The sequence below is a fragment of the Amyelois transitella genome, chromosome 11 (genome assembly GCF_032362555.1).
Source record: "Amyelois transitella isolate CPQ chromosome 11, ilAmyTran1.1, whole genome shotgun sequence".
Classification (NCBI taxonomy): domain Eukaryota; kingdom Metazoa; phylum Arthropoda; class Insecta; order Lepidoptera; family Pyralidae; genus Amyelois; species Amyelois transitella.
This window is the reverse complement of record NC_083514.1, coordinates 3,852,948-4,074,865: the sequence shown is the minus strand read 5'-3', so window position 1 is coordinate 4,074,865 and position 221,918 is coordinate 3,852,948. Positions and strand designations below refer to the sequence as shown.

Below are 221,918 nucleotides of genomic sequence, written 5' to 3'. Positions count from 1 at the left end.
AAGCCACTGGCAGGTCAAATTCGACTATAATTAAACAAGCATCTGACCCTTGTAGGTAGCTATTTTCAGAGGAGCCTTGGTACGTATCCGTTGTCATCAGCCGCTCGCCATCGACCGAGCAGTCCGCCGGTAGCATAGGTTATCTGCGCTATTTATTGGAGTTATTAATACATTATCATCGAAAACAAAGGTATGTTGTAGACGTCGTGACTTTTTGATTATTCGCCTGTTAATTACCAGCTCAATTACTCTCACCTAAGTAGTAAGTAGGTACTCGGGGCTAAGGTTAAGGCTACATCAACATATTTCCTGCTCTCATTTCAGTCCTTTACTCAGTTAGGATTTTATAATAAGAGGATTTAATATATGAGAGCATTCGAATGCAGAAATGTCTATACATTAGTCAGTGTTGGTGATAGCGCGCGGTGCATGCGCACCATGCGACGATCCGGCGACAAGAATTTTAATCAATACTTATTAGCATACTCGCAAAACAACTTACTACTTTGGTACTAAATGTTTAATTTATCGAGGTATGTTGAATGTAGAATCAGTAGCGTCCCTTGTGGTTTTTAGAAGAATCCATCCTGTCGTGCAGAAAAGCTTTTCTTTTACCGGCATTTAGCTATGCCAATTGCCAACGTTAAAGTAATGCAACAAATTTTTGGAAACATTGAGCATTATTTACTGGATGGACCAAATGGACTTCGCACGTAAACAATTTATTGGCAATGTACTCGTAAAATAAGTACCTACGCTAGACAATCAGCTGTTCAGATTAATCATACCGCACAGGCAGGTCCCCTACGCGAGCCGTATCCTATAAGTAGTATAGTGCAGTTGGCAGTGTAGTGGTTGCTTTGTGTCTGATGCAGGAGCCAACCCGACAATAGCACAATTAATCGAAACCGCCGGCGCAGACTACTGGCATTTTAGAATAAACTCAGCATGATTTACGTTACAGTTACAATTTTTTTAGCTTTTTGCTATTCAGTTTTAACAATTATGTTTTACTGGTCTAGGTTTTAGTCATGTTAATACGCTGATTGTCAAAACCTGGTCATAACTGGGATCGGGTACCTACACCTACCTATCAAAAATTTTCAATACTAAAACAAGGCTTGACGAATTGAAACATAAATTTTTTGGCAAATTAAAACTGCCGATATTTTGGCAAAACAAAACTTTTTAATGCTTGACGAAACAGAAATAAAATATTGGAAAAATTCGCTAAACGAATCAAAACAACTTTCAGATATTACCAAACATACCCCAAATCAAATAAACTTACATGATTATATATTTTCGGTTTATATTATTCACACTATACCTACAAGACGGGGCAACTGATAGGTTAGCAAATATAGTCTTTATCTATAAGTATCTGGTTCAATTAATTTCATTTACTCTTGTGAGGCGATAAGGAATTTAAACCGACAGATGTAAAACATGTCGTCTCGTCACTGAGAAATCGATTAAATTAATGTGTTCTTTAACCTAATTAAAATAACTAGTAATGAGTGTCGCATTCTTAGTTGTGGTCACGACACCCTGATTTATAGTGTGTATTTGCAGCCAACCCAACTGAGTAAGCCTAGCTGAAAATACGTACACTATATTAGCTCGAGGTTTCACTTCCGTGGGAATTTTCAGGAACACTAAGTGGATTGGATACGTCTATGACGTTAGTAGGTGTAGCAATATTGTTTGTCGTTCGGCAAAATCCGTGGAGTGGTATTGGCTGCGTGTTGATTGCACGTGTCAGTTACCTTATCCTTCACATGTATATACAGGCTGTAATTTTTCCGGGCTTCTAAATCTCAAAATCATCAAAGCGCAATAATCCATACTCAATTCCACTTTGTTCCGAATTGCAAAGTCTTCCAATAGCCCATTTACCTAGAATTTGCTAATTGAGTTTACTTTTATTTTAAATATAGCTACGACACAAACATCTGTGAGGTTTTCAAACCATATCACCGGAAGACGTCTCAAAGAAAATATTGGCTAGCAAACATATTGCGCCAGTGCCGTCAGAGGAAGCGTGTACGCATCGACTATAGTCAATGCGTAAACAAGCTTGTATCTAATGAGCTGACTCTTTGAACTGAGGCCATTTGAGCGAAGCAATGTTTCTGGGAAACCTAAATCTTCACACGTCGTCGCCCGCACTGTTTACTATGAACCGCTCTTGTTTCCTCGACTCTAACGACCCGATTAAAGTAAGCAATACGTGTTTCCAATACCTCTCCCCTTACTTTATAAACTTAAAACAATCGCACTTACGTTTTTACACGCAATGTTTCAAAATAACTGCCGATGTTGGCGTCATGGTGTGGAATAATTTTGACGCTGGTAATTGGTAGTTGGATTAACTATCGTAGGGCTTACAACGATTTTTACTTTAATTTATAAGTACTATAGTTTTAAAACTCTATAAAATTCAGGAAAGTGCTTATATTGCAGTGTTTATTTATTTTATAAGGGGCAAGGGAATTCAAAGCTAAGCTTCAAAATAATGATTATCAGAATAAATATTACATAAAAAATTGAAGCGTGTTCCAAATCCTTCAACACACTTCAATAACGGCAATTTAAATTATATGTTTAGACTTGTTTACGTCAAGATAAAAATATTCGCAGACAGCAGTATAAATATAATGACAGCAATTTATTCTACAAACAAATAGAAATGAAACGCGAATGCGTAGGTTTCGGTCGAAAATAAATTGCTGTCCGGTCTGGTCGCGACGAGCCAATAAAATCACAATAAAACTAAGTCGCATGCTCAGACGCTCCTGCGATGCCACGCTACTATGTAGCAAAGTTTATCATAGTCACTAATTAAGATTATGTACTACCGTAATGTATTTAGCTTCGAACAGTTAAAGTAAGCGATTTAAACAAGCATGGGCGTATCAAAGTGCGGAGATTCGATTCCTATCCCGGTCATGGGCGTTTTCATTATTCCTGTCGCAAAAAAAGTTCGTTACAAAATGTGTAATCGGTATTAAGATTAGAGATTTTTTAATACGATCAACTTTTACGAGGTAAACCATAGACGATTCATGTCTTTGGTTTACCTTGTAAAGTTGATCATGAAAGAAATGGAATGTGTTACCATCCAATACGGTTTAGGTTGAGGTCAGATGGGATAGGTGCAGTTGGTATTTCCAGTAAAAGTTGCTTTTGTGAAAAAAAGGTCAGTGCCACGCCGAGTTCTTCCTCAGGGAATGACAGGATGTATTAATTTATTTTAATAAATTTCCTACTCATGATGAAAACGTGAATATTCTCAGTAAATACTTAATATAGAAAAAAATCGATATTGAAAAAAAATGAATAGTCTAACATATTTATAAGATTTCTGGAAGTGAGTCTAGAAATGTCTAAATGGCATTCTATAATAACCCTGGCATATTAGACTGCGCGCATATTTGCGGCGCCGCCGGTCCGCTGCATCTACTTTGACGCCTCCAAACATAGGTTATACATATAGTTTAACATACATTTTCATAAATCCGTAGTGTTGAGAATAGGTATTTATTGTCCGAAAATTTTTGAATACTTTTCTTAGAAATTGCACTTTCCTGGAATATAAGTACATGGTAACTTTCAGATTCCTACACCCATTAGTCGATTATACGTAGTCACCAGTGACTCAGTACCGTAAGATTTTTATCAGTAACTCTTGCGTTAGTGATTTTGAAACGCTTTTTGTATTAGGAAGGAAAATACAACACAAATTAAAACAATTACTGTATGTTTAATTTGTGTAGTATTTTCCTTAGTAGGTATCCATGTTGTCTGAACCTTGATTAATTGAAGAAAGGGTTTGTCTGCTCCGCCAGGGATATGATTCCATGTAAGTATGTTTTGTTGATAATTTATTTTCCTACAGATTTATTTTTTTAATTTGTGGAAGATATGCAATCTATTACTCTAAGTAGTCATGAAAACTTTACAAACAAACCAATACTAACATTTTAGATGTTATTAATAAGTATGTTAGACGATAAAACGTTACGTCTATGAGAAATGTTTAAAAGAAAAATGTATAAGCTCTCTCAACTTTAACCTTTGTAAAGGTTGTTAATCAAATTATGGAATTGTGTAGGAAGGGGGAATATAACCGTTTGAAGTTCGCGATACCTCTCCCCAGGGCACCCATGCTAAATATAGGGATTAATATTCAAAATTCCCGACTCGTAAAAATCAATATTTTCTCATCTTCACGTCATTTTGAATTCATAACGCGGAGAATACCTTTCGTAATAAAAAAACAGGTTCGTTCACCGCAATCGGGCGGTATAAAAACTGAACTTTATTTGATTATCTTTAAGATGGTTTAAATGATTTTTAAGAAAAGATTGTCATTTTTCAAAAATATCTTTGTTTTCAAATAATAATTTTCTTTATAAATGGTAATAGGTAACTCTTCACTCTGGGAAGAAGTAGTAATTACCTTCGACCATCAGCAATGCATATTCATACATTATATTTAATTAGATTAATGTAAGTAGCATTTTATTTAAAAAATAAAAGCATCAAACCGCCTGTGTTACATATTTTACTTTGTGCAATACATAGAAAAAAAAAACCATATTTACACGTACTTACCTGGCTATGCACGAATTCATGGCGCATCCTTAGGCTCCGAATATAGTAAAAAGTAATTACGTACATCTTCTCCTATATTACTTGTCATTCGTTTTTGCGATATCGATTTGTTTTTGTTGTTTTAATTCAAAGGCTTAGTCAGTTCAGCGTGGGCAGGCAGACGTCTGCATGACATACTATATCCAGATTTATGCTATGCCAACCACTAGTGTAACCAATAGTGTATCGATAGAGTCTCAGTGGAACTCGTATAGATTTTGACATTAAGAAAATACCGTGTGGTTTCCGCATGTCAAAATCTATATGTGCCGTGTCTGTCACGGCATCAATATAAAAAAAAAATTAGACCACTCCATCTCTTTTCCATGGATGTCGTAAAAGGCTTGTGATTCTTTTTAGACGATGGGCTAGCAACCTGTCACTAATTAAATCTCAATTCCATTATAAAGCCATCCAGCTGAACGTGGTCTTTCGGTCTTTTCCAGTCTGTTCTGTTTTGTTGTTTCTTCTGTTGACTCTGTCTACCTCGCAAGGGATATAGACGTAATAATATGTATGTAGGTATGTATATATATATGTATATTTAAAATGTATATAATTTTTTTCACAGTTTCAGTAGTTGTCAACTTAATATATAAAAAATATACTTATTATAAGTATACTACTTATAATTACTTATTATAAAGGAGTAGATTAAAAAAACAGTAGTACAGTACAAAGGCGGGCTTTTCCTTAAGTGGGATCTCTTCCAGGCAACCAGCTAATATGTAACTTGGATATGTTTTTTCTTCTTAATTTAATAAAATCATGTAAATAACTGTGCTTTTCCATATACATATATTAACACCTAAGTTCATATTAACTGTGAAGTAAGAGAATTTGTTTAAGTCTATATTTTGATTTGAAAATCTATACTTATATTCGTAATCATCCAGTGTTGGATGATTACGAATATAAGTATTATTTAAGTTTACAAAATATTGGAACTTAGGTATAAGTTATACAGGAACCTACAACTATTTGTTTTTTTTTTATAAGTCAGGACGGAAAACGAGCGCCATTTTGCATACAAAAGCTAGTTTGATATCAATCGTACTATGATGGTGTACTATTCTAAACAGATCGGGTAGTCAGTGAAGCGTCGGTACGCGCCATGCCACACCTGCCGCCGTCACGCACGGTTGCCCGCGGTACCTTAGGCCGCCGGCGCACACTATAAATGACGTTCCCAAATAAAACTGACCATTTAATTTTCAAATTTTACGTTAATCACCTACAAATTATAGAGAGAAATGCCTTTTTGCCGTTTTAGAGGTAAAGATTTTTTGTGTGCCATTTTTGTCTTACAAAGAGAAAAGGTTACACAAAAACAATAGAAGAAAGATACCAACAGACCAACAAGGCAAATATTAAAAATGAGCTTTCATGAGTTAATAACTTATTCACAAAGCCACTTTATGAATAAGATATTGACGATGAAACTACGTAATAATTACAAGAGACAAAGAAATGGGATTTTAATATAATAAAGTCCATTTACGTAGGATATTTGCTTCTCTTGCATTCTCTAATGATTTTATTGACTGACATTGGAGCAGTGATACTGGTAGTTACGAAATAAGCCTTTATAGAAACTGTACATTTTTTTTACTAATGTTTCACAAAAGTCGACATTTTAGTTGATAGGTACTATCATTGACGACATATGTCACGTTTAAAATTTTACTCTATGGTTTTTTTATACGAAACATTGCTACTGCGCATCCGGGAAGTGTAAAATTCTTGGGTCAACTTATATGCTGGGTTAGTTTACATAATGATGCAACAGTAATTGTAAATACTCTATGATGAGCCGTAGACATACAAGAGCATAACGTTTCAGAAGTAGACAAGTTGCTTCAATCGTAATCATAAAAAGTTTTTTACCCGTGTGCTCGCCGTGGCCAATCGAGCGATGGCCCTTTCGGCCCAGTTCAATGCGGTGGAACCTTTACTTGTTATATCATTCGTTTTTAAATGTCTCACCGTGGGACTACATAGCTCTCATGGGGATAGGATCATATTTTTGCTGGTCTTGTGAGTCACTTTTTTGTGACCAATAAACAGCAGGGAATCGCTATCGACTGCCATCATGTAGGAGAAACAGTAATACTGCAGATAATTTATGAATATACAGGTTGTGGCAGAATACTACAATGGTAAATGAGCTTTACATCTAGATTCCTTCTTTACACTTGCCACACAATGAGGTTTAGGGTCTAAAAGGTCAAGAAACAACAACGAGTACAATAGTTGAATTAATATTATAGTATCAATTTTAAAAGACTATCCTTGTGTTTCTTATTCGGCATGAGAATCATCGTCATCATCCACTCAATCATTTCTGTTACAGTCGTATACCTATAGCTTCTTCAACACATCCTTGACTTCACCAACAACTATTTGATGAACCGGCTTACTTATTTACTATGTAAATAAGTGTTATTGAATAACAAAGAAAAAATATTTACGCTAATCAGTTGAATAACATAAAATATAATAGTAACTTTTGAAAAGTTTGCCTCATAAATCACCCGATCAGTTAAAAAGGATTGAAAAATATTTTCAAGAGAAAAGACTATGTCGAATCATTTGTCGCAAAGGGCCGAACCATTACATCGCAAAGCTTATCTTTGAGACCACTTCCCAACATAATAGAAGACAGGATTACTTCTCGGTACTTACAGATACCGACAAAATGGTGCTTAAGTTTCTATGAGATAAAATTACATAAGTTTAAACGAAATTATTTCTTTCACAATGCCTTTCAATGAAACAACAGTTCCAACGAGAAAGAAACGAGACGCCAGCTTTTATAACATGTTATAGACGTGTATCATACATTTCATGAGGTATTTATTAGTCAGCTGGTAAGAGCAACGTCGTTCAATAACGTGAATGTTAAAGTTTAAAGTATCATAAATACGTTGGCATCGTCAGCGGTGCAGTCAGGTGTAACCGGTTTGAAAACCTTTCCACTATAGGTATACATGTGTTGGGAAATCCCTGTTGTAGAAATTGATTTCAGAAAGCGTTGTAAGATGTAAAGAACGAAGATGATTATTTGCATGAAGTCGTAAAGGTCGCTATGGAACTATTTGAACATTTGATATTGACGTTTATGTTCATAGGCAAATGTAGAAACCCTGACATAATGCCATTAGAATAGATAACTGATAATGAAAACTCACAAAACATTCTTCTTGTAATTGCATCACGTGTCGCCGCCAGGTCGACGCGGAGAACCCGTCGCGTCAGGCGGCGACGGGACAGGCAGCCAAGATTCGGTGGCAACGCTCACACAGGAATTCATTTCGCCTCGAGAAGTGTCCGGTTTCAGTCTGGCACGACGAGCGCTCATATTGCATTTTAGTATTTATTTATGTATCGGTTGGGCGCAGGTTCTATCGGCGGCGCCGCGGGCGGAGCGCGGCCCAGGGGGGCATACTTACTACGTGATTAATCCTCCTCCCCCCACCGAAGCCGGGCCGCAGGCCGTGGCTGGGCTCTCCGTACGCGCGCCGGCTTTCCTCGTCCCCGCTCCTCACGGCCACTCACTACGCACGGGGCTCCGCGTAGTGCCGCCGCCAGTCGCGCTGCGACCTGCGCCGACATCGCACCGTGTTTATGTCTGGCCTTCGTTATATTCATCCGTGATATCATTCATGCTAATCTCCGGCCGTTGATTTTCCTGCCGACTGAGTGACCGCGGTGTGTCGACGCACGATACCACGAGTGCCGAATGTTCGTGGATGTTACGTCCGTGTACTTTTCCATTGGATTCCGAGCGAATCAAACCAGTTCGGAGTGGCAGAGGGCGCCTTTCCTCGGATGAGATCTCCGAGCAGTGATCGAATCTGTTACCCGCGGCCTGCGATGCTGCGTCCGTGACCGTCTTGCAACAGTGCTACGAAACGTAAGGATCTCTCCGTTCATTGCGTGCACGGGTCGCCTTCCTATTTGCATGGCGCATACGAGTGGATTTTATTTTCGTCTGGTTGGGTATGTGTGCGTGCAGCGAGCGTGTGTGGGTGCGGATTGTCGGCGTGTGTGCGCCGGGAGAGTGTGTGTGTCTCGTTCCGCGTCCGCGAGACAGCTACTCCCTGCTGGCTCTAGCTCTGCCCTGTTTTATTTAGGCTATTTCCGAGCCTGTCGGGCTGGGCCGTGCGCCGTCCGCCAACGGTCACCGACGTCCTTACCTGCGCCTTTGCTGTAACCGCAAAATCGCCCTCTGAATATACCTACTTAACTTAATTATATACATACAAAACATACAGATAGATACAAAACCTATTTCATTTTTTTATTTTATTAACGAGATTCCTGAGAGATGATAAGTAAGTAAAGCTGTTAAACTTTAAATCCTTGATGTACACAGGTATTTTGTATTTTTCCAAATTTGAGCAAAATATATTTACTTAATAATTTTGATTGCTGATAAATTATTACCTATTGATTTTTCAAAATCTTACTTCAGCGTTATCGAAGATAATATTTATCAATGCATATATGATGTAATTGAAAAATAATCAATTTGTCTGATTCATGGTAGGAACCTCATAAAATACTTTTCTCTACCTACATATGACTACAGTCAGAAAAATTATTTAGAATTTTTTTGTATCCAAATTAAATATGTTTAGCAGCAAATTTCAGTACTTTCGGTGTGACACCTTAAAGTGTTGTAAATTATTATTCATTTAGTATTTTTACTAATTACTTCAATAAGTAATCATAAGCGTTATCTTTTTCGTATCTTTACATAAATAAATAGTACCTACTTACTATTTTCACGTGCATTGATCATGTCGATACACTCTAGTTATTTTGCGTATTTACCTATAAACCCTTATATATTTAATTAATCTACATTAAATATCGTTACTTAATCCTCAAATATTGCATATTTTTAACATTATAATTTATTGAATATTAAAGTTGTTTTTACTGCATAGTACTTAATCCGGAAAATATTCTTTATTATTGAAAATTATCCAATATGATATACACAAACTGAGTTATATGGCGATAAGGGGTAAAATGTCGGGTTTAAATAAGCCTACGCAAAGATAATACTACGTCCGCCGCTTATCGGCTATGCTGCTACATACTGCATTAATTGTAATTAATTGTTTAAAATTAGAACAAATAGGAAAAGTACGCCAAGTAATCGTCCCTGATAAACTCCGACCTCTTAGTACTCGTCTGGTGTATGTTTTAATAAATATAGCCCTTATTACTAACATTTACGATATAATTTAAGTAGAACAACAAGGGCGTGCAAATAAAGCGTTAAAAATAATTATGTAGCGTTAATGGACTTGCTATTGCGTTGTAAACAATGTCCATTGAATTCAATTAAATATTTGAATCAGACGGCGAATCATTGATGGAAACTTTTCTCTATGTCAGGTCAGCTAATGGTTATTTTATCACACCTCAATATTATTGTTCGGGCTAAAATACGTACTATAAATAACCACAGGAAAATAATTAATTTCCTAATATGATAAAAACATATAATAGTGATTTATATATAATAGTGACTTATAATAAACATAAAAATAAATATATCATATAATATTTTTTATTAATATGAAAGAAGGATAAATAAACCTGTGAATTGGGTCTGTTGTAATTGTAAACAAAAAATAAGCCAACGGTCCAAGTCGAGACTAATTGGTAGACACATTATGTGGAGTAATTTGTCTGAAGATAGGTAATAATAAATAAGATATGCGTGGACAGTTTAATTTCAAAACGTATTTTACTACATTTTTGTAAAACTAGTAAATTTTTATATTTTACTGGTAGTATCGTAGTCAATTCCGTAAAAAATAAATGTTCCAATAGAGTCTCGATTTGGTGTCGATGGTCGTTGATTAGTTTTGGCCATTTGGTAGTCTGTGCCCTATAGTAAATTGTTATGAGAAGAAGTCTGTACACAAACTGTCAATTACACTGAAACTCGACATCATATCGATGAAAAGAAGTTTTGGCATATTAACTTTTACTGGCTTAACTTGTTTTGATCATATCCTGTCTTACTAATATTAAATTTGGAAAATGCTAAAGTTTGTAAGGATGACAGTTTGTTACTCTTCCACGTAAAATCTACTGGACGGATACTGATTAAATTGAGTACCTACACCGGTAGAATATTACTTGGAATTATTATAAATAGGGTTCGTTTTATCCGAAACTCCCACAGAAGCAAAGCCCCGGAGCGGAGTTAGTTACTACATATCGCTAGTAAGTGTTTACATAAGCAATGACAAAGTCTCAATTATTATCAGAACAATATTTCCACTCATGTGCTATATTTGTAGAACTTTAGATGTTTCCCTTTCCCAGTATCCTGTTGCAGGATTTCTGCGATTGTGGATTTCATCTGACACCTTACCTGGCGTTCGGCGTAAAGAGATAATATAGCCGACGGCAATGTGTGAGTTCTGCTGATATTTCCATACCATACAACAGACATGTCACTAGCTAAACCCCGCAATGTATGTAATTTTAAGTTTGGTGTATGTAATTTTTAGTATCGCGTGGCAAAATGGCTAATGCATCACTCTTCAAAATCTTTTATTAAATATTAGATGTGATCATTATAAGAGAAAAAAATCGGGTATTATCGTGCTGTATCGTATGAGCATTATCTATAAACTCGACCATAAAATTGGTCCACATAAGGGATTTTATATCTTACTAGACGACACCCGCGGTCTAACGAAAAAATCACCTTTATTTCCATTCCCATGAAATTTCGGAAGATCATCTATTATTGCACGCCTAGATACCCCTAGACCGCAAAAAGAACCTTCACGACAAATTTCAAGTCTATAGACCCATGGGGTAGTGCGTTGAAAAATTTATTATACTTACTTAAGTGAAAAGACGAGCCCTTGCCTGCCTGTTCGGGAAAGAGGCTTGATTGTATGAATGCGAATATGACTTTTAACCAAACAAAAATACATAAAGCGCTTCGTTTTCGTACAGATTTTTGAGCTGGTAGTATCTAGCTATATCCTATGTCCGTGATCCATACGTACTCGCATGCTGTAGTGTGTGTTATCACTTAGCTACCACCTACGACGCGTATCGCTATCAGCTGTAATACCGCCGATAAACTGGCATACCTGCATACTTTATCAAATTCCACATAATGTATACATATAATATAGCTTCATACATAAGTTATTTTAAAAGCGATTGAATTAGGTTGAGAGAAAATCAAATGAAATATAAGTATTAATAGTAAGAAGGAGATAGTCTCTGCCTACCCCTCCGAGACAGAAGCGTGAGTTAATGTGCTTAAGCCTATTCCATAATTATTGCTCATAACTAACTAAATTATCCAGTTTACATATTTATGCGGTTTTCCTTGATCTAAACATAAACAACAAATATTATACTTAAACATTTGATTAACCTTAATCGGAATTCCGGTATTAAAAAACAATACAAAGAAATGATACTTTGGAGTAATAAAAATTAGAAAAGGTTTTTTGTCCGTCTTCATTCACGTCAAACTATTGGAACCGATTTCCATGAAATATTGTCCACTTTTGTATATGTATATTGGAGTATGGAGAAGGACATACATACTTTTAGTCACGTCTATACCCCTTGCGGGGTTGATATAGCCAACAATCTTGAAAGGCCACGTTCAGCTCAGCTCTTCAGTTCAGCATTGCCCAAATTAATAATCCCAAGTTTATAAGTCTATCCCTTACGGAGAAGGACATAGGGTACTTTTAACTGTAGGAATGATAGTTATAAATAAAACCAACATGTTGTTTAAATATAAAGGTTTGAGTCTACTAGTTACACAATGTGACCGCGGCGTGGACATCCCTATTATTGAGAGATATTTATAAACAATGCCCTTTAGATATTGTTTGTTTATATTCATAGAACATCCGTATCTTCTCTCAATAAACAAACAGAAACACAACCATACAACTTTGTTGCAGACGTTATAAAGTGCTGAATGAAAATTTAGGTACTCGTTTATTTCACGCAAACAAATCTGAATTTATATTAAAAACGACAAAAATTTAGTAACCCAAGAAAAGTTTAGGTGATAGGTATAAAGTGTTATATCTTTCGCAAGTAATTTACTTTTTCCGTCGACTACGGGTTATTTTACATTGATGTTTGTTTCTTAACTCTTTATTGGACATGATGAATTAGAATATAGGAATAAACAAACAACTGATAGATATTACCAAAACTTAATTTAATAAAAAAATATATAACTTGACATGAACATTCAAGTAGTGGTTAAATGAATTCTTTAATTATCACATTCTGTTACTTAATTTAAAAGGTTAACTATTATTAAAAAACAACATTCATGCTTCTTGGTTCAAACTACCTTTATCATCGTAATAGGTAAATATACTTGGGTAATGAAATACTCATAAGTACTTATATTATATATTATATTAATTTATGTTTCTAGCTAGAGCCACTAAGATTCAAAGCTGGACCTTTCTTTACAATTTGACAAAAAAAGCTGAATTAAATTAAATTTATGTTTTTTTTGTGCCCGTGCATTATAGTACGAGTGAATAAATTCTTTGATAATAACTTGTATTTTTTCTGTAACAGCTTTTATAGAATTCAAGGTTATGTTAAACATGTAGATGGTAATTATATCTATGGACAGTCTCTACATTCGGAACCATAGATAATGATTTGGATAAATTTACCCAGTATTTTTATTATATAACCTTACATAAATGTATCTAAGCAATTAAGTAAATTAGACTATTATTTTTTTTAACGTTAATTATAACTTTAATGTACCTAATTGCTAATCAAGCATTGTCTTCTTTATCAACCTTTGTGAATTAATTTATATTTATTTCTGATAAACATTCTATTCATATTATTCGTCTCTTTTTCAACAAAAATGAAATATAAAGGTTATTCATATATTGACAACGACTTGAACGAGTCGCAAACTGCCCAAGAACAAAAGCCGATCACAGGATCTTAAGCCGCGAAGCTTGGTTGGTACAAATAACTTTTGTAAAAAAGGACCGCCACAAAAGATAACCTCCTTTTTTGAAGTCGGTAATATTTCATTAACCTTCCCCTAAGTTAACAAACAGTTTCCTGAAAACCGTATCAAAATCTGTTCAGCGAAACTATCTAATAATATCGGCCAAATATACATACATCTGTGAACAAGACGAGAGACAGAGAAGTAAAAACTGCAATACCTCTACTTCATCCATTGGTGGTTACAATTTTATCTGCATTGTGCACTCTCACGCAACTAGCTACATTCACGAGGTATAATCAATGGAGTTGCTTGCATAGTTACATCATTGCTTTCGAGCGCTGGTTGTTGCGAAATATAACACTTATGCAAGATATGCGATACGCAAATATACCAAGCGAATATTGCATAGAGCGGTAATGTAATGATGCATTATGCGGATGGATTCATAGTGAAAAATAAAAAAAAATAGCAAATTTCTTGCGTAATAATTTTGCTTAACTTATAAGCTAATAAGTAAGTATTTCATGTGTTAAATTATATACGGTTTTCGATAGAATATCGCCTTATTTGCATGTCGTCGGAGACACATAAAGGGTATAAGTACTAACCACTAGATAAGTGTCTTATATTAATAATTCGTACACTAAAACACCATTGCTTTTTTCACAGCATTTATTCTTTATATGGAAACTACCACTAACTATATTTTAAAAATAATAATAAATTATAAGATCGTTTGAACTTTGAAATATCTAGTTATTAGACTCGAGGCTAAATATCATTCATTATGAACATTACCTATGTTTGATTGATTGCAAACGTATTGTGTAGCACTCATGTTACGCTCATTCTTTTTTAAATTAAACTTACTGAACCTTTGCCGTGGAATTTTAGCTATATAATGGTTTAAGAAATTAACACGTCACTGCATCTGTTTATTTACTTTATTAATATATTTATGTACATCAATGAAAAAAATAAGAATAGAACTTAAACGAAAGAGAAATTTAGTGCAATACAGCTGAACTGTCAGTGTGTTCAAGACTGTGTCACTGTTTACCCCGCAAGAGATACAGACGCGACTACATATATGAATGTATTTTATTATTTAGTGCTATTCAATACATGTTATGATAAACCTTTCAAAACTTATAAATGTTTTATACAATTTTGAAAAGATTCAGCATATTAGTCACGATAGCATTATCGATTTATAATTTAATATTACATTGAATGTAATAATTATGATCCAATAAAGCGTTGTCGCACATAGGAAAGGTTATTATCAAAATTACCTGACAGATCTAAGCTATGAAGTAATAGGTTTGTACATAATATATTACATGTCGACCTTACAAAGGTTAACTAAAGTGATCGTTAGAAAGGACTAGCTTCTCCCTGTAGTTTCGCCCGCGCGAATTTAGCACCACCGACAAAATAATACAGGATTTTCGCAAACCTTACGGAAAGTTTAGTTTTTGTTGTGTTACCTTATGTTCTTCTCCAGACTCTCAATTATATATATGTATGTATAAATTTCACGACGATTGATTCAGAAGATAACGCGTGAAGAGGTAATAAATAAACCTACTTTCGCATTTTCAATATTAGTTGGGATTACTACAGAAACAAATTGATGTTTATCGAGATATCAATAAATACGTAGAAGTTAATTATTATTAATCGTATTATATTTATTACTATCATATTTCAGATAATATTGTTACATTAAAGATACGTAGCGAAAAACGATAACGTTTTAAATCTTTTGTCATGCTGATTACACAAACATCATTTCATTGATTGTCGTGTTGCAGTTTCAAAATAATAATTTTCGTAAATTTAATGTTGTGTATGTGATAAATGATAATGATTTCTTTAAGTGGTATATTAGAATTAACATATATGTATATTTACTTTTTTCAAATATTAAACGAAAATCTTATACTTAACTACAATGAAAATAATAAGTCTAGTGTATGTTTAATAAAATACAATTTTATTTCAGCTAATATACGGTCTGTTCCCTAGCAATTTATATTATTATCAAAAGCTAAAAAAATATGAAACGCTTTATTTTTTGTCTCTGGTCACGGATGATGATTACAGCCAGGCGCGGTGAGGCGTTCACAATTTTCGTGGAAGAGGTTTTATTAAATTTTATAAAACACTAGTGTTGTAGTTAGACGGCCTTGCCACAGCGCGCGCACGTGTGTAGTGACGTCACGCCACGCACCTCACTCGCGCCGTTCAAGTTCAATGCTGGCTATTAATTTTACCGTGCCTTGCCACAAGCACAGCACTAGTCGTTTTATAACCTTGTTTATAGAAAAGGAAAAAGTTATTTCATGGTATGTCTGAGATTTTATTTTATTCGCTGAAACAACGTTCTATTAATCTTCGAAGAATTCAATCGTTTTTTTCGGGTTTAATTGAGTTAAACCAAAAGAAAGAAGTTTCTATTGTGGAATAATACTTATAATTCGTATTTTTATACCTTATAAAAAAGTTAATCATAAACTATTACGAGTAATAAGCTCTTTCGGCAGCAGTGTACGTAAATGAAAATGACGGAACTTTCCTTCTTTAAATTTTTTTAGGCTGCTAGATAATCTTGAATCATAGTAATGAGGTTTGTTAAGGTGAGTAAGCAGTGTAAACTAAACGAAGAATGTGCTGTGTAAAAACCAACATTGATTATAATGCAATGAGGTAAGATTCTCAGCTATGTTTTCATGGAAAACGGTATTTCTCCTTGATACAATCATCAGTGCGTTTTTCTCATTGTTTTTGCTGTCATTATTCATGGCAAGTTATCGAAAAGATGTAATTAGTGCACATTAATTAAACTTGGCCTTACCTGGTGTAAATAAAGTATTGTTGAATGACACCAACACTATATTACCCTAAGCACTATGATGATCAACTGTGCAGTATTAACTATAGTGATGTTTTAATTCTATGATATTAGTTTACTTTGTTTTTATCAACAATTATTGGCGGATTTCTCGCTAGTCAGAGTACCTATGGTAATAGTGTGTTTTTTCACTATATTGTACATTCTCGTGTAAACCGAAATTATTTTCCAATGAGGGCTGCTGTAGCGAAATTATTTTGCTCTACTTGGATTGGAATAATTAGTCTTATATTGTCACTCTGTCGGTTTCTATGGTATATAATGTTTGCGTGTTAATAGTTGCACCCTCCGCCCTATGCTCCAGGGTTAGGTTTCTCTTCCGGTTTTTCTACTTTTTAAGATTTTTATTTCAATTAATATAATAGCAACGGTTTTGACTTTATAATTTAAATGCCACTTAACATACACATGCAGATTGTTCTTCGAATCAAAGTTTTGAAAACAGGCCCGTGTCTTCCTTTAATGGCCGGCAATGGTTCCATGAAGTGCGCGTGCGCATGTTTCAATAAACGCGGCGACCATTGTGATATGTGACGTCACTCATATCCGTGTGTCGCTCTCACTGCCAAATATTTATTATTTACGCTTTCAATTGTCATAACTACCTTTTTGTATTGGTTTTTGCCTTTGATAACCTTTTTATAAGGCTCGCAAATCTTTTTCAGTATCAATGTTCTATGAATATCAATATGTTATCAGTAAAATTAATGTTTTTCGGAAGTGATAAAAAAAAGAAATTGTGTCTATCACTTTTCAAAAATTCAAAATTTTTATTAATTACTATAGGATACTATAATATCGCTTAATAATTGTCAAAACGTATGGTTTAACAACATTGGTTGACGTCAAATGTCTCTCACTCTGTTTTCGAATCAGGCCGGTAGTTATGTTTCAAACTCTACTAAGATCTTTTTAAATTCGTTGAGGTAAATTTGAGAGAACCTTCGAACGATCGATGGAGAGAACGTTATTACCTATATAAATCTTGCTAAACTTAAATCCATTTATTAAGTCTGAAATATTTTAGTAGTTCCACGTGGGCCGTCTCCTCGGTTCGCAATCAAATTAGGTCAGATATATTCAGGCGCGGTCAATAACGTCCACCTAGCAACACCAGATGTTTATCAACTTTTATCTTATCCACGGACGCAGGCGAACTCGATTCAGCTGCCGTACTTATTATATAAGAAGAGATTTTTTTCCTCTTCAAAACATTAAGTCCCTTATTCTATAGAGAAATTTACAAAATGTACTTAGTTAAGCTAAAGAAAGCCGATTTGAGGTTGTGAGGAGGTCAAGCGGTAGTTGATTCGTATGAATAAAAAATGCTTCTCTATGATTGCAATTAATTATTCCTGATTTTGTATCGTAGCCATCAAGCATGGGTCGATCCCTAGTTAAGGCACTGTTAGGATAAAAACGCCAGATGACAAGAGAGAAATTGTTTCAATCAATTCTAAACTTGGTTTAATATCGATAGGAACATTGATTTAAAAATTAGAGCTCACTTTTAGACGTTTATGTTCCTTTACACCGCAGTAAATACTAACATATATATGCTATGCAAAAATTCGAAACATTTGTGTAAGCAAAAATGTGTTCGATACTGTATGGTAGATATGTATGGCAAAAAAAAATCATGTTAAATCAGCAAGCAGATGTCTTATAAGATATGATAATGATAGTAGCATTTTGATGTCAAGGTTCTTTAGTGTGAAGATAATATATTCATGTTTGTAAGGGTGGAAGACTTGTACCTATGTCTTTACACGCTGTTCTTTTGTTTAGATTTATCGGGTAAGAGTTTCAGTTGATAATACAATTTATAATTTTCGCCACACTTTCATAATGCACTGGAGTTTCATCGTGACTAGAATAAATTGATGTGTTATATGAGGTGTCCATATGTTTTCAAATTCAAATATTTACAACCTTTCTTTATGAAAAGAACATTATATAATATATATTATCTGTCCGTCATTAAATCAAGGCTACATCAACATTGTTTGTTTTAGTTCAGATAATTTGGAACAATTCCTAAAAATACCTTTTGTGTAGGCAAAACAATATCCTAACTTTCAAACTTTGTTGAAACGTGACAAATTGGATGTATTCAAAAACTGTTATTTAAAAATCCCGATAACTATGTTTGTGTCCATTATATTATAGTTTCATTACATCGTGGATATAGTTGTTGTCAAAACAACTAGGGACATGTGACTGTTACATCACATATTCGAATCATTATTTATAAACTTTAACTTTACTGATAGTGTTACTAAAAAACACGGAATGGGAACTTTGCCTTGTTTGTACATGTTACACGCGTGTAGTAACTTTCATTTGACCTTCAGTCTGTTTGTGATTATGCTCTCATACAGATATTTTACTATGTTTAAACATATGCTTTGCACTTGAATACATTTTGTATGTCACCAACTCGCTATTGGCATGCGCTAAACAAACTAACACACTCAACTGAAGTATACAGTTATGTAAAAACTAATACAATGCCAAATTTGTTGCTTGGTTTTCATAGACTCGTCAAAGCACTCTGGAGTTTAGTGACACTAAAGAGGTCTCAAACATTTTGTGACTAACTACGTACTTCATATTCAAGTTTTTTCTAAGTAATCACAATATTAAGGAAAAATGACGATTCAATAAAAACTTGTTATGAGTACAATTTCCTAGAATGAGCGTGTCAGATCAGTTAGATCCACTGACGTCGCGTTTATGTATTCGAGAGCGCCTGCTGATAGAGTATCGATAGTATCGATACTAGTGCTGCGTTGTCGGCATGTCGGCACTCCGTTCGGGCAGCTATTTAGCATACAATTGCTACAATCTCGGTAATTCCTACTGTTAGTCACGCGGCCGTTCTGATCCGCGTTTAGTATTCTAAAGGCAGCGTCCGCCTACGCCACGCGCAAATGGAGTCCAAATCGATAGGCAATAACTGTTCATACGAGGTCAGTATCGATATGTTTGCAAATCGAAATGGGACACGGACGCAACGTGTTTCCTCTATAAGGTAAGCGAGGACTCACGACGTAAACCTTGGCTGTTTATGTTGATTCTTGTCAAACTACACTTTCTTTTCATGCCACAGTGTACTCCTGCGGCAAATTGGATATGTTATTGCCTGAAATTGAAAACCCAGGTTCCATACCCGGTCAATTCAGGTCAGTGACGTTAATTTTTTTTTTATTAACTCGGTTCTTGGTTGTTTGTTTATTGTGACAATAACATATAGTTTCTCCGAGTTACCCACAACTGATTTGTACGTACATTTTCTTTATTGTATTCCAAAATAAGTGTAGGTATTCGCTCATAAATCAAAGTAAAACAAGCAAGTTCACGCGACTCGTACCGTTAAAACTGTATTGTAAGCTCCCACAAGTCTAGGTTTTGCAAATAAAGATGGTGAATGCTGGGAAAGCAAAATAAACAATGTGCGAGGTTACAGTTGGCAACTCGCTGAAGGAAACTCTTGGCACTCCATTAATGTATCGACGTGGCCGATTGATGGATCACTCACTATTTTAGAAACGAATATACATAGATAGTTTTCAACACGATTATTTCGAGTGCTAGCTCATATTTTTAGGATTTTTCCGATATTCATTTTGGGAGACGCGATGCCTTTTAATTCGTAGTATAGATAGATATAGTTGACAGAAGTTATTTAAAGTATGTTATTATTATTGCTCATAAAATAAATAGGTATATTACAAACAAACTTCCAACAAATAAAACCGGAGCCTTTCAGACGGGAATATTTCCAAAAATAACTAACGGTGCAGCCGCAGCGGCCTGATTATTAAAAACTACCGATATAAATGTTACCTACAGCGGAGAAATTTAAAATCTGAATCGACCTGCTTTTCAGTATTTTCACTGAAACTGAACTTGGTTACAGGATACATTTTTTACCACGGCACTTTATTTTCTTATTGTAGAGTTTTGGGAGTGGCACATTATTTTTTATACTCTTTTATTATTTTTTAATACCAATACCTTTTCTGGAACTATCAGACGCAGATCTTTATTGCATTTATGCGTTCATTTGTGATAGATCCACAATCGATTAAAAAAAAAAAACTATTTTATATCAAGCAATCTACGCGTCTACGAAGCCTACAAACATGCTAAGAATTTACGACCTTCGTAGCAGGGTGACACAACATTGAATATTTTAATCAAAGCTTTTTTTATAAGTAACGTTACAGTTACTTTTAGTTGTGGAGTACGTTGTAAATTATAGAAAAGATAGTGGTCATTTAACCCTAAAGCGTCTTGCTAAGTAACACACAATGTTACCTTTTTGTTAATTATTCCGAAATATATTTGAAATTTCGCTATTTACATATTTCCCACACTGCAGCAGAGTTTATAAATAGTTGCCATTTAGCTACTGCGACCTAGACGAGGCTGATACTGTTCCATATATCTTTTTAACTGGATGTGTTTCCAGGAAAAACAAATTAATTTGTTCTATGTTGCTATCAAACATTTTACTTGTTTTTTATAAAATAATAAAAAACCAAATCTTATATTTCTAAATTAGACTTTCAAGTTACGTAAATTTAATAATCATTACAAGCAATTACTATTCAGCTAATGAAATAACTAGCTATATAAAAACCCAAGACTACACGTGTAAGTAGTATAATTACAAATTGACATATTAATCGGAAATCGCTAGACATGCATAATAGTGTCAATGCAATTAAGTGCAATAAAAATTAGCTAAGAAATAGTCGGTCAGCGGTCACTGACCCTATAATTAATGTTAATGTAGCAATACAATGCTTATCGCTACCCGATAGTTCCTTAGAAATTGAAATAAACCGTGAAATTTAACAACAAACACCTTTCTTTCGCGTAAATTGATTTGTGTTATTATAATCGATAATTTTGCATGGTTTTAAATGACAGAAAAAGTTATATTTGATTGAGGTCACAACATAAATGCATAAACTCACAGATGTAGGACTAATTGTTACTGTGTAATACTATCGTAAATGTGACTAAAGATCCTAAACTGTATCAATATTTTCTTCTTGTATGTGATTTTTTTTTTTTTGCTTTGTGGAATAAAGTTACAACAAAAACATCTGTTTATATTGGCGAAATAACATTTATAAATTTTTAAGCATTTTTGGTACTTATTTGATACAAAAAGAGCAAAACATATTATGTATGAAAACTTGCTTTACGAATATGCTTTAATTTATAACGCATTACAATACAATTTATCGTAATGTCGAACATTTCTGTTAATACAGAGAGTAGCTTATCTACAAATACTCACAAAATTCTATACATATTTTATTTTTTAAACGAGGCAATTCAGCCGAATGTTTTACTGGCCGCCACCTAACAATGGAACAGAGTAAACTTTGAGCTAAACCAACCAACTAGAACGCTAAACAAAGGCTCATGTGACCAGCAAACCAGTTACCGGTCAGGTAAAGTGAATTTAGGAAATCATTCACATTTTCACCCCACATATATTTTTAAATGAAAATGTTACCTTTATTTTCATTTAAAAATATATGTGGGGCTTATATAAACACTTTAGATTCTTTTTACGCGATGAAATAAGACCTATCGAAATCTCAATTCGAACTTGGTTTTTGAGTCTTTTTGAGACTTGGCTTTGTTAATCTCGGAAGGGTTAAAAATGTGATATAATTATATAAATCTATCTGAACTTTCATCCCGATATTCATCTCTCTTTTCCATGATATTGCTTCTAAAACCTAACAATTTAAACTGCGTCAACTATCATACAACCAGAGAATACTTCAAAGACTTTGTACTTGAAAACCTCGTCAAATGTGTACCTAAATATTCAAGATCGTGTCCACGTACCGTGTAGGCGGTTGTTTGCCTCGGCTATTGCGTGATTCGCTCAATAAAACTGTTGTCGGACTCCAAATTGAACGATTAAACGCGGTTTAAATGAACCAGACTTGTGATACGGCAAAACTAACCAATTAGGGAGTTTACCGCATCCGCCTTGTAATCAATATTAGGCACAAATAAAGCTCAGTGTGGCTACACAATTTAGTTTAGATAATTTTTGTTATTGAAACACACATTTTGAATGATTTACATCAAAGGTTAAATAATTTTTATTGCACTCTTAATTGGACTAAATACATATATAGCTTGAAAATAAATAAAAAAAGGGATAAATTTGACATACATATAAAGATAGCTGATATACTTTACATTGGTTTTCCAATAACACTTGCATCTACTTTTTAACAGCTCTGAGCGATCATATTGGAAAACCATACAGAGAGAACAAGTTTTTCGATATTGACGCTCGTTAATATTATAATTAGCTTCACTGCAATGTAAATAATGTAATTATCGCATCATTCGTTTTTGCTGCAGGCAGGTAGGCTGGAAACTGGGGTTTACGTAACTCCTCGCGTGACTGCGGCCGTTCATTCAAACTTGTAAGAACCACAATGCACGGAATGTCGCGACGGCCGCGCAAGCCTCGTGTTTCGTGGGCGTCAGTGCTCTGTGTAAAGAACGCTTTCTTGGGGGCTTATTCACGAACGTCGACAAAGCATGTCTTTATTTACTATCCTTCTATCACGTATCCTACCCTTAAAGACAAAGAAGGAATGAAAGATAATTTACGATTTAACATTGTATACCTACTGCAAAATGTTAACAGCATAGAATCTGTTAAGTATTCATAATATTCCATTTTGGTGTGATCATCATGGTAAAACTAGCAATATCTGCAAACCCGCCTTGCAAGTACTGCTGTAATTTAGTCAAATAAGTACTCTAATAAGTAAGTACTTTAATAAATAAGTACTTTATAGATGTAACATGTTCTGACATTGCGATTCAAAGCATTTATCTGACGAACCCAACCAACTATGCTTCCTTAAACATAGTCAGGCCAGGTAAATTCGCCAGTTGTCGGATGCTAAGTACCCATAATGTGCTGTAATGTAGCTGGTTTACGAGGTCGTTGCACTGGCAGGGCGTTAAACCGTCAAGCCTATTGACCTGCCAGATTAGATGACGTACAACTTCTAGAACATTACCAGTTCCAGAATTTGAGTAATTATATCTTAAAACATAAATTTCCTTCTGCGGAGAATAGGTATAATGTAATAATTTAACAACCCTTAGAAAATAGAGAGAAAATAATATTTAAGAAATAATAATAAATGCTTTCATGTGTCAATTTCAGTCGGTTAAATGTGAAAGTATGTTTGTGTGATTGTTTGTCCGTATTTTATGTCAAATCGTGAACTATGAACTGATCTCCATGGAAATTTGCAATAGTGTGGAGTACGGAGAAGGACAAAAGATATTATACATATTCTCAACAATGCCAAGTGTATCAATAATTACCGAACAGAGGATACCCGTATTACTTTTTTCAATGTCTGCTACTAACTATATATGTTTAAAATTGCGGGCATTTGAATGTTGCAGAACTTCGTCTATAATAACATATAACTATAGCTTCAGCCGTGACGACCTGATGACTGGTTGCCACCTGGGTAGAACAGGTGTGACGATCTAAATGGTTGGTTGGTTGGAACGGAAATATTTCCTGTAGCTATTGATATTGGGTAGATAATTCTAATAGCTGTTACGGAAGTAATAAGTTTGATTCTATTGATTTCAGGCGTCCCTAATCAGGCTATTGGTTTCAGGATTTCCTGACGTATTTTCATTTATGTATTCATTTTCCGAAGGTATACCAACATCTTTCCACTTGCAACCATCCTTGCATACTGTTTGCGATTCATCCTTATTCACAAAGCCCACCTTTCTATTTTAGACATAATTACAGGATATAAGTAGTACGTTTGTCGATATTCACTTCAACGTTTAACTCTCATTGGATTAAAAAAAGATAGATAGAAAACCCTTATTTGGCACATATAAACATCGCATATACGCTATAAAGTTCAAACGCTATGAATACTGCAATTAATTCAATTAATTAGCTCTATGATGTTTACATGAACGCCGTAGGGAGCAGTCATACGATACTCGTATTACCATAAATATTCATGGAACAAAAAATATGATACATTATGCCATAAAGAATTCATTCCCCCGATAGGTTACACTTTCAACTGGTTCAAAACTAAAATGAAATTCATAATTATAATGGAAGCATTATAGAGAATTGAACAGTCATACCAAAAATTGTTACTACAAACCATCCAAAAGCGTTGATTTTTTTACTTGTCTTGTTTTCTTTCTGGAATTATTTCTTCGGCAATTGAAAATTATTATTACCATTGAAGATGTTTTCATTCAACATCAAAAATTAAAATTGGGAAGCTTAGTTTGAATCAAACGTTTACCTACATACATCCATAAAATCACGCCTATTTCCCCGAGGGGTAAGCACAGACTACATCGTTTATAACGATCATTTTATGTACACATTCGGTAAGTTCATTTTACACTGATTCTAATGATAAGCTTTTACATTGTCAAGCCAGAAGTTCTTCTTGAGTGGTAAAATTTCAACAGTATAACAAGCTGAATAATGCTCTTAAATATGTAATGTAGACGACATTATAATCCTCATAAATGCCTATTAATAGAGATTATAGCAGCCGACTATGAGCAAAGAGCATGATTTCAAAGGTCACTCACTACAGTCGTTGTTTATTCAAAGTTCTGGAGACACCCACACTTACAAATGTTTTACGTTAATTTCGAGGCTGGTCTTGATTTGCATAACATAATATAAACAATATTGATTGACTTTTATAATTACTTGTTATTATAATTACGTGTTTCTAGAAAAATAAAAAAGATTATTGCCGAGGTTACAGATGATCAGAAAGAAAAGAAATATACCTCAATGGCTGAAAATCGATGAATACCTATACATCATTAATACAAATGAGCCTTTCCTTCTTTTTATATTTTTCTAATTTAATTTGTAAGTTTCATTACCTAAATGCTAATATTACAATTAGCAACAAGTTATAAGTTAATAATCTTAATTTCTACAAACATCACAGACACATGACGTATTATACGAAGGTACAAAGGGCATTAGAGAAATCTGACCCTCGTTAGTCGGCAGCCACTGATTAGGGGTCAAATTTCCATTAAACTCTCTGTTTATAACATGTAAATAAATAAGACTGATAAATAAACCGAAGCGTGTGGTTTATGGCACTTAAGCATAAGACCAAATTAGGTAATCTTTTTTATAGGCGACTAAGGGAAAAGTCACATTCATCTAGTGCAAGCTTAAATATTTATCTGAAAGCGAAGAAACCAAAGTGTGCTAGTTTTTTCAATTCCCCAGATTGTAAAAGTCAATCAAGGGAAAGTATAATAGATTTCTTATTTCAAGGCATTTCGCTCCATCTGAAACTCAATACCATCATTGAGCCATTCAGCTGAATACGGTCTTTCAGTCTTATCAAGACTGTTGACTCGTGGCATTCAGACAAGACATGATAATATTCTTCCTACTAAAACTAATATTAGAAACTTTGAAGGAATAAAGCTTAGAATATAAATAACATTACTCAAAATATTTCAGGCGGACGAAGTTGCGGGCAATATGTAGTGTATGTATAAACAGTAGCGTAGTCTAGTCATGCGCGTTTATCAGTGTAGACGTAAATAACTGGCATTTATGTCCATGTTATTACAATAATTATCGAATTTGTCATGGCAACTTGAGGAAATATTGATGGCGTCTCACTTTTCATGCAACAGTTACATCATCGCCTATTATAAATAGATACATAAATAATTCATGGTATCCTTGTGATTGTTAAGTGAGTGAATCACAAGACGAAATTAAACAATAGGTATACATATTTTTTTTTACTGCAGTATGGAGCTTTGTTGACTAGCTTTTGTTTTGAGGATTTAGCATAGTCTAAAGTGAATAAGTAGGTATTTGATTTAAATTAAATACTAGCTGTACCCCGGTGTTCGCTCCCGTGGGAATTTCGGGATGAAAAATACTTACAAATACGTAGGTATACTAAATTTAATCAAAAATTCTGTCTGGTAGATTTTGCGTGAAAGAGTAACAAACACATAGTTATCCTTAAAAACATGTAATATTAGTCCTTTTAGATCGGTAAGTTATCCGTAATTGATATTATAACCCAAGTGATATTTATCGCATTTTCGACCCATCTACTATTTTTATCCCATCTGCTCTTCATACTTGCATGCGAATTACATATAATAGCATGTAAACAAAATAACTTACGAGTAACCAAATCATTAATGAACTGGCAACACCCAAATAATCGGCAGGAAATTACCCCAAAACTGAAACACAATTTGATACTTAATAGAAAATCCCCAATCACGATACTCAACCGAAACGCAGCGAGACGTCAAATTAATCCTGGCATTTAAAAAAAGTTAACTATTTCTTGCGCGCCGCTCCCTTCGTGTATTTACAGCTTATAAATAAAATAACTTAGAATAACTAATTTGCTAACTGACTGGCAACACCCAACCGATTGGAAGGAAATCACCTCGAAACCGAAATACTAAACTCCCTACATGAAATTTGTAGTTAAATAGCATAACAAGATAAATGTTCTTTGATTATGCGAACACGCTTCCACTTAAAATCCCCAACCCCGATACACTCAAACGAAACTAAGCGTGAAGTCAAAATAATCCTGGCATTTGTAAATTTTAGCGGCCTGCGGGGGGGGGGGGGGGCAGAAGGGAGGGGGGGAGGGGTTATGGCGGATGGCTGTAAGACGCGGCGTGAATGGCGGCGGCAAGGTCACGGGCGCCGGAAGTGGGTTACGGGCGGGCGGCGGTCGATAGGGCGGCGCCCGCCACGCCAGCCCAGCTGAATATAGTATAGTAATAGAAAAATATACGTTTTATTACCACCGGTTTTGTTATTACGCAATGTGTAGCAATGTCGGATAAGTCACCGATTTTTAAGAATGCGAATGTTCACGCGAGTTTTCCTTGTGATATCTTGTTGTGTTTGAATTAATAATGTGCGTAGAATAAAAAGAAAACTGAAATACCGAAAAAACATTTCAAATAGATACATTCACATACATATAATCATGACAGAGCCAAAAGGCCAATAAGCCACGTTCAGCTGTTTGGCTTAAAGATAGAATTGAGATTTAAATAGTGACAACCAATCGCCTGTTACGACATTTATGGGCAAGAGATAAAGTGGTCCTATTCTTTTTGGTGCTAGGAACCACATGGCACGGCATCAAATAGATATCCATTATTAATTGAGTCTTTCATTCACAAAAGTCCATATCGGGCAAACATAAAGACTTTCAATCAGCCTATTTTTAGCCTAAAGTTTGTTGCAATGTGAATAGGCACACAAGTTCGGCTTTGAATGCACTTATTTTATTTCTATTTGAGATAACTACACTTGACTTTACTTGAAATACAGTTTCATCAATTTATTTGAGTACCTATTATTTTTTGATGGCGCCATCCATATGTAACTATTACATTAAAAAATACAAAAACCATTGCCAATTCAAATCATTAGGCTCAATTCCAAGGCTAAAAGCATGCACTAGAGTGCGAAGTTATAAACAAGTAATTAGCGTCGGCATAGTTTTGGTTCAACGATACACGACGGCGGCCATTTTAGTGATTTCGGGCTGCGCAGGCGCTTCGAAACGTAAAGAAATATCAAACAGTGTATTTTTTTGTTTCATACACATTTCTCTCATAATACATGTGTCAATAAAATAAAACTTTCATTTGTATTCCACCAAAGTAAAAATATTAAAATAAAAACAACACTAATTTGACCGTGACACTGACGTGACACTAATATGGCCCACAGTATTAACAGAGAAGGATGCTACTTGTCACAATTCAGATATATAATACAAGATGTCAGTTAAGACGAGTTTATTGAAAAGGTACCATTGCTCAAGTATTATTATTCTCTGTACACTCACTCTACGGCCTCGTGATGTAAGCGTGGCTTCCGCAGATTCGCTCGCGAATTTAGCTCACCATCTATTCCGCTGGCATGCCATTCATCGTAGTGTTTTTTTACGCCGCGGCCGCCGAACTTACGGCCTTGCAGCCTGCGCCTACGCTGAAACGACCGCCGACAGACATCGCAACGCGCCACTTTCAAAATTAGAACGTTCCGAATTTATTTATAATGGACGTTTTTACGCGCTAACGCTCGTTATGATTATATCCTATGATCATTTGTTTTCTAAATTATACCGAAGTTCAGCACAAAAATATTGCAGATCACTATTCTTAACAAAAAAAAAAACATTTTTTAACATTATAAATGTAATTCCATCTACATGTCTACACAGTTATGCAATAAATATTTAGAGTTTAATTTTAATCAATGCAAGCTTGTAATTGCGGAAGGAATTGTCTGGTCAATTACCTTACTTAAAATAGCTCACATAACTATGTAGGTATTGATATGTTTAATTAAGCTGAAAAGTAACCTCTATAGTTGTGTCATCTTTTGTCCGATAGATACAAACAAATTAACCTACAAAAATCTTTTCATCCTACTTACTATTCGTATGCATTCTTATTATCCTACAATATCATTTTTGAACAATTTCTGGACTTTCAATGATAAAAACTAAAAGTTATATGAATAATTTTTCATTAAACAAAATCTTCAATAATTTGTGTGCGTTACACGGCTAGAGAAATAATAATTTGGTTTGCATTTTTAAAGACTTATTCACACTTCGCCACCTTTTTCTGTGTTTGTGAGTCACAGTCGCCAACACAACATGCACCGAATATTTCCTCATTTGAATGTTTTCCTTCATATTTAATATTCATGAATCTTCTCTTAAATATATAATATGTTTTTTTGAAAATTAATATAGTTTCGCGTCAGGATTAACTAAGTTATTACAGATTAGTAGGAAACAAAACTAGAGTAACTTGTACCCATGTGCTATTGAGTTAGTAGGTATACCTACTTTTTCCATATCAGACATTAATTCTGGGAATTTGAAAAAAAAATATTTTATCTATGAACCTTGAATATCCATGAATCCTTCTCAGATATATGTGGCCGAATTTTTACAAAACTATTTTCCTTTTATATGCACAATCAGATTGCTTAAAGATTTTCTCAATTGCAGCATTAAAAGAGCAAACCTCAAAAGTAGGTTTCTACAACAAATAATAAGTTTTCTACTTCTATAAAATAAGTCTTATTGTAATTCTACACGAAATCTGTAGAAATCAATGTATTTTTCTTTTAAAAACACTAAGGCGATGGCAAGGCCAGACGGGTCGTGAGTAAAATCGAGAAAGCTTACTCTTGTGCAATACTAGTTTCACTAAACGGTCTTATTCACTAAATTAATTAACTATTTTTTTAATGGCTTTAGGTTTTCTGATTATTGTCACTATCTAATTTTTATTTTTTCCGTAAATAGAAGATGTAAACATTATTCTAACATGTGCATGTAGCGTAATTAATAGATTATTGCTGACTGAACAAGTGATAAAATGAAAACTGTTTATAGCCTGTAATACACATAAGCTGATTTTTACAAAATATGAGATTGAAGTTGGATTTTTCCAGTTTCAGATGTGAGACATTCTTTTAAATTTATTAAGAAACGAAGTAAATAAACACTACACTGGGAAATGTTAGTTTTCTTTAAGTAATACCTAGAAATATGTGTGTATATTGAGTGTTATATGACACGGGCGTTCATCCCTTCGCTAACTCGACAAAAGCGCATTGTTTGCGCAGGTGCGGCCCTTGCATTCTTTGTTCTACCAATTATCGTGTCGACGTCAGGAATCTCAGACTTGCATGACTTTTTTGTTCGGGTTTAAAAACGCTTTAAATGCAGTAGTATAATAATAACAAACTGGTTCGCACCCAGCTAGGTCAAACAAACAAGATAATTAAGACAAAATTAAAACAACGAACTTAAACTACAATTGATAACCTTCTTGTTTTAAGTGACTGCACGGAATTATGAAAATAAGTCTCGGAATAATAAATTTCAATAGAAAATAATATTACCTGTGCCTAGTTGGTTGACAATGCATATACTTAGATGAATGAATGTAAATAAAAATTGATGTGCTTACAGCGTACGTTAGGTATTGATGTTTTTTATGTTTTATGGGATGCATAAAATAATTTTAAACTTAGAATAGTTTGCGAATCTAAAAAAATGTCATCTATATTTTCATGAAAATAAATTCAATAAAAGTTTTCTTTAAAGATTATTTTTACGATTTACTGACTGAAAAAGAACTTGTGGCACATAAAAGTTCATACAATTCAAAATATAACAAACATATGTGGATGAAATGTGAAACGCATTATATGTATCTATGATAACTTGTAGTAGAGTTATCAAGACACAGAAACTATATACAAGTATGTTATTACATCTATCGGTGTAATCATTTTGTTATCTATCCAGGTCGTGTTATTATTTTCCTAAAAATGCGAATTGACGAGCCAAGAAGCGCGTTCTTACATAGGTATCCTAAGTTTCCATATACCTACTATGTTTAAAAAAATGGTTAATAAATCTGACGCTATAAAAAATTAAATGACCAAAACAACACATGTCTAAACAATTCGAACAACACCACATCATACGGCGTGTAGACTGAATTACTGACTTTTATGTCTGGAAATAAAATCTATTTATAATGTTGACGTCCACCGCTCTATATTCTTATCTCTGCAACTAAACTAAGAGCAATCTAACACAGATGTGCGATACTAAGAACAAGGGCTCGTACTCTCCACTATATCGATTTGCTTGGCATATATCTTATTTGCTTGGTCGATGGATTAGATACGTCAACAAGATTGTACCTACCCAGCCAAACAGACTAGACACCAGTAGGTAATGCGTTTATTATGTAGTTCTTACGCCAACTTGTTCACTTAGTAGCTATTTTTGGACAATTCGCCAAATATAACTTTGTCCATAAGGTTAGACAGTCAAGACCTCATATTTCATATTATGAGATAGATCATTTAGAGTGCAGATTATACAACTAATTTAATATAATGTAAGATAACTTGAGACTCGTAAATAACGTTAATTAGTAAATCGATGTATAAAAGTTCTTGCCTTATGTACCTACTTACTAGTTAGAACCCAACAACGTACAAGATTAGTAGTTTCAGTAAAACAACGCTTATTATAAAATTCATGCATTCAACGCTTATTACTAACTTCAAAACTGCAAAAAACTCACAAAATTTAATTAAACCATGCTCTTTGCACAACCATCCGATCTATAAATATTAAACGACTAAAATAACCAAAGCTTTTCTTCTTTCCAGCACATCCGATGATCTCAGCCAGTCTTCCCGGCGAGGCGCTGCCCCAACTGGGGCAGCTTGGGCTCAGTCACCTGTACCCCCCGCAGCCGCCCGCCGGCATGGCGCCCGAGTTCCTCGCGCCACCGCCGCGGCCCTACGCCCGCTACGCCCCGCGGAGACCCCGTGACGCCATGCCTGCTCCCCCGGCGCCTCCTCCGTTCGCGGCCGTCCCTGGAGCCTACGCGTCGTTCCTGTCGCACCAGGCCCCGTACGCGTCCTACTTGTACCCGAGGACACGAGCGCCGCCGCAGCCGCCGCCGACGTCCATCAACTACCCGCTGCGGCCGCGCCCCACGTCGGGGTTCGTGCCGCCTGCGCCGGCGCCGCGCTCTCCGCCGGTGTCTGTGCCCGCGCCGATACCTCAACCACAAGAGGTAATTAAACCCCTTGCCCCTATCTTCCCTTCTTATATTATAAATGCGAAAGTAACTCTGTCTTTCTATCTGTTACTATGCTTTTACACTTAAAACACTGAACCGATTTTGATTTAATTTTGTACACAGAGATAGAGTTGACCCTAAATAAGAAAATGGGAAAATTACTTTAGGTATATTATAAAAAAAACAACGCGGACGAAGTCGCAGGCAAAAGTAACTACGCTAGCCTAAACCGACGAGATGGCTTGAAGTGAATTATAATGAATGAGGATAAAGCGAAACGAAACGGATTGCGATAAGTTAAATGATGTAGGTACTCATTGCCTACCCCTCCGGGAAAGAGGGTCATTTTATGTGTGTCTATATCTAACCACTTGATTGATGATTCACACATTTGCTTTTTTATCAATCATTTAAAACGAAACACAAGTTATCAGATTATACTAACACTAGCATATTTATCTAGAAATAAAAACGCAGTATCATTCAAATTTACACAGACTTGATGTCAAGCACAGACATATGAAAAAGTCTTATTCACCTAGTTATTTTATTTCAAAGGAGAATGATAAACGAGTACAATGTAAAACATTAAATACCCTGTTACTAATAAATTTACTTAAAAGAAAATAACAAATTCTTTAATGCTATAAGCATCCACCCTAGATTGCGCCCGAGTAACTTGTTTCATCGTACTTTCCAGGCGTCACCAATATCACCTGAGCGAGGGGCTCCTGCGCCGTACTTCTGCAGAGGAGCGCTGATCCGCCTAGAAGACGGCTCGTTGCGGCGTGTCGAGGACATGCGCTTAGAAGACTTCGTCTCCAGCGCGGAGAGGAACGGCGACCTGGCACTGACCCAGTGCACGGTCCTGAGGATCGACGATCGAGGCGAAAAACTTGCACTAACGCTGACGTACGATAGGAATAGATCACAGGTAAATGACCCTGACAACTTCTGCCTAAGACTACTATAAAGGAAAATAAAGTTAACGATTCGTCTTTGATACAAATGTTCGGTGCATAAGGCAACGTGTACAGAGTGCTTATGCTTTAAAAATTCAGTGTCAATCCCCGTAGCACGGCACGTAGCACGCGCGACGGCGTTTTTATCTTTTATTAAACTACCGCTGTTCCGTTTCACGTCATAATAAAAAGCGAAACAGCAAGAGTTTTTCTGGGGGCAGGTCCAGTCCTCTAATTCACAAACGATGTTAAGCATAATATTATGGCATGGGCAGAAATATCTTCTTTCTTCCCTATCGCTTATGTCAACCTTCCGGGTAAACGATAGAGCGAATAAATAGTGATAACTACATACACGCAGTGACGAAATGTGTTGCTTATGAGAATGCTTTAATTACAGGTGGAACTTGAATCGACAGTAGAACACCCGTTCTTCGTGTACGGACGTGGCTGGGCGTCGGGCAAGCCGGAGCGCACGCAGGCGCGGTATGGCCTCCAAGTGGAGAGGCTGCAGGTCGGCGACGTCTGCGTGTCGCTGGTGCCGCGCAAGCACGTGCGCGCGCCGCCCGCCAGCGCGCAACACCTCGCCCCTGCGCCGCCGCAAACACATCCAGAAAACCTCAGCGTCAAAGAAGACGCCCGCAAAAGACGGTGGTCGGCCTCCGACGTCTGCCAAGACGACCATCCACCGCACAAAAAACGCTGAACCATCCATCCCGTCGTTTCTGGGAACTCTTGAATGTGTTGTGATTCGTTGCAAAGACTCTCTTCGGACAATTTTTGTTTTTGTTCTTTGACACACGTTTGTGACCTGCCAACCGATACTGCGTGTTACACACATTATTTCTTTTGGAACAGACCCAGTGAGTGAAGCGTGTGAGTGATCACGCGATTTTCACGGTTTCAGCAGTGATCGGCAGTCCAATCGTACGCTTATGATATTCTATTCGGGAACTCTAGGTGCTTTTTAATGTCGGGTGCTTCTGTACGCGTTCGTGTACGATGTTTGTAAATATGTATGTAACTTAGTTCAAAGTTAAACTTTACACTCCATGACTAAATAATGTGTCACAAATGTAGTTAGAATCGCGCTTACGTAGCTCTAGGAGCAAACGTAGTCGTTATTATCGACACTTGTTTATATAGTGGAAAACCTGTAATGAACATTCATTCAAACATGGAGTAAACTTCAAATGAGCACAAAATAACACTGTGTAAGTTTGTAACAGATCTTATAGTAGGTTAGAAATTGTGATAACCATTGAGATTTTAATTGCCAGATTCGTGGCGATGCATATTAGACAAAATGTTAAAGGTACAATGAATGTTAGATGTAGATAGTAGCTGTGGCCGACGTGTTAAGGTCCGAGCACACCAAAAGCAGATCACAGAGAATGCAGTTTGAAAGTAGGCCCGCACCAAGTAGTGATATAAAAAGCTCTTCGAACTAATGGCATCAAATTGAAACGCGGGCCCGTACTCGATTTGCTCTGCCGCCACGCCGCAGTGTGACGACTTTGAAGAGTTTCTTGTATTACCACTTGATGTGGGCCAGGTTTTAAACTGCGCTGCTTCTGCCCTGCTTTTCGTGTGTCGGACCTTTAAGTGTTGAACTGTTGACTGATTCGGTTCGCGTCGTCCGGTCAGGGGTCTTACGAAGTTCGCTAATCAAGCTGAGACAGCGATACATTGAGCATTAGGAGTATATTTCATAAGGCTAAATTAAATGAATGTAACGTGTGGTAGTACGTCCCCACTTTTTGAGCAGTCCTGTCACGGCTCTCCGATGGTTGTGACTGCAGACATATCCCCGTATCGTCTCAATATTGGCAGTCGTCACGCGGACACCATATCCCCATTAGAACTCCCATATGACACGTAGTTGTAACAAGTGATACTTCGCTGAATCACAGTGGCAAATTCTTCTGACAAATAACTTAATCTTGTAATATAAATGTTATTCATTGACATATAAATATGTATTATAAAATTTAAATTTGTAGACGTCATCTCTATTGGTTCTTAACGTCCATGTGTGGTGGTGATACACATAAATTGTTTAAGAGAAGATGTATACTATACATAATAAACACACAGTCTGTGATATTTTGTAGTTATTGGTCAGAGTAGGTTTGAGGTATTGCTTGAATAAAGGAAATATATATGTTTTAGACTAAGTACGTATTGCTAAGAGATGTTGTATACTCAGATATATTTCGCTGGAAGAAACCGAAACTTGAAACAAATACAAACATAGCGTCTGTGATTAATATACATATATCGTTATTAACGTAACGAGAATGCATGGCCATATCAGAAAATCAAATTAATTTTGTATATCATAAGTAGCTATGTATATTTTTTCTGCTTTTAGTATTTCATCATAAATTGTTTTACAAAAATGTCATACGGAGATATCAGTCTCAGATTTTCAACGTTAACCTAAAAATATGTATAAGAGTGAAATAGAAGGAGGTATTATGTCGTCTCTAGAACACATGCCGCCATGACAGAATCTGGACAGCAGTTCATGATTGAAAGTACAGTGAGCGTGTGTGTCTGAGAGCCGATATGCCGGAGGGTAAGCGAATCACTCCATCTTTGCTGTAGGTGGCGAAGGTCGCTCAATGTGGAGCTAGGTCGCGCCGGCTCTCGTTGTACCACCTTCGAAACATGTTATTAAAGGAAATTGCCATAATCCGCAGCAACTAGTTGTAGAGAACTTGCCAAATATCGGAGTACCCCGATACATACAGCAATAAAACCAAGGGAAACTAGCCGATGGGTCCACGATTTATTTCATTGTACCAATCAACGTATTTTAAAACTGACAACCGAAACACGAAACCTTCATGACGGTGGATGGTGTTGTACAAAAGTTCAATAATTTGTTGTGTAATGTATATGTAATTAGTTTTATCGTCTTATTTGTAATTTTAATGAAAGATCTCATTTTATTAATCGGTATTTTCTAACAAGGCGCTTTCATTAGATCATGACTAAGCCTACCTCACAAACTTTAAGACTAGTGGCTCGCGCGCGGGCCGGTCGCAATCAAGTCTAATCAAGATCTCAATTTGATGAAAATGAACTTTTAAAAAGACTGGGACGCTTTACTGAATGTTGTGGGATAGTAGTTTCTTTGAAGATATTATTATGAGATAGGGGCATTTATATTGTAACGCTCGTTCCGTGACATATCCTGCGAGGCTCCTTTGACAAGCCGCTGGACGTCGTTTAGTACAAAATTTGATAAAACAAGTATTATTCCCAAATTTAAAATCAGAAAGTATTAACTTGATTTCAACAAAAGGTGCTAAATTTTTTTGTAAAAATCAAACTTAACTTTGTGGAGAGAAATAGTTTTTTCTAGACAATGCCTTTACATGCCAATGAAATTGGTATAAATCATCGTTCTTCCGCGTATTCCGTAAAATGCCAGTCAATTACCTAATTTAACTTTTAATTTCATTTGTCAACGTCCCACATTATAAGAAATATAATATTAATAACATGCATAGTCTAAACATCACGATTTCCATAGCTTTGATGTTTTGTAAAAACTGGCATTTTTTAAATTTCCATTTCTTTGGTTGTTGATTAAATTTTCCATTCTATACAATGCAATGTTAAGTGTCAGTCGAATGTTTTTTTCAGTCAACTAATTTTGTTATGCAAAATAGATAATTAAGATAACGTCGTTTACAAATTATACTTATAAAAATGCAAGTTATCTGTTTTTCAACTGAATCAAATCAGATTTTCATAAAATGACGATTTTAGCAGTGATCAATGATTTGTGTGAATGATATATACTTATATAAGTGTTGTTATAGATTGTTCACTTTAAATTTCAATACTAATTGCCAGATAACATGTTTAATGAATGATGGTTTATCAAATCAATCTTTTGCTTAACCCCTCAACAGTCCAACTAGAAAGTTTGCGTTAAATAAAAAAATAAAACTAAAATATGCAGAATATAACTGAAATGTTCATGGTTCTTTGTGGTGTGCATTTTATAAACAATTGATTATTTTCATCCCAAAGACAATCCTTACACACAATTTAAAATAGTGTAACGCTTGAACTGTGGACGTGGGGAGGGACAAGAAGATACACATTAGGTCTTGAAGTTATCTGGTAATTGGCATAATTTATGTATTGCCAATGTCACTTGGCCAGTAACGGTTTTTGTAGTCCATAGGTAGAATAAATAAAATGACCACAGCACAAATAAATTGTGCCATTCACTTCAACATACATTTTCTTCGATAATAACAGTTTTTGCTAAGATCTATATGTTATCAGAATATCAAGTTAAGGATCTTATCAAGAACTTGTTCGTAATATTGGAAATTAAATTCATTTTGATATAACCCCTAATTGAGTGTATAAGTATAAAATATTCTCACAAAACAAAAAAAAAACCGTTTTTTAAAACGTAGAATCAGTTTATAAGTAGATAGATAACAGGAAATATTGTGTCATTTAATTCATAGATAAATATAAAATTGTTATATAATTATTATGACAAATATGGCAAATATATATGTATATTTTATTGTATAGCGGAATGAGTACTATTTCAGATTATAATGTAAATGGAAAATGTTATAGATCAAGATATGTTAAAATAAGTTAACTGTTTGTAAAAAGAAGAGAAAATATGTATAATGAATATTTGATATCAGTTTGTTTCATTTTATGAACCTTTACCCGACAGAATAGAAGACAAAGATAGATAGCAGTGGATCCCTCAGTACGAGTAGCTATCCCCTCAAATAATTTAGTAATAATAAATCTACCGAATACCCATTTCTTTTTAATTTTTACTTTACATTCTATTTAAGATAATGACTAGAAAATTTCTTAACCGCTTTACTAATTATATGAGAAACAATCATGATATTCCTATAACATTTGAAGAGTTCCCTCGAAATATCCAAGTTAGATCTTGTTGTAATGAATATAGGACCACTTTAAAAGTATGTATATCCTTCTTAATGAAAAAATAAATAAAAAGAAATTGGCATAAAAAATAAATACAAGTCCTATAAGTCTATTAAAGTTCATAAACAAAAAAAAATCATGAAATAAATAGTTACAACCATTTATTTGCAAAAGCAATCACACATTGGAATTCTATTACAAAAGTAATAAATAAAACTACGTCTACTAACATCTATATATCAGATTTGAGGTCCAACATGACTTTCTCTCCGGGCTTGAAGGCTGGCATCCCGAGGTACGGGCATGTAGCACAGCGAAACGCGTCACCCAAGTAACACTGTAATAGAAATAAATAGAAATAAACAGTTTTAGATGTGTGTCTATATGTCAGTCAGTGTCTTCTTTCTTGTCTTTGCCGTGTGGTTCCCGGCACCAATAGAAAAAAGAAAAGGACCACTCCATCTCTTTCCCATGGATGTCTTAAAAGGCGACTAAGGGGTAGGCTTATAAACTTGGGATTCTTCTTTTAGGCGATGGGCTAGCAACGTGTCCCTATTTGAATCTCAATTCTATCTTAAAGCCAAACAGCTGAACGTGGCCTATCAGTCCTTTACAAGACTGTTGGCTCTGTCTACCCCGCAAGGGATATTGACGTGATTATATGTATATGTCTTTTTTCATACTTATATATAGATATAAACCTTCTTCAGTATAGTATATATGTATGGTATATATGTATAAGTATTAGTAGACTTACACTGCCACAGGATGATTTTGGAGTCTCCTTGGTCTCCCCTCGAAGCTCCTCAGCCAGCCCGCAGGAACAATCAGCACACGCTTTTCTTTTGCCCGTCGTCGAACATACTGGAATCGTTAATATTTATAGTTAGGATGTTTCTAGTAAAATGGAATTATTATGACTTAATATGCATAGAAATCAGAATAGTATAAGACAATAGAGCTGTACAAATGATGTGTTTTCTTCTTACACCGCACGCAGTTGCGAAACTACGACATAACTTCATATGTATGTATAATAAAAAGTAATATACATAAAAAAACATAGATATACATAAAAAAACGTTATGGTGTCACAACCATCAGTTGCGACGTCACATCCACCAGTGGTAAGTACTTCTAGTATTATATTAAGCTAATTCTAAATATGTGTATTGTTCCGTATTCTTTGTGATTACCCCTGGGATATATATTTTTAAATACATATTTACTTATTCATAGGCAGAGTTATTATAGAAAAAGTGAATGAGAAACTAAATAATGACTAATTTGTATATAAAAACAAGTTTGACCTTATTGAAATAACTCAACCTTGAAACACAAAACCACAACGGACTCATCGAGTCAAAGCCAGCTTGGAACACAAAACCTCGATACTATTTTATGTTATCAAGATAACAGCGGGAACTGTGTTATCTTATGATAGTATTATAATTTTTTTATAAATATAATTAAACAATGATATAGCGCAATTCACATTTAGGTGGGTAATAATTAATATGATATTTGTGACTTCCTTTGAAACATTTCATAGCTACTACAGAAGGAGTAATTTGATCTGATAATGTCTACCTGAATTTAAACTTTCACATTGCATTATAATATTTTATAAATAATACAGGTATTAAACGCACAATTATATATGTTTATTAATAATGTATTCAATTAGGTTTCTGATAGGAAACTAAAAACAGGCACAATAAATTTTTCAAACCAATAATTATTGAACAATTGGTATTAAATTTTTGCCAGTAACCTGGATTCGCGCCACCACACACGGGAAATTAGACCCAGGGGATACAGAATCCTTGGATTAATAAAAACTCTACATAGACTCGTTTGGTTCAATCTTTTATGTCCATGCCCTAAAGTAAATAAGCTATTATACCTCTTAATGCTGATTGGTCTGGTTTCTTCAGATCATCATCATCCAGCAGTTGATCATCATCAATGGTGTCATCGTCATTGCCTGCCGTCCACGCTGACTCCACTGTGTCGTCTAGTTTCCACACTGCTGGTTTGTTTCCCAGTTTCAGTGAGGCTTTTGAGCCAACCTGGAATAGTAGATTTATATTTGGCCCTTAAAAATTTTGAACTAATTACTCTTTTTTATTGAATTGAAACTTCTTTATTTAGCAAAGCTATTTCCTACAAAAAGTTTCCTTTTACTTTAGGAGCTTAGTGAAATAACATTTATAATGATTGAAACAAGATTTGAAATTGTTAGAAACTTACCTCAAATTTAGGTTTTTCTGCAACAAAGACATCACCGTCTTGTTTCACATTTACAAATCCATTCAATTTGAGAGGGCTGCTTATATCGGATGGGGATTTAGCAATAAGTTTACCACTGGGTTTCAGAATTTTGACAATAATTGCAAGTAGACTATCAGTGTGAACAATAGCATGTGGGGCCAACCAATTTGATATAACTACATCAAAGGAAGATGACGGGCGGGATGCTGTAACAAAAAATTAAATATTATTTATTTCCTTACAAAGTTTACAAAATAATAAATGTTAATGAAATTTTTGGTTATGTTAAAATTCAGTGTGTATAAATTATTTTGATTTTTAATATTCCGTGACATACACACATAGGTGAGGAAGATTATGAGAGTGTTCTTATTGATAAAAGTTTAGGTTATGGGCTTACTTTACCTGCTAATGTGAAGTGTAGTCGTATAAATATGGCCACCATTTAAAGACAGTATGCATTATGTCTGTACTTCTCAAATTATATAAAAACAAATGCATGTTATGGCAGTGAAACGGTTTTAAAGTAAGTACTTACAATCTGTGAGCACGTCCGAGTTTTCCAACACAATAGGTCCATTGTTTGAAGCATTTTTTATTTCATTGGACAAATTAATGAGGGCATTTTGTTCACTACCTTTCCAAATAATAAGAACATTGTCACCTGCTTTGATGCTATTCATATTGTAACTCATCTATAGTAGGTACAAAGAGTACAGTGAACAGGCGATTTCGCACTTGCTATAACTCTAAGCCAAATAAAGCCACTGGATATTAGATTTTAGGATTGACAATTAATTTTAATCAAAATAATAACCACAAATTGCTGTAAATTATACTGAGATTTTATCACAACACAACAAATTAACAAGAAACAAAATAGACGTCCAATTTGCGGATTTTTGTCATTCAATCTGATTAAAAGAATTATTTGTTAGGTAAGTAGTATGAAATTGACAATGATAGCTGGAAACTGAAAGCTTGACAGTGCAGTGGCAGTGACAATAATACTGGCCACAACAGGTCGCAGTAACGTGCGTGATATTGACATCACAGTTCTATAGCTTTTTGTTTTCATTGTTGGTAGGGACACGGTATCGAATAGAAAGTATCGATAATGTACTCATGAGTAATATCGAATGTAAAGTATTGTACTCATAAATGTATCGAAACAAAAGTATCGATACTTCAAAGTATCGAGTACTTTTCTTGGAGCCTTATGAAAATGATCAGAAACGCGTCAGAACATCAATATCAGCCAGTAAATAAAAATAAAAGGTTTTGGCACACTATTTTATTTGCAATAACTAGCTCCCCGCGCAAACTTCGTTTTGCGTCATTCGTTTGCGCATACAAAAACCTTTCTCAATAAGTGTTCTTTCTGTTGGTGAAAATCGCATGACAATCCGTTCAGTACTTTTTGAGTTCAGTGCTTACATACAGACAGAGAGACGCGGCGCGGGGGACTATACTTTATACTATTTAAGTGATAGTGATAAAGAGATTACAATAATAAGACGACTGTAACTTTAACAATTTTAAACTTTATGAAAAAAGAACTGTTCATTTAGGCACACATCAAAGTTCCCATTCCTCCTCCGTACAATCACTTAAAAATAACAGTTTATCGAGCCGTTTTGGCGATAGGCGGTTTCGGATTTTTGTTATAGTACTTCCTGCTTTAGAAAACAATGAAAATTGAAAAGACAAAAGGGACTAAATCCATACAGCCTTGTGTGTCGTGTTTATTAAATAAATCTTTGCGTGTGTCAAGTAGTCAAGGGCGGATTTTTTTGAAGTTTTTTCGTGAATTGGTTGACTGAGACGTCACTTTGACCAGATTTAACAAACGCAAAGATTTATTTTATAAACACGACACACATGGCTGTATGGACTTAGTCCCTTTTGTCTTCTTTTCTGGGGTGAATAGTAGAAAAAGTATAAGTTTCATGTTTGCTCTGTGAAAATCGTTTCGGCAAAAAATCGAAGGTGAGCGGTCACGCACGGAAGGAACGAATTTTAATGTTTTAGGTTAGAGGGTTCAGAACGATTGGACTAGATGGCGTTGCCATAAACATGCATGGCCGTAACCGTAAAGTCGCAAGTTTTAAGTGGGTAATTTCTGATATTTATTCGATACGATACTTGTTGAAAAGTACTCATTGAGTAAAAGTATCGAATGCAAAGTATCGAGTACAAAAGTATCTGTATCGAAAGGTAAGATACTCGATACCACAAAGTATCGATACTTTTTTCGTGTCCCTAATTGTTGGTTTGTTTCTTGCACAGATTTAAAAACAATATATTTGTTTGTTTTAATTTGATATTTTATATAGGTACATCGCTATTTGCAATGTTTAATGAAGCTTTCCAAGCCGGTATTTGGGCTTCAGTAGGAAGCACTTTAGGAAAAATATCAGGAAACGAAGTAATCGTCGTAAGTATACTTTTTTCTCTACATGAACCGCTTTGCCCTGTGATCTTGTAATTACAATTACAGCTGACTGGAATTATAATTAGAAGGATTTCGCTGTCAAAACAAAGCAAGAATTAGTTGTGTTTTTGTTAGATTAGACTCGACGGAGTCTCTTACGACATCCACATGAACAGATGAAGTGGTTATATTCTTATCTGCTAAATATCATTACATACCTAATATCAGAAATTACCTATTTTAGGGCGACAGTTACCTAATCTGGGGTAGCTTACTAATAGTAATGGTGGTGGTGAACACATGGGGGTGCCGGCATTACTTGCGGTCTCTTGATGCTGCCTCCAATTCTGTGGCTCCGACTGTTATATCAGCCGCTTCCAGCTATGTTTTATCAGTAAGTTTAATAAAAAAATGAGTAAAAAAAAGTCACCTTGAAAATATGAACTGACAATATGTACATATTGTCAGTCAGTATATTGGAACATAAAATGAATTTACTGACGTAATAATAAATACATTCTACCTACTTTATGTGAAAACAACATGAGAAATCTATCCTTAATAAAATAATTAAATCAATTATTTCCTATTTATTTTTCAGGGCTTGATTGGCATAACTATATTTGATGAGGGTGCATCAGTAAGATGGTGGTTGGGTGCTCTTTTCATAATCTTGGGACTGGCGTTAGTGGCGCGGCCAAGAAGTAAGCATAAGAGTATTTAATACAATTTTAATAATTTATGACTGTAATAATTATATAGACATGATTAAATGTATAAATGTATAATTGTACAGTGAAATAGCATAAGTTTTGTTGGTAGTACAAAATATAGCTTTTATACCATAGAGTTATATACCTTGTAGAATTTATGGTTTATTTATACAACTGATTTAAAACTTTCACATTGCATTATACTATGTGATCACACTTTTTATATGTTATACAGGTATGAAACATTATTATATTGTATTTTATCTCGGACACATCACCACATGGATCATTGTAAAATAATTTGAAACATCTGAGATAAAATAAAGGTATGTTACATGCGCATTTAATGCCTGTATTATTTATAAATTTCTTTATAAATGTAGTTTTAAGTGTCTCAGCTAAAATATGCCTATTGATATTATTGATTATGTAATGAGTTTGTTTACTATAATTATAGGTCAGTATCCTTTTCTATACTGAAAATGCCAAGTCAAGCTGATCTAATGTTTTGAAACACATTTTCATTCCTTTTACATATCACTTTCTTGTCTTATTTACAATGAATAAACTCTTTAAAGCTAGAAGTAGATAGTAAGAAGTAATAACAACCACTATTCAACCTCTCATTGTGACACGATCGGCAACCACGCGAGCTAGGCTCACATATTTATTTTGAAAATTTAATTAACCTGATAGCTCTGCTTGTTTTATTATCCTTTGTAACTAGGAATTTAAGTAAATGGATGCATTAGATTTTATTTTTCAACAAAATAAAGTATTTATTTGTTCCATATTTTATTTTTTATTATTCCCATGATTTATAGCGGTAGTTAGATAAGCACCTTTATTTTTGTAAATACACATCATACCTCAACTTAAAGCCAAACATCAATAAAATTGTAATTATTTATTACTGGTGTTTGACATGCATACATCACGTCTTTTTCCCTTAACAGTAGACAGAGCCAACAGTCTCAAAAAGACTAGGGCGACCTTTCGTGTGTGTAACATTACTTATTGCATTTGTTTTTAAAGCTTTATGTAACCACTTTTAGTCTGCATTATGTAAAGTTTTAAAATAAATTTCAATATAATTTACAATCATTTCTTATTACAAATGTATGTAATAATAGGTAGGTGTATCTACATTAACCTTTCTTATAATATTACATATTTCTAAAATGTAGTAATTGACAGAGGAATAAAAATACACTTAACTGCCTCAATTTGCGGCTATAAATGTTCCTCAGATGCTTGGAAACCGTCGAAACGCAAGAATATCCCCCTCTGCAACCGGTTGCTCTATCTTGTGAAATGTATCGATATCGATGTTCGGTCAACATTACTACCTTCCCAAAACTGCTAAGCATGAAGAAAGTAATACATGTGGATGAATCGAAAGAAGTATGCTGGGATCGTGGCAAGTGGAAAGATGTCATTGTAGTCTTTGCCTACCCCTTTGGAAAATACATTGATGTTTAGCGTATACAATAACTTAATATATTTTTTTAAGTGTGTAATATCGGAAAGTGGTTTCTCTTTATAAACGAGGAGTTTTTTTAATAACGAAAAACAAAAAGTGTATTGCGGAATGAAGGGCGCTTCGGATCATATAAAAGGATAGATTCTCTAGCACCAGGATGTGAACAATCGACTAATTAGAAAACGCATACAACCCATCCAATAAGTTTGAGATTCTTATTAACAACAATTTGAATTTGTTTAAAAATAGTATCGATAAACGATCTCCTACATCACTAGTTGATTTTATAGACGCAATGACGCCGGTAGTGGCGCGCGGCGGGCCGGGCTCGCTCCACGCGTGTCAGTCTGCCTGAACTCCGCATACCAACCACACTATCTCTCTTGAAAGAAAAACGATCGATATACCAACACTAATAATTATCACGTCTTTACACCTCTTTCCCGATACTACCCGCGAGAAAATCTGTAATGATAAAAAATCTTTATCAAGTGTTGCAAATCATCATCGATAAAGTCGCGTGGCACGACGGCATCAACAATGTAGCCATAGTGATTCGATCGTGTTGACACTCTGACAGTAATATGGACGAAAATGCCGATTTTGCTAAAAAAATATGATAAACGTTGAGTGTTGTTGTTGTTAAATTGTTGTCGACAATAATTCTACTGGTTATTCAAAGTTTTGTATTAGTTGTCATCATGGGGAATGGAATGAACAAGGTAACTAGTGCATTAAAAATTAATAGAAAAGTTTTGTTGAACTGAGTTTTGGAAGTAGCGTAGGCTAGCTACGGCAACGTTACGTAATGACAACGATCGTAGCTTCGAAGCGCGTAGGGTCGTAGCACTCGTAGCGTTCTCGTAGAGGGTAGGAAAATTCGATATTTTAAAACGACTGCCATGATAAAAGTTTATTGCAATTATTTGCGTTCAGGTAAAATCTAATATTATTATACTTTAGTAAGTAGTACTTTCCACTAAGACAAAGTTTATAAGTTGAGAGTTATATATATTATATCTATAATTAAGTTAAGTATCAATTATAGATATAATATATATATCTATAATTGATACTTACTTTAAGATTACCCATTTTTTTACTTTCACTTATGCATAGATATACAAAATACATACTTCAGAGATTTAGACATATCCATTAATTTAATTTATTAAGAATTATTCTTTATTTTTACATAAATTGTATTATAAAAAGACCTATTTTTATTAGTAGTTTTCTCGTAACTATTAAAACTGATGTAAGAAAGCGTATCTAAAATTAATATCGGTGTTTCGATCGTGACTCCAGATAAACGTACCCTGGGCACTTTCCCGGTGACACCGGATAGCCGGGATATTGTTCCCTCGGGATCAGTACAACTAAGTCGTATAGTTTCTGGATTTTCGCTTCTAGAATTGTTTTCTATTTATGCGAAATGTTAACTGGAGGCAAGAAATTGCGATTTATCTTTTTATTTTGGAGTGTTAAAGTGAACAGAATAATTACCTCCTTAAAGCGCCGCTTATGTGGGAATGCCTTTGGAATGTTTTTTACATCTATGTTTTATTGGTGGCAAAATTATTTTAACTGTCAATATTTTTATGATTTAAAAGGGATCGTGATCGGTCTGTGACAAAATGTATGTTTTTAGTTTTTACAAAAAATAATTACCTCCAAGCTACAGTAGGTTAAATAAATAAAAATATGGGACAGATTTCGATTCGAGCCCGGGATTCGTACCCGGGACCTCCGGTGTCACATGAAACGCACTACTTACCGCTGCGCCACAGAGGCCGTCCAACAAACTAGGTAGGATATTAAAAGCATTCTCTACCAGTCAAATTTCAGAAAACGGCATTATACTGATATCTACTTAGGTATGTCAGTATAGCCAAAAATTAAACCGATAATTCTCTGTCGTTAGTGAAATTCGTTTTCGCCAAACAGAGTGCTAAAAATGTGGCCTTGTAAAACAAATATCGCGAACAAACACGGTGATATACGGGTATGTTTATCGCTTACTGTGCCAGTTCATTTAGGTATGTTCACTGTAATATAATTTATTCTGAACAATATCACTATATTATTGCAATTTTTTTTATTCGAATACTGTTACATACATACATATAGTCATGTATATATCCCTTACGGGGTAGACAGAGCCAGCAGTCTTGAAAAGACTGACAGGCCACGTTCAGCTATTTGGCTTAATGAAAGAATTGAGATTCAAATAGTGACAGGTTGCAATTCCATCGCCTAAAAAAAGAATCCCAAGTTTATAAGCCTATCCCTTAGTCGCCTTTTACGACATCAATGGGAAAGAGATGGAGTGATCCTATTCTTTTTTGTATTAGTGCTGGGAACCACACGATACGGTGTGAATGAGTAACAAATGTATTTCTCCTGGCGCTTTTCCCGGCCATATCTTGAACTATCTAGAAAGGAGCCCGGGGCGCCTCTTTTTTTAGACATACGTAGGTTCCGCAATTGGTAGGTAAATTCATTCATCATCGGAAGGTTTGTGGGAGGAAAAGATTACCAATATGCCTGATACGTAAAACATTTGAATTGTTTTTCTGTTTACAGTCAACCGCATATAAAGTTACCCTGTATTGAATTCCAGTGAGTTTAGGTAGGTTGATATGCTGTTGACTGTACGTACGTACAGGGCTTTGGAAAACATCACCTTTATTACACACCTGCTACTGGCAAACATTCTTCTTATATTCCCTTCTTATATCAAAGCAAATATGTTTTCTCATCACGTAGGTACAATTTTTTGAACGCATGCATTTGTTGAAGTGGTAAAAACATTTTGTTTTGAGAATAAGAATGATAACATGTACGTACATATGTACATAGGTACATATAATCATGTCTTTATCCTTTACGGGTTAAACAGAGCCAACGTTCTCGCAAAAACTGATAGGCCACGTTCAGCTGTAGGTATGGCTAAATGATGAAATCAAGATTAAAATAGTGACAGGTACATAGTAGCCCTCGCCTAAAATAAAAAAATCTAATTTGATTATTTAGGTGTTTTTCTATTACATATCTAGATACGTGAAATTAGAATTGGATATAATAAAAACGCGTGCATACAACATCTATACTAAGTAACTAGCGACCCGCCCCGGCTTCGCACGGATGCACAGCCGATACTAAATATATCTCTATTAGAACTAACTAAAGGACCGCCCGCAAAGCGGCTAAGTCTTGCTCACTTCGCAACGGGCCGTGCAGCAGAAATCGTATTTTAATTTCACCACAACTTCAAAACCAAACGTCCAATTTTAATAATTCAAAGACTAAATATTATCTACATAAACTCTACTTATTGATGAAATTATTTATTTTGATAAGGATTAATAGCATGAGTAAAAAAAACGCGTTTAAATGTAGACCAAAAAAAATTCAAGATTTTTAAATAAAAATGTGGTTGTTGTGCCTCACTCGACATAGATAGGTATAGTGTGTCGCGGACTTTTTTGTAGATATTTATAAGATCTACAATTAATTAAAACATTTTATGGTTCTATCTTTTGTAGTTTAGGCAGCGTACGCAAAATAAGTAACTTTTTGGTTGATTTTGTGTCCGAAAAATCCAAATATATTACGGAACCCTATTTTTTTCCAAACTAAAATATAGTCTATGTTACTCGTGGATAATGTAGCTTTCGAATGGTGAAAGAATTTTAAAAATCGGTCCTGTAGTTTTTGAGCCTATTCATTACAACCAAACAAACAAACAAACAAAGTTTTCCTCTTAATAATATTAGTGTATACACACTACACTAGTAGATATTATAAAGCTGAAGAGTTTATTTGTTTGAACGCGCTAATATCAGTAACTACTGGTTCGAAATGAAAAATTCTTTTTTTTGTTTAATACACATTTATCGAGGAAGGCTTTAGGCTATTTATCATCACGCTGCAATATTTGGAGCGAAGAAATAATGGAAAATGTGAAAAAAAAACGGGGAAAATATTCCTCCTTAAGGGCTTTAATGATGCCCAAAATAACTATTCCACGCGGACGAAGTCGCGGGCGCAGCTAGTTAACTATATCATCACTACATAGTATAAAACAAAGACGCTATTTTAGTCTGTTTGTCTGTATGCTTAAATCTTTAAAATTACGCAACGGATTTTGATGCGGTTTTTTGTAACAGGTAGAGTGATTCAAGAGGAAGGTTTTTATGTATAATTTTTTCCGAATTTTGCACTCGTGCGAAGCCGGGGCGGGTCGCTAGTTTGCAATAAACCATTGTTCTCTGTCACTTGTAGTTGTAGTCCTTTGTAACTCTTTTACGAGTATTATACAAAATGGAAACATTAATATGGGTTGAGCCCAAGTGGGTATTGAACAATGTAAATTGAAGTTGAAAAGGGTGAGCTAAAAGAATGCCAGTCGGTCTGAGGCTCGGCAGTCGCAGGATTTGGTTTAAATTGCTTTTAAATGTACCTACTCTACCTTAAAGCCTTAACTTATTACCTTACCTACTCCGTATACATTCTATAAAGTAAAAGCTACTTCAATAATTGAGTCATTGATAACAGTAATTTTGATCTTATCTTATTAATACATACGTCTATATCCCTTGCGGGGTAGACAGAGCTAACCTAGAGCTAGTCTTGTAAAGACTGATAGGCCACATTCAGCTATCTAATTGAAAATAGCATGTAGGTATATATTTTAATAATAAATAATAGTCTTCCGTTACTAAGTGACTGACATACATCGAAAAGCCCGAACCGCTGAATCTAGAAATTTGAAGTAAGTGGTAGTTTCTTATGTGGTCTAGAGGTTGCACTAAGAAACAAATTCCCGCAGAAACTGAAATTAATGGGCTTTTTCCTATGACGCCGGTGGAGTCACAGGCATATTCTAATACTTATTTAAACCTAGCTCATCATCATCTAGGCGTTTGTCCTGTTTGATCCTCTTTAAAATATCCTGTGACCACAGTCCAGAAGTAAGTCAGATAATTAGGTACACGAAGCTCCTGTTAACCATGAATGGGAGATGATTTTGCAATATTTCGGCAATATTCGGAAGATCGGAAGGGAAATATATGTAGCTTCGCACAAGGAGATTAAGGACTAGTACAATTATATATCACTACTAGCTGTGCCTGCGACTTCGTCCGCGTGGAATAGTTATTTTGGGCATCATTGAAGCCCTCAAGGATGCTCCTTCCCCGATTTTTTTTCACATTTTCCATTATTTCTTCACTCCTTATAGTTGCAGCTAGACGTTATATAGCCTAAAGCCTTCCTCGATAAATGGTCTATTCAACACAAAAATAATCAAGTTGAAACGCCTGTGCAATACTATCTTGCCGGGGAGGGAGTCGGAGTAGATTGGTCAGGGCTTTTGGCCCTCTTCAATGGCATCAACGCTGCCTACGACTGTAGGCAGGTCGATGGGGCGGCCGTGACGGCCTGGGTCTTCACGTCTTCATACACTGGGAGTTCCCATCGGCGGCGGCGTCGTCACTGGTCGACGACGTCTGCCGCAAGGCAGCGAGGGGAGAGTTTCACCCGACGGCCCGGAGGGCGGGCGTGGAGCGGCGCGATGCCGCGCAGGTGGCTGTGTGATGACGCGTCCACCCTCTCGAATATCTAGGTTCTCCCACTTCAGGTCCCTGAGGATCGTCGAGTTCCTCACGTAGCGCGGAGCTCCGACGACTGCTCTGAGACTTTGGTTGTCTTTTCTCTTGGACTCTGAGTCTTCTCCTGTTGGTCTCAGAGCAGAATGCGTATTACGCCGGGGCAGCGTACGTGAGGCGGGATCTGACGTACGTTCGGTAGATCCCGAGCTTCTTCCTCAGGGGGAGGCTGGAGGAGAGAACTTCGTGAAGTCTCCCCCTGGCTGCCTTGGTCATGGAGCTTGCGCTCGCCTCCCGCCCCTTTTATACCCTGCCGCCGCTAGCCGCGTCGAGCGCAGCAACCGTTACGCAAAAATAATCCTTATAGCATGATTCAGTATTTACGCGCGATGGCTTGTTAGGGTATTTTATTTCATGTATAAATTTGGTGTTTCTATACCGATTTCGATGATTCTTTTTTTATTGAATAGGTTCTTATATAAATTTTTAAGAATTACGAATGAGTGTGAGTGTTATTGGTATTATAAACATCAGAGTAAAGAATTATAATCAGAAATCTCCGAACTGCTAAGCTATTAGGAATTACACGTTTTATTGTGAGTCAACCATAAAAGATAGACTTATGCTGTCTTGGGATATTTTTTTAATAATTTTATGTAGAATATTTCCGTTATACATGGTTTCGCTGTATCTTTAACCATTAAGGCTAAACACGCGACGGATGCTTAAAAAATCAAGTAACTTCTCCCGTTTTCCCAACATTTCCTTTCAATGCTCTGCTCCTAGTGATTGTAGCGTAATGAAAAGTATACTATAACCTGCTCAGAAGTATGAAGAATAACTGTACCAAGTTTCGTTAAAATCCGTCAAGTAGTTTTTGTTTCTATAAAGAACATACAGACAGACAGACAGACAGACAAAAATTTTACTGATTGCATTTTTGGCATCAGTATCGATCACTTATCACCCCCTGATAGTTATTTTGAAAATAAATTCCATGTACAGAATTGACCTCTCTACAGATTTATTATAAGTATAGAAGAATAGAAGATATAGATATATGTAGATTACAATAGATAATACACAATATACTGTGATAAGTGAGAGACAGTCTCAGTATCTATATATATAGTGGCCTAAATGAAATTTATGCCTAGGTTAGACATACTCTTTGTAATTTGGTGCTCTGTCAATTGGTTAGGTGCTCCTGTATGCGCAGGCCTAACTTTAAAATAATAATGGTTTTGTTTACAGTTCTTCATTGTTATATAGACATACATACAAATAATCACATCTATATCCCTTGCGGGGTAGACAGAGCCAACAGCCACATTCAGCTGTTTGGCTTAGTAATAGATTTGAGATTCAAATAGCGACAGATAGCTAGCCCATCGTCTAAAATTAGAATCCCAAGTTTATAAGCCAATCCCTTTAGTCGCCTTTTACGACATCCATGGACTTAAATTGTATTTTGTACCAAATAAACATTTTTTCTTTCTTTCTTTCTTTCTAGACTACACCGTCTTGTCTCAGCGGGTACTCAATTTGCACTATCTAATCTGAGTATAAATCTGCAGGTCCTACAAGGGCTGTATGTGGGCAACTACAGGGACTCTAAAGACCCGGTGCAGCTGGACAAGTACAAAATCACTCACATCCTGTCCATACACGACGCGGCCCGACGGCTACATTCTGTAAGTCTTACATAACATATATACACCCTCTAAACCTTTTTTTTAATTTACCTACATACATCGCGCAGATAGAACTAGCCCTTAGTACGTAAAGTATCAATATTTGCAAGGACTAAGGGTACCTACAGTAGAAATCAGTCATGGATGTCGATAAGGCATTTGTCCAATATTCTTTCACCCTACTTCTCTATGTTAATTTAGATAGGGAGAAAATTTAAGGCATAACATTGACATAGTGTTCACGTAATGCCCATGGTTAACTTAAAAATAATAACTAACAACCCCACGATATTTAATAATAATTTTCAATATGTTTTTTAATCGTTCAGTATTATCATGGTATCACCTATAATTCCAACCGAATCACCTATAAAGAAGTCATCTTTCAATGTCGTTAATCCCCTTTTTTCATTTGTTACGCGGTACTTTGAAACATTTTCAATCATCTCATCTAATCCACTGAACATAAAACCTCTCAATGGATTTTAATCTCCTTCATCCCATTCTAATCCATCGACGAATTTCATTTTATTTTTAACGCCGCCGTGATCAATTAACGTTTTCCGAATCGAATACGCACTGTTTTTCGCTCGATATAGTGAAAACCACTTCCGAAGATAAATAAAACTCAATGTTATTGGGTAAAGGTATTTAAATTGAAGTTACCTATTCAATTTCCTAAACGTAAATGGATTAAATTTTTTGGATTTAACAACATTTGTCTCAGTTGTCTCCTCCTTAGAGAGAAAAGCGGGGTCATTGAAGATGATGTTATTTTGTACTGGAAATACACAAATAAAGTTAAAATATGCAGTGGTCGTACAAGTACTCTGCCTACCCCTTTTGGATGCGGAGTAATTTATATATATTCAAAGCGTCAAATCACACACTCAAACACAATGTCGACTATTCTTATGATATGAAATCTTGTAATACTCATGTTAGCGTGAGTTGTTAAAAGCAATTACTGTAATGGCATATTCTGTAACCTCGTCACAGCTTGTACTGGACTCGTATACCTTACGTAGAATGAAATGTTATCAAGATATAACAACTCACAATCTGTAAACCACAGTAACTATGTAAGATTTGTTCATTAGATTAGAAACCTTTACTATGTATAGTATTTATTACTAGTATTTTTTTAGTTGAAATCAATGTAAAACGAGAAAGGCCTTTTATATTCAGCGTTCGAGGCACGTGGAAGCCAAGCTAATTAAAAATTCAAACGAAGCGTCCCTTCTTGCAGGGGTCGTTATGAGTATTCTGAGGGTCTACTTATGGTACTAAAGAGTCATTATGCTAACTCAAAAGACATGTTTTGCCTACCATTTGTATTTTTAATACTATGTGGGTCTCATAAAGTTAAATATAGTATATCTAGAATCTACATATCTCAATACCATCATTAATCTTAAGGCTAAAGATGGTATTGATGGATGGATTCAAATAGTGACAGGTTGTTAGCACATAGCCTAAAAGGAGAGTCCCAAGTTTATTAACCTTAGTCGCCTTTTACGACATCCATGAGAAAGAGATAGAGGTAAAATTTCGCAAAGGAATATATAAAGAACCCAATAAGAATCGATGAGTCGAGTTTCAAATTTACATAGGGAACCTATATAATTAAGAATAATATGTCTTATAGTTAAAACTTTAGTTCGTGTAGGATTTGCAAAAATCGGTACTTTTTGGTTGGTAGCGCTAAATTCGCGCGGGCGAAACCACGAGTAAAAGCAAGTTCTTTTTTAAATATAAACGTGATTAAGTAGCGGCGCTAGAGATCTCGAGGATTCTCTGAAAAATGGATCTTGATGACTGAAGCGATTCGCAATAAGAAAGCTCTCTGTCGGCTTATTGCGACGTGACTATTTATTATGAAAGCTTACGAGGCTTTTTTACGTTTCGCCTTGTTTTTTATTAATGCAAATGATGACTTGCTGTACGTTATTTTATATTGATTTATTCGTTATGGTCGAAGGCCACATGCATTTTTTTTTCAATTGCTGTTTTCTTCTAGATATATTTAAGACGTATTTTGAACTAGAATTCGCCCGCGCACGTTGTTTACCGCAAAATTTTCAGGAACAATAATACAGAACAATACTTTTTTCGGGGATGAAAGTTACCCTACCTTTAATCCCCGAAAAAAGTATTGTTTTTTATTGTATAATTGTATTGTACCCTATGACCTTCTCAATATACTATTAACGATTTTAACTTTGTTCAAGTAGATAAAACACGAATAAACAAACAAACACTTTTTCATTTAAGATATTACGAGTATGGATATGAAAATCAGGGTTCGGGTTACAGGTTACGCACGTTTACATTTCGCGAATTTAAATAAACAGTCAAAAATATAGGAACAGTTAAAGGGCTTAAAAGGCTATACCTATACCTGTCACTATTTGAATCTCAATTTTATCATTAAGCCAAACGGCTGAACGTGGCCTATCAGTCTTTTTGTGACTGTTGGCTCTGTCTACCACTCAAGGGTATTTATCCGCATAGATGTGATAAAATGTTATAATACAGTTAAAAGTAGGTACTATTAATCTGAATAGAAATTGCCTTTCGTTTCAATTAAAACTGACATGTGGGCTTTCTGTAAAGGTATTTCTGATTCGAAGTAAGTTTAATCAATGTGGACGTGACGTGGGTATGCAATAGCCTTTAATTGGCAAACGGCCGATATTGGATGAATACCTACTACGTTTTCTCGAATTCGGTACTTTTTGGTTTATTCGTGGCTTTTCAGGAAAATGTGTGTCATTCGGTCAATCAATCTCTATATAAAACGAAACTAATTAATTAACTTACTTACATTTCAACGCCCAACCGAAACTAGGGGTCTAAAGATTTTAAATCCGGCATGTAAGTTCCTAATGTACCTAGGAGTGAACTAAAAGAAGATTTTCTCTAATCCCAATTAAAAGTAATAAATGTGAAAGTAAGTTTACTTCTGTACACGTGTTATCTACTGAACCAATCGTCATAAAAAATAGCGTGTTTATTATTAAGAGCCTGGAGAAGAACATAGTGTTTTGATTCCGTTAAAAACTATAGTTCCCGTGGAATCGTATAGAGTAAGCGTATTCTTTTGTAGGTGGCGGTAAATTCGCGCGGGCGCAGCTGCGGGTAAAACCTTGTTATTATTATTAACAGTTATTGGGGTATTATTATTATTATTTTTTGGTTTTACGTAATGTTATAGTTACGTGAGTTGAGATTAGCCTAAATTGTTCACATCCTTAGAAGTCTAGATAATGAATGATGCAATTTCTGTGGCCGTTCCCCACTTTAACTTTTCTTTAGCGTAGTGTATGCAAACAAGGAATGTTCATTACACAGGCATTTACTTGTGAATATAAGGCATATATGCAGTGCATAAGAAGTAAACATGTGATAAATAACACAATCACGCAAAATTCCACTCGAACCTACGCCATTAACAATAGTGGGAAACATTATGATTGCTGTCATTGGCATGTTATGTTAACTATCTATAAGTATTTTTTATCGATTTGCTATATGTACATATCTATGTGAGAATTATTCAAAAATATTTTTGTAGGAGAGTCGTATATGGGCTATCTGTAAAACCAAGAATAGTCAAAAAAATTACACAAATATTTACTTGTGCACTATATAGTAATCGGATAGATTAGTTTTAAGGACAAAATTGTACGTCAAATATGAAGCAAGGTGAATAATGAGTCACAATCGCGCCATAATTCCGCCGCAATGGAGGGCCATTTCGCTTACAGCAGTGGTAAACATTATGATTGCTGGCAAAGCATCTTTTTTATGGTGTCATAACTGCGAATGTTCGTATGTTTTAAAAGACTGGTTTAAACCTATAGAAAGAATAAATAAAGCTTTTGATATATTTTTCTGTTGACACGTCTGAAATAACTTATAAGTATTGGACACAAAGTAGGACAGATTTGTAAAATAGGTTAAACATTATTTCCAGTGTGCCTTCAAGGTATTTAGGTTCGCACTTACACTATAATTACTATTCATTCATACTTTCAAACACAGGCCACTTTTCTTCTGAAAAATTGTCCCATGCAGGAGCTTATTATACGAAAAAACAACGAACGAACGAATATATTATAGCTGAAATAATTACTTAAAGCAAGGCTCGTTCCTATGTAAGAAGCATTAAAATATTTCATATTAGTTGTCTCACGCAGACCATTTTTCACATTAACCTAAACTGATTCAGTGCTATCGCAGTCACGTAAATACATTTATCATTTGGAGAGTATATTCTATATTTCTTCTCTTGCTCGTTTTTTTACGATTTGGCCTTTGATCAAAAGTATTATTTGAAGATTTCGCAGTTATTTATCTCAAAATTTTCTTCATCTTAGAATTTGAAATTAGTGGTGCTAGTACAACGACCGTTGTAATGAAAGGTTGCCTTCGCTAAATCCGAGATTTTTTCTGATACATACATGCATAAAATCACGCCTCTTTTCCGGAGGGGTAGGCAGAGACTACCTCTTTCCACTTGCCACGATCTCTGCATACTTCCTTCGCTTCATCCACATTCATAACTCTCTTCATACAAGCTCGGCGGTTTCGGGTACTTTTGACCTGACCCTTTACCAGGACGTCCTTAATTTGATCAAGATACGTTCGTCTAGGTCTTCCCACTCCGACCTTTCCCTTTTTTCTGATATCACTATTTATTGTTTTACAATATTAACCAGTTTGGAAGCCCGTCTTATTTTTCCAGCTTCTGAACCGTCCGGTCCGTTCCCCTCATTGACCTAAAATGTTTATCTTGAATGCTTTTCAGGTAAAGTTATATTCATTAAAAATATAGTATAGTTAAGGCAATATATCATAGTATCAGTCTTAAACTTTCTTTAGGCCAAGAAAAAATATTCTTCAGCCTCTAGTCTGCTCTTTCAGAACCCAGGCCTTAAATAGACATTATTTTTTAACAGAATCCTCACGGAATACATACAATAGTTGGAAACTGCATCCGTGACTTTATGCATATTCAATGCTTCGCCGGCGGCACCGTACAATATGCAAAACCGTTTTCACGTGGTTATCACCGGCTATTGAGAGAGTTACTGCTTTGTGGTTGGGATTTTTTGGCTTTGGTATTGCGAAAAATAAAGAAAAAATCTGGAGAACAGAGCCTAGCCGTCGCCCGCCGGCAAATTTTTTTATACTACATAGTTTCGCTTTTATTTTCAACATTAATATTTTCCCAAAGTAGAGAAACCACATTTATCAGTGGTGTTAATTAAATTATGCAGTAATCTTCTGCTAATTTTCCATTTAACAAAAAAAATACTGTGAAGAAAATAATTTTTATAAGAAGGCAAAATTTCATTGAAATGCTTTTTCGTAAAGAAAGCGAAGCTTCGTCGCATATTATTTTCAATATTGGATTAGGCTTTTGTCTTCCATCTCACCCAATGGTTAGTGACGATGAAGACGAAGTTGGTACATGCCTATCGAAAAGATACCCATTTTTTCTATTTTTGAATACTCGCAGACAGTACTTTTTTGGGAATATTTTTAGATGCAGGTGTTCATTCAACAACTTAGATATTTGAACCAAGCTTAAAGCTGAAGAAGCAAAAGAAATGAATGTTTATAGTAACCAATTATCAGTATATTTTATTAGAGCTTATTATTATTATCTTTTCGTTACTTGTAAATTTTGAACTCTAATATTCCATAAAAAACAAGTACTTACAATTTCCATTGAAAAGCATTTCTGTAATATCCGTTATCCCGAAGTTATTTCTTTATAACCTCAATAGGCCGATTAAATTGGAGAGGGGCGCTTAGGAAGGCTCAATCCAATATCTGCCGAATTGAATTTGTGATTCTCCTTCATTCCTTTGGAGCCGAGAGTGTAAAATATTCAAAGTCCCAGGTTCAACGTTGCGGAGACTGTATGCATGTGATTTGCTGCCCTGCCTCATATGTGTCAAGGGATGCATGAAGAATTGGCTTCAAATTAGTTCAGTTAAATTAACTGTGTCTAGAGAAGATAGAAATATGGAGGCCTTTAAATAACGGTATAGATAAAACATAACTGTTCGCGCCCCGTAGCTTCGCTCCCGTGGAAATTTCGGGATGAAAAGAACATATGTGTTATTTCAGCCCCCGTAAATAAATAAATAAATAAATATATACGGGACAAATTACACTGATTGAGTTAGCCTCGAAGTAAGTTCGAAACTTGTGTTACGAGATACTAACTCAACGATACTATATTTTATAATAAATACTTATATAGATAAACATCCAAGACCCAGGACAATCAGAAAAAGTTCTTTTCTCATCATGCCTTGACCGGGATTCGAACCCGGGACCTCCGGTGTCACAGACAAGCGTACTACCGCTGAGCCACAGAGGCCGCCGTAGCATGTTAAAAATAAATTTATTGATAGTTTCTTAAACTACTTACGCTAAAGTACATGGTTAATGTAAACAGCGCCAAATCCGCATGCTCCACAAATCAGCAACCCGCGATTGAGCTAGGAACTAACCTGTGATTACAATTCACGTGAGGCGTCATGAGGGGCCTACGGAAGTGGCTTATTAAAGAAACAATTGAAAAGAATACAGATATGTTTGATTCAGTAATTCCCAAACTAGAAATTTTCTGTATTTTGGGAATTTGTAGAAATTAGTCTGTTGACACCATATTTTGTATTTTAGAAAATAAGAATAAAAATCTTATTTCTACATAAATATATGCTCTCTACCGTCATTAAAAGGAAAATAAAAGAAAAAGAAAATGTCACAAGTGCCCATTTACAACTCAATATATTCGCATGCATGTATTGTATATGTATATTTATTTATATTTATTTTTGAAGTTTATTTTTGAAATAGCTCATAAGTTAGATAAGGTCTTCTGTTTTGGTATAATCTAGTGTTAATAACCATTGTTTAATTTTCTCTTTAATTATTCTTTTAGAATTGGGATATATATTTAATATCTTATTAACTTTATTATATATGCAGCATCCAAACACTTTAAAGTGCCGAGATGCAAAAACTGTTCTGTGGATGGGGGTAGCGCACACGAGATCCGATCTGCGTCTCCGCTCATATATAGTCGGGTCATATGGCAATTGTGTGTGTTTCCTTTGAAGGGTCATCATAATATAGATCTGTCTTACTGTTAGCACTGATGTATCGGCATAAAGTTTTGTAGAGGGATACCGATAAGGTTTTCTTGTCATAACCTTAAGAACGGCTCTTTGAGCTCTTTCCAACGGCATAATCGTGGTCTTGGCTGCACCACCCCATGCAGTAATACAGTATGCTAATAAGGACTTACAAAGTGCATTATAAACTAGCTTTAGTGTATCCAGGTCTGCGCATTTATTTAGGTTTTTAAAAATGTATATGAGTTTTCTTATTTTTGGGACTAAAGCTTTAATATGCTGTTTCCATGTTAAGAAATTATCGATTTGAACCCCCAAATACCTAACAGTACACGATCTAGTTAAAGGCAGACAGGTACAGTTTGAGAAATTATCCCCACAAGTATGCGCTTTGATACTGTATTCGTTTTCTGGAGGCAAAGTGGACGAGTTTATCGCAAAGGTTATATAATTTGTTTTGGTTGAATTTAGGGTTAGTAAGTTTGAGTCTAGCCAAGATATGATCTGGGATAATGATTTTTCAGCACGCTCAAAAGCTGTCGGCCAATTTGGAGCTTTAACGATCATAGCAGTGTCGTCTGCGTAAACGAAAATCTGGCAATGAGGGATGTGAAGCTTACATAGATCATTTATGTATATGAGAAACAAGGTTGGGCCAAGAATAGATCCCTGCGGGACACCAAATACAAGTCTTCGCTCATCACTTACCACCCCATCTATCTTTACACATTGAGTGCGATTTTGTAGGTAGTCCTCGAAAATTGAGAGGGGAAGACCGCGAATACCAATGCTTTCTAATTTTGTTACAAGCAAGGGAATCGAAACGGTGTCAAAGGCTTTGGATAGATCCAAGAACATACCAATACATCGGTGTTTACCATCCAATGCCTCAACAATCGTTTCGAGTAATGAATTGACTGCATCTTCTGTACTAATACCCCTCCTAAAACCAAACTGATTTTTTGCTAGAATATTTTTTGACTCCAAATAGTTTATCAGCCTATTGTTTAAAATCCTTTCTAAAATTTTAGAGAGAGCAGTTAGAACCGATATGGGTCTATAATTGGACACATCATCTTTATTTCCAGACTTATAGATTGGATGCACTAAAGCTTTCTTAAAAGCATCAGGAAATTTGCCAGTAGATATCGCTAATTGACAAATGTGGGTAAGCAAGGGAACAAAAACTAGTTTCGATGTCTGCAAAATACGTGCAGATATACCATCCCAGCCAATAGCGCAGTCACTGCGGAGACTTGTTATTATCGCATCTATTTCGTGTTCATCGACATCATAGAAAACCATTGAGCTTGGCTCAGGATGAGACTTCACCGTTGGGCTGTTGGGGGGCTGTCGGTTTTGTATAGCACACGCCAAGGATTTACCAACGTCCACAAAAAACTCAAAAAATGTTGTTGTATGTAGCCCGTAGTAGAGTGTGCGATGCCCTTTTTTTCAAAATCCGTCAAATGTTATCCATATCTGTCGAGTAGATTTTGCGTGAAAGTGAAACAAACAGACACTTCTACTCATCATTTTAAACTTTATCGGATATACAGTATTTGTAGGACTGAGAATAAGGGCTTAGTGTATCTCAGGAAAAAGGTATCCGTGGCATTCGCGATAAGCGAAGCCGCGGATAAAAGCTAATTAATTTATTTATAATAAGTTCACTGAACTAAGTTAACATCTAGTTACTGTATTTAAAAGAACTTGATTTTAACAAAAGTCCAAATAGAAAATTAATATAAGTAGCTATATTGTGAAACTCATCTCTGGTCAGCCATCGACCACATCGCATGGAAAGAATAATTTTATAGGAGTCCGCCTGAATTTAGAAATGCTAAAATCAAAGATATCGATATCTGCATCTACTGAAATTTGATTCTTGTATAAAGCCTATTTTCTTCATTGTTGATTCTCATTTTCTTCATTAAAGTTATTGTTAAAATTTTACACGACAAATAACCTCATATCAATTCTGAGATCGCAATCTAAACAGTTCAATAGAAAAGTTTTGATTGCTCTAGTCAGAAGTAACTCGTTTTAATAGAGATGGCGTGTTTGATCTTATTATTTATTGTAGTTCCGTGTAAAAACAAATCACTATTCTAATCCAGAATCTTGGTCAAAGGCGCACCAAAGGATCTTGTCCAGAGAGAAGAGGATGTAACTCTGGGAAAAGCGCCAGGAGGAAGAATATATTTTTTTATAATTCTTGTAAATTATCGTTAAAAATATCTCAAAAATAACACATCTACTTTAATAACTCTCACGCTTATGAAAAATAACATATGAAGCTTGTTATAGACAGTACCAATGGTCACGAGACTGAATGCTTAGTCAGTTCACGCTACGTACATCTAGCCCACAAGCTATTGTATTACATATATACATAAATTAATCACGTCTTTATCCCTTACGGGGTAGACAGAGCAAACAGTCTCACGAAGACTGATAGACCACGTTCAGCTGAGATGGGATTGAAATTCAGATAGGTGGCTAACCTGTTGCCTAAAAGAAGAATCCCAAGTTTATTAACCTATCCTTTAGAAGCCTTTTACGACATTCATTGGAAATAGATGGGAGTGGTCCTATTCTAAAGTACCGGGAACCACACGGCACGTATTATTCAACTTATCTTCAAAATTACATAAAAGGAATATCGTGTTAGTGTTTCACGACCGAAAATTGTCTGTATTTGCAGAACCAGCTTACGTAACTTTGTTTAGTCCCGATGGGAAAAGTCCCGCCATATTTTACCTGCCTGTCTAGCATTGACTATTCTAGTCTGAGATCTCACGACATGAGAACTACGTTATGCAGACGTGTTAGAGTCTGTCATTTTAATTAATTATGTGTTTCCTTAGAGTATGTACTTGCTTAATTTTCTATATCGAATAGTTGTCGTGTAGTTAGGACAGTTGCTGACAGTTATGTTTATGATTTTTTAAATGCTAAAAGCTAATGGTAATTAAAATGTTTATGTTTTCCGTGCTAAATATTCATTAAATATTTAAAAAAATTTATGTATAGATTAATAAATGGTCATACGGTTGATCCAGATGAATTTCGTTTCAAATATTAGCACTTTCATAGTCCGGTTTGCCACAAAATTGATGATGTAGGTATTCTTGTAGTGTGAGTGATGTGACATAGATATTTCATATCAAGATCTCAGACTAACAGGTTTATCAAATTCTGTGTCCCGGGTCCGCTGGGTCACACTCGATCATAACTCATCACTTATTCTATTCAAGACCAAGAGAGCACGCAACTTCATAGTTTATTCAGCAGTAAGAGTATTGTCCCATGAATTCCAACACAACCATACGAAAACATTACTGCATTGATTTATTTATACATACATACATATGGTCACGTCTATGTCCCTTGCGGGGTAGACAGAGCCAACAGTCTTGAAAAGACCGAATGGCCACGTTCAGCTATTTGGCCTAATGATAGAATTGAGATTCAAACAGTGACAGGTTGCCAGCCCATCGCCTAAAAAAGAATCCCAAGTTTGTAAGCCTATCCCTTAGTAGCCTTTTAAGACATCCATGGGAAAGAGATGGAGTGGTCCTATTTTTTTTTGTATTGGTGCCGGGAACCACACGGCATATTTATTTATATGACTTTGGTATATAATATCATATCAATTCTTCTTTTTCTTATGGCACCGTCTTCTTACGAAAGTTGGCATTCACTCTTGAAGCGTCGCTTAGAACCGAGGATGTGGGAGATATCCTTCTGCGGCCTGGCTTTCTCGTTAATTCAATTCTGTAATTGAATCAGATTTGAACAAGACTGTGCTTGTGGCTCCTCATTGATAGCTTTCAGTATCTCTACATCATTTCCCATCATTTCAGAACAGTTTCATTTACGTATTTTATGTCCATATCAATTAGTCAAAACATATGCATAAATACTTCGTTTTAATTTAATATTAATTAATTCATTACGATCTAGTTAATGTCAATTTATACATACATAATATCATGCCTCTTTCCTGGAGGGGTAGGCAGAAACTACATCTATCTTCTTACCATAATCCCATGCTTACTTCTTCCGCTTCGTACATATTCTTAATCTCTCTATGAAAGCTCGTCGATTTCGGATTCTATTGACCAGACCTTTTGCCAGAAAGTCTCCAATTGATCAAGGCATGTTCGTGTAGGACTTTGTCATTTGATGGTTTGTATTAACTGTTTAGTGAACTCCTACAGTAAAATATCTCAGTCGAGCTACACAAGAAATAAATCGACCTTAAATATCTCACTTTCCACAAAATAACCTCCCGGGGTCGTCTAAGGAAAGTTATTTTTGAATCTTTTGATTCTGGTTCCATCAGTTTTTCGTGGTATTTTTCGCTTTCATACACTTGAATGCGCGTTTTGCCTTCGTTCCGTAGTATTTGAAAGACATGTTAGTTTCTGTATTCAGACACATGAACTGCTATTATTAAGGCTTTTATAAGTTTTCTACAAACGTTTTTGAGAAGTAATACTCGTAATTTGGAAGTGATAAGGGATAGGCTTACAAACTTGGGATTCTTTATAGGCGATGGGTTAGCAACATCTCATTATTTGAATCTCAATTCTATCATTAAGCCAAATTGCTGAACGTGGCTGAATAGCCACAGAGCCAACAATCTTGAAAGACTGAATAGTCTTTCAAGACTGTTGGCTCTGTCTACCTCGCAAGGGATATAGACGTGACCATATGTATGTATGTACGACATTAGGGAATGTAAAAACAGTGATATTACGAGTATTTTTGCATTATGAGCACCATAATGTAGGTAAATTATTATTGAGCTGACTAACGTGACCTTGCCCTAGGTAATTATAAGGTGTGTTGCCCCGATGTGTCATACTAGCGTTATTATTACGATCGAATAGATAATCCAATATCCATAAATCGCAATTTTATTTTATACGTATTTTCACAGCGTTTAGTTTTAGCATTATAATGAACCTAGCTGACTGAATGTATAAGATATTTAGCTGTTATATTTATCTTATATTTATTTATATATATACTTGTTATATTTTATGATTATATCATACTAATTATTATACAACAATAGCGAGAAATTATATGTACTTATAATTGGTGTATGTTTGTTACTCTTTCGAGGAAAAATATTGAACATTTATTTACTACAGCTAGTAAATTAATTTTACATCTTATTCATCAATAAATTTTGTGTTGTTGGTTTCTTTTTACAAAGAACTTTTTTAGAAAAGAAGTTTAATTATTCGCATTAACCAATCATTTTACGAGTAACAAATAAAATTAAGAAAATACAAAACCAATATTGCATTGAAGTTAAAAGTAATCTAAAATTAAACGCGATCCCAACACTCTTGTGGTTTACTTATTAGAAAGAGGTACTCGTGAGCACTTGGAACATTGGCCGAGCACAGAGGTCGTCTGGGGACTGGCCATTCCAAGTATTTATTTTAAAGTGTATTGCAACAAAGATATTATGAATTTGAATGACATAAGGCATTCTTTACCAGTCAAGCAAACATTTTAAAGTGCATTTCACTTTTAGATACTGGTAGTAGATATGATTATGATGGAGTACAGTTCAATTGCAGATTTAGGCATTTTTAGTGTTGTTTTTTTTTTTTAAATTTGCTAGTGTTATATCTATGAGATCTGTATGTATCTGTCTTGTTTGTTATCAGGATAAACACTACTTATGCATAATGGCGTCCGACTCCCCAGACCAGAATTTGACCCAGTACTTCAGTCTCTGCAATGACTTTATACACGCCGCCAGACTACGGGATGGGAACGTCCTTATACATTGGTAAGTTCAAGCAGAATACCTTGGTACAGGTTGGTATATAAACTTTTTCATCTGGCGTTAATCCCAGTTACATCCTCACCTTTCAAGAAAGGAGCCCAGACTGCCTCTTTTGACCATAATCCTGGATAAGTCAGGTTTTTACACGAAGCGACTCCCCTGAGTCCTGTCTCCTCTACAACCTTTGCAGGAGAACCTTACAAATGTTGGATCATAATATTAATAACCAATTTGAACCTCAAGATTCATTTCAAATGTTTAGATTTAAATTAAATTGCAGTAAAGAAGCAACAATAAGCATCCAATAAAATAAATTACACAGTTACTTTTTCATTGTCTGTTCTTAAAGACGCTTGGTACAAAAATACTACAAAATATTGTTATTTAACTTTAAGTACCAATCCCTTCTGAGTGACTGAAATTCAGACAACAAATAATCTTTTGTTCTGTATATATGTAGTTTGTTGCATTGTTACTCTTATTTTAAAGGTCTTTCATTTGCAATGATACAATTCCGCCTATTCCCTTAGAGTTCTTTCATCTATCCCTGCATTCTTTTGCTTCATTTACATGCATTACATATATATTTTTAAGCAAACTCTTCAGTTTATGGACCTTGATCTTCATGACCTAAATCTTCTATAATATTTGTCATTGTACATCTGTCACAGAATCGCGGCTCACAAATAGTAGTTATCTACTCTTGCCATGTATACAGATAAAAAAATCGGGAATATCCCTGTTTATCCTTAAAAATACTACCTTCAAAATAACGTAACATAATCTACTGAAGCCTTTCATTCATCCCGGCTCCTCTGAGGCTTTTGTTTTACGAGACAACGTGGCTTTATTAAAAGCCTGTAATACCTTACCGACACGAGCCGATACGGGTATAAATAGAAGGTAAATCACGGCACAGCCAATATTATTAGGAGGAATTAACGCTTATTATCTTTTTAACTATTAGAAGCAATATGATCTTTTCGTTTTTTAAATAATTATATTGTAATAAATTACAGCTTCCAACTATTTAAAATACGATTTGTAAGTCAGACTTAATATAATTTTGAAAGACTTTCAGACAAAATTAAAGATTTGTTTATAAAGTTTACTTAGAATTTTCCAATTAATAATTAAATATTTTTTTTGTTTCTGTAAATTAAATAACTTAAATCTTTTTTCTTATATTTAGGACCTAACTCTTGTCGTTAGAGTTAAGTAGAGCGCCTTACATTTATTTCTCAATGAACATCCGTCGGTACTAGAATTTTATAGAAATCATATTTTGTGTGTATTTTTTTTTATGTAAAATACATCAAATAATCATAAACTAATATGTTTAAAGTATGGATATTCATATAAAACCTGTATATAATACATACAATAGCACTATAATATGCTCGTACCTACTACACATAGGCTCGTAGGGCTCCTGCAAGATGCTCAGTGGCCTGATTTCGCCGGTCGATGTGATTAGCCACGGAACAGAACGCCTTTTGAGTTAAATCGTCCAATATCATATCGGCTTTATTTGATTCGGATTTGTATATAATAAACATATACAATTATTATTGTTTTATATGCATATGCTTACTTTTCAGCATAACAGATTTAAATGCGCTTTTCATTGGCCTTCAGATACATACATACGTATAGTCACTCTTGATCCCTTACGGGGTAGACAAAAGTCAAAAGTCTGGGAAAACTGAAAGGTCACGTTAAGCATATGGCTTGATGATGGGCTTGAGATTTAAATAGAGAGAGTGAGAGAGAGAGTCGTCTGGTTGTAAAATATTACTGCTTTATTTCTTTCCCGTGGATGTCGTGAGAGACGCCAAATGGAATGAATCAGTGTAGCCATAATTGGCAATCCAACGGGGGTTAGGTTCCCCTGCAAAGGTTGCGGAGGTCATATAGGAGTTGCTCCGTGTAAAAACCTGACCCACCCAATCCAGGATCATGATCGTTAAAGCGCACCCCGGGCTCCACTCCAGACTGGTGAGGGTGCAACCGGGACTATAGCCAGGAGGAAGAGGACAAGTGTCCTCTGTGGCGCAGCGGCAGTACGCTTGTCTGTAACACCGGAGGTCCCGGGTTCGAATCCCGGCCAAAGCATGATGAGAAAAGAACTTTTTCTGATTGGCCTGGGTCTTGGATGTTTATCTTATAAGTATTTATTATAAAATATAGTATCGTTGAGTTAGTATCTCGTTACACAAGTTTCGAACTTACTTCGAGGCTAACTCAATCTGTGTAATTTGTCCCGTATACCTACATATGTATACATTAGTGTTAGAATAGCTCCAGTAAAATAAAAAGCCCTATATTTATATGAAAAGAAATTGCGAAAACCTTAAAGACGCCTATTTAATTACTGTTATTTTTCCTTCGTATATTTTGCTCTGATGAAACATGACACCTTTTAGCCTTATTAAATTTTTACTGAGGTATATTTTTTATAAATATAAATTGACGAGATTACTACAGATTTTTCTGTTTGCATAATTTCGTCAACAGAAAATAATATTAAATACAATTAAACTTAGGATAAAAATTATGTCTTTACCTTTGCTGGTGGCTGAATTCTGGCTGCGATCAAGTAAATAACTTAATGTAATATAATGTAATGTCATTAACGTGCAATTATTGATAAAACTACTTTCTGCCTCATAGCTTACTTCCTTAAATCATTTAGTTATTCCTTATATCTACTACTATTTAAATTAAGTCGTATAAAACATTTATACTTTTAAAAGTTTTATATACTCTTTAAAGGTTTTTTTTTAAAGAAAAATCTCTTTATTTCCATTTTTAACTTAAAACGCGGCTACATTTAATGTACACAACTGACATAACTTTCAACATACAACCAGACAGTATAATATCTAAAATTTAACATAGCGGTAGTGACATAACTTAGGCGAGTAAAAAGTTTTTGCAATTCCCCACTAGAGCAAAGTCGCAGGAAAAGTTATTTATTTCGAAGTTGAAACATTAACGACAAAGTTTATTCTCCATCAGCTTGGCCGGCATGTCGCGCAGCGTGACTGTAGCAGTCGCGTACATCATGTCGGTGACACCCCTGACGTGGCGGGAGGCGTTGAAGGTGGTACGAGCGGGCCGCGCTGTCGCCAACCCTAACTTCGGCTTCCAAAGACAATTGCAGGACTTTGAAGCCTATAAACTTGTTGAGGTAGATAAATTTAGAACATTTAGAACAGATAGGTATTTCCTAAAATGTAGTCTAGAGTTCTAGAATTATCCCAAAAAAAAAAAGCAATCTAATTACGTGCTTGCATTTTTTCAAATACCTTTCTAACTTACTTCTCACGTATTGTTTTACCAGGAAAGAAGAAGATTAAAGGAGCGGTACCCGTCCTTGGCTTTGGCGGACCGAGACCTGTCGGAATGCAAGGTCATGCTGGACTCGTATCAGACCATGCTCAGTGAGAGGACGATATGCGAGGGAAAATGCACCATGGGGAGGCAGTGCCCCACAGGTAAACTCAAGACACTCGAATTTGTTTTATTTAGATTAATTATCGGGAGAAATAATTTCGAAGGAGGTTAACCTTGGCATCGGAATTTTGCATCATGCTAGATCTGGGAATGCAATGTGAAATCATAGTTATCAAGTTAGCATTACAAGGACAGATAAATAAAGTTTCGCTTAGTGTGAAAACTATGAGGAAAGAAAATGCACCAAGGACCCTAGGAACACTCAAACTGAAAACGTTTTTAGAAGAATAATAATAAACCGACACTATTATTACAGTAAGAGTAAAATCAAAAGTTGTAACTGCAATATCCAACTACGAGTGTCCGTACGAGTAGTTGATGGCTAAGTTAGAGTAATTGTTGCAGTAAAGAATTTTACATTGTATTTTACCTCATCTCGACTGACTGGCGTCAAAGTTTATTACTTAAAGTGTAACCTAAAATATCGCAGGTGATTTGAACTCAAAGAAGAGCACAAAGTAGCTATTCGTGGCACGTGTCGGAGACATAGAGACATGTGCCGTTATTACAAAGTCTCAGTTCTTGTAGAAAACTGCGATCTTTCACATCAAATTTTTCCGGGACATAGGTATATATTAGTTAAATTTGTTAAACTCGAGCGGCTTTGTCATCTTATTTTATGAATGCCAATAAAGTAATAGTCTCGTCTATGTTATGAATGTTAATAGAAATTTATTTGTTACTATTACGCTTAACAAAATAATCTAAGTACTTTAGATTTCGCGTAAACACAGAGCACCTACTAGCTTTACCTATTAGCTCGTAGCACTTTGACTTGGTATCGTAGCATTTCCTACTCGTTACTATGATCGAAAATATTTTAAAAATTTTAACTTTAAATGAGAAAAAGTTTAAATAATTTAAAAAAATATTTTATTTTCCTGACAGTATCATATAGAATATGCGCTTATCAGTCGCTCTTTCTGTCTTGCTGGGTCAATTAAAGGCGTGCCTACATGTTTGTACAACTATGATTTAATTAGGTACTACGTATGTGATGATGACAGTCGATAACCTAACAACATTACCTACATCACAACGTCCATTCGATTCCAGGAATCGTTCGATCATTTCAGGGTGGTCTAATTACAGTCGGCTGTTTGTACAAGCCAACAATGGATGAGGTAATGTCTATGAATAACCAATTATGATGTAATTACTGAATTCTAAAATTGTAACTGTTCTTTAAATAATGATCTTAATTCCATCATTAAGCCTTGCAGTTGATTGTGACCTTCCAGTTTTTTTTACCTCGTACGGGATAAAAACGTGATATTATGGGTGTATGTTAAATGAATGATATTCATGAAATTATTTTTATCATTTTGCATGTTGTAGCAACCCTTGTAAACGGAAAAACAAATAAAACAATCGGTTATGTCGCGAATAAAAAAGTGCCTTTTCTCTTTCGTGGCATGTTTCTCACAGATGACATTTAATAAAAGGAAAGTTGTGAGCTTGTCTCGGCTTTCGAATAAATCTTAACGTCCTCAGAAAATAGTCATGAGATTAAAGTTATATTGCATTTAAAGGAAGGAACAACTGATGCAAAAAAATTGATGTAAGGTCGTTTTCTCTGCAGAGGGCTACTATTTTCTAACTTGAAATTTGTCGCTGTATTTTCGCTATAACAATAATGTTATTGAAGTTGTTATTGCCGTTGATTTCTTGTATCTTGATATGTCACTAAGTCAGACAATCAGTTTCCAAAATAAAAAAAACGTTTTTCACAGGCGTCTGCAGAACAGGGTCGAAGCGCCAACCACGGCCGCGCAAACCTTCTGTTCCTAACGCTGGCGTCGAACCCAATGTCGGGGGATTGAGAAGATCTCCTTCCACTCTGTCCACCACCTCCACTGCGTCAGGGTACAGGCCTCGGTCCTCACCCGCGGGGCTGTACAGTTATACAGGGGGTGAGTACTCTTGAGAACAATTCCTTAGATTCTACTTTGAATGTGTTAACCACCTTCACAGCGTCAGTTCTTGAGAACATTTCCTTAGATTTAACTATGAAAGTTGACTACTCTGCTATCAAGAATAACTCTACCAAACTTTTCGTTAGGTATACGAGCCGAATCAGGGGTCGCAGCTCTCGCCTTTGTTTTCTCTAACAACCTGCTTACTCGACTCGATACAAATATCTCTCTTAATTTGGCCTGTATAAAAACCAATCTCAGAGAGAGGAGATATCCTTCCACACTATTCACCACCTCGGCGTCAGGGTACAGGTCGTCAACCGCGGGGCTGTACAGCTAAACTCTTGAGAACATAGGTTTGTGACTGAAAGTGTGATACGGAATATGTGTGCACGGAAACAAATATCAGATGGTTGACGGGATCTCCTTCCACTCTGTCCACAGACAGGTCTACGAATTAGTTTAATTATAAAGTTACTATGTGTTAATTCCGATTGCGTCCGATGTTATAGAGAGAAGCCGCGGCATGTCAGGTTTTAACATTAACATGAACAGCGAAATCCGCCTGACGTCCGGAACTTTTGCAGGGGAACCTGAGCCATATTGGTTCACGTTTTTGTTTTAGCTCCGTCGCGGCCGACCCGTTCAGCATCAGGTCTGAGCATGACCCGGGTGATGGACCCGGTCGGCGGAGGCTCCGCCATGGCGGTCGGCGGCACGGAGTTCTCCCGCCGCCGCGCCGCCTCCGCGCCCGCCACCCCCGCGCTCTCCCCCGCTTCCTCGCCGCCCGGCTCGCCACATAGGGCTCAGCACAGGTGCATTTTTTTTTTTTAGAGGTTTTGATATTTAGCACGGAGTATGGGAGCCTTTCAATAGAATAAGTTGTTACATTTTGAATTTGTTTTTTTGACATAATTTTGTAACTCATAGCGTAGTATATTAGGATACTCACGAATTTGAACAGGCATTTGTCCACGTTTCATCAATGTTCTTTAACAAAACTATATTAAGTTTAAAGAAATAGAGAAACAAGACATAAGCCTTATCCATAGGACATAATATTCAGATTTTTTGGCCTTATCAAATTTTGTGAATAGTCCCTAATTCATCCTCTTTACGAATCGAATCTCTCTTCAATGTGCATCCAATAATAGTTAATGATCACCGTTCCACCTTTATAGCACACAAGCTTAATATAAGTTACCGCATAAATAATCATCGTATAAACATTTTTTACGTAAAAACATTTTGTTAATGGCTCAGTTGATTCATAGCTTGCCAACCACGCCGTTAGCACATTAATCATCCATTACTTCGCTTGACATTTTTGTTCACTAAGCTCTTTGTTTTCCCACGCTAGGGGTGGCTGCTCCTGGATTATACCCTCAGTGACCTGGGACCCGGATTCCGTGTAGTGTCAACCCTGAAGACAATACCGCAGAAATAAATAACACTTGCATTATGGCTCAAGTTCCTATAATCACCCTCATTTCAAGGTTATTCTTTTGTTTTGTTCAAATTCAAATTCAAATTCAAACTTTTATTTGCATAATATGAGTACAACAAGGTCTTAAATATAATGTATAACAGATCTTCATATTTACCCTTTCGGGTGTTGCAAACATTTTTATGTATTAGTAGACATACAAACTTATACATAAAGGTACCTACTTAGTATCACATTATAATTTTAAATCTAATTAGAATTGTTTAAACCTAGTATTGCACAATTTATATTTATCTGTTAATAGGTGCTTATTTATTATAGTTGCCAACAACAACGATTTTCTTTCATGCCAGTTTCAATAAGTATTGAAGTAAAAAATTTGCTATTTTTATAAGAGACTTGTAGGTTTGTTAGTACTGAAATAGCGTGTGTAAATGTAAAATTGAAAACCTGGATTTTTGAAAATAGAAAGTTTTGTATTATTCATAGGTAAGTAAGGAAAAAATCAAACGCAAGTCTATAATGCTTTTATAGGAAAAAAATCGAATTACTTTTTATTTTATCCAATTATTCTTATGTAAAAAACATAATTGAATTTTGAAGTAATCTTCGATTTTCGGAATAATAAAATAAATTCTGTAAAATGTAAATCACGTCCCAAAATGAAAAGCTTCTCTAAAAAAAATATATTGTTCTTCTCAAATAAGTATTTTCTTTCCCACTGTATAGTTCCAAACCGATGCTATCTATTTCCTACGTCCTTTGTTCACAAAGATATCTCCGATCTAAGCATGTCTCCTCTAAATGGCTAGCCTGAGATAAGTCGGAAACATTCCCATTTTGCCCGCGCCTTCGTGCTGGAATGTGAGTCAAGGGCTTTCTTTGACACAGCTGTTCGTGACACTAGTGCTCTAGAATGTGCAGTTAATTTTATAAAATGGAAATTTTAAAGTAATTGGCTTTTTAGCGAGCCATGCTTGTGTTAATAATTCCAACGTTGTTCACTGTTAGATAAGTCGATTTTTGAGGTTATTTAATTTGATGAATATTCAATTGTAAATTAAAATTCGACGAACAGCTTTTAGGAAATAGACAGGTCGCATTTAAGACTGTATGAAGGTTGCAGTTCTTCATATATTCTTAATCTGCTACTTTAACGATGATTTATCAAAGTAAAATGATTGTCAATCAAAAACCGTAAATAAAGAACCGTGTAATTAGTCGTTAGAATGACATTAGTAGCAAGGTATTTAAAAGTTCGCGTGATTAGAGGGCGACGAACCCCATTTCGGCTTTTCACCACCACCGCCCTTTTGTATTATTATTTCGATCATTACGCGCCTTTATCTACCGGCGTCATAGTGACGTTGCGTTTTTTTTTATTCAACGCCTCAGGCGCGTTTTCAACAGCGATAATACCGTAGCTCAGATATATTGATAGTAGAACACGTAGAAATTGCTACATAGGCCTGATAGTGTTTCGTCTCGTAGGAGATACAATCAACTGCTACGACGTCGTAGCAATGCGTACCGTTGCCGTAGAATTTGCTACGAGAGATTTTAGCCCAGTTTTTTGTTTTTACAAATCATCTTTTTTTTCGCTCATTGCATGATTCGAATCAGTGACTGTTACCGTTTATTTTTAATTGTCAGTGAATATGAATAAATTATTTAACAAAATATTAAAAGTGCCTTCAACTTCCTAACTTAATATATATTTTGAGTGTTTTTAACTTAAATTATATTTTTTCAGATCACGCGCCGCTCAACGATGTTCGTAGCAGGCGAGCTCTCGGCGTCCATCCGCTATCCGCCCAATGTCGCCCGCGCACAAACTTGAACGTTGAAAGGTTATAAAGGTTTATATGAACACACCTTTATGTTCTGATTGGGCAAGCTCTTTATAAGATGGATGTAGATGCCGTTGTGACATCTTTTAGACTACACAAGGTCAGTGTTGGATGATAAAGTTTTGATGGAATATATGATATAAACACACCTTTATGGTACTCGTATCAATTGGCTCGGTCCTTACAAAATGGATGTTAATTGAATGATGCTATGCGCTTCGAACTGCGAAATATTCTATACAAAATGCATATAAACTTAGCGTTGAACGAAACGTTCTAAAGGAGAACAAATCTTTGTTTTGAATGAGATCTTTAGGAAATGTCGGAAGACGATGCGCTTTATATTGTAAATCTTCTATACAAAGTGGAATTTTAGCCGATATGTATTCGGCATAGATTGTTATTGTATTGAGAATAAATTGAAAAATACGGACAATTTTAAAGTTATTTTAACGTTGTCGAAAACGAAAATTGGTCGTGCGCATAAACTAGGTATTATGCATTTCTAAATTATAAAATTATTTGTAAGCGCACATTTCTATTGTTTTGACTAGTTGCAATATTGAAGTCGGTTTTTCGATGATGAATACAAAATTTTAAAAAAAAAGTGCAGTTTTTACAACATCATTGGGAATATGCTGCAGTTGTATGGATAACATTCTCATTTTATTACGTCATGTGACTGACGTAAGTAACATCGAAACGAGTTCAAAATCAAATACTTTCGTTTCCTGAAGCCATTACGCGCTTGACATTTCGCTCTGCTTGGCCCGCAATGTGTCATTTTTGATGGCGTCACATGTCAAGCAAGGATACGGATATAATATAAATAAGTAGCACCGCTCATCAACGAAAATGCTAGTCTCATTTCTCCATATCTGTAATTTTACAGTGGCTGTGGGCTACGATTAGGGTTAATATAGTTGTTTATGAATGTGAGTGAAGCGAAAGAAGTATGCAGGAACAGCGGCAAGTGGAAATATGAAGTCTCTGCCTGCTCGTCCTGGAAAGAGCCGTGATTTTATGTACGAGTATGTAGTTGTTAAAAAACAAAATAATGATTGAATAACGGCTGTTTTACCTTGATGGAAATATAAAAACTTATTTTCTGAAAGTACAAATACCTACATAATTATTTATTTTGGTACGTCAAAATACGAACTATTGAAAATTCGGGTACTTAAATATAAAAAATATATTTTATTACTGGTCGGAAACATATCGAACATTAAGTAAAACAATGTATCAATTAGTTTTTATATTTCCGAACAAGTTGCATTAAGTAATTATTATATAAAGTATTTATAAATACGTATAAACATTATAAATATTACCGAGAAAATGTCTTATTGTTGAATTCAATTAATATTAAAATCAAGTTATGGAAGCAAAAGTACAACGTGCAAAGTATCTAAATAAATGGAGATAATTTATAAAAGGAAATATTTATTTATAAGGTACGACGGCAAAAGTTAGAATTGTAAGGAATGATATAAAATTCTAAAGTCTGGCTGGTACAGATTACTTAGTCTTTAAGGTTTCTACTCTCCAATAATGTAGCTGTATTTTCGGCGTCACTCAGTACAACAATAAGGTAGGTTTGTCTCGTGTCAATCAAATAGTGAACATTGAATTTTAGAAATATCCCATGTAGTAATGAAACCTTGATCATTAAGCACCGTAAGTTTTGGCTGTGCTTTTTTGATAAAATGTAATAAAAACATTTTTAATCAGATAATTCACCACACCCAATCTTAACCCACATGATAAGTAAAATTATCAATAGAACAATTCGTATTTTAATCATCTATTATCCAAATATTTTGTATTGTGCTTTCATCTCAAGCTTGAATAAGTATTTAGAAAATACGTGAACGCTTGGTTACTCATTCTTAAAAGCTTTTGAATAGAGCAAAAACAGCTCTTTTATATCGGATGGTGGGTACAATCAGGGGCAGATAAAGCTAACCTCTTCGCCATATTAAGTGGTCAGTCAAGGTTAATCTGCTCCCGAAAGTACATACATTTGTTGGCAGAATGAGGGCTGGTCCCCATATTTACATGGCTGTCCATGTAATGCCTTATCGTTAGCGTTTCGAGACGGTTCTGAACATTATATTGTTCCAATTATCGCGTAGATGATCTAGCTTTGTAGTTAAACCTATGAACTCACTAGCGGCGAACCTAAACCTTTATTTGGCACGTAAAGTCAACTATTCATTCACCTGCTTATACATTTTGTCATTTGATACCCTCATACGTATGTAAGAACTTCGTGCAGACGCAAGTAAGACGTCTAAGAAAGTAACTTGTTTTCTCTTTCATCTCTGTGCCGTATCTTCTATCTTTGTCTTTGGCTAGCGACAATCAAAAGACGCTTATGACCTAAAGCTATTTGCATAAATACAGCTAAAAGGAAAACGCATTTTTGCTCAAATTGAAAACAAAATCCGTTCCTAACACCGCACAATTTTTTTTAGGCTGCACTTGTAATTATGACATTCATGTGCTCACTTCATTCTAGCTATATTGACTTCACAAGTCTAGGGTTGAACTATGTTGTGAAATTTTGCATATCTTTCTCTTTTTCACTTTTACGAGGCTTAGCCTGTTAGAAATTGTGATTTAGATGCCTTTAGCACGGTGGCATTTGTAGCAATTAGTGGATATCAGTAGGTTGTTGGGATGAGATGTAGAAGCTTGAAAAAAAAATATTAAAAATTGAAGTACTTTAAATTAATATACATTTAAAGTACTTAAAAGTATATAGGTACTATCCCTGGGACTTAGCTCCGTGGATATTTCCAAAAAACATTCTTAAACTGATCTTTATAGGATGTGAAAATGATATGAATAACATGTTTAAAATACTAAAAAACTAACAGCTCCGCTTTGTGAAAGTTCAAACAAAGCATAATGCGATATGATTCAAGACTGCAAGTCATCCCAACAAGTCTAAATTAATTTCCAATATAATTATATAAGACGCTGCCACTGTAGCTTTGTTATGAAAATCTCTATAATTAAGTATTATCTAAGTATGTACATATAAAACATTATTTTCTACATCTGATAAAATGTCTTCGCGATCTACAACATAAATAACGGTAGGTACATCATTTCTCTTAGTTCATCAATTGTTCCTCGTTGTATTTATAATATCTGCAATCGTAGCAAAACTATTTCTGTTTCGGTTTATTTTATGACGCGAAACGGGACAGCGATAGTTTTTTGCACAAACGGCGTCGGCGCCATGCTACGGGGGCAGAATAATACAAACGAAAATATTTTAATGTAAGTTAACATTTGAGAAAATATTATCTTTGTCATGAAATTAAAATTTCTTACCCTAAAGTATGGTATAAATTTACTTAGTAAGTACCTACTAAGTGAACCCTTTTTTTTTAATATTCATTTTAAATGGTTAGAAAATGCATCTTGCCAATCAAGTATGTAACATAACTTACTTATGATGTAGTTTGTGAAGACTTTTGAAAGTACTAATAAACTATCGTAGTTACAACATGAATGATTTTAATTTTTCGAAAAGTTTTAAAATGTAATTTTTTTGCATAACCGAATTCGAAAATGTATCAAACACTTTTCCATCTCAGTAATGACAATATTTTATGAAATGTTTAATAAAAGCACTATTTTGTCAAAATGTTATTTTTTGTTAGACATGAAAAAAATATTTTAGATTACTTATCTACAGGTGAACATTTTACGAAACGAAATGATATTATATATAAGATCACATTTTAATGTTCTTAAAATATATATATGGAAATATTCATAAAAAAAACCATTGATATCGAAAACAAACGAGGTACAATTATGTTTACATACCTCGTGTAGATACGAGGCCTGTTCACTTATATTCCTTCTTAATTAAAATCCGGATATTTTGTTTTCTAAACGTTTATGTTCTGGATTTTTTCATTATGTTTATGTCAATTTGATTTTATACAGAACATGTAAAAAAAATTGTAAGTTGACTTTATCTCCCGAATACTCCGTAGAAATCAGTAAACAAAAACTTTAATATTAGGGAAAAGTCTTGGGTCTTTTCTAGAGCATTTTTTGGAACGTCATTGTCAATTTGTAATCAGTTAACATTCAGAGACTATTAGTTCTATAATGATATAAAATTGTTTAAGATCGCCCGGGAATCGGTAGTTTTCTTAAAACCTTTTTGATTTGCACTATGAAGGATTATTTGATATTTACTCACCTACTTATTGTATTTTGTTATTATTATTGTTTATCCTGAAATATGTTTGGACAATTTACTGTACTTTATTACACTTTCCTACATTTGTTCGTTCAAATTAAAGCTTCTGATTTGTATTATAGTGTTAAATCATAATGTTAACGTTTGAAACCGATAACGACGAAGCAATAATGCAAACTTTGTGATCTATAGACATTTGGAAGTCAAAATGGTTTAATAATGTGTATATTTTGAAATAAAAAATAAAAATAAATAGCGTTTTATTTGTTGTCATTGCAATTCCTCCGGTCCTAAAAATCTGGTGATTTAATATATATTAGGTATGTCATCTTACCTACATACACGAACACCACCACCACTACCAAAAATGATTAACATACCTACATAGATAAACATTTCCACCCTTTTTTTGCGGATAAAACATGGGAACAGTTTGTTTCGAAAATAAACAAGCATTATCAATATTGTTCTTTATTTAGGTATGTAGTACTTACAATTGGAGCTAAAACATTTTAATAGTAATTAATCTCTAACGTATTTATATCATAACCTTTATAACAATGATCCAGACGAAAACTGCTCTATTTATGGTTCCTCTCAATTACAAAAATAATTTTCTTTATAGTCAGGAATGGAACAAAACTCTCAGTTATCCTACTTTTTCAAAACAGGAAAGCGACCATTTATGTCTTTGCTTAGTACCTATTAAATTCTTATTATGTAACGAAATATTAATCAATCTATCTTTTCGTAAGCAGAAGCATAATTATTTTTACAAAAATATGTAGATGCCATTACTTACAGTTACTTAGTACCAATCGAAAATAATTGCACATTACCCCTGGGATATGAATATCCTAAAGAAGTCGTTATGCAACGCTTTTCGCTGAGTACGGTAAAATTACTACTTGTTACTTGTCCAATACTTTCACTGAATCCTGTTCGTCCCAAAATAATAACAGATTATGGCATGTCAGCTCTGTTAATTCACATATGTACTATTAACAAAAGTTTTAATTAAACTTAATGCAGATAATTAATTTATATACTATACTTTTAAAAATTTAATTTTTTTGCACTACTCACATTAATCAAAGTAAGATTGGCAAGGAGTTTAATAAGCATTCAAAACACGTATTTTTTTTTAAATAGTTTTAACAAATAAATCGAGAGTTTGTTGGACAAATTATTTTGACTGATTAACAAGTAGTCCTAAGAAAAAATATAACATCCTAAAACAAGGGTTACGGAAATTATATCATGAACATTAGTTTGCCTTATTACCGATTAGCCTATAAAATATAAATAATATGATACTGACGTATCTACACATATATTAACTAATTATGTACACTGTTCAAATGAAAAATAAAAGCAAGTAATATACATTGATTGTGATAAAAATGGAACTAGTCTCTTTAATAAATAACATTTAGTCATTAAAAATTTAAATGCAGAAAAAGTTTTCATTTGACTGTTTGCGTAGGCTAGGCTTTTCATTAGTTTACTAACCTACTCACTCTACTCAGGTTACTCAACATATTTTTTGAATTATTATGGTTAGCCAATCGGATATCAGTAGAAGTATGTCATGAAGTAAGTCATGAATATAAGTAAACACTGTCCTGATTTAAATTTCTAATTAAGAGTACATTATAATAACTCGTGAGTGTTGCCATGGACCGTGTATAGGTAATTACACCAAAAGGAAACAGTAGTTGTATAGTTACTATGGTTGAAAAGCCTACTACAATATCAAAATGCGATCATTTTCGTCTTAACAACCTTATCTCTTATGGTAGCTTTCTGAAGCTACTTATCTTTAATTGACAAAATGTTTAAACTCAATAAGGTTATTTTAATATGTTTTACAATATTGGATTAACAAGATTTCTCTTCACAAAAAATAACAACCAAAATAGTAGGTAATACTGAAACAAGGAATGCAAACAATATCGTTATTTACGAAAAACAAATTTTGTGAACTTTCATTTAGGAAAATAACAAATTTTAAGTTATAATAATGATAAAAATAAAGCTGTTATATTACTTTATTACATTGACTTGGATTATAATACAAAAGTTACGTAATCCTAAGTACTTAATACAACATAACAACACAAATTACCTACTTAGTATCATTTATTTTTCAGTATGGTACAAGAATTGGGTTAATAATTCTTTAAGCAAGAAAATAATTATATCGAATTAATGCACGAGACTTAACCAACTTGTAAATGAATGAAATGTGAATGGTTTATATCATTGGTAATGTTTTTTCCGAATCGAAATTTAACCTTTAACAATATAAAATATGATCTTATGTGACATCGCTAAAATTAATATTTCGAGTGATAGTGTACAAAAACGTCATGTGTAGTTCAATAGTGCCAGTAAGACCAAATACTCATTATGTCAGCAATCCTCTTATTTATTAGGTGCTTAGGTCAAAATTACCAATTAAGAAATGTTTTTCTGAGAAATAGGAAATTGGACGGCGAAGCAATTGCACAAGCTTCATTTTCACTACAATTTTTTTATACAAAGGTTTTATTAATATTCAGTTTTTTATATAAAATTTCAGTATCAGTTTATATAATAATGATTTCATTCAACATTATCTTGGTTTAAACTAATAATTAATGCAAATTCAGAGCATAAAAATAGAATTTGGTGCAGTTTTTTGCTCGTCTTGTTTTGAAGCATAAAAATGCCTTATTTGTTTTTTAGATGTGACATTGAAAAAGTATACCACCAAATCTTATGAACACATTGAGATCTCGTTTATGTGGCCCACTGAACAGTACAATGTAGAAAAAAAAATTTGAACTGGCAGTGTTTTCTTACGCCCAAAAACTGAATTAAAAAAAATTAGTGATAATAAAGTTACAATTTAAAATTTTCAATTATTTGTTCAAATACATATGTTAAGCAGGTGTTGTTTCAATTTATTTTTATGAAAAAAAAGCATTACATTTTAAGAACCTCGTAGATTGTATGTAGGTAGTATGCAGGCAAGTAGTTAAAATAACTGTTGGTTACATCAACTGACTGGCGTATAGTCGTGTAGTTGAATGTCGACGATATTCAAAGTTTCAAAGTAATTTAAACCACTTGGCTTGGCTGCGTCACGTGACTATTAAAATATGTTATCTATGTTGCTTTTTATGTACAATGTATGTCCACTACAATAATTATAACACCTAACTATACAATCCTTTACGCCAAGCCGAAGTCGCCGTGATTTGCAATAGTTTCTGTGTTAAGAATAAGTAAAATATTTTCAATAGAATTACCTATTATCTAGTAAACATTTCATTTTTACAGCACTCGTTAAAATTTGATAAAATCATTTTAATATCTTTATCATTCTGTTTCTAAGAAACAAAACCGTTGTTAATTGTTGATTAAACCAAAAATATACTCTCTCATGTACGACAAATATGATAAAATGGGCTCAGAAATGAATTAATCATTAAGGACCGATTCATTAATTACGAGAAAAATCATAGGCCTTAGTTGACTTTGGTCGATAAGGTCCTAAGGACCTCTTCTTTCTTTCTTCCTCTTTCTATTATTAATTAAATGTATATATAACTCACTTGACCCTTGATGGAACAAGTGGGAAGATTTTTCAAAGTTAATTTCGAAATACAAAACAAGAACTTTTCGTTAATCTGATTGCATACTTGAATCAGCCCTTAGCGCGCTATTGATAGGTAACATCCAGTAATCAGTTGCAAATGGTGTAATTCACTGAAATTCGTCGTCAGAGCTAAGAAGAGTGGTCTTTTCGTGATAATTCGTCGCGTGGCTGATCGTGGCGACCCGTTGCGGAGGCGGCCGAGGCGCTAGTGTTGCGCCTTCCTCTCGCTTTCCTGTGCCTGCTCCAGCGCGCATTACTGCACATTCAAAACATGTTTTATTAAATAATGCTTAACTTATTGAAACATCAAAAATAGCGTAGTTTGCCATATTTTTTTATATAACAATACATACAAATACTATGTGTAAATCCCACTGCTGCCACCAATGATGGGCAAGTTAAACAAAAACTGTTAAAACAATATTACGAGATAAATTGAGAAGAACAGAAAGATTGCTTAGTTTTTTAAGTGCTGTCTAATAGGATTGCCATTATTAAGACAAATTACGCCATTTCGCTACTCAAAGTGTTCCTACATCGGTGTTGTTTGTGCTTGTAAATCAAAAGTATAAGATAGGTGTAAAGTGGTTTATCTAAGAATGTGGTGTATACTGTATGTTTCACGGTCACCGTGTCGTAAAAAGCAGTCGTTGTCTTTTACTCACTTCAATGTACAAAAAAAAAACAATAAAGTATACGCTAAGTGTGTAAATACAATATATTTTTTTTTGTTTAATCCACCACCGTATGAAATAAAAACATTTTTATATATAAAACACCTGTTAAACAAACCTTTACAAATGCCTAGTCTAATAGCACGTGTAGTTGTAATAATTGTCCATTAATCCTTTTCAGTTCAGTCCAGTTTGTATTGAAATTAAGCGTAAAAAAATACATCCCCATATCCGATTTTGAGGGAAGAGCTCAAAATTGGACGAAATGACATCAAATTGACGGCCTCTGTGGCGCAGTACGCTTGTCTGTGACACCGGGGGTCCCGGGTTCGAATCCCGGCCAGGGCATGATAAGAAAAGAATTTTTTCTGATTGGCCTGGGTCTTGGATGTTTATCTATATAAGTATTTATTATAAAATATAGTATCGTTGGGTTAGTATCTCGTAACACAAGTCTCGAACTTACTTCGAGGCAAACTCAATCTGTGTAATTGTCCAGTAAAAAAAAAATTAGGTTTTATTTTTTTACAAGCTTTTGCCCGCAGCTACTCTCGTGCAAATTAAGCGCCACCTATACACGCAAATTAGGCGCCACCATCTACAAAAGAATACAGGTTTTTCGCAAATCCTACTAAAATTATAGTTTTTACCGGGATGAAGATTACCCTTTATTTTTCTCTAGAATCCTTATTATATATACGCAAAATTTCAAGTGTAGTTCAGTCGAAAACGCGTGAAGAAACACTAAACTTAACTTACTTTCGCATTTATAATGTTAGTTAGGATTAAATAATATCCATGAAATTACGTTGGATTCATGTCCATATCTCATATCTGATTAATAATATCATACATGCGACTGTAAAATGAGTAACACCATACTAGTTTATTATACATATACATTAAAGCATGCACGCAAACAAATGATAAAAAGCCATACCAAGAAAAAAAAACAAATTTTGCTTACCTTAAAAATTGTTTCTTCAAGCCTAAATAACGTGAGGAATAATATTTTCAAATAGAAAAGATATTGTAGTTATATTATTAAAATTTAAACCTTCAGAGGGGACACGCTTGACGAAAAAAACGTAAAATCTCGATAAAATGTAACAAAATCAAAAAGAAAATAGTTTTGTAAAGTAGTTTATTTATAAGTGAAAGAAGGCCAAGTACAATGTGTGTAAATTCGTTACTAATTTCGATTTTAACTTAACTAATCGGAGCTAAACTTAGACAAATACTTTCTGTTTTAATATGTTTGTTACAAAAAATAATAATTAATACTATATACACTATTAAAAATAAAAAAAAAACAATATGTTCTGCAGGTTGTTAATATTAAATTAACTTGATTGTTATTCAAACAAAAACAGCTTGTTATAAACTTAAAATGCCGTTCTTTGGTTTGGCAGTCCAAATTTTTCAATATATTTATCATCATTGAATATTAGACGAACCTGCCAAATGCCTAGATTCTGTAAGTATCTCAAATCAAATCTAGCATCTTCTAAAGGATTTTATCCACTTACTATTTAAGATAAGTAATAAAAATTACATAAAAAAAGAAATAATAAAATCACAGAAAATGAAACATGTACACTGTAAAATAGGTACTTTTAACATATAAACTACCTAGATAATAGTTAAGGTCCAGTGGGATTTTTCAAACTCAGAAAACCCCCTGTAATCAGTAACACAAGATAAAATATAAAAAAAAACTTTTTTTTATCTTTTTTGCTATGGCCAGTTCTTTTTTTTTCATTTTAATGGTTTCATATAGGTTTAATAACTTGGCAGTATATAGCTGAATGTTGTTTTCCGTAGAAACAAAAAAGCAAGTCAAGAAAAAAACAAACTGGACCATATCTTTTATCGATAAATAAAAAAACTTAACTATATGGCAATGATTAGTCCGAATAGTTTGATAGGGCTTATAATAAACGTTTATCAGAGGATTATTCATCCATTCAAAGATGGTGAATCTATTTTTTAACAAAATACTGCCTTCAAACAAATGCCTTATAAAAGTTGTTATTTCGAAATAATTTTGCCATTGTCTTGAGTAATTAGTGAAAAGCGTTATCGCTTATCGCGCTTCGGACTAGTCAAATACCTCTATTTTTAAATAGGTACAAAAAGTTATAATTAAACGAACATGTTCTTATCCGAGCACCGAATACCAACGTGAAACAATTAAGTAACAGCAAGTATTATTTCTCAAGGCACAAATACTTTTAATTAAAATTACGTTATTTCTAATTATAATTGTATTCCTAAACTTCATTATTAAAATTTTAATGATTTTTAATTTGTCCCAGTTGTCTTTTATATCTTTTTTTATTATGAAAATTTTGGTTAGTGGTTTTTCCATGCTCGGGGATTATGAATGGTTTATTATTATGTAAGTAAGACATCAATGCATGTCATGCAGAGAACAGCTATGGCAGAGCTTATAGTTTCTCATAAGGCAGATGAGAAGTGACATCTGAAAGAAAATAAATTCAAAAATAAAACCTAACCTAAAAAAAACTATTTAAAAATAAGGTATCCACTTTTACCAACATTTCTATAAAAATGAAATCCTATTAGTAAATACCAAATATAACATAAAGAAATGTTCTTTAAAGACGTAGCTAGTGTGATCGTGAAGGCGCAAAATGTTTATTTATTTATTGAACTGAATATAGTTACCGATATATCAATCAGCATTATGCAAACAATATATAAAGAAGCACACAAACAACATAAGAAGGAAAAATTTATTATAATAAAAACTTTTGTGTTTATTACATGACCCCTACCGAGGTGGGATTCGAACCTGTGCCTTTCTGCGCATCAAGCATTTAACCGGGCACCTTACCGATTCGACCAAGGACGCTCTGTGGTTACATATACAATTATTTATTATTATTATATAAGTATAACCTATTTCTATATTAAACTGATATTTTTTTATTTGCGCCTACACGACCACGTGTTGCCAGATGTCCCGCTTTTTCAGTTCTGATTTGTAGCCTCAGGACACATCTCATACTAAAATCGCGCTTTTTAATAAAATACCCATTCCAGAATAGAAAACATTCCACACAGGGAATGAGTGTATAATTATTATTAAGGTACCGACGTCGAATTGCGTAGTGAAAAGTGACAATTCTCGATATTCTGGCGAAATTCAATCTGTGTCAGAAGACATTTTGTTTTATGATAAGGGTAGATAATAACAGTAAAAAATAAATAAACCTAATTAAATAATATTTATGTTTCGTCCGATTTTTTCATCAGTCCCGCTTGTTTATCATTACACCGATTTTCGAAAAACGGATCTGGCAACACTTTACGAGCAACAGAGATGCAAACAATATTATCAGGCAGCAAGTATCATGCACAAGACATACAACATTACTATCAAGATATATAATCAATCATCACTTGAATCTTGACAAGACAGTGTATCTTTTCTCTCCTTCTTTCCAAAGATAAAAAGAGAAACAAATGCCTTATCAAAGTTCGTAAATAAACACCAGGGGTCTTATTAACAAAGGGTAAAAGGCAATATGTCTCTATCTCGTTCTAGCTTTGAAGTTAATTAGAGTGGTAGAAAGAGAGAGAAAATAAGACATGTTTTACCATTAATATAGTTTGGTCACTCACCTGAGCTGTATTGGGTATATTGTTGGTACTGCGGGTGGAAATTGTGGAACGCGTCTGTCATTATGTCCTTGGGGTTGACCGTCTCCTGGAAATTAAAATGTAAAACAAAATAAAGAAAATGTTTTTGTAGTTGCAAGCCTTGTCTCGCTGGGACCAAGTTACTGATACTAACTAATAACTACAGTCTGTAACATATAGTTTGTCTGTGTCAGGAAGTTCTGGTAATCCGCTGTATATTGCCTGTTGAAGGTAACACACCTTAAGATCCCTGAATATAGAATTTAACGTGTGTGTACAGTGACAGCAATGCTTTTAGAACCGTGTGGTGCCCGGCTAATGCGCAAGTAGTGCACAAGTTTAAATAAATTCTACTTTTGCCATTTGCCAATGACTTTTTGCTGAGTTATGTGCATTACTTTAAATACTAGTTTAACCGATGCTTTTACGGTGAGGGAAAAATATCGTGAGGCAAACCTGCATATACAAGCAACTGGATGTGTTAACACGATCGATCCAATACGGGTTGGGTTACCCTGCAAAGGTTGCGGAGGTCAGCAGGGAGTCACTTCATGTGAAAACCTGACTCACCCAATCCAGAATCCACGGTCAAGGGTGGACCCCGGGCACCTCACCTCTCGATAATGTAACCGGGACTAATGCCAGGAGGAAGAATAAGGAGGAATCTGATGAGGTAGGCATTCAGAATAAAAGAATTTTCAGAAACTCGTAGTTCTCCTCTTAAGTGAGGTACAATAATAACCTGGAATTCTGCAAGCGGTATAGATCTAAAAATTTAGGTGTTTGTAAAAGACGTGCTGTCGGTAACTCCCGCTGGAGCCTGGTACAAACTAACACCTAACAGGGTGTGATGAGAAACGAACTATTTGTATTGGTCTGGGTCTTGGATATTATATATGTCTTCTATCTCCTGGCTTTAGTACATATTGCATCCTCACCACTCTGGAGACGAGCCCGGGGTATGCCTTTGACCAGAACATCGTTTATTATTCAAACTTATGTACAAAACTTTGAAATTAGCCATTGGTACATGGCCGAGGTGGGATTCACACTTGTTTATAAGCCTATCCCTAAGTCGCCTTTAACGACATCCACGGGAAAGAGATGGAGTGGTCCTATTCGTTTGTGCATTGGTGCCGAGAACCACACGGCACATAAGTCTTTTATATATAAAATTCTCGTGTCACAATGTTCGTTCCTGTACTCCTCCGAAACGGCTTGACCGATTGAGTAGGTCTGAGAATTGGCCAACATCAATTTTTCATACCCCTTAGTGATAAGGGTTGTCCACCCTTAACATTTTTTTTAAACTAGAAATTACTTAAAATATTATATGGCAAAACAACGTTTGCCGGGACAGCTAGTACCTGACCTACACACATACATATACATATATATATATGAAACAGCGCACCTTGAGACTGCTGGATATGGACTGCATGGTGACGGCGCGGTGCGGGTCGCGGTGCGCGCGCGCGTACGCGGCGGCCGGGAAGGCGTAGCGCAGCGCCACGCCCGCCGCCAGCATCTCCAGGCAGATCAGGAAGTTCTGGTAGCCCGCCGACACCGTGCCCGCCGACGTGCGCGCGCCGCCCGCCGTCGTCAGCGGCGCGATCACCTCCGCCTTCTCCAGGATCGCCAGGGCCACGCCTGTCACGAATCATGTTACATCAGCGTGTGGAATTGGTCAAATAATCTATTATCAATCAAAATTTAATTAGTACTCATTCAGGTGCGAGTGGTGAATCCGAAAGTTTCTAGTGATTTGAGGGATAGAACGCAACAAATTAATAATCTATGATAAGTGAAACATGTAGATGAGGGAATATTAAAATGAATAGAAATTTAGTCTTCAAAAGTCAAAGGACTGCAGTATTCTCACGAGTGGTTTAGAACACGCAGAACAGACTGATAGAGGAGAAGTTTGACACGATCTTGATGTAAATTTACCCATTGTACTTCGCAAACAAAGCTTCCCTTGCGATGTTAACCCAAATTTTTTCAGTCTCTTCTACCTGGTATACCTAGATTTCATCTGAAAGTTAAAAACCAAAAACTAACCTTGCCAAAACGAGAGGAAGATGATCGACTTGACGGTGAAGAACTTGAGCACGGGGTCAAAAGGCTGCAGCATCTCGCGGGTGGCTCCCAGGAACATGAACAGGCCGTACAGAGCGAGACTGACGGAGAAATTGGACACAATCGTGATGTAGATGTAACCACCGCTGATGCTCCAGTCGCCGTCACGGTAGTGGCCGGCCGCCTGGAATGATGAATAAATTACTTAAAACGTATTAAATAAGTATAATGCCTTTGTCACTTGTGGGGTAAATAAAGCCGATGGTGCCAAGATTAAAAGGACATACATGTTAAGCTTTATTATAAATATTATATATTTTAATGAATCACTTTTATAATTAATAATAGTTATTCATTCATATATATAAGGAATATTCATAATTTTGAAATATTTTCTTCCCAGAATAAGTAATAGCTTCTTTACAAAGGAATCGATTTTTTGAAATCTTAATTATTTTCTTAACCTACGCCATTAAGACATTTTACTACTATCCAAATTTTATTATAATTTGCTATGTGGGCTACTGGCTCATTTTCGGTTTCACTTGATAATAAGCTGTCAGTTTTTATCACAAAAAGTACTGCGAGGTAAAATCTTATGGATCGTTGAACTCACTTACTTCCCTATTTCTACGGGAGGCTAAGAAGATGTAAATATATTTTTATAGGAAGAAGATGTAAAGATTTGTTTTTCATTTCAAGGAAAGTGACTACCTATATCATAAACATTAATCAGTGTATTAGAACGTCACAGCGCAATGAAGTGAATCACTTTATCATAATTAAAGTCCGATCGATAAGCACGTACCACATACGAAGATAAGAACAATAATTATGAAAATATTTGTAGTTCTGGTCAATATTAGATTTTATTATCTAGAACGTTCTTTCTTCAATCTGACGTTAAACCCGGTTAACTCCAAACCTCTCTGGATAAGAGCCCAGGTTGCCCCGTTTGACCATGAATCTGGATTGGGTAAGACAGATGTTAGATATATCATCAGGTGCTGATCGTTTATGAAGGTTTCTAGCACATTAATTCTCTTAATGACATAACTGCGCGGGAATAGAAACAGCTGGCAACATAATATCTTGAACTACAAAAATCGTTCTAATTCCTCTAATAGACTGACAGTTTTTTTGTGTGCAAATACACTCGCAAAAAATAGTTCGTAATATGTAATTCGTAATATGTATTTATTCGATAGTGAATTTTATGTAATATCCTTGATCAATAAGAAGGAAATATAATGCGGATATTCCAGACGTCTCTCTCATTTCTAACTCTATTAATCATTCATAGAAGTCACCATAACAGGAGGAGCCCGACGGTGGTAAATATAATAGCTGAATCTTACCTGCAAGAAGGCGCATAGAGGTTTAACGAGACAGAACTGAAGGGTGAGGGTGACGCCAGAGTGAGTGTTACACAACAGGCCCGCAGTTCAGAAATTATGCTCAGTTCCAGAGCAAAGATATAGGTGATGATAGTCTATCAGTAAAACTGAAAATAATAGCTCAATATTACCTGCAAGAAAATGATGATAAAGGCGCATAGAGGCTTGACCAGACAGAACTGAAGTGTGGCTTGTTTGCAGAACCGCAGAAACCCGATGGTGTAGGTGGCGCCGGAGAGACAACAAGTGCCGTTGACGCACGAGGCTCGCACCGGCCGCCCACGCAACTCGGACATTATGTTGCCTTCCCCGCCCAGGTACTCGTAGCAGAGAGATAGGAAACTGTATATCACTAAGGCTGAAACAAGAAAACAATTGTGTTTACTTAGATATATATTACACAGATTGAGTTAGCCTCGAAGTAAGTTCGAGACTTGTGTTACGAGATACTAACTCAACGATACTATATTTTATAATAAATACTTGTATAGATAAACATCCAAGACCCAGGCCAATCAGAAAAATTTCTTTTCTCATCATGCCCTGGCCGGGATTCGAACCCGGGACCTCCGGTGTCACAGACAAGCGTACTACCGCTGCGCCACAGAGGCCGTCAAATATATGAAAATCCATCGTCAAGCCGTACAGCTGGCAACGTGGCCTTTCTGATTTCCTAGACTGTTGACGATGTTTACCCCGTAAGGTATAGAGACGTGATTATATGTATGTATTTACATTAGTTTGAACACGCAAATAGCTTTTTAAGGTCGACGTTAAATTATATATGTAGTAAAACATTAATAAGTATAGCTTTTAGCTTTAGCCGAGTTGGTTTCATGTGCAAAAGATGGTGTTTCATTGACCCTTGTAATGACTATCAGGCTCAAAAGTACCCGTATTGTTTTTATCTTATCAAATAAATAAATACGGGACAAATCACACAGTACTTTACATTGCATTTATCCTAATTAAAACCGGTAAATGCAATTGTTTTACATGCTGACAACTATATCAGATGGTTGATGTTGATGGTTTATTCAAGAGGGCAACTACTGCACTTTGACTCCACACCCTCTCTTTTATGAAACCAAACTCATAGCGGTGCCAACGAAAAGTGTAGCTATCTGTTTATCAAGATTAAAATCTTCCGTTAAGTGATAATTATATAAAGTTGTTTCATTTGCATTTTTTTCAAGATTGCTTAGATTCGTTATGATAAAAAAAAATGTGTCATAATTCAGAACTGACGTAGTACGAATTTATATAAAGAAATAATTCTTACCTTCATAGCAATCCCTTATGGTGAAGAAGTAAACATAATAAGAGTTTCCGGTGAAGAATAGTAGCGAGATCCAACTGTGTATGCCGTAAATTGGTACGATGAACAATATGCGCACGATCCAACGCTGCTCCGATGGATTGGTGTACCAGCGGAGGTGTTGGTAAATCTGCAATGGACAGTGAAGTTATTTTAATAAGTGTATACTGTTTGTGTTGTATAGTAGATGTGGGTATTATTCGTTCGTAGAAGGGAGTAAATAACAAAAGTAATAATTACTTTCACAATAAAAGTGCCGTGTGGTTTCCGGCACTAAAGAATAGGACCACTCCATGCCTTTCTCATAGATGTCGTAAAAGGCGACTAAGGGTAGGCTAATAAACTTATTATTCTTCTTGTAGCTGTAGATGAGCAACCTGTCACAATTTGAATCTCAATTCCATTATTAAGCCATAAAACTGAACGGTACTAAGGTCCCGTTAAGGATTAAAACCATGCATTCACACTTTACTTTTCTTTGTTGAAAGAAACTTGGCTTCTAGGGCTCACAAATAGTTATAGTAGAACCGCCTAAATGAGTCCTCGCCCGCGGAGTACAGGGGCGCGGGGGTATGACGACGAAGGGGACCGAGAGAGGTGCGGGCGGCGGGCGCATTCTTGTAAAAACTCAGTTCGCTCGCTACGCGGTTAGCGATCACACGTGTTGACAGTTGCGGACGCCTTGTGAAAATTATACATGAGATTACATTCTCAAGATGAGTCGAAATATTAGAGAGATTATTTGCTGAATATCCCAAAGAGAAATGGGAGAATTGTGTTAAACACGTGATTAAAATCGAAGACGAATATTGCAAACATGATGGAGTCCTAGATGAAGTTGTTGATTTTATTATTAATGTGCAAGACGATTCTGATGATTCTGATGATGGCTGTTGTGAAAGTGAAGAATCAAGTTCCAGTGATAGTGATATTATGGACATAAGTGATTGATTTATAATTTTGATAAATTTTGCATAAATAAATATTACATACATAACTTTATTACCTTTTTTTTACCTACATATCATACCTATATATCATAAAATCACATTTTTATCGAATTGTTTTGTATGAAAAATAAAAATTTGAAAATAACAATAATCGAAAAATGCTTATGCTATTTAATTCATGTACGTGGTCTCGTTGATACCATGGAGTTATGGGATAACAAAAGGAACACGTTGTATAGTTTACAGTTGTTTCATTCAAATTTTGTATAGCCATTATTATTTTTTTAATAAAAATCTTCACCTGTTTGCCGCTAACCACTATGACGTCACATATCTCAAGAAATGTCCAGTAACATTTCGCCCCTTGTATTACACGCTACGCTCGACCGCCGCCCGCACCTCTTTCGTTCCCCTTCGTCGTCATACCCCCGCGCCCCTGTACTCCGCGGGCGAGGACTCATTTAGGCGGTTCTACTATAACAAAAGTTATAAATACTATTATTTTGAAATATGTTCATCTTCCTATTATGAGTAACTTCTTTTAGAAACCTATGTCATTATACCTACCCCATATCAGCATGTTGTCATTTGTTAAACCAAATCTTTGCAAAATTAGTTCAGTAGTTTCAACTGTAGCTGCGAATTTATAAATTACGATTAGAATTCCAAAATGTGTAAACATAACCTGGTGGCCTATTTTCCAAACTAAACCGCCTCCCAGATGTGAATTCACTAAAAGATTACGAGTTTTATAGCATAGTAAAATTTATTAGGTATACAGTAACAATTTCAAAAGATACTCCGCTGAATTTTTAAAAAGAAAATAAAATACACAATGTTCGATACCTGATTCACTTCTCGCGCAGATTGTAAGTCAATCTAAGGAAAGGCTTTTAAACTGATGGAGACCATCAACTCTGTCTACCCCAAAAGGTATAAAGACGTGATATGTGTGTATAATGTATCAGTTTGCAAAAAATAAAATAGCCAAGATCTTTGAAAAACAAAGGAGCAATATCTAAAGATGCGTGTTTGTCGTTTCCGGTAATATGCATACGTTATTCTACTGACACAGATGTCAGGCCACGAGTAGCCAGCGTTAGCGATTAGATTATGTACATTCGCAACATTCATTTTGTATTATCGCGATCGTATAAGCGAATTTCAAAAGAACGAAAATGCCACATATCCGATGATGTAATTTCAAAACACTTGACTATATTCAAGTGCATTCTTTTGCCAATTGCCAATATTTAATACTTAACAAGTTTTTAAGTCTAGGCAGACAAAGTCCAGTGTAGTTTAAATCTATGTCGGTGATTGCTTCTGTATCATTAATGATTGGAATTCGTTGAGAGGTTCACCGTTAGGGAAGGACCTAGATCAAAATTACATTTTTAATAGGGTATTTTAACGTAGGATAGGATTTATTTATTTATTATTTACAGAACTTTTATATCTGCCCAGTTAATACTTACAGGTTAATGAATATACATTATTATTTATTTAAACTTAAGGCACGTGAACTGTGGACTTAATACCACAAGGGATTATCTGCCAGTCGCACCTTTGGACCAGACAGAAATACATAGATGTATGTACGGGTGGTGCGATAACATTTGAATAATAATAATATATAAAATATATAACAGGTCAATACAGATAATAATTTACATAGGTACGTAAATATCGCTAAAAAGATATACGTGTTAAAAATTATAAATTTTTAATCCATTACAACAATATTTTAGTATCAAGCCACACATAACAGTGGAGTAGGACTCGTGGGATAGTACACCTGGTGAACTGAATTTCTACGCAAAATGAGGCTAATGCGCCCGTGGAAGTACGTCCATGAGCTTTGACGTCATTAGTACCTAGAAATAGAAACAGTACACAAACCCTGGGGACTGGGGGCATTGTTTGAACGCTGTTGCTTCACTCCTACTGTTACAATACAAAGTTATACACACACACACACACACATGGTCACGTCTATATCCCTTGCGGGGTAGACAGAGCCACCGGTCTCGAAAAGACTGAATGGCCACGTTCAGCTATTTGGCTTAATGATATAATTGAGATTCAAATAGTGACAGGTTGCTAGCACATCGCCTAAAAAAGAATCCCAAGTTTGTAAGCCCTTAGTCGCCTTTTACGACATCCATAGGAAAGAGATGGAGTCTTGGATCTTTTTTGTATTGGTGCCGGCAACCACACGGCTGACAAAGTTATTAGAGTAAGTAGGAATGATGTGTCACATGGCACTGTACAGTACTACTCTTTTTCCTTGCGATATGTTATATTATAGGCTATTCGTTTAATGGGTACTTATTATTTTTAAAGGAGCCATCTTCTTCTAGTTTTCGACGATTTGGATTAAAATACTAAATAATATAGAAAACGAGGAGGAAACAGACAGAGAATTGTTATTAAACAATAACAATTCTTGTTCTAATTAAATAAATAAAATAAATATATTCGGGACAAATTAAACAGATTGAGTTAGTCTCGCCGCAGAGGCCATATACATATTATAATTAAGTATCTAATTGAAAAAGTGATTAAGTATTTTTATAGACCAAGATACGTATGTATATGAATATCATATGCATTCAATTCAATTCAATTCAAAATCTTTATTTCATATCATAAAGTATATCAGTTGAATTACAGAATACAGATTATACAATAATACAGAATATATGTTAGCCTGCCCTCATAATATCACAGGTATTTCATCGAGAAAACTAAAGGGGAACTCCAATTGAGAATATGGGTATTTAATAAATTGGAACCATAAAGCTCAACGGGGCCTTCCAGTCTTCTCAAGACTGTTAGATCTGTCTACCCCGCATAATGTATGTATCAATTTCTAATGGCTATGAGAATTCCTTGTAGACTACAGAACCCCAAAGCAAAACACAGAATATCACATTAATATTCATGTACCTTTACGTTAACCATACCACCAAGTTAACCGTACATTATCAGTAAATACGGAAAGTTAATACAACTACATTAGCGATAAACTGAAAATAGCACAAAACAATTGCCAATATGATTTCTTAATACACCGCTGTTACGTTTTTATAAGAAATTCAAAACATAATGTGATCAATGAATAGATAATTTGAAAACGTTTTCTCCTAAACATAATTTTACCCCTAAACTTCTCAGGGATCTTACATCCTATTTTAGCTGTGGACGTATCGTGTGGTTCCCGGCTCTTTAGAATAAGACAGCTCCATGGATGTCGCAAAAGGCGAATAAGATAAGTTAGGTAAAATCCTAAATTACCCAATCCGTCATGGTCAAGAGTCGCATTCGAGATTAACGCCAGAAGAAAGAAAGTTGTCTGTGAACCAGTAGGGCCATAATTGTAATGGTCATTACTCTATCTACCCCTTGCGGGGTAGACAGTCTTGAAAACTGAAAGGCCACGTTCAGCAGTACGGCTTTATGATGGAATTGAGATTCAAATTATCCCAAGTTTATATGCCTATCCCTAACGTTGCCTTTTACGACATCCATGAGACAGCATATCGAGTAGGTAGTTATTCTAAAAAGTCGGAAACCACACGGCATTTAATTTTATAAAGACTGATTGGATTCATAATGAAATTGGTATTCGTACCTGAGAAAAGATAAAATTGTTTTCAGAAATAACTTAATAATAGTTACGCGCAATACAATTACCTTAATTGTAATAATTAGCTGTAGTTAGTTAATTATGGATTACGAATTCTGCCAGTGGAGTGAATGACATAATCTGATGATCGCACGCGGGCAAAACTCATCTGAGTCATCGTGCGTTGACGCCATTTATCGGAACCGGAACTATACCATAGAAAATTGGATTTGTTTGAATTTCCTTTTGTTAGGATCTGGAGCTTTCGCCCATGGTTCCGTCTGAAAAATGAAAAGTACCCTACGTCCCTTTCTCTACTCCACACTTGATCTATGCAAAATTTTATGATCAATGGTTTTGACGTCAAAGACGCACACATACACACATACTTTCACACTAGAGGCCGCCCGCGACTTCGTCCGCATGGAAACCCTATCAATCCCGCGGGAACTCTGGGATAAAAAGTAGCCTATGTGTTATTCTGGGTCTTCAGCTACCTACATACCAAATTTCATGGTAATCGGTTCAGTAGTTTTTGCGTGAAAGAGTAACAAACATCCATACATCCATACAAACTTTCGCCTTTATAATAGTAGTAGGATTTATAATATTAGTTTAGATATTACTTATGGATATCGTACGTTTAACATATATTAATTACTAGCTGACCCGCGCAACTTCGTTTGCGTGTATCCCGCTACTTATTACACACACATTATGACACTAACTCCCATATTATTCGCATGTGCCTCAGTAAAAAAATATCTAAATATGTACTTAGAAACAAAAGAAAGATACCTATTCTATTAAGTTCTTTTTCTGAACTTATCTTACCTTAAATTACGATTTTTTTTTTTAATTATTTCCCTAATATTAAATTGACCTAACTTTAAATTTTAACCAAAATCTTAATAGAAAATATCAATCCATAAATTACGGTTGTATATTTTAAAAAACTAATCTTACTAATAAGTGCGATTTAATACTAACCTTAGAATACAATACCTACTATTATCATACAATTATTGTTGTCGCGCTGAAAAGCACGTTTTATTTTTCTCAAAGAGCTGCGATAAATAAACGCGTCCGATCGCTTCCAATTTCAAAGTGCTAATGGGGAGCCGCTGTTTTTTTTTTTTTTTTTTGACTATGAGAACATAGTTTGCCTGAGGGGCATTCACTATTACAGCGGGACGTTTTTAGGCGAGGGCTTGACGCTCCTCCTAACAGCCTTAGGGAGCCGCTGCCGCCGACGCGCTATTTATAGGGACGCTGCCCCCGCCGCCGCGGCCGGCCCGTACCGTGCCGCAATACTAATATCGTGATATCTCCTAAACTATATGTCTAAATAACACACTGTAAACTGCAAAAATAATCTAAATTAAATGCTCGTGATGATGAACTTACTTATTTTGATAAGGATATATGTATTATTGGTTATATCACCAGTTAAACATCACCCAACGAATTAAATGTTTTTTTAATACAGAAAAGTAGTTTTTGTGACTTAAATAAAAAAGCTGGATATATGTCATCGCGGACTTTTTTGTAGAACTAATAAAGACCAATGTTTTTGCTATACATTGTTCTTACTTGTATCCAACGGTATAAGCGGCGCACGCACAAATGCAATCTTCAATTAGATTTTTTTTCTGACTTCTTGGACATAAATCGCTATAACTCAGCTAATATAGTTTCAATGTATTTCAATTATATATAAAAACCTGTCGGAGAAAATACTCTTTCTATTAGTGAAAACCGCATCAAAATCCGTTGCGTAGTTTTAAAGTTTTATGCATACGAAGGGACTACAGACAAAATGGGCGACTTTGTTTTATACTATGTAGTGATAGTGATTATAATCAAGTCTTTACTAAAGTGGTCGACAAGTTAATCACCAATATTTAAATGAAATAAATTGTGAAATGTCTGTAGAAATACCTATCTCATTACCGGAACTGAACTCAAGGTTCTTATTTGCGACAAATTTTATGAATGTTGAAATAGGTGTAAGAGTATATGGCCCCTCGCACACATATATATAGTCATGTCTATATCCCTCGCGGGGTAGACAGAGCCAAAAGGCTTGAAAAAACATTAAGAAATAAAGTAAGAGGTATGAGGAGGTAGAGTGTACAGAATCAAATTTACACCCTGAAAGTTAGTTTATCTATATGCTGTTAAAGTTAGAGATACTAATATATCCGAGGTTTCTGCGGAAAAATCCGTGCTGTATCATATGACGATTACAAACTTGCTCATATAAGTACTGTTTCCGTGGACTCCAGTCAAGCAAGTGGGCAGCGTCTATATAAACGCTTTCACCCATACCTTACTCATAAATACATAGTCTGTAGGCATAAAGTAATAACTTAAGTTTTCCTGTTTTTTTTAACAAACAAGGGCGTAGCGGCATAGCTAACCATGGTCATATTTTAGGTAACTAATACGAGTATAAGTAACTACAACCACCGTTAGCCGTAAATTAATCCTATATCCTTTTCCATACTCCGCGATATATGTAAGCAACATTTCGTGAAGATCGGTTTAGTGGTGTAGCTGTGAAGAGGTAATAAATAAACAAATTCACTTACATAATATTAGTCTGGATGGTGCCCTGTGGTCTTCGCTTAAGGATAGAACCACTTCCTATCTTTCCCATGGATGTCGTAAATGGCGACTAAGGGAAAGGCTAATTGGGATAACTTGGGATTCTCGCAATTTCATCATTATGCCATACAGCTGTCTCTGTCTACCCCGTAAGTGATATAGACGTGAATATATGTATGTATGTAGTAACCATGAAACAGGCTAGTACTGATGATGGCAAGAAAAAGCAATACGCTTTCTCCACTAATGTGAAAATCACGATAAAAACCGGCGCATCAAGCTATGAAGGCCGTTTTCGCACAATTTTACTGCACGAATCGATGACTTAGATAAATTTATTTTTTGAAAAATGATAATGATATTTTTTTGTCCAACTTATTAAAATATGAAAAGTAAAAGTACAATAGTGTCTTAAGATGCGATCCATATCTCGGTTTCATAATACTTTCTCGTTGTAAATTTTAAGAATAAACATATTTCATTGCAACGAAATTTTTTGCAGAAAAAACGGGTTGGTAATTCGAGATATCTGCGGAAATTAGATAACATAGTGTCGGCTGCATCATTCCGCAATGAATATGATATGATTACCTACGTATGATTTTGGCTTATCCAGGTTTTTGTAAAAAACCTGTTTAATGAAATGACGATGAGAGTAGTCGGTCCGCTTATGGTCACAATTCAGTAGGAAAGAAGTTAGAAAAAATACACAAAAGGCGCGAGACCATTTTGACCATCTTGACCAAATCACGAAAGGCATGGTTTTTAACTAAATAAAAACACTTACAGCGGGCCACGAGAAAGAGTTAATAGGTATTTAAGTGCAGAAAAAAACACACGGTTCGAAATACGCGGTGAGCAATTGATACCGCGTGGTTTTAATGGCTCTAAGCCCCACATTAGGCATCCGTGTTAGCAAACGTAGCCTAGGTCTTTTGCCCGTGTAAATACTTATATTAATAATCGACATGATCAGCCCTCAAAAAGTGGTAGACTTACTTACACTCGTGGATAATATTGTACGTAGAAAAGAGCAGATACAACATATCATGTCTTTATCTCTTACGGGGTAAAGGGAAATTCGCAGGTCACGTTTAGATTCTAAGATAATAAGCGGTTGTTAGCCGATCGTCCAATCATCCTAAATCCCAATGGGACACAAAGCGTATCCCTTGATTTACATACGCGGAAAGGGATTTCTTATCATATTTTTCACCTGATTTCAGACTCAACAATTTTTTTAAAGTAAATAAGAGAAACCAGATGGCACACAGTATATTTTCATTTCAATAGCAGACCTTACATAATAAAATCACACCTCTTTTTCTTTTGCCTACCTTTTGTTAGGACGTCTCCGTTTAATCAAGGACCGTGTAGACCTTTCCACTCCAACATTTTGATTCATACTCTACTTGTTTATTTGCTTAGTCAACCTACTCTTATCCATCCTCTGCACATGACTTATAAAGAGCATTTAATGTAGATAGAAATAGAAGAGAGGCTGTTCATCAAATACCTGTTGGCAAGTAATGAAGAGTGCAGTCCACACAAACATCCCCGCAATGGTTTGCGCGGTCGCCGTCTGCAGGAACACAGGTTCCTTCAACATGTCCGCTACAGTCTCCATGATCGGCTGATGCGTTATGTTTATCACGTCGGTTGACATCCTGCAGAAAGTAGTATTATTTTTATATTTGTTCAGTAGATTTCGCCCACGGAGAAATCACATGAAAAATACCCTATATCCTTTACTGATATGCACAATACATGTATGCAAAATTTCATGGAGATCGGTTCAGTGGTTTTGTAGTGAAAGACGGAAAAAAACAGACAAACACAATTTCACATTTATAAATGTCTCGATTTATATGTAAAAATTACTGAATATGATGTATCGCATATTAATTAAATTCATTAAATCTGGCGGACCTAATGTTTGTTGCGCCCTTGGAGGGCTATACTATCTATACTTTACGTATGTAACATTTTTTGACCCTATGACTTGCAATGAATAATCTGAACGTTTGGCGCGACATATATTGCCATTTATAGCCAGTCTCAAGGGGACAACAAATAAGTTCTATGTACTTATTTTTGATAGGGTGATATGAAAGTTATCCTTGTTCTTTTCAGTTCAATACGAGCAATGCGAGAAACATTTGATGACAATAGGTCGAGTAAATAAAAACTGCAGGGAAGAAAAACAGGACAATTTCACATTTAAAATAAACCTTTTTCTTTATTAATATGGCTGGATGTCTTGATTTGGAAAATGAGAAAATGTTGTGGTCATTTTAATTGGTAATGATTTGTTCTCCCTGTTTTTCCTGATTATTTTATTACCAAAACATAAAAATAGGCCTACTGGAAGAAATTTCCCTAGAAACATGTAGTATCCTTGTAGTAACTTTAGTAGTTAACTTAGTCTAAGCTCTAGTTGTATATTTTTTTTGAAGTACATAAATAGTAAATAAAAATAATGAATGGTGTATCACAGCTGTAACAAATGAATGGTTTTAATTCATTTTGACATGTTTATGGTAGCACAGGTAAATGCTAAGAAAGGATATTCTGAAATTCCCACAAGCATAAGACTACAGGAAAAACCTGTTTCAATCATCTTTACTAAATCAACCAATAAGCCAAAAAATAACCAATCAACAAATAATGATGCTGATGTAGTACACCTTTACTTCAAACATAATAGGCATTGTTTTACTCTCTGCTACAATAGACAACCAAGGCTTGTACAGTAATAACAATGAAATAATGCAATTTAATAATCTCATGAATGATGTTTGTAGCATTCTCAGTGCATGTGAATTAACTATTTCGGTATAAGAATATTCTTTGATCAAGCAAATGTTTGTTTTTATTTTGCTTGTTAATTAAGATAGAAATAGTGCAAGCAAAAGTATAACCCCTTTTGTTAATGTGCTACAATCTGGCTTTAGGAATCATAATAATTTAGATATATTTCTTTATTATAAAATGCATGAGTACAAACATTAAACTAATGGCTTAATTTATTTGTTTTCATAACGCAGTATGGTAAAACAAGTTCTTCAGATAGTGCATTATCTCTCAATATAAATAACTAGTCATTTGTTGCAAACTTGACGTAGAAAACACTTTTGATCCTTGAAATTTGTGAATAACTCAAAAAACAACTTGACCAACTTTGATATGCTGCATACTTAAAAATTATATTGATAGATCTTACATGCATTTTTTCCCTCTCATTGTTAACAAACTAAAAGAAAATGGATTTATAAAAAAGGAAATCTTACATACCTACATACTTTCATAATTGTTCTTTTTTAATTTACACATTGTTCATCTTAGATATGACGTCAAAACAAAACAACTGTGCAAATAACAATCCACTAAAATTAATAAACAATGATAACAATATGCTTTTCAATGGCAGTTGGTTGCTTTATTATCATGGAAATAAAATGGGTTAGGAAAATATTAAGAAAAAATCTGAAGAGCAACAAAAACAGCAGTAATCAAGATGCTCAATCAGCATTTCGTCTCGCCTTTATGCTAACTGGGGCATTATTACTGTGAACACCCATTTTGCCACTAAAGGATCTCACAAGTTTTATAATCGTTTAGAGATATTGAAGCAGTTAAACATGATGCGGAAAACTAAAATTGGAGGTCATGTCTTGACATTTTGTTTGGGGTACATGTACACTACATATCGAAATCAAGTGAAGGGAAATATAAACTAGATACGTGAATTGTGTTGGCGACAAACTAAAACAATTTAAAGCGTGATAGAACTTGCATCTCTTTTTGATACTAAGAAACTAATAAATGTAATCGTAAATTACCTGGATAAATATTATGTACGTCTTCTAGCTACTGTTTTCCTATTGTTAACAGATGTCATTCGTTATCAACACAGTGCACATATTGTCTGAACCACTACACAGCCAAAATACTTTAACATTTATTGTACACACGTTAAAAATATTTTGGGTAAATTCCAACAATACACAGAGCACCTTTATGTAAAAATAACGTTGCAATCTTTCTCAATCAATTTATTTCACTCGCGAATTCGTGACGACCTCTTTTTTCTTTTTTTTCATCAATTACCTACCAAAGACAAACATGATTTCTATCCATAGACACTAGCACGGTTACTAGAGTCGAGGAGTCGTATCAAATCTATATAGAACTATCACCAAGTTCGTGGAACTAATGCATACACTTGTAAAAATTTTAGGGGGACGTGAGTAGCGTGCCAAAGTTAAGTGTCTCAAATCCTAACTGGGTGCACTAAAACCTTGAGTATACCCAGAGCGAGACCAGTAGGGCTTAGCAATAAGAGCTTGTCTTATAAATGTGTAATCTTTGCTTGCGATTTAGAGTATTCGCTATTTTTGAATGATAGCGTCGCATGATTTTGTTTTTGTAACTTGTGACTTAGAGATCTCGACACAATTTACCTGACAATTAATTTTGTGCGCCAAACAGGCTGCAGACAGACTCGATTAGATTGGTGGAAGATCATGAGGAAAGCATTTGCTTCATTGTGACCACGACCGCTCTGCCAAGAGCAAAACAACAAAGAAGAGAGAATCGATTGGACACAAAATTGTGTCTGTACTGCACCTATGTAATGACTAACACACGATTGAGTTGAGAACCTCTTCCTTTTAAGCAGATTAAAAAACATCAATAAACTTTTGTTATTGGGGGTTATCTGTGATCTGTTTGAATTGAATAGCATTCCGCATCCTCCGTCTGTACAGCCTGCGGCTTGGTTTGTGCGTTGACATGTCAATTAGGATGTAAGTACTTTTTTATATAATTAAAAACAAGCAAGCACATTTTTTCAATAATAACTAATAATAAAATAGCACAGAATTCTTCTCAATCCAGTGAATGTTTATTAATTTGTTATATTTATTTTTATGCGCACTAAGGAATACACACACTATGTTTACAAACAAATTTAATTTAATTAATCATGATTAATTAAATGAGGTTACACTGTTCCGTTCAAATGCTTATGAATTCCGTATCAAAAATATTAAAATTATAGGCGAACGAAGTCGGTGGCACGCTGTACGGGCCCTTGGACCTACGCTTTAGACAAACACGAGACAGACAGACAGATCAGCCGTCTGCCGAGTGCACTCTAGAAAATTTCTCTTGTCTATGTTTCGCTTTTTCTGCATTCTTCTGCTATTGGCAGCCATAGACAATCAACAAATGAAAATGTCCGTCGTAAAAGATGTTCTAATTTTATTTGTGAATGTGTAACAATCCTAGCTTGCAATGTGAATTATTTCGTAGTGTTTAAAGTCTTAAATAAAAGTGCATATTAATCTATAATAATGATTGTTCAAGAGCCTATACAGGTATGTGAAAAACCCAATAGTGCACGAACTGTCAATGCATTTTGCTTTTGAGGATTGTCTAAAAAATTATTTAAATTTCCAACAGGTGATCGTTTGGGATTGTCTCAATAATTATGAATACGACAATGCTATATTCTTGGCAGAGAGATTACACGCCGAAGGTAAATTCGCTATTTTTGTCAGTACCTTCAATTTTGTAAACTAATGTAAATTTTGTTGACCACCTGCATATTATCGTGTGTTATTGATTTTTACGCAACTGGTACATTTCAAGATTTAGTGCATTTTATTATAAGTACGTGTGCCTAAGCATTGTTTTACGAAATCTGTTGTCCGTTTTAGTTTCATCAGAGGAAACAGCATTTTTGCTGGGAACATGCTATTATAGAACTGGACGGGTGAATGAGGCGCATCATTTACTTCAAAATTGGCCACTATCATTACCACAGGCTCGATTTTTATTAGCAAAATGTTCAATAGAACTAAAATTGTAAGTATTTTGTAATTTCATTATAATATTTTCAAATGAAATAGTACTTACCTAGTAGGTATATTATATTCTGAAGTCAATCAGTTGCATGATTAACTTTGTTCACTGATTAATGTGTTATTTCTTTTGACTGTGAGCATGTTATTCTTTATAAATAACTTATACACATAAGCACCTGAAATTTCTTGATTAGAATGGCTAAAATATGAGATATAACATTGAAATAGATTCTCCAAACTTCATTGGTATATCTGTAGCATATATGCTAGTGTAACATAGATATAGGGGCACCATCATAGTTTTAGAAATTGTGAAATTAAAAATATGTACTTTTATGTACAGTTATTGTTGATGACAAGTGTTAGGTAAGAAAAATATGGATTTGATATTTTTTTATATCCATCATAGAATCAATGAATAAAATCCTACTACTATTATAAAGGCGAAAGTTTGTATGGATGTTTGTTACTCTTTCACGCAAAAACTACTGAACGGATTACCATGAAATTTGGTATGTAGGTAGCTGAAGACCCAGAATAACACATAGGCTACTTTTTATCCCAGAGTTCCCACGGGATTGATAGGGTTTCCATGCGGACGAAGTCGCGGGCGGCCTCTAGTATATAAATATTTTTCAATTAATATTTTTTTAACTCCCCTTATAATTTATTGGGCGTATTTAATATTATTAGTTCAGTTCATTTTATTCCATATAATTAATAGTCTTTTCAAAGATTATATTTTATACAGGTAACTTGGCTATTATGATAATTCTTCAATAAATAAAAAATAAAAGAATAAATTTGTGTTTAAACAAAAAAGGAAACACAATTCCTTTCTTTCTTCAACTTAAGCAAATACTGATTCAATATTTATAACTTCTGTTTATGTCAAGCTAGAATACAATGTTTGGACATGGTCAGCAATGATTGCACCCTCCATAGCCTCAAATCTGCTGTGGCTTAACAGATAATAAAACAACAAAATTGCTGCAGCAATTTTTATGTAATATAGGTAGCAAAGAAATATTTACTTCTGAACTTAGGCGAAAGGCTAGAAAACCATTCCTGTCTGAATCACAATTCCATCATTAAGTCCTCCAACAGAATGCAGCCTTTAGTCTTTTTTATGCTGCAACTCTGTAAGAGATAAATATATGATTTATTGTTTGCTAATGTGTGTATATTGTTTTATTGCATCCTCCTGGCATTACTCCTAGTTGCATATGGGGTCTCTCAAGAGGTGTCAAAGTAGAATGTTTAAGGATTGGTTGATTTTTTTACACTGAGTGACTCCCGTATGTCCTCTGCTCTGTAATCTTTGCAGGAGAACCTAACCCATATTGGATTATGGTAACTCATCTAGTCGCTGGATTGAGTGGGGTTTTCACAATATTTTCTTAACCACAGAGAGAACTGTTTAACTGGTAGTTTTAGGATTTTCATCTGCTTGTGCATCATGCTTTTTTTGGACTTTTAGCTGTTCAACCACATTTCTTGTATTAACTGCTTTCAAAATTAACAATGGTTCTCAGTTTGACCTGTCTGTTTGTTTGTTTGCGATTATCTCGCATTTCACAGAACCAATATTAATGTGGTTTACTTGGACTTGGAAATATTCTTTTGAGATACCTTGTTGACTGAAAGAAATTCTGTCTAGGGAAAAGTCTGCCTTTGTTTTTTACATTCCATATTCTAATTATGTACGACGAAGTATATAAACATGTTTTATATCTTAATCAACCTTAAAATTAAAAAAAATTTACTGGTGTTTCATCAATGTATTAAAAGGATCTTTTATATGTTTTAAATTAATTTATTAAACAGGTACCAAAAAAAAAGATATTTTGCATTTGTTCTTTTTACAGATACAAGGATGCAGAAAGTACTTTAGGCTCAAATCTAGATATAGTGGCCTCAGAGTTTGGGGATCAGGCTCCTTTTGCTCTACAGCTTCTTGCCAAAATCTACAACATTACCGAAAGGAGAAGTAAAGCAGCAGAGGCTCATCGGAAAGCATTGTCATTAAATCCATTCATGTGGAAATCATTCGCACAACTTTGCAACATGGGCGAAAAAATTGATCCACACCAAGTATTTCAAATGAACAACACAGAGTTTTCGTTTGGTGTGACGACCCTAATGAATCTAGTCAGCAATTCTGAGAATATTTCAGTTGTTAACACCAACATTCCTAACAATAATACTAGTTTAAATACTAACGTCACACCTAACAATGTGTCCGCTCGGACTCCTATGACTATGTCTACAAGCATTACTCCTGAAACTCAAGCACCCATGAAAAGGATGCATAGCATCTTTAGCGGTATGGCGCCGATACCTTTCTCTCCGTCTTTCGGCATGTTACCAATGGAAGAATCTCCTGTTCTGTACACACCAACACTCACTGACTCTAATGAGCAAAAGGCTATACCCAAGATAGTGAATTCACTTCGAGCCCAGATGTCGGCAGTATTCAGTCCAGCGCCCAGATGTTTAGGTCCAGCGCCTCGTCGGTCGTCCAGGTTATTTAGTAATAACAATAGTAGCTACTCGGTCAAAGAAAATAATAAATCGCCAAGCAGAAAATTCGTAGCGCCCAAAAGCCCATCTAGGAAAAATAAGCAACGTGTCGCCAAAAATATTAAGACAAATACGGTCGAAACCAATGAGAGGAATAAAAATGTAGAAACGGTGACACCCACCATGACGCCAAAGAATTCAAATGGTGTGGCGTTGTTAAATTTGTTGAAAGAATTAGGTAAAGCTTATAAGGCTCTTTCGTTTTTGGAGTGTAAAACTGCTATCAAATTGTTTCAAGAAGCTCCGCCTAAACAATTAGCTTCTCCTTGGGTGCAGACAATGATAGCACGTGCCCATTATGAATTAGCGCAGTATGAAGCTGCTGCCAAAATTTTCGCCGAGATTAGAAAACAATATCCGACTCGGTCGGAGGGCATGGATATCTATAGTACGTGTCTCTGGCATTTACAACGTGAGGCACAACTGTCAGCATTAGCTCAAGATCTAGTAGAATTAAATAGAACCGACCCGATTGCGTGGCTAGCGGCCGGCAACTGCTTTTCACTTCACAAAGAACGTGAAACTGCGCTCAAATTCTTCAAACGCGCTGTACAGATCGACCCCGACATAGCATACGCCCACGCGTTATTGGGTCACGAGTATGCAGTGGCGGAGGAGAGCGATAAAGCGCTGGCCAGCTTCAGGACCGCTGTGAGCATTGATCCTCGTAATTACGTGGCTTGGTTCGGCATAGCTACAGTTTATGCGAGACAGGAGCGTTGGAAAGCGTCGGAAGTTCACATTCGGCGTGCTCTCACTATTCACCCTCACTCGGGCGTGTTGAGATGCCAACTCGGCCTCGCCCAGGCAGCATTGGGCAAGATGGACCGCGCACTCGCTACACTAGAACGCGCCGTGGCGTTGGATACCGAGAATCCGCTGTGTCGGTTTCACAGAGCTTCGGTCCTCTTGCGGGCTGGAAGGCCACAAGATGCACTTGCTGATCTCCATCACTTGAAAGATATTGCTCCAAGGGAATCGCTGGTTTATTATCTACTGGGGAAAGTTCATAATAAGTTAGGCAATTCCCATTTAGCATTGATGCATTTCAGCTGGGCTACAGACCTAGATCCCAAAGGTACCGGTGGCCATATAAAAGATGGTTTTGACCCCTCCAAGCAGGATGATCCTCCAGAGCGATCGACATAAATTGTATGACATATGTAAAAGATTGAATATTGTGTTGGACTGCGCGATGGCACAGCAGTCATTGACTTATTATTGTAAATATCGCGCGCACCCGCCGGGCTCCCAATCGACACCAAATTCCCTTCCAAATGATAGCTTTACGGAGTTTGATGGGTGTTGTGATGGCATTTAGTCGCTGTAGAAATAAGGGCGCTGTGGAAATGTTTATATAGGGTAAGAAGTGGATTTTCCTAGACACTAATTATTTTAAAGAAATAATATTTATAAATAAAACAACCTTTGTGTAGCAAGGGACTAATGTCTATTATACTTGTTAGGTTAGTTTTACCAATTTATTTAATCGACGTAATCTGGCAGTAGCCTTATTTCTTTTTTACGTTATTATGTAAATATATGGCTACACGGCTACACGCCAACAGACAAAAATGATAATCGCATTTAAATAATCATATGAGATTCGAATAGGAATTAGGGGTTTCTTTTTATTAAAAATAAAGAAAAGAACATTTTATCATTCGAAACCTATTTATGCAAATGTCTAGCAGAAAAATCGGTGTAAAATTATGTATTATTTGAAATTTTATTAGTTGGTTTGAGTCGTAAAGTTACTTCTATTTTGTTAACCTTCTCTTTTGTATATTTTTGTTTTCTCAGATGTGTAAACATTTTAGCATACGCTTATAAATATTATTTCTTTAAAATAATTTGATTACTAGGGTTTCCTAGTTATTATATATTATATATATCTTGTATAGCTAATAACTCTAGAATGGTAATTAGGATTTTTAAAGAGTTGATGCCTACCAAGATCTACGAGACGCAGGGCCTTGATCTCAATGGAAAGTTCTTTAATCAATTATTCAATATAAAAATCATTGACTTTGAAAATAAATAGTATAAATGCCATAGTTACGTGATATCGGACTTACTGTTAGTTATTGATGTTCCCTTTGTTTCCGTACACTTTTTTTTGTATAAATCAATTTCTTATTGTAAAACCGTCGAGTATTGGTTTGATCACATCTGACTCGCATTATCGTCCGTCATATTTTCTTTCTTATTCGCTCTAGTTAATGATCGTTCTGAGCAAAAGAAAAGGAAAGCAGCAAATGGAAATAATGAACAGCTTCTACCAGATGTGGTCAAACCGTAAAGGATTTCGATCGCCGGCGGTCTCCCGCCGGCTGTTTCTCTTGTCAATCATGTTAGAATATAAAATAAAAGATATTACCCAAACTTTGAAATAAATAATGCATGTAGACATTTTAATTCGATAATGACGAAAATATACCTTTGAGCTTTGAATGTTAGACGTGCCCGAATTATATGAATCTTCATCAACTGTTGAATAATAATCATGAAATTGCAATGTATTATCCGGTCTTAGTTTGTAGTGGACAAATTCGTTTTGTATGTACATAACAATAGCACAGTTTTGTCATTTCACATCACCAATGAAAACTTACTAGCTCTGTGGACAGACTTATTAGACCACCTATAACATGTATGAATTTATTGAATAAAAAACAGATGTAATATTAATTTATCTTATTTATTTTTTACCTCTTAAAATTACATAGTAATTTCATTTAACATACATATGTAACGCTTTTTGCGCTTAGTTTTATGTGTTTTCACAAAATAGTTCATAAATCAAGATTTGTGAAGACAAAAGATATTTATTTTAGCATTTGACTTGCATACACTTGGCGGTTTATACAGAATGTGTAGTTTGGTTGAGTCTGAATGTTTTTGATGGATCAAGCAAATTTTAACAGATCGTCAAAAATCGGCACTCGTCATTTTCACATCACGTTCAAAATTTTGACGTATCATTACAACTTTCAGACTCCACCAAACATACTCTTAAACTCTTATGTAGAAGAAGCTTTAGAAATCGTGTTTTCGGCAGTTTATTTGTTTCCCAAGTATGTAATGAAATAAGCAGATTCACTTTACGCAGCAACCATGATCCAACATGGGTAAGGTTTTCATGGTTTTCATGTAAACAGGGTTTCGTCAGATGTGCAACCTGACTCGCCCATTTCTGGGGTCATATTTACTAACGTTAACAAGGTATGCCTTTCCTCTACCTTTGAGGTTGTCTGAACAAAAATAACTTTAACTTCTCAGCTGCCGTCAACGTCTTTTGTTTTGAGTACTATAAGTTTGGAAATACTGAATTCTCGCTTGAAAAATTGATTTCCCGCGGCAAATGCGGTGTAAGAGTGCGGTGTGTGTGAAAAAATCAGATCGCGGGTTCGGCAGCTCAGAGGTTAAGGCGAGATAAATAGATATGCCTTAACGTTCGTGGCTGACCCCCAGGACCATGGGCACAGAGAACCCTGGCTTCTCTAGGGAAGACGCAAACGGGTCAAACGCCATATTGATAAAAACTACTTATAATATCTACGTGTATTTAGAAAGTATAGAGTCTAAAGCTTTTCTAACAGTAGGGTCGTTGAGTAGTTTATTTTGCGCGGGCGCGGGGGCGGGGACGGGCGCGGGGGCGGGCGCGGGCTCGGCCTTGCTCAGCACTTTCTTGTCGTTGAGGATACTGAGAATCCTCTGCTGAAGGTCCACTTGCGTTTTGCTGGTCGGCGCAGTGTTCAATGGCTCGCCTAACTCTATTTTGACTTGCTGCTCTTTGCGTTCCTGAAAAAATGTGTTATTCTTTTTTGAGTTTGAGGTTTTTTTGGAAATTTCCAGAAAAAAAATTGCTTACATAATAAAATAGGTTCAATGGTTTTGAGAATTCGTTTTATAAAATCAAATGCTACTTTTGTATTGTTGCTCTATTTTGTATTTAGTAGAATTAATTCTCAGTAGTTCCACTCATTACGAGATAAATCAAATTCTATTACACAAAATATTATCGTTTTAAAATTTTTGCACATACCTGTAAATACTCAATAACTTTCTCATACTGCATAACGGTTAGTGTGCGTCCATCGGCCAATTGTCCCAACAACGCGTACACGGCTTCGCGGCTGGCGGGCCCGCCTCGTTGTACCTCTTGGAAGTTTCGAGAAAGCAGCTGCAGAGCGTCCTCTAGCGGTATGTTGCGGTGTTCTGGAAATTTTAATTTAGAATTAGGTTTTTTTTTCTCAACTATCAATATGTAAGAGTTTAATTTAAGTACAACAATTGTTTTGTTACCCTCAATTAAAAGGTTAACTAGTCATAAACTGTCTAGCGTTTGTATAGGATTTACCTGTCCGTTGTTAAACGCGATTCAGAAGTAGGTATTTAAGGTAATAATAACACAAAGCCACTCGCTTTTGAACTCCTCGATATTAGAGAAGTGCATCGGGTACATTTTATTTATACTAGGGTGTGATTCCAACTGTATTCTATAGTACTCTGTGATAAAGTAAAGTCCTACCTTGTGGCAATCCGTGCAATATGGTGAGCGTCAATGACCTATGCTCCTGATTCACCGGCATGACCAGTATCGCGTACAGACAGCCTCGGGACGCGATGTTGCCCAACACTTTCCCGATCGGAACGTCTTCCATGGGGAATAGGAGGTCCACCACTATTCCTAAACGCTTTAGACGGGACTCGATGTATTCGGCGTATTCGCTGGAAAGAAAATGGATTGTTTTGTCTATATGTATCGACCGCCTCCAGGGGTAAGTCTCGGTCGCGTCCACAATTCTCTGGAAAGAAGTCTTTGTCCGTTTGGACTGTCAGGTTTTTACAGGAAGCATCTGACCTTGGAACGACCTTGCAGAAGCCATATTGGATGATGGAAGTTGCTCTTTAACATACAGACTAACTTATAAATTGCTGCGTCAAAACCATTCTGGCATGAAATAAGTATTTATGGCAAATATCAAATTTTTATGGAACAGAATGAAAAGATCTACTAATGAGGGGAAATCAATTATTTGGGATATTATTCAAAATGAGGAGTTTCCTTAATGATACTCCGAGAAAGCGGGGTAATTTTATGTATGTATGAAAAGTTAATTTATGTGAAACAACATTGAAAGAAACAAATTATTAGCTCAGAACATACCTTAGATCACTGAAATAAGTTATAAAATAATTATTTTGGATCAAGATAGGAATGCAGTTTTATACGCCCGCCTAAGCCTGGGCATTAGGAAGAAATAAAACTTACGTGAGAGCCTTGGAGACGACAATAATTTCGCAGTCATTCTTCTCTGGCACAGGCAGCGCTCTGCCGAAGTCGGGGCGCGGCTGAAACCTGTCGTAAGCTTGTCGGTCTGCCCATTCACCTAAAAATTCACCCAATTTAACAAAATAATTGATGGACGAAAAGGTCACCATTCCCGCCTAGTCTCCAAAAGGCCGAAAGGCCATGTTTAGCGGATACGCAGGCTGAATGCTTAGGAATTGAGTCTTCTTCCTCCTGGCTCTAGTCCCGTAACCGGGTAATCCTCACCTCTCTGGAGAGGAGCCCGGGGTATGCCTTTGACCATGGATCCTAGATTGGGTGAGTCAGTTTTTTACACGTATTGGTTTGGGCCATATGTTGTATGTCAGTCAATAATCACTAAGTAACCAAAGAGTTACGTGATTTAGGTACAAATAACGTATTTACCTCTAGGCGCCGCTGGTTCCCTATACCCGGGTCTTCCCCGCGGTACGCCCCGCCCCCGCCCCCGCGGCATCCCGCGCCCCCGCTTCCCTCCGCGTTCGTTCCAGCCCTGGTGGCCTATATACCCGTCTTCATATTCTTTGTCGTAACCTTCTTCAGCATACACTGAACCTACAAAAAATCACAAATTTAATTTACAATAACAATTTAACTTGCAAAAAGTTCAGATAGTGTAGGAAGGTTTGGCAAAAAAATATTTCAAGTCTTGCAAATTGGATTATAGTTACACATTCAGTTGCGTTATGTGCTGGTTTTTCTCACCTTAAACACCCAACATGTTTCCTATCATTCCAAGCATGTAGAGTCAGTAGCAGAAAAAACTTGGCCCAATAGTTTTTGTTATTGTTGTAGGGTCAGATATATCTGTCCTTAACTATAAACATTTTTACAAATTGAATATAAATCAAATCATATTGAATTGGTTACTATTTACATTTAATTTACAACAACCATTAATAAATTATAAATTAAATATAAAATATATACAAAAAAATTACACAGATTAAGTTAGCCTCGAAGTTCAAAACTTGTGTTTCGAGATGCTAACTAAATACATATAACTAATACTAACTATATAATAAATACTTATATAGATAAACATCCAAGCCTACACCAATTAGAGAAAGACAGTTTCAAATTCAGCACCTCCAGTGTCACAGACAAGCTTACTGCCACTGCCCCAAAGAGGCCCTTAAATAATTAATAAAAATATCTAACCTTGTTCTCCTACATAGTTTCCGTAACTGTCATACACAGCTTCATCATTCCCATCTTCAATGACAATCGGCAGATTGTCAGATAGTGCGACAGCTGGAGGTATCTCTGGTTGAATTGTGACTACTTCTGTTTCACGTCTGTTGAAAAATATGAAACAAATGTAGCTTAAGCAAAAATGATGTGATAGGCATCTTTCCACCTGCCACGATCCCTGCATGGGATCGTGGCAGGTGGAAAGATGCCTATCACTCCAAAAAGGGGTTTGATTTTATGAATCATATGTAATATGTATGTATGGAATAGTTACGATCTGTAGATATAATCTTACTCACTTTCTATCAGAATTTTGTTGTGCTGTACGAACACTTAATGATTTCCCTTGAAATACACTTCCATTGGCTTTTGAAATAGCTTCCTGAGCACTAGATTCTTCTTCAAATTGGACAAAGCCAAAATTTCTGTTTACAATAATGCCATTTATCTGCCCATAAGGTATAAAGTGTTCGTAGATTTCCTCCACAGTTGCATTTTCTTTAAGACCGCCAACGTAAATACGGAGATGGGCCGTTGCTCTATTTTTCATAGCCGCACGGTCGAGGGTCAATTTCTCTAGAAATAACACGGAACAATAAAGTTGCTTGTAGTGTTACATTTAAAATTTGACAAACTTTTTTTATTAGAAATGAAGAGAGGTCACACAACGGTCTATGAAATGAATTTTTCTAAATAATAATTTGTGTAATAACCACCGTACCTGCTATTGACATGATTTTATCTATGTATTTTTCCGCAACTATCAGTTTACATACGGTTAAAAAGTCACTCTGTATAAATTTGTTTCAGTTACAAGAAATATCAATAACAAAAACAATGTGCATTATGCTAACACCACGAAAAATTAAATACTCAAACCTAAACTTGAATGAGCTCAAACCAAGCTCAAGCAAACCAACCAAACCAATATCCTGGCTCATAAGGCTCTAAAATTCTACATTGACAATGACATTTGTCTCGACTTTCGATATATTTATAATTAAGTCGATAGTCTATGGCAAGGGTACATAAATGTTTGACAAAGAGCTATCAGTGTCAAAAATTACATGACAGGTGTACATTTGACTTGTTCAAATTTGCTTTTACTTGGTTTTTGACTTGTTATATGCTTTTTGTAGGTTAGAAAATATGTGGAAAAATGTGTATTTATATAAATCATTTATTTTATTCAGCTAGCAATTTGTAGAATATAGCTAGCTTAAACAATTCTACAGATAATTTATCCGTTTTAATTCCTACAATATTTATGTCATACATTTCAAGTAAGTGATTTTTTGTTACTTTTAGGGGTATCTAGTTTCTAAAGTTTTGTTCTTATATAATGTAGTAAGATTGGTAAATATAAAACATTGTTTAGCTTTTATTATTTTGTTTGTTTAAAAATAAACCGAGCAGCCTACGAATATTTATTAAATAGTCTAATATTTATACTTAGGATAATATGGCAATTTGACTATTTTATTTTATGAATTAATCGATATATACGTCGCGCAGCTCAAGGAAAAAAATATCTTTGACAGCAAGCATTGTTGTAAAGCAGAATAACAAGTTTATAAAATAGCTTCAATTCATTTTGCTCATTTGTTTTAGGTCTGAATTTGCCATGAATTGGTTTTGACCTATGACATTTCGAAGAATATTTACTAAAATACATAGCTCATACAAACAGGGGTTAAACATTGCATTCAGTGGAAAGTATTTGTTTTACACTAATGTTTCGCTGTCAATGACTATATCTTCATTAGGTGACATATTGGAACAGAAATATGAAATTTATAAAAAAGAAATTGAGAAAGTAGATTTTAACCGAACCCGTCAAATGGCAGTGTCAGGTTGTTCAACTGGTATTATTTGCCACAATTGGTACAAATTGCTTGATAAAATTATTGTTGGAAGAACATTTGATATGGCATTGAGAAAGCTCTTATTGGATCAATTTATATGCTCACCTATAATAATACTTGCATTCTTTGCTACAGTAGCCATTTTTGAAGATAATCCAATAGAGAATTTCACAGAAGAAGTTAAAGATAAATTTTGGACTCTGTATAAAGCAGAGTGGATAGTGTGGCCACCTGCCCAGTTAATTAACTTTTACTTTCTACCAACTAGATATAGAGTTGTGTATGACAATACTATATCACTTTTTTATGACATATATACTTCTCAGATAAAACATGCAAAATCTGAAGTTTCAGAAACTGATGATAAAAATTAGGGTTGCCACCTTTTTTTGAAGAAAAATAGTTTTTTTTTTTAATTTAAAAAACTTTTGGGAAATTCAGGAAAAATAATAGTACACATCTATTTTCATTATTAGTATTATTTTCCATGAGTATTAATAAAATTATTATTTAATTATAGGCATCTATGCAATTGAGGTCTATATTAAAGTAAATAAACAACTCATTTTTGATTCAATTAATAGATGCTTTATTCCTTTCTTCTCTCCATTTCAAATTCATCACAGACAAAAATATTTCTGTAACAGCAGAAGTTGCAGGAATGGAGAGAAGGAAATGATTTTAAATATGCGGGTGCATTCCATTCACAGTTAATAAAAAAAAGTGTGAATAAGCTATAAAATAGGTTTCGTCTTTTATTGTTTTTCCATAATGTATAGTACAATTGTCTAAAATATAGTATGATACTATATAATATAGTATGTGTGGCAACCCTAATAAAAAACCCATTAATTTCATGTTTAGTTTTTTATGTTGAAATTAATGTTTAGTTTCATTTGATTTTGTATGGAAATGTTTTTTTAACTCCTCTTTTCAGTTGTTTATATTAATTTAAATATAATTAAGGTATTTAGAATAAAGTGTTATTGTAAATGTTCTGGAAGTTGTTTTATTAAAAATAAAAATATTTTTAAAATGTTAAAGCTAAAATATACCAAAATTTAAAAAATAGTGTTATGATTTTCTACGGGAGTAACTAATTAAACATTATAAATATTAAATTTGGCATTAGGGAAGTGTAATTTTTTGTAAACATACTACGCAATGAATCGTAATTTGTATTTCAACTTCTAGTAATTTTATCGTTATTGTTCCAGGTATCAGAAATGATGCAAGCCCTCGGCCTAACATGGAAGCGAATAGCAACTAAAGTTGGCCCTGAACCTATGGGATGCTTCAAGAGGCTGCACAACTTGTTGTTCAGCAATAAATACCTTTTGTATACAAATGTTTCCATTTCAGTTAGCTTATCGGCCCTGGGCGATTGTATAGAACAGAAATATGAACTGTATACGGGACAACAAGCCAATTATGACTACAAACGCACCATACATATGGGGTTTTCTGGAGCTGCTGTTGGTGTACTATGTCATAATTGGTACAAAGTCCTAGACAGATTCATAGTAGGCAAAACAACATCAATGGTTGTCAAAAAGTTGGTATTAGACCAACTTATATTCTCACCAGTTATGATTATGACATTTTTTGGAAGTCTTGCTCTATTTGAAGAAAATCCATTGGAGAATTTCAGAGATGAAGTGACAGACAAATTTGTGACTCTGTATAGAGCAGAATGGATGGTCTGGCCGCCAGCTCAGATCATCAATTTTTACTTTTTGCCTACAAAATACAGAGTTCTGTATGACAATTTTATATCTTTAGGTTACGATGTTTACACATCACAAGTAAAACATAATAAGTCTTCAACTAGTCCTGATGGTGACAGGTAGATCGATGGCCAAATGAATTTGCGTATCAAATATTTTAGACGTTCGTGGGCTCTTGTCCAAAATTTTAACATGAGCTCTGTAGATAGAAATAATGGCTTAATAAATATACCTAAGCAATAATCTTGATTCGCTAGAGACTGGTTTCATTACATTAATGTGATTATGATGAAAAATATCTTTTGCAGTCATTGAGAAAAATCTGATTTATTTTATTGTAATTGTTTCGATTTACTTATGATCATTAATCACCTATAGGTTTATGTCTGTTACCGCGCACATAACGTGTGATTTAAATACGTATCATGTCTATGGCTATTCCTAGGATTAGTAAACAGTGCTGTGATAATGTATGTAAGTACATAATTTATGATTATACCTACATAGTAATTTTATCGTGTTGCAAATGAAAAGTCCATTTTTTCAATTTTACAAAAAGAATAAATGTTATTGCAATGTTTTTTTCTTTTTTATTTATTATTCCTACAACAATATAGGTACCTAATACGAACCATGAATACAATACAAATCATTCTTCATATTATGTACAGAAAGGGCTATGTGTGTTTAATTTGGCGTCAGAAATGGTTCTTCTGCAGCTGAGTTCCTCTTGCTTGCCCTCAAATTACTAAGAACGCTATGAACTATGGAATTTTCCAGCATTCTATCGGGCCAGGATTCTAGTCTTCTGTTATGGGCTAATCCCGAAGGAACAGGCATTTGGCTCGACCTTGGTGTGTCTCTGTGGGAGCAACTTTTGTCCTTCATGCCAAGCAAAGAAGTTAGCAGCTTGTCTAGCGTGGCTATGTCATCGATGTTGGTTCCTTGGATAAGATTCATGGACCGCGGGGAAGAGGCGTCTGTATTGATCTGACTTGAGCGCTTCGAGACTGGTGTCTGTGATTGAAGGCCGATTGTACGTATAACCTGTAATTTAGTTGGTCGGTTGGTTTATTAAGAAACACATGTTGCATTTATTGTAGTAAAGTGCTTCGCTCGTAAGGCTTTCTATGCAAAGAAAATGAAGATAGTGGTGAAACTTGTTCTAGCTAGTCATAACGTAAGTTAGTAGGTATCATTATTATAATATCATTATCCGACAAAGATTTTCGGAGATTCCTTAAAAAGTTCGAATGACTCGTGCAATTTAATTTTATTGCTCTTTCCCGTAGTAGGGGTATTGTAATAAGGAATATTACTACAGTCAATACTCAGCAAAAGTACCTTCAACTAAAATAAAAATTAAAAAAATAGGTAGTTACCTCGTCAGCGTTGTGGCTTTGATAACTCATCCGTTTTACTTTTCGATACGTTTCGTCGTCCAGTGCCTCCTTGACGGCAGCTTCAAGTTTTTCCTGGATATCTTCGCGGTTTTGATTCAGATCTTCTAAAACCAATCTATAAAAAAAGTTAATTATAGTAAGTGACTCAAGTCTGGAAATAACAGACATCAGTGCTCGCTTCTAAAGAATATAGATATTTTTTGAGACAGTTTCTTTTCCTATTCAGCCGATAGAGTAGGTACATAGTCAATCGGTACACAATTTTATTTTGTGATTGTATTTTCTGTGTATGTATGTGGTATTTATATTTAGTTAAAAAATTCGTGTCGTTTTCGGCAGATAATATCTTCGTCTCATTTGCTTTCAGCCAGTAAACTTCGCAACTCAGGATCCAACTTTCAAGAAATTTTTGCTAACAGTAGAATAAATACTGGCTTAGGAATTAGGTAAGAGTTACCTACTTACCTAATAAAATAATATAAGGGCATCGACATATTCCATCTTGCTGTAATACAAAATTAAAAACATACATACATACATAAAATCACGCCTCTTTCCCGGAGGGGTAGGCAGAGACTACCAAATTAAATTAAAAATATACTTTAAAAATATTTATTGTACATGGAAAGATACTCACTCCGCCCTTTCGTCATCTTCAGCCTGTCTTAAAGTAGCCTTGTTAGCCTCCCTGGCCACCTTTATGTCCTGCTCCCAGAACCTCCTCAGGTCAGGCGTGGAAGTATAAGGAGCGGCCACTTCCTTGATCTTGAGAAATATGATCGCGGTTATGAAAATGCAGATCACGTTCACTATGGTCAGGCAGCAGCTGACTATTCCTGTAAAGATTGTGAAATATTTTGGTACTTTTGATTTTATTTGCAAAAATTAAGAAATATTTTTAACAGCTCGGGCAGCGCTCTAGTAGAACTGTACAAAAAATTATAACCACGAATATCATCGAAATTGGTTCAGAAGTTTAGTTATTCGTTGTAAACACAGACCATATAGCAAATCGGTTTTAGACCAAAATACAAATTCATTTTTTCTCTATTAGTACCTAGAAACTTAGAGTTAAAGTTAGATAATATAAGCGTGCTTACCATTGACAGCAAATTCTATGGGCAAGTAGTCGTGGTAGAGTGGTTCATACGAAGAGTTGCCTAAATATGGCTCTCCTTTGATGTGAGGGATCTTGACTCCGGGGTGCAACAGCCAGATACAAGCCAGGGCCCAGAATAAACCCTGTATTAAAGAGTAATATTTATCGAAAAGAACCAAGTAAGTACAGAGAGTAGGTAGCCGGCAAATATTACTTGTACAAGAGAATTATAAATTTGATTTTTAATTTCGGAATAACCTAACTGTAACATTTTAATACGGAGTTAAATTAATAACAGCCTAATCAAACCATACCTTAACTATCAATTAGATTTCGCCACGCAGTATCAGATCGGACCTTTGCGTAGCACTTATCTACAGTCTCTCGTAGTCGTAGTTAATATCGTAGCATCCAATTCGTAGCACATTCTTTCGTAGCTCTCCTCTCTCTGGACTCTCGTAGCCGACACTGTACCTAGCGTAGCGGTTCGTGAAAGTTTGTACGACTTCAATCCCGTTGTATTGTAATTTTTTTAAATAACCTTAGTACATATTAAGTTCTAAAAACTTATTAAAACGTGCAATAAATAGTTATAACTCAAATTATAAATTGTAATGCTAATAAAATTGTTATTCTTACACAATTAACGACTGGAGGTAAGAGTGAGGCAGATATCGCGATGCCGATGAGCGGGCCTGCGCTGCCCTGAAGCAAGGCCAAGGCCACCCCAGTGCCGGAGGTCAAGGCCCACAGTACGCCCATCCATAAAGACCGTACATTTCCTCTAAAAATATATGAATTGTTATGAGATGTAATAATCCAATTTAAAGACAAGTTAGTGATTTAATTTTTTATTAGTCTATTATTTGTTATTTAATCTAGTAATAAAATAGTGGCCATTGTCGTGTGATACTTAGCAGTTAATTCTTGCATTACACAACTGTGTAAGATAAAACTGTAACGTTATAATTTATACATATCTATTAAACAATTGAAAATTGTTTTAGTAAAAAGTTCTTTATTTAGTCGATATAAATTCAGGATTTAAAATCCTGAATTCTCTTTAATGACATAAGTTGGTTTACTAAATTAAAAATGTTTAATACTTATCAATTATTAAGATATAGTGGTCTCTTTTATACGCATTGTTGTATGTAGTATTCTAATCAATCATAACACTTATGTACTAACCGTCCCTTCATTTCCTCTGTAGGAAAATCCCCCAAGCCCCAAGGCATATCCGTTGACCCCAATATTAATCCAAAAATGAAGCCAAATATTAAAGAGACGATCATTCCCAATACCAAGCTCTCGAAGCCACTCCTCACGAGACTCCTGTCTGATATGATGGTACCGAATGTGATGGACATGACAGGACCCATCAGGGGTGAAACCAACATGGCCGCCACTATGTTGGAAGCATTGTTTTCTACTAAGCCCAGAGCTGCTAGGGAGCTGAAAAATTACATTTTGGGTGTCAACGCGACGAAAAGATATATCCGATGTCGCGATTACGTACTTATTTTAACATTTATTTTTATTATTGCTTTACGTAATCAGTATGGGTTTTGGTTCCCTTTTCAGATTGCGGAGGTCAGACGAGATTCACTTCGTGTAGAAACCTAATAGGCTAATCATAAAAAAGAGCGAATTTTCTTTTAATTTCCTTTTATAATTTCAATGACATACATTATATTACGTCTTTATTGTTCTCTTACGGGGAAGACAGAGCTAATAGCATTATTTTCGAGACTATTAGCTCGTTCGGCTGGAATAATTGGATTTTATTAAGTACATTTTATTATACCAATATCTGATTATCGAAATATTTGTTTGTACCTAGTAACCTAGGGATAGTCTATCTACTATGAGAACTTACTCAGCTGTTACAATCAGTGTCAAATAATCGAAGGACAGCTCGCCACCTCCCCTCACCCCGTCCACCACTTGTTTCACGGTCAATTTCGACCTTATTGAGTCGACAAACTGACGCCATCTTTTAGCATCTTCAGTTTTACGCCTGTGGACAGAATAATCACTTGAATACAGATGTATATCAGTTGGTGACTTGTATTGTTTACTTACAATATCGCGTCTTCGTCTTCTTGGTCGTTGTCGGCTGCGGAATGGACCACGTTGCAAGGGAGAACACTGGAAAGATGTTAATATATATAATGTGAAAATATTGATCTTGTCTAACTTAAATTTAAAGAAAGGAATTTTTTACGTAGGTTTTTACAATGCAGTAACTGGACTCATGATAGACAAACTTGAGTTGATGGGATCTTGTGGCAATTATGAGATAATTTTTGTGGCAGACATGTTGAACATAGATAATGCAGCTTGTTACGGACGGCTTGTTCAGATTTCTTGTAGATAATTACAATGAAAAAAATATTAATTACAATCGTGAGCTAGTTTCTTTCGCTTTACTTTTTCTTTACGTAATTACTTATTAAATTTACTTAATTTGTAACTTTTAGGCACACAGATGCTTACCTAACGATAGATTTACATTTGACTCCAATCCCGAGCTGCGTGAGGCAGTGCAACATGGTCTCGCATTTGTCCCCTGTCGCCAATGGGAAGATCACCTCGTAATAATTGCCAGTCTTGTCATTCACCCACACCACTTGTTCTACTTGCAGCTTCTTTAATAGTTCTTGCAAAATCTGAATTGTGTACGTCTCATTATCAATATGAAAATAAGTATTTTAGTTATATACCAAATAGTTATCTTTTTTCAATTTAGTGAAAAAAAATTCTTAGTAATTTATGACCATTCAGTCTCTTTCAAGGGAACCTACACAAAGATTTTTATAATGCAGTAGATAGCGTGAGCCAGGTGTTACGTATATTTATACATATACGTTATATGCGTTATAAATAAACGTTTTCCAATTATTTCATAAATGAATTTTCTCGCTGAGCACATAGCAGATCCATAATCTTTGAGACAATACTACGCATTGGGAAAGAGTCGTGTTCTAATTTAAGAATACACTCATGCTAAAACAGTGCTACATTGTCTTCTATATTTGAAATCGAAAAGTTATTGTTTTCGTCTATTACTTTTACTTAGTGATGATGCTGCAAAATAAAAATTTGTACATAATGACTTACGCTTTCCATGGTGAAGAATTCATCGACCTCGTCTATGTTTTCCAAAGTTGAATTGAACCCATCATTATAATACTGGGAGAGACGTACTGGTATACTCGAGTTTTTAGATTTCTTACTCAATAGCTCCACTTCTAACCGATAAGGTTTTAGCGCTGAAGAATCTAACGAAATTATATCTTTGGGTTTTCCAAATCTCAGTACATGTTCATAGTTACTTGAAGGAATGCAAATTATAAAAATAACTCCTGAAGGCATTTTTAAATATTAAAATATACCATGAGTCACGGAATCAGTATTGCAACTGCGTTTTTAATATTGTCGCCTGTGCCCGTACTATGAAATTTTGCTCGATATAGTAAAACGAAGTTTACAACGTTTAGTAAAAGAACAAGAGAATTTCAGTATTGCTGTGGTAGTTTTAGGGGGGATACTTGTGTCTATAGAAGTACGAGTATTAGTTACTTCCTATTCTCATCTTTACATTATCTGTGTAAATAAAGACATTAATCGAATCATCAGGTACAGAATAATGATGCACTTTACAGCAAGTAGCTTTTGTAACCATTAATATGGCGATCCGAGTGATTTAACTATTTATTTTCTATATTTTCAAATTTATGTACTCACGTCTTCTACGTAGTGTTGTGTTTACTGCTTACATTGAAAAGCCTTTATAAACCACTAATACGCAGCTAACTTTAAACCTTAGAACAATTCTCAATAGCTTGACCAGGGAATATAATTAATTTTGACTGCTTTGCTATAACTCGACGTATCGTATCGAAATCGTAGAGGTCTTCATAGTACGGGTTCGGGAATTAACGATACTGTATTACTTAATTTCACCCTGAGACTTGTGATCAGGAATTATGAATGCTATGACATTCAGAAGGAAATTGAAGTGTTTTATTTTATACTATCAAACCTTTGCGAGAAAGGAAGTAACTCCGTTTACTTCTCTGCAGTCTTCAAGTCTTGTGTCTATTGGTTCTGTTTACCCCGTAAGTGATAATGATGTGATGTGTGTGTAAGAAAGAAAATAAATAAGTAGTTCATTTAAACAAAAACTTTATTTATAAAAATTTAGTGGAAAATAGTCTTACTAAATCACAAAATACTTAACATCTTCCACAATATTGAAGATCATGATTATAGTGTACTTACGAGTAAGTTATAAACACGAATAGTGGCGTAACCATAAAAATCTAAATAAAATATACAGAATCCTTTCGGCGTAAAACGAAACGTACCTATGTATAACGATGCAAAATGCAACTGGCCCTGAGCCCAAAGGCGGTATACTATAATTACGCCACTGATCATATATTGGCATTGTTTAAAAATTTATTCTAAATAAGAACATAGTAACAAAAGTAATTCAAACATGGAAAGATTTCTTTTCTAATACAACGCCATAATTTCTCGCATCAACTGTATAGTTCGATGATGGCTCTATCACAGGGTGTGTATTATTTGTAGTTATTACATTACTAGTATTCACATCATTTTCAAAGCCCATGTTGTAGAAACTCACATCTGGGTTATATTTAGAGTCATAACTTGCATTTGTACTGTCTTTCCAGCTGATGTTTTTTTCAGGTTTCTTATTTGTATTTTGATCTTCAGGGTTGATTGTCGGAGAGTTGATTTTCAAATCGTCGTAGATATCTTCTGTTCTGTTGAGAAAATAGTTACTTTGTTATTCATATGGTAGTTACCTATATAATTAAAGTAGTGAGTGATAGGTTGTTTGTAATAGGTTAATAATATTAAGTAGATGATTTTTCGTCACAAATAACGGTGAGTAAGTGCAAAACGGCTTTGATGAGAGAGGAGATAAGCCTAATTAAGGCAGTTCACAAATAAAGAATCTGGAATTTTGAATTATTATAACAAAGACATATATTTCGTCTCCAAAGGAATAAATTCTCTTACTTTTCGGTGATCAAATTAGCCTCTGATTAATAGAATTGAACATGATAAATAGGGTCTCCTTTGAGTGGAACAAACTCCCTTAACAAAGTGTGGACTAAGTGAAGACCTTAAAATTATATAAGACTTAAAAAAACAAAAGAAGAACGACGTACTGTTCCTTCTGATAGCAGTAGTCCTCAATGTGTTGGACTCTAGGTCTCTGGTGAAGTTGGTGTCGGCGGTAGGTGACGGTGTCGCTGTGAACTAGTCCTGGTTCCTTCTTCACCATCTCTTGTTTGATCTCATCTGGCTCATTGCTCCATTTGCTGTCAAACAAATCAATCGGTCATAAAAATATTGATTTGAAATGGAAATGTGCCTAAACTACTTAAAAACAAAGCCATCTATTTCAACCATTTACGCTAATTTAGTAAATTGCGGTTTTATAGCTCGCTCAGTGATGAAGGACGTGATTTTTTTAATACAAATTTATATTTTCTTCCCCTGTTCTACCGCTGGTTGATTAGTGAATAAAGTTTGTTTGAAGAATTAAAATAATAAAAACACTGAAACTCCGGCTAGTCAAAATGGAAAATGTTTGGACCTTGAATTCTCATAAGTGTGTTATACTCATCACGTAAAATTAATTATGTGATGTTATCATCTGCGGATGTGATATTGTGTGGATGAACTGTCACGTAAGTCACTTCCTCATTGGATTTTCTGTATATATTATTTAAGTTAAATAATTTTTACCTGTAATCATCCCAGCCGTTGACATTTTTTCTATTAATCGACGCCTGTAGACGGTTTTTGTTTGCTCGCCACCAGGAGATGTCGCGCCTCTCCAAAGGACACACCTCCTTCACCTAGATGAAGCAAAATGGTGTAAAGTTTCAAAGTACATTGAAAAATTATTAAATAATGCACCCGTTAGCAAGGTATTGCATTATTCATTTTTATTGGGATAAATAAAGGAGTAAAGACCTGATCTGACTGTCGGTCTTTCGAGGTTGCTGGCTATGTCTACCCCGCAAGGAAAGAAAGCAATTGAATGAATAAATGAATAAAGACCCGATTTATGTACCTTATATACAGCGTACCCGGCGATATAAATACACACGATGTTGAGGAGAGTGAGACACAGAGATACACAGCCAAGGACTGCGAGCTCAGTGGCCTGGTCCGCGCTGAAGTGGGACGTGGTCACCACTCGAGTCCAGCGGGTCTCGTCTTCGGCGTATATCAGGTGAACCAACGCCATGGCCCAGAGTAAACCCTGTAAAAGTAAAAATATGAGGATTGTTTAATTACTTAACTTGTTTGTTTAATAGGGACGGCATAGGGCCGAGAATTATCAGGTTCTCCACAGATACGCTACTATAACCATAATACTAGTAATAATATATGTCAGTCAGTATAACATGATTGAATGATACAAAATGATTTCTATAAGTGGTCAACAGTCCAACTGAGTAAAGTTGTTGAGGGGATATGGGCCGTATGTGCTACATAATGAATGGATATACTATCAGCTACGCTTGGCTACGAGATATTATGTATGTGCTACAGATGCTACGATTTCAGCTACAAGAGACCGTATGTGCTACACACTTTTATGAACTATAGCGATTATGCGCTCTTCGCAATTCAGTAAGCCTTGGCGCGTTATCAGCTCTGTAAGGTCAAAAAGGCTATATGTGCTACGAAAAATGTTGTTACGGTATTATAAGCCACGTATGTGCTATGCAATAGAACGGGTGCATACAAATTTAAGTGAAAAAAAGCTTGAAATATGCTACAACTATAGAAATCAAATAAAATATGAAACTATTTATATTTTTCCGATTGTCATGACTACTGGTGTTAATATTTTTAAATTTTTATTTGTCAATACAGTTTATATATCAGGTTGATATAGTAAATTAAAATATATTTTTTGGAACATTATTATAATAGATAATTTAAAGAATCGAAATGAAAAATGTTCACTCACAGCGTTGACTGCTGGAGGTAGCAAAGACGCTGAGATGGCCACTCCCACCAGGGATGCCGTATAGTCCCCTAATACAGCCAGGGCTACTCCAGCACCACTTGGGATGGCTATCAGCACTCCCACCCATAAGGACCGGATTTCACAACTGGGGAAAAGAAAAAAAATTAACAACATACCTTAATTTAATCATGGGAGAGCTTCCATTAACTATAGTACGTCAATGTGGGATAGGCTTATTAACTTGGGATTCTTCCTTTTGGCGATGGGCTAGCATCCTGTCCCTGTCACTATCCCTTAATCTAACGTTTCAGCAAAAAATGACTTTTGAGTGTTGTCAATGTCGGATGTGTCTATCTTGTATAAGTAGTCAGAGGTCGTGGCTATTTTGTCATTATTGTTAAAATAAGGTTTTCTTTGCGCCTAACCAAAGACCGGATAGGCCAGACTTCGTAAATTTTTGCCAGACAGGCAAACGAAAAGCTTGACTGTCTGACAACCAAGAGATCTGTCCGGAGGGGCGGTACTGGAATCTAAGTAAATGTTGAGGTATATACCGAGTCATCATCTCATAAGTAGGCCAGTCTCCAACTCCGTAAGTCTCGTCGACTGCACAGATGGTGAGGCCGAAGATGAAGCCGATGACCAGCGACAGAAACAAGCCCAGGGTCTCGTGCATGAAGCCCATGAGCTGCAGAGACCTATCTCGGACGGCGGTGCCGAGTGTACCCGCTGTTATTGGACCCTGGCCACAATTTTACAAATTAAAGCATCAGAATGCATTCTGTTAGATCTAGGCTAGGAAAGATATGCAATAAGAGCAAACATGTTTATTTTTAATTTTTTTTAATATTCTTATCTTCACTACATATTATAAACATTGTAATCTTGGAAAGAGGCTACCCGTGCGAAGTTGGGGTTGGTCGTAGTAATAAATAAATGAAGGTGGACACTGTGACTGATTAACTGCGGGTCTAGAATTGAAATTTAGTATGTAGGCTCCATAAGTGGTCTAGGGATACACTAAGAGAGGACTTTCCGAAATTCTCGGGGGAACGGAAATAAGCGGGATTCTTTCATTTACGCGTACTTATTATAATTGAAAAACATATGTAAACTCATCACTAGTTCGATTTAGTATAATATCTATCATTTAAATGCTGATTTCCAAAGCGACCCCCCGGGCTTCAAATCTATCATGCCAAGATGGAACAGGTAATAATGAGAAATCTATGGTTTCCAAGGTTAGTTTAGCGTTTGGTTCTAAGAAGTGCATTCTTTCACAATTATTTTCTTCGTGAGAATTTGATTTTTACTGCTGCGATTCATTCACGTCACAGTGTAATTATATATAACTGCGAGATTTGCACTAAGAACAATAGTGGGCTCTTTAAATATACATTTTTCATTACAAATGACAGGCTGACAAGCAAATGGGCATGCGAATTGCCGTAATTGTACGGTTAGCAACATCTTATCAGTTTGATATTCAATAAATTGTATGGCCGATGTTACACGCGATATAATCTCACAAATGAACGTTATATAAACTGCTGCTGTCGATCTGAAATTTGGAAGGAGCGTTGGTAAATAAAAATAAATGGAAAAAATTATATTGGCATTGTGTTGGGCTACGCTTTAGAGATGATTCGTGGACCGTCAATGTATTCAGATTCGTGTTAAAATTTAGATCCTAATGGCAGAGCTAAACCATTGACAATGCGTCTGTAATTCGAAACATGTCCTTGCTAGCTGCGGTAAGGGGATGTGAAGAGGGAAGATTGATGACAAACAAAAAAGGAACGGAGACTAAAGTAAATAAATGCTTTGTTTTTCAGAAAAAAATAAAAATCTCTATGAATTTACCATCAGTGGTGAGATGAGCATACTAGCCACCAATATAACAGTGGAATTCTCCACTAGGCCTATAGCAGCTACAAAAGCGGCTACCACGAGCAGGAATATCCAGTCAAAGGTCAGAGCAGCGTCCGCGCGCACCTGGTGAAGAACTTGAGCTAAGTTTGTGCGAGCCCGAACTGATGAGGAGAATTTGGTCCATGCAGAGTTGGTGTCGCTGCAGACAGAATGATTTTTTGTTTGTAAAAATAATAATAGGACATGGATAGGGCTGAAAAAAAAAAACGTTTTATTGGCACCTATGTTACACTTGCAAAGTATGTATAAAATATATAGCTAGCTATTTTAATTTAGTTCACTTTTGTTTCACGAGTTCAAATGAAAGCTATGCAATTAATGAGTCACGAGTCGACTTCTACTACATTTTCGGGATTCTATTATTTATTACAGACGTTATTAAATCGCGTACGCAGGCAGCAATGAATGAGGTCACACGCTTTTGCCGGGAACTGAGAACTCTTAGTAAACTTTGAAATATTCCGAAGAAATTATATATTCCGTTAAGATCCGTGCCTTCGTAAAGTTAGAAACAAATAGTCCATCTCAGACATTGATGAGGAAAAATGTTATTAAAATTTTGTCCTTCGATAATAAAGTTTTAGATTAGGTTTGTATATGAACATTTTGTTTTGTGTTTTTGGAAATTTTGTAATATGATTTCTCCGTTTTCCCATTATTTTAATTTTTATAACATTTTTAGTGGATTTGTTTATTCTTTATCGAACTATATTATGTTATTAAATTTCTTCCATAAATCAGTGTTATTGAGCTAAAAATATTGGGTGTACCAAAAAAATTTTACATTAATTTTCTGTCCCAAATTCAGGTCGCGTAAATACCTCTGCCATATTTTTTCCTTTTCAGCTGTCCGTCCGTCATTGGAGCTTGATTTATAGTAGAGGCTGCAGGGGATTACGCTCACAGATGAATGATGTCTGGACCCGATGCCGAAGGTCCTCAAGACTTGGAGAAGTTCCTCGCAAAGGTTTCCAGATTCTAAGGAGAACATGACCTGGAAAATGTGGAGGTGTATATGTATGTGAAAACGAAACGTTTGAATCAATTATCTAAGTATAATCATACATACATACATATAATCAAGTTTAATCCCTTGCGGGGTAGATAGAGCAACAGTCTTGAAAAGACTGATAGGCCACGTTCAGCTGTTTGGCAGGTCGCTAGCCCATCGCCTCAAGGGAGAATCCCAAGTTTATAAGCCTAAGTATGAACAAAGGTTTAATATTCCACAATGGCTTGTGCTACTTATTGCCGATAAGTGCTCGCTCTATTTTGATTTTGGGTGTTCCCAGTTGCACCTTCCACCACTATGCTTCGGGGCCCGGGGTTCACTTTCCGACTTTTCTCTGTCCACTGCGTTCGGTCTCTATACTCACTCAATAAAAAAAGAAAAACATTTTGCGCCAGAATGGGTAAGGGCCGAAAAAAAATTCGTTTTTAATTTATAATTTTACCCTAAGCAGCCACAGATCATGAAAGGTAAAAAGGTGAAATAATTTTTCAAGCAGACTCTTCCAGACAAAACTTTGAACCTGGTTTTAATTTTTCCGGACGTTGGGTTGCATAGCTAACTACAGTTCTATTGTGTTCACGAATAATGAATGAACCATAAAACTGGGTCTTCCCCTGAGTCACTTTAACAACTTAGCCAGAAGTCAAAGTAAGGAATATTATATCAGGAAAGTTTCAACTGCAGTGGGGGCAGATTAACCTGATTTCTTGTCCATAATGAACCAACGCAAATTGTAACATTTCTGTATGTAAAAGTAGCGTGTAACCGTTACTTAAGATAATAAATTAATTTTAACTATGTATCTAAGAAAAGACAATTTTCATCAAATTGAATAAAATACTTTTTACAATATGCAGAAATTCAGAGGGTGCACTTACAATCGACGTTCAATGTCGTTTTATTGAGGAATAATTTCATAGGTATATTGCTTATCTGTTTATAAGTATTCTGGTGTTGGTCGATTGGAAAAAGAGTCATTCACTTATATAATAGAAAACATGTTAGTTTGCCTAAAACAAAATATAACACACGTTCTACATATTTATTTAGGCTTATGAAATCTGTGGTTTGTACTTCGAAACTTTAAGTTGTAGTAGAACCTACTATTAATAATTCTGTGGTTAAAGTTGAGCTTTATCGCTACCCAAAGCACGTTTCGTAAGATCTCTATTATAATGGAGGTCAGACAATCTCCTGAAGGACCATTGTGTTAAGCTTATCGTATACATTTTTAAATCTGTTCACGTTGTGTTCAGAAATAACTACTTAGCTTTTTGCCGGGGCTTCACTCTCATTGAAATTTTAAAAAAGCACGGACGAATTTAGAAATGCCCCAAACTTAGCTTGATATTGCACATGGTGCATCTAACGCAGTTTTGGCAAAGTTTTTGTGGTCTCAAAAATATCTAGTTTGGTTTATAACAGCGTTTTTGATTTTTATTCAACTTTGTACAAGATAGGTGGAATTATAAGAAAATCTTTCTTCATCCTCACAATACCTACATACCTTCATATAATCACACGTGTACATCCCTTACGGCGTAGACAGAGGCAACAGTATCGAGAACACTGAAAGGCCACTTCTAGCGGATTGGAAAAAAAGTAGGTATGTATCAATAAGTGGTATTATAGATAACACACATGCCAATTATTGAATTAACAATGCCATAATAAACTGATATGACAATTTTAGTCATCCAAATCGGATGAACTGCTATTGTTTTACCGATTGAGAAAGTAGAATAAAATATTTATAGGTTTATTGTTAAAGGATACGGGGTCTTATAAATGCGTGGCACGTTTTCTATCGTTCATTAAATCTGTGTGCCAAATAAAGTTTTGCTTTTATATGTGTTATATCTGTATTTTATTTCGCGTATTTTGTTTGTGTGCTAGTATAACATGTCAAATTTTAACTACGCAATAGCAAAAGTCCACTTTTCGTTTCTATGAGAATATGTTTCTTACCTAGTGGAAAAATAAATATTTTCCGCTCTTGTGAATTGCGAAGTGGAATAAGTAGAATGAGAGACTTACTTATGAGGCATTCATTAAAATGTATAATTATATCTTACTCCTTAATCTAGTGTGAATGAAAGGGGTGCGCCTATACATCCGTAAGTACTTGATCAAATCGTGTTGAATGCGTGTCAAATCAAATCGTGTTAAATGTTGAATTTAAGGAAAAAAAAACTATGCGGGGATAAATGAAAATATTTAGTCTCTGCCTATCCCTCCGGAATCGTGATTTTATGTATGTATAGGTATATGTAAAACTTCATTCATAGTAAAGTTGTTCTTATGAGTTCATGGTAGACATGCTGAATGCAGATGACCGTCACGATTGCTATCTGTCTAATAAGTCGCATTCAACCTCCGGATTCATACACTTCTAATGGCGTAATAAACGCGAATGGCGTTATTACGTCTGATTTGGTTGTTTTCTTACAGTAAACGAGCTGTTTAGACTAAGTATCATTGCCCATATTAACCAGGTAATTACCATGAATATGTATGAAACATATTGATGGTATTTTTTTAAAATAAATTCATGTATAAATAAATTATATAGGGGACAGTTACACAGATTGAGCCAGCCCCAAAGTATGTTTGAGGTTTGAATTACGATATTAAAATAAAATTTAATCATCATCTTCCAGGTTTTCTCTGCGTGAGAGGAGCTAGGGGTCTACTTCTGACCATGATCGAAGTATGAATAAGTTACAAAGGAATATCCGTATTACAGAGGAACTTAACCAGCAACAACATGACTCTGATCTGAAGAGCACAATGTTAGCATTCAAACTAATATACCTAACTGATGGGTCTATATATGTATTTAGTGTCAACTCGAATAGTTAGAAGTAACTATACCTTCCAAAACTTATTATCCTTTGTTGAATTCCATGTTGCATTGAAAATGTTCAAACTCTCGATTATTTCCGCCAAAATCTGTAAAGAAGGAAAAAACAATAAGTAATGGTATATTTTTACGTAGGTATATAATTAGATACTTTTGGTTGACATGTAAATTATCATATAGGTAGGTAATTACAATTACCAATTTTAAAGAACTCGCTGTAGACAGATTGATATTATACCGGAAAACCCAAATCAAAACAGTTTTCACTGTCATGATCACTAACTTTACGGTGCATGGTTTCATTTCAGTAAATTTTCGGCCATATCATATATGAAATTACACCAATTTTTGTCCATTCTCGACAAGTTTAAACTAGAAAACGACCTTGTTGAATTATAATAGGCTTAAACTGGTCACCATGTTGGAAAAAAAAACAATAAAACAGGGGAATGTTAGGGTTTACGATAAAAGTAACCTTTTATTGTTTATCTGTATATAACAGAATCAATAACAATAAAATACTTCTTATAAATAAACTTCGAAACAGGGTATGGTTGGCACAGTTAAAAATTTCCACGCCAAACATTTCTTATCATAGCGTATTTCCACTTGCATTAACGGTTGTTTAGAGGTCGGGTTCTACGTAATGTTTTTCATTACATTTTACAAAATATCTTTACTTAATGTCATTTTATTTATTTTTAATTTAATTCATTTTAGAAGTTTATTGTTTATATAAGGCCTTGACATGAATGCCTTGGTAAATATTTTCTACTAGTCGGTAGTGTTGTAGGAGAAAGTCCTGGTCGCATCTTCACGATTCTGGAACGATCCCGGTGTCCACCTAAAAATATATTACGTGTAGTATACACACAGCTAGTTAAATGCAAAAGATCAATGCGTTCAGTGTTCGATATCAATGTTTTTAAACAAACTTTTTACTGTAGCAAGTGCCCTGCTTTTGCGACAACTGCGACTTTTGCGAGTACTTTTTTTTAGTAAATAAGTACAGTACAGTTTCTTCAATAATAAGAAAGGCCAGTCGTTTCTTGAATATCTCAAAGAGATACCAAAGAAACAAATGCAAAAATAACCGCAGTAAACATCATAAACTGGATTTATTAGTAGGTACCCAAGGAATTGACCGGAAACATACAACTGATTATGTTATAGATAGCTATGATGGTATTGGAAAGCTATATACTTACCTGTTTTATAAAACGGATGACCCATGCTTGGCATGATGACCTACTTAATATATTTAATTTATATCATACTGGTTACTAACACTGGATTGCAATGATATAAAAACAGAAGATACCTATGTAAAATGAAATTTAATTATTAAATATCTGTAACAGAACATACACAGAGATTTGTCGAAATTTCGGTAACAACAAGCAATCGAACAATGCCTTATAGGAAGTTCGGTTTATAATGAATTTGCTAAAATGTCTACGTCGATTACATAATTGTTCGTTGTTTATGAATGTTGAACAACTTTGACTTTTCTTAATACTAGCGGCCCGCACCAGCTTCGCCTGTTATAAATACACAACCTACAACACTCGCAGTTAATGTGCTTTTTTATTTCAATATACATATCCGAAGATGAGTCCTTAGGTACAAACAAACAATAAAAGTTTCAAATTTTACATCTTAAATAATATTAGTTAATTAGACAGGTATTATGACAGATGTTATGGTGTGATGTTGAATAATTAAAGGTTTTTTTTAATTTTTTATAGCAGTTTCCATTTATATGTTTATGTTTTTATAATTTTGTTTCAAAGTGGTGCCCATTGAAAAATGATGGCAAATGTCCTTATCGGTTATGGTGTTTAATGTTGTTCATTAAAACCTATGGTTTTAAGTCAAGCTGGAAATACAACATGAAAAATGTGGGTGGGAAGACAAATGTAGGATACGACACTATGGTGGAGGGAAATGCGCAAAGATGAGAGAGAAATACAATTGGAAACTGATCAGTAAGTAGGTACGGTATCAATGAAATAATCTAGCAGCGCCCGCGATCGCCTAGACATGATGTTTGAAGAAACTACTCTGTCTTGTGTCCAAAGATGCAAATAAAAATAATTTAAGACTACATCATTCAGTTGTTTTGATTTCCATAATTGTTTTCAAAATGTCTACTCTGGAATAAAGACATTTTGAATGTACTATCGTTTTCATTTCAATGAATACTGTCAAAGCAGAGTTATCTATTACAGGTAGGTACTTATCTTACTTGCTCCTGATATTTAATTAATAAAGTAGCAATTTTTTACTAAGCGAAAGCTAAAAGTTTTTCGGATACCAGAGCGTATGAGAAAGATTAAATATGAATCCTATACTGAGTTAAGTAAGTATAGGGTTAAACGAGCAATATTTGTCACTCAGGCAATTTAATAATTAATGAAGATACTTGCAGTTTCCAGCGGCGTGTCCCAGTGAAATGCCCCAAGGATGTCAATTCCCCTGACCGGCTTTGTAATCTCAAGTTTGTTCCTCCTAGGTTTCATTATTTGCTTGACTTCATCAAACGACGTACGCTTACTATCTACGCTATCACTAAGAGTATTCTCACTTCTGGATTTATACAATCCGACTAACTTATCATCGGTATGAAGGCAGTCAGTCGACTTGCATTTCGATATATTTTTATCCAAATCCGTATTCGATATTAAACTGCTAAATTTTTTATTCTCTTTTAGCTCCCGGATTATTTCAGAAGTTTTCTCGATTTTTTCTTTATCTATAATCAATTTTGATTGTTCTTTCTTTCTCAGCGTCTCCTCGTATTCTTTTCGCGGTATATTTACTATGAAAAGGAGTCCGACCATTTTTGCTACAATTTACAGTTTTATCGTAGATTTTCCTGTAACTTTGGAAATAGATCGTGGATACATGCGCGCGCGCACGTGGCGTAGTCAGAACTGTTGCTGTTCTGTTCAAGACTGCTCGGCATAGTTTTTGAAATTGCACTATTATAATACCATGAAGAATCTACAACAATCGACTTCCGTTGTTTTTTAATCTTTTGAAATTGCCGTCAATGAGTGGAAATATTGTAAACATTAAACAACATTGTTTATTAGCATTGTTTATGATAGTAAACAAATCGCTATACATTTGTTTTCCGATTGCTAAAGGCGGCGCTAAAATTATTATCGTTGTTAATTATGATACATAACTAAATATATGTTAAAAATAATTCAATAAAATATAAAGTAAACAATATATCGCATGATGGTTGATAGGTAAATCACTGATTAGAAGTATGACAATAACATATCACATTATTTCTTGGTTCTCGCGTTATTATTTTTTATTTTTAATAACTCAATAGTTTTTATAGATTGCCAGTTGCAAATTTAATTAGTCCAACAAAATCAAAGAGGTAAGTCAATTTATTTATTTATGTCTATAAATAAATAGAAACTCTTAAAATGTTTGCATTGTTTTTCGTGTACATTGGTCACTTTAAATCTTTTCACGCCATTTATAAACTTTTGTTTGCCACAAATATTGACGTAAGTTTACGTTAGGTAAAACGTACTTTTAAGAAAAAAATATTTTTTTATAAATTAAGTAAATAATTTTCAAAGTAAGTAAATAAGCTGAAATTAATCCAATAGTCACGTGCGATAAAGGCCGCACGTTTTGTTTGGGCGCGGGGCGGCGCGCGTGAATTCCTGGTATACCATTCAGTGTTTCCATTACTTATTATGCTACCTATGTATGCCTGATTATCAAGCACTGAAGAATAAATTTGTAGGGGTAACCGGGAACACGCAAATAGAGAAAAAGACAAAGTCAAGTGGCTATATACTTATATTTTTTCACACATTCTGCAAGAACAATTGAAAGTTATTAATAATAATATATTAATACCTTGCCCAGAATATGAGCTACAAAAATAAGTAACGCGTATGAAATTTTCTACGAGTAGGTAATCACTTTTTTGGTAGTAGTGGTCTGCCGCGAGAAATGCGAGAGGTTAGAGTGCAATATCTTTTTTTAAAAGTGCGGTTTGTGTTGATTCATTTACTTGAGTAACTTGACGACTTTTGATGATTGACTTGAGAACCAGTGACATACCATATGAGATTCATCTTAACGTGTGTTGGGAAATGACATTAAAAGACTGACGCTATTGGATTTCAAAATATTTATTAGAACCATACACACGAAATAAATATTAATAAACAGTTCAGTGCCGGACAACTACAGCCGGCTGCCGGCTGACTGTATTAACTTTAGCAAATCATTTCACAGAAATTCAGTTACATACAATCTTTACTGAGCTTTGAAAACATCAATCAATAAAATGACGGGCAAATATCACGCAAATTACGTGTACCTACAACAAAAATAACGGGCAGCACCATAACAATGAGTGGCAATAAGTACTCAGAGGAAACGATACAAGTTTATTGACAATCTGGTTCACGTGGACAGGGACCCGTTGCGGATCAAAATAAAAGTTGTACCGCGCAGTCGTGGCGGCTGGCGCAGGGTGCCTCGCAGGGGCGGCGATCCACTCAGTCGGGGCGCAGCTACCCGCGCCACACTCGCGTCTCAACCGCGGCCCGCGATCAATAAAACATCCAAACTCACAAAACCCCATCGATTGAACTCCAAGCAACACGGAATAACCTCACAGTATGTAAAAATGTTTCAAACGCCGCCGGCAAAAAAAAAACACATTTGTCAACACCATAAAACATGGCCACCATGGCAAACACATGATCGCTACGGCTTTTCCCAGTGAAAGGTTCAGTTAAGCGTTTAATTGTTTACGTGTCCTGTTTTTATTATTGTTCAATAATACATGTGTATCGTTTTGGTTTTCACTCATAATGTTACGTAAATAGTGCGGTGTGACCAAAATCGATAAGTTATTAAACGGTATCTAATGATTACGGGATTCTGACATAAAACTCAATAGAACTTATCCTCATTATTCTTTAAGTTGATCGGAGAATCTTTTTACTTTATTTTCGTATTGTTTCGCCTTCGGCAAGAAATATCGGAATGCTTATGTAAACGAACATGCGTGAATATGGCACTTGTTACGATAGACGACTTTGCTTATAAAACGAGGTAGGTACAGGTCGGAACATTATATAACGCTATCCTGATCTGATTGTGACGTAAGTGTATGTACCAAAATCTGATAGACGCCCATCTTAATATGGTTAGATTAGGTATACCTAGTTTGTTTAGGTAGGATTACAATACAATACAAAACAGAGGAGAAGATGTGTATAAACATAATTATTCCAATGCATTTGAAAGTTTCAAATCACGTCAACTAAAATCTTTTAAATTTCGTCTCTTAAATCATTAAGACGAACTTACTATTATTAGTCGTTAGCCGGGGCTCCAAAAGTAAAAGTTGATGTAGTTGATGAGTAGCTCAAGCGGAACTAATTTATTTCAAGTATTGACAAAGGTAAAGCTTGTTGAAGTTAATCTAATTGTTTTGTTTCAAGAATAAAATGGTGGGGAAATATTACAGAAATTGTCTACATGCGATAACTATTATCAACTTAAATTTTAATATTGGTTTGGTTAATACATATTTAAAATACAGGGACATAACGGCTGTATAAGATTTTAGCATTGAGTCTTTTCACATGGCTTTCTAGAGTAACCTCTAAAGAAAAAAATATGTTTGATTTGTCTATAGGATTCTTCACAGATACAAGTTTTTCATTCAGATCGAAAAAGATCAAAAGGATACCTATGCAATAAAAAACAACCATTTATGTGGTTATATGCTAACAATTTTACCTATTATCGAGAGCAAGGGAATTTGGGTCATGGGTTGCAAGTCTTCTAATGAACGTACATTGTTTGCTGAAAGATGGTTAGTAATCCAATTTATAACAGGGATATTGATTTAATGTCGAGTAATAATATAATTAAGTACATAAAGAGCAACCTTTTCAGATTTCGTCGGGGTTGGCATGTCAAGGCATTTAGTTTAAAGAAGTGTATTTTCATTACTAACAGACAAAAGTTATTTGTTCAGAGCACTAGTGCTTCGTTTCACTTAAGTCTAAAGAGACATTTTATTTTATTTAAACTCTGAAATAAGTACTTACCTAATCGAGACCGTTTTGGTATTTTGTTTTAGTATTTCAATATCTCTTTATTTTAAGTTGTTACCATCAAGGTTTACTATAGACACTATAAGTATAAGTGAGTTCAGTACTTTCAAAGATAAAGCCCTGATCAAACTCGTATTTCCTCTCATATCCCAGCCAAAAATTAATGGTCATCTAATTTTTAAACTAGTTGTTATTCATCTTGTCCTTTGAGCACAACATGACTTTAAGTTGTCTAATTTGATTCTGCCTAAAACCATTAGACAAGTGCTTGCGATAATATAAATTTTGTGGTTATAGTAAGCGCAGGAACAAGCATCTGTCTAATAGAATTAGTTATACATGCATACATACATATGGTCACGTCTATATCCCTTGCGGGGTAGACAGAGCCACCAGTCTTGAAAAGACTGAATGGTCACGTTCAGCTATTTGGCTTAATGATAGAATTGTGATTCAAATAGTGACAGGTTGCTAGCCCATCGCCTAAAAAGAATCAAAGTTTGTAAGCCTATCCCTTAGTCGCCTTTTACGACATCCATGGGAAAGAGACGGAGTGGTTCTATTCTTTTTTGTATTGGTGCCGGGAACCACAAGAATTAGTTATATACATACATAGGTTATAACCTATGTATGCGATTTTTATTCGTCAGACCCCAAAGACTCACACAGAAAAGATCTCGAGTCCTTTCCGTGTCTATTGGTTTCATGTATTTATTGTATTGTTTAAAAAAAAAATACATTTTAATTTACTTTTATTTAATCATTTATGTACACAAAATTATATACAGAAGCATATAATACAGTAATTGTCTCACAAAGGTGCTTACTTATTTCAATAGAAATCTTTTAGATTGCTGTTAAAAATTTTATTTTACTTGTCGTACATAAGGTTTCTTTCCAAGTTTGTTACATTATGAAACCTTTTTAGAAACTCTGAAGGTATTTTTTTGTGTCATGTTTTTCTTTTATGTTACCAAAGTGCTTTTTCTTACGATATTCACAAGTACTATACTTAGGTAGGCGCTCCGTTAAAGGTCGAATCCAACACAACCATTAGGTTTGAAAGATTGATGACATAGCTTGCAAGTGTGCAAGCATATTATGTTTAGAAACTATGTTGTATTGAAAGTGATAAAAATCTACATTAATGGATATTTAGGTCTGTTATCCAACCAAACGGTAAAGAGACAAGACTCGTATCTTTTTAACGAAAAATCAAAAACTACTTGTCTGATTTTCACAAAATTTAGACATAGATATAGAAAAGACCTTCGGAAGTAACATAACCGCTTTTTTCTGGTATTTATCAGGGAAGCGAAGCCCTGCGCAAAAGCTAGTAATAAATACTTACGACAGTATAAATTACTTAGTTGAAACTCGGGTCATGTATGAGTTTCAGAATACAAATACTTTTGAGTTCTTTTCCCTCTTGCTGTTGTTGAGTTGTGACGGCTGGGATGCTTGACTAATACATTCTCTTTTTGCAATAAGTATAAGATTTAATTATTAAAAAATACACATAATATAATGTAGCAAACAAGTTTATAATGCAACTATTTCTGCACGGAAGTCATTTTTCTGAGAAAAACGACGAAACCTTTTGAAAAATGAAGAAACGATAATTTTGTATATACAAATAAAAACTTGGATGTAGACTCATCAAAAATCAGAAATACAATTATCTCCAACGTTCTTAGCACAAACGACGTAAAATGAAATCGTCTGTTAGCATTAGATAGGTATATCTATTGGAAATTTACCGAGGCGCCATCAGTTTTGTCGGTCGAATGCACCGCGGTGGAAATGCAAACGTGTCTCACTCGACATTTTTATTTTAAGAAATGGAAAATGGAATCGAGTTCAGTTCAGTCTTCAATCCCAATAACTATTCATTGCTATTCGTATGCATAAGAGGTTTACATATCATTTGTTAGTAGTGCAACTTTTTGTTTGTAAACTTTTTTTGCGCACATACCATACAAATATAATAATACTTTTATTTAACAGTAGCTAACATCATTTGCGTGCGGTTTGCAATAAGTTTTTCTTTTACATACAAGGTTTTTGGATTTAAAACATCTTTGTTCCATCAGTTTAATAAAGCAGAAATGAATTATGACGGCCATGAGAAGAAAAAGCAAAATTAAATAACAGATGGCGTAATTAATTACTTTTGCAACCAATCATACTTTATTTTAGAAATGTATTTTGCAATAAAAGATGTATCTAGATTGTTTGCCTTAAGAAATGGACCATGGTACTTTTATTTTTAGCAGGCTTAAGGCTTAGAAGTCAAAGTTGATGTCAAAGTAATAAAATTAACCTATCCAGAAATAAGCCGAGAAAGTGCTGTTTATACCCAACCAAACCATTTAATTTCGCCTTCAATTATTGGAACCCTTTCAGTGCTGTCAAATAACGAGAGTCAGCTTAAATTTGAAACTGTGGCAGTTAAATTACGTAACAACTCGAAAGCCGTTCGAAAGCTGGCTAACAAAATAACGTAGGGCGTAGAATAATAACTTTTATTATTGCAGGCATATATGTATTTTTCGCAAAAAAAGTAGTTCTTCCTCAGGACCAACTCTATCTGTTTACCAAATCGATTCAGTGGCGGACAGACAGACATAATTACTTTATATTATACTATGGATAGGGAAGTAGAGATTGCTAGTGTAAGTTGCCCAGATGCAATGTGTGTTCATAAGATATTAAATAATGTAGTTTGTAGATTGATATTTGAGAAACGAGTATACATATTTTTTATATTAAGTACTTTCGCTTACATTTTTATCACATATTAATGGGAGTTTTACGAAATATGCCAAGATGGAGAAATCATATAGGTAACATATTGTTGTATAGCTACTTCTGTAATAACTACTAAAGTAAAAATTAAGTATTTAAGTCAAAATGTTTACAGCGTTAAAAATATATTGATTCCAACGTGACTAATTTGTTACGTACGTTTAATGGTAATGTGGTCTCTAATTGATAAAATGACTGCCTACCGCAGTAATCTGTTAGTCCCTTTAATTTGTAACCAGAGCTCGCGATGTTTAAAATTAACTACTCATGAAAACGGTGCGTTTATTTGTACAGGTTACTACGCGCGCCGATTTTATAGGTGGGTACAGTCGACAGCATATTTACCTACTCAAATTTACTGCAAGTTTACTAATATATACCACCATAGTGTTCCATAAAGGGTAACTTTATATGTTGTTGATTGTAAGCACTATCTTTACTAGCGTTGTACCGTACCTACTCCCTTTTGCGCTGTTTTTTCTCAGTGTTCTTACGAAAATATATAATCTATTTGCTACATTCAAGTGACAATTCCATTGAGGGATATTGAGCAAGTCTGAATGTAAGTTAGCGTCAATAATACTAAATTATATTAGAATTGTTTTTTTCTATTCTCATTCTTTTAATGTATCCAATGGTATACATGGTAGGTATCCAATACTGTTGGTGATAAAACAAAAAAAAACTTGACTAAATAATTTTTATTTTTTTTATCAAAGCTTTCAGAAGCAATGAATGTATTATGTATATTTTGGTTAGTAAATTAACGTAATGGCTTAAAATCTTTGTACATGACATATATTCAAAAGATTTTAAGGTTTCATGTAAGTAAAATGTATTTACTTATTCAAAATATTTAATTTTGGTTAAAAATATTTCGTTCTCTGCAAAAGTCTAATTATAATTAAATTAAAACTAACCTCATTACTACGACAAGCTCATTTTAATATGAACCTTGAACTTTGACGTAGCCAATTTATATTGCATGGCAACACACTTTGTTTTGAGTCAAATCTAGCATAACATGTATAAATAAAATAAAAGAGGACACTAACTAACTGATAAACTGACATATTCACGCAAAGTCCAAACCACTAGCGGTTTTGGCTCTCTCTTATCTCTCTTATATCTGCGTGATCCCGGTTGCACTCTCCACAAAAGTTTTTCGGAGCCCGGGGTCCGCCTCCCGACTTCCTCCACTTGGTCCAGTTTTTGGCGTTCTCAGATTTCAGTCTATTGGCTCGCATCTATTGCGACAGCCAGCCATGATCTCTTCGGCCTGCCCCTTCTACCTGGCGGAGGCGGCATGTGTAGGCCTCTGTTTCCCTAAAAAGACTATACCAGCGCAGGCAGCTCTCCTGCATTTTGTCTGCTATGTCACGGACATGAAGGCTGCCACGGATATGGGAGTTCCTCACGCAGTCCTTCCGTGATACTCCACACATCCAGCGCAGCATGTTCATTTCCTTGATACGCAGGTTTTGCTTGTGCCACTCCAGCACTGGACTCGTTTCGCTGCTATACAAAATAATTGCTACAGGACATTACCGTTAATATGTCAGTTAAATCACTGGTCCCTGAGATTTAAAATTTGGCATGGAACATAGCGTGGAGATTGCTTATGTAGCCTAAGGGTGCATTTCTTCTTCTTCTTCAGCCGTCCTTCGATCTCAATTTTTTGATCTTACCCCGGACTAACATGTAGCGCACTTTGAGAGGATTTTCAAAAATTCCCCCGGTCATGCATCAAGAAAGATGATATCATGCTGTGAAAGGCAATACGAAAGTACAGCCCTTGTCAGAATAGCTTCAGAAAAACCCAAACACATATTTTCACACAAGTAAACTGCTGAACACTGTCTCATTTATAATTCATATCGTTCAAGTAAATGTCCCCTTGAACTATCATTTGGTATGGCAGTGGATGATTGCACAGTCGACATTCAGTCCACTGAGCGTGAATATAGAATGATGTGCATGTATATTGCAGGGGCAATAATTGGAATAATAAACATTAGATTTATTTGCGCTAAGTTAACTTATAAATCTAAATAATAGAAGGATTATCAGAATTGATTTACTTACTTATAAAAAATCACGCCTTTTTCAGAAGGGGTAGACAAAGACTACACAGCTTTCCACTCGCCACGATCCCTGCATACTTATTTGGCTTCATCCACTTCATAACTATCTTCGTCCGGAGCATAAATCGTCCCAGAACATAAATCTAACAAATACAATCTCTTTAAGCAACCCTTTGCATAAAATATGACATAAGTGTCCACATAACCTTGAAACACAGTACACACTTATGTAGACAAAGTTGTTTACAAAACTGCCAGTTGTTTGTTCACATAACTTCGTGTTTTTGTTTTATGTTGTTCGTTTCAGCTTCATTATACAAGACCGCGAAGTAAAATTGAAAGAATTTTCTTGCATTTTAAATTCAACTGTTGTTTCTTATATAAGCTTTACTGTTTAAGTGTATTGCTTAAAGTTATTGAAGTTTTACGTGAAATTCCAGTTTTAATTCAAGTTCTTTAAGTTTATTATTTAAGGTACCTATAAATTTTTATGAGTAACAGGCAGTTATGTCTTAGTCTGTTTAAACCATCTTTAGCATGTTGTAAAAAGTACATAAGCGGATTATTATATCACAGGGTTTCTCGATTTATTAAGAATGATTAAAATTATAAATTATTTGGTTTAAATTTTATTATCTCGTCTGGAATTGACTTTGTACTGCTGGCTTTACATAATTAATTTGGATCACAAGATACCTTAGTCAGCTAGATAATATATAATGTTTGTTGTTGATATTAAGTTAGGATTGCTCATAACTCAATATAGATAGAAACATAATATTCATATTTTTGTTTCCCATATCCTCCCTACATGAACTACTATGACATGAGCAATCCTACGCTAACCACGTGGGATAATATGAATAGCTATTTGTACATAACATTACACTATAACACAGCACGTGTAAGATATAGGTGATTTAGTTTCACCAGTACTGAAACTGCTAGGGCGGGCGGCGCGCGCGCACCGCTCTTTTCCAGTGGAATTTACTGTAAAAAAAACTAGTGTTAAGATTGGTCAATGATACTAGGTTTAATCCTTGTTGGATAGCAAAGTAATTTGCTTTTAAATGGTTCCAATGATGGAGTGACAACCAAAGTGTGTTTCGTCGGTGTAATGTTTTTGATTTCGAACTAGCATTATTAGTGTGAGTGATTAAGATAGTAAGAATTTGGTTATTAACTTATCAAAGATCCGATGTGATGGGATTTTAATAAGATTTATATTTTGTAGAGCAAATTTTCTTTGGTTACACATAAAATATTCCAAAAAAGGTGTTAAAAAAGCGTAGGATATCCTTATCCTAGCAATTTACAGTTAGTTTCGTAAATGCTTTTTTCACCAAAATAAAACGAAATTAAGAAAATGGTATTTACATAAGGTCTTATCGGGTTCTTGTTGGATCCGAAAATTTTTGGTGGCATTTTGAAGACTGAATAATGTTTGGTCTAATCGTCTAATTAATATTTAAGTTAGTTAAATAAATTGTTTAACTTTGTTTAAGGCAGTTATTACTACATATACCTACCCTGGAAGGCCGCCAATCTTGTTGGTGTTTAAAAGGTTACAAAAATCTAAAGTTTAGTTTTATAAAGACAGAAACATTAACTAATAAAAATAAGTGAAATGTACCTTGAAAAGAGAAGTTTTTTAGCACGTAAACCTTTTCATACGAAATAGGGTTGGCAGTCACGTATTGTTACCTAAGTACTGCAGTGTCCGTGAACTTGCCCGGGCCACACGTGCCACTGTTGGCAGCCCTGCCAGTCTTTCACAACCCTGCAGTTGGTAATACTGTCACATACGTACAGTCAATAGCATAAACCTACCCAGATTCACTGCATATTCGTCTCTATTACCGCGTTATAGAGTTTAATGTAGTGAATTTTATTTGAGGTTGACTGTACTCGACGTAATCTCGTTAATCTTTATTATGTACCTACATTTGTTTATTTGTAAATTTCCAACCGGATTTGTTATTTATGCTGAGAACAACAATGAACAGCGGTATTACAAAATACAAATAAAAAATAAGTATATCTGAAAGTTTAGAAATTTACAAGAATTAAACAATCCATTAAGTAATCCATAGTAACTAAATCTGATCATTAAACAATTTTGAAACTGCAAGTAACAAGTTATGCATTGATATAATTTGTTCGCCTTAAAAGATCGTGAAGGATGGGTTGAATTCTGATTCTTTTGTTTTTCTCCGAAACCCTTAATGGCAACTTGTATGTTAATCTTATGAGTGATGTGGGTTCTGAATTCTGATATACGAGAAACAAATAATATTTACATCTTTTATTTTATTTGGTTATGGTTAGATAGTCTGTGCTTAGATTGATGTGGCACTCTTAGATCAAAGGTAGAAAGAGAATCCTGGGCTCCTTCTGAGAGATAGAATGAGATATACACGAGACAAATCACATACTTTGATTGATCTAACCTTAAAGTAAGTCTTGTGTTATGTGATACTAACTCGACATCTAAGAGGCAGGCCGGACAGATGGAGCCAGACTGGGGATCGAACCCAAGACTTTTTGGTTGAGAGGCAAAAATCTGACCATTGTAGTATAGTAGCATATGTAGTAGCATTGTCTGTTTTGATAAAATTTTAGTTTCAAATAATCTCCGCTGTTTCAACAACATGAATATTTCACCCAAAACAAAATGATATTCATTTGCAAATATTTGTGTTCGGGTCAAGGGCAATGACCTGTGGTTTGGGGATCAATATGAACTGCTATTGCCAACTTCATCGGCGAAAATAAATGAAATGTCTTCATTTTTATTCTGCAATGCTAGGGATTTAACTCTAGCGACATTTCTTGTGAAAACGTTTTGTCTCTAAATATTCTGTTCAAATATAAAGAGAAAAGTAATTAAAATGGGTCTATGAGTGGCTCACTTTGCGCAGTGTGGACTTAAGTGTAGGTATTTTTTTTTAAATCATATAGTGCATAGATATCTAAACGCTGTCAAGCTTATACATACATACATATATTCACGTCAATATCCCTTGCGGTAGACAAAGCCAACAAACGGTCTTGAAAAGACTGTTAGGCCACCTTCAGCTGTTTGGTTTAATGATAGAATTGAGATTCAAATAGCGAAAGGTTGCTAGCTCATCGCCTTAAAAAAATCCCAAGTTTATATTAAGCCTATCGCCTATATAGTCGCCTTTTACGACATCCACGGGAAAGAGATGAAGTGGTCAAGCTTATAAGATGTACATATAAAATTTATTGTTATCATGCTGATTGGATTGCACAATACAATGTAAACCTATATGTATTGAATATATATAGGTTTAACCTACTAAGATTTCTGCGGACTCTATATAATTTGAAATTATAAACACAGTTTACGAGTTATTATTGGGAAGGTTGTGTACACAAACTCTCCATAACCGAAGCCATAATAAATCCAGAGTAAAAACAAAGCAGCCATAACTGAATCTATTTTCGGTCTCCCTTCCCTAGCGTTCCCTTGGCCGAGTTACCACCAGTAGATAACTACGTACGTTCCTTTAGCTTCAGTGTTTATACATACATACGTATATCACGTATTTATATCTTACGAGGTAGACAAGGTCTCGAAAAATAATGGCACCTGATGGAATTGAAATTCAAAAAGTGACAGGTTGCTAGCATATCGCTTGTAAGTGGAATCCCACGTTCAGTCTTTTCGAGATTATTGGCTCTATACACCGTATGTGATAAAGGCGTCGATATATGTTTCGACTATTATATGTTTGTATATAAGTAGGTATGTTGTGAATCTTTTGAACTTAGAATAAATAGAAAGTTATAAAGTTTGTCGAAAAATCTTATCGAAAAATTAAATTATCATGCGACAAAAATTTGAATCCAATAACAAAGTTTAAGCTGATGTGAAGTTCAGGTCTTAAAGCTTATCTAGTTAGCTAAAACTTCAGAATATGCTATTAAAAATCTTAAAAGACGATTAAGCACTTTTATAAGAATAGAACAAGTTTATTTTTTATGAAAATTGTACGAAAACTTAACGTAGCTCAATCGCAATCATTTTGTTTTTTATTTTTTACGTTATTTGTAAATGATTTTTGTCGCTGCTACAACAAGGGGCTAACTGCTAACAATATAAAAACTTGCAAAAAAGATATCTATTGAAAGCTGATCAAAATTTTTAAGTACTTACCCAACAAAAAACGAACAATATACAATTTTTTTTTAAAAGAATAACTTTAACACTCTCGTTTGATTTAAGTTATTTTAGGTCAAATTTCAAAACATGCGTTAGAAAGTGAAACTGACTTAAAAAAATTAAAGAGCATTATTATAAATAAAAGCAATTCTTAAGATAAGATATGGAACTAGTATATAGCGAACAAAGTTGGAAACTTAATATTGCGATGCGTCCCAGTAAACAGTAAATATAAGGGTATTATTAGATATATCCTCCGTTCTAGCTCTTTGCTGAAATGAGATACCTATATGTGAGTCTTGGTTTCTTGAGTTGAATTGTGTTAGGAAGAAGAACTAATTGGTATTTATTAAGGTGTGTTGTAGGAAAATCTATTTTTTTTGGGAAATACAGAAGGATTTAAATACCTACGTTTAATCTAGAAATGTGGCTCGTTTCCTGGGAAATCGACTCTCGCCTGGCACACCATTATAAAGTTTCCGTTTAGTTTTGTTTACTTAGTGGATTGAATGAATGTTAATGCCATTTTTCGCGTATAAAAAAACTCTATGAAAATTAGTGTATTTTTGTTTCTGGAAATCAAACCCAAGAGCAACAAAGTAACCAAGATCTTCATAACCTTACCTAGGTTATGAATATAAAACAAACGAATATAAAATGTGTTATATCTCATCCCACAAAATCAAACGCACACAGCGTATTTATTTTCGGTCTAGTTTTAACGATTATTGCTGGCTTTATCGCGAGCTGTTACTCGACATACAAACTACTCGATGAATTTCGGAGTTTTGCCAACATGTTCATATAGCGAAGCTAATAAACAAAATGTCCTGAGATTATATTCTTGAAGGGGGACATTGGGGAGTGGATAAGGACGGGGTTTGGGTTACTGAGTAGTATTCCTAAAGAATAAATGGGTGTTTTATTCTCTTTAATTAATTATTACCCCTTGTGTAATTACTTTTATGAAGGTGACAAAAGTCTGCATTTAAAACTTTCATAAAATAGGTTTTTTAACCGCTTTTGCTTATAGAGTAGGTAATAAGTCTATTTTTATTAAAAGGCGGGATATTTTAGCATATTTATGAATCAAATGTATCGTAATAAAATGAAGAAAGGAATGTAAAAAGACAGCATAATTTAAAAAAGGCAAATATTGGAGGATGATATTCTCAATGTTGTCACGGCCTTATAAAATGATTAAGTAAACATGGTAACGCTTGTAGGCATTACTAAATGATCATAGAAAACGAAGCAAATATCGTAGCGATCGTAGCCATTCTAAATGATCATAGCAAATTTAGCCATTTCACAATTATTTTCGTAGTGAATATCGTAGCGATCGTAGCCATTCTAAATGATCATAGCAAACTTAGCCATTTCACAATTATTTTCGTAGTGAATATCGTAGCGATCGTAGCCATTCTAAATGATCATAGCAAACTTAGCCATTTCACAATTATTTTCGTAGTGAATATCGTAGCGATCGTAGCCATTCTAAATGATCATAGCAAACTTAGCCATTTCACAATTATTTTCGTAGTGAATATCGTAGCGATCGTAGCCATTCTAAATGATCATAGCAAACTTAGCCATTTCACAATTTTTTCGTAGTGAATATCGTAGCGATCGTAGCCATCTAAATCATCATAGCAAACTTAGCCATTTCTCAATTATTATCGTAGTGAATATCGTAGCGATCGTAGCATACTTGATAAGATTTCGTAGTAACAGTTAATTTTGAAGGGTGTAGGTACAACATAGCTAAAATTGTATATTAAGTACAGTTAAATATTATACATTTATTGTTAGTACCAGTAGTTCATAAGCGATTTTTTACAACTAAGTAGATCCTACAGGCGTATCCTCCTATAAGCGTTTTATTGGGTTAAATGCGAAGACAACCCTAAAACGACAAGGCGCCAGTCCGCCGCCTCTCGACCTCAGTCACTTTACATTATAATGTGATTCTTTGGCAGGCATCTGCCTAGTACCTATTTGTCAACGAAATGTGAACGTTCAAAGACCATTGTATTCCATGATTCTGATTCTACGATAGGTACCTACCTACTTCTTGTATTATTTTCGGGAATTTTCTTCTCCGGAAATTTAAATTAAATGTTAATAATATGTAAAAATAAATAGAAGTTAGATGGATTAATCAATTTGAAGTTTTTTTTCAGTAACATATACATACACATTCAATAAATACAACAATAACATATACATGTAAGAGATCAAACCTACTGTATAAAAATATTTAGAACTGATGTGTTTGTTGATGCGTGTGTTACACATACAAAATAATACTTACGGAGAAATTGCACAAGAAGTAATACACTCATTTGCGACTAAATTGCGATTTAGTTGCGACCAAAAAAAATTAGGCGAGTGTGAAAAACAAAATAAAAATAAGGAGTATCGTAAGAAAGCAAAATATGGATTTTTAAAGAAAATATTTATTTATTACTTTTCTAACATAAGGCTACCATATAAAAAGGTTTTAACCATAATAATAATACCATAATTTACCCATAATTACCTCTAATATACTTTTAAAAATTGCTTATCAATGTAATTGTTGATAGGTTATCACCGTTGCGAATCACTCACAAATTGCCATGGAGTTCAATCGTTAAACACACAAACAATAGTGCCGCTGAAATAGTGAATGAATATGCGCAAAACTTAGTGCTGGTTCAATGTCAGTTCGCGAGTGCCCGATGAGAAGCAGTTGAGCTGTAAAAACAAGTTAAGCTGTCGAAGCAGATGAGCTGTAGAAGCAAATGAGCTGAAGCCATGACGTCTTTGAAGCACGGAGTCAATTTGAGCAGGCGGGCATGCAGGCGAGCCTTAAGTGTGCTCGCGGTCGCCTCTCTACTGCCTATCGCGAGCTTCAATCCTATTGAAGTAAGTAATTGATCTGTTAATAAGCTTATATTGACATGGTATCGACCATATTTTACAATAAACATCCGAATCCCAATTTATACTAGTCGTTCGCTGTGAATCAAGACCTCGAGAACACTGAAAATTTTTACCAAATTTTGAATATTTAAAAAACTACTTAACCGGTTTTAAGATTCTACGGACTTAAAAAAAATTGTGACAAATCTCACAAAAAATTTCATCAAAATCACACCAACGGTTCGAAAGTTATCGCGTTACAAACATAGATAAAAATGTATTTTTGTCCCAAGTTGATTGGAAGACTTCATTTGGTTTGCTCGATTTATTAAGCGAAATAACCTTTTACCTCTTCACAGATAAACCACTGATTCAATCTCCAAAAAAATTATACTTACGGAGAATTAAATGTTATCATGCGAGCAGAGCCGCAGGTATAAGATAAGGGTGTACAAGTAAGTTAGATGGTTTATTTGGATATTAAATCGGTGACAATACATATTGTAAATAATTAAATACTAGTCAAGGATCGAAATCCTAAGATTCTGAGGCAGAGAGAACGATGCTACTGCGCCATAGAGGCCGTCACATTCTACAGAAAAGCTATCATCTTTCTGGCAATTTCCAACTTCCTTAGAAAGCTAACGTGGGCCTGGAACTACAATATAGAAATGTGTAATTAAGGAAACGACTCCTGTTTGACTTCTGACTCCTGTTTGAGTTACCCTGGTAACAAGGGACACTAACTCTTCCTGTTAAAAAATGCCTGTACTTACAAACTTTATTCGGTCCAATCCTATGAATAATGGCATCCAATTTAGTCCTAAAAAGATACCAGTTTTAGTGACGACATATACAAACGACGTCAAAAGCCTACGTCATATCCACAGCTTTTCATGCCACAAGATATAATTTAGCATTGAGCATTCTTTGAAGCTATGTAGAAATTGCAAAGCGTGGGCTGATATTGTATGAATTGAATGCCAGGATAAATGATTTCACTTTCATGATACTTCTTTTTATAGAGCTGGTTTTTATTTTTAGGGTGTTAAAAAGCGTAATTCGTTAAGAATATCCAAACTTTATTTTAAGGTTGCGTCCCGTAAGTTTATCCCTTAGAGATTAACAGACCCTCAAAAAGCCTCGAAAGCCATGTTTAGCTGTATGGCTTGATGATAACAAAAGAGATTGCTAGCCAATCGCCTAAAATAAGAATTCAAATTTTTTCAGCCTTTCCCTTGATTGACTTTTACCATCTGCATGGTAAGAAAAGCAGCTGGCACATAGCTGGAACCTGGCTTCAAAAATAGTTTTATGTTCCCTTTCTATGTTCTTAAAAGAATTGAAAGCCACGTTTAGCTGAATATCTCCACGAAGAATAGGACCACTCCATCTCTTTCCCATGGATGTTGTAAAAGGCGACTAAGGGATAGGCTTACAAACTTGGGATTCTTCTTTAGGCGATGGGCTAGCAACCTGTCACTATTTGAATCTAAATTCTGTCATTAAGCCAAATAGCTCAACGTGGCCATTCAGTCTTTTCAAGATTGTTGGCTCTGTCTAACCCGCAAGGGATGTAGACGTGACTATATGTTTGTTTATTTGTTTGTTTGTAAACTCTTTATTGCATATAAAAAAAATATAACAAAAATAAAACAGTCATTGGATATAGAAGAATATGTACAATGGCGGACTTATCCCAATCGGGATTTCTTCCAGTCAACCAAAATAAAAAGGAAAATCCATAATAAAAGAGGCAGCGCAGATTAAAAGCATTGAGGATGCGTTACAACAATCTATTAATTACAAACTAATTAATGATAAACATACATAAATAAAATATATATAAACTTACATAAATATAAGTACACTCAAATGTTAGATGCATTAGAATACAGTCTTTTGATTAGTGTTTTAAAAGAACTAAGGTTAAGGGCAGATCTCGTATCTTGGGGAAGATCATTCCAAAGTTGAGCAGAACGTACACTAAAAGATAAGCCATAAGTTCGAGAGGAATAACGAGGAATAAGTAATTTGGGATCGTTATGAGACCGCAAACGACTGTCCGTCTCACGGAACGAGAAATTATCATGAAGATAGTGGGGGAAAGAAGGATTAAAAAGCACATTAAACAAGAGAGATAGTGTGTGAACATTACGTCTAAGGCGAATTGGGAGCCAATTTAATTGACTTAATATGTATGTATGACAAACTTCCTCATAAATAACGTAGGCTTACTAAATGTGTTGCTTCATAAGTAGGTAAGAGCCTGTCGTTATCTGACCCGACAAGGCGTCTTTTTATTAACTTTAACTCTTATTAAAACTGTTACGTACAAATCCTGGGATGGTTTTACGAAAAGAAAATTCCTGAAGGATCAAGTTGTTATTTTGTGGGTGAATATTATTGTCATTTCCGGCCCGATTGCGTCTCTATCGGAGAGGAGCCCGGGGTGCGCCTATGACTACTTACCTGGTTTGGGTAAGTAAGTCAGGTTTTTACACGAAGCGTCACCGTCTCGAGTCCGTAGACCTCGGATCACGGTTTCAAATCCAGTTGCCTGAATGTGCAGGTTCCCCCACAATGTTTTCCATCGAAGTAAGAGCATCATATAGCAATTAACGAATGTCATAATAGTCATTGGTGGCGATGGACGCGATAGGTTTTAACTTGTGCCAACCTGTAAGTTTTTTATTCAGACATGACCGAACAGTGGATGACTTAAGCTGATATTGAAGCACTGAGCTGACCGTATGTAGAAAAAAAATGTTTTCTCTTAATATTTCAAGAGATTCTCTCATTTATTTTGCATTAAATATTATTGACAGCACTTAAGCAAAGTCTACAAATGGAACGCGTGGAGCAGACGGTCGTTCAAGTTAACGACCATTTTATTGCATAGGGAAATATTTAAGGCGCACTTTAACAGGCTTTATAGTAGTAAAGCCACATACAATAATGGAACATTTGCTTAAACTGGAAAATGCGATATATTTCAATCTTTTTCTCAAACTTCATGACCCAAATTACGAGATTTTATATAGGCATGCCTTTACTTATTAATTTCTTATAATTTATACATTCTATTGTTGATATCTAAGCATAATTAGTGCAAACGTTTGAATACTAGTTATATATTATGAACGCTACTATTGCAATAAATAATAGTCCATATCGGTGAAGGTCTTTATCGCAATAAATTATATTACCATAAATCGCAAAATAGTTAAGTAGATACGTGTTGTATAAAAACCATACGAGATATTTATGGTAAAAACTATACGAGGCTACAAAAGACCCAAAGGTTTAAAATGTCTATCAAAGTTTTCATTCACACAATTATCCTTTTTTCTTTCAAGTACCTACATCCTTTCAAAGAATTTATTTGGCGAATAAAGTTGACAAAATGCGATTTTTACAATTTTTAATCTAGTTTTACTAATAGTAAAAGATTCAAAGAATTGTTTATACGAGTATAATCTGTTCAATTAAGAGCTATGTGTAAAAGAGGCAAAACTTGTTACAACCTCTTTTTTTTTACTCAGGTTAGTAATAAACTTGAAGCGTAGTAAACAAGTCCACGTAGAAAGCATGCACATTCCACATGAAGAAATAATCCGTTTTATTGAGCTGTTTACTGTTTACCCCTCACGAGCTGAATTCATATAATTTAGTACCATCCCTTGGGCCTCGAGGAAAATATATGGAATTTACGAGTGTGCCTTTGTCTGTTACGGTTAGGGAAGACATCGTTCCTGCTCATTCAGGCAACTCGATGAGTAACCATGACCGATCCAGTACGGGTAAGGTTCCCCTACAAAGGTTGCGGAGGTCAGATGGGAGTCGCTTCGTGTAAAAACATGACTCACCCAATCCAGGATCCACGGTCAAAGGCATACCCCGTATCAAGAGTGGTGAGGATGCAACCGGGACCAAAGTCAGGAGGAACACACACCTAGTCACGCCTATATCCCTTGCGGGGCAGACAGAGCCAACAGCCGAAAAGACTGATAGGCCACGTTCAACTATTTGGCTTAATGATAGAATTGAGATTCAAAAAGTGACAGGTTGCTAGCCAAACTCCTAAAAAAAGAATCCCAAGTTTACAAGCCTATCCTTTAGTCGCCTATTACGACATCCATGGGAAAGAGATGGAGTAGTCCTATTATTTTTTGTATTGGTGCCGGGTACTTTGACGTACCTACAATCATCATACGCAGCTTATCCTTTAAATTAAGCATTGATTTCAGAGATTTATTTAAGAAAAAAATTATTAAATTTTTCTGCCACATTTTAAATGGCAAATTAAGTAGGTAACCCATTTGCGATATAAATAGGTCTCAAAATAAGATTACAGTCAATCAAACGCAAATCTCTTCAAGAAATTCGCGCGAACATCGGAATTTTTCAGCAAATTTCAATTTCACCCTTTCCTGCGCTTGGAGACGCTTTGCTTTCTAAGTTTACGGTTGGATAACACGAGAAATCATCGCTTCAGTGCAACGCTTTCCCTAATTTGTTAGGTGAAACGTAAATTTATATAAAGGACTTGAATGGAAATTTATATAAAGGATATAAAGGAATTGAAATGATGAAAGATTTTGAAGATCAAATTTCAAATGTGTGAACAAGGGGAGATGTTGGGAGTATCCGTAATCGTCGAGTATGCATGAAAACAATAACAATAAAGGTCTGTACGGATTGTAGGAAATGCAAATCCATAGTTTCTGCTTACCCCAATGGAATGGTATAAATTTTTTCGGAGGCAATGATGAATTCCCCTCCTTGTTATTTTTATAGACTGATCTATAATCTATACTGGATAATGAATTCAGAAGTGTGATAACAGGCATACCCCAAGCTCCTTTCCAGAGAAGTGAGTACGTAATCGTTATCATATTTCTAAATACACAAGGGTTCAACGCTCCCAAAACATTCTTCACAAAAGCAATGTTAGCCCAAAACACTAAATTCTCGAAACTATTCTAAAGACCTGCATATCAAAAGCATAACTTAAGTTTGCAGATAGTTAACATAATGTGACAACCCTGAGACTTGACCTTATCCACGCCCGACTATTGTCTTGGTCAGTCGACCTTCGGTTTTGCTTCTTGTCATCCCAAGTGGTTTTACTCTTTTGTTATAAAAGTTATATCGACGCAATCATAATAAAATCATTTTCATGTAGATAATGTAAACTGGAAGCGGTTTCCGTAGAGTGAACGAGTACCAACAAAACTGTACATAATATAAAACTAAACACATATGACATAAACGACTAAGGTTTAAAGTATTTCTTCCCTACGGCAGGTGTAAGAACGTAAAGGTGAAAAAGGAAGAGAGGTGTAATCGAGGCTAGAGAATGAAAAATGTGACAAGGAAACCGTTAATACTTTTCTAAACCCTTCACATCCATCACCTAAAAAATTTAACGTAGGTACATATTTATATTATAATACTAGTAATTATGAACAAAAATTTTACTGAAATAGTTTTCAATGTTTGATAGGACCAATGCATCTCTTTTCCATGGATGTCGTTAAAGGCGATTAAGGTTAATAAACTTGGGATCCTCTCTTTAGGCGATGGACTAGCAACCTGTCATTAATTGAATCTCAATAACTAAACGTGGCCTATCAGTCTTTCAAGACTGCTGGTTATGTCTACCCTGCTAGGGATATATGTTGACGCGATTTTATGAAAGAATAGTTTTCAATGGTCAATGAAGGTCGTTGTAATCTGACTGAATATTTTTACTTAAAATTCTGTACACCCTAGAAATGAGGAGTGACGAAAGAGCACATTATTAATTACTAAAGAGAGCTAATTTTCAAAGTAATCAATCTCCTTTTGATCTCCTCACGGTGAATACCTTGGAAACAAAGTAGTGATTAATCACTTTGCGAAGTATCATGGTGAATAGCTCTCGTTATGATCTGAATATAAAAATAATGTATTGTTCGATAAGACTTAGGACGTAAGGAACTTACAAACGTTCCTTATTAATTGATTGATTAATTCATACAGACATATAGTAAAAAAATATTGTTTAATTTACACACTGGCCGCTTATAAAAAAAAAATTAATAGACGAAAATGTACGGTCGTCTTTTGTTAATTTTCACAACAATGATTTGAGATGCAATAAGATAGGATTATTTTTATATTTTAAGATTTTATTATAGTTTTTCTTTATGTTTACCAACACAATATTTTAATTGACATCCCGGTTTAATTATCTAAACAAGTCCATTTTTATCACTGAAATAAAGGTAAACAATATTAATAAAAGTATTTTTGTTGAAAAACATAAAAAAGACGTGGAGGTGAAATTATTGGGTGTAGGAAGCTGAACTTATTCTATCATTGTATCATACAACTGAACGTGGCGTTTCAGTCTTTTCGAGACTGTTGGCTCTGCCTACCCTATAAGGGATATTTGTATGTATAAGTGACAACTGTGTAAGTTAAATTACTTAAAACAGTAAGTAAGTATGAAATACTCTTCTATTTGATTTCCATATTAATTAATGTCTCTAGGTGATTGCCGTCCACTTCACCTGCATCTACCTACATATGTATACTCCAGCTGGATGGAATACAGTTTCCAATGAGACAAAGCCATTAATATGCAAATGGGTTTAATTAAACTTTCAACTATGTTTGCATTAACTTATATGTACTCAACTGCTTGAGCATATAAGAAAAGCTTCCTATATGAACATGTGCAGAATGTATTTAAGATCTTATGACATGTGGTTCCCTGTACTTCATGATGACTTCATATCTTTCACATGGATGTAGTAAAAGGCGACTAAAGTACCACATAAGAGTCACGTGATATGTACCCACCATATACCCGCCGATACTGTTGTGTATAGCATTACGTGTTTGTAGAAACTGGCATTCAATCGCACGACGCTTTTACTGACATTATATGATTGAATGGCGGCTTTTAATTAGCTTTTGCAGATTGAATATTGAATACACACTCATCGGCTCTCATAAAGTTGTATCATCCCGACAAAGTTTCACAAACCAAGTAATGTGTCCCAAAATTATTTAGTAAATGTTTAAATGAGTATTAATGTCTGTATCTACGGTCTCTGTGGCACAGTGGTAGTGCGGTTGTCTATGACACCGGGGACTTATCCCCTGAAATGATGTCTTCCAGTCAACTTGTTTTCTAGATGGTGGAATAGAGTGACAATAAATCACGTAGTTTACGAATACCTTTATCAATAATGTACTTATTCTTCTTCCTCCTGAAGGGTATGAATGGGGAAGTCAGGTTTAAATAAAAAGCGAGTCCCTTCTGACTTTTTTCTATGACAGTAGAGGTATTATTATCAAATTAATTTTCTTTTTCAGAGCACCACGAAACACACTCCGTCCATTACTGTCGATGGGAGCTCCACATACCCAGGGCTCGGGTTCGGGCCCATGGGTCCCGTGGTCCCCCTCCCCGGGGAACCCCTGGGTACCCAACTACGCCACAACCAGGAGAGTACCACAGAGCTACCCGCGACGGACAAGCCGAAGAAAGAGAGGACTTTCGTCATAGCTGCCTTTGAGTTTCATAGAGTTGAAACGCCATTCCTGATCGGATTATGGATTTTCTTCGCTAGTATAGCCAAAATAGGTAAGATTTTATCTGAATGAAGAAAAATTTACTACTACTGTACCTTCAATTGGGAGACAGTAACTTTATGAAGGAACATCTTGAAGGAGACTGTAATTTTTTTGAAGGGGTCTGTAGTTTTTTCAGTTTGTAAATTTGTTTTACCATGATTTTCACGGGGGTCGAACCCGAGAACTTTTGTTTCAAAAGCGACATATTGAACTTGAGGTATAAAAAACAGAATATTCTTCTTTTTTCCTGTTCTTCAAAGAATAGGGTTGTAAGATTTATAGTGTTGTCACTTCATTTCCAGTAAGTTCCAAAGTGTTATATTAGATAACAATGCTCAGTTTGTCACTTCCGGTCAGTTTACAAATTGAGCAAGTTTTCTCCATTTCACACTTCCTTAGGCACAGTTAGTTTCACATTTTTTGTGAGCATCAGAATGATAGGTCAAGGATATTGGAGCAATAGCTATCCAATCTCATTTAGTAGCGATCAATCAAGCGCTGTATACCCTTATACGAAGGTATTACGACTAAGCTTCGAATTAAGGCGGTCAGTGGTGAGTGGTTTAATCATTAGTTTCAAGCAAAACTCTTTTTTCTCTCTTTGAAATCTTTGAATGAGGTTTCAACCGGTCAACTTATTGAGCACGAACCAAGAGAAAAAGACTAATTTAATTTTTGGCATGGAATAGAATTTTGGGTCTTTTTATATAAAAGAAAATAGTTTTTAAAGCATAAATGTGGCAGACAAAAGTTAATTAAGAAATTGGAACGTGATTGAGGTTAAAGTAGACTTTGTTACACAAGAAGTCATTTCTAGAAATTTCCATAAGAAGGAGCTTCTTATGGAAATTTTTATGTCCATAGGAAAGAGATGGGGTGTTATATTCTAAAACGCCGGGAACCAGACGGCACAACGAAAAGTACAGAAATAACTTTTAAGTAACTTTTATGAAAGACATCTAAGCTAGTACTTAGACCTCTGGATTAGCGAAAACTACAAAGACTTAACAGGTTCAACTGGATAACGTAGGTATTACCCTGTTCTCGATTATTTTGACCCAATGCGGGATTGAAGGGTCGGCTCACGACCGGTGAAACTTAGATTTAGAACGAGGGTTAATATTATATATGTAGGTACTTCCATTTGCTCACTGCTATGATGTTTTTATACATTGACAAAGCCCAAAAAGCTTCCATGCTGATTTGGTAGCGAAGAAAAACATATAGTGTGAAAATTGCTTCTTTTTTTTTGGGCAGATTATAAAAGAAAATCAAGGAAAGGCTAATAAACTTGGGATTTTTCTTTTAGGCGACTGGCTGGGAAACTGTCACTATTAGAATCTCAGTTCCATCATTAAGTCGTACAGACGAAAGTGGCCTTTGAGTCTTTTCAAAACTGTTCGCTCTGCCTTCCCCATAATGGATAAAGACGTGATTATATATATAGGTATACGTGTATGTATGTATGTGTATGATAGGAAACCTAAATAACTTTAATTTCTAAGATATCATGTCCCAAAGTATACGCACATAAAATTACGCCCATTTCGGATTAGGCAGAGCCATAAGCAAGAATCAAAATGTCAAGTGTCATCGTAAACATTTAAGTACAAAATCCTCACGGAAAAACGCGGGCGGAATGAGATTGGTGCCAATTTCTGTTACGGCCGTGACCCCTTTCGTGTCCGTGTTAGCTAAAGGTTACAGAGAAACAAAAAACGTACATATCTTGAATGAGAATTGAACAATCCACTTTATATAAAATGCCAAGCGAAAGAATACCATGTTTATAAGCTTATCCATTAATCGCTTTTTACGACATCAATATATAAGCATGGGATTCTTCTTTTAGGCGATGGGCTAGCAAACTGTCACTATTAGAATCTCAATGAATGTGGATTTTTAGTCTTTTCAAGGCTGTTGGCTCCGTCTAACTCGCAAGGGATAAATGTATATGTAGTTTTGTTATTTTGGGTCTTACGAATTTTAAGTCACAGATATTAATGGTATGATTAAGTATTTGGACTTAATCGCTCCTAAATTGACCTCAGGTAGTGTGGTTTAGTTGGCAGCCAGGTCGCTGAAATCATCAAGTTAGTTCTCGTTTATTTAAAATCCAACCAATCATCTTACTAACAAAAGCAATATTATGTACAAAGATAAATTTCTGAACGCTAACTTAAACTCAGCAGCAAAATAAAATGTGAGGGAATAATTTCCCCTTACTATGAAGTCAGCAAGCCGCTTTTCTCATATTTCGACCAAATTTTTAGTTTGGTATATTTTAGCTCTTTACAACTTAACATAGGTACTTATCTATGCTATAATGGCACCATCACTAAGCACTTAAAGCAAAAATGCTTAAATCGTAAGCAGGTTCATGCGGATTGGAGAGAAAAATGTAATGAACCTGGTAAAAGATTTATCCTTTGGTGGCGTGTCGCGCCCGAACTATTGCTTGCACTACTATTATACATTTACCACGATTTACGAAAGATGATCACTATACTTCACATGTCGAATGAGGTTTACACCTTTACGCCATGTTATTTAGCATGTGAAATAATTCACCGCCGCCTGTTAGCCATACCTGTAAAATGTCGCATAAGCTCTGTTCCTTATTTAAGACAAACGTTAAGTTGACAAATAAATGAAAAGGAATAAATACAATCACGGGTTCTACCTAGATATATGTCTGTGGGTAAGTACTACTTTATTTATGAGAGGCACTCCTCACAAAGTCAACAGAACGTCGCATGACTACACCCAAGGCGTAACCGACACCGCGCCACTAAATATAGGATGGATTATTTACTCTGGACTAACTCGGGTTTCTATTTGAAGTCGGCAGTTGTGTGACCCAGTATTGCTAGTAACCAAATTACCTCAGACAGCAATCCGAGTTGAATAATAAATATTGAACTTTAACCAAAGAGTTCATAAAATCTAATACGATTTTTTCGTAACGGCAACTTTTTGAAATAACGCAAAAAGTACGCGCATATCGTAAATTTTCTCACTAGGACTTTCTTGAAACTTTCAGTAGGTGAGTCACGTAGGTATTTTAAATTAGATATCATTGGAACAAACAAGTATAAAATTTACACCGATATGTATAAACAACATGTACCTACAGCCAAACAGCTGAACGTGGCCTTTTAGTCTTTTCAAGACTGATTGCTCTGTAGACGTGACTATGTATGTATGTTTTATTGTACGTATATTAAACTAATTCTAAATCAAAATAATAATCTACGATTTTTTTGATTCAGGTAAATTAAACGAAAAATTTTGTACATTCTGTAGCCATCAAATGAAATATTAATGATAAAATAATAAACTGATACTAAGAAGGGTAAAATAGGTCATTATCATTTATTATAGGAGTGAATGGCTCGTTAACTACTTGGAAATGAAATGTAAAAGGGTTTTTAAGAGTAATAAAATTTTAAAAGGAAATTATGTATACAAATTCTGTGTAGACCGAATGGTCGTCTCATTTAAAAACGACGAGAATATTTGATACCTAAAGGCGATGGGATGATTAAATGTAAATAATTGAACGAATAATTTGCTAAACAAATCGAAAACCCTTGAGTTTCACCCTCAGTAACATTTTGAAGCCCGGAGCTTTGAACTGGAGTTAAATGAAACCGACGATACATTTTGCTTTGATCAGAGAGAAACAGAAAGACCCATATCATATTTGAAGAACCAAAAACTGTTTTCGATTAGATTCTAATGAAAGGTTAAGAATATTCGCTCACAAAATTTATTTGTACCTTCATAGACTACATACATATAATCACGTCTTTATCTATTACGGGATAAACACAGGCAAAAAATTGAAAGCCCACGTGCAGCTTATTGATCGTACAGTTGAAAGCTCATTGATCGTACAGTTGAATGATATTATATAAGTTACCTTCAAAATGCAACTTTTAAACTATTTGTAGTATATAAAAAGTAAAAATTTACCTAAATATTGAATTCAAACAAGAAAAAAAAATGAATTCATTTTTCCTGAACTACCCTCGTACTTCGCAAATCGCGATACTGCCGGGAGCAAACTGGGGTAAGTGGGCTCTGGCTGTCAATAAAAGGGTACAAATATATGGTAAATTCTTACTTGACTTTTTCGAACATCAGTAAAAAAATTTGAAATTTTTGGGACTTTTGTTTTCAATTGTTTGGAGAATACGTGACACTCTTTGCATAATTGGGACATGCTTTTGGGACCTTTACTAATTAATCTTTTATTGACCTCTTTACAATTTAACTTGTTATATTATTTCTTGACAGTATTATTATTAGGGTTTGTATTTACATTGTTCTAGATTTACACAATTTTTTCCGTTTTTGTAATAAGACTATAGCAGTTCGTAGACCCTCATCGTAGCAGATCGTAGCAATGGCGCGTGGCCGGATGCATGTCGTAGCTGGTTAGAACTTTATATTTAAACTTACATTTTATTAGATTGTATAACCTTCACTTTAGTATTGGACCACTCCTATATTTGCTATGTATGCTGCAAAAGACGATTATTCAATCATTAAGCTATCCACATGAACCTGACTTTGTTTCAAAACGGACGGTTTTTGTCTACCTTTGTTACTGAAAGTGAAAAATATGTAGATTTACTAATATATTTATATGTTGCAAATGGATTAAGTAGCTTTTTGAAGAAACTTGTTCTAAGTAAAAATAACAATGCAAAGGATGAAAAGACAAATGTATACTTAAATCGTTTAATCACGTAAATTTCATATTGTATTAAACACAAAGAGTAAGTAAGTATATCGAGTACAACCACAAAAAAAATAAAACTGTTTTTTACAATAACTATTTACCCACTGAAATAGGCTTTCTGTAAACCAATTGACTATCACCACGTTTCTTTTTCTTGCGCTTTATGTTAAAAAACTTTCTATATTTATTTCTAGTTATGCTCAACCGAGACTTCGTAGGGAAAGGATGCGTATTATTTTTCTCTTTAATATAATGTTTGTAGGAACCAATGTTAGTTGCATATGCTACGAAAGGTGATTTTGTTGGCTTTGGATCAAAACCTGAAGTTCTATTGCGACTTTCATCATATCTGTCCATTAGATGACTTGTGTTATTTGAAGTGAGCGATAAAGATGAAACAGATACTTCCATTTTGCCTTTTGGGTTCGTAAATTTATCTTCATACCTTAATGTGTGAACGTTTGTGTAGATCACACCAAGGTTTACATTATCATGGTCAAATGATGTGCTAGATTTCGTTATTCGAATAGAATCAATAGGAGAATTATATCTATTCCTGAACTGGCATCCCACATCTCTTATAAAAACGACGGCCTCGCTACTAACAATCCTAGGAACAGATGGATTATATGACATGCCTAAAGTATCATATTGACATGATTTATCTGATCTAGAAAGTCCATAATCAGGTATATACCCAGGTGGATGGATCTGACATGGTGAAAACGATTGTCGCAAGCATGGTGATAAAACATTATACGGTGCTGGCGGTGCAAACATTCCATAACCGTTTGGAAGCTGCGCCATATTTACTTGGTTGCTCAAATTACCACTGTAGATGTTACGACATTCAGGAATATAAGTACATCGTGGCACATGGGGACACTGACCGTTTTCCATCTCTTCTACATGTTTCAACTCGTCGTAAGGAATATTCTTGGAAAATGGAACACATAAAGGCAAATTAACACAGCGTGGACGATGTAAACAAGGTGGTATATACTCGCAATTATTTTTTAGTATATTTGCTCTCTGGCAAGATGGCGCTACTGTACAAGGAGGATGGTGCCTGCAAGCCTTCGTTATTCTAATAACTCGTGGAGAAGTTTTAGATGTTTCTTGCTTTTTAGTGATTTTAGGGCTTAAAAACACGTTATCCGTCGGCAACAATTGACAAAGAGGCACTAAATCACAAGTAGGGTTATGGTGGCATGAGCCTCTATCATTACTCTTATCTGCCATTTGTTTTTTGACTGCAGTTTTATACGTATAAACTGATTTGCCAGGAGAAGAATCATTCGGTTGATAACTTAAATCCTCATAAATTATGCTGCCTTCTTCTTCTGATGGATCCATGCTAGAAAACTCTACCTTCTCTTTACAATTAGGACACAACATAACCTGTCTCTTTTTGCGTTTAGATTTACCTTTATTGTTCATGGTTTCGGTGTGACTAATAACATCATATTTTTCAGTGTAAAGTAATGTGGGATCAGATTTTTCAACAGATTCAAGGTTATCAATAATGCAAGTAATACTTGTTGGCTTATCATCTTTAGGAACTATTGATTTTCCTTTGTGGTTTTTCTTGAAAAGCTTAGTTTCTTTTCGATCATCTTTCCTTTCTTCTTTAACAATATTAGTAGTGCTTGTAACTTGATCACTCAATGACTTGCTGTTTTTTAATCCAGCTAAACATTTATCATCTGCACAAGGACATGTGTATGAAAATAGTTGACAAGGACAAGGATCTTCAATTTGTCTCGTATGATCCTTTTTCTTTGACTTTTTATCCTGACGCGTGGGGTTAGTATATTCAGTTCGATACTTCGCATAAGACCAATACTTTTGTTTTCGTTGTATATTTTTATCACTGTCATTAAAGGGGGCGATGTTTGTGAAATCATCATCTTTTAAATAAATTTCAGATGATATTTCTGGATCATTCGGAAAACATTTCTCGACTTTTTTTGTTTGAACCTCTAGGCTGTCCCGAGGTAATAATACTGGTAATATTTGTGTCTCACATTCTTGCACGAAAGTATAAGAATTTCCTTTTAATCCATGGATAGAATGGATAAATGAAGAATTTATCTTTGTGTTGCTTGAATATTTTTTCTTACTAACCCTGGAGAGGTCAACGTATGAATGGACAGCTAAATTATCTAAATCATAAAATAAAGTACTCGTGGAGTGATAATCTGTTGTGTAACTTATATTTTTATTCAAATTGTGATACTTCTCGCTAGTCATGTAAATGATTTCCGTAGCTTTTCCGTTTTTATATCTAGACATTTCTTCCGAAGCCTGTTTCATTGAATGGATTTTATCACTATGTCTGGTATTTTTATAATGCCCATTTTTATTAGTTTTCGGCCCTAATATTTCGTAAATACTTGTAAATGATTTTGTTTGTAATATCACATTTTCTTTAACATGCATTATAAAATTTCATATTCACCACTGATTTATCTTCAATTACTGAATTAGTCAAATTAATAAGTAAAGAGAATTACTCTAATGGTCACACGATACTAGACAATTTATCTAATGGTCCATTTTATTATATTTTATTTATTTTTACTATTTTACCATATTTCCGTTATCGTGACAACGAAATTTATTGAATGACAACTGATGAGCTATTTCTATTTTTTTCTCATATTGATAGAGTTTTTATTATTAAGTTTTAACCTTGGTAGTTATAAACATTTATTTAGGGAGAACTTTGTACAGCTTAATAAAATGACTAAAAAAGATAGACTTAAAAGAGAGAGTTATAAATGGGAATGAAGCGAAAGAAGTATGAAAGAATCGTGGAAAATTTCACTTAAAGAGGCGTAGGTAATTTTATGTATTGTTGCAGGTTTCCACATGGCACCACGTCTATCGAAAATGTTTCCTGAGTCGTGCCTGTTGATCTTTGTTGGAGTCCTCATTGGTGCTCTACTCCTTAGTACCCACAGCGTGCACGTCCAGCCATTGACTCCAGACACCTTCTTCTTGTACATGTTACCACCAATCATCTTGGACGCAGGATATTTCATGCCCAACAGGCTGTTCTTCGACCACCTTGGGACCATCCTGTTGTTTGCAGTAGTTGGGACTGTATTCAATACTCTGACTATCGGTAAGTTAAATAGATTTTACAAGTCTGCTTGCTTGACTGTAGAATAAATGTTATTTTATCTAGTACATGTTAATATTTTGAAAAAATGGAACCGTATGACTTTCATTGTCAAAAATTTAGAATTTTTATGGTAACTCTTGGTAACTTGGTTTTTATATTTTTTTTAAGTTTGAATTTGAATTTGAAACTCTCCATGAAATCATCAACCCTTCAACAACAATCAACCCACTAAAGAAATCAGATTATTTTTCATACACACCTTCACAAATACACCGCGATTATAATTACTCTATGTCTTGGCCAAACTTTCAGGTGCATCACTTTGGGCATGTGGTCAGACAGGCATGTTTGGATGTACCACGCCTTTACTGGACATGCTTTTGTTTGGTGCACTGATATCTGCTGTGGACCCAGTGGCTGTTCTGGCGGTTTTCGAGGAGATCCATGTGGATGAGGTGCTTTACATCGTGGTCTTTGGGGAGTCCCTCCTCAATGATGCCGTCACGGTGGTGCTGTACCACATGTTTGAAGCTTATACGTAAGTTCTTATTATAACTACAACTTCAGTAATAGAATGATAATAGTTTAATGGTCTCATTAGAACATATAACGTTGAATGAATGTATTTTTGCTTTTTCTGCTTTTTTTGGGACAGCAAACATACACCATGTTTGCGGTCCCAAAAAAAATTCAGAAACGTACTGTGAACTGAATTATTTTTTGATTGATAAGTACCTAAGTAATGACTACTTTCTTATTTCTGAAAAAAAAAGAAAACCGTGACTATATATTTTTAAATTTCTTAAAATTTTCAGTGAAATGGGCCCATCCCGCCTAATGTACACCGACTTTCTCGCGGGTCTTGCCTCATTTCTCGTTGTGGCCTTTGGAGGCACCTGCATCGGAGTAATATGGGGCTTCGCCACGGGGCTCGTGACTAGGTTCACACACGAAGTCAGGGTCATCGAACCTATATTTATTTTCGTCATGGCGTATTTGGCGTATCTGAATGCTGAAATGTTCCACATGAGTGGAATTCTTGCGTAAGTTCCCATTTTCTTTGTTTAAAAGAACGATATTTTTATTTAACATAAGTACGTTACTATAAACTATTAGGAACCTATGAAAAATTATAAAAATCACCTGTATGAGTAAAAGTAATGATGTCGTAAAAGGCAACTAAGGGATAGGCTTACAAACTTCTTTTTTAGGCCATGGGCTAGCAACCTGTCACTATTTGAATCTCATTGTATCATTAAGCCAAATAGCTGAACGTGGCCATTCAGTATTTTCAAGACTGTTGGCTCTGTCTACCCCGCAAGGTATATAAACGTGATCATATGTATGAATGTATGAGTAAACTTTTATCCCGAGCTTCGTAATGAAAAGCATATGTAATTGCTCCCGAAAGTAAAATAACATCAAAGCGGTCAATTGAATAATGGAACATTTTTTATTGTATTGACTTCATTTTCTTCTACAGCATAACATTCTGTGGCATCACAATGAAGAACTACGTAGAAGCAAACATCTCGCACAAGTCCCACACGACCATCAAGTATACCATGAAGATGCTGTCTTCATCTTCGGAGACCATTATCTTCATGTTCCTTGGCGTCGCCACAGTCAACAACCATCACGATTGGAATACGTGGTTTGTGTTGTTGACCATCGTCTTCTGCTCAATATTTCGGATTATAGGTGAGATGAAGAGTTTTAATGATTTAAAAAAAAGCTGTATGGTTTGACTAATAATTTCTAGAAGTTTCTTTAGTTTTACATCATTATTAATAACTGTCGGTCAGTTTTCGTATACAATTAAATTTTGTTAACATGGTTTTCACCTATGTTTTCTTTTGTTTCAGGAGTGTATATATTTAGTGCAGTAGCTAATAAGTTCAGATTGCACAAACTAAATAAAGTTGAAAAATTTGTTATGTCTTACGGAGGTAAGATATCTGTATAAAATATGTTATTCTTTTTTCTTTTCTCATCTACTAATTTATTTTGTTTAATATTTTCGAAAATTACTATTTAAAATATTTTTTTTCTTATCATTCCAGGTCTGCGAGGCGCAGTCGCATTCGCATTGGTGCTATTAATTGATCCGGAGGTGGTAAAGTTGCAGCCTATGTTTGTGACCACCACCATAGCGGTGATATATTTCACAGTATTCATTCAGGGGATAACGATAAAGCCCTTGGTGAAGATATTGAATGTCAAAACAGCGGAGAAGAGAAAGCCAACGATGAACGAGAGGATACATGAACGGGTAAGGTCCCAAAATTTGACGAGACAATATTTGGCATAGAAGGTGGTGTTACTACAAGTAATGGTCAGGATACTATTGAGGTGATATAACTCACGTTGTTTATCCTGGGGATCACTCGCTATAAATTTATCCATTGCTAAAATTATTGAATGTAAAAACAGTAGAGGAAGCTTATGTTGAACTAAAAGATGGATAACGTGTAATGTGTCCATGTCCATAGAGAAGTGCCAATTCGTTGATTTGTGTCGTGTTGATCATTATTCATCAACAATTTGACGGCCTCTGTGGCTCAGCGGTAGTACGCTTGTCTGTGACACCGGAGGTCCCGGGTTCGAATCCCGGCCAGGGCATGATGAGAAAAGAACTTTTTCTGATTGGCCTGAGTCTTGGATGTTTATCTATATAAGTATTTATTATAAAATATATTATCGTTGAGTTAGTATCTCGTAACACAAGTTTTGAACTTACTTCGAGGCTAACTCAATCTGTGTAATTTGTCCCATAAATATTTATTTATTTTATTTATCAACAAACGTGAGATTTTTTATTCATTTCATTATTATAAATATTACTGTACTACAAATTATTATTGACCATGAGACACAAGAGAGCGAGAGATATTAAAGAAGGAAATATACTATTCCTTATTGTTATCTTTTATGGGACTCAACTCATGTATATGTTACATGCATACAAAACATACATATAAGTATGATCACATCATATTCCCATAGTACGATTTGCCAGGATCCTGTTTATTTATTTTGCTTCAGTCACTATACCTTTGTATTTAAAAAGTTTGTCTTTCTTTTCAGTTCATGGACCATTTGATGGCAGGCGTAGAAGATATTTTAGGTAAACATGGTAATCATCATATGCGTGATAAATTCAAGAGATTTGATAATCGGTTTATAAGACCATTTTTACTTAGGAACTATCAGGTAAGATACCGTTTTTTTTCATTACACTATTAAATGACTTCTGAAATATCATAATGATACTTCCAAAGAATCTTCAATGCTATTGATTCTTTGTTCAGCTGTGGGTTGAACGAACCGCTAGGCGTTTTTGCAGTAGGGACTTTCCAAGCTCCCTAGCAAGAAACCTACTATGATGCTTTTCTATTCTCTTAAATATAGAAATACAAATTAATAAAGTTATTTTCTTTCAACAGGGTCAAGAGCCAAAGATATTAGAAACATATTCAAAACTAGCCATGAAAGACGCCATAGAGTACATGCAAAGAAATGCATCTACAATCGGAAACATATCGGGGGCGGAGTCCATGTCAGCTATATTTAAGAATTATACAAATACTAACTTCAATGGAAGGTAACAATCATTCAATTCTGAAAAGATTTTACCTGCAGGTTTGCCAAAATAAGTTATTTGTCAGGCCGAATGTTTGATAATGCTTATGGTATTATGTGCTATGCATTTGAATTTTTATTTATTTATTTAAACTTTATGCACGAAAATGTACAACAGGTGGACTTAATGCCACAAGGCATTCTCTGCCAGTCGAACCTTTGGACCAAACTGAGATGGACGTACGGGTGAAAATATGAATAATAGAATACCTTATAAACTTACATATAATATAGTTTACATATATAAGTTTGACGATAAATATATACAGTATATAAAATAAACATACATATACTACATAAGTTGGATGATTGTGTAGAGTTTAAAAAAAAATAAAACTACTGGTATTTTGTACAATAAAGATTAAATAAGTAAAAAAAATCGTGTTCATCAAATTCCTGTGATAATTTCAGGAAATCGTTTCTAAGCGTTCTTCCATCTATGCTCCTCGTACTATTAGAGGTTGGCACAAAAACATCAAATTTGTCCCAAATTGAGATCGTACTATAAGACTAGATACAACTGCCCTTTCGCCAACTTAGAGCTAACACAATCTGTATAATTTGTCTTGAATAAATTTATTTGATTTTCGAATTGTATTTTCCAGCCCTAGCTTCAGCCAGCTCGACTCTTCGACATGGAACATAGACATGCAAGAGCTGGAATATAATCCCTCTAAAAAGGACCTCACTGACGCAAAAATACACCATCTATTGGCTGAAGAATTATGCAAGCCATTCAGGCGGGTAAGTACCACTACCACTATAGTGTACCTATGTATATTGTCTTTATCCTTTAATTGGTAGAATGAGGTAAGAGTCGAAAAGACTCTTGGGCCACGTTTATTTAAACGGCGGTAGTAAAGTTAATGGTGATTATTGTTTCAGCATCGTCGACTAAGCTACAGTCGTCATGCCGTGAACGACCGCGACCTGGGAATCCAGCAGGTGAACTACAAAACACACATGAACATCCGCCGACGAGTCGGCGATAGGAAACACCACCACAAGCGTAGTAAACGTGGGAAGCAGGTGAGAATACTAATTTCGTAGTCCACAGTATAATTAAGTTTCCTGAAAAGTCTTGTCCTAATAAAATTACTTTTAAGGCTCACTTAAATTTTAAATACTTAAATAAATTATCAGAAGTGGGACTATTTTTAAGTTAGATTTTTTATTATTTTTTATGGTTTTAGTATTTTTTTTGTACAGTTCTCATCTCATCTTCGCGTGTTGCTTTTGTTGTCCGCGCCAAATATTTCTCATATATTTAGGTACTTAATTTTATTATAATCTATGTGAATGCTATCGTTTCAATCGATACAAAAATCTCATTATCAAAGGTGAATATAAAAATTCTTGTTTCAGGATGGCAAAAATCATGTCACCTTCCCAGAATTCCAGCAAAACGGTTCGGCCAAACAGTTCACGCACGGTAAAATAAAGTATTATAGATTAGGTACTTACTTATTCTTTATTACTATCACGAGTGTCGATCGCATGCACGTGTGGGTCCAAGTATCTGTCAATTATTTTTATTATTTTACGGTTATTATTACTCATTATTATATTATTTTGCGACGCACAAAGGCTTCGTACGCATTAGCGATATAAACTACACTTCGCTCGAACTTATTTTATCTTCTATGTTTCGAGAGTTGAGAGTTTCTCGTAACTTTGTTTCGGAACAATAGTTGTAAGGGTATTGTTTTATTTTTATTACTGTTAATTGAATGCCAAATAAAAAGTTACTAAAGTTAAACGAGTCAATATCGATAAGGTATTTGTGATGATTATAAAGGATACTGTAAAGCGGCCACTGTTGGTGTACTGTGTCGTCTGATATGAAATTTCAGTAGTACTTATTACTAAAATTAGGCTGACGTTTCTACAATAGATTTCCACACTGTAAGACAACAACTTTTTTGTTGTAGATACAAACTTATGACGGTAACCGTTACGTTAGCACTCTTAAATAGAAATTTAAATAATTTCTTAAAATTTCGAATTAGAGGTAAAATAACGCCGTACGAAGTGTTATCAAACTTCAACAAGAGCTCATATTAGTACACGAATTTATTTCATAGTGCATGTTGAATTTATTGTAAAGTTCAATATGTAATAACTTGAAAATTAAATATACGAATGTCATATAGGCATAGCTATAGCCACCTCATAGCCACAGATTAGTGATAGTCAAAGCTAGATGCACGTCGCAAACCTAATTTCAAATGAGTTCCATAGTTCAAACTCGTAACATTCCAAAGAAATTTTGTGAAATGCTGGATCCCACTAATACAAAAGATACTATAGTACTTTAAAGTTTACTCTTTTAACCTCGCGATAGCTTTAAAAATCATTAGGTATTTATTTCGCCTCCACAGCAGACACTTGGCACCAATTTATTTGGTTTTTGACCAATCGTGGGGTTATTGATGAGTAATTTGAATCATTTCATTGATTTTATCAAATCAATTTCGAATACTATGGAACTTTGCACTTTCATCTTCACCAGTAGGTAAATACTTTCTAAGGCCTTATCCGTACAGCAATAATTCACCGACCAATTTTTGTTCTCGCATATTATGTCCAAAATTTTTCATAAATAACTCCTCCTTTTAAATCTACCTGCGTGAAATTCACAAAAAACACAATGTGGCGAGAAAAAGACGCGTGGTGAAATATCGCAGTGCTGACCAGAGCCTAATCAATACCTGTTCCACAGACTATATAGACGAGGTCCTGCAGGAGGACTGTGACGACCGGGAACCCCGGAGAGAAGGCGATGACGGCGGTATTACTTTCACTGCCAAATCCCCGCGTAGGTATTCTGCATGTACACCCTGTGTGACACCAAGTTTGGAATTGAATAAGTTCTTAGTCTGTTCTCTTGTTTGCGCTTAGCTCAAGCCAAGTATAGGGAGGTAATGGTTTTCCAAAATCGAATCGTTGCTGAAGAGCAACGTTTTTTTAATACTTACTCATGGCTTTGGATAACAAAAATGAAAAGTCTTTACTTAGATATTTGCTGTGAACTCTGAAGCTGAAGAACTTTTTTTGCTGTAAAAAGTATTAGGAAAATGATTTACACTAACCAGCCTATGATTGTTCCCACTGTTACCATTATCGCTTTATGTGGCTCGAGCTTTGTAACTGCAAATGTGAGAAAAGATATGATTTACTTATATTTCCTAAAAATACGGCGTGTGGTTCTTATTCAATTTTTTTTCACATAGTATATTGTTACCGTGCCTTTCAATTCAACGGTAGCAATAATATCTCGGGCAAAGATATATAATATGGAACCACTTAGTCCTACCTAAATAACGTAATTTTTTTTGGAAAATTTTTTAACGGAACCAGCTGTGATTCAAAAGTACATACTATTTTAAAAAATTGGCAATGTTAATTTATAACATTGAAAAATATATAAAATTAAGTAATAATTTTTCACACGATTTACTTAATCTGCAAATTCAAATCCAAACAGTATTATGTATTTAGTTGTTGTGAGTTGTAACTATTGTATTTTCACCTAATTTGCACTTCAGACTATTGGGAATTAAATAAACTGGGTTTTATTTTGAAATATTAACATGGGGATATTGGTTTCATTGGTTACCAACCTTGGGAATGTGCTGAAATTTTTTTGTGGTGGCATGTAACGATTTCTAATCTTCTATATGTGGTATTTACTCTTTTAATCAAGGGGATCTTTAATTTTACTTGTACGGAACTGCTTCAGGTTATTCTTTCAAGTAACAAACATTATTTACCCAGCCAGTCTCATTAAATGTGTTTTTATGACTAAGTAGGTAGTATACATTTAACTGTCGTTCAGGTTTACTGCATCTAGTTTTTCTATTACATTAGCATTCCATTACTTCGTTCATTGTTTAGTTTAAATAAATTGTGTAATAGCCTACATAAAAGTAACAATTTGAAGCTGGGTCGTAGGCGTCGTACTATAAGCACTAAATCATTATGACCTCCATTCAAGGAATAAATTAATTATTTAGTATATTTTTTAATAACATTTTTTAATCGACCTACTTAAGTATCTAAAAAATATATTGTTCAGTAATGATTATGTTAAACACTAATACTATTAATGTTGCCTTTTGATTAAATGGGATCTACCCATCGCGTTCTTTCCTACTTACTATTTTATTTTGAAGCAGTTTCGTACGTTTATTTATAAGTTGTACCTCCCAGAACTCTGTCTCCTACCAACCCGGTACTAATCCGCTAAACTCCAACAGTCCGTCTCATTTCTGCTTGTTACTATTGTTTGATTGTCGTTTTCTTCCCTTCTGGCAATCTTCATGTGGCACCGCAAACTTAAATCTCGACAACTGGCGCTATAAAGCTGGATATAAAGAAGTCAGTCCGACGTCCTCCCATAAAGAGAATAGTAGTTCGCTTTTAAACCAGTTGGCTAACCTGCCGGGCTTCAATCCTTTGAAAGCGAGAATTGTTAAGCAATATGGTAAAACGCCCGAAGAGATATTGCCGACAGCTGTTGAGAAATCCCTACCGTGGAGAAGGGACAGGTCCACGTATAACTTTGGTATGTGTTTATTGAAAAATTAACTCTAACTGTTGCCTAATTGCGTCTGATGATCACGAAATTTCCATTTCTCTGGATTATACTTGTTCTCGTCGAAGAGACTATGAGTATAATCAGGAGTAGTCAGATTTGCATTTGTAACGTTGAAACTTAGATCTATTGTTGCGTGAGAAGAGATTTAGCGAAAAACTTAAGATGTTTTTTAATAATTTCTGATGTGTTATATAAAGTTCTCGCTAAATCTGAATTGGTTTGTAATGAGTATTCAAGATAGAGTCGCATCACAATAGACTTGTACGATAACTGTAAAGTTTTTTCATCTATACATATAATAAAACAGTAAAAATATTTTGTCTGTACATTTAGTATTTTTGACTGAAATGGATAGAGGAACACTTAGAATGAATAATAGAAAGCAAAAAAATTTTTTTTTAATTTCTTGTCTGTCTGTATGTATGATCACGATTATCTCCGAAAGTACTCAACCGATTTGCTACAAACTTTCACCAATTGCTTTGTTTTAACTCAGAAGAACATTTAAAGTTTGTTTCATCAAAATCGGTTCACTAAAAAAAAAGTTATCTATATTTGAATGAACTCAAAGCATGAGTTTGCCTATAAATAAGTTACGAAATTTAAAATTCAAAGTCATTTATCATTGTACGACAGCTATCTACAACATATAAATATAAGTGATTTTTTTTTTTACATTTTTGTCTGTCTGTCTGTATCTGACTGTATGATCAAGATTCAACTCAAAATTTACGCGGACGAAGTCGCGGGCAACAGCTAGTATTAAAATAAAATTTTGGTATTAGGCACCTAAACACAAACAGAAAAAATTGTTTCTACTTATTTGCAGAGCTTAAGTTTTGTAACATTGTTGTAAATAGTAGTAGTGTTGGTTTTTATTAAGTACTTTACAAAGAGAAAAATATAAGCTTCAGAACAAAATGACCTTTCTTGGATAGTCATCTTTTCATCAGGCGCCATTTTTAAATACATTTAATGATATTTGGAGATGAATTGCATGAAATATTACTAAACACATACTATATGTATTTATTTATATTTTATTACATTTGCATCTTTTTTCTTCATTTTTTATAAATGTCACTTAGTACACTTTTTCATTTCATACATTTTCAAATACTTACCTACTGAAAAGTTAACCAATTCAATCATAATTAATTATGTATATCGACTAAAATTAAAACTTCGATCTATTTTGAACTGCGAGAAAATTGATCCTTATGTCTATTGAATTGGTTAATTTTGTATGTTAATTAGGTGTATGTAATATGTCTATTATGTCTACTATGCATACATATATGTAGTGTTTACAGTATTTTTAAGCATGGTTTAGTATTGTTCATTCACAATATTCTATAATATGTATATAATATTAATTGTAAATATTTCATAATTTATGAATAAATATAATCAACATCGAAGTTAAATAAATGAATTGAATGTATGGAAACATGCCACAATTTATCATTTCTAGAAGCATGAAACAAGTTCATGTCATCTACCATACATGTAGGAATGTTAGATAACAACAAAAAGTTGCTTTAATAACAATATTCAAGATTGCTTTGTTCTTATATTTTAGTGCCCAATGAAGATATCCTTGAAGAAGACGAAAGGAGACTGTCTGATGAAAATGGTAAATATCATTCAATTTAAGTATTTTAAGTTTTCTACATACATACATACATACATACATACATACATACATATGGTCACGTCTATATCCCTTGCGGGGTAGACAGAGCCAACAGTCTTGAAAAGACTGAATGGCCACGTTCAGCTATTTGGTTTAAGTTTTCTTCGAAATTATATATAATATCGAATTATTAACCGTGATGGGAACGTAATATATATTTACAGGGGCGATAATTGCAATTTAATTAAAGACAGTTTCAAGCTATTTGGAAAAATCGCTCTGTCGCAGCTCGCCGCTTGTCGTTATAAACGTTACTCGTCCATGCTTTTTTTTCTGAAAAATTGCCTGTTTGGCATCTGATAATTAACTTTATTCGCATAAAATTACATTACAATACGTCCATTGGTTTTACTGTACAAACGTTACAAATAAGGATTAAAAATATATAAAAACTTTCAGATACATACATGACAGTACCAGATCATGCTCGTGTCGCCACCCCCACGGCCACGGAGACCATGTTACCCTGGAAACGGGAGGAGGCCGAGGGCTCCGGAGCCCTGAAACAGTCGGAGTTCCCCTCCTGGGCTTCCAATAAGGAGTATCTTGCTTACAGCTCGCCTTCCGCCACTTTCTTAGGTACGTCTTGGAGATTACCAAATCAATGATACTATATTATAAAGCATTGTATCGTTGAGCGAGTATATTGTAACATAAGCCTCGAACTTATTTCGATGCTGGCTTCCATCCTCCTGGCTTTAGTCCCGGTTAAATCCTCACATACCTGGAGAGGAGCCCGGGGTATGCCTTTAGCTATAGATCCTGATTGCGTAAGTCTGGTGAGGTTTTTACACGACGCGTAGCCCATCTGACCTCCGCAACCCTTGCAGGTAAACCTAACCTTTTTTGGTTCCATAGTTATACATCCAGTGGCCTGAAGATGCAAGTTTCCGCAAAATGTTTACCCTCACTTTTTGACGCTAGCTTAATCTATGTTTTTGTCACGTATATATGTATTTATTATTGCCGTTTTATCCATAGAATTTTACAATGTTATCCAAAAGTCTTTGGTTTTATCACAATATGGTATATTATAAACGAAGAATATAGTATGATAGAGCGATCTGGCGCAAGTGGTCTGCGTTGAAAAAGAACAGGTCATTTTATTTCTACGAAAAACCCTTGCAACATGAAAAGTACCTACATGTTTTGTTTCCAACCTTTGACATACGAAATTCTAATTAAGAGTCTGTTTGAAGAATTGTTAGGTAAAGACTTACTGAAATATTGACATGCATTCTTTATACTCACATCAAGAATTCTTTCCTGTAGAATAGAGTCATTATTATCTGCTCTATCGTGTCAAAGCATAATGATTACAATGATTTTATTGCACGTATCTTACTCTCTTAATACTGACTATTAAATCTTATCGTATTTTGGTTCTTGTAGTTGTAGTCATTAGTACTGTATCCTGCACTTTATACCAACATTTTCTCATTCAAATTTTCTCTCCCTTCTTTCCTCAACCTCTCCATCTTAGGTGGCATAGAGAAGCCCAAACATCCGAAATCTATCATAGGTCTGTTCCGAAGAGAAAGCTCAGGATCCCAAGGTCAAGAAGCAGCAGTATCAGACACAGAAGCTGCTATGAAAGGAGAATGCAGTAAAGGGGAATCCTCATCCAGTAAGGATTACCAATGTCGGCAAGGACCAAGTTTGCTGTCGAAGAGAAGTACAAGTCTTGGGGGGCCTTCGGTGCTTCTGATGGAAGACGTGGCCCATTCAGACCCTCTTGGCGCCTCGTCCAGGCCTGCCAGCATAATGCAGGGCCCGCATCGAGGACAGTGCAGACGAGGATCCATGTTGGAGCTAACTGGGTAGGTGGAAATCGTTTTTGTTTTTACGTGAGTTCGTTTCAAGAATTAGCTGCACTTTTTGTCTTCTCATGATTATGACCCACCACTTGAAGGGATACCTCTTGCCTTATGTGCGCAACTAATAGAAATCGGAATAATGTTTCCTGATTTAATAATGTAATTCAATAAATTCGCACCTAGTACTTATCTAGATTTTTTTACTTAATTCATAAGATAGGAGAAATAGGTAGTTTAAAAAGTATCTATAAATTAAGATGAACTAAAAAATTAAGACATCTATTGTGTTGTTGTGTAAGACACTGTTACACGTTACTTCAAACACTATATTTTCCAAATTTAAGGTCACTCTCCCGCGATGCGATCACTGAAGAAAAATGCAGCAAGTCACTACCAGAAAGTGAGCGAATGGGCGTCAGGCGTCTGCCCCTCGGCCAGCAGAGCCTCCCTCGGGAACCTTTCATTAGACAACTCACCATGGCCTCCAACCTCCTCACCAGCTCATCATCAGACGACTCTTCAGACGAAAACACCTGAGTCCATCGCCGTGGTGACCCAGACAGGTTGCCACTGCTAAAATATAGGACACTGGAGTAAAAAATTAAATTAAATATAAAACCATTGAAAGAGGAACACTTTCTATCAGTGCTGTGAATTTGTGGTGTAGTTGTAATTAGATGTTAATGCGAACGGGTTTAATGGTTGAATGTGTGATTTTGTAACCGGCTGCTGTAAAGGATTTTTTTAAAGCAATTGCAAAATAATGAATAGATTTGCATTAAAGGGATTGACTCTTTTGAACTTTTGAGAAATAAAAAAAATGATACTATCTAATTTAAATCTATCAAGGCAAGCGAAGGGCAAAAATACTTCTCATTTCATGTATCAAGTAGGTTACAGAAAAAGTAGCAGGTAGGATTTTTGGGGAGCCTTAGGTCTACCAGTGGATTTCTTACGGCTGAGATAAATATCATACAATATGATTATACTACCATTTATTGACATTATGTCAAATGATTGTATTAGTAGCCAATTCATTATCATGCTTTAACGCAATTGCATAAAAACTTGATAAGCAGTCGGACTTTTTGATGAATTTTGTGGAAACATGTTTGATATTTCATTACCCTAGACCTTATTTTATTAGACTGTCTATTAGGAACCTACTTTTAAATTACTATTTAGCGTTCCCTATTTTTGTGTGATCTATTTACATCTACTGAAGTTCCTTTGATCCTAGACATTAGTAATCTTTTTGTGTCCAACATTCTAGTCTAATAAAATTAAAAAAAATACAATAATAAATGATATTCAAACAACTTAGTATAATTATTTTTATATGCTCTTGTAAATAAATTACGCTAAATTTTAAAATGTTTACTGAAATATTTTTTGTTATTTGATAAGGCAATGGTTGCCAATGACAATACTGATTAACTGTAACAGAAGTGTACATAATTATAAGATTAAAGTATAGATATAAATTTAGAATTAAATGTGAGTATGGTATGTTCTTCTGACAACCGAAACTCTTCCAGAATATGGTCTCCTTAGAAATCGGGTTACCTACATACATGGAGATTTTCTTGAAGATAAACAATTGTTATAAGTATATTTAAACCATGATTTCGAGTATGTATAACAAAAACATAGATAATATTCCATTACATAATTTATATAATACGACATTAATACAGTCGAATAATAAAGTTCACATTGAAACTTAGAAAAAATTGTTACGAAAAATGTACTTTTGTATATTAATGTTTTCATTTGATCGGGGACCGTGATACCAATTGAGTAAAAGTGATCATTATCCTTTAACCGACATTTAGATTAAGTAAATTAAGTTTAACCCAATTTATATTTAAGAAAGGACAAATTGACTGTAATCGAGATGTGTTAAGTCCACGCTAAGTACGTGCAGAAATTTAAACAACGGGGGCTGTCATTACAGTTTTTTATATTGAATGATCAAATGAATTTTGGTCATTAAATATAAAAAGCATAGGAAAAAATAAAATAGTCTGAAATATATAAAAAGCTGTTTAGCAATTTTAAATATTTGTATGTACCTACATCATAATTTGTATAAACATTATATCGCCTTCATATTTTTGGTATGTAGATTGTTTAATAAGCTCTGTCATTGGCAATTTAATGCCATGTGTATCATAGTAATAAAAGTAATGCACACAACTTAATAAGCTTTTAAAATAATGACGCAAAGTGTTGAATTGTTACTTAGTCGTAATCTTATTTCATAGAAAATTATAAATTAGCCATTTAGTACAATAATAGAAGTAATAGGAAATCAACAATTTTGTAAATTATCTACATAATTTTTCGAAAACGTGTGAATCGTGTACTTAATAATTAAGTTGCTTTAGGGTTATTATGATTAATATTTATACTTAATATAAATTAGTTTCAAGTAAATATAAAATAATTTATTTTAAATAAATCCTCGAAAAGGATCCCAACTTATAAATTTAACAATGTAATTTTTAACATAAATTAATAAAGATATTCAAAATCACAAATTTGAGATATATAGGTAATTGCTGAAAAGAAACTTTTTCTATCAATACGAATATGTTGAAAATACAAAAAAAAATATTTAAGGATTGGTTTCAGAGTTCAATGCAAAATAACTGAAGTAGAATGTTTTAACACAAATTTAATTTTTATTTCATGAAACATGTGATATTATGTAAATACTTTGCTACAGTAAAAAGCGATAAAGGTGGTCACGGGGTTTGTATTTTATAGTAAGGGCCTAACACATAGTTTGAGACATGATCTATTCGAGATTTTTATTATTGGTATTGCGATAGTCAGAGGATTAATAAAAACCAAATAAATCTGATCGCTCAAATAAACTTAAAAAGTGACTCGCATGCTCACAGTCATCGATTAAGTATTCCAATTTAAGCATAGAAGGAACCACTTAATTAGATATTTTGCTAAAATTCGTCTTATTTTGACAAGTCTATCGACATAAATTCACTAAGACATTGATGTGAGCATTAGCGAGGGAATGGTTTTTGACCGGGAACAAGACTAGAGACAAAAAAGTAGTTAATCATAAAGTAGATTTATTAGTTTCCAAATAATACAAAAGCAGTCGCCGTACAATTTCTCCCCTTTTTTCTATATTTGAATTAATAACGAAAAATTTCTTTTTTTAAAATAATTATACTTCGTGGTCATGATTGCATAATTATCTACTCATTGAAGGAAATTTCATATTGTAAAATAGGCTATTTTACACCATGTAAAAAAAAATATAAAAATGCACGTATCTTATAGATTTTGTAAAAAATAAAAGAAAAACATCGATCATTATTCATAAAAGTGCAATATGGATTTTATAATTCAATTTAAAAAATCCTCTTTTTTAATCTGTTCTTCAAAAGTCGAAAACGCTATCCGCCATGTTGGGTACTGACGTGACGTCATACTTTTAGTAAACAAATATCGAATCGAAAACATATTGATGATGTCAGGCTCTGTTTATTTTGAAATTTTAAAATTTCTATTACATTTTTGGGTTTTTACTCTTTAATAATTTAATAGAATCATGGAAGACGGTTTTGTGAAAGCAGACAATATAAATCTACCGAGGATTAATACGTTGATGGTTTCTCATTTTAATATCACTTGGCAGTGGAATCCACAATTTTTCTGGTGTTTTTATACTTGTTTCTTGCATTCAGGAACAAGACACCAACAATATGTATTGTAATTCATTATTACAAAAATCTTTCTACTTTAGTCTTACGTAGAGCCGTATTGTTTACTAAAAGTATGACGTCACGAGTCAAAACAGCATGGCGGATGGCGTTTTCGCGCGAAAATACAAAATCATAAATAATAAATCGTTTTTAGAGCACTTTTCGGCTTCAAAAAATTTTAATAAAAATTCTATAGGTATAACACAGTCTCAGGATTGATTTAAAACAGTTTTCAAAAAAGAGTGTAATAGCCTATTAAATCCTACCGTCGTCTATCAAATCCAAGTAAACAATCTTAACAAAATTAAAAAAATCAGTGAAACAGTTCTCCTTATAAGTATAGGTATCTAAGTATAATAATCAAAATTAATTTGTTTAAATTCCCTGTATGTGAGATATTGATATTAAAATAAACGTTATGCTGGAAATGTTTCGTGGAATGGTCAAATTAATATTTATAAAAAGAGGAATAATTGAGATAGAAAATAAAAATCATACATAGCGAATCATAATACTCCTTTTTCTGCGATCATTTTTCGTAGACTCGTAGCAGGTCTACGACTGTAGAGCATGTAGGTATGAACCGTAGCGTTCTCCTAGCCCCAAGCCATTTTAAAATTTTGGATATAAATATTTTAACCGTGTGAGGCCTGGTCGGTTCACTAGTTTAATATTTATATTTGAAACCATATCCTGTATGTAGCCATCATTAAATATGAATAAACCATAATTTCAGAGCCATTGTCGAAATTCTTCAAGCATAACCATTTGATCTTGATTCTCATGCAAAGCACTACGAAAACAAGCTTTTTGTGAAATGATTATGGTGTGTCAATTGAAAATTATAGTGCCTAGTTTAGATAGACTTACACTGCGCGTTTGGTTGTATATTTACTCTACATATTAGGTACTTTCATATGAAAAACGAGAACTCTTTTTGACTTAAATCTTAAGCAGAAACCTAATAACTAAAAACGTTTAAAATCTAATTATCGATTTTTATATGAAGGTATCAGATATAAAAGTTTTGGAATATGAATGGTGTCATATCAGTAAATCAAGGATATTAATTTTTTTGTGGAAGAAAATCAAATCATTCATCCGCCGTATTCAAAATAAACCTAACTATGATTGCCAAATGACGAATAGAGATTTATTGCATGTATAGGATTGTTAGTAAATTGCTTTCTCAATGCGAAATAAATATAAATAATAAGCAAATAAGCATGTACAGTACAACTACAGTGAAACATGACAAGTTCCAAACAAGTCGGGTATTTTTGCCGTTGACCGTACCTACCTATTTATTGCAATCTATATATATATATAAAAGAAAGTCGTGTTAGTTACACCACTTATAACTCAAGAACGGCAGAACAGATTTGGCTGAAAAATGGTAGGGAGGTAGCTTAGAGCCAGGAGTTCGACAGCGTTCCCGTGTGACTTGACATGAAACGTCAGTCACTATAAAACGTGGTATAACAAAAAAGAATCAGACTTGGAATAACAAAACGCTAATGACAGCTATGTAATTGACGTAAATTCAAATAAATCCTACTACTATTATAGATGCGAAAGTTTGTGAGTATGTCAGTATGGATGTTTGTTATTGTCTTTCACGTAAAAACTACTGAACCGATTATGATGAAATTTGATATGTAGGTAGCTGAAGACCCAGAATAATATATAAGCTACTTTTTATCCCGGAGTTCCCGCGGGATTGATAGGGTTTCCATGCGGACGAAGTCGCGGGCGGCCTCTAGTTAAGTAGGTATATAAGTACTAAAATTTAAGTACCTACTAAAATAAAGGTAGGTGAACAATCTTGAAATGTATATTTTACAAATGGTTTTTAATAAAGTATGACACCTGACAGACGGAGTCATATGACATCATATATTCATTTTGATTTTTTTTCTCATGGCTATATTAATTAATGTTAAAAAGAGTACTTATGTATTACTTAAGTGTTTTTTTTACAAAAAGACTTTTTAGCTTTGTTTTAGTACTTACCTAAAGAAGTGGACTAAGTACCGAGTGTTTAAAAAAATCGTAGGTATCGTATAGATCTACAAAAAAATCCGTAACATTTTCATAAACTGTTTTTTACTGATATGATCATTCATTATTGTTATTAATTGTACTTAGCTGTAATCACTTAGGTAGATCATGTAAAAACTTCTATAAATTAAATAAAATTACTTGCTGAATGTTTTTTTTATAATTAATACGCACACAACTAACCGACGCCCTTGCGGTGAGTGAAAACATCGTGTAGAAACCTGCACATTCAGGCAACTGGATGAGTAACCATGGATCCAATACGTCTAACCCGTATTGGATCCATGGTGGCGAGCTCCTCTCCAGAGAGGTGAGGATGCAACCGGGATAAAGCCATGAGGAAGAAAGCACAAAAAGTACGCGTACTTCCGCCCGCGTACTCGTTCCCGTAATAATTTCTTAATAACTAATTAAGTATTTCTATCTTAGTTGCTTTCTATTTAAATCTATAATTTTACCTACGAGTACATGCGAGAATTTCACGCCACCTACAAAAGAATACAGAATTATCGCAAATCCTTTTACGTCCATCTCCAGACTCTTAATTAGGTTCTTATAAAGACACACATTTTCAAGAAGATTAGATAATGGTTGAAGAAACAAACAAACAAATACTAGACTTATATTTTCGCATTTATATTATCAGTTATGTAGCAAGCAAGTAGATACAGTGTCCAGCACGTAACTTTAACAACATTTTAGTCCGGGATGCGTAGTAGCAAGTTTTCGAGTAACTACTAATAGTGTCAAATTCCAGGGTTTACTTATTTGTTGGGTGCTATAACCAACATTTCGTTGTCTGATAAGTCGTAGTGATTCCATTTCTTAACGGAAGACTGAAGACGGAAATCCTTCATCTCTTCTTGAATCCAAAAAAAAAACTGGCCTTTTAGGTACGGAACCCTAAAAATTTTGGGCTCAATAAGGTTAGGTACCTTCCTAGAAATTTGATTTTTGAGAATAACTTCGTACTAACTCATTTTTTGAAAAAAAAATCGGTTTTCATTAGGTTACAATGTAATAAATTTTTTCATGCGTGTAGTGTCTATTCACACGGGCAAAGGTGAAAACTTAATTTTTTTTTATTTATTCAATTGTAACATTTACAATTTATAAAATACACTAGGCGGAATAATGCTAATACAAAATAGTCTATCATTGTGTTAAGCTGAAAATCTATTTGTGTGATATATAATAAATAATGTATAATTTAATTCTTTAAAAGGCTTTTTACATTTTAATCGGTAAAAGAATCATATGAGAAGCACTCAGCAGGCCAACTCTGAATCTCTTAACTTCTTTTAATCTTAATCTCTCTGAACTATGCGAGGTGTTATGTGCTCTGTTTTTAATCATAAGATACGATTATCAATGCTATAAAAAAAAATACAAACAAAAACAATAGGCCTTGAAAATAAATGTCAATGTCAAACAACTGACATTCCAATTTTAGAACAAAAATATTACCAGATGAAAAATATATCGGTAAATACTCGATTTTGATATACTAGGGTATCGACACACTTCACATTAATTAAAATAGTGAACAATACACAATAATGAAAAAAAAAAAACATTTGATCTAAGTATGGATTTTCGGCATTGATATATAACGATTGTTAGGATTGGTTATAACGAGTCTCATTGAAGGGGAGTGATGCATGACCATGACGAAGAAGCGTCTTGTTTGATGGACAAAAAAATATCTATATGTTACTTGTAGTTCTATCGCAATACTTAAAATATGTAATGTAGGTCTGTAGGTGTATAACCATTTTGTTACAATAATAATAATAAGGTACCTATTTGAGTGAAAATTTGATGTTTTTTTCTTATCTTGTAGAAGTTTGTTTGAAAATTCTTTTTTATGTGATGTTTTAGTTACCTATGTTATACTTGCAGCAGTAAAAATATCGAGTGTTAAAAAGCGGCTTTAGTGATAATTATAATACATTGACACCCGTTTGTGTTTTCACATTTATGTCTAGAAGATTGAAAGGCCATGTTCAGCCAAGTATGGCGTAATGATAGAATTGGGATCCAAATAGAAACCGCTAAAAGAAAAATACCTTTCTGTTGGGAAAATTTTCCTTACAACGAAATCTTGTTTTTAGTTTGAGTACAAGGGTTAAATTAAATTAATAATAATCGATTATATAATTGAAACTCGCTTCTGACAATTCATCGTATTAATATTTTTTGTGATGGCAACACAAGTCACATCCATCCGTGCCGCTCGCTCGGTCGTTGTCGTTGTCTGATTTGTGATTTTCTATAAATTAATACAATTTTCATGAAACATAACGGAAAATGCCGCGTAACTGTGAAACTTTTTGTTAAGTATATTGTTAATTAATCTGTGTTTGATAAGTATATCACCATGTGTTTAACAATTTCCTAGTCTGTTTATCATGTGTGGCAAAGTATCAATAAAAGAATGAAACATACTTGTGCTTAATATCTATCTGGAAAATTGGTAAGTTAGTAACCCAGCCTATTTTTAAAAACATAAATATCGTATTTATCTGCGAGAAATAACCAAAAAAGGTTTATTGTGATTACAAAGGTAATTTTGCTTGATGATGCAGAGTTCCTTTCTAATAATGTCAGTTTGTTTTTTAAATATTTGTACCCACTTAGTTGTAACTAAATATATGGTAAAAGACTTTTTATGTAATGACTTGTTCGCTTCCAAGATTTAGTCGCAATTTGTCATGTTAAAAGATTGATATGCCTACCATTCATATCTTATCAGAGCTTCTGATAGTTATCACTAGTTACCATTCTTGAAAATAATAGAAACACTATAAAAGGTCATGATAAACTATGAAAACTATTTTCCTAATCTTAATTATGTTCGAAAATCTCAAATTTGTATATTTCATCCTCATTATTTAGCTGGATATTTCTTTATGACTTGAGCAGCATATAATAAATACTCTTTAAACAGTTCAACTTCTTTTACTAGAGTGATATGTTGTAGGTGATTCTACAATGGAGCACTCCGATTTGGTTGCGGAGATGGCCCAGGTGGAGCATATGACCACCCAGGAGCGATTGCATTTAGCTCGCAGGTAAGATAATTTTTTTTTTATTAAACTTTATTAACTATTATTCATACCGTATACAAAAGGAGAATAAGTATGTAGGTACCATAAATAAAAATACCTATGGATTATGTCTTTTGATATTAAAGTATGAGTTTTAAATAACTGAAAGAGACCTTCTGAGACATAAAGATTTAACATTATTTTTATTTTATATTGGCATACATTTCAGAGAAATCTGGTATTCATGAACAGACACATAAAATCATGGACCCATTTCCCATATTTCTGTTCAAAGTATGGAAAGGAAAACAAAAAACAAGTTATACTTTTACCTTTCTAAATTATTTTATGGATTTTAAACTAAGCTTATTAGTGTCAGTTTGTGATTAAGATGCTTTTTTAATACTTATATCTAGTTTTCATTGAATAATAATAATGCAAAAAGTAATTGAGTTGTCTAAGGATAATCAATCGTCAATGCTAATATTAAAAATGTGATAGTGTCTTCCAGGTGAAAACCAATCAAATAGGTTAAACCGGGGGCAAGATCTAGTTAAAAATAGATAATATGTAAATTGCACAAACCTCTACGAGAACATACAACATGCATACAAGCTTAGCTCACAACATAAAAATAAAATAGTAAGAGAACTTGTAAAAAAACTTATTTCAGAATAAAATGATGACATCACAATATTTTTCATTCAAAGGTAACAGAAAGATAAACTACTTTCTTAAACAGAAAGATTAATGAACAAAATATTTGCTTTGACTATCTTATTAGTCACCTATTATCCTATTACTTATCTTTAGTCAATTTTACTCCAGTATCTTGATAATTTTACATGTGATTAAATCTTTAAACAAAAGTGTATTCTTATAGATACAGTTTTTTTTTATTTATAATAGAATACATATAAAATCATATGTTATTCTTAATATGTTTCTCTAAAACTATCTCAAGAAAAACATAATAAGTTACAAGTAGGTAAGTATTGTTGTTTGCTTTGTCTACCCTGCAATATATATGGGATATATGTTTGTAAGATGGGATGTATATATGTATGTTCTTCCGATTGGTACAATGTGCATATTTAATGATTTGCATAAATTATTTGTATAATTTATGCTGTCTACGTGAACATATGCGGATTTTATAAACAATAGACCGCATTTCACAGAGGTTATGGCACTTTATTAAGTTTCATGTTAATTTTAGCCTTTTGACGTGAACACATACTCTTGTCTGCCCGCGCTGATACAGGAAGACAGACTCGTTTGCGAACTAATCTTCCTCTTGGCGTCAATCTCAGTGACAACCTTCATCTACGGAGAGTAGGCCTGGATGCCCCCTTAAGTCATGATCCTGGATTGGGTAAGTCAGGGTTTTACACGAAGCGACTTCCGTTATGGTATGGCGCATGTCTTGACGTAAAGTAAACACCTGTCCGGTTACAGCAAGCCCGAGTGGTTTGGACTTCTTTGCTTATTTGAATTCCGCTTTAAGCTTGGGCCGTGAGCTTTAAATAATCCATGCTGTGGTATGTGGTACGGTCAGTGGTGTAGTATGAAGTGTGCAGGTTTACTTAGGAGGAACGCTCTTGAGCCATTCGATAGACTATGACCACAGAGCCGACAGCGGCCGCACTCCCAAACTATATTTTATCCAAGAAATGTGCTTGACTCGGGTACGTCTTTCAACCGTCAATTGAGAGGCGGAACGGAACCCTTTTTTCCACAACCTTATTATCGCCAATTATTCTCCTGGCGTTAGTCATGAATCTTCTTCTTTCTGAAAAGAGACCTTGGATTTGGGAAACTCAAGTATATAGGTACGAATTGAGACAACATTGGCATCATTCAGTGGAAAATTTCAGCCTAACCTAGGCCGGCTACAACAGTAGATAGTATTTATAAAAAAGCCATTTACATTTTTCTCACGTTCCGCGCTTTCGCCAAATATTTGTTACCTACAATTTGCCAACACCACGACCGTGGGAGTATGCAGTTGGGTCACAAGTCACAATATAGTAATATTATGTTGCTCACAATTATGTGTTATATCATAATATGCAAACATTATGCAACTTTTAAATAACTTAATGTTGCACTTTACTGAATCTTTGAAAGGATTTTTGTTCTAGATTTTCTAATCTAAATAATATTCTTAAACCCAAAACCATTAAGTGTATGTTTAACATTCTGCTAGTTTAAATACGTTTATATCATTATACTTTATTACTTACTATCTATACTATACGTTTAAATCACTATCGCTGATTTTTGTGAAAGATTTGGACTAGATTTTCTAAGGTTTAAGTTCTTAAACTCAAAATTGTCCTTTTATCCCACTCCATGCTAATCTCGCCTTAAGGTGTGGCCTGACAATTGTAGTGCGGCCTGATAGCCATATTGCTGAACGTGGCCTTTCAGTCTCTTCAAGACTGTTGGCTCTGTCTGTAGCAAGGGATATAGACGTGACTATACTTATGTGTAAATTTTAATGTGTGATGTGACAGCTATAAAGCCATACACCATCAAAGCATTAATTTATTTATTGCTGAGAAAGTAAGTTGTGTGTTACAGCAAGGTAGAAGTTGAGTTTAATAGGTGTATTTTGTATATACGTTACGTACTATAGCGAGAATAAGCAAACTGCTTTTGATATAAAATTATAAATATCAAAAATAATAAATTACTAACTATCGAGTTTAAAAAATGCACGAAGATACGAGGAACTTACATAAATTAACTTATCACCGCATTATCCGGGTATTGGGTAAAGAGGGTTAAAATTCTCGAAAAGATTGAGAGGTTACGTTTCGTTGGTTGGTTAACTGAAGGAAGACATACTTACAAACAAAATCTCATTTGAGATATTAGTTTGCACATTTACATTATAGTCGCAAATTGGATGTTTACTTATCAACATGGCAATCAAACAATTACACTTTAATTAACAAGCATGGCGCTAAGTGGTTCCACTGACAATATCACTGGATTAATTTATTGAAAGCCTTGGCCGCCGTCCATACGATTGACCAAGTAATATTGCTCTATTAGGGCCAATATCAATTGTTTATGGTCGTGGTCGTTCGAAATGAAACATACGTACACATAACAGCTTTTTTGCAAACAAATATATTAAAAACTCTTTCGTTACTAAATGATTGAGTGCACTCACTGACTGACTAACAGATAACGCACAGACCAAACCGCTGAGTCTAGAGACATGAAATTAGACATGTTGGTTATATAGTCAAGGGGTGCACTAAGGAGGACTTCCCGAAATTCCCACGGGAACGGGAATTAACTTGAGTTTTCAATACCTATACGCAGCGGAATCGCAATGTCTCTCATTTCATCTTCGACATTTTGCGAAAGAGACGTCATGCGTCTGAACCGTCAAAAATACCGTCAATACTTTGTTTTATTATGAACAGATTATTATTTTATTTATTGACGTTCTGATACATTATGTCGTCTGTACGCCAATCATGTTTTAGATATAAGGTGTATATATCAGAGGATTCAAGCAGATAAGATCTTTTGGTTTCTAAAGATATACTGAAGAGACACTTGAGAGCGTTACTCAAGGATATGTAAACATGTTTGAAAAAGAGGGAGTATTACATTTTTATCGTATTACAAGCAAAAATTAATTTGAATTATGCTATTGTTCAGACTCTCTTTCAGAAGCATTATAGTATTTTTAATCCACATTCGCAGAAGATCGATTGGTGGTCTTCCACTGAATCCATCTTCTGTGGAATTGTGAGTTGAAATTTTGCATCGATACAGTACAGAGGAGTTCGGAAAACATTTATTATAATAGTTGGGATTACAGGCCATATGCTAGAAGGAAACTGGCGCTAAATGTTTGTTGTTGTGTTAAAATTTTCTATTTATGAACTACCCGCATCAGTTATACCAGGTTATTACTTCTGTACCAAATTTCATCCAAATCCGTCCACGATTACGATTTTTAAGTGTGATGAAACCATTATATCAATTTCCATTGATAACTACCGTGCGTAATTAAAATCTAAGTTCCACGCGATTATCAAAACTAAGTGATTTTCACTATGTGCTTCTGGTTTGTTAAACCCGTTATCTTATCTAATTTATTATATTTATACTAATTATCGTCAACCCGTCGTTTTTCGATATCATGATGCAAATCCGCTGGATTATTCATGTTGGATTTAGTTTTTATTAAAGTTTTCTGTTTTCGCCCATGAAAAGTAAATAAATGTCAAAGTATATTAAGATAAGATGTTACGACTTCTCTTTAGTTTTTTTTAAAATTAAGTTTTAATTATTTATGCCCGTTGATTGCTTAGAAGACGTTTTAGACATATGCCAGCCTACGTAGCATGGCAATTGCGACGACGTTATTATAACGTGGAATGGGACAGCGATAGCTTTTCGCGCGATAAAACGGCGTCGCGCGTGTCATGCGCGAAGGCTAAGTTGATACAGTTTTCCTAAAAAATTACTCAGATTGAACTAACACCAAAGTGAGTTCAAGACTTGTGTTCTTCTGCCTTTTATTCTTATCTAATTTATGCAGTATGATATGCTATTGAAACTTTGACACCTTCTTACCGTACAATAAACACTTGAATGCATTGCATTTTATAGTTTTAATAATTTTTGTAGTGGTATGTATTGACAGGTTAGTAACTAATAGTAATGTTGTGATTTATCGGGTCTGGCTCAAGAGCGGATTTTTACATACATACATATTATCACGTTTTAATCTCTTACGGGGTAGTCAGAACCTAACAGTCTCACAGAGACTGAAAGGTCACGTTCAGCTGTATGGCTTATGAAGAATTGAGATTCAAATAGTGACAGGTTGCTAGCCCATTTAAAAGAAGAAAATCAAGTTAATAAAAATATTACAGAATATTTTTTACGTCCACGATTAGGGACCTAACGACGGTAAGGGTAAGAATTTCATAACATCATGATTATTATGTATTTTTTACCGACCTATTTACATGTTAGTTAAATATCTCTATATTCAAAATGGCATATCGTCCATCTGTGACCGTGATCACAAGGACTGTCTTCGTCCTCTGCGATCCAGCCTGTGTACCTATTGCAACTTAGGTCTTGGGTATTTGTCTAAATGTAATGGTTTCATAATTACGTTTTCCCTAACCACACGTGTCTGATCTTATGTAGGTCAAATGACTCGTTTGAATCCTGTCGAGGATAAGGCGTGTCTTATAAACGGTCTTAAAACACTTCGTGATGCAAAAATTACGTCATAGTTGATTTTATATGATAGTAACTTCGAACCGATACGCGGATGCTGTTTTTTATCAATGTACTGTAGTTTGATCCGAAATGCAACATTAGATTTTTATGATCGATTGAAAGGTAGGTATCGATAAACATCCGAAATTTTAAAAGTTTACGATTTTATTCATAAACAAATCCGGAACTGCTTCAATGGCCACTTGTGGGTTTAAATTTTAAAGGTAATATTATTGTTTTGTTTAGGTTTAGGAAGGAAATGTAATGATTTCGTTATGTACTTGTGTGTATAGTATGTATATTTTTTTTAAATAAATATATTATTAATTATTATAAGCTTTCCATAGGCTTTGTAAGAGACATGTTTTTTTAAAAAAAAAATATTTGTTCACAGCTTGTGTGTTGAAAATAAGAGCGGAGTAAATTTTTGCGCTGAGAATTTAACCCAAGAGCCGCTATTATGGTGGTCGAGCGTGTTTTGGGTCGATTGCATTTTATATAACACTACTGCATGTACAAAGAGTTGTATTTGTATGTAGAAGATACAAACAACTATGTATATAGTTTGCGATAAGATAAACTTTGATAAGTGTTTTATTATTGAGATGAAATACGGGTTTATTTATTCAACCTGAAAAAGGCATTGGAGCGAGGATAACCTGGCCTCTATTGTCTTATAATCCAGCGGCCCGACGTAATCTCCTAATAGAAGTCCTACGACAGACGGGAGTTAAAAAAATCACTACAGAAATTTACAAATACATGTTTAGTACCTAAACATGTATTTATAATAAACATGTATCTATAAAGACTAATATGGTTATGTTTGTTTCCTGCCTTTGTCGATTAAATTTACCATACCATAATACTTTACAAAAATACGCATTGCGTAATCGATGTATTAGCAGTTGGGCTAGTCGAATATTTGAAACTTTGGAGAACGCCAATAACGTGGCCAATAATGCCAATAAATGAAATTGGGAACTAAAATATGAAGTTCAATATTCAAATATTCCCCGTACTTTCCCAATACCTGTTACGTAATATCAAGTTATTGGTACCGCGGTTGTATCAAACTAGTTTCCCTAAGTGTCCGGGCCGTGTCCAACTTGCGATTGTTTACGTAGATGTCATTAATCCCCGCTGTAGCCTACTGACCCACTGGTCTTAACGCTAAATACCAAGTATTGGCCTCCATTATTGCGAATGTTACTGGCCAGTATTATAATTGTGAACTCTATGGAAAGGACCGTTTTGGTGTCGGATTCTGGGGTTTTTTTTTAATATTTATGCGTTATTGAATATAAGTACCGTATTATTATCTATGTTTTTTGTTTTTAACGGTATACATTTTAACGCCGAAATACGGGGTTAAGCCGAACAAATGCCGAAAAAAACCAATGTTGTCTTCATAGACCATCTTCTTGACATAAGTCCCGGTTGCGTCCTCATATCTCTGCACACTGCACTGGAACCTGACCTATATTCGATATCACAAATGATGGAATAGAAGTATGTATGTAGAAAAATCCTTGAAAAATAGGAATGTATTCTATTCAACTTATGTAGAGTCATTTGTTTCACTGATTTGTTTCAGTTAATTAATGTTTCCACGCCATAATCTGCAACTATCAAAGAATTAAGTATCAACAGTTTCTAGCAATTCCAGTGTAAGTTGTAAAAAGGTTGTAATTTGCAACTTTATGAACCTGCTCGCAATCCGCATTATGAAATAATAATAAGCTGTCGGCTGGAATATAAAACGAAACCTAGTTTTCACTTTTTACGTTTGCATGACAGTTGGCAGTTTAAGAAAAAATAAAACAAAATCAACCCATTGGTTTCAAGCGTGAAACAAAAGTAATTTACGGAAATTATGTTCGATATGTTTTTTTTTTTGCATTGTTGTAAATTGACACATTTATTTTTAATTAAATTGTCAACTTTCATGTGATCCAAATAATAAACGGCTCTGTGCTTTCCATCTCCTCCACATAGAAAAAAACCTAAGACTTTATCAAAATTCGATAAACTATCCACTGTTTTTTAACAAGGCACTATCCATTCCATACAGATATCCGTCAATAATTATGTTAAACGGTAGTTTGAATATATGATTGCTGTTCCTCTCTCTATCTTAGTATACGAAGAGGCTTTGTATGCAAAATTTCTATTACTTTCTTAGCCTTTTGTATCAAACAATCAACTAGACAAAGGATCCAGTTTCATTGGAGTGAATATCACCTGAGCACACAATACAAGCAGCTAAGCCTTAATAGAAAAGTGAGGTACACGGTGCCCGAAGTGATTTTAGACATTATCGTGATACAGAATTATAAGGGGAAACAGACATACATACATACATACATACATACATATAATCACGTCTATATCCCTTGCGGGGTAGACAGAGCCAACAGTCTTGAAAAGACAGGTAGGCCACGTTCAGCTGTTTGGCTTTATGATGGAATTGAGATTCAAATAGTGACAGGCTGCTAGCCCATCGCCTAAAAGAAGAATCCCATGTTTATAAGCCTATCCCTTAGTCGCCTTTTACGACATCCATGGGCACAAGATGGAGTGGTCATATTTTTTTTTATTAATGCCGGGAACCACACGGCACAGAAACAGAAACAGGGAAAGAGACATTTATTAAAAAAAGTAATAATCTAACAAATCTAATTTTTATAACAAATTGGCTCGTTGTATTGAACCGGCTACAATATTTGCTAACGTTTTGCTACTGTTTACAAAGGATTCAGTTTCATTCAAGATTTAAGTGAAAGCAACTGAGTAAATATTATCTTTCGGTCGCTTGGCTTGTTTGTGATATAGCAAGATAAGGTGACTAAGGGAAATGCTAATAAACTTGGGATTGTTCAGGCGATAGCTTGCAACCTGTCACTATTTGAATTTCAATTCCATCTTAAGCTGTAGAGATGAAGAAGTTATTATATGTATGTATGTAAATACTTTCGCATTTATGATATTAGCTGGGGTGTGCAATCTCTACTATGTCTTTAAATATAAATGCGAAAGCATTGAACCGATTTCGATTAAATTTGTTATAGAGATAAAGTTAACCATGGAAAAGAACATAAGCTGTTATTTTATTGGGAAAAATGGGGGAGAAGTGGTTAAAAGTGGGATGAATGAATGATTTTCAGTGAACTTTTACGACAAACGTAGTTTCTTATAAATAAGCCATGATTAGTCGATGGGTATCACGTGTCTGTTCGTGTAGGCGGGCGGGATGTTTACCATGTCAACCTATAAATCATTCAGCTATTCAAATGCATATCATTACTACATTACATTCCATATTAATTCATCTTTATTTTGCCGTGTGGTTTCCGGCACATTGGAAAAGAATAACTCTATATCTTTCTCATGGATGTCGTAAAAAGCGATTAAGGGATATAAGCTTATAAATTTAGGATTCCTCTCGTCGGCGGGCTAGAAGCCTGACATTATTTGTAACTTACTTCCATCATTGAGTCATGCAGCTGAACGTGGTCTTTCAGTCTTTTGAAAACTGTTGACTGTCTACTCCACTAGATGTAAGTATGTACCAATCTTTATGAAGATTTAAATGGCAAACATTTACTTTTCCAAACTAGTAATCTCTCTGAAACTCTTAAGGTTAAGTCTTAGGTATTTTCTTTGATGAAAATGCCACGTATAAAGTAACTATTAGTGTATTTTCATATTAGTATGCTACGAGTCAATTTGTACGGTAGATTATGTAAAACTATACTTCTACGTAATAATGCATGATCATGACATTAAGACCTGAGGTGCTAATTGGATGTACAGTCACAGTCAGTATTTTTCAAAAGTCCATACACAAATTAACGGATATTAACTTTAAAAATGTATTAAATGGACTTTTCTAAGTGAGTGTACTTTTCATATATTACACGCAAGCGGTCAGCAGACTTTTATGAAAGGTTTATCAGTCTTCGGGGGTAACAATTAAATATACACTAGCTGTCCCGGCAAACGTTGTTTTGCCATACAAATAATTTTTAAGTAATTTCTAGTTAAAACAAAAATGTTAAGGGTGGACAACCCTTATTACTAAGGGGTATGAAAAATAGATATTTGATTGTAAGGTGGGGTTTCCTGTACTCTAGAATAGGATCACCTTATGTATTTCCCATGGATGTCGTAAAAGGCGACTAAGGCGATAGGCTTATAAACTTGGGATTCCTCTTGTAGACGAGAGGCTTGCAACATGTCACTTTTTTAATCTCAATTCCGCCAAACATGCCTAGCTGAACGTGGCCTTTCAGTATCTTCAAGACTGTTGGCTGTTGGCTCTGTCTACCCCGCAAGGGATAAAGACGTGATTATATAAATTTATTGGAAGGATGTGTATTAGTCTCGCCCGAAATAGTAAACAATATTATATGATATAAATACTACGAATTCTCTCTAACAAAGAAATTTTTGTGTGAATCAGTGGTGAAAATTTTCAGATGTTAAAAGTTTATGTAAATACAATAAAATTATTTTGGGATCGTTTACTGTACGTGTAAGTAAGTAGATTTATTTTAAGATTTAAGTCTTGAGTGTGAGATATTGGCAAAATAAGGTTATAAAAAATTTATTATGGAAGTGATAAACAGATTAGTTTTACACGTCTGAGCTGCTAACATCTATTTAAATAAAATGTAATTTTTGCTGGGATTATGCAATACTTATTTGGCTTTCTATGGGCAATATAACTATTAATATCTTTGGATTTAGGTATTATAATGTTAAGTTAATCTGGTGTTTGCTGAGTGTCTAATGGTATGGCGTGTTCTGTTGAACTCTTGTCAACTTTTCCTCTAAACTCCTCACTTACTGCCTCATTAGCACTACCTACATTCTTCCCCACTTTTGTTTCCCATTCATTGATATAGTTGTACTTCATGTTTTTATAATGATTTCTTTAATAAAAAATAACAGTTATAACAATAACTTAACGTGTTTATTATTGGGATAAACACTTTTAACAATCAAAAATCAAAAACAAAAGCACGATGCTTGAGGGACCAGTCACTATAACAGCTGAACGTGGCTTTTCAGCCTTCCCGAGACTGTTGACTCTGTCTACCTCGTTAGGGATAAATACGTGATAATGCTTATATGAATGTATCTAATAAACGACGGTAAAATAAAGAGTATATTTGAAATGAACTATAAAAATGTGATCATAATAATCTGGCTATATCAGACCTTTACACATATCAAATGCTCTTATGTTTATCAAATGCACGGAATTCTCATGTTACAATAAACAGACAAATCGCGCCATTATTGGGACAAACAAATTGATTACATTCAATTTGGGCACGTCGGATGTATATTTGTTCGAGTGTCATTGTTTCGAGACATGGCGCGCGAACTTGCTTTGCTTGTATTCATTTTGGTAATAGAACTGAAATCAGTGAAAAGTGTCTCAGTCACTCTGAACATTAACCGTGGTAATTTCTTATTGTACTAATAATTATCGCTATCTTTACTTCCTTTGTCTGATAGCTTCTTCGTATTCAAATTTCGGTAATTGTCATTAGTCAATGCTTTAAGGAATTGTGCTTTTATTTTTGGTGTAAAAGTGGTTTATCATGATGTTTAAGATTTTCCAAAACTCACAAAGTTTTGGAAAATCTTAAACATCATGATATAATTGATATAATTGATTAGAATAACGTTTGTACCTTTTTGTTACAAAGAAATATGTTTGGCTACATTTCTAATATTTATTTCGTACTATTGAAAAACTTCTGTCAGTGATTTCCCCCGGGTAATATACGTGTGAAAATTGTGTTGTGAATAGGCTATTTGACAAAGTTCTAAAAACTATCTTAGGGTATTTATTTGTTTATAAGGAGCCCTACAAAAATACTTTTCTGCCTTTATTACAGCTATTTTATTAAAAAATCGAAAAAGAAAATGAAATATTCAAATATGCCGCCAAAACGCGACTTTTAGCATTATGGCGGCCATGGCATGCAGTGACGTAAATTTCGTGTAAATATCATACAAAGCTTGTTGGTGTTTCGAAAAGTTTTTATTTTCTCTTGTTTTATTTAACTTGTGCCACATCATATGTGTGAAAATTATTAAAATGAGTTCCTATAAATGTTGTGCAGTGCCTCAATGCACTAATACAACAATAAAATCTCCTAAGAAACTGTTTTTTTCTATGCCGATGGATTTGAATATTCGCAAGAAGTGGTTTCAGATCATGATCTAAGATCAGTGGTTACCAAGATATACTTACGTTGATGTTTTCACATTCCTCAGTTCGGCAGCATAGAAATCTGGATTGTTTTTGAAGAAGACGCCAACCATTATTGCGTCCACTTTTGGTAGGTTTCGACTGTCAGCTTTCGTGGAATTGGTTTCCATTATTAAATACCTATGTTATCTGAGTAATCCTGAGCGATCGAACACTTGAAAAATAATAGCGAACACTAAGGTACGGTACGATCCACAGTCTGTTTATGGATAATTGACGTCATAATAGAAATAGCCAATCACGTTCGTTTTTAGTCACGTGACAGCTGCATAAAAAACCCTAATTTTCTGAGACGGATTTTGTTAAAATAATGCAATATTTTTATCTCGCGTTAATACAAATCGCTCCAAAAAAATAATATTAAGACTGATGACATAAAAGAAATGTATATTTTTAATACAGTCAAATAGCCTATTCCGAGTATCGCTTGCGATATGAATATTACATTCAAATTCAAGCCTACATGTTTTAGGGACGTTTCCATGTATTTGATTTTAAAACGACTACCTATAAACAGATTATTTGGCAAAGTTGTGTTTTTTGAAAGTATTACTATATTTATTTTTAGCAAAGTACGAAGTAGGATTATTCTCACTACTACGATTATTTATGATTAAAATCTAGAAAACATCGATGAATAAACTTATTACCGATCTTGCAAGAAGGGTAATATTTTTTACTTAGATTTTCTGCGTTGCATTGTTTGATTGATTGAACCACTTTAACAATAACATAACTTGTGGCTGTTTCAGAATCATAACACAAATCGATAGTTGATTGTTTGTTTACAGCTTGAATCTCCACAACTACGATTGTATAAACAAGATGACTTTACAGCGGAATAATTTATCATTTGTGGTTTTTCAGGCGGCGTATGAACCAGCTGAAGATCTGGCAACAGAGGGAGAAAGAGTGGGCGCGCTCGAGGCCAAAACGAGAGAAGAGTACCAAGAGGAATATCTTCTTTAATGATAGCGTGATGCTTTTGGAGGCCGCTGCCAGGAATGATATCGACGAAGGTACTTATCTAATTTTTATTTTATTCTCTGAATCTTATAATTGAATTATGAAAGAACTTAGGTCAAAACAAATGCGGTCCGAAATCCGACTGGTAAATGAAAACAGATCGGAATAGTACGAAACCTGTTGCAACCCTGCGACCTCAGAATGAGGTTTAATTTTGAATGCTAACCAGTAGAATTTTGGTGAAGAGTGATATCTTGGGTAAAACTCTTGTACGAAAATAGGGGTACCCGAGCTCTTGACAATAAACTACTAAACTTACCTATATTTTAGTTTCTTTCGATAAAAGCTCCACATTTTAAGGAAAATTTGTATTTAATACCGACTGTCCAGAGACACGCGAAGTTAATTTGTTACAATTGAGAGTGTTGAGATTCACTTTCTATTAGGCGGGCCGCTATTTAACGCAAATTAACATCTTATTGTTCCGACAGCGCGAGAAATTTTACACTTAGATATTTTTGCGATGAGAGACCCTATTTCGAAACCTTTCTTTCTTTTTCGCTTTCTTATCGAGGCCTTTTATTTTAGTAAAGACCAATTAGGTTTTTTGTCTAAATATTAATAAAGCCCTGAACATTTTTGGGATTGATTTTTCTAAAACAATTGACATTCAGTGTGGTAATGATTTTATTATAAAGAAAAAATGGGCATATCTGAATATTGCTATCGATCCTCAAAGATAAGTTCGTCTCGTAAAAATCCCACCATATATTGTGATAAAATCGTAAAGATAAGATGTATTGTCCGCGGAGTAACAATTTCAAAACACCGTACGCACGCACCGAACGGTCGCGCGACTCCATTTAGTAATAATCGTAAAAGTATTACGATGGTACTACAAATGATCGAGTTTATTACTCGATTAAAATTAATTCTGGGCAGTGACACAATTTAAATATTTGTTGTGTTCACAAAGATAACGTGTGATTTATTTCTTTATTTGGAAGTTCTAGTCTTTATGACCTATTCTGCCAAAATTTAAATGATATTTTCTTTAACACTGCATTCAAGCCCGCATTCTTACGAATTTAAACGCTGTTAGCTTTATTAATGATCTTGTTGTCATCAAAATATTCTACTACTTAATCTTAATAATGTAAATATTTGTACTTAGTATAACCATATTTGTTAGTTATTAAAAGTTCTCGATACCAACAAAATAAACACTAGATACGCAGTGCTGATATTGTAATGATCCTCAACTCAACCATCTCACTTACAATAGACGCCCTCTTGATATGGGTATATTTTCAGACTGCTAAGTAGCTCGTATTTACTCGTACATTTATTAGCATAGCAATAATAACCCACATAAAGTGTGACAATACAATTTGTAGTAAAATCGCAAAATCACGAGCGAAATAAGACTAAAATAGACACAGAGGATATTGACTTTGGTTTGCCCTTTGTGGGATTTTGTATAAAACAAAAAATAAAAACATATTCTGTTTCATTTATAAAGCAGGTCAGTGATCTGCTGACTTTATCATTGTACATTTTTTATTTGCTTTAAGCTGTTAGCAGACTTTGTATATATTTTTTTGCAGCGATACTTTTATGACATTTAAGCGATTCATACGAATCTACTCGTAAATGTTATAATGTACCATAAATACTATAAAATTTGGTCATTCGCCGATCCATATAACGTTTGTCTTCAAATAAATTGACTTACTCTGACTTCAGAGTCAGAAATATTAAAATAATTGACGAACATAAGCCTTAATATGTTGTCTTATTATATACATCCGCGACTGAGTTTAGTACAAATTACTGGACATATATCATCATTTAAAACGCTATTTTTAGAACAGTCTATTAAATAATGGACGTTGTTAGATAGTAAAGATAAACGACCAACGCACTAACTCATCATCTTGCCGAAATCATAAGGATTAGAAGCTGTAAATTTTGTCGATAACAAGATAATAGCCGTCCCACAAAAAGTATAACCTGTGTTTCTGTTTCTGATCAGGTTACATTTGCAAGGACCAGCCAATTGTTATCGCACGAAAAACTATCGCTTTCCCGTTTCAAGTCATAATAAAATAACGAAACAACCATAGCTCACAATGTATGGTTTTAAAATTCCATCATATTTTCCAGTGCGCCGACTGCTTGCACGAGGGGTGACGCCCGACGCTACCAACGAAGACGGCCTCACAGCTCTCCACCAATGCTGCATAGACAACAACGAGGCTATGATGCGATTACTCCTAGACCACGGCGCCAACGTCAACGCAGAAGACAGCGAGAAATGGACGCCTTTACACGCGGCCGCTACATGCGGTAACTTAAACTTAGTGAGAATATTAATACAGAGAGGAGCTAATTTACTAGCGGTGAATGGAGATGGGAATATGCCATATGATATATGCGAAGAGGAGAGGACGTTGGATGCGATTGAGAGTGAGATGGCGGCGAGGGGAGTGACGCAAAGATTGATAGACGAGACGCGGGCGGCCACTGAGATGAAAATGTTGATGGACGTGGCGGAACTGGTCAAGGATGGAATGGATTTGGACGAGCCGAGGGATAACCAGGGTGCTACTTTGGTGAGTAAATCCCATCTTTTGTAGAAATTAAAATAATTTCTCTATTCCAAATCTCGGTAAGTAGGCGTTGCTTAAAAGACCTGTTTTTGAAATATTTAATTTTTTTTAAGTATCATACGCGGTCAAAAAATTTATTAAACAAGTATAGACATAATTTACATAATCAGGGCACTTCATTAAATATTGTCATATGTGACAGGTCCGTGTGGTTCCCGACACTTTAGAATAGGACCACTCTTTTCCATGGATGTCATAAAAGGCGACTACGGGATAGGCTAAAAACTTGGCATTCATCTTAGACGATTGGCTGGCGACCCGTCACTATTGAATGAATCTCAACTACATCATGTAGCCATACAGCTGAACGTGGTTTTTCAGTCGTATCGAGACTTTTGGCTTTATCTACCCCGCAAAGGATTTAGGCAGTGACTATATGAATGTATGCATGCATGATAATATTTTGAGTGAAGCCACAAAGCAATGTTAAATTGACTTTGTTCAATTTCAGTTACACATAGCGTCGGCAAACGGCTACATTAAAGTGGTGGAGTTTTTACTGGAGCATCGCGCGTCTACTGATGTTGTGGACCACGACATGTGGCAACCTGTACACGCGGCCGCCTGCTGGGGTCATGTATGTATATCTCGATGTGTTTGTATTTCCATATAAAAGTAAAGTTTGTATTACAGCATCGTTTACAGATGTGTTGTGAATTTGTCAAGCTTATTGAAATAAAAGCATTCTCTTATTTTTCCGAGGCATTTTGTATAGCTACAGTAAATTATAATGTGTTTGTTTTCGTTACAGCTAGAGGTATTAGAGTTATTAGTGCAATATGGAGCTGATCTCAACGTGAGGAATAAACACGATGAAACGCCAGCGGGTAAGGACGTTTTTTATGAACCATATTTTTTATACTGCAGTAGATTAATAGAATTTATCCCGTATATACTACTAGCGACCCGCCTACCTGTTACAAAAAACGGCATCAAAATCCGTTGCGTAATTTTAAAGATTTAAGCATACAGACAAATAGACTAAAATAGTGACATTGTTTTATACTATGTAGTGATAGGTTTATTGAAAATATATATTTTTTTTAGATATCTGCGAAGAGGGCGAAATGCGCGCGCGCATACTGCGGCTGTCAGCGGAACAAGAGGAGCGGCGACGTCGCGCACTGCACGCCGCGCACTCCGCCGCGCGCTCCACCACCGCCCGCCGCTCCTCCTCCAGCGCCAGCACCAGCAGGTAACTCGTGCGCGGCGTAGCTAGCGAGCGGCACTGGGCCACTCGGCGGCACTAGAGGAGATAAAAGGATACGCCACTCTTGGTTCATGATGTCGATTCAAGTTAAATAAAATTTTTCAGTTAATTAGTCAATTATCACGGTTTTTGAGATACAGCCAGGTGATAGACGGACGGACGGACAAACAGATAGGCGGAGGCTAAGTAATGGGGATCCGTTTTTAGGTATACCCCCATGTTTACACAAATACGTAATGAAAAGCAAATCAAACGTCAAGTAACATTGCTCTAACAATTTTCGTAGGGTCCGATCTGTTCGGCGGACGTCACTTCGCGAGAAACAGTTGGCAGCGAAAGCGGACGCGAGGGGCGAAGCCCGACTGCGGGAAACCTTCGATTCAGTCGCTGTGGATGACGAATTACAGGTCAGTATATTAATAACTAGATGTTGCCCGCGACTTCGTACGCGTGGAAGAGTCGCAAATTCCACAGGGATTATAGTCTTTGTGGCATTTATGAAAAGTACTCGACGTCATTCTTCAGACACTTCTCCATTTTTAACAAATTTTCACGAAATTTGGCGTATACAGGGTGACATTTATTTTCCGTTATGGTTATTCTACTATCCCAACCAATATTATAAATGCAAAAGTTATATAACGTGCTTTAGGGCGGGGCTTCATTTCCGTAAAAATTCAAGAAAAAATTCCTGTCACTTCCGAAGGTCTATTCTATATATACAGGGTGACTTTTAATTCAACTGCATAAATTTAACTGTTAAGTATCTAAAGGATATTTAAAAACGTTAAAAGAAAAATATCGGTTCATATTTCAGAAAGTACGAAAAAAAAAGTATCAAAATCCACTAACACTGCAATCCAAAACTTCGCAGATCCGGAAACAAAAGCAAGGGTTTTTTTCGGGAGCGACAAACGCGTGTGCGCATCTCGATTGTTATCGGGTCACTAGGCCAACGCGTGTCAGGTGCCGGCGGGATCGGGGGTTGCGGTTTAAATAAAAATAGGCTCAACGGCTCAGAAGCATGGGTATAGTCTATGTTTAAAAAGATGCAGTTGTTTTAAATGTCACCCTGTATAGCCTATAGCCTTCCTCGATAAATGGTCTATTCAACACTAGAAACAAACACAAGATTTTTTCAACTAGAACCAGTAGTTCCTGAGATTAGCGCGTTCAAACAAACAAACAAACAAACAAACTCTTCAGCTTTATAATTTTAGTATAGACTAGCTGAGCCCGCGACTTCGTCCGCGTGGAATGGTTATATTGGGCATCATTGAAGCCCTCAAGGATGAATAATTCCCCCGTTTTTTTTTTTTTCATATTTTCCATTACTTCTTCGCTCCTAAAAGTTGCAGCGTGATGTTATAGAGCCTGATAAAATATTTTTTCAATTCGAACCAGTAGTTCCTGAGATTAGCGCGTTCAAACAAACAAACTAACAATCTCTTCAGTTTTATAATATTAGTATAGATAAGTTAAAAAGGTACAATATCTGCTGGTGTTATTGGTTGTGTATGCAACTGTGGGTGAGACTTTGGGCGGCCGCTAGTAAATTTACATTGTTAAGAATTCTTCTTTAAGACGATGAATTAGCAATCTGTCAGTATATGAATCTAATCTATGAAGCTATCCAGCTGAACGTGGCCTTTCAATATTTCCGAGGCGTGGAGTCAACCTTTAGAAATAACAAACAAATAAATAATCGGGTGTCAAATTAAGAGTGAAAAAAATATAAAAATGTTTTATTCATTATATCTATGTATGTATCACAATTATTAAATTATCATTTGCGCGAATGGCACCTCCTACTTCGGGCTCCTGTTATTTGGAAGGCTTATTTTAACATTTTTGTCTATTTACATACTAGTATTACTTAGAAGTCTGAATCCAAGGTAGGTAGGTAGTTTAATATTCAAAATTCTTGTATACTGCTAACGAGCTGCGGGCATTTGGTTGTTAATTATTAAATTGTATGTTTAATAGAAGTGAATTTATAAAATAATTGTCTAATGTAGATATATTTAACTATGCTTTAGTACCCAAAATAATCAACGCTGGATTAATAAAATAACCAATTACGGAAAAATCATAACAAAGTCACTGATACTATCACGATCCGCACGCAAACATTTGTAACTTGTAATTTCATTAATGAGCGAGCGTTACGGCCCTAATTAATACCTATGCGATTAGCTACACCCGTTCACATAAAAAAAATACATACATACACATACATACATATGGTCACGTCTATATCCCTTGCGGGGTAGACAGAGCCAACAGTCTTGAAAAGACTGAATGGCCACGTTCAGCTATTTGGCTTAATGATAGAATTGAGATTCAACTAGTGACAAGTTGCTAGCCCATCGCCTAATAAAGAATCCCAACTTTGTCAGCCTATCCCTTAGTCGCCTTTTACGTCATCCATGGGATTGGTGCCCGGAACCACACGGCACAAAAAATACACTGTTGTAAATTGAACGAAATGTATGCGTTTGACACTTAGACCACTCCATCTCTTTCCCATGGATGTCGTAAAAGGCGGCTAAGAAATAGGCTTATAAACTTGGGATTCTCCTTTTAGGCGATGGGCTAGTAACCTGTCACTATTTGAATCTTAATTCTATCATTAAGCCTAACAGCTGAACATGGCCTGTCAGTCTTTCAAGTCTGCTGGCACTGTCTACTCCGCAAGGTATATAGACATGATTATATGAATGAATGACATTTGGGTTTAGAATGTCATAAAAATATTAAACTCATAACACAAAAGTAACAAGTATAAGATTGTAAAGTGCACATTTTGTTATTTTTATTTTTTCAGTAATTCTAGTTTTTTAGTTAGAGGACTTTGTTTACTACTTGAGTTGCAAACAAACTATGATTTGTAATAAAAAAAGGACTGTCTTGACAATGGAGGCTTCCATTGTCATTAAGGTAGAACTATCCTATCTACTTGAATTTCTGAAATTTGAGTAAAATGAAAGTGAAATTCTATGATGAAACTTTCATATGTATCTGAATAAAGATACCCATTATAACCTCTTAAATAGCGTTGTATATTAAAACCATACCATTGCTTTATAAAACATCTCATTATTTTTGTTCATTACGCGGATGGATTTTTAGGTTATCTTAGAGTTGAATCTGAATTACATCATATTTCGCCACTGTTTAGGAAAACGTTATAAACTACTATATTTTTAGATGTTTTATGACTTGAAATAACTTTATGTGGAAGAAATTAAAACTGGAACTGGAATTCTGAAAATTTTTCATCATATATTTATTACCGCTTCCAAAGCCCCAGTGTAACACTGCAACACTTTTGTCAATGACTTCAATACAAATCGATCTTTTGTCTATTTATAAAGAAGAATAAATCCATTACTAGAACTCTTTATGTTGTGAGTCTTTGTTTGAATCATTTATTTCTAAAACCTTCATACAATCAAATAAGTATAAGCTCAGAAATAATTGTACCAAATAATAAATAAATGTATTAAAATAAAAACAATCATCAGATATAATACAAATATTTTTAATTTGTCAACAAAGTTTCATTTTATGAAAAGATCTACATAATCACAATTAGACACTATTTTCTAATACACGCCTAGACCTAAATATATGTACAATTTCTATGGTGATCAAAGAGTTTGTGTTATATGATCATTGTATCGAACCAAGTATTTGGACTGAGCACATTGAAACCAATTATATTGTTAGAACGAGCCATGGTATGCGGAATACCACGAGCGTTGGCACGCACACTATCATATTTTGATTAAATTAGTGGGGAAACTTTTTGTTTTAATATTTTTAATAGAATCTCATAAATGCCTAAAGGCTTAAATGGAAATATCAAATGGAAATTTTCAATTAGGTAATAACTTACGAATACTTTTATTTTTTACACCCACATAGAAAATGTCAAACGTTTTTGTTATCTTTTTGATATTGTTTAATAAAAATAACTTGGTAGAATAATTGTAACACTAAATAAAATGACTACCTTTATGATTAGAATTAGACGTTGTATATTTAGTCTTTAACATACTATATAGATTTTGGAAACATTAGCCGTGTAAACCACGCTATGATAATAAAGAAAAAAGAAATACGCCTTATTAGTAATTATGCTGACGGAATTTTGTAGGAAATCTTTTTCCATTTAATAAAATAACAATTCCATACTTGAAAATAACTATGAGGAAATGTATAAACATTTCCTGTGTTTTGCAAGTAAACATTGAAATTGTTTGATTAACTTAATAATTATTTCAAATTATGCGGCGCGTAGTTAACTATAGTAAGAGTTATTGCGTGAAGTACGCACATGTAGATATTAATTGGCCTCCAATTAGAGACGCAGGCCATAACTCTTCAAGCTTTACGTTCGTATTAGCAGATGGTATGCGATTCAAAATCTAGGCTAGACGTTATTTTCTTGAGCTAGCATTATAGGTGAATCTCGGATAAAATCTATTAAATTAAACATGTAACAGCTCAATTTGAATAACGATCTTATCTTAGTCTTGAATAACATATGACAAAGAAAAGAATATACCTACCAACCGTTTTTTTTCCACACAGATCGTAATTATTATTATTTTTACTACGCTTTTATTAGCTTGGGTTGTATGTATGTATGTATGTATGTATGTATGTATGTATGTATGTAACGGAATCTTTGAGCTTAATTTTCACTGATTTCTAAACGTCTGATCAACTTGGAACTTTGCACACGTATCAAGGACCGATGACAATGCAATATTTTGATAAGAGTTTCTCATTATCCTTATTAAAACTGCCAGGATTAATAAATTCATTTTTAGATCCTTCGTATGAGAGTAAGAGAGACAGAGATAGCACCAGTGCCAGTAATCTCCATACAAGAAACCAAGTTCTGACGTATAATGAGTCAAAAAGAGATGTAATATATTTCCATATAATGTTACTATTAACCTGAGGCTTCTTTATTTCATCGCATTGCTCCATTTAGAATTACCATTAGAAACCATAGTAGAATTAGTAGAATATTTTAAAACAATAAAAAATATATAAGTAATAAAACAAAAGTAATAAATGAAAATTGAACAACTAACTGTGCCGTGTGGTTCCCGGCACCAATACAAAACAGAATAGGACCACTCCATCTCTTTCCCATGGATGTCGTAAAAGGCGACTAAGGTATAGGCTCATAAACTTGGGATTCTTCTTTTAGGCGATGGGCTAGCAACCTGTCACTATTTGAATCTCAATTCTATCATTAAGCCAAATAGCTGAACGTGGCCATTTAGTCTTCAAGACTGTTGGCTCTGTCTACCCCGCATGGGATATAGACGTGACGATATGTATGTATGTATGTATGTATGAACAACTAAATTTACAAAAATACAAGAATAAAGTTACTACCTACAGAACTTTGCGATATTTAATACGTATTTAACATATTAATGCAATTCTTGAATTAACATTAGGTATCTTTTGCCTATTTATAATAGCAACACTGTAATACTCGTTTGGAAAATGAGTGACAGTTTTTTATGTCAAATAAGTTTTGCAGTAAGTTTTGATTGAATTCGATTCGAACACCTGTAAACTTTCTTTCTGTTGTTTTTTACCGGTGCCTGTGTATTTACCTATTTGCACTTTGTTTTGTGCTGATAACTTGTCGTTATTTGGAGTTTGGAATCTTCCGTTGAGTCGAGCTTTGTTCTTCCGGATATTCGTGTGATTTTATCATCTGAGATTGGACTCTGACTGTGTTTACTGTGTTGTGCAGATATTTTGAGATAAGACTCCTGTAAAAAGTACCTTATTATTTGAGATAGGAGTCCCAAGTTTGTGTTTGTTTTTGTGAAAGACAGATTTTACAACAAAAGTGCCACGATGTCTTCAGACAAACTTTGTTGCGTTCCTGGTTGTAAAGGCAGTGGAGGTATGTTTGAAATATTTTTGTTCCTGTATCAATCTGCCTCTAAATCTTGTGGTTTGATTCCTGGCAAGGCCACAATCGAAAATTATTACGTTTGCTGGATAGTCAAAAATATTATTAACAGTGATTTATCACTATAAAATTCTTTTCAACTGGGTTTAACAATCATCATACATACATATAATCATGTCTATATCCCTTGCGGGGTAGACAGAGCCAACAGTCTTGTAAAGACTGATAGGCCACGTTCAGCTATTTGGCTTTAAGATAGAATTGAGATTCAAATAGTGACAGGTTGCAAGCCCATCGCCTTAAAAAGAATCATGATGATGAGAATATTATGAGATTTAATCCAATCAGGCCACATATAACTTTAAGAAAGTTAGTTGTGAAAACCTCAGGCGATGGGCGCATCGTTGCGAAAGTCTTTTCTAGTAAGATAGTTATACCTGAAGTGTTAACTTCTAAAAAATAATTGTATAAAAAAACTAGAAAACTACTCGTTTTATTGCAAATCGAACTAAAAAATAGAAAATAAATAATAGTTTAAAAAAAACTAAAAAACTACGCTTTTATTGCTAATCAAACTAAAAAATAGAAAATAAAAATTAATGACAAAGGAATTCAGTAGTAGCAAGTCGAACAATCAGTTATAGTCAGTTGTAGTAGTAATTACCTCGAATTAAAATTATAAAAAAATTAAATTTATAAACAAAACAATTTAAATCAGAGTAAAAAGCGTGGGGTGCATTTTACTTCATTTTCATAACTCTCTTGTCATAAATATATGCTTATAGAATGATTTTAATATTTACTACATCAGGCACCCCACGCTTTTTACTCTGATTTAAATTGTTTTGTTTATAAATTTAATTTTGTTATAATTTTAATCCGAGGTAATTACTACTACAACTGACTATAACTGATTGTTCGACTTGCTACTACTGAATTCCTTTGTCATTAATTTTTATTTTCTATTTTTTAGTTTGATTAGCAATAAAAGCGTAGTTTTTTAGTTTTTTTTAAACTATTATTTAATCAAGAAACTGGCCAGCTACATGTTATTATTTCAGCATTCAATGTTTTATGTTTATGTATTAGAAAATTATGTATATTTCGTTCCCTCTTAGGTCTCCTAAATGATGGACGCATAGATGAAGTATCGGCAGAGATTTATAACAGAGATCCACTGGTACATTCTAACTCTTTGGTTTAAAAAATAATTGTGACTTTGACAATAACTTTCATTGGTTTGACAGCATAATCTGCATTTAGCAGTATTAACTAGTCTTATTTGTATCACATCAACCCCAACCCGTCTGTTTTGTATCACGCAAAGCAAATGGATCCGTCAATCTTTTACCATAAATTAAGAAAGAAATTATCTTTATTGAATACTTTTGATAAATCACGATAAATTAAAGTATATTTCCCTTCCTGTAATTTTTATTATTATTTATAAAATACACGCTTTTAGAGTTTCGAACTAACTTGCATCAAAATCTCTTCATTCAATAGACATATTAGACATATATAGTTATATATAAAATACAGCCGATATAACAATAATATAAAAATAATTGTCCCGTATTTATCCCTTCTGCTAATGAATCGTATGATCGTTAAAGTCGTAAAGCTAATTAATGGTGCCATTAGGGTATATACGGGATTTTTTTATCCTTTTTGTTTGCGGTACTCTTATAATTTCACCAAGAGTTTTAAATCTATGTCTTTGCTCGATCATAAAGTAGCATAATCGCTGGACAGTCGCAATTAAATCGCGTTGTTAGTTGGCGTAGAAATCTTTATAATCAAATAACTGCGTTACGCTCGTACGCATCGGGAGTATTCTCTTAGTACTTACTCAACTAACTAGCCGGCACATCATTCACGGTTTCTAAAGCGGGTCTGACACAGCTTCACTTCACTGAATTTAACTGCTTGTATGATTTTATTATTACTACGAAGGGGAAGCCCTGAATATAGCTACCTACATTTCAATTCGGAGATTTTCCGGTAAAGGGTTCAGGTTATGAGCGAAAGTTCGGACGACCTTGTATTATATTGATAAATTGGGTTGCAAAGTAAACGATATTTCTACCTATTTAAAAAATAAATTTTGCAATACTGAAAATAAAAGTCGTAAAAGGCGACGTAAGGAATAAGCACATCGAACTAGTGCAGGTTTTACCAAGATCTAAAAGTTGGTTCCTCTGCAAAGGTGACGGAGGTCAGACTTGAGACGTTTCGTATAAAAACCTAACTTACACATTCCAAGATTATGGTCAAGACTCCGCTCCGAAGAGGTTAGGATGTAACCGCGATTTTTACCCTTTATTTTTAATTACCTAATCAATTTTATCTTTTAGTGCGAAACGTTTTAATGTTTTTTTTTATTTTCTGATATGCTGTGTGTACAGGTTTTAGGGCAACAGTCTGTCTTTTAACCTGTTGTGTATACCTAAATATATGAATAATCTGATATTAACGCCACGAAAAAAAATTCTGTAAAAATACAGGGTATAAAGGCATCTTAACCCATTCTTGAAACAGCAATAGTAGTTACCTATACTTAATTTTTTTTAACGTAACTCATTTCATATCTTCGACATCTCAAATGGTGGCCACATCGCTTACTTTCTCCGTTCTCAACGTGAAACGAACGCAATTATAGTAGGTTAGCTAATTATACAATACGAAGGTATTTTCCTTTCATCATAGTGAGGATACTGAAAAATGTGTAATGCAATCTATCACAACAATTATGTTCTCTTTGGTACCCCACACTTTTCAATATACATATCTAAACCGCAGCTCCGCCCGCCCGAATTTAGCGTGCAAATTCCACGGGAACTATCATTTTTATCGGGATGAAACTATATATCCTATGTCCTTTTCCAGACTCTTGATTAGATATCTAATATATGAAAAATTTCAAAAAGATTTGTTTAGTAGATAACGCTTGAAGAGGTAACAAACAAACTTACTTTCGCATTAATATTAATAATTGGTATTATTTTACACTAATTGCCACACCGAAAATAGTGTTTTTTTACAATTTGCATTGTCACGAATGGTATGGCAGTAAGCAGTTGATCCATCTTTACAACATTGTATATTGTATTATTCGATATGGAATCACGAAACATAAACATTTATGTAAATACAAAACAATAAATCATAATGAATGTAAGTGAAATCTAGCAATAATGATACTTTTCTAATGAAATATATTTACTGTCCAATGGTGTTTTTTTCTCTATTTAAACCACGTGGGCAGTGATAAATGCAAACGATGGCGTTCGTCGTATTTAACAGAGCGATGTATTGGGACCTACTAACGCAATCTCTTATCGCTATTTTTATGCATGATTAAGCAAACAAAAAGACTTGATAACAATCTTTTATAATCGCCCCATCAAAATATTTTCACGATCTTTATGGGTAAAGATAAAAAATTAAGTGAATATGCATGTGGGTGAGACATTAAGCCATAAAGAGCATAATTAATTAATTTATTAGCATTATTCTTGTTTTTGATGAGTGCAGGCATTTGGGAGAAATTAAATTTTATTTGTTGCTTAGAATTGAAGTTTGCTAAATCAGTGTGATTAGTCTGAAAAAAGTACTGATATTTTTGCTTGAAAAAAAAGCAACGTTGCGAGATTTGGTGAGAATTAAAGAGTTATGACATCATTAAAGAAAAATTCAACAATCAATCACTCTTTAAAACACCAAATTACTTCACGAAATTTAAGAATAACATATTGATGTTAAACACGACATTGTAGCGGAACGCTCATTCAGACCAAGTTTTCCAGCGATTTCCCTTGCGCGGGCGCACGCTGCGACCGCCAACCGTTTCAGTCCGGCTGGTCACTGCACAACGCACCTACCTACTCACTACTAATAATGCATTTTGACATACAAATTGGATATTTGTTCTTTGGCCTCTTATATCATCGTGTACAGAAGTGTTAAACATTTGTGAATTATAGTGATGTGTGTAGTGTTTTATTGACGATAACATGTCATTGGATATTATGTTTTTAACTCATGATAATTTGCGGCGCGTGCGAAAAGAGCCGCAGATTCTGGGGCTTCGGTATAGGGTATGTTTTTTGGTGAAAATTTTATACATCACACACACATTTTTTTTTAATTTTCTACTTTAATTTCTACTTAAAACTAATTTTTTTTTAAAGATACCTTATGGTTACAAGTAGTTTTTACTGCAAAACCATCAACGTATTACAATCATGCAAATTAAACATTATTGTTTATGTGTTAATTGGGTCTGAACATGTGATCTAAAATCGTGTCGGTTTCATAATCATTGTTTATTAATTATAATTATACATAGGAACATTGTCAACAATATAATATGTTTGAATCAAATGATTTTTCATTCAATGAAACTCGCCGAACTTGACTAGTAATTAATTTTAAAACAAAAAGGCTCTTCATATATTTTCTTTTGATACTCATGACACTGGTCTATTTTGCACTAAAAAAAAGAATCTATTGTCCCTAAACAAAATTCTTCTATAATATCTTAACGTTTTAATTTTTGAATGCGCATTTGAAATGGATGGTGCCAGTATTTTGTCGCTTAGTAAATACTGTTTACAATATAATTACCATTGCGTTCTGCAATTGCAATAAAAAAAATTTGACGGTGACTGATAATCACTTCTGAAAAGGTTCCAGAAATATGCAGGCTATAAATATTTACTTTGGTAATAAAATTATGGAAATTTGTATTTTAGTAAACATAAATTCTACTTGTTTATATATTTCACCACCGTTAAACCGCATTAAACAAAAAGGAACGTTAAATATTTTAGTGTTTATCTAATTAGGTACCTAATAGGTTGTTTTGTTTTTGTTATTTTTGGTGCAATGATGTGTTTACTTACTATTTGTTTGTTAATATATCTTATGACTGGTAGTCAATTCGTTTTACACTCAAGCTAGTCATTTTCCCCTAACCCTTTTATGTTTGTTTTTTTTTTCAGGGTTTGTCAAACGGCGTGGAAAATGACCAAAATACTGCCAACCTACAACCGCAAGATCTCACGCACAAGAGGCTCTCCACCAGTTCTACAAATTCCAACCAAAGTTACGACTCCAATGTCGACTACGCGGTCCCTAAACATACCTACAATCAGCGCACTAACAAAGCGGCCGATGGAAGCGAAGCAACAGAAAACAACGTCGCGTATCAGCCTAAAGCCACAAATCCATTATTCGGTGTTAACGCCGCCTCTCACTACGCCCCTGGGTCCCTATCCCACGATACGGTCAATGATCAAATTAAACTTTATGAGAGAAATCTTCCAAACGGTGTCCGTAAAGCGCCAGAAGGGCAGGACAACGAGGCGTTCAAAGTTGAAGATGTTATAGACGGTAGGAAAGAGGTGATAGTGAGCCCGGGACAGATCGCGCTCACTGAAGGCAGCACCGCTTACACCACAAACGATAATGGTAAAATCAATGTTCATGTCACCGTCATGATTAACGCAGGTAATTATATGCATCCTTACGAATTGAGTCGCACATTAACAGCACAATCATAACTTGTCTAACTACATAAGTCCTAACAGTTTGCACAGTGATGGTTTGTTCGGAGGGAGTGTGGCGGACCAAAGGATGCATATGAGGCAAGCAGTCTCTGGTTGTAGTTGCATGTGTGGTCTAGTCTTTATTTTTGTAGTATTGGTGTCTATTAACTCACTGTTTATCTGCAATTTTTAACACCTTTTTCTTTATTAAATGTCACACATTTCTCGTACTAACCTCTTCTCGTCCACGAACAATAATTTTTGTTTTGTTATTTTTGTATTAATTAAATGTTTACCAACATCGTGAAAGTGACGCAGCACCGACATTATCATTCATTGAATATGCTTAACTCACAATGTTTAGATTTCGTAGAATAATAAAGTGGTTATTACGAAACACTAATGCGTTAATTTGTATTGCAGGCACGCTAGCTGACTTGAAGAAACAGCGGTCACAAATTAGAACGAACGGGAGTCCTGTTGAGAATAGTCTTTCGTCGACGAACAACCACAGTATAAACTCGATACCAGAAGTGTCGAAGCAAGATATGCCGGTACAACTGAACCCGTTAACTTTGTCTCCCAGCACCGGCGCCGTGCCACGATTCACCGGCAACACTAGTGATGTGGTCGGCGACACTCGGTCACACAGGTGCTGTATCATCATGTAGATAGAGACGGTATGGATAGCGTCACATCACTAAGGAGCGTACAAGTCTGATTGTCATTCCAAATACTTGATTAGGGTAGCCAGACGGTTATTATGTGATATGTTCGGATTGTTTCATCTATTGTCACGTCTGGAATTTGTTATTTAAACGGCGTATATTGCCGATGGAGTATTGCCATTCTTGCTGAGGTAGCAGCGGCTTGCCAATGTGCTAGGAAACAGTGTGATAGTGCTGAACGAGCTCAACGGTTATCTAGATAAGGGATAATAAATGGTTGCTAATATTTTATATAGTGTTAGAAATGAATCCTATAATATGTAAAATTTATTGTAGAATAGAATTTTATATTTAAGTATTTGATTATTGTAGATTTTTCGCCTTATTATCTCCTGAACATTCCGTGAACTGTATTATTTATATAAAGATATATTGTGATTATATTATGAATGGGAATACAAATAAAATATTTATTTATCAGTATTTCAAATGTGAAAGTGAGCGTAAGAACATGAGAAAGAAAGGTACCTAATTAATGTATTAAATTTCTGATTAAAATTGAAACTATTGCAATAAATACAAAGTGATCGTCTGAAGTGCCTCAGCTATTAGTTGAGCTGATATGATGAAAGTGTATGTAAATCATAATTTATTATGAAAATTCCTAATCTATAATTTTATAATCCGTTGAATGTTAAAAGTAAAAGTTGTTCAGATTTCAAACCTAAATGATCGAAAATTTACGAAACTGCGATAAATGCCTTACTTAGCCCGAACATTTCTTTTAGAGGACCATTTGATGGGAATAAAATAACCATAGAAGATTTAAATTGGATTGATTTTTATTCAAATCCATGTTTTAATCACTCGCATAAACTCAATTGCAGCAGTATTAAACCTAAACACAACTTTTTGATGTTTTTTTTTTGTAGCGGGTAGTTGAGAAAGCCATTATTGCGGTCGCGCTGTAAAGTAATATTCGACTTGTCAGACCTTACATATGAAAAAAAATTCTGCGTGTTTTTGCATTTATTTTTAAATTTTAAAGGTGTATTTGATACCATATACAAATAAAATTAATGTCTTGTATGCTACAAAATGATAAACGCGTGCATTTAATTCTTATAAATATTACAAAATATATTATCGTAATGTTACTGGTTCTTCCGAGTATGTTTATAAATACATTTTTATATCGCATTTACATGATTCTTGCATTTTAAGTACGAGACGTTGGCCGAATTAAAAATTAAGGAAATTAGTTTAATTATATTCCTTATGATCAATTGGAGGCATAGAATACTTCGTGTAATAAAGTTATATAATTACAAATACGCATTGAGGGCTTTCTCGAACTTATTAATTAAACCTTAAAGTAAAAATTATCTATGTGAGTGAATTTTTATTCGTTATAGGAATTTTCACAACATGTTAAGTTGGTAATAAGGAAATAGGTGTCTATAAAAACTGAGAGCAAATAGTAAAAAGAATACTATTCTTATACAAATTAGAAATACTTATGAAAAAATTCCATACGGGACATCTTTAAACTTGTTTTTTATTGATACCCACGATGTAAGGATAAAAAAGGCATTAAATTTCTATTGATAAGACTTAATATCGAAAGCCTTAAATGCCCACGTCTGTGGTGTTGTGTTCTTTACTTTGTGTTAAATACTCAAGTTGTGCCAATTTTTTTCTATCTGTCAAACTGAAAGCACTGCTTCGTTGTATTTTTTATAATTATAAATAATTACCTTTGCAAAACACTTACTCAAAACAAGCTAATCTTTTTATTAATAAAAATTTTTGCTCCATGTATGTTTAACTTGTTAAGTTAAAGAACTGCCTTACGGCGTTTTTATTCGCCCATCGCTCAATAAAATATCAGCAACACTAAATATTTTTTTAATGTTACCAGCGCTCATAATTTTCTAATAATTTTGTAGATGTTCTTCAAACTATGGTATTGACATTGTCAGTTATAAATTCTGAATTATAATTATGAGTGATATTCAATGTTGTTCATGTATTTGATACTTAGGCGTTGTTACAATTACGTTCTAGTGCGATTAATTAAAGTAGGAAATAAATCTTTAATAAAATCATATGACCCCAAATCAAACAAACACTTTTAACCAATTAAAAGTGACCTGTCATCGACCATTTAAATATATAGCTGTCTCGTACTTTCTGTATGAGTGAGACAAGGACGGTATCATAAAATGTTCGTTTGACAAAATCACTTTTGTCTAGAATTAATCTTAAATCGATAAATAATAAGCTTGAAATTGTGGTTACGTAGAAATTAATAAAATTTCCAGTGTTCAATATCTGTGTTACTCCAAAACGTAGCTCCACATTCCATTCATGATATTGTAACATTTTATAAATAATAAAGATATATTTATCACTCGATGTTAGTTCCCATCCATTGTAATCTATTCGTCCATATCTTAGTCATTAGTGTTACATTAGATTGTGTACTTAAAATTATATATTTGCTATTGAAATATATATTTTTAATATAAAACTTACTTAGGGGTATACAAAGCTATATTAAAGATTCTACATTTCATTGTTTTTATTTCCAGTATTATTTTTTGAAAGCATTTCCAGCATATTGTGATACTATTGTAATTGGTTATTATTTACTTGTGGAACATTTTTAAGACTTTTCAGACTAGACACTAAATATTTACTCACAATCACTAAACTATGGAAGCAAAACTTGTTTTATGATTTCAAAGAGCCCTTCTACAAGTTTACTTATTTTACAGTAAATAAATTACTATTGTAATACATACATATATCGAGGGATTTATTCCGTAAAATCGGCTCGTACGCCCCGCTTTTTGTGTATCCCATCTCAATTTAAATTTGACTATGTTAGAGAGCAGCTGGCTTTGCTCAAAATTCATGGTCTTCAGACTGGGCTTCTTATGTAGAAAAACAAGGGGCTATATTGATCTTAACAGGCAGGCTTAAGTTGTAAGTTCGATATATCCAAAGTAATCAATTGCTTAGATTTACCCTTTGAACGTCACTGCTACCAGTAGATAAAGGTGTCCAGTCCGGGCGGTCTTAAATGTCAAATAATAATTTTGTTTTCGTCTATAAACTGGGTTGTGCAGACATAGTCTTGCCGGTAATTTCCAAGAGCCTTATTGTTTAATTAGTGTTTATAACAGATATGTTATAAAACTTCCATGTTACATATGTCTTATTCCTAAAAACTTTGTATTTATTCCTATCTATTACATGTGTAAAAAGTCATGATTCCTATTAAAATGTTTATATAAGAATCAGTTCCGTTTATATAGAAAAAATATTGCAATTACCTGTTATGAAAATGAAATAAGATATTTTTCAGATACATGCTTATTGGAATTAGAGTTCTCGAATCAATATTTTTAATATAAAAAGAGTTATTATAAACCAGTGCCTCTTATCATCTTGCCTTAACAAATGTGAACCTTTCGTTGATTTTTATTATAAAAATGTTTATCTTAAAATTAAATTTGTTCTTATGAAAAACTCCCGTAGATGAATTAGAACTAAATAAAATTAAAACTTGGTAGTGCTTCTTGTTCTTATACGTAAGTATGTATATAAAGTGTATAATAATATTTATGTCTCCTTGGATAAATTGTTCTGACTCCATTTCAACTAGATACCTTGATAGGAACTCCTACTCTTCATGTGATTTTTGTATATAAACTTTTCACTGGAATGTGATCCATAAAAAAAACGTGAAATAATGATAATTCAAATTCTCTGCAAAACTGTACATGTGATTGCCTGTAAGGTTGTTTATACGATCCAAAGTTTATTAGCTTTTACCTTAATCGTTATTTAGATTTATATATTTTCTTTTTGTATGAAGCTACAATGGTATCTAGTAGATGCGCAGCAGACCAATCTTTGGTCATAATAAAAATTTCGTCACAACAGTGTCAAAACGAAGTGTTCTTTAAAGTAGTGACGCCACACATCACTATATTGATTTTATAGAAACTAGATATTGTACTTAGAATTTTCTACTGTTTTTAGAAGTTTACAATTTAGATGGAAATAAATGTTTCCGCCTACACTGTTTTACCCCGTATTAATGTTATAAAATAATTCAGCTCAATAAATTGTTATAATAGTGTAGTATGTGTATACTCTGCGGTGTTAAAATCAAAATAATGTCTGTCTTGCCTTCCATTGGACCATTTTGCCACATCCTATACAATAGAAGTGAATATATTAAAACTGTGTTGCTTTAAATGCGGCATATTGTACTTACTTCCCTTTATACATAGTTTCTTGCCAATGGGAAAAAATGTCTGACTACGGAATTTTGTTTGCATGCAGAATTAGAGCAAATAAACTCAAATATGCTCGCCGTATTAAAATCTGGTACATTTGTTCTATGTCTGCTAATAAAGGTTTGCCTAGATATTTATTTGAAGTGTTGCTACTGAAAATCCAATGATTTACCGGTGATTCTTTATTCTGGTAACTTAAGTTAATTTATGTCTAAAGAGGCAAAGTTCTCCGATTCCCTAAGTAATATATGTATAATAATATTCAGCTGAGCTTCTTAGGTTATAAGACCATATCAAAACCCCGGGTTGTACAATATTCAATTTATGAAACATTTACAGTTTTTATGGGAGATTAGTAGCATTTAGTGAAATGTATCTAATATACAGTGAAACGGTGTAAATAGATTACAGAAAGTACTTAGAGATAAGTTTGGACTGATCAAAAACCTTGGAAAATATATAAGGTACATTTCACAAGATCATACATACAAATTAAAATCAAATGAATTTATTTAATTTGTTATTTTTGCAATAAGGTTTAGGCCTGACTAGTCATTATTTTCTATCTTGCTCTATCATTCGATGGTTTTTCAAACTCAAAAGAAAGTATAAAAACATAATATTTATGATATAATTGTCAGGCCTAAATCTTACATAAAAAAATGTGATTATTCCAATTATTTGAAATTTGTGCTCAGATTATCAAAAAATTAGAAACATATTGGTAATTATTATGTATATAAACTTCCTATTGGTTACGTGAAACAAATATTTATTCTTGGAAAGCCCTTATCCTATTTGTGGGTATCTACGGTCGGTACTTACCTGTCCCAAGCGTAGCTAAAATGTCACAAAATAATAAAGTGTTTGGGATCTTTTTACCGTTAGATGGCGCTTTTCAGTTTGACAGGTCAATTAATATTTTTGAGCTTCTTCAACATTTTATATTGGGCAAAAATGCCACCATACAAATTATCAGGTTTCTTAAAAATAATAATACCAGTATCGATAATTCATGCGTGCGCCTTTTTTTTCTGTTTTTAATAGTTTATGTAAGTAGAGCCTTATTTTGACAAATGACATATTACTATCAATCAATTCCATATCTTTTTCGATTGCGGTCAAGGTTATATAAATTTTTCTGGGCAAGTGGCACCGACCGGCAAATGAAGCAAATGGGTAGAAGAATTAGTTTTACACTACTGTCTGAATGTCAAATATATTTATAAGGCGTGACGTATAAATTGAGGTAAATGAACTGAGATCGTGGTAAAAGGTAGAAGGTCGAAATGGTCAAATTTGGCCATTTCTTGCAATGTTTCACGAACTGAGTCGCGTAATGCTTCATAATAAATCAAAGTAAAATAATTATCTTAAATTATTTAATTTCAGTGTTAATTTTTTATAAGTATTTGTACCATTTGGTAGATACGAACCTCTTAAAAACAGTCTTCTGTTTCTTCAAAAAGGTCTATCTGTTAGCTCTACCAGATTATGGTATTAGAAAATTACTTACCTACCACATGTTCGTTGTGAAAACATCTTATGCCCATTTATCTCGAAGTTACGTCATTATTTGTATTCGTAGTACAATTACCAACAAGCAATGCACATCCGAATACCCAATGCAAAATGCCTACTGTTACTTTTATATTGTTATTTGTTTGATTTTGTAAATAATGAGGTGTTTGGTATAAATTGACCTTTGACTTCATACAATAGTGTGAATTCTATTTTCTTTGCGTAAAAATAAATCGTTTGTTTAAATCAATTTTTTTTTTTGTTTTATTGAAATACCCTTATTCATAGTCCTGAAAACAGCTAAAGGCTCAACTGGAAACTCAAGAGTTGATGAACATAAATGAGAAAGATATCTTCGTTTATACAAAATTATTTTATTATGTGTTTCTTATCGCTTATCACACAACAAAAACTATTAAAATACATAACAAACTTTGCTACCAATTTGTCGTCTGTTACAAAATAGAATGTGTTCCACAAGGAAGTATTCTTGGGCCACTCATTACTTATTTCTATCTCATGGCTTGAAACTTGATTAAATGAAAAAATATGCTATATTTAATGTTTAAGGAAGCCATAGAATGGTATAAATTATACATATATAACACCATATTTTACCGACGAAATATTTATTGAAAACAAATTGCAAATGCATAAGAAGTGTTTCACAGAATAGGGAATTCCCACTTTATACCAATAAATAATATAATTACAATTGATATCATTAAATGCAAGATAACAAAATAATATCATGACATGGCGATTTCCTATCAAATTGCTGGATCATCGACTATAGAAAGAAGGTTTATTTATTTAAAACTCAGGTAAGCTAAAACAGGTCCCCTTTCCAGGGCCATGGATTACTTTTTTTCCTGTGGTTGGCGTAAACCGACTGTGCTGAGCTTCTCTATCACGAATTAAAAAAACTTGTAGCACAATTTTGTAGAACAAAAAAATAAGAGGGGGTTCTG

General features: G+C 34.6%; 13 protein-coding genes across 15 annotated transcripts; 7 read left to right on the top strand and 6 right to left on the bottom strand.

The window, feature by feature from the left end:
• Positions 1 to 8,167: 8,167 nt before the first annotated feature.
• LOC106135115 (ataxin-1) lies at positions 8,168 to 38,000 on the top strand. Its single transcript, XM_013335317.2, has 4 exons — positions 8,168 to 8,575; positions 31,930 to 32,342; positions 33,049 to 33,282; positions 33,711 to 38,000. The coding sequence occupies exons 2-4, from the start codon at positions 31,938 to 31,940 to the stop codon at positions 34,014 to 34,016; spliced, it is 945 nt and encodes a 314-aa protein (XP_013190771.2). The 5' UTR covers positions 8,168 to 8,575; positions 31,930 to 31,937; the 3' UTR covers positions 34,017 to 38,000.
• Positions 38,001 to 38,409: 409 nt separating this feature from the next.
• On the bottom strand, positions 38,410 to 41,473 carry LOC106134974 (anamorsin homolog). Its single transcript, XM_013335127.2, has 5 exons — positions 41,076 to 41,473; positions 40,517 to 40,743; positions 40,170 to 40,335; positions 39,021 to 39,127; positions 38,410 to 38,600 (listed from the first exon to the last, which is right to left on the bottom strand). The coding sequence occupies exons 1-5, from the start codon at positions 41,230 to 41,232 to the stop codon at positions 38,496 to 38,498; spliced, it is 762 nt and encodes a 253-aa protein (XP_013190581.1). The 5' UTR covers positions 41,233 to 41,473; the 3' UTR covers positions 38,410 to 38,495.
• A 53-nt stretch (positions 41,474 to 41,526) lies between these two features.
• On the top strand, positions 41,527 to 44,477 carry LOC106134988 (uncharacterized). Its single transcript, XM_013335148.2, has 4 exons — positions 41,527 to 41,622; positions 42,812 to 42,974; positions 43,216 to 43,365; positions 43,573 to 44,477. The coding sequence occupies exons 2-4, from the start codon at positions 42,891 to 42,893 to the stop codon at positions 43,693 to 43,695; spliced, it is 357 nt and encodes a 118-aa protein (XP_013190602.1). The 5' UTR covers positions 41,527 to 41,622; positions 42,812 to 42,890; the 3' UTR covers positions 43,696 to 44,477.
• Positions 44,478 to 45,303: 826 nt separating this feature from the next.
• On the top strand, positions 45,304 to 78,626 carry LOC106135163 (dual specificity protein phosphatase 22). Its single transcript, XM_013335389.2, has 9 exons — positions 45,304 to 45,889; positions 52,357 to 52,473; positions 65,330 to 65,454; positions 68,473 to 68,644; positions 68,798 to 68,951; positions 70,704 to 70,883; positions 71,512 to 71,701; positions 72,247 to 72,382; positions 74,087 to 78,626. Exons 1-8 carry the CDS (start codon positions 45,869 to 45,871, stop codon positions 72,299 to 72,301), a joined length of 1,014 nt encoding a protein of 337 aa, XP_013190843.2. The 5' UTR covers positions 45,304 to 45,868; the 3' UTR covers positions 72,302 to 72,382; positions 74,087 to 78,626.
• Positions 78,627 to 82,155: 3,529 nt separating this feature from the next.
• Positions 82,156 to 102,529, bottom strand: LOC106135113 (transmembrane protein 184B). Of its 2 annotated transcripts, none has more exons than XM_013335315.2 (8): positions 102,234 to 102,529; positions 99,908 to 100,058; positions 91,165 to 91,330; positions 90,014 to 90,240; positions 88,468 to 88,669; positions 87,821 to 88,056; positions 86,389 to 86,473; positions 82,156 to 82,319 (listed from the first exon to the last, which is right to left on the bottom strand). In XM_013335315.2, the coding sequence occupies exons 2-8, from the start codon at positions 100,055 to 100,057 to the stop codon at positions 82,171 to 82,173; spliced, it is 1,215 nt and encodes a 404-aa protein (XP_013190769.1). In that variant the 5' UTR covers position 100,058; positions 102,234 to 102,529; the 3' UTR covers positions 82,156 to 82,170. The 2 variants fall into 2 exon arrangements, with proteins under 2 accessions (XP_013190769.1, XP_013190768.1); XM_013335314.2 differs by lacking the exon at positions 82,156 to 82,319 and adding an exon at positions 83,865 to 85,222 and having other exon boundaries at positions 102,234 to 102,528.
• Positions 102,530 to 103,602: 1,073 nt separating this feature from the next.
• On the top strand, positions 103,603 to 109,535 carry LOC106135201 (cell division cycle protein 27 homolog). The gene is made up of 4 exons (XM_013335435.2): positions 103,603 to 103,772; positions 103,858 to 103,933; positions 104,115 to 104,262; positions 106,130 to 109,535. The coding sequence occupies exons 1-4, from the start codon at positions 103,749 to 103,751 to the stop codon at positions 107,991 to 107,993; spliced, it is 2,112 nt and encodes a 703-aa protein (XP_013190889.2). The 5' UTR covers positions 103,603 to 103,748; the 3' UTR covers positions 107,994 to 109,535.
• Positions 109,536 to 109,991: 456 nt separating this feature from the next.
• On the bottom strand, positions 109,992 to 114,322 carry LOC106135182 (nuclear receptor coactivator 5). Its single transcript, XM_060946706.1, has 8 exons — positions 114,095 to 114,322; positions 113,673 to 113,949; positions 113,341 to 113,477; positions 112,567 to 112,734; positions 112,123 to 112,240; positions 111,379 to 111,578; positions 110,893 to 111,065; positions 109,992 to 110,648 (listed from the first exon to the last, which is right to left on the bottom strand). Exons 1-8 carry the CDS (start codon positions 114,105 to 114,107, stop codon positions 110,403 to 110,405), a joined length of 1,332 nt encoding a protein of 443 aa, XP_060802689.1. The 5' UTR covers positions 114,108 to 114,322; the 3' UTR covers positions 109,992 to 110,402.
• A 147-nt stretch (positions 114,323 to 114,469) lies between these two features.
• LOC106135193 (mpv17-like protein 2) lies at positions 114,470 to 117,545 on the top strand. The gene is made up of 2 exons (XM_013335426.2): positions 114,470 to 114,656; positions 116,456 to 117,545. The coding sequence occupies exon 2, from the start codon at positions 116,465 to 116,467 to the stop codon at positions 117,086 to 117,088; it is 624 nt and encodes a 207-aa protein (XP_013190880.2). The 5' UTR covers positions 114,470 to 114,656; positions 116,456 to 116,464; the 3' UTR covers positions 117,089 to 117,545.
• A 107-nt stretch (positions 117,546 to 117,652) lies between these two features.
• On the bottom strand, positions 117,653 to 122,845 carry LOC106134869 (uncharacterized). Its single transcript, XM_013335011.2, has 10 exons — positions 122,591 to 122,845; positions 121,967 to 122,139; positions 121,553 to 121,618; positions 121,347 to 121,487; positions 120,659 to 120,922; positions 120,107 to 120,251; positions 119,469 to 119,610; positions 119,006 to 119,204; positions 118,348 to 118,483; positions 117,653 to 118,012 (listed from the first exon to the last, which is right to left on the bottom strand). Exons 1-10 carry the CDS (start codon positions 122,843 to 122,845, stop codon positions 117,653 to 117,655), a joined length of 1,881 nt encoding a protein of 626 aa, XP_013190465.2.
• A 796-nt stretch (positions 122,846 to 123,641) lies between these two features.
• On the bottom strand, positions 123,642 to 135,228 carry LOC106134868 (uncharacterized). The gene is made up of 10 exons (XM_060946703.1): positions 134,737 to 135,228; positions 132,319 to 132,396; positions 129,254 to 129,426; positions 128,364 to 128,571; positions 127,055 to 127,242; positions 126,501 to 126,645; positions 125,592 to 125,783; positions 125,261 to 125,373; positions 124,678 to 124,830; positions 123,642 to 124,266 (listed from the first exon to the last, which is right to left on the bottom strand). The coding sequence occupies exons 1-10, from the start codon at positions 135,148 to 135,150 to the stop codon at positions 123,969 to 123,971; spliced, it is 1,962 nt and encodes a 653-aa protein (XP_060802686.1). The 5' UTR covers positions 135,151 to 135,228; the 3' UTR covers positions 123,642 to 123,968.
• Positions 135,229 to 144,331: 9,103 nt separating this feature from the next.
• LOC106135148 (sodium/hydrogen exchanger 3) lies at positions 144,332 to 180,151 on the top strand. The gene is made up of 20 exons (XM_013335367.2): positions 144,332 to 144,466; positions 150,096 to 150,417; positions 157,786 to 158,056; positions 165,663 to 165,926; positions 166,239 to 166,464; positions 166,742 to 166,969; positions 167,410 to 167,627; positions 167,792 to 167,875; positions 167,990 to 168,198; positions 169,014 to 169,139; positions 169,373 to 169,530; positions 170,174 to 170,312; positions 170,454 to 170,597; positions 170,934 to 171,000; positions 172,291 to 172,386; positions 173,935 to 174,135; positions 175,751 to 175,804; positions 176,264 to 176,443; positions 177,348 to 177,684; positions 178,026 to 180,151. The coding sequence occupies exons 2-20, from the start codon at positions 150,307 to 150,309 to the stop codon at positions 178,216 to 178,218; spliced, it is 3,306 nt and encodes a 1,101-aa protein (XP_013190821.1). The 5' UTR covers positions 144,332 to 144,466; positions 150,096 to 150,306; the 3' UTR covers positions 178,219 to 180,151.
• Positions 162,890 to 165,091, bottom strand: LOC132902235 (uncharacterized). Its single transcript, XM_060946494.1, has one exon. It carries the CDS (start codon positions 165,089 to 165,091, stop codon positions 162,890 to 162,892), a length of 2,202 nt encoding a protein of 733 aa, XP_060802477.1.
• A 5,543-nt stretch (positions 180,152 to 185,694) lies between the features above and the next one.
• On the top strand, positions 185,695 to 221,197 carry LOC106135081 (protein phosphatase 1 regulatory subunit 16A). 2 transcript variants are annotated; one of them, XM_013335271.2, is made up of 10 exons: positions 185,695 to 185,955; positions 186,463 to 186,553; positions 198,957 to 199,108; positions 201,222 to 201,670; positions 202,179 to 202,304; positions 202,479 to 202,554; positions 202,775 to 202,922; positions 203,224 to 203,344; positions 213,900 to 214,368; positions 214,869 to 221,197. In XM_013335271.2, the coding sequence occupies exons 2-10, from the start codon at positions 186,474 to 186,476 to the stop codon at positions 215,114 to 215,116; spliced, it is 1,869 nt and encodes a 622-aa protein (XP_013190725.1). In that variant the 5' UTR covers positions 185,695 to 185,955; positions 186,463 to 186,473; the 3' UTR covers positions 215,117 to 221,197. The 2 variants fall into 2 exon arrangements, with proteins under 2 accessions (XP_013190725.1, XP_013190724.1); XM_013335270.2 differs by having other exon boundaries at positions 213,900 to 214,407.
• Positions 221,198 to 221,918: the final 721 nt, after the last annotated feature.

What these genes read in the sequence shown, in the direction of transcription:
- LOC106135115 (XM_013335317.2), top strand. Translation starts at nt 31,938, where the DNA reads ATGATCTCAGCCAGTCTTCCCGGCGAGGCGCTGCCCCAACTGGGGCAG. An exon ending in CGATACCTCAACCACAAGAG is followed by an intron (nt 32,343 to 33,048) that starts GTAATTAAACCC and finishes CGTACTTTCCAG; the next exon opens with GCGTCACCAATATCACCTGA. An exon ending in ACGATAGGAATAGATCACAG is followed by an intron (nt 33,283 to 33,710) that starts GTAAATGACCCT and finishes CTTTAATTACAG; the next exon opens with GTGGAACTTGAATCGACAGT.
- LOC106134974 (XM_013335127.2), bottom strand. Translation starts at nt 41,232, where the DNA reads ATGAGTTACAATATGAATAGCATCAAAGCAGGTGACAATGTTCTTATT. An exon ending in CTCGGACGTGCTCACAGATT is followed by an intron (nt 40,744 to 41,075) that starts GTAAGTACTTAC and finishes TTTTTGTTACAG; the next exon opens with CATCCCGCCCGTCATCTTCC. An exon ending in CAGAAAAACCTAAATTTGAG is followed by an intron (nt 40,336 to 40,516) that starts GTAAGTTTCTAA and finishes CTACTATTCCAG; the next exon opens with GTTGGCTCAAAAGCCTCACT.
- LOC106134988 (XM_013335148.2), top strand. Translation starts at nt 42,891, where the DNA reads ATGTTTAATGAAGCTTTCCAAGCCGGTATTTGGGCTTCAGTAGGAAGC. An exon ending in CAGGAAACGAAGTAATCGTC is followed by an intron (nt 42,975 to 43,215) that starts GTAAGTATACTT and finishes TACCTATTTTAG; the next exon opens with GGCGACAGTTACCTAATCTG. An exon ending in CTTCCAGCTATGTTTTATCA is followed by an intron (nt 43,366 to 43,572) that starts GTAAGTTTAATA and finishes TTTATTTTTCAG; the next exon opens with GGCTTGATTGGCATAACTAT.
- LOC106135163 (XM_013335389.2), top strand. Translation starts at nt 45,869, where the DNA reads ATGGGGAATGGAATGAACAAG. An exon ending in AAGCCTATAAACTTGTTGAG is followed by an intron (nt 68,645 to 68,797) that starts GTAGATAAATTT and finishes TTGTTTTACCAG; the next exon opens with GAAAGAAGAAGATTAAAGGA. An exon ending in CCACATAGGGCTCAGCACAG is followed by an intron (nt 71,702 to 72,246) that starts GTGCATTTTTTT and finishes TTCCCACGCTAG; the next exon opens with GGGTGGCTGCTCCTGGATTA.
- LOC106135113 (XM_013335315.2), bottom strand. Translation starts at nt 100,057, where the DNA reads ATGTCAACCGACGTGATAAACATAACGCATCAGCCGATCATGGAGACT. An exon ending in TCTTCATTACTTGCCAACAG is followed by an intron (nt 91,331 to 99,907) that starts GTATTTGATGAA and finishes TGTCCATTGCAG; the next exon opens with ATTTACCAACACCTCCGCTG. An exon ending in ATATACCCAATACAGCTCAG is followed by an intron (nt 82,320 to 86,388) that starts GTGAGTGACCAA and finishes TTGAATGTGCAG; the next exon opens with TAATGCGCGCTGGAGCAGGC.
- LOC106135201 (XM_013335435.2), top strand. Translation starts at nt 103,749, where the DNA reads ATGATTGTTCAAGAGCCTATACAG. An exon ending in AGAGAGATTACACGCCGAAG is followed by an intron (nt 103,934 to 104,114) that starts GTAAATTCGCTA and finishes TGTCCGTTTTAG; the next exon opens with TTTCATCAGAGGAAACAGCA. An exon ending in TGTTCAATAGAACTAAAATT is followed by an intron (nt 104,263 to 106,129) that starts GTAAGTATTTTG and finishes TTCTTTTTACAG; the next exon opens with ATACAAGGATGCAGAAAGTA.
- LOC106135182 (XM_060946706.1), bottom strand. An exon ending in GTCGTCTCCAAGGCTCTCAC is followed by an intron (nt 111,579 to 112,122) that starts GTAAGTTTTATT and finishes TTTTCTTTCCAG; the next exon opens with CGAATACGCCGAATACATCG. An exon ending in ATTGCACGGATTGCCACAAG is followed by an intron (nt 111,066 to 111,378) that starts GTAGGACTTTAC and finishes TAAAATTTCCAG; the next exon opens with AACACCGCAACATACCGCTA.
- LOC106135193 (XM_013335426.2), top strand. Translation starts at nt 116,465, where the DNA reads ATGATGCAAGCCCTCGGCCTAACATGGAAGCGAATAGCAACTAAAGTT.
- LOC106134869 (XM_013335011.2), bottom strand. Translation starts at nt 122,845, where the DNA reads ATGCCTTCAGGAGTTATTTTTATAATTTGCATTCCTTCAAGTAACTAT. An exon ending in AATTCTTCACCATGGAAAGC is followed by an intron (nt 122,140 to 122,590) that starts GTAAGTCATTAT and finishes TACACAATTCAG; the next exon opens with ATTTTGCAAGAACTATTAAA. An exon ending in ACACTGATTGTAACAGCTGA is followed by an intron (nt 120,923 to 121,346) that starts GTAAGTTCTCAT and finishes GTAATTTTTCAG; the next exon opens with CTCCCTAGCAGCTCTGGGCT.
- LOC106134868 (XM_060946703.1), bottom strand. Translation starts at nt 135,150, where the DNA reads ATGGTCGGACTCCTTTTCATAGTAAATATACCGCGAAAAGAATACGAG. An exon ending in AGGATAATAAGTTTTGGAAG is followed by an intron (nt 129,427 to 132,318) that starts GTATAGTTACTT and finishes CACATTTTCCAG; the next exon opens with GTCATGTTCTCCTTAGAATC. An exon ending in AACGGCTGGGATGATTACAG is followed by an intron (nt 124,831 to 125,260) that starts GTAAAAATTATT and finishes TTTGTTTGACAG; the next exon opens with CAAATGGAGCAATGAGCCAG.
- LOC106135148 (XM_013335367.2), top strand. Translation starts at nt 150,307, where the DNA reads ATGACGTCTTTGAAGCACGGAGTCAATTTGAGCAGGCGGGCATGCAGG. An exon ending in CTCAATATTTCGGATTATAG is followed by an intron (nt 167,628 to 167,791) that starts GTGAGATGAAGA and finishes CTTTTGTTTCAG; the next exon opens with GAGTGTATATATTTAGTGCA. An exon ending in TATGCAAGCCATTCAGGCGG is followed by an intron (nt 170,313 to 170,453) that starts GTAAGTACCACT and finishes TTATTGTTTCAG; the next exon opens with CATCGTCGACTAAGCTACAG.
- LOC132902235 (XM_060946494.1), bottom strand. Translation starts at nt 165,091, where the DNA reads ATGTCTAGATATAAAAACGGAAAAGCTACGGAAATCATTTACATGACT.
- LOC106135081 (XM_013335270.2), top strand. Translation starts at nt 186,474, where the DNA reads ATGGAGCACTCCGATTTGGTTGCGGAGATGGCCCAGGTGGAGCATATG. An exon ending in ATAACCAGGGTGCTACTTTG is followed by an intron (nt 201,671 to 202,178) that starts GTGAGTAAATCC and finishes GTTCAATTTCAG; the next exon opens with TTACACATAGCGTCGGCAAA. An exon ending in CTGTGGATGACGAATTACAG is followed by an intron (nt 203,345 to 213,899) that starts GTCAGTATATTA and finishes TTTTTTTTTCAG; the next exon opens with GGTTTGTCAAACGGCGTGGA.